This window comes from Dermochelys coriacea, chromosome 2 (genome assembly GCF_009764565.3).
Source record: "Dermochelys coriacea isolate rDerCor1 chromosome 2, rDerCor1.pri.v4, whole genome shotgun sequence".
Taxonomy (NCBI): Eukaryota; Metazoa; Chordata; order Testudines; family Dermochelyidae; genus Dermochelys; species Dermochelys coriacea.
Genome location: NC_050069.1, coordinates 80,672,518 through 80,960,875, shown reverse-complemented (window position 1 = coordinate 80,960,875; position 288,358 = coordinate 80,672,518). Strand labels below are relative to the sequence as shown.

General features: G+C 41.4%; 2 protein-coding genes across 7 annotated transcripts; both read right to left on the bottom strand.

Moving 5' to 3' along the window:
* Window positions 1-60,094: 60,094 nt before the first annotated feature.
* On the bottom strand, window positions 60,095-77,901 carry AQP4 (aquaporin 4). 2 transcript variants are annotated; one of them, XM_038392127.2, is made up of 5 exons: window positions 77,760-77,901; window positions 66,503-66,917; window positions 65,493-65,657; window positions 65,007-65,087; window positions 60,095-62,169 (listed from the first exon to the last, which is right to left on the bottom strand). In XM_038392127.2, exons 1-5 carry the CDS (start codon window positions 77,789-77,791, stop codon window positions 61,894-61,896), a joined length of 969 nt encoding a protein of 322 aa, XP_038248055.1. In that variant the 5' UTR covers window positions 77,792-77,901; the 3' UTR covers window positions 60,095-61,893. The 2 variants fall into 2 exon arrangements, with proteins under 2 accessions (XP_038248055.1, XP_038248056.1); XM_038392128.2 differs by lacking the exon at window positions 77,760-77,901 and adding an exon at window positions 77,007-77,177.
* A 29,350-nt stretch (window positions 77,902-107,251) lies between these two features.
* On the bottom strand, window positions 107,252-240,442 carry CHST9 (carbohydrate sulfotransferase 9). Of its 5 annotated transcripts, none has more exons than XM_038392119.2 (5): window positions 227,758-228,029; window positions 220,917-221,082; window positions 214,031-214,245; window positions 125,131-125,168; window positions 107,257-108,790 (listed from the first exon to the last, which is right to left on the bottom strand). In XM_038392119.2, exons 3-5 carry the CDS (start codon window positions 214,149-214,151, stop codon window positions 107,693-107,695), a joined length of 1,257 nt encoding a protein of 418 aa, XP_038248047.1. In that variant the 5' UTR covers window positions 214,152-214,245; window positions 220,917-221,082; window positions 227,758-228,029; the 3' UTR covers window positions 107,257-107,692. The 5 variants fall into 5 exon arrangements, with proteins under 5 accessions (XP_038248054.1, XP_038248047.1, XP_043363874.1 ...); XM_043507939.1 differs by lacking the exon at window positions 227,758-228,029 and adding an exon at window positions 240,358-240,442 and having other exon boundaries at window positions 107,264-108,790; XM_038392120.2 differs by lacking the exon at window positions 227,758-228,029 and adding an exon at window positions 232,316-232,402 and having other exon boundaries at window positions 107,264-108,790.
* Window positions 240,443-288,358: the final 47,916 nt, after the last annotated feature.

Sequence of the window (288,358 nt, the reverse complement as noted above, 5' to 3'; positions counted from 1 at the left end):
GCTATTAAAATGTTATACAAATTAGAAAGACACCCTTAGAATTTTGTGAGCTATACTCACTACATACTGCTCAGAAGTTTGTTAGCCAATTCTAAGATGTTAGATCAGTCCAGAAGATGCCTGCATTGTATACGCTGGAGCATTACCAAAAAGGGTCATTGAAAATCAGATGTATGTTTTTCCATTCTTAACATGCATTTCCTAAACATTTGAGCTATCAGGTATAACTCAGTTTCCTCCCATTCTTTGAACTTAATACATGAAAAAACCCTTAATTTCTTCATCATATACAATTTTGCATGATGGTGTAATTGAACAATAACGTGTCTGCTGCACCACATTATGACCTGGTATTCTGTATATAAAAAAAATTAGCAGAAAAAAAATCAGAGTGTGACTTTACACATCATAAAGGAGCAGTGGAGAGTAAAAACAATATTGTTGTTGATTTATCATTATTTATATGTATTACCATACCACCTAGAAGGCCTAGTCATGGAGCAGGATCCCATTGTGCCAGGTGCTGTAGAAACACTGAAGACAGTCCCTCATCTAAAGATATTACAATCTAAGCTGTTTTGCTTCACAGTTCACCTTAATCCATGTTTGATCTTTTTACTGTGCAGGTAATTAGTGGTTGGAATTCTCTGCCTTTGCTGGTTCTGGTAGAAACACCTTTACTGTGATTCAACAAAACAATTGTTAGTTGCTTTGGAATTCAACTGCATTTTGGAGTAAAACGGAGATTAGAGACTGATGATCTTCCATGATGATTCTTACTTACGTGCACAAGGTTAATTCTGATCACCAAATTTATGGTCAGGAAGGAATTACCCCATGAACATTCAATTTTTTTGCTTTCCTCTGGGGCATTAAGCAGGGAATCCTTATTAGGACCGGATAGGCCTATCTCAAAAGATCAGCTTTGTATCACTGCAGAGAGGAGGGATGGTGGTCCTCAGGCTTTCAGATAGTTTTCTTCTATGTTTCTCTGTGCATCTGTAACACTCAAGATACAATTGGGAAACTGGCCAAGAATTTAAAAAAAAAACAAAAAACAAAAAACAAAAAAGAACTCCTAATGACAGCAGTGAAAGGAACAAGAGATTAATGAAAAGGGGTCACTGCTGGCTCATGCCTTTACAGTTCCCTTTAATGAGGTACAATGTTGGGTAACTGGTGTCATGTGCCATGTCATAACGCATCATGTTTATGTTGGGTTCTGTCACGTCACAGAATATAACAGGAGATGACAGATACAATGAGACTGTCAGATGAGGAATTTTCTTTTTTACTTGTTATTTATAAGGTTTAAAATTTACTAAACATGTTACAGAGCTGAACAAGAGGGAAAAAGAGTTGCCACAAGACAAAGCAGGAGAGGGCAAAAGGCCAAAAATCCTGCAAGTCTTACTCAAATCTCAAGCAGGCTAAACTCCCATTGGCTGCATAAAAACATCGAGATTTAGGCCAATATCACCACGAGAGATGGGACCAAGCTGCAGAGTCTGGATTTTGAACCCACATCATTTGGGGTTGTTTGATTAGGTTTTGTTTCAGCCTAGTTTAGAGATGGCCATAGGAATTTGGATTCAGATGTACATTTGGATTCCAAACTCCCTGAAAGTTCAAGTGTTTTGATTCAGACTTATCTCTAATTGACACATACAAAAAGCTAAATCCTCACCTTTGTCAGGTCCGAGCTTGGTGCAGCAGAGGTGGTGGTGGTGGAGTCCCAGGCCTCGGGGGTTGAACAAGTGCACCTTAGATCAGCCTAAGTGCCCCGTCCCGTCACCTTGAACCAACCTCTCCCATCCCTGAAGTCAAGGGTCCCAGGATACTCTGGAGGAATCTGCTACTGCCCAGTTAGAGCAACTTTAAGGTCCCTTTGCAGTGCTCCAGTGATGACCAAGATCTGTCCCAAGACTCCATTTTTTAGAACACATAATCGCATAGAAATAGTCACAGCTTCAACAAGCCCAGCCAACAGAGAGTGTTCAGCCTCAGAAAAATCAGAAATGCACGTCAATGTTTGACACCCATCAGCATTACTCATGCTTTAGCTGGGTTAAGGATCACATACTCTGACAGAAATGTTCTTCCTTCAAAATGAGAAATTTCCGGTGCCCCTGTGGCAAAGCCTGAGCTAAATCTAGAATCCTGTATTTTCCCCACACAAAGAAAAGACACCCAGCATTTCCCCCCTTCTTAGTCAAGCAGATAGCAGAAATCTATTATTATAAACAGAAGAGAAGGTCTTGACTAAGGGTTTTGTCTACTTGGCGTGGCAAAGTGCATTTGACGGAGTGATTTGTAGAGCACTCTAATGTGTTGTGCTCAGACTGCCCCCTGTAGACCCTGTTGGCTTGCTCTAGAAGGTACCAAGAACGCCAGCAGGGTCTACACAGGACAGTTAGAGTGCAACACGTTAGAGCGCTCTTCAGCTTATACCGCTCTACTGTGCTTTGCTGCGCCATGTAGACAAGCCCAAATAGATAGCGACTTTAGGCACAGCCCTGAGCAGAGGGTTGTATGTGAATTGCATCACCACATGAATAGCCTCAGCTGACATTGTGACTCAGAGACAACCCGACTCACAATTAAGTGCCTACTTCTCGGTCTTTGCTCACAGGCGTGCACAGTGTATTTATTGCTAGTGTAGACAAATGAAGGGTGACCTACACCAGGACTAATTTATTAGCTCCTACTCTTCTGAAAATTCTCCATTACTTCCCTAAAAGTTGTAAGAGTTGAAGGGGACCCACTACGGGCTTCAGCATACAGCACTTGCCTTCAAACTTAAGGTACCCAAAGCATACCACCAGATTTTTAGACAGGAATGATGCATCATAGTAACAACCTACAATGAGGTCAATTACAGTACCAAGAATCATGTCAACCAAACAAAGTTTCTGCTGTTGAATCAGCTTTCACTGTTCCTTCTTTCTGGTCGGATGCAATCAGACCAATCAATTCAGAACAAAAGCCATTTACTTCTATGAGTAATCTAGTTCATAGTAGTTCATATTCTCTTTCTCACCCCAGCCCTCTCCCCTCACACACACAATCTGGGTGCAAGGGTTTGTATATGGTCACGTTAAAGTTTTGTTAATCATCTAATTTAAATGCATCAAAAATAATGAAATCCTGATCTATGTATTTCTATCTATTTAGAGTTTACTCCTGGATTGTGCCTAGGGACAAATATTCCATTTTCCTATATGCTTTAAAAAAAGCCAGAGACAATATCTTTCACCTCATTGTTTATAATTGATGTGGACATTTAATCAAGCAACCTTTGGACCAGATCTTTGTCTGGGATAAATCAGAATAATTACAAAGGATTCAATGGGGCTATACTGATTTATACCAAGACATCCAGTCCTTTGTCCTGTTCCTCTAACAAACATTAACATAACAAATTTTTGAAGTATCTAAAGACATTAAAAAGAATTGCATTGTAACAATTAATCTGATGTGTTGCAATATATTACAGTGGACCCCTGGTATACGTCTTCCCCTTATCTGTCATTTTGCGTATCTGTCGCTTATCAATAGGGGAACGTGTTCCAATTCACATCGGTCCCAATCCACATATTCCTCATTTGCAATTTACTCACTTCATCTTTTGCGTCTACCATTGGTAGCCAGCCGAACCCCACCCCCAGCACCTCCCATCTGCCGGCAGACATGTGGGTGGCCTATCAACTCTTCCCCTTCCCTCCCAGCACCTCCTGCATGCCGCTGAACAGCTGGATGGAGCATGCTCAAAGGAGGGGGCGGAACTGGGCAGAAGAGGCGGGGCGGAGGGTGGAAGGGTGGGCAGGAAGAGGTGGGGTGGGCCATTATTTCTTCTGGGGAAAAATTCTCCGGTATCTGTCATTTTGGTATCCATTGCCCTTTACAAAAACGCAACCCCGACCTACACTGGGCACCCCCTGTACACGTCTTGTTATAGCCAGGGTTGTTGCATAGTCCATGTTGGTCCCGGGATATTAGAGAGAGACAAGGTGGATAAGGTAATATCTTTTATTGGGCCATCTTCTGTTGGTAGAGACACAAGCTATCGAGTTTACACAGAGCTCTTCTTCAGGTCTGGCTGAATACATGATTACCAGACCTGACAAGGAATGCAATTGTGGTTTTGTTGAAAGAAGGTTTTATTATAGCATCGTGAATCTCTACATTAGTGAACACAATGGAATTCATTTTAATCATTCATGTTTTCATAGCCTGAATTATGCCAGGTGTGAATCTGACCCTTAAGGCAAATATTTTGTCTAGACAAAAAAAACCAAACAAAAAACCCACCTGATTTGACATTAGCACCAGCTTTTCCTTCTGGTACCTGGCAGAGGGCAATCAAAGCAGCTTTCCACTCCACTGTTCAGCTGCTGAGCTTCATCCTAGAACTATACTGAAGCTGCCCCTTTCGTCACTTGTGTCATGTTTTGAGTAATACAGCCTATCAGCAAGTCCTTCTCCTCAGTTATTGGCAGCTCACTTTCCTGGAATATTGCTGTAATATATCTTCAGAGCAGAACTTCACTCTAAGGCTGTTTTAGTGTAATACACTCTTCCTGCTTTCTAAGATATTATAAGAGAAAAAGGAAAGGCGCTTTATGTCTGAAGCAAATTCTTTCCCAGAAACAACAGTTAAATTAAATCTGTTAGTATATTTATCATATGAAAATTATCTTTACATTAAATATACATTCTCCCTCTACAATACTATAAAATCTTAAATGTCCACCTTTAAGAATGCAGTTTCAGTAGGGAGAATGAGATAAGTAGTACAGTAGCTATGTTGCAGAAATAAATCAAGCTTGTCTCCTCTGGAAAAATATACCACCAAAATGTACTAATATACCACATGATCCTGCCAGGAGTTTTCCCCTCTTAAATAAACTCATACTGCAGAGTCTAGCAAGAAAGTCTCCCCCCTGTATGGATAGGCTAATTGAGAGTCGCAAGAATGATTTGAGCTGGTAGGAAAAAAGAGTGCTGTCATGTCATTATTATCTGCACAGAAGCAAACTTGCTGGAGAGTCTGTATTTGCCTAATAATACAACAGTGTGGTTTTGCCCAGACTAAACCCTCTAAGAAAATTTACAAAAATATTTTTATAAGTTCATCATCTGTTACATATAGTCTTAAGAAAAATGTATTTTCAGTGTGGATGACTTATTTTAGATTAAAAGGAAACAGCAAAAAACAAAAATAAAGTCTTCAGGACACAGAGCACAGTGTGTTGAGACTCAGTCTGGGTTTGTTTATGCAGTGAAGTTGCAGCAGTTTATCATTCAGTCATTGACTGATACAACTGTGTGTGTAGACCAGGCAGTTGTAAGAACAGGCATCTTGAATTAGATCACGGGGAGTGCCCTTGCAGACAGGAAAGAGTGCCCACTTTACCTTAAGGGAGCTTTACAGTACAAAGAAAACAGATGCACCTTTACACACCTACATGCACCACACTGTCTATGGAGAAATACGATATATAGCAGTACTGTAAAAAGCAGCTTATGCTCACATTTTTGTTGAAGAAACAATAAAAACAGGAAAGTAAGTTTGATTTTCTCTAACTCTTTGGATATTTGGCAAGGAGCTAGACACCACACTGTCCAAACTTCATAGCTCTTTTCATGAACATTTTAAAGTCAACTTTTATTTGTTTCCCTTGAATTCAAAATATTTTAATGGAAATATAGGGGAGTTGTTAAGGTGTGTCTAAACCATGGAATTCTTTCAGCAGCATGTAGTGTACATACATGCAAAGCTCACCTAGCATGGGTATAAATAGCAATGGAGACAGTGAGGCATAGATCAAGCTGTAAAGAGACATGCCTGAAGAGTATGGGTACATACCCTACACATTCTCTCCTGGCCCAAGCTGGGTAGCGGCCCACTACCTCCACAGGAAGAGATTCCTATAGTGGGGAATGGCTGCAGTAGCTCCCTGCTGCTGGAGCCCTTCTTCTCCACAGGGAAAGGCTGTCAACTCCTTGCATCTTCTCCACTGTCCAGAAAGACTGGCAGCGGGGAAAAAGGATCACTGGCTCCCCCCTTCCCACAGAGCTCTTCCTCCCCACAGTGAAAGGCTCTGGCAGTGGTGAGCAGCTGAAGCCATGCCTCCTGCCTCCCCTTCTCAGAGCCTTTCACTGACACATGTACCAACACACTGCAGTGTCGACACAGTACACTAAAGGCCACCAAAAGTGGTGGCTAGTGTAGACATGGCCTTAGTCACCAAAAAATAGCTCCACATTCCCCATGAAGGGTAATGGCCTAAGCACTGTCCCAATTGACTACATGGGAGTTTTTCCTTTGAGACTTATTACCCAATCATGGTTTGGTTTAAGTAAAGATGGTCTATCCAGGCATCTAAGAACCTGGTTCTGCTGCCATTAAAGTTAGTATTAGATAGGACCTCTGAGTCAGTGATCATTTTAAGTGAGTAACCTTTCCACTAAACAGGCTCTCTTAGCTTTCTCCACGTTGGAGAAATTTGCACTTCAGGAAGATGGAAGGTGGAGTAGGAAGGTTTAAGTTAAAGTAGCATGGGGGCTTCTGGAATATATACCTTCTTCCCATTCCTTGGTGTGTAAATTACATCAACTTACAATTAGGCCATGTCTATACATACAGCGCTGCAGCTGTACTGATACAGCTGTGCCACTGTAGTGCATCTGGTTAAGATGCTCTATGCTGACAGGAGTGTGCCCTCCCATTGGAATTAAAAAAACACCTCCGTGAGTAGCAGAAGCTATGTTGGCCAGAGAAGTCCTCCCGCTGACATAGTGTTGTGCACACAAGCGCTTATTTCGGTGTAATTTATGGCACTCAGGGGGGTGGTTTATTCATCCCCCCTTCCCCCGGGGTGATATAAGTTATGCCGACAAAGGCTGTAGTGTAGACCTAGCCTTAGACTTTGTTAGAGTGGGTGTAAATAGTAATAATGGGGACTAAGTCAGTATAAGAGGATCTAAGTTACTCAGCATCTGTGACGCTAATGGAGTGTAGTGAGCATCTAAATTGACATAAAACACACTGGGGTGTCCAGAAATATAAGTTACACCAACTCACCTCTCTGAATTTGAACTACTCTGTGTAAGTCTGCTTCACATTTCAAAGGTAGCAAGGTCAAATCCTGCTATAAAAGTGTAAAAAGATTATACTTTTACTTACATGGTTACTAAAATTTCCCTGATCAAAATGTCTATATATAGATTAATTATTTCCCTTTTTCTAACGCAAAGTTTCAGATCCAAAATATTTCACATATTAAAAACCCCTACAAAATTAAAAAACCCAAACCCTTCATCCATGTAAAGATGTATAAAAATATCCATGTTCAAGTTTTACAAGACAATTTGGGATAATTTATCCCTCCTTCTCAGGCACATAAACCCAAACATGGAGCTCTGGATTGAGGAGAAGCACTAGTTGTATTTTGTTTAACTTGACCTTTTAAACTGCCAACTCTTTTTATAGATAAACCATCTTTATATGGTTGAACTATTCTAAGGTGAAATATTTTGGATCAGGTCCTACACAGAGGGCTAGAGAAAGTAAACAACTAAAACACCCAGCCATTTAAGTGCAAGGAAATGCCCAATAATGATCTTAGAATGGAATGCTCTCCCCACTCTTTTCAATTCCCATATAACCTAGCAAGGAAATCTGCCTTCTAGATACAATGAAACTGCTTATTCCATCACATTAAACTTTCCCCCAGTTGAACTGGTACAGCAAAGAAACATCCTTTCCTCCACATGGCATTATTTTCCATAGTTTTCTTCCCTCTGGGATCAGAGGGGTCAAAAGTGGCTGGAAATGTACTGAAAACTATTAGGTTTTTTTTTTTTTTCTTCCTTTTAAGGTGGAAAGCAGTCAGTGATGCCAGGAAATGAGCCCATTAGTGATTTTTCCCATATTCCTCTAGAGAGATATGCCTAAATTATTTTATACATACCAATTGCTGAGTTTTCTTGTAAAACCAATATAAAGTGTAGAGTATAAACAATTTACTGAGTAACTAAAAGCGTGCAGTGGTTATTTATTCAGGGGTCCTAATCCAACACCCACTAAAATCAATGGGAACCTCTCCATTGACTTCAGCGGACCATGGATCAGGTCTTTGAATAGGTCCTGACATTGGAGGTGAATAAAATATTAATCATTATTAGTAATAAAGAAATATGTGCCTTTGGGGGGTCATATCCTGAACTCCTTAAACTTCATAATCTCATCACCCACAAGCACCTGATCTTGGAAGGGGATTCACACCAAGTCCCTCTTTCTCTCTCTCTCTGCATTGTCACCTTCAAGGGCTACTGGTTCTTGAGAGAGATTGGTCAGGATCAAATTTCCAGCAGAGGAGGAAGGGAACTAGTTTTCTTGAGCTCCACAGCCACTTCAGGCCTACTATAGAACTTCAGTCCTCTTGGTGCTTCTCTAGGCAGAAGTATCTAACTAGTTAGATAGGTACTTATATGACCATCATCAACACAGTATCCAAGCATCACAAATAATACATTCATCCTCACCACCTCTCAGTGAGACTGGGAAGTGTTATCTTCATTTTAGAGATGGGGAACTGAGGCACTTGTCCTGTAGACACTTAGTCTGTGGATAAGATGGGAATTAAAACCAGGTTTCTTGAGCCACACTCTGATGCCCTGTCCACTATACCATCCTTCATTATTTTAGTAGGCATTCCCTATGCCCCTTCAGATTTGGCCGCAACTTACTATTTTGTTCCATATAGCTTTCTAGTTATGAAGTATGTGTTTGATGAAATGGGTAAGATGTTTCTACAGGTCCAGTATTCGAGCCATATTACTATGTATAATACTTCTATTACCAGAGGTTGTGGAGTTACTAACCTACAAACATCTGCAATTGTATTGCACTCCATTGGTGAACACAATATGATCATATAGGAGAGAGATCATGGGCCGAATTCTTCACTGCCCTGCACCATGTGTAGTCAACTACACAAGGGCAAAGTGGCAGTAAAATGCTACCACTCTGATTTGGTTGTGTTTTACACCCACTTTGCACTGGAGTAAATGAGGTGCAGGGCAATGGAGAATCAGGCCCCCAATATGTGAACCAACCGCTACAGGTTTCCTTTTCAGCAGCTATTCTTTTCATTAGTGCTGGTGGTGGTTGTTGGCTGCAGTGGGGATCGTTGTTTGGTTTAGGTTAGTATTTTTAATTGGAAAACAAAATAGAGTTTGGTTAAGAATTTGTTTAGAACTAGGAATTAGAAAATAATCTATTTAAAATATATTCCAACTATTAAACATCTGGAGAAATACAAGCTGGCCTTGAGCCATAACCTGTTCTTTTTAGTCACACAAGTAGAGTCACTGGAACTTGCTTGACTGAGGGAAAAAAGGATTAGTCTTAAACAACTTTCTAACAAGCTTTACTCATGGATTTTTTTTTTTTTTTTAAGAAGTGTGTGGGTTTTGTGAATTGCGACTGTTGCCACAAACTGGCCACCCTGGTTCAAGAATCTTCTCCTCTTCAGCCCCTTAGAATAGCCTTTGCTGTAGCTCTCTGCCTCACTGACTCTCCACTTTTCAAATCTCATTAGAAAATATTTCTCTCTCTCTCTCAGCTGTTATTTAATGTGTGACAAAGTTCCTGCTCTACCTTGGTAGGTCTTGCACTTATTGGCAGATTTGCTCGCCTTGGAAATAGCCTCAGCTTGGCCGTTTTTCTGATTTCTCAGTCCAGGTCGACTCCTCCTGTGTCTGACCAGGAGTTGGGAGGATTTGGGGGAACCCGGGTCTGCCCTCTACTCTGGGTTCCAGCCCAGGGCCCTGTGGAATGCAGCTGTCTAGAGTGCCTCCTGGAACAGCTGTGCAACAGCTACAACTCCCTGGGCTACTTCCCCATGGCCTCCTCCCAATACCTTCATCTTCACCATAGGACCTTCCTCCTGGAGTCTGATAATGCTTGTACACATCAGTCCTCCAACAGTCCGCGTTCTCACACTCAGCTCCTAGTGCCTCTTGCTCCCAGCTCCTCACACGCACACCACAAACTGAAGTGAGCTCCTTTTTAAAACCCAGGTGCCCCGAATAACCTTCCATAATTGATTCTAGCAGCTTCTTGATTGACTGCAGTTCTAATCAGCCTGTCTTAATTGTCTCCAGAAGGTTCCTGATTGTTCTGGAACCTTCCCTGTTATCTTACCCAGGGAAAAGGGACCTACTTAGCCTGAGGCTAATTTATTTGCCTTCTATTACTCTCCTATAGCCATCTGGCCCGACCTGGTCACAAATGCTATAACTGTTGCATTTTGTTGTACATTGCAAATCATAGTATAAAGTCTTCTCTAAGTTATTGTCACGCTGAGGGATGTCTGTGTTTTTCCATGAATAAATATGAATATTTTTGTTCTTTTCAGCTAAAAAGTCAGCATGATCCAGTGGGTAAGATCCAGGAGAGGAAAGACATCTTAATTTCATCCTGAGTTCTGCCACTGACTTACTAGGACATCTTGGGCAAGTCAGTTAAACATTCTGAACCTCCATTTTCACCATGAGTAACATGGGGATAATAAAACTTATCCACCTTTATAAAGGGCTGTAAGGTGTACAGATAAAAGTGTTACCCAAGTGCTTTCAAATTCCAACTCTTTTTTAAAAAAAGCACATCCGATTTATTTCAGGAATAAGCAACTTTTTTTGAGAAGCTTTTAAAAGAAATAAACCTTGGATTATATCCTAAATCCATTGAAGTCAAGAGAAAGATTCCTATTTACTTCAGTGGGCTTTGAATCAGGCCATCAGTGCTGACAACACTAGCCAGATCTAGCTTTAGTCAGCTTTGCCCTATGCAAACTTACCTCATGCACATAGTTTCAGCCACCTCACCTCAGGATTGCTGATATTCCAATCTATTGCCCTCTGCCTGCAAGTGACTCCATGACAGCAGACCCTTGCACCTGCACTGAGCTCTGCTGACTTCATGGATGGATGGATCCACCGATGAGCATCTCTCTGCAGCATCAGGACACTAGTTTTCTTCTGAGTCACAAGCTGAAGAAAAGCAATGCTCAAGAATCTGGGTGCTTACATAGTCTAACATGGTGAAATACGGTTATCAAGCGCCTCTCCCCCCTTTTTAAACCAGCAGAATGCAGTCTGATTTCTAGCCTTCCTTATGCCTCTCTCTCAAATATTCTCTGGCAGTTCACCACTGTGGATGTTCCGCCAATGAGCATTTGTGTCCCTTTTCCTTGCTTTAAAAACTTGTTTGCGTTTTGTCACAAGCTATTAGGGAGTGCCCATAAAGCAATCATTTTGACAAGAATACAGGAATTCTTTCACTTCTTGCAGGAACGCTTTCCTCCTACCAAACACAAATCTTTACAGTTCGTTCAGTCTCCCCTTCCTCCCCCTGGTGGATGTCCAGTGAGCGAACACCTTTAGTTATTTATTCAAGGAGCATAGAGCTGAGAGTGTAGCAAGTATCACCCTCACAGGGACTGCTCCAGCTCAAATGTGTAAAATATATTCCCCCTGCCTGGAATTTCCCAAAGAACTGTATGTAAATTACTTCCTGAGGTTTAACACCCACAAAAATAGCACATTTTCTGTTCAATAAAAATAGGTGTTTGGTTAGTTTGAAGCAAAAGGATGTGTCAATAATCTGCCCCGCTGTCTGCACTGGACTGGCTTAAGAATGGAGAATACTAGAAACGTGGCTCATAGGAGGATTTGGGCATATATATGCCTCGTTTAAAATTAGAAAACAAAGGAGACTGGTTATGGGATAAAGAGCTTTTCATGTTGGGAGCCACCAGCTTTCAGAGACAACCCTGACTACAAAGTTACACAAAAGCATTTGTTTCTATTGTTACCTTGTCCTTCACCTCCATTCAGATGGGACCTGGTTCAAAGGTTACCGAAGTCAGTGGAAAGACTGCCATTGACCTCAGTCGGCTTTGGATCAGACTGCTGTTACGTATCACTTAAATGCTTGATTGTAAACACTCTCGGGGGAGAGACCATGTTTGTGTTATTTGTTTGCCCAGTACGGCCATAATCCTTGATTGGGGTCCTTAGACAGTCCCCAATAACTTCTAGGACACTAGCCCAGGGTATTTCTACTCCTAAAAGGTAGAATTCCAAGTCTTTCTTTCCTTATCCAGTCTCTCATCTGTAGCACATGCTCAGTTATGTTTCTCCCCACATTAGGTTCTTCCTCCCAGATCTCCCTGGCTAGGTCTAATATGCCATGGGGGTGGTGTCCGTATGTTAGCTCTAAGGGGGAAAATCTGGTGGAAGCCTGAGGAACATCCGTGATGGCAAACGTGAGGTAAGGCAGTAGTGTGTCCTAGTCTTTCCTGTCCCGACTTACCACTTTCCTTATCATGGCCTTGAGAGTCCTGTTGAACCTTTCCACAAGACTATGGGTCTGCGGATGGTAGACAGAAGTTTGCAGGGCCTGTACGTGGAGTAGAGTGCATAGGTCCTCCATCAGTTTTGACATGAAAGAGGTCCCTTGGTCGGTCAGTATCTCCTTTGGTAGCCCTACATGGGCAAAGATCTCCACTAGCTCCTTAACTATCGACTTTGAGGCTGTGTTCTCCAGGGGAATGGCTTCTGGGTGGTATAGTCCAGGACATCAAGCACATGCTGGTGGCCTCAAGTTGTCTTCTCCAGCGGGTCCAGCAGGTCCATGGCTATCCCCTCAAACAGGACCTCTGTGATTGGCAAAGGCACTAAAGGTGCCCACAAGTGGGGAGGAGGACTGTGTGGCTGACACTCGGGGCAGGAGGTACAATACAGCTGGACTACTTAGTGTATTCCTGGCCAGAAGAACCTTTGTAGGATTAGTGCCAGGGTCTTCTCTGTCCCTAGGTGCCCTCCAAAAAGGTGGCTGTGGACGAGGTGTAACATCACCCTCTGTTGCTTTTGTGGCACCAGGAGCTGTTGTACCTCCTGTCCCTGCATCTGTATGACTTGGTACAGGAGATCCTTCTTGATCATGAAGTAGGGTCCTAGTCCCTGGGCCTTTCAGTCTATGGATACCTCAACTCTTTCAGCCACCTTCTTCCTGATGATATCATATCTCGGGTCTTCTGCCTGGTCCTGCCGGAAATTCTCTGCCCTGGTACTAACCTGCCTGAGCTTCAGGGAGCCTGGCTCTGCCCCCTCTGCCGGTTCAGTAGCATCGTTGTTGGGACCACGCTTGGGTTCCTCTCCCGCTGGAGCGGCCTCCCTATTCGCTGCTCATGTCTGCATACCTATGAGGGCAGCCTTCTGGCCCCGAGTCAGGATTCGGGTTCCCAAGGCCTTAGCTGCCCTTCTTTCCCGCTTGGTCTTCCTGAGCCTTCCAGGAACAGGGAACAGATCTTGAGATATCTAAGAGAAAATTGGGGGATGGCATTCTGCTGTGGACAATTCATTAACTTTGGGATCCTCTCCTTCCTCCAACCCATCTGGTGGGAGCAAACTTCTAAACTGGGAAATCTCTCCCTATGAGAATGGGGTATGGGAGTTTAGGGACCACCCCCACTTTTACCCCGGTAAAGTTCCCCTGGATCTTAATCTTTACCAGGATGGTGGGGTAATAACTAACTGCCCTATGGACTCATGTTATCCCTGTACATTTGGCCTGCATCAGCTGGCTGAGTTTCACTAGCTTCCCCAAGATGAGGGTGATGGTGCTCCTGCAGTCCACAAGTGCCATTGTCTCTACCCCAGTCAGTCTCACCGGCCTTGTATATTTATGTGGCATTACTGCAACCCCCTCAAAGTGGATTAGGGTGCATGGTCTGCCCAGTTTCCCAGGTTACACTGCATGGGCTCCTCAGCAATGGGACACTGGGCCACTATGTGCCCCAACTCTCTGCACGCATATATCTATACATGGCCCTAGGCACCCCTCTGTCTTTTGGGCTAAGGGGACTGGCCCCACAGTCCTCTTTGCCCAAGTCACTCTGTTCCTTTGTGGCCCCTGGCTGGTCCTTGGCTCCCCTCTTCTCCCACCTAGACCTTCCTGGGTGCTTGGTCGTCCAAATTCCTAGGATCGGGGCAGATGGTTTGATTTGGAGTGAATCTTCCCTGAGTGGTCATGGAAGTTCCCTGGCCATCATCCATCCCTCCATCATCTGTTCACGCATCCGGGCAGAGTTCCTCTGGGCGGCATCTGCTGGCTCCCTTGATACCTTTGAGGAGCAGTGGGCGCTGTCCGGGGTTCTCTGCTTAATGTCCCGTTCCGGTTCCTTATTTTTGGCCCTTTGACCCTCCACTTGCCCTTGTTATTTTTTCCGTTGTCCCCTGTAACTACTTGAGTTCCTGGACCTTGTGGATTCTCCCCAAAGGCTGGGGGAGGGTCCTTTTGGGTTCTGGGAAGTTCCACTGCTACATGAGCACTCTCCTGTAGCCACCTGGCCTGACCCCATCACAGTTGTTACTTTTTGTGCTACTATTTTATTTTTATGTAGATTGTAGACCAAAATGGTGACTAAAAGGAAACTGTGATTATCTTATAGCATTCAAACATCTCTTGTTCCCAGTTAAGGATGGTCCCGGTGCTAGCCCAGGACTTTGGAGATCAGGTACAGACACAAATTTCCTCAGTAAGCTTGGGCAAGTCATTTAGTTTCTGTGTCCCCATTTAGCATCTAAAAATAGGACCACCACCACTTCCCTACCTCACAGGGGTTTTGTGAGGACACATACATTAAAAGATTGTCAGGTGCTGTGATACTACGGTAATGTGGGGCCACATAATTCAGAATAGCATTCTAACAAACTTTTAGAAGTTCCCCTTGAGGCTGAAGTTTGAAGGTTTTTCTGTCCAAACTATGCTTTTTAAATAATGGTTTAAGTGGCTAAAAGAAGATGATCCTTGTATGGCCATTTCATTCTAAGGGCTTATCTACACTATGGGGTAATGTGCACTAAGGGGAAAAAGGTTAATTTCTAAAGCACGCTAACATATTGCATATTAATTGGTCCTCTGAGACCCTGTTGGTGTGCACTAAAGCTTCCCTAGTGAGCCCTAATGTAGTAATGTTTCCAAGAGCTTTTCAAAGTGCACTAAAGTGTTATACATTAAACAGTCCATGTAGACCGACTGTGTGCACTAACGATTCCCTAGTGCCAGCAGGGCCTACAGGGACCATTTAACGTGCTTTAGAAAGTGCATCCCCCAGTGCACAGTGCCGCACAGTATAGACAAGCCCTAAGCCTCTATTACAGCATCCCGACTCTAGCAGTGTAAGGGCTTGATCCAAAGTGCACTGAAGCTGATGCCCATTGATTTCAGTTGGCTTTGGATTAGGCCCTAAAATAACAAACTAACTAACTTCAATAAACAGCACTTGCAGCCCTGATATTGTTACAGATGTGATGGATAAAGAAGCTGTTGGTTCAAATGTTCCAGGGCAAATTACAGAGGCTGTACCAACAGCTGAGAGCAGAGCACAAAGTCCCAATCTGATACTCAAAATTCTAGTAGTTTATATTTGTTAATCCAGCCTCTACAACTCTTCTGCACTTAGTGGAAGAAAAGTCCTGTCTAAAAATCTTGCCTTGCGTGCTCTAGCTATAACCTTTGTTTCCTCTTTATACTGCTACTAGCACAATTTGCAAAGGCTATAGACTATTCCCTGCACATGTAGTCAATTTCCTGTGACCAGTTCAAACTAACTTTCATGTAACTGTGTCTAATAAGCTGCAGAATTTGTCTAAATTGGTCTAACCTTCCATGTACACCATTTCTAGTAGTTTCAAGCCACTTTGGGGAAGAGCTTGAAAGAAGCTCCACTTTTTAGAAACTAGCAGACATAGTATGGGTGGCCTGTAATCCTCAAAGCTGGTTGGGGCGAGCGGGCGGTGGGGGAGAAGAGAGAAAAAAATAAAATAAAGAAAGAGCAGATCAACATCAGAGAAGCTGCACCACTGTTCATTAGGGAACAGCCTGGAAATGCAGCTACCATTATGCTAGAGGCAGTGTCTGCTTTAACTGCTTAACTAAGGTAGTACAAAATTTAACCACCATTCACAAGGGAATCTCCCACTTTGCATTCATGACTCAGACTGTGCACAGGGAAAAACAGTGCATTTAAAAAAGAATACTAAATCTTTTTATGCTGTTTCTGACACCAGATTTCTTTAATTAAAATCACTAGTAACTGAGGGTGACCAGGGACTCAAAAAAGGTATTCAACTTTCTGCTGAGAGGTGCTGCAAAAACACTCCATTAAATGAGCTCTCTCTCCTCCTGCTGGTCAGAGCAAAGAACTGTTGTTTATCATTACAAAAAGAATTCCTTTCTTGCTTGCTTGTTTATAATATCCTGAACCACTTAGATTCTGTAGCTCATAGAATATTTTTGGCATGGTTAATATTTGGAACAAAAAGGCAGGAGACTTTCATGGCTGGGAGAAAAGAATACGCTAACTTGCTTTAAGAAAACCGCTTTTTAAAATGAACTCCCCTATCTTGTGGTATCTGTATGTGGAACCCATCACAATAGTATCTGAGCGCCAGATGATGAATACATCGTAAAATCCTTACACTCTAAAACACATGCTTGTGTAAGGCAACAAAGCAATAGCTACACCTAGTAGCTAAAATAGTAGTATTTCTCCATATAGTTTATTTGGGGGGAAAATGCAGAGAAAAAAGCCAGCCAGCTGTTCACGTATATAAGTAAGTGTTAGGAAAAATGGCATCAGCTGTACAAAGCATGAAAACAGTAAAGATGTGTGGGCTTAATAGAGTAGGAATAGAAATAAAATGGCTATAGGGGGATTTGCTGTTTGCAACAGCTCCCTGAAAAAGAAAGTTCATTACAAAACTAACACTGCATTTCATCAGACTGTACACTGTTTGCCTGATAAGAAAAGAACTTGCAAGACTATGTGTAACAGTGCCATCTGGTGACTCGCATCATAACAATGGGTTGTCCTCATAAGTTTAAAATATTTAGGGTCAAGCCTCCTTTTGCACAAACATAGGTAATTGTATGCACAAATCAGCATGTAATTTATTTTTCAAAGGCAATTATCTAATTTGTATATACCACTGCCAGGTTTGCACACTGAATAAGTTTTTTGGGTCCAAGGAAGGGGGAATGTTTTCTAATGAAGGTACAACAGATGCACTGAAGAAAATGCAAATGCATGCAGTGCACTTGCAAAAAAAAAAAAAAAAAAAAAAAAAAAACCCCTGTATATAAACATGGTTGTGCAAGAGTTTCTCCCATCGACCAAGTAGACACCACAAAAGGTCGACCTAAGGTACGTCAACTCCAGCTATGTTACTCACGTAGCTGGAGTTGTGTAACTTAGGTTGATTGAGCCCCATAACGTAGACCTGCCCTTTGGTGTCTCTGCAGACGTGCAGAGGGCAGGACAGTGCCCTAGAAACATCCAGAATTAGGGTGACTGTTAATATACGGTTTCAGAAAAGCCTACAAAAAATGTCTAAGAAGGTTTCATTGTGGAGTCTTGCAAGTTCCACACATATTCACTGTTTGATAGTGAAGCCAATTAGCAGTTGGGTGGATGGGGGGGAAAAACCTGTACAAGAAACACCAGTAGGTTTACTGCTTGATAGTTTTTGTTTAAAAGTTATTCATAGTATTTCAAATACTATTTAAAATAAATTATACCATTAACAATGTTTTCTGTGTATATTAAATGTTTGTTTACTAAGAAACAGTATGGTACCTTCTCTTTGAAGTTCATTGAGAACTATTAATACCTACCTGCATTCAATAGCCCTGAGGTTTAACTCTGTGTAATGCTTTCTGAGAAGTCCTGGGAAAAAAAAGATAGAACTCTGGAGTGTGCTTCAGCAGAGCTAAGCTGAGGTGGAGGTGCAGGAAGACAGCACACCATCTTCCTAAGCCAAGATGCTATCATCCACACTGTCACCTAATCACAGACAGTATCCCAATGTTCTGTAAATCTTAGAATCATAGCATCATAGAATCGTAGGACTGGAAGGGACCTCGAGAGGACTAAGTATTATCTAGAACATCCCTGACAGGTGTTTGTCTAACCTGCTCTTAAAAATCTCCAATGATGCATTTTCACAACCTGGTGGGCTTTAAACTAACTAAATTGATTGTGTGCGACACCGGCAGGACAGATGCCAGCTCTTGCCAAGGCTGAAGGCATTAGCTAAGAACTGACAGACTCATAGCTCGAGACCAGACCAGTTCACTTTTGCGTTAGTGTTGCTTCAAATAGGTATTCATCCTATAAGAATGTATTTAGTGTTTAGACGCTATAGAATATTTGTAAGTTGATGAATGCATTAATCATATTTGTAATGTCTGTATTCCATGCTATAATATGCAAGCTTTGCTTTATAACTTTGAAAATGTTTTCTCTAAACTTATGACCCCAGATCGGAAGAGTGCTTTCCCTTCCCACATCTAGAACTACTATCAAAATCGGATGGGCCATCAAGGAACAGATTGGTTAATGGCCCTATTGCACCTTGGAAATGCTACGTGCAAGGAAACTTGCCCTATGGACTTGGAGGATTAATGAAGGAAATAAAACAAAGTTTTCCATCTCTTTGCAGTTTGAATGCTCACAGAACCAGAGCCACCAAACTGAAGCTAGAGATCCCCAGGAGCTGGCTTCTGGGTCTTCCCTGAAAGACGCTTTGAGTTGACAGCTCACTACAACTCTGTCACTCTTGGAATTTAGACTGCAACTCATTTGTGCATATATTTGCTTGCTTTAAGCTGTAACAAACTTTTATTTCTTTTTTTCCTAGGAAATAAACCTTTAGATATTTTATTACAGGATTTGCTACAGGTGTTGTCTTTGGTGTAAGATCTAAGGTACCAATTGATCTGGGGCAAGTGACTGGTCTCTGGGAGCAACTTGAATATTGTGTGATTTTTGATGTAAGTGACCATTTATCACTAAGTCCAGTTTGTCAAGGTGTCAAGATAGACTGGAGAGTCTAAGGGAACTGTCAGTGACTCCATGATGAGACTGTTGCAGTGATCTAGGAGTTCATGTTGGTTTCTGGCTTGGTGAAATCTAATTATAAAACATGCCACCAGGTTGAGGTGTCTGCCCTGTTTTTGACAGTCTGCCTGGAGGTAGGCACTCATGGTCGTCAGCCACTCCAGGTTGCGTGACAGATGGCCGGGGAGGAAGAGATTTCTGTTAACTCAAAATCTACATGTAAACCTAATTTCATTAAAAAAAATAAAATAAAATAAAAGATGTGCTGCCACAAAGTGGAAAATGATCATAAAAGGAGTATTAAAGGAAAACACTAAAGTAATGTGTAGTATATTCTAGCTACTACATCTAATTATGAAGGCTAATTCATGGGAGTGTTTTAATATCTTAAATATAAAGAAAAATTAACAATGCAACAGACATCTTGACAAGTTGATGGTGCAAAAAGGAGACCAACAGCTTCATCTTTGAAAAGGTTTGGAAACGACAAAGCTCTGCTTTTAAAAATGCTTTAACGCACAATAATAATCACTAAACCCTACCAAAATATATATATTTTCCACAAGTGGTCCTAGACTTGAAGTAGGAGCACAATGCCACCCTCCCTATGTAGTCCTAAGTGGTTACATGAGTCCATAAAGGCCTCCTCTCTGGCTGTTCACCAATGTTCCCATCTCCTGCTCCCACACATGTGCAAGTCTCTATCCCTTGTTCTCACAAAGGTTATGCAAAAACACAGCAAGCCGCTATCATAATGGAAAAATGTTCCTCCTCAGCATCTAGCCTTGACATCAGGATCCTCCAACTACTTTTCAATCTTCCAAATGCACATCCCATAATCCATTTTACAACTACTCAGGGTAGAACTGAGACATTCCTTTTCCCTCTCTCATCGGCCAGCAAAAGGCTCTGCAAGCCAGGGGCAGAGAGGATAAGATGGATCTCCCAGAATGACTGGAGGAATGGCAATCCCATTAAATGTCCATATGGACTGTGAGTGACAAAGTTCTATTAAGAAACATTAAGAAATCCAGACCTTCTAAAGATCCTGGCATTATGGACCTTTCCGGGCCACACCACATAAATATTGATGAACCATCCATGATGATCAGCAAGGTCTTTGAGCACCAGAGAAAAATACCCCTTTCTGTTGATGCACTCCAAGATCTGATATCGGGAGCAAAAAACAGGCACAAGGTTCTCCATCAATGACCTATATACAATTAAGGGACAAACCATGCAAAGCCATTAAACCACCTGTACATTGACTAGCCATGTGTTGCAGGGAGACAGTGCCTTCTTAATAAATAGCAACCTCCATTACAACAGCCCTGATAGTAACTGACTGATAGCAATCAGGGGTGTAGAGCTTCCAGAAAGGGATGGCCATGCCCTTTGCTGCACTCAGGAGTGTTCCTATAGCTGGTCCACCACTGTAGCACTGGGAAGAGCACTGCACCGAGTTCCAAGAAAGTGGCTTTTGACATCCTGAGTTGTGCTGCCATTGCTGGTCATCTCACGTCTGCAGCACTAACCTGACCCAGTATTAGTTGGCAGAGCCCCAAAGTGGCACTCCACCAAGTGAATCTGCTCGAGGAAAAGATGTAGAAGTGTTTGATTGTTTTCAGCCTTCCTGTGTGCCCTCATCACCCTGATTCTAAAGACCCGGCATTACTTTAGATTTTATACCAGCAGTCTATTTAGAGTCATGACCTTGAGGAGTGTAGCAATCATCATTTCCCCCAGGCTGCCTGACAGCACTTTGAAAATAGTGCGGGAAAGCAGGAGGAGCAATGCACCATGGGATGTCAAACCACAATGCTGAGCATTCATTTCAAAACTGCTGGGCTGATCTTAGATTACTACTTAATGAAGCAAAAAAGAAAAGTACTTGTGGCACCTTAGAGACTAACATCATACCAAAAGGACTGAAGGTAAAAAATTCATTACAATCTACATACCACACAAACTAAAATTTGTTAGTCTCTAAGGTGCCACAAGTACTCCTTTTCTTTTTTGCGAATACAGACTAACATGGCTGCTACTCTGAAACCTACTTAAGATACACAAAACCCACAGCGAGTTAAAACTGTAGACATGTCCTTATTGAGCGGACACACGTAAAACAGGGGTGGGGCATTTCTAAAACTACTTTGAACATTCCTTTAAAATACTTTGTCAAAGTCAAAGGCAGTCCTTGTTAAGTCAATGGGAGATGCACTCTTCTACACCATGTTTTAAAAGCTGTAAATACAGAAATATTTCTCACTCCCCACAGGATCCAATATCAGTCCATACACCTCAACCACCAAATACCACCATAGACACTCCTGTGCCACCGCATCATCCCCATGCCTCCCCCTCATCCCTTTCAGTACTGTTCTTAGCTAAAATACCCATGTCTAAATGCCATCTCTCCTGTCACCCCCACCTATTTCAGTTCAGTTTTGTATAAGAGTTTTTCACCTCCCTGGCAGTATAAGTGACTTTTTCAGTGGGTCCAAGGGAAACCATCGCAAAAACAGAGAATCACCCCTCTACTTCCCTTCCCTGTCTCTTGGTGCCCCCACCTGCCTGCTGTCTCTTCAGCTTTGCTTTCGTCATTGTTTACCTATAGCAGCAGGGCAATCTCTAGCAAAGTACAGGGAAGAGATTGCAAGTGAGTGCATACTGTAACAGGGCTGCAATTAATCCTTCTGTATAAACTACTGCTAATTTGTGAGAAGGCATTCAGTAGCATTACATGGACACTTAGAGCACATGCAGAGGTGCAGATATTTACTAAAAAGTTAACATAAGTGTTTTATGTAGTCAACAGATGTAGGAAATACCCTTTTCCTTCAACTGCAAAGGTATGATGCCAGTTTGACTTCTGTTTGACATCATATTACCATTACACCAGTCATCTGAAAGGAAATGGTCATATCAAGATGGTCATATAGCCAGAGTCCATCTGTGCTCATATCTTTTAAAGGAAGACAGGATGAACTAATCAAGAAGAAATAGGAGAATCCCAACATTATCAAATCTTCAAACGGTCCCCAAAGCTATAGGTGAATAGAACCCACTCCCAAGGGCATGCAGATATGCTTTATCTGAGATGGATTGTGGAAAAAGACTTTTTGTGAGTCACATTTGTTTGACAAAGACACTTCCAATATTCTAGGAACCTAGCTTCATAGAAATGTCAGGCTGGAAGGGACCTCAAGAAGTCATTAAGACCAAAGTAAACCTAGACCATCCCTGACAGGCGTTTGTCGAGCTTGTTCTTTAAAACCTACTACAAAAGGGATTCCACAATCTCCCTTGGAAGTCTATTGCAATGCTTAACTATCCTTATATTAACTAGATATTAGGAAAAACTATTTAACCTAATTCTCCCTTGCTGTAGATTAAACCCTTTACTTCTTGTTGTACCTTCAGTGGCCATGGAGAACAATCGATCACCATCCTCTTTATAACAGCCCTTAACGTATCTGAAGACTTATCAGGTTCCCCCAGTCTTCTTTTCTCAAGACTAGACATGCCACTTTTCTAACCTTACCTCAGAGACCAGGTTTTCTAAACCTATTATTTTTGTTACTCTCCTCTGGACTCCTTCCAAAGTGTCCAAATTTTCTTAATGTGGGACACTCAAAAGTGGACACAGTACTCCAACCAAGGCCATACCTGTGCTGAGTAGAGTGGGACAATTACCACAGGACACTCCTGTATACCCACCAGAATGATATTAGCCTTTTTCACAGCTGCTGACATCACTTTGTTGACTCATATTCAATTTGTGATCCACTATAACCCCCAGATCCTCTTCAGCGGTACTACCACCTAGCCACTTATTCCCCATTTTGTATTTGTGCATTTGATTTTTCCTTCCTAAGTGAAGTACTTTGCACTTATCTTTATTGAATGCTAACCAGTTCTCCAATTTGTTAAGGTCATTTTGAATTCTAATCCTGTCCTACAACATGTGTTCCACCCTCTAGGCATCTTTTTATTATTAGGAGTTTAGATTAGCAGTTTGTAAAATCATCATAGCATTGGCTCAGAATCTATAGTTAAATTGTAGTTTTATTATATAAAGATATAGGGTGAAATCCTTGCCCATTGAAATTTCAACTTGATCAAGATTTTACCCAGGATGTTTGAATTTAATAAACTATGTTTTAAGTCAGAGATAATAGACATCTTCAATCTTTTATATGCTTTCATCCATTGTTCTAAACTAGAGGCAATTCATTCTGAATGCCTACAGATTTAAGAAAAGTGAAGAAATAATTTCATGGGTAAGTTTTTAATTTAACACATTTGCCATTGTGTTTAAACAAAGGACTTTTCAGTTTACAAATAAAATATTATATACTCATGAATTTATTGACCAGCATTGAAGTCCAAATGAACGCAGTTTTAGTACTCCAGGTAGAAAGCCCCTAAACACTAAGTTAACAACTTAGTCAGCTGGGAGTCACAAAGAATCTTTTTTCATAAATTTTAGTGTCACCAAACATTCTCTTCCGTTTCTTCATCAGGCACTTTTCTATGTAAGTGTTGAACATAGAATGTTCAAAATTCAATTCAATTTAGAATTCAAAACATAGTGTTGAAGCAACAATTAAACATGTAGCTTCAATCTGTAGAACAGTGGGCTCATATGCACGTACTAGCTGCTCAGAGAAACTTCTCAGAAACACTAGGCATGTTTGTTTAAATGCACAAACCTATCTGGTCAGGATACTCTGCAGAACTATACCCAAGTTGTTCTATATGGAGTGTTTTTCTACTTATATTAAGCAGCCCAATTCATTCTGAAAATTAGTATTCTTTTACCAGTCATTCATATAGTTTCTATTGTAGGTTATGGAAGACCTCATCTAAAAACAACTGAAAAAATTCTATGGATGTTGCCTTAGGAATTCTGGGAGTGTGGAACATGTATAGATAAATAGCTGGCAAAAAAGAACTGGAAGATAAACCTTCATTCATCCTAATCACATGGCAGGCTTTAACTCTTGGACATAATAGGCATCAACTCTTTTAATCAAGATAATATGAAGGACTGTAGCGGGGTGGTCACTCCACTCCTGCCCTGAAGGGGTTAAAACAGCCCTGGGAGAGGACTTCCCTGGGGAGCCAATAGTAAAAGCAGCCCTGGAGAGGGCTGTGGTTGGAAATAAGGGGATTAAGAACAGCTGGGGGAAACTGATTGTGTAGTTGACCCACAGCTGTGGCCAGCTCAATTAGGGCCCAGCTGACCCTGATAACAGGGCTGTAGGCCAGAAGCTGGAGAAGTCTAACTCTAGCCCTGGAGTGGGAAGGGCTAGCTGCTTGAGAAGAAGGTACCTGAACTAGAGCAGTGCTGGGGAATAGGACAAGGGAGCTGGGGAGCTCTAGTCTAGTAAAACCTCCAGGCTGCAGGCCTTGGTAAAGGCCCAAAAGGTACTGGGGCTGCAGAGGGGCAGCCTGAGAATAAGCAGAGGTAGCTGGTCCTAACCCCTTGCCTATGATGAATGGCCATTACACTGCAGTCTGCCCCAGTGAGTGGGGGCTAGATGATGACTGGCAGTAGCCACTGAGGCAAGGTGGGTTTAGAGGGTTGGGGGTTCCCCTGGGAGGGGAGACCCAGAGTGTGGGGGTACTGCTGGGGCAGAACCCCAGGGTAAAGCACCAGGGTCTGGAAGGGACACAAGAGCCAGCGGTAGGGGAGACACTGGCCTACAGAGGGTGCTCCTTAGGTTGGAGAGCTAATTCCCAGGATGACCAGCAGAAAGCGCTGCACCGGTGAGTCTCGCGCCGCTACAAGGAAACCACTTGTGTTCTGCTTCCACTAGTGGAGCAGATCCAGGCTGGTTGATGTGTCCTGAGGAGCAGCGAAAGATAATCTATGTCCTGCTTCCCCTGCTCCAAAACCTGATTGGATAGACAATGTCCCTACGCCAGAAACAATAAGAAAGAACAGCTTTCTGAAACAGAATTAACATAAGGGCTATTTTCTTTACTCACCAGAAAAGATATCACTTCTACAATATAAAGACTGTGATTACTAAACTAAATGAGGGAGAGCACTAGCATCAGACAAGTCACAATACTTTCCAAAGTGACACCCACCACCAAAACAGAACCTCCATATACACAAATATATATACACACGTCCCTCCCTTCCCAAATCGCCACACAATATGATGGAAGTCCTCACACAATGTAGATTGACACACACTGTTGATGGAGATCCCCGACACAGTATGCTGCCTCCCAGTGATACGATACTCCTCACAGACCCTCCTCACCAGCTGACAGTCTTTGCTGCTCCTCCCCTCCCATGAAGAGGGCAAATGTTTCAGCTGCTCTCCTGTGGGAATAAAGCAGTATTACCAGCCTCAAAAGATTAAAACAAAAAACCAAACAAACCAGGAATCAAACCCACAATTATTAGGGGAGGCCAAAAATCATGATTTAAAAAAAAAAAAAAAAAAGACTAAAAAGCTTGAAGTGTTTTGCTCCTCTGCCAGTGCACTTGTGAGGATTTCAGATTGAAAAGTTGACCTTCAATGCACACAGAAACGTGTGCCTCTCTGGCTGCTCAGATGGACACTCTACTTACTATCACCTCTAAGATAGAAAATGGATGGCATTTACCCTATTACTGCCTTACTCTTTCCCCTCCTAGTTTCCCACCTTCTCTCCCCACACCAATATTCCCCTCCTATAGGAGAGCTATAAAATGGAGCTGGAAAATGAATACCCAGGAAACACAAAGCACTTTCTCTCCATCTCAAGGTTTCCAATTATTTTTCAATAAAGATTTATGTGAGATGCACAGATTTTCCAACATAAGAATGTCTTTACAACATCAATCATCTTAGCTAAGGGCAGCCTGACATCAGGCCCTTTGGAAATAATGGGGGAGAAGGTAGCCATTTTTACTAGGTAATTTTAAGCATAACTATCAGCAGAACTTTCAGTCACAGGACTACAGCCACTCTAGAAATAGCACGTGGAACAGAGTTTCCTTCAACCTTCCTTCTCCCTTCAGCCACTAATTTGGAATGAGAGTAGGGCACACTTCCAAGACCTCAAAGTCCTTAGTCTTGAAGTGGGAAGAAAGACTGCACATAAATGTCCAGTGGAAGAGTCAAAAGTATCTGTTAAAGACTACTGATTAATGAAGGAAAAATTCTAGAGTTGGGAGACTCAGAGGGAAAGTGATAAACCAAGAGAGTTTGTGGTGCTACACAGAGGCAAGCAACTGATTTTAGGACTATTTATGTGTGAGCTGCTGTGTGTCCTTAAGAGAATGTATGACACAGTGTGACAGAAAGACAACCTAGAACCAGACAGGAAAGTGTTAATGTCATATAGGGTGACCAGATGTCCCTATTTTATAGGGACAGTCCCAATTTTTGGGTCTCTCTTATATAGGCTCTTATTGCCCCCCATCCCAATTTTTCACACTTGCTATCTGGTTACCCTAATGTCATATGAAGATTTATTCACAGGAAACGGGTACCTCACAGTAACATGCAAGATACAGTTCAGAGACTATGCAGAACCAGTGATACATGCTACACAAAATGTTCAATAAGCCTTAAGACGGAGGCTAGAATAGGACCTGCAAAACATGACTGCAAATGCTAACATTTAGAGAATAGAACAGCCAGCAGATAGGATTCACTCAGTAGTAGTTTTAGAGAAAAAAAGAAGGAGGGGGACTACAGCTATGGATGAACCATAAGAACTGAACAAAAGCTTGAAAACTGAATACTTCCACTTACCCATGAGAAGTGAACCGATGTCTGAAATGGCAAGAACCAAATTCTTCAGCAAGTTAGATGCATTTAGTGGATTTTGGTAGATTCTCTTGGATACAGAGCTCCAATATCTGTACTTTCAACTCACCATTTGGCAGATACTGATTCCCAAAACTGTCGTCTTTTGGAATATGAATGGCTCCAGAAATATTTCACTGTGCAATAAGCCAGAGGGTCTGGCAGGCATGTAAGTGTACATTGATGACATGGCACTGCCATTGAACATCAAGAACAACTGAGAAGAGCACTCCAGTCAGGCTTCCAGCATCCCAGGCTTCTCTCAGCCTGAGAGATAAAACTACCTCTCACCTGGGTCTCCTCCTTGGATTCTCCCCCAGCAACCCATTTGCTCCTTCCTTTATGAAGGCCCAGACCCTTCCTCGATGGGTTTGATCACCAATTAGACCTAGAACCCCTCTACACACAGCCGAGTAGGATAATTGGCCTCTCAGTCCACTTTAACACTTTCGTCACCTGTTTGGTGTTGTATACCATACCCATTGAAAGACATCAAACTCTCCTCAGAAGGAGTGCTAGGAGCAGTAAGGTTATAGTATCATGGAACTGATAGGTTTCCAATCTCACACGCATTTAGGGTTATGACACCTGCAGAGAGGACGTATGCACAAATTGAAAAAAAAAATCCATACGCCAGACCTAGTGTAGGTACAAGATTGCATGACTTTCTTTGACTGTAGCTTCAAAGCAGAAACTTATCACAAACCACTGATAGCGATACACAATACAAGATTTGGAGGAGCTCCACAAGGATACAGTGATTACTTTTGAAAACAAAGAAATAGGTTATCACCCTGGAGTTCCAATCCAAATGTCACTTAGTAATGACAGACACTCAAGAGGTATGTCCCATCTGACAATACACAGACAGGAAAAAGCAATAAATATACATGTGAACATGACAGAAGTTTCAAATGCTGTACTACCAGACATGTGGTATGAACTGGAGGTAGAAACAGCTCAAAATGAAAGGCTATAAGCAGTGATACAAACAATATGTCTTCCCACTGGCATACTCCAACTATAAAAAATGAGCTTTTAGTGATTTCAGGAGTGATCTTAAAGGGAACACAGATCATTGTTCCCAAAGTGATGAGAAGGTTCAAACTTGTGAATGAATCCTAGGACTGAAAGGGACTTCGAGATGTCAGCTAATCCAGTCCCCTGCATTCATGGCAGGATTAAGTATTATCTAGACCATCCCTGACAGGTGTTCGTCTAACCTGCTCTTAAAAATCTCCAATGATGGAGATTTCACAACCTCCCTGGGCAATTTATTTCAGTGCTTAACCACCCTGGCAGTTAGGAAGTTTTTCCTAATGACCAATCCAAACCTCCCTTGCTGCAATTTAAACCCAGTGTTCTATCCTCAGAAATTATTCTCTTTAGCCTCTCTCTCTTCCTTGTAATAACCTTTTATGTACTTGAAAACTGTGAAGGCCCATTGCAAACAAATCAAATACTTAATATACATGCAAACAGACAGACTAATACTTCTTCTCTGAAAGAAAACCTGCTTTTCATCTTTGCTGGTGACCAGTCACTAGACACAGACCTTAAGAACATAATTTTCAGTGTAAATCATAACTCCTTATACAACATCTGCACATTTGTTTCACGATAATCGATGACTAGTGTGACACAGGCTCTCATTAGAGATCTCACAGGACACTCTTTGGTGAACTAGAATGTAAACACCAGATCCAGTGGGTCCCTGTAACCCTTATGCACCCATGTGCCAAGTGAGGTGACAGCAGGCACACAAGTTGAAAACAATACACAAACTGACCCTGTTATTGGTAAGGAGACTGAACGGTTTGCTACCGACAAGGATTTGACTAAAAGTTTTCCCATACAGCAGACTGGGAAGATGGCCGATATGCCCTAAAAGGCTGATTGAGACATGTCAGGATTGTGTTTACACCAACTGACAAGTTATGTTCATTATTGTACCTGTAATAGTGATAACTGAACCACTGTTAAGTTAAACGAAGTCAGGAAATTTAAAACGGGGGGGGGGGGATCTGAAAAAGGAAAGATGTGCTACAGACTAAGTCTTCCAGGAGGTATAGAGATGCCACAGACTCTAGAAGCAGTCTGTAGTTTTCCAGGATACACTTCTCACTGGGGGCAGAGACAAAGGACACCACAGTTGCAGGTTGCATCTACCCAGAGTAGTAGCAAGTTCTGTTACCTCATTCTGTACGTAGTTCCTGTTCATAATGAAGAGTTTATCCTGAAACAGGGCTGCTCATCAGTAAAATACTGCAGCTACTTCTCTCTAACACTGTCTAGGTGAGAGCCACAGGGAAAGGGAGAAAAGGACCAAAGAGGCTTTTAAAGGAGCTGCATGTGTATTCCTCAAAGTCACACGCCCAGGAGTCTGGTTTGCTTTGAGGGAGCAGCTGAAGCTACAAATCTAGTGCCCCACAAGCGGAGTGTTGTCGTAAGTACCGATACACAAGACTCAAGTTAAGTGCCAAGTACTCCATTACAGAAGTACTTATACATACAAGTATGCTGTGGAAATAGAATTTATGTATTCATATTCAAAAGTATGAAGAACAAGTGCAGGTACTTTCAGCTCCCATATTCCCTGGTCAAGTAAAGGTCAACAAGCACATAGTGGAAGAGAGTTTCCCCACTGCCAGTTGCAGTGACCAATCAGAAGGGAAGCAGGTGGGGCTGCCACTCTCCTTGGCAAGGCCAATAGAAAAAAGCCCTGGCAGCCAGAACTCAAAGCCCGAACTGAAGCTCCCAAGATGGGATAGTGAATTCTGGGGGCCTCACTAGAATCCTGGACAGTTGGGAGGGATGTGATTGTTTAAAAACAAAAAACAAACAAAAACAAACTATTTTGAAAAAGTACTTGCAGATTTTAAAAGTTACCTATGCTTCAAGTACCTTTAAAGTATACTTAAATACAATTGCAAGTACAGAATTTTTTTTTTAAAAAAAATTTACAAGTATGTAGAGTACTTCAAATACTTAAATATGTAAGTACACGGGAACACTGCACAAGAGAAGTTAGAAAGATACATGCCCCAGCTCCAACTCTTCCTCCTTCCCTTACTATTGCCAACTCTCAATTAATTGTGAATCATTTGATTTTGCTTTCTGCTGCAGGAGTTTTTGCAATGACAAGAGCTCTTGTTTTCAGGCAATTTTAGAGCAAGTGCCAGAGATATCTTGTCCCTGAACTCTAACCACTCTATTACTAAAAAAGAAAAGGAGTACTGGTGGCACCTTAGAGACTAACAAATTTATTAGAGCATAAGCTTTCGTGAGCTACAGCTCACTTCATCGGATGCATTTAGCTTATGCTCTAATAAATTTGTTAGTCTCTAAGGTGCCACCAGTACTCCTTTTCTTTTTGCGAATACAGACTAACACGGCTGCTACTCTGACACTATTACTGTTTCCTGACTTGTCCCCTCTCTCCTGTTGACCTCAGCCCTGTCCCCTTCCATCCAAGTCCTCCCTAGATACCACTTTATCCCAATTCCTTCCCATTTCTCCTTTACACCCACAATCTGCTGTGCTCCTGCTCCTCTACCACTAGATTAGTTGTTTGAGACTTCCTTATTATTTCCATTTTCTGATCCTTTGCCTGGACATTTTCATCCATTACTGAGGACCTGACACTTCAGGGACATCACAGCTCTAGGTTCTGGAGTGGACTTCTTCTGTGTTCCCTCTGGTTCTTTGTCCTTGTCATTCTAGTAATTCTACAGATCATTACGTCAGATCGTATTACAGATCGTATATCTAGTGGTCAAGGTCTACTGCATATTTACTGGCTGGTACTGGCATCCAGCCATAACCTGCGATACTCACAGTTGCTGCATCTTTCTTGCCTTCAGGACATTTAGAATTGACGTGTATTGAAAATACTGGTTATATAAATGTTCATCTTCAAAATGTAGGAGTTTGAAAGATTGTTTCTAATAGACAAAATAGCAGATACTAACAAACAGCTTTGCCATGGACAAAACTAATTCCTTCATTGATGCTTTTAATACGTATCACTTTATGGAAGTTCTGGGAGAATGAAACTTCACAAGCAGAGTTCATTTTGTTCATGTTTTTTGTTGCTATGCCTTAATTAGCAGGCTCTGCATAAACCATTTATTAGTCTCTTCTGATCTCCTGGGAAAAAATCCGGAACCTATTGAAGTCAATGGGAATTTTGTCATTAACTTCAATGGAATCTGTATTTAATCTCTGGTTTCTGCTTTGGAGTAATGCTATGAAATTCCAAACCATAAACTGGTTTGGCAATATCTGTTTCACATCTACAGCATAATGTAGATACTCCTTTCACCCTCTAGGGATGGGAGTGACCTGATCCTGAGTTATTCTAACCAGTTACAGTCCTTTGGCCAGAGAGTACAAGGAGAATGGGGAAGTTCTATTTTTGATGGCCACTTTTGGGATGGGATAGATTTTACAATAAAAATACTTTGATTCCTAGGAAATAAAAGTATTTTATGAATTGTGTTTTTTTAGTGAGTATTTTTGATTCTTGAATCTTTCACAGTGCCAAAAATTATGTTAATTTGTTAATTAGTACACATAGTTGTTGATGCTAATTTGAGGGATCTGGTTCATGAAGAATTGTTCTTTGTTTTAGATTAAGAAAAGGGCAGATGTTTTAAACTCTTTGCTATTCAAACTCTCTCATTTGTTCCCAAGAGAGAGTCTGAAAAAAATAATCAAAGCCTTAACAAAGACAACGACAACACTATAATGACAGGTTATCATCAGATAACATGGTTATGAATATTCTCAAATCCTTTCCCCCTCATGTTTGCTGCTGCTCTTTGTACTTTTTCTCCTAATCCAGACTGTACAACTTTTAACCATTATCTTGTAAAATGTGTACAGTCTGAGTAATCATAAACAATTTATAAGAGCTGTCAAGGTTCCTTCCTCACTCTGAACTCTAGGGTACAGATGTGGGGACCTGTAGGAAAGACCACCTAAGCTTATTCTTACCAGCTTAGGTTAAAAACTTCCTCAAGGTACAAACTTTGTCTTGTCCTTGAACCCCATGCTGCCACCACCAAGCGTGTTAAACAAAGAACAGGGAAAGAGTCCACTTGGAGACGTTTCCCCCCCAAAATATCCCCCCAAGCTCTACACCCCCTTTCCTGGGGAAGGCTTGATAAAAACCAATTTGCATAGGTGAACACAGACCCAAACCCTTGGATCTTAAGGGCAATGAAAAAGCAATCAGGTTCTTAAAAGAAGAATTTTAATGAAAGCAAAAGTAAAAAAGAATCACCTCTGTAAAATCAGGATGGTAAATACCTTTCAGGGTAATCAGATTCAAAGCAGAGAATCCCTCTAGGCAAAACCTTCAGTTACAGAAATATACATTCCATTCAGCACAGCTATTTTACCAGCCATTAAACAAAAGGAAATTTAATGCATTTCTAGCTAGACTGCTTACTAACTTAAGGAGTTACAAAGAGCATTCCTGATCTGTTCCCAGCAAAAGCATCACACAGACAGAGCCTTTGTCCCCCTCCCCCCCCAGCTTTGGAAATAACTTGTCTCCTCATTGGTCATTTTGGTCAAGTGCCAGCGAGGTTATCTTAGCTTCTTAACCCTGGCCAGGAGGGATTTTATAGTTCTGTATACAGAAAGGTGGTTACCCTTCCCTTTATATTTATGGCAAGAGCAAATGTCATATTCCTAAAGTTCTTTGATGAAGATACAGGCCCATTTTGAATTATGAGACTGCTAATTAAGTCCAAGTTCTGGATTATTATTTTTTTAATATAAATATATAAACACAGGCATATGCAATCTATTCCTCACCTTGATACTGTCACCTGCCTCCCACTCCCCCCCGTTTTTTAAAATTTTTATTACTACCTTGTGTTTGCTTTTTTATCTCTATAGGGGTCCCTTTGACATGAGTAACACTTGTCATCCATTCCTGGGTATTGTTTTGAGGCCACGTGGGAGACCACAAATTCCAAGATTTCTTATTGGTGTAGATTACAATGAGTTTTATGCTGAAATCCATAACTAATGCTTTATTGTCTTATAACAACCCTGTAATGACTTGGAATATAGCTCTTAGCTGCATGAGAAACTGCTAAACTGATATCCAAATAATGTTTATTTTTCTTTTAATTTGGGGCTAGAAACATAAATAAGTTATTTCGATGGAACTGCATGCGACTTGTCTTTGTGACAATTCTCAGGTTACCAAGGACTATGAGCCACCTTGTTACCCCTCTTGCCTCCAGGTCGAGGAAAACTTACTTGTGCTTAACTGGGTCTCAGCTCTGCAATACCACCAGCCAACTAGCCACGGAAGTGCTCTGGACTCTGCCAGACCTTAACTTGCCTTGCAGGTTAACAGTAGCTGCACCCCAGTCCCCAAGTCCCTTCAAAGCATTCTCCTGTAGTGTCCAGCCCCTTATCCACTGAACACTCCCACAAATACCAGGTCTGCTGTCCCCAAGGGTACATTGTACACACCAGCTTGTATGATTCAACTCAGGATCAGCATTTGGCTTACTGTGACAATGACAACATTGAAATATACATATAGTGAAAACAACAATTAAGTTTATTATCAAAGATTCAAGCAACAGTAAGGATATTTCTATATCTATATTCTATATATAGGTTACATATAAAACAAAATTATAACATGCTTTTTAAAGACTACATTTAACTTAATAAGCTACTTATCTAAAGAAGTTTATTTTATCTTTCAAATTTGTCTGCAGCATTTCAACCCAACTTGGATCACAGTCTTCTCCTAAAAACAACCACCAACAACAACGAGTTCTTGTGGCACCTTAGAGACTAAAATTTATTTGGGCATAAGCTTTCATGGGCTAAAACCCACTTCATCAGATGCATGGAGTGGAAGCAACTGTTGTACCTTTTGAATGTGTATTAATGTGCACTGCCAGAAATGGCACTGGTTAATGCCCGTTGGTGCATTACTTTGTATGAAAAGAACAAGCAGCGTTGAGAATGACTAAACCTGTAAATGACACAAAGCAAAAACCTATGTCCCAGCAGCAAAATTTTTCTCCCTATTCTGTTAATGATCAGGGGCCTATAGGTAGCAAAAACAGATAACAAGTATTTTGATCATGTTGGGGGCGGGTAAGAGAAAGCTCTTTAGCAGGGAACATGTTGTAATTGAACTCATACCACGTTTCAGAAACTTGGGGAGGAAAGAAGCATCCCTTTCTTAAATACAAAGGAAACCTTTTTGCTACATTGGGGGACAGAATCCATTAAACAGACTTCTCAGTCCGAGTGAATTCCATGTATTGTTTTACCCTAAAGTTCTAAGTCCTGACATAGAAAAGTCTTAAAAGTGTGAATCTGAAAGTACAGTGTAATATGCCACCAACAAAACCACATATTTTAGCTCTATCAATTTAAAAAATTACTCTGCTGCCCTACAAAATTACAAAGTAGGCCCTGTAAAACTGCCATAAACTGGCCAAATTACTCATCAGAAATAGAGTTGCTGCAGGAAAGTCTTTTCCTCAAGGGTTAGAGTCAATGAGTGAAATCCTGGCCCTACTGAAGTCAACAGCAAGAGCAGCAGAATTTCATCCCAAGGCAATAAAAATTAAATAATTTTAACAATCGGGGAGCACACATGATTCATTTGCTTGGAATTATTAAGATCCCAAAGGAATTTTCTGAACAAGAAAATGCCACTCGATGCAAGAGGATCAGACATTTAAGTTTCTCGTTTGAAAGAAATAATTTAAAAAATTTCTGCCATAGTTTAAAAAAGAGGTACTAAACTGTTTGCATCTTCAGACTTTGGAATTCGGGGTGAAATCTGCATACCTCTGCAGAAGCCTGCCTGTAACTTTGTAAGCACACAAACAAGAGTTGTGAAACTTTTTCCCTCCACAGTTCTACAGCACTAGTACCTATAATGTTTGTTAGTTCTAAAATTGTAGATAAAAGAATTGAAGACTTTGTATATTTGAGACATAGATCAAAAGATTACGAACAGATGAATGTAACATTCAGATAACATTAAAAAAAAAAAAAAGCAAGAACCAAACTGGTGATGTTTGTTTGGTCCTGGATTTTTTTTGTGGGTGGAGCTAGGGGATGGGCATCTTCTGGTCATGGTTGGCATATGAACTTAGCATAAAATACTGATTTTTCCCTTTTGTGGCTTTTGATTCTTTCCTTAATGGTGGACTCTAGAGTTGTTAGTAAGTTATTCTATTTTTTTTTTAAATGGCCCAAATTTATAGACTTACACACAAAACTATTTTTAGCACAGTTCAACATTTGCTTTAAAATCCACTCTAAACTAATAAAATCACAGACCACCTTTCCTCAGAGATGGTGGTTTTCATATAACACAAAAAAGACTCAGTGTAATTTTAAAGGTTGTAATTCACAATCTGAGAGAAATGGTTAATAGAAACTGTTATGAAATACAAACCCAACAGTATCCATTTCACAGACTTGCCCAAAAAGTACTGAATAAACTTCACTTGCGTTGTCTTACTTAACTACTTCAAATTATTCAAGAAACAGCGTTGGCTTACATTAGGAAGTTTATCCTCTTGCCACTAGGCAATGAGGTCATTCAGAGAGGACTTACCACACTCAGGTATCTGATACACCATGCCCTCTTCTGGCCCTCCAAAGTATTTGCACATGCCTAGGTGCTTCAACTAAGGTTCCTATTTTGGGTGCCGTGTTTACTTAAAAACAGCAAACAAACTGTTTAGGTCTTCCCAAGGTGCAAGGCATTCCTTCCCTGGTCAGTAGGGTATCCAAATATCTAGTCCTCTGGGCATAGTCCTTATAGTCCCACCATACTAGGGCTCTGTGGGCAGTCCTCCTCCCCGGGGCTGGGTTGTCTGTCATTTATGGAAGGCACAGCCACAGGCGCATGGGAACTCTCCTCATCTCCATAAGCCTTCATCTGCCCTCTTCAGGCTGAGCCCTTTTGCAGACTTTGCTTAATGGTCTCCTATGTGGCTGCTCTGGAGAGTTGTCTCCCAACAGTTCTCTATCTGTGTGAAATGTACTCTTATAGGAGTGGCTGGTAGTGCTAGGAACACAGCTACAGGTTAGGTGGCTGTAGCGTGCTTATGGAGGAAGTGGCAGGTGGTTGGGGTTGCTGCTGGGGGCTTGCTGTAGCCATTGTGGGTGTCTGTTTTTCAGTGATGAGGTTCCAGCTATGACATCAGAGGGACCCAGCTGGACAATCAGAATGTGGCTTTGGACAATCCATGTCCTCAGCTAGAGGAATGGTCTATGGCCAGCTGTATTGAACAGGTGGATGTTAAAGAAGGTTTTACCTAATTGCAGCCACTTTTTCTCTAGCCGAATAAAAAAGGAGGACTGTTCCTCTCAGTTAGGTTTCATAAATGCTGAATAGCCATTGCTCATACTTTACAGAAGTATAACACACATGGCACCGATGTATTCTTTGAGTCTTCTTAAATACGTTACTGAATATAGCCGCAGGTACCTTTTAATCTGATGAGGGTTGTGACTTGTGAACCATTCAGATAAGAACTGCAAAGCCAAGCCAGGTTCAGTATAATTTATCAGACTTTTTTTAAAGTAATATTTTGGATGCATGTTTTGAAAAGAAATATTTAAATATGGGTTCTTTGCATTTTTTATACACCAGTGGAAAAAATGGACTATTTGGGGGTAGTTTTGCCTTTGATGCAGCACTAGCCAACCATCTTGCTCTAGTTCTAAATAGCATAAGTGCAACAAAATTTGGAGGTGGAACTTAAAGCTGAATAGGACAATTTCAGAACATCTGCAAATGTCTGGCACTATCTGACTGCTAAGGAAATTAGCTACATTAAAAACATACCACTATTTGTTCCAGATTAGATGGAAAATCCCCAGTAATCTTAATGTAGTTTCTTTGCAAAAGGAGCACATAATGGAACTACATTGTCTGCACTGGCTCCATTTAGTTTCTAGGTGAAGTTTAAGGTATAATTTGGGAGACTGCCTCTCACCCTCTGGGTGATACCATGCAATTGTAATTAGCAACTGTGCTTGAGTTAATAGCTCAATAGAGCTGAAAAAGGGAGAAGGACAACTCATGTAAAATGCCATCAACTGTGGAGGTTTTATGTCCACTCTTAAATCCAACAAATCCAGGCTTTGTTGATATCTGGGACACACTTCAAGGCTCACGCAGTTTCTTGGGCTTTTCATGATGAGTTGGATTGAAGGCTATGGGACGGTTAGATGAGAAATGTTATTTTTGAGAAGATTTGTGATGGGGTGGGACTCACCACTCTGGCATCTCCTGCTGGCTGCCATAGGAATTAACTTTGCTCACCAGAGTACCCTCCTTTGGTGGTGCCTCACTGCCGTCACTTTCATTCCAGGACCTGTGCCACTCACAGGACTGCAGCATCCTTTTCAGTGACACTGCCCTCTGGCTGCGCCACACTGTGTTCTCCCCTTCAGGGGGACCTGCAATCCCCGTCCAGCCACTACCTCAGTGGCAATTACAATCCTTTGTCCCACGGCCACTTCCCATATGGCTCCAGCACCCTTTTCTGCCCTTACCTCAGCGCCTCAGCCTGCAGGCCCTAGCAGCTCACCAGAGCGCTCTCTAGCTCCCCCAGTCCCTGCTTGCAGCACTGAATTGTCCCAGATGCTGGGGCTCCTTCCTCCTACTAGGAGCCTGGTCTTCTCCCCTCAAGCTCCAGGCAGTTACTGAACTCTGCTCTGTCCCACAGCCTCTCTTTTATGAGCCTGCCGGGCCATGATTGGCTTCTCCTTTCAGCCCCTTTCTAATTGGCTGCCTCCAGCACAGCCTCCTTAGGGATGCTTTTAACCCCTGTTTTGCCACTGAGGGCAGCCGCCCCATCGCAGAACTGAATAAATTGGAACTTTAAATTTTCAGAGAGAAAGGTTTGGTTCTGGAGAGGGCAAGTGAATCTGGTACTGTGGGTATGTATCTTTGGTGCTGTATTCTAATTTTGTACAGGCAACTGAAGTCTTGGATAAGTGATTTTGAAAACATATCTAAAAGACAAAACAAGATACAATCCTGGAGGAGCGGTCGGCCACAGCCGCAACTGTTCGTATTCACCTTACTTAGGTAAAGCAAAGAGTTTGTCAGACCACTGGATCTCTGCTAATCCAGTCAGCAAAAAAACAGGTGAGCAATCTCATGTTGGATGATTTGCATTTAACACAGTTTAAAACTTTGTGACGCTCTTCTGGAGGAGAAGCAGAGAGTGCGTGTTTGTGCGCTAAGCGCCAGGATAGCGGTAGATGGTATTTCAGTTTGGTTTTATCTTACAAGAGTGGAAATAGCACATTTCAAGCTGCCTGGTGGTTTACAGCAGTGGGAATGCCCCCCAACACTCCCCTTTGGCTGCTCAGAAATGAGACTTACTATGCAAGGACACAAGCTACTAACAAAAGAAGAAGTGCTTTACTTATTAGTCAGTCAATCTGGAATACTAGAGCACTTTCCCTATTTATATAAATACAGGGACATCTAGCCTAGGCAAAGTCAATAGCTCAGAGCAAATCACACTCCAAGAAACCTTCTCTATATAAAATGCAAACATATATGCATAACACCTTAACTTATTCTAGGAGTATTTCCCTAAAAATCTCCATAATATCTTATGCAGTTAATTAAATTCACCTGGACCAGGCTAATACAGTAGAACTGCAGAGTTACGAACTGACCAGTCAACCACACACCTCATTTGGAACCAGAAGTACACCATCAGGCAGCAGCAGTGACAAAAAAAAAAGGAAAGAAAAAAAAGTGCAAATGTAATGCCAACAGACCCCAGTCATCAGTGGGTGGGATCAAACCTTGGACCTCTGGAGCAAAATGCATAAGCCTCTACTGCATGAACTGAAAACCACTTGGCTGTTGGCTAAGGCTGTAGAGCAGACTCATTACTCTCTCTCTCTCTCGGTGGTCTCTGAGCCACTTGATGGGACAGAACACCATACCCTGTTACACAAATACAGTACTGTGTTAAATGGAAACTATTAAAGAAACAAAGGGAAAGTTAAAAAAAAGATTTGACAAGGTAAGGAAACTGTTTCTGTGCTTGTTTCATTTAAATTAAGATGGTTAAAAGCAGCATTTTTCTTCTGCATAGTAAAGTTTCCAAGCTGTATTAAGCCAATGTTCAGTTGTCAACTTTTGAAAGAACCACCATAACATTTTGTTCAGTGTTATGAACAAAATAACTGGTCCCATTTCCCCTGCACCCCCCGTCTCGTATCCGCCCCCCGCCTTAGCCATCGTCATTTCAGAGCTATAAACAACCTCCATTCCCAAGGAAAGACTTCCTTCTACCATACTCATCAGCCTCAGTGCCCAGTAACGGCCTGCAACTCCAAGTCATGGTTTTCAACCTGATGTCAGTCTCTCCTTGCACAGTAATTCCCAAGAATCTCATGATGAAGCCAGACTTGGGGAACTGAGTCTCAGCCAAAATGGAACCCTCCCCCGCCAATACCTGCAGACATAGAACCGTGCAGGGGAGAGCCCCATTCCAGGGACACCAAGGCCCGTGCAGCCCAACCCTGGTCCTCAGCCATGTGAGCTTAGGGAAAGTAACCATTGCAGGGGGTTACCCAGAAACTCAGCCCTCAGCAGCAGAAACCATCACAGAAGGACCTATGTGCCCTTTGAGGTCATCAGTCCCCAGCAGCTTTTTACTGCTCTCTCGATGTTCTTTCCCCTCTGCTAAATGCCTGTTCGCTCCAACTCCCTCCTGCCATCTCCAGTACAATCTTTTTACTTGGATCTCACTTTGCCTGCCCTCCATGCTATACCTGCCTCCCACATCGGGGGGCAGGGGAGATGTCTTGGTGTGTGTGGGGGTCACCCCGCTCTCCCAAAGCTGGTCCCATTTCCCCTGCACCCCCCTGTCTCGTATCTGCCCCCTGCCTTAGCTGTGTAGGGGGGCAAGTTCTTGTATGTTATGGGGGGCAGCGCTCCCCCTCAGCACCTGCTGCTTGCTGTAATTTATTTTAAGTTATTAATACTGGACAAGGGCCAAGAGAGAGGGAAGAGTGGGGGGGGCACTGCAGCCCCTGTTCCCTGGGGGTGTGTGCGCGCTCTGGCTGGGGTGTGCCCCCCAGGTCCCACACTGACCTTACAATGATTGTAAGGGAGGAAGGCTTGGTTCCCCTCACCCCCCGCCTGCTGCTCAATTGTGACCAGGCAATAAAGTTACTTTAGTCTTAAAAAAAAAAAAAAAAAAAGCTACCCTCCTTCTGCCCTGTATTCTTTTCTCCTATTACTCTTTTTCCACTCACTTCGGTGTCCTCTACCTCCCTTTTGCTGTCTGTCTAAGCTAATCCCTTCTCAAACAACAAAAGTATAAAAAAACCCAAAACCACAGAGCTTGAAACAAGCCAGCAAAAAACCATAAAACTAACACAATGTTTCTAACTCATCACATTGCTTGCCCTGCTTGCAAGTTTTATCCTTTCTGCCTCAACCACTTCCCTGTCTTGGCTATCAGAATGCAAGGTCTTCAGGGCAGAAGTTGTCCCTTACTTTACTACACAGTGAGGTTCTTTTCTCAGCTGGTGTCCTTAGATGCTACCATAATACAAATAATCATAAATAATTAATACCCCATCAACATGGCATACTAAGCTAATTCAGTTGGTTGTCTGAGATATCTTCTCCCTTATTTCTGTCCTGGAGGAAGGATAACTCTGCTGGGATGTAATGGTCCTTTTAGCACAGTGTTCTCGTCTGTCTCTCACAATTTATTGCCCAACCCTGAGCAACCTGCTGTCTAATCATGACAGTTCACATCACTTCCCAATTATTGGTCAGTACTTAGGGGAAATACTGTTCCTATTGCCAGTCATATCACTCAGTCTTGCTAGGAACTCAAACAACTTTTCATGGTAAGCTCATCATGACTCCCTTTGTTGCATCTTTCTGCTTTGTAGAATTTTTCAGGGTGGAACTCATCTTTAATAAGACAAGAGGTAAAAATCAAAGCATTGGTCAGTTTTAATTTGAACAGGGAGCTATTCTTTCCTAAGATTACATGGAGCTCAATCAGCAGGAGAGCCAGAGATCTTCAGTTGGAATTTTAAAAAATGTGATGTACAGAATGTGTGTACTCAAGACCTCAGCCTTTATATATCAAAATCTGCATGTGTATTTCTAGAACATTGAGTAATGTAACATGGAACCCTTGTTTACATGGGAGCAAAATTCCATTCTGCAATAGCCTCTACACTGATGCTCACTTATGGGGCTGAGGGTCCAGGGAAGTGTGCTTATTCTATTGCTGTAAGCAACCATTTCATTCCCTATACATACAACCTCTCTCCTTAAACAAATCTGATTGCAAGTGAGCCACCATTTTCTGCCAGCTAGCAATGCAGTGTTACCAGTAATTGCAAAAGCCATTAATATGAGGGGGGAAAAAAAAGCAAAAAACAAAAAAGGGAATAAATACTTTACATAGCCTGAAAGGTTTTCCCTCCCACACGAGATTCACTGTTGTTCCTTGCCTCACTTGGGAAAATGTTGTCCTCCTGAAAATATACCTCAAAGGCAACTCTGCCTTAGAGAGTCACATATGCATATTGATAACACACTTTGTAGTGCCTAGAGATGTTCTTAACAATTTTCTCTCTTCTCCTTCTGTGTGCCACAGATTATTTTTAAATATGTTTCCTGGTGGTCCTTTTCCCTTGTGAGAAAGAAAAAAAGATGCCACAGGCAATAATTCTGAATTGCAGGAGCTGAGAGGAATGATTTTCCATCCTCCACATTTTGGCCAAGTCTGAGTGAGGGAGTTCCCTTTCAACCTCCAAATCAGCTTGTCCAGTTTTCCTTACTGTTACTACAGAACCATACACAGACTTTTCACTCAAGTTATAAAATAGATATTCAGAAGAAAAAACCTCCCCCCAAAGTGTACGTATTTGTTTTGTGATTGAGAACAAGGGACAAGAAACTGGGATCACTAAACTGTAACAGTTTTTTTTTTTGTTTTGGCAAGTGTGGGAGAAACATTTCAATTTTCTTGATGCTAGTTTGCCACCTTACCTGCTGTGTGGCCATTTCCCAATAACACGCCACTAAAAAAAAAAAACAAAAAAAAACAAAAAAACCCAATCAATATTTATATTATGGTAGTACCCAAAGGTCCTAATCTTGCTCAGAGCCCCACTGTGTTAAGTGTTGTACAAAAGCATAGGAAGATGTGGTATCTGCTTGGAAGAACTTTTTGTTAGGAAGGTGAACCTGATACCTTCTACTCAGATGTATTAATGGATGTTTGGTAATAATCAAAGAGCACAGTGTACATTTTAGAATGGACACAAGAGAAATGGCCTTCTGTGAAGGAGGACTGCACTGTGACTGAATCATCATCATCTACATTCATTAAAAACCACCTAGTCACTCGACAGATATATTGACATTCGAGATCTATAATGCATCATCTTTAAATGGCTAAAACCGAAGTCTCAGCTTGTTCCTTCTAAGCTACTGAACAAATTGAGTTAAACTGCTTTGCAGTATTATGGCAACCACACTTGTGAAATGCTAGAACAAGATGTCCAACTGATGGGATTACAGAGAACATCAGAGAAGAAATTGCACCATATATTGTAAAAAGAAAACGAGTACTTGTGGCACCTTAGAGACTAACATTCAATGGAAATGCATTCAGTGGAAAATACAGTGGGGAGATTTATTTACATAGAGAACATGAAACAATGGGTGTTACCATACACATTGTAACGAGAGTGATCACTTAAGGTGAGCTATTACCAGCAGGAGAGAAGGGGGGGAACTTTTGTAGTGATAATCAAGGTGGGCCATTTCCAGCAGTTGACAAGAACATCTGACGAACAGTGGGGTGGGGGAATAAACATGGGGAAATAGTTTTACTTTGTGTAATGACCCATCCACTCCCAGTCTTTATTCAAGCCTAAGTTAATTGTATCCAGTTTACAAATTAATTCCAATTCAGCATCTCTCATTGGAGTCTGGTTTTGAAGTTTTTTTGTTGAAAAATTGCCACTTTTAGGTCTGTAATTAGGTGACCAAAGAGATACAACCGCATTTGCTCCAACCCCTCAGACAGAGACAAACACCTACAAGATCTCTATCAAGCATTCTTACAACTACAATACCCACCTGCTGAAGTGAAGAAACAGATTGACAGAGCCAGAAGAGTACCCAGAAGTCACCTACTACAGGACAAGCCCAAAAAAAGAAAACAACGCCACTAGCCATCACTTTCAGCCCCCAGCTAAAACCTCTCCAAGGCATCATCAAGGATCTACAACCTATCCTGAAGGATGACACATCTCTCACAGATCTTGGGAGACAGGCCAGTCCTTGCTTACAGACAGCCCCCCAATCTGAAGCAAATACTCACCAACAAAACCACTAACCCAGGAACCTATCCTTGCAACAAAGCCCGTTGCCAACTCTGTCCACATATCTATTCAGGGGATACCATCATAGGGCCTAATCACATCAGCCACACTATCAGAGGCTCGTTCACCTGCGCATCTACCAATGTGATATATGCCATCATGTGCCAGCGATGCCCCTCTGCCATGTACATTGGTCAAACTGGACAGTCTCTACGTAAAAGAATAAATGGACACAAATCAGATGTCAAGAATAACATTCAAAAACCAGTTGGAGAACACTTCACTCTCTCTGGTCACTCGATCACAGACCTAAGAGTGGCTATACTTCAACAAAAAAGCTTCAAAACCAGACTCCAATGAGAGACTGCTGAATTGGAATTAATTTGCAAACTGGATACAATTAACTTAAGCTTGAATAAAGACTGGGAGTGGATAGGTCATAACACAAAGTAAAACTATTTCCCTATGTTTATTCCCCTCCCCCCCCCACACACACACTGTTCCTCAGACATTCTTGTCAACTGCTAGAAATGGCCCACCTTGATTATCACTAGAAAAGTTCCCCCGCCCCATTCTCCTGCTGGTAATCTCACCTTAAGTGATCACTCTCATTACAGTGTGTATGGTAACACCCATTGTTTCATGTTCTCTATGTATATAGATCTCCCCACTGTATTTTCCACTGAATGCATCCAATGAAGTGAGCTGTAGCTCACAAAAGCTTATGCTCAAATAAATTTGTTAGTCTCTAAGGTGCCACAAGTACTCCTTTTCTTTTTGCAAATACAGACTAACACTGCTGCTACTCTGAAACCATATATTGTGTCTTCTGGCAACCAGAAGTCTTTCTTAAATTGATACTTCCAAAAGCTACGTAGGAAAATTTATCCAAGCTTGCATGAAAGTTTCTTGCCTTTGAGTAATAAGACCCATTATAATAGGTACTTCAGCCTGGAGACATAACCAGGCTTGTCAGTCACTGGCAGCAAGAGAATGCACCAATCCCTCCAGCTGTGACAAATATCTCAGCCTGGATAATTATATCCTTTTTTCCTAAGTTAGTGATTTTGCTAACTATACTTTCAGAAGGACAAGTTTATCCTACTGCTGAGCAGATGAAATGAACCTGAATCTTTGGATGTCAATTACCATCGCTTTCTGACTCCAGATAATCCCAGGGTAGGCCAGAGCTATAGACTTCATTACTCAAAGAAAGGAAATTTTCACATATGTTAACCTATTCTTCATCATGCTAATGTACACAGATCCATTACAGCAGGCTTTTCACAGCACAGTGCCTGCAGGGTGGGAAGCAGGATCATATTTTAAACTATGGACATCCAAAAATGAGGTAAGTTATACACATTCCATCTTCCCCTTACTAGGGGACAAAAGCATAGAGAAGACTTCTGCCAAAAATGGCATTGGGTGGAAACTGATGACTAATTTGTAGAATTTGGTGAACTGATGGGCAGGTAGCCACTTGACAGATCTTATGGCAGGTGACATAAGACTTCTCTGCCAATTGAGTTGTCAGTGCTCCTAAGAATTGGACTGAGGCTTGATAGCAGGAAGGAAGATATTTCTTGCATTTTGTGACAAAAAACTGAATTTTCTTTGGGAACAAATGCTGCAAGTAGTGCTGTTATAGCAGTGTTGGCCCCAGAATATTAAAAAGACAAAGTGGGTGAGGTGTAATAGCTTTTATTGGACCATCTTCTGTTAGTGAGAGAGGCAAGCTTTTGAGTTCTCACAGAGCTCTTCTCTGTCAGTTATGAAGACTACCTTGGGGATGGAATCAGGACCAAGTTAAGATTGGTTGGGTCACTTATCTGTGCATTTCTTACCTTAAGATATGTTAAGTGTAACCTTAACTCTGAATTTCTGGGTTCATAATGCTTAGTTTGGGGATAACTACATCACTACTGTAATGATTTGTCCCTTAAGTTACTGAGACATATCCTCACTGTAAACTCCATTTTAATGTACCATTTTGCCTGAGAATTTCCTTAAGTTTTTAAAAATAAAAACACTTAAACATTTTCTACACTAATGCTAAACAGGAAACCCAAAAGGAATACTTCATGCAATATTTCTAATGATTTGAACATATTTAATATAAACTTTAAGCAATTTTTAAAATTTTTAAAGGCAGATTTACCAGTACTCCAAAGCAGGGCAAAGCAGCCAGAGAGAACAAGCCAGTTAACTTGGGTTTACAGCTGTTTACAGCAATGCAAAGCATCTGCAACATGCAAGGAAATCTGGCCCTTATTTTCCAGGTGACTTGCTGATTTGCAGGTTGGTGAAAGTGAAACTAGTACTATGTGAAGTGGAGGGCAGGAAAAGCTCAGTCCTTCAGTTCCATTCTCTCTGTGCTCTATGGGCTCCCCATGCACTCCTGCCTCCGTTTCCCCAGAAGCGCTGTCCCTGTTACACACTAGCACCAAGGCCTCTTTCTGCACCCTTTGGCATTGGCACTGTCTGTGTTGAATCCAATGCCCCCCTTCCACTGCCTGAGGGGAGAAGAAAACTGAGTTCTGCAGTTAGAAGTATGGGTGCTGGTGTGTGCTCTAGGGACTTAGGCGTGATTTTCCATCTGATCCGCTGCCCTTCCAGCATTGTGCCCCTCAGGGAGATGGGCAGCCACTCATCCCTGAAGCTAGCTAGCCTCAGGGAGAGGCTCTGTAAAGGGCTGGAGCAGGAGACACAGGCCTTTTCTTTTTACCTCTGGCAAAAAAGGAAGCCTTCAGGGGTCCCAGCTGCTGCTGCTGCTGCAAACCTCTCAGAAGGGGAAGAGGCATTGAGGGGACAGTCTTTTGGAAAGACAATCAGCCCTGTGATATGGCTAACAATTAGACACTTTACTGATCTGGATTATTACTCAGAAGCTTGAAGCAAACGTTTGGAATTTTTTCAAAAAACCTTTGCAGCTGGGAGGTCTGGCTGAGCTTTGGGCTGCTGGGGAGGCGGATAAACCTGGAGGAGCCTTCAGGGAGCGACCTCCAAGGCATGAGGCATTCCTCTGCTGTCAGTGTCTGACAGGTCCAGTTCTGCCCCCCCCAAGAGGGGAACTGGGCTGGCTGAAGTACCCACTGTAACAGATCTGTGGACCTTAGCATGAAGAAGAAAAAACAAAAACATTAATTTGGCTCATTAACTAAAGAGGTCACACAAATATGCTGCACTGCAATAGCAATCACTACTGTTTAATGCTGTGTTAGCCGGTTGGTTTTATATTTATATTTTTTTGTTAAAGTTCTCTCTCATGTGGTGTGTAGTTTATTTTCTTGACAACTTTTCATTACTTATCTTAGTGCCTTGGGACAGAGGGTGGGCTTGTAGTTACAGCACTGAATTGAGACTCAAATGATCTAGAGTGCTTCAGATACAAACTTCCTGTGTGATCTTAGGGAAATCACTTTCCCTCTGTGTCCCTCAGTTCCCAATCTCCTACCCTTTGTCTATCTTGTCTGTTTAGGCTATATGCTCTTCAGAGCAACAGCTCTCTTCTACTGTATTAAAATGCCTAGCACAGTGAGGCTCTGAGGTTGCTCAGCTGTTCCTCAATAATGGATTTAGAATGTGTGTGTGTGTGTGTTGCATTATGTTGGCTCAGTCACACAACTTTGTATTCCCACTGGATAGCAAGATCAGGCAGATGGTTAGCATGCTGTGTAGTTTTCATTAAGAGGGTTATTTAAGGAGGTGATATTTTATAAAAGGGAAAATAATATTTGACTGATATAGTTTCATTAGATAATGCATCTAATGTTTATTTGCTTTGCCAAAGGCCATGTCATTTCTGGATATATATCTGCCCATATCTATCTGCATATGCATCTATCTGCATATATATGTAAAATATAATGCAACTCTCCTAAGTTTTATTTGTGAGAGCATTAACCAATATCACTACAGCTCCTGTGCATAGCTGCTGAGATTAGAGTATTTTCTCCTCACTTTAAAGAGGAAAAATCCTAGAGCTATATAGGTAGTTACCGGCACTGATTTGAGTGAGGGTTTGTGTGTTTAAGACATGGGTATGCATTAATCTAACTCCTCTGTCCATAAAAGGACTGATCAGAAATCATCATTTGTGAAAGTCCTGGGTGGGGGGGCTGGTGAAAGAAACATGAAGGTCTTGAAGCTAATGACTCAAGTAAACAGCATTTAATATATTTAGGAAATGATGGTAACAGAGCAAAACCAAAAAATTGAAGAAGGAGGAGGGGCAATTAATTGAATATTTATAATCAGAGTACAGATAGTTAAAAGGGAGGAAAAAGGAGAAAAGTGATGTGGCAAATTTCCTGGCTTTGATACAAACATTGTTCACCTCATTACTCATGGTCACTACCATATTAGCCCAATCCTATTCCCTTTGAAGTAAACAGGAGAAGGATCAGACATTGTGAATGAAGAGCTGCGTTCCACAAGCAGCAGGAACTAACCAACCTATGATACAGGAGACAGCACGCTCAGCTGCCACATTTCAGGTCAGATTTCCTTACAGACCTTTCCTAGAGGCACGCCCCGTTCATGCCCAATTCCCCCAAAACAGTGTGCCACCACACTGTCCCCAACTATGGACTCCACATTAAAAGCATGATCTAGAGCTCGTTGAGCTATTTACAGTATATTAATCAGTGATGGGGGGGTTTGTTTAATTTTTAACAGTATGACCTTTTGATACACAAATACAAGGCATAAGAGAAATAAACAAACAAGTTGAACTAAATGACGTAGCATGTGACCTTCAGGGTAAGCTTAGTGAGGGCCACAGTCTGATACACTGACTCCCATTTAGACATCCCTTTCTTGGATTCTGGGACAGCTTGTGGTATAAAGGACTGCAATAAGGGTGGTAGAATTTGACCCAACTGCAATGAGCCCACTGCCTGTCTCAGGTCTTTTGATACTTCCACTGCCTACCAAAATCAAGAAGTGCAAAGACAACTGAAATCATTTTAATTAAATCTTATCAGAGATCTTTACAAATCTCACTAAAAGCGTAGGCTCAGTTAAAATTTGGTTCTTATTTTTTCCAAACTAGCTTGCCTTTCTCTAGTAGAGATAAGCTGTCTTTACATTACTAACTAGAGGTACTGGAACTGAATGCTTTTTACATCATTGGGATTAAGGACAGCTTTGATTTAGATTGGAAAACAAAGATCAAAGCCCTGCGCCATTGCTGATTCTGCCATATCAACTGAAAAAAAAATTATTAGCCTGGTTTGTTTGCTTTTTCAGTCAGATGACACAGGTGAGCAGGCCCAGTGGGGTGAATTTTGAAGGCTGTGTGCCAAAGGTAAAGTATATACACAAATAAATTCCAGTAAGAAATATCAGGATGTGCTCACATGGCTTCTGGACACCATTACCCCAGTATGACAGGTCATTCTGGAAACAATCTGTGCTTGGAGTATGCAGCATATACTATCAAGACTAAACCTTGCCATCATTTATAACCAGGCTTTATTATGATAGTAACAAGTTTAAAGGGGAGGAAAGGTATGTGAACTGCTGATCACTATGTTGTCATATTAGCTGTAGCTTATGACAAAAAGTTCTTCACTTTTACAAGTTCTGCCCAACTCTGGAACTGTAAATCTGGAGTACACAAAACATCAAATTTCCTGGAGGCAGGAAAAATGTCTAGCAGAGTGGAATATTGGGGACAGACGTGTCCAATTTAATGAAGGAGGATGTCCCATAGAGTGCTAAGGATTGGAATATCCAATGAACAAAAATAATGTTTGTCAAGTCACTTGTAAAAAACTGTTGTAAATGGGGAAATAAAGAAAAAAAGTAAGAGGGAAGGAGCAGAAAAGAGAATATAGGTGAAGAGGGCTTGTGGGGAGAAGCGATATGGGAATGTAAGTAAGCTTGACAGCTTGTCTTTTTCACCATCAGAAATTGGTCCAGTAAAATATTACTTCACCCACCTTGTCTCAGCTAAAACAAGTCATAAGGGTTTCACCAAAGGGTATTTTCTATTGAAAGAGTCATCTTTAAACATACATAAGTTCCTAACTATAAATATTTGACGGACTCCGCTACTTTAAGGACCGTACTACTACAACAGAATATGGAAGGGACGTATTTTGTAAAGGAGTCAGGACATAAAGCATTAAATCCAGGTACATGCAATTTACTTGATGCAGGTGGTAAAAGACACACACACACACACACGGATTATAAACATGGTTATAGATTAAACGTGTTTAGGTGTGAGCGCCAGACAACTCAGCAGTGTAGATCAGGTATGATAACATTTAGCTTATTTTAAATTTCTTCAACTCTTTCAGTGCATATAACATTAGGTCATATTAAACAGAATTCTCTTTTCAAATCATTTTCAAAATAATGAAAAAAAAATTGCCTCATCACTGTATGAAGCTAAAGCTAAAGGAACTGGTATTACCATAAGGTGGCACAATGTGGCTGTCATTTAAAACAGAGAGAGCAAAGCTCTCTCACTAACGAGAAGTGCCGAGTTCTTCTTATCCGAGATTGTACAATGTGCATTAATGAAGCAAGTGCAGAAGGCTCTGCTGAAGCTTGACAAATGCTTGTTGTTTTTACCTTATGGTTGCACTGATTCTTTCCTCCTGCTCCTCGGCCATCTCATTGCTTCTGCTTGTTTCTTCCCCTCTCACCAGTTCAGTCTTCTTTGGTTGCTGCAAAGTGAAAGTTTCGGAACTGGCAGCTCTGTTGAAGAAAAGTTAATATTTTTGCCTATAGGTTTTAATGACTCAGGGATGTTGGGATTTCCTAGGTTTGATGGATTCTAGTTAGGAATGATAGTCTATCAATCATATCCTGCTTTCACCAGCAAGTAGGTGAGCCGAAAAATTACCTGGCATGTCCTTTGCTTTTCTGTTGGCCAGGGCAGGATGCCAGGAAGGTTTGTGACACATTCAATGAAATGCAGTAGGCAACCCCAACCAGCACCTGGATCAATCAGTTGGGAGCAAGCCATAGTACTTAGCTAGCAAACTGTGCTCCTTGCGGGAATGGTGCATGAGCTGGCAGGATAGCTGGACCTCCCTAGCACATAGAGCATTGATTAGGATTCCTGCCCTGATGATGAATGGAGGCAGGACAAAGGAGGAGGTAATGCTGGTCAAGATTAGGCTTGGTGCCTAGTTATATTTGCAGTTTCAAATTGTCCCCACCCCAGTGTTTAAGATTGAATCTCACTGACTATGAAAATTACAAATTGGAAAAACAATCTGAAAAATACAGTTAATCAATGGGAAGGAAAGAACCAGCAAATGGTAATGTTAAAAGAGCACTAGAGCTGACTGTAGGCAGCAAACTGGATATGATAAGCCGCTTCTCAGTGAAGGATGGGCCAATAGTTAGGGCACTATCTTAGAATTTAGGACACCTGGATTCAATTCCCTGCTCTGCTACAGACTTCCTCTGTGACCTTGGGCAAGTCCCTTAGCTTCTTTGTGTCTCAGGTCCCCATCTGTAAAAATGGAGATAATAGCACTTCCCTACTGCACAAGGGTGCTGTGGGGATAAATATGTTAAAAAGATTGTGAAGCTCTTTGAGATCTACTGATGAAAAAGCATATTAACACTCTCCTCAATGGAGTGGAACTGCACAGGTAATAAATCAGTGCAGAATTTGGCCTTTTGAGTTCATAATGCAACATAGCAGCAAGCAAAGGCAATTTTGAGTTGAATATTCAGAGGCATCCTAGAGCTGGAAGGTATTAATCTTTCTCCATACGTCAGTGCAACCACATCAGTAATGCTGCAACGAGTTCCAGGTGTCACCACAACCACAAAGACATTGACAAATCTGGGGGAGTTCAGAGATGTGCAAGAAAAATGATCAGAGAGCTAGCAGGATTGATTTATAAAGAGTCCATGCATTAAGTACATGTAGTTTGGGTTACAGATTATTAAAGAAAGACATGCATGGTTGTTTCTGATCAGGCTCCAGCTTACTTAATTACAATACCAATAGCTAGCTCTTACATAGCGCTTTTCATCGTTAGAGCTCAAAGCGCTATGCTGTACAAAGGAGGTGATTATTATTGTTCCCGCTTTACAGATGAGGAAACTGAGGCATGGGGCAGTAAAGTGACTTGCCCAAAGTCACCTTGCAGGTCAGTGGCACTGCTGGAAATGGAACCCAGGTCTCTTGAGTCCTAGTCTAGTGCTGTATCCGCTGTGCAACACAGCTTAGTTTCAGCTGCCATTATACAGTATGGTATGCTGGCTCTTTTAATTGTTATCCCAGCTAGGGCAGAAGTGCTCGCCACAATAGTGTGTATAAAGGGAAAATGTTTAAAAGCGCACACAATGTATTTGGACTTGCATGGATATTTACCACAAGTGTGCACACTGATCAGAAAAGCATGCCCACTGACAACTCTGTAGGTTCCTAAGAATGCATCTGAATGCTCATGTTCCCAGTTTTCGAGAGCAAATATGCTAAGTATATGCACATTTCTGGAACCAGACAATCTGATCTCTAGATTTAAAAGTACATCAAAGGGCTTAGCTTTTTTACTGAGCACATTTAAATTGGCCAACCTTAATACCATTAATTAGGACTATAGTACATTTCAGACTTGTAATTTTAATATATTTTTCTGAACAGTATTTTCCTTGCAACAGAAAATTAATCTGTTACAGTGTATTGATATGAATGGTCATCATAAATCCTAGATTTAGATCCTAGACTTTTGCAGAGATGATAGCTCATTCCCCAAAGAGATTAGAACAAATTATATCTGCCCGTGAGACCATGAGCTCACCTTCAACTCAAAACTTGCTAATTAGCAGCACAAACACCTTCCCCACCAGGCTACACTTGTAACTGTATTTTGACAAAAGCTTTGTAGATGACATGGAAAATATTTTGATGGAACACTGGGTTTGGTGAACAAGCAACACTACAATATATAGCAACTCTAACACTGTTACTCCAGTTATTTGGACTCATCAAAGAGAACTTCAAGGCCAGACAGGGTCTATGCAAGAAATCTGTAGAGACTTTTGGTATCTATAGGTTTCTCCCAACTACCTTACCATACTTAACAGGGGGGCAAAAATCTAGTATATGGCAACCTGGGAGGAAGTTTTGACCAACTGTAATTATGGTGAGGGCTCCCCTCTCCACTAGGTTTTACCAAACTTCCGCCCGGGCCTTGGGGTGAAGAACCCTCCTACCGCCTTTGGGGTGACAGCATTTTGCCCAGGAATCATTCCAATGCATACCTCTTTAGTTCAGCACCTTTATCACAGAACCCCAGTGTCACTGAAAGGGAGAGGTAATGCAAATAAGACAGTATTGCCAACACCTGTGATTTTACCACCAGTCTCACAACAGAAGGCATATTTCTCAAACCCCAGATACAGGGGGTCACCTGAGTTTTCAGCCCTCATGATTGCAGAGGAAATTGTAAAACTATGACTTCACTGCACACAGGTTCAAAATCCAGAAGGTAAATAAAAAGAAACCAACATTTATTTATTATTTTTAAAAAAAATCTCATGACCTTAAAGCCAATTGTATGATTTCGGGGGAGTCTAACTCATCAGTTCTGAATAGCTGGGTCTGGCATTATTAGTCTAATGAGCCAATACTTCAAAGATAACTCAAATGCCATTAGCAAACACACAGTCCAAAGTGCCCCACCACACTCACCAGTCAGGTCACCCCTGTTCCTTTTGATGGTGACTGAATCTTGAATGTAATGCAAGCTCATAGTACTCATGAATTCTAGCTGCTTCCTAGGCCCGTCTCCCAGCTCTGAGCTAACACTGTGTGCCTGCAGCACGATAGACCCTCCACAACAGCCCATTAAATCTTTTCTCCAGTGGCATCCCCACCCTCCAATGGAAGAGCTGACAGCAGACAGCAGGGGTGGGATTTTCTACCAGTTCTCTAACCAACCAGGGCTCTGGGTGAATGGAGAGGCCCATCCCCTGAACAATTAGGGTATCCCTTCCCGCTGCTGCTGCTGCTATGTGGAGTGGGGTTCCACAATAATCACGATACTCTTGAAATAGGCTTTCATGATGACTGTGCCATCCAGTTTGCTAGTGAGTTAGTTGGGGAAAAATACCTGCCTCACAGGCTGTGGGGCCTGGCACATACACTTCTGTTAGGCACCCACCCTCACCATGTGCATCATCAACACTTGATACATTTTGAATAATTCTGGTCGTGTTGTTATAAAAATGGAGATGAACAACGTTCTCATTGTTATTTGCATTATATTTTTATGGGGGGTGATGCTGCCAGAGAGACTCAAAAGGGAATTTAGGAGTAAAAGCAATCCTTTTGGGGCTGATTTATTGTTGCCCTGAACAAGAGTTATACCTAGATTTTATTTCCATTCAAGGTCTATTACTAACTTATTGGGACACGTTGATCAGATCACAACCTCCCTTGTACCTCAAGTTTAGCCAGCTATAAAACAACATAGCACTTAGCTACTTCACAACAGAGCTGTGGGATTCAGTGTTTCCAAGGTGCTTTCAGATTCTCTGGTGAACAGTGTAGTACGTGTTAAGAGATCATGGACAGAAAAACATCAGACTTCAAGTATTTAGTAGAGAGTGATCTTCTATCTAGAAGTCCCTACTTTATTAAGGTCCTCGTACAACATGTCCTTGTCCTTTCTGGGGCCTGGCAGGCCAACAACTCTGAATTCAACTCTATTACACAACCAATACTACATAAATACAAACCAATTATTATTAGTGCCCTAAGAATTCTGCATTTCTATGGCAGAGAAATAGGTCATGGAATCCACCCCTTGCTACAAAATTGACTCCAGAATCTAGGCTTTATTTAAAAAAGCCCTCATGTTAAGTTTACGTTTGGTTCACATATTCCAGGTTAACAAATGCAGTGTTATTTTCATTCATCTGCAGACAGTCTAAAACAATAACTTAGGGAGGTGTGAACTGCCCTATTCTTCTCAACGGGTTGTAAACTCTGAAACCTAAAGACAGGAGTTTCATGTTAGCTATTTCTCTGATGTTCATTTTAGAAGAAACATCTAGGGATACAAAATGACTGTGCTTATCTCAAATGTCTCCCATGCTCTCTCAGATGTCAAAAGTCCCCACTATACCCTACACCACTGCTAAAACCTTCAGTTTGCCCCTGCTTGACTCTGTCTATGATGTTGGGGACAACATACACTAAATTGATTTTAGTATAAAAACCAATGCAGGACTTTATTATTCTGCTTTCATGTTTGTTTTAAATTAAAAAGCCCTCCATTTTTACATCATGCTTCCACACAATTTCCGATCTGCTTCACAAAAGTCAAGGAATCCAGGAACTTAAAGGCAGAATTTCAGTCCAGCTGGTAGTGAATCTCATGGTGTCATGATTATTAATATGGAAAATTATCAACAAAATCAAAAACAAAGCTCAGAAGTTTCTATCAGAAACTCAGGCATTTGCAACTTCATTGTTAAATGCTAAGCTCTGCTCCAACCTCATAGAAAGAACGTCTCTCTCTGGAGGAAAGATGTAGAAATGGAGAACATATAGCAAAGGATGTAAACAGATATTGCAACAGGAGAATATTAGTCATTAAAAAAAGTTAAAGCATCCTCAATCCATATTCCTGGCTGAATAAGGAGGGTAAGAGACATCACTGTGATAAACTGTAAACTAATTGTGCTATTTAAGTCTGAAAAGCATTTCAGGATGCAGCATATAGGAAAGATGGTATAGAAAATAAAAGTTGTGATGTACAGAAAAGAACATAGATATGTAAGAGGGAAAAAGTCTTACGTATACAGAAGACCATGCTCCTCTGACTGGAGAAAGAAAAAGATAATTTTGCTCTGGCCTTTTCTCCAGCACTCAGGGAAAATAGCAATAGGTGTTATATTGAAAGCCTTAGATGCTATAAGTTTGTATCCAAGGATAAAGGAAAGTGGTATTAAATGAAATTAGATGGAAGTTATTTACACTCAGTGTAATTAATCTATGAAATAAAGTTTCAAGAATAGCTCTAAGAGTGACCTGGATGGCGGACAGATCCAGAGGGACTCTCTGACCTTCTATATTAAGACTGCCTATGTTTTATTTTCTAGGATTTTTCAAAGATAAAAGGTTGTAAGACACACAGCATTATACTCACATTACTCTCAAGGCTACAGCAGCTTCTGCATTGTGCCCTAGCAATGTATGCCCTCCCCCTGTAGGCTTGAACTGCTCTGGACAGCTGTGGAAAGGGGGGGGGGGACTGCATTTGAAACATTTGTGTTTGATTGTGTGCAACCCACCCACCGCAGCTGGTCTGAGTCAGCTCTGAGAAGATGCCGTGCAGCTGTTTCTCTGGAGCAACACCACTGGGCAAACAACAGCACAGCCAAACATCTCTGTACATCTGCCTGGTCTTTGGAGTTCATTTTGTCCTTACTCTGTCATGTTTAATCACTGCATGTTAGTCTTTATCTTACTATATATTCCTGGGTATACGCTAAGAAGGCACAGGGACAGCATAGTGCTGTACTGGATTTCTCAATTTTTAAATTGTCAAATCAAAGCCACTGAAACACATTTGTCTTTTCAAAATGTATTATTGGACCTCTGGGCCATTGCTGATTCTATCCACATTCTAAAATCACCAGGGCCAGATCTTCAGCTGGTTTAAATTAACATAGATTCACTGAAGTTGAAGAATTTGGCCACCGATCATTGGCAAGCCCATTCTATTAGAAATTATTTGCATAGAATAAATAACATGGCAGCATGTCAATCTGAAGAGATCCTTGTTAAGTAGCTAGGCTCACACATACCATGGAGATGGGAGTGGTATGAGAACCTGAATAGAATAGACTCATCATCAGAATTACAAAGGCTCATGCATTAAAAAACACAACACAACACAAAAACAAAGGAATGCTGAGTCAGCCTGACCTGATGTTAACTAATGAGACTCTGTTACAAAGCAAATAATCAATTGACACAACATAGCATACACTGTATAGAATAGCTAGATTTAATCATGATATAAAAGGGAACACTCCCCAGTTGCCTAATATTGGGAGACCAGTACAGTTCTTTACAGTGCTAGAACCTCAAGTTCTAAAACACAGTAAACAACCACATTGCCTTTAAATGGGTCAAGTGAAAAAAAGTCTACATGACTTCTTAAAGGAAAAAATGTACTTCAGCAACACAGAGAGGAACATGTCAAGGTTCTAGCACCTTAAGATACTGTACTACTATACCATTTCCTTTTATGATGGTGGAAGCATGGAAAAGATTAAGTCCTGCAGATATGTCCAGTTGTACATTCACACACACAAGCCTATTATACTTTATACCGATATCATCTTCTAAAAAGAAGATGAATTGCATAGCTTTTTTGGGCATTCAGAGCCAAAAGAGAATTGGAGATGAAAAGTTTGACAGGCAGCTACCTACAGGATACAGATTATGAACCATGTTTGCTATGAGTGGAATAGTGAGCACTATAGAAGGTGCCTGTTTTTTTCTCTCACAAATGAAAAGGTTAGAGATTAATAACAACAGATTTGTTTCTCCATTCAAAAGTACCTTGTGATTTTAAGTGAGGTTATTTTTACAGTCTTTGTACTTGTATCAATTGTTTTTCTAATTGCTAAAGGACAAAAAAGAAAAAATAAGAAAGAAAAAGCATTAATAACCAAAATAGTCCTTTCAGACCGATAAAAGTTAAGAGGGGTTAAAATACATGAAACACTCTACAATCTACTCTTGATAAGAGTCTAAAAGAAAGTTTGATTATGAGGAAGTTGACTTTGAGAAACATTTTGATGTTGAGGAAATGAGGTAATTTTTATCAGTAGACTGCCCTGTATTACCATCGATGAGGATACAGTCGCAGTTGATCTGACACACTTTCCACATTTGCTGGCCTTTCTGTTAGCTCCTCAGCAAGTTTACCAATCATCTTCCAAAGTCTTGATTAAAATCTCAAAAGTGCGTATGTGACTTATGAGCCAAGTTCTCATTTTCAGAGGCACTTAGAGCTTTCATCTCATGGAAAGATAGACAATCCGACTTAGGCACTTAAGAGCCCATGTCACTTTTGACAAATAAAAATTTGAAAAAATGTTATCCCTTGGCTCTACAAGAAAAGTGGAACTACTCTAACTCAATTTTAAATTGATCTACCTAAATGGGTGCAAACTCCTGATACCAATGCACTTAAACCAGTTTAACCCCTTGCCTCAATTTGTTTAGCTTGTGTCAGTAAACTTATGGAGTCTTTCCAGAAACATATCCCTCTGTTCACTGATGGGAGATGCTCTCTCTCACAGAGTCATTCATTCTTTACAGCACAAATTTGTTCATTTGAAGAAGGTTTCAGACACCTGCTGTTTGTTTGTATTATTATGTACTTTAGCTATAGTTTTAAAATATTTTCCAGTGACCAAATATATTTTTTAAATAGACAAAATTTATTTACAATAGCTCAACATTCTGAGATACAGCAATGCAAGGGAAATGCACCAGACAAGCATATATTTAAGTAGATTATTCCAAATGTTACACATTGGAAGTTTAAAATACTATTATATTAGCTTTAATATTGTGGTGACTAATGTTTCAATAATACATAACTTTGTGGAAACATCCTGATATTCAGTTTGTTTTACACAATTTATCCTGAATTACAGTGCAATTATAACTTGGTTCATACAAGAGAATAATAAATACTTGAGTGTATATTTTCATGCATGTTTATTTAATGAGTCCTTGCACAACTCAGATGCACACACCTTGATGGTGAGTTATATAAATTTGATAACTAATTTGCATCTCTGATCTTAGAATAAAATATCCAGATTGTAATTTCTCTTATATAGTCAACATTGTCGAGTGTAGAATATCTGGCATACATTTTCATAAGCTGCAGACTAAACACTGCAAAGCACAAATGTTACATCTTTGTAACCAAACATTTAAAAAATGGAAATATGTAGGATTATTTTAAAGGATGTTTTTAACTTAACTGCTGAGCAGAGTACTGATAACCAGAAACAAAATATATTGCAGAAAGTTTGTGTACTAACATATATACCATATTTTAGCACAGCATGTGATACGAGACTATTCCTACTCCCATTGTAGTCAATGATACAGCTTCTAGTACTTCAATGGGGTAAGAATTACAATATATCAGATGCTTCAGGAATCACATTTTTTGCTGAGATCAGTAATCGTTTGGGTGATAGACTACTTAAGGTATTTGCAAACTAAAAGTATTTGCTTAAGTTCACCCCACCTTTAACATTCATCTTTTTCTTATGATTTACAGTAATTAAAAATAAATATTTTGAACACACTAGTCATGATGTGCCTCTACTGTAAGAAACAATCCTATACTGACAGAGGGGATACAAGAAGTCTTCTCCATTTCTAGTTTCTGGGATTATGATGACACACTCGGTGTATTTATTGCAGTGACCATCTGCGATCATAAACAAAATAAGTTTTAAGCTTTAAACCTCCCACATATCACTTAATAGGTCATTGGTTACATTGGTTACAGCTGCAACAAACCTATAGCTGACAAAATGTAGCGCATAAGTGAACATGAAAGAATATTAAAATACAAATAAATATATTTTAAAAATTAAGTAAGGCAAAACACATACAAGCAGTTAAAAAGATCATATAAGCCTATATTGTTTAACTCAAATATTGTATGTTAATGATACCACCATAAAACAATTTAGAAGCAACATCAAAATCAATAAGTCAGACTAAACCAATTTTTTATAGAGATCAAACTGTGGCTTGGATAAATGGTGCTCTCTCCTTGTGGTGCTGAAGAACAGATGATAAAGAGTATGGCTGGAGTTTATTTTAGGGTTGGGTCATAAACCTCAAATCCAATGCATCTACTTTCAAAATGAAACAGCATACCTAACGGCTCTCTCTTGACCTCTGATTTTAAAAGACAGACAGTAAAGTGCATTGTGTATCAGAGAACAGGAGCAAGCCCTAAGAAGGTACTCAATGAAAACATACTTAGGCCTTGATCCTGTTTCCATTGTAGTCAATGGCAAACTTCTTAATGACTCCAATTCAAATGGAGGAAGAGCAGACCCATTGTATCTCACTTTCTGCCCCCTTCCTTCCTAAGTCTATAGAGAGCAAGTGGCAATATTCTTTATCAGTTTGTCCTATTTGTTTTGGCTGCCTCTTTTTTTCACTTCTTTGTTGAACATTCTGTGTCTTATCGTTTGTGTGTGGAGCTCTCCTGGGACTGGCTCTGAGTGTTTGCCACGCTTCATTAATAAAGAGTGTTACAAGGAAAAAAAAGTCTCTGAATTGACTTGGCTGGTTTTATGCTCACCTCAGCCACAGAATCTGACTGTAGATGGGTTAGGAAGCTACAAGTTTCATTCCTTTTGTCTAGACGAGCCACTGAGTGCAAAAACCACAGCCTTGTATTTAAAGAACATGAGGCTGTACAAACGTCACAAGTGATGAGTCACTAGATACCGTGCTTCTTAAAATATTGAAATGCAAGAAACAAACTCTATCCAACAGTCCACAAATGTTGTACAACTTGTCCCTTTTAGTTAGCGTGTTGAAATAATGCATTTATTAAATGTTTAGCAAAATCCCTCTGGTAAGCATATGTAGCAGTCTTGCACTGATCTCTGCACAGAGATGGATTTCATCCTTCGCACATGACAACATTCATCAATACAATTTGAAATTGTCTTGCATGTTCTTATTTATGTTTGTATTTTTGAATTTTGATGCAGCAGTTGTATCAGATATACACAATTCATGAAAAACATTCCCCTTTCTTACAGAGATAAAAACTATCAAAGAGAGGAAGAGATCAGGAAAATGAATATAACACGATAATGCCTAGACTACTGGTTGAAATAAGTTGGTTATAGACATGCCCTTATGCAATGATGCAGAGATTTGATCCTAGCAGTGGTCTGTTATCCCAGTACTATATATACATACACACACACCCCTTACTCATTTTAATGAGTTACACACTTGCACATATTGTAAATCAAAGGACTGACAAGTCTATTACATACAATCCACAACCTTGTTTTTGTACTGTAGTTAAATAATCATGAACCTATTTCAAGTTTTAGATACAACCTATACAACTAGGGTGACAGAAAATGGTATTCCAACAAGCACTGTAATGGCATATTGCAAAAATCACAAAAAAACCCCCAAAAACAAACAAACTCCATAGCAACTAATTAGGAACAAAGCCATGAGCCAGTTAAAAAGAATCTATAAAGATTTTATGTTGGGTTAGCTAAATCTGTTGAAACACTTCTATACAAGAAGGATTGGTTGCTTAAGCATTTCTGCATGTAATATCATTGGGGCATCCCTTTCCCTGTTTCTCTAAAAATTATCACATTCTTGCATTTCTTACTGTCAAATTTAATTAACAGAGAAAACTTTGCCACAGACATGACAGAATAAGATTATATGAACAGTGCCACAATCATTGATGCTGTTCAACTAACTAGAGACCAGTTTGCAAAAAAATGTCAAAACCAAAAGCAGTCATATCAATATAACCTGTTATTATAAATATGTTCCAGTCAGTGCTTCAATATAGTTAAAAGTTTTTTAAAAATCCACCTTTATTTTGCTAATAAATAAAAATAAGATTGTAAGCGAAGTGGGTAAGTAATTTAAATGTTTAGTTATATAAATTAGCACAGTGACATTTGTTTGAATAAGTGCACTGAAAACAGATAACGCCTTCCTTTCTTCTGATACCTGAACATTTATTTACTTTTGCTTGAGTTACTGAGTAACATGTGGACCTTCAGGTTCCCTGTATGACCTATAGTCAGCTAATACTAAATGGTCAGCTGAACCTCAAGAGAATGTTTCACCAGATGGACAACTATACTAACCTGCATACAATACATTTAAAGGTTTTGCAGCATTATTGCATTAGATTAGAGCCTTTGGCTTCATTATTTTTAGTTGTGGGGAACGGGAAGAAGGCAGTATTTTTTACACCAGAACATGGATATGTAATGGATGAAAATTAGTAGGATGACTGACAGAAACCAATTTTTGCCTATAAATATATAGTTTTTCAGAATTTGTAAAGAAATAATGATAGGATATATAAGAACAAAAAATACTACCCTAAATTTGGAAAAATCTCTTTCATGCTGTACTTTGGCATTATTGTCACTGAACCTTACAAAGAACACTTAACGGATAAGACATTCTAATCAGGGTTGACAACAGCCAATTAAGTGTCAGAAGAATAATCTGATAAATACGTCTGTGTGCTATAGGCATTTGCAGATAAGTCTTAACTGTCAATCTGAATGTTAAACATCTCTAATTCCATCTTGCTATTGATGGCCTTATTAAAAAGGAAATGCTATCAGCTCTTTCAAATTGACTTTGCGGATGTTCTCTCCTAAAAAAGGACAATTCTGAATTTGGAATAATCTATGGGGAGTCTTAAATACAGTAAATTTCTAATCAAACTGAGCAGGTGTATAGCTTGGTGAAGAACTACATAGCTGCTGTCATCTCCATACAGTTTCAGATATTGCAGGTGTCTGGTTTACAGTAGATCTGTCTCTTTAATGGGTGGAAAGATATCTGTGAACATTCTAGTAGGCCGTTCTCTGCTTTCAGTGCTCCTTGCTAGTCATACAGAAGATAGCACCTCATTGGTTGGATCACTCCCCTTCTTGTCTTCACTCTCAATGTCAATCACATGAACCATGCCAGGCTTCAGGATCAAGTCGTCAGTCTCTATCTGGCTCCTGCTATCATCCACCTCCACGTATTTCCCTTTAGACTGATGGGAGGCCTTACCGAAGACATCTTTAAAATGTCGCTTGAACTCAGTATCTGGGCAATATACATACTCATAAAGGGCACCTGCAAGGACTGCTCCTATTATTGGTCCAACCCAATAGACCTACAAGAGAGGGAAGAAACCCCACAAGGGTACATGATGGAAAGGAAAATGTTTCAGAGAAAAGCAGTTTAGTGAAGACTTTAAATGGATGACAGTCCACAAAAGACCCTTGAGTAGAGAGCTTAACCAACCTCTTGTGCTCAGAAGTGGACATGCTCTGAGCTATGAGGCTGTGCCTGTCTAGGTACTCCTGTGGCCTATAACACCATAGTATCTGAACATTTCATAAACTCTGATGAATTTGTCCTCACAACACGCTTATGAGATATAAGCGCTATCATCCCAGTTTTGTAGAAGGGAAATCTGAAGCACAGGGAGATTAAGTGACTTGCCTAAAGTCACATAGAAAGTCAGTGGCAATGGAAAGACTCCCACTGATTTCAGTGGGCTCCATGTGATTATCACAGAGGGATTGTATGTCCTTCACATGTTCTCAGTCTCTCTCTCCTTTTTCTGGAGAGGAGAATAATATATGTGAAACTCTGACTAGCCATCCTGAGTGGAACTACCATGCACCACAACAACATGGTGCAGAGAGGACACTGAGTGGTTTTACAGGAATGTTGGTATGGCGTTCCCTCATTTTCTGATGAGACAGGCCAGGATAATATGACAAACACGGGACACAGAGAAAATACTTCATCTTGAGCACACATTTCCCTCCCCTTGAGGTCCCCAACCACCTCTGTACAGTATTCCTCAGCCTCCCTATGCTTCACTACAGGCAGACACCCAGCCTCATTGGTCCCCAACTTAAGTTTTGGTCCGGGGGACTACTGGGTAGATGGCATTGGTGGCCTTGGAAACAGTGCCATTGGTGGGCTTCTTGGTGTAGTTGTGCCTACCTATGTGTATGTTGGGCATGCTCCCACCCTCCCCACCTCCACCCCAATCGCGTATGCTATTTTTCTCTTTGGGGGGCAGAAGAGATCTGGCTTAAATTTTTGATTTTTCCCAGCATGGCAAAAATTCAAACTCTTTATCAGGCAGGTTGGAAATGCTGAAAGCATCTTGGGCCAAGCCAAGCCCAGCAATAAATTCCCTCTGGAGAAAAGGAATTGTCCCTTGCACAGTCATTGATACCTGTGCAAAATGAGGGTCAAATGCCACTATTCTGTGGTGGTAGCATTTGGTATTCGCTTTGCACAGGTGTCAGTGACTGTGCAAGCAAGGCAGTGGAGAGTCAAGCCCCTTACTGCAAAGTGAAAGCAGTTGTTAGGGAGTTTAGTTGATATATAGTCTGTCATAAGGCTTCCTCTAAATGTCCTTGTGTTTGTTTTTTTTGGTCACTTAAAGACATGTTTATATTTGCCTTGCTTGCAAGAGGGCACAAAGAAAATAAAACCCTTTATTGATTGAAAACTTTCTTTTCCTCACCAACATCTCATTGTCTTGTGTATAAATGCAGAAAACAAATCAGAGTGCATAAACAAATATTTCTACTTCTATTTTTAGGACCACATTTTCAAAAGAATCCAAACCTGGTCTCTGAAATTGCAGACAGCTCTGCATACCTGATTTCTGTTCACCCAGAAGAGGCAATTGGACTTCTAATTATCCTATTTGCACACAAATGCATGGTATGCCAATTTGCTTCAACATAATTCCCAATAGTCCTGCAATACTAGTTAGCCATGTTCTGTTATAGGTCTCACCTGCCTTTGCTAAGGGCAGGTGACTCTCTCTTATTTCAGGAGCAGAAGAGATCTTTCAAGCAACTAGGACAGCAGTTCTGCTTCCCCTGGGCTGTTGCTACAATAAATACTATACATATATTTACACTTTTGGTTGCATATTAGATGGCTTTGGATGATTAATTAATCTTGTGAATTATTACAGTAGTTTTAAAATCTGAATAAACCATTTGGTGGTAATAGTAAATCCATTTCAGTAAGTTGACTAATGGGGGAAAAGTTACGCATGTTGTAAGTGTTTGTAGGATCAGAGCTTATGGGCCTGATCCTATTCCAGTTGAAGGCAATGAAAGTTTTGCTATGAACTGCAGGGGAAATAAGTTGGGCCCATTGTTTCAAATTAGGAAATATAGATAAACATGACAGGATGTGGCCCTCTTAAAAATAATATTGGAAGTGTCTCTAAAAATGCTTGTCATGACTTTAATTAGGGGAAAGTAAGACATTACCCCTCCTGCCTATCATAAGATAATTTGTTTTTAATAATTATTTTATCCAGAATGCTTTAATAAACTATTGCATCATTAGCACTGCAAAATCTGTTAATCAAAACAGCCTCCCACACACGTACTCTTAGTTGGGCTGATGTTTGCTCATCAAAGCAGGTTTTACTTTTACAAGACCAGATTCTGATCCTGTTATCTCACATTGGTGAGCAGTTATTCATGTATGCCTACTAATGCCAGATCAAAATGGAGAAGTTCTCATGTTGCATATCTGGCCTCCTTTTTTTAAGAAGCATTTAGAAAATGTGAAGCCAATGGATTACCTGAGTAGCTACTCCCCAGCTTGACTGAGGGGTTTGCAATCAAGCTCAAAGCATCTTTCTTTCCAATAACAAAAATTATTTTGATCTCATTGCGTTTTTTGTTTTTAACATGTCCTGATTCTCTCTCCATGCTTGCAGCCTCCTCAAAAACCCAACCTCCAAATACACAATAGGCAATTATAATTCATCCCACACAGGACAGACAGAGTACAACTTTAAGACCTGTACTTTAGGCAAAGAATAGATAAATATGGTAAAGCTTGTGGCAGGTCAGTGACCATCTTTCTCAGTGATTGTCTTTATGGAACATTATGAAAAAAATATAATTTGGTAGCTGGTCATTGCTACTATAAATGAAGCATAAAAGCGGTTACCCAGTGGTTTTCCCATTTCCCCATGATAACTGCAGGTCCAAATGATCGAGCAGGGTTCATACTGGCACCAGTGTAGTTGATCTATAGTAAAAATAAAATGTTAACTATTGCTATTATTAGAACATTATTATTCAACCATTTACTATCGCCATTTGCTGGAATGCAGTACTGTCACACAAACCACTTCGAGCCAACTCTGATTTTGTATTCCTACAAGCTACAGTAGTATCAGACCGTATTATCATTCTACAGATCACCCTTCTAGTGACAGAATTAACAAAATTAACATATACATAGACAGATAAAAACCTGATCCAATACCCTATCAATAGAAAGCCTCTCATTGACCTCAATGGGCTTTGCAATGGATCCCCAAAAGGCTATTAAAGAATTACAGCTCTAAAGGCTCCTGGAGCTCCCATCTAGTTCAGGAGTAGGGACAGTGGAAGAAAGGCTCTATTATTTAAACAGAAGTCATTAACTTACAGCAAATAAATGTCCAATTGCAACAGAAAATCCAATTGCTAAAGCCACTGAACCAGTGACATCGTTTCGTTTTGAATCACAGCTGGCAAAAATAGTAAAAACCAGCTGGAATGTAATTATCAACTCCACCAGGAGTCCATGGCCAGCGGAAAGATCTCCATGTACCTGGAAAAAGAAACAACGACAGAAGATGAAGCAAAGGTGAGTCTGCAGTTCAAAAAGCTACTACAAATATTAATTGTTTTATGATTGAAAATGTTGAGTCATGCACAGTGATGAAATGGCACTGTACTTTGGAAAGGTATGGATTCATTTTTTTACCTTTTTTTTTTTTTTTGACAGCCATGGAAAATTACTGATGGACTGACAAAGTTCTTACTGGATTTTAATGTAGAACTTCAAAGCCAGACTGCATTTATTATATCTTGAATTTGCAAATGCTGCAGTTAAACTTGCACAACTTTTTTTCTTGGGAGCGCTATAATTTACGATTCAATTATAAATTAATTAATTAGCCCTGACTTAATTAATTGAAATTTCAATTAAAAATTAAGCAGCGTGTGGCTCAAGTGCATTTTTAATAAGTCCTGCAACAGGGCTAACTGATGGCATTCCTTATTAGTTTAGAGCACAGTGGAAATCTAAGGCACAATCTATTTCAGAAGTGTGTCATTTTAAATTGATGTTTTTTCAATCACCATCATAGTGGCATAGAATTAATTTCAGAATTCTTCTTGAAATTGTATTTCATGCATATATATTTAACCTGTGAATGTAGATTAGCATTACCTGCTGTTACCAGATTTTGGGGAATTCTAGAAGAGAAATCTTCTGTAAAAGAATGGCTGTAAATATTGCTTAGCATAAACCCATTCTAATGAGAGATCTAAGACACATATAGGAGTTGTAAATAAACCAGCAATGCACTTAAACCATCACTTCTACTTTCTGGGTTTAAATCTGACACTAAAAAGTTATTCTACTTTAAGAGTAGGAGCAAAAGTTGTTACCGTAGTAACTCCCAAGCCTCCCACCAAACTTGGGGGTGTGACAAGGTAAAGAATTCCTGCCCCCACTATTGCACCCAGGCATTGGGCAACAATATAGAAGACAGACTTGGCAAGGCTGATCTTCCTCGTGCAGACCATAGCAACAGTCACAGCAGGGTTAATATGGCCACCACTGATGTGTCCAAAGCACTGCACCATGGTTGCAATGCTCAGTCCAAAGCAGAGAGCGATAAGGACCATGTCTACAGGCAGAGGCTTTTCAGATCCACCCCAGTTGATTGTAGAGCCAAGGCTGAGGAGGACAAAAATTAGCATGGCCAAAAATTCTGCTGAAACAGCTTTCCAGAAAGGCTGAGTCCAGACGCCTTTAAATGCCACCATGATGGTCTCACACTTACACAGACGTCCACACTTACTGAAAAAGAAAACAAATCTGCATCAGAATTCACCAAGTCAGCCTTAGATTTTGCTGCAGAGGGTTATTATCTGGCTGACCTTCTGGGGATAGCAGCAACACTGGGCACTCTATGGTGGGGCTAATAATAAAGATGTGCATTGCGAGAGAGATTGACCTCATAAACAAACATCACTCATGCTCAGGAAGTCCTGTTCTTAGTATACTGCAGTTTAAAGGACACAGGGCAACTAGTCATTGTGTTTGATAAGGAAAGTCTCTCTGAACAGATGGAGTTTCAGGTAAAGAAGCCTATAGTTTTTTAAAAATAAAAAGTCACCAAAGTCTGTATTGAACTTGCATGCAGCTGATGAAGTGAGCTGTAGCTCACAAAAGCTTATGCTCAAATAAATTTGTTAGTCTCTAAGGTGCCACAAGTACTCCTTTTCTTTTTGTGGATACAGACTAACACGGCTGCTACTCTGAAACCTGCACTGAACTTGCATACTGTAAAACCCCATTAACTTTAGTGGTCCCTTTATCCCTTGTGTTTATTCTATGGAGAGCTTCCCTTTCTATGCAAATTTGTGCTTTACCAGCACATATACAATATTTTAATAAAAAGCCAAGAGCCCAATCAAAATCATAATTTCCCATTTTGGAAGTTGCCCTAGAAGCGTTTATAAGAGAGCCTCTTTTTGAAATATTATTTTGTCAATAAGAAACAGTTTCTTCAGGCTGGACATTGGGTAAAATGAATACAACCAGGAGAATACAAGAAATCCTAAATTCTGTTCCCTGAATCAAACATTCTATTTCTTTTGGGCTATGTTTGTAGGATGAGGAGTGAGATGTAGTAATATTTATTGTATAAGTAGTGTGGAGAGCTGTGGGTGGGAGGAGAAAGAAGTTCCTTGGTTTCATTTGTGCACCAGCACAGATATTTACTAGGTAGGCTACTCTGCCTTCATGATGAGTTACATTTTTGTTCGCTGCCCAGAGGCCTATGAAAGTGGGTTACTGAAGAAGAGTTATTTGTAGTATAAATAAATTGAGAATAAACCAAAAAAGGAGCTTTTTATGAGTTTCCAAGGAATGCAAACAGGATTTTCTTTCTTTTTTTAATTTAAACAAAGGAAAATAAAAATGTAGAACTGCTACAACTCAGAGCAGAATTTCAAGTGGAAGGATGGAGGAATTTAATTACCAGTTACCTAAGGTAACTGAGCCATAGTACATACCCAACAACACTTCCACTTGAAAGAATGCATTATGTATCTTCATAAGCATCAGAGGCACACATGACCATGAATTTCTCAGCAGCGCAGTTTTGATGCTCTCAGAGGAGGTGTGGCAGGGCCCACTCACTTCATGTGAGCACCCGTACTGGCTGAGAGTGTGTCTACACCTGCACTCCCTCTGCATTGCTCTGCTTGTGGTGACCAGGTGATCTGCCTAACTTCTTAGGCAGATTTCAGTGACTCAGCCCTCTGTTGTTGTGAAACAACAAACAGATCCCTTCTGGAGTACAAGTCCAATAGGGCCTATCAAGTACCCACAGTTGGTCTGTTCCTGCAGCCCTCCCTGGGCTCAGTCTTAAATTGTCCTTGCTCTGGTATGGAGCAGTGCCCTCAGGGCTTCCTCCTTGGAGATTCTTCACCTATTGTCTCAGCTGGGTCACTCTTTACAGTTCAGTCCCCTTTGGGGTGTGTATGTGTTGTGTCAGAAGTCCCACAAATACTGCCCCTCTTTCTAGGCCTTCAGCTCCTTCCCTGGGCCAGTTTAATCTCCCCTTCTTCAGGGAATTGGCCACTCCACCTGTGGCCTGTGTGTGTGTGGGGCGGGTAGGGGGGAGAATGGACCCAGGCATGCCCACTACTCCAAGTCCCAACCCAGGGACCTTATAAGTAGCAGCCACCTTCTGCTTTCCTTTAACTATTTACTGCTACATTTCCCTGGGACAGCCCCCCACGGAAGCAATGAAGATGAAGCAGATGAAGAGATGAAGCTAAACTGGAACCTTAAACCCCTTTAAAATGCTGGATACCTAAATATGAACCAGCACCTAGAGGGCCTGAACAAGAATGGGACAAAATTTTTCTTTTTTTGACCCAGACGAGATTGTTTTCACAAGATTTCAACCACAGTGTGACAAATTCATTTCTTGAGCACCTCCGTGGGGCTGGATGCATCTTCTCTCACCCCACGTTCTTCCTGCAGACTGACTTTTGTGGGTGTTCAGTGGTTTGGCCATCTGTCCAAGTCACAAAGTCCCAGTGAACTCCTCCCAGGGTATTAAAGAGCCCAATAAATAAACAATCTTTTTGCCCTTGGTAGGGTCTTCAGCAGTGGCTCTGGGTCCTTTAAGTTCAGCCCCTTGTTCAGGCTCCCAAAAAAACTCTGTCCCCTTCTTGGGGTTTATGCCATGTTACCTGTGGCTTGTGGGGGAATGCAGGCCTGCCCATTACTCTGGGTTCCAACCCAGGTCAGGGACCCTACACACAGCAACCACACACTGCTTGAGTCAATCAGTTGCTGCTTCTTCCCTAGGCCTCTTCCCACCAGGCATTTTAACTTCACCCTTATCCCAAGGTAAAGGTTCTTAGGTACTCTCTCTCCCTGAAAATCCAGCTCTACAAAATACTGCCAGAAAAAATCTTTGGCTATCCCACAAGCTCCTGTGGCCAGAGAGGAGCACCCTTCCTTTCCCCTCTGCTCCCAGCCAGGAACTGAACTGCTAAGGCCCTTGCAGTTCCTTTTATCGGGGCCACTAGGGCCTGTTTCAGACCCCTCTAGCCCTTGGAGTACCTGGTCCCTGTGGTTTCCAAAACAGCTGTTCCGAAGACTCCTCTCTAGGCAAGCTTGGAGGACCCATATTTGCTGCTGTTCTCCTCTCCGTTCGCTATTTCTTGGGTTGGGGTATAGTAGTACCAAGGAATGTACCTAGTCACACTAAGACTGTGGAAATCATGCAACAACAGCTAATCCTGCAACATTTCTATCATTCAAAATGGCCAAATGTTCACAAACACAGCTTATGAAATTGACACTGAATTTGAACCCTAAACCAGATTGTCACTTAAACCCACCCTCTACTGCTGGCCTAACTCTAACACAAATCCAACCAAATACTACCTTCCTGGCAACAGCCAAGTCTAGTGCATTGTGCATGGGACAGGAACTCCTAATCTTCACCTTGGATTTACTCTCAAGTCATTGTGCGATGTGGCCAAATCACAACCACTCTGTGTTTAATTTTCCTCCTCTGTAAAATTAAAATAAAAACATGTTCCTGCCTGACAGAGGACACTGTGGCCCATCCTATATGCTGGTGGAATGTAAAGGGGCCTGAAGTGCTTCCTTATTCCCTTGCACCAGTGTGTTGTACTATTGCTTCCAGCATGCAGGGGCAGCAGGCTCTTCATTTCCCCACCCCTGCACAAGTAGGCAGAAAGGGGCAGAGCCTTGGCAAATGTACCTGTTGGCAGAGCTACACTAGCACATCAGAGAGCATATGAGGTGTCAGGTTTGCAGATAACACAAACATTGGGGGAGTGGTAAATAATGAAGAGGACAGGTCACTTGGTAAACTGGACTCAAGCAAAGAGTATGCATTTTAATATGGCTAAGTGTAAATACATACATCTAGGAACAAAGACAGTAGACCATACTTACAAGATAGGGGACTTTATCCTGGGAACTAGTGACTGAAAATGATTTTGTGGTCATGGTGGATAATCAGCTGAACATGAGCTTCTAGTGTGATGCTATGGCCAAAAGGCCTAATGTAACCCTTGGATGCATAAACAGGGGAATCCTGAGTAGGAGAAGAGAGCTTATTTTACCTCTATATTTGGCACTGGTGCAATTGCAGCAGGAATACTGTGTTCAGTTCTTACTCCTGGGGGAAATTTGTGTCACTGCGCGTGCACAGAGTTCATCTCCCCCACAGATTTCTTTGCTTCCCCGCAGAAAAAATGACTTTCTGACAGGGAAACAAAGGGAAGCCACAAGAGCGGCCATGCGCCGCTCCCCAGCAGCGTGGGTGCATTATTTTGGGAGCCTGGAGCAGCCAGTGGAGTGGTAATCACTGGGGATGGGGGACAGGTTAGGGACGTCCTGGTCACTGGCTCCTACCCTGTACCAGGCTCAGCTAGTAACCTGGCTGGATTGGGAAGGATGGGACTTCTTCTTCCTCTGCAAGAAGCAGCCAGGGCTGGGTCAGACCCACCTCCAGAAACCTCTCTAGCTGCAGGAAGCGCTGCTCTCCCTCCCCCGCCACTTCTTGCCCCCATCGCTCCTCAGCTGTGGGGGGGAGGGGTCACTGTACAGGGAGCTGCTCCCCCATCTGCCCAACTCCCATGCATCCAGATTCACCTCATACCCAGATTGCCCTGCCAAGCCTCATGCCCTGCACCCAGAACCCCCCCCCCCCACTGACTCCATTGAACCCAAACCCACACCCCAACAAGCCTCTCTTTGCATCCGGAGCCCCCTGAACCCAGACCCCTCCGCCAAGCCTGACCTCCCTGCATCTGGACCCCACTCCTGCACCCAGACTGCCCCCTGCACTCGAACCCGCACCACAACAAGCTCCACCCACCTGCACCTGACCACCCTGACTAGCCCCCTGCATAGGGTGACCAGATGTCCCAATTTTATAGGGACAGTCCCGATTTTGGAGGCTTTTTCTTATATAGGCACCTATTACCTCCTACCCCTTCCCAATTTTTTATACTTGCTATCTAGTCACCCTTCCCCCGCACCCAGACTCCCACTCCACTGAATTCCACCAAGCCAGCACCTGGACCTGCACCCCACAAAGCCAGCACCTGGACTCCCCCGCTGAGCCCTCCACACCCAGACCCCCCCGCTAAGCCCCAATCACCTTCACCTGGACCCCCCAGCGGAGTCCCATTTTGTCTGCATCCAGACACGCCCACGCCCAATGAGCCCCTGTTCATCCAGATCTCCCTTGCACCCAGACGCCCCACCACCCTGCCCACACAGAACCCTATCACCCACACCTGGATCTCCCTACACTAAGTCCCTCCATACTTGGATCCTGCTGGGTTGGGCCTGTCTGCCTAGTGTGCTTGGCATGGAGGGGCAGGGCCCTGGGGTGTTTCTGGGACGGTCCTGGTCTTGCACTATGTCAGGGTCGGGTGCAACTTTATCGCCAAGTCTATGTCTGGGGGAGAGGAGGCACAGGGTGATCTCCTACCTCTGTGTAGTCAGTGGCCTGTGTTCCTCACTGCCATGCTGGAGCCTCCACACTTATTTCTTGACAAATAAAATTTGCAGAATTTTAAAATATTGTGTGCAGAATTTTAAATTTTTTGGCACAGAATGCCCTCAGGAGTAACTTCTGGTGTCCACAATTCAAGAAGGATGTTGATAAATTAGAGAGAGTTCAGAGACAAGCCATGAGAATGATGAAAGAACACGCCTTATACAGACAGACTCAAGGAGTTCGATCTATCTAGCTTAACAACGAGAAGGGTAAAGGGTGACTTGATTACAGTCTATAAGTGTCTATATAGGGAACAAATATTTAATTATGGGCTCTTCATTCTAGCAGACTAAGATATAACACAATCCAATGGCTGGAAATTGAAACTAAAATTAGGATTGGAAATAAGGAACACATTTTTAACTGTGAGAGTAATTAACCAGTGGAACAATTTACTAAGCACATGGTGGATTCTTCATCACTAACAATTTTAAAATCAAGATTTGATGTTTTTCTAAAAGATCTGCTCTAGGAATTCTTTTGGGAAAGATCTATGGCCTGTGTTATATGGGAAGTCAGACTAGATAATCACACTGGTCCCTTCTGGCCTTGAAATCTATAAATCTAGGAATCAACCTGGTGCAGTTTACTCCCTCCCGGGAGCTGTGGAGAGACCAGAAGGGAGACTAATTCGGGGAATCACAGGGCATGTCTGCAAAATTAAGTACACCTATGTTAGATCAATTTACAGCCACCACAGTAATTACTGTGGTTTTTCATGTTTACACTGTTGATGGTGCTCTTGCTCACCTTCAGCGCTTCCTCTGAGAGGAGGCTGAGAGTTTGGGCTTTCAGCTTCCTGCAGAGCTCTCCATCCAGAGCCCAACTGCCCCGTGGGCTCCTGTCTCCTTGCTCTCTGCTGGGAGCCAAGCAGCAGCCCAGGCTCTGAGCAGGGAGTCCCCGCAGGGAGTACAGGCAGTTGCCAAGCTCCTGTCAGGGAGTGGGGAGCCCAGGTGGCAGCCAGGCTCCTGGTGATGAATGGGGAGACGGGAGCCCAGGCTTCAGCAGTTAGCTCTGTGGCAGGTGGGTAGCTGAGAGCCTGGGCGGTAGCTGGGTTTATAGCTGGAGCCCTCCACCTACTCCGGGGTGACAGCATCAGCTGTGAGCCGGGCACAAGGTTCTCAGGAGGGAACCTACCTGCCTTTCTTGTCAATTTCAGGGCTCCAGTCAAGAGCTGTGAAATTGACAAGAATGACAGCCAACACTGTAATGCAGTGTCTACGCAGACATTAATGCAGTGTCTACACAGACACTGCATCACCCTAACTGCACCAACATAAGCCCTATGCCTCTCGTGGAGGTGGAGTTATTATGTCGGTGTAGTAGGGCACTTACATCGGCTGGAGTAGACAACTGACATAATCAGATGGATATAGTTGCCTTACCTGGACCTAACTCGTAGTGTAGACCAGACCACAGTCTCTCCTAGGCTGCTCCAGGGTCAGTGCAACAACAGGTTGCTCCTTACAAAGGGCAGATTGCAAATTGGCAATCCAGGTCAGAGTGTTAAGGTCTTGAAAATGTAAAGTGCTATTTAAGAGCCAAGTATTATATTAAGGCATTACACAAATGAATAGTCAGGCTTTGTTTATCAAGAGAAGGTGAATTTCCATCCTGTTAAGCTTTGTGGAAAAACACAGTAGCCCTGTATTGTTTCATCTATATTTTTACAAGTATTATCTTAGGTGTTTGCTTTGTTTATGCACATGTAAGCCACTAATGAGTGTGTTACTGTCCCCCTCTGTGCTGATCCACAGAGGATATGAGTTGTTACAGCCCTTAGTTACAGAGCTGTAACTCTTTTCTAATGCTGGAGCTGCTCATGCTTTTTTGCTCTGGAGGACCTGGGTGTCTCAGCGAGCATGACGGCCATCACATACCTCTCTTTTTTAACATCCTATGGGCATGGATGTGCCAGTGTAGCTATGACACTGAAATGTGAACTGTGATTGATAAGAAGATTGACATTATGGCCTAAAGGGTAGTGCAGTGGACTGGGAGTCGAGAGACATCAGTTCTATTTCTCACTCTGCCACTGATCTGCTGTGTGACCATAGGCAAGTCATTTCACTTTCATGCCTCAGTTTTCCCTCATGTCCTTTGCCTGCCTTGTCTATTTACAGTGTTAGCTCTTTGGGCGCATGGACTGTCTCTTACTATATACCTACCTAGTGAAATAGGACCCCAAACTGAATTACAGTCTCTAAGCATTACTATAAGCAATACTACTAATAAAGACTGCACTAAGAAAGTTCACTTAAATTTTAAAAATTCATCCTTTTCTAACTAAAATTATGTCAGTGATTAAAAGTGAGCAGAGCAAACAAAGCGAATGCAGGATTACTACAAACAACACTCCACGTGTCACTTGTTTCAATGTTTTGTGAATCTCACAAATATTTTAACAGTCACCTCTATAGCAAGCTGGAGCACTCTCAGCCCTCTATGGCACAGCTGCCTGCAGTTCAAACAGACATAACACTTGGATGTCTAAGAAGAGCTCTGGATGGCTTGAAAGCTTGCCTCTCTTGCCACAGAAGTTAGGCCAATAAAAGATATTACTGCATCCATCTTGTCTTTCTAATATCCTGGGCCAGACACGTCTACAACTACCCCGCATACAATTTGTGTGACAGTCAGCTGTTGTAGCAAGGCAAGTGCATGCTGTCCTAGGCTTTTCTCACCAATTTTGTTTTGGTTTCAAAATGTAACTCAACCCAATTTTGCAAGAAACACACATGTATTGTAGTTCTTCAGGAGAAAATAACCTATAACTTATGAGCCAAACCAAACCTGTGGCTTGGTTGGATGGAAACATCCAGTGCAGTGCTTCTCAATCTGGCTGGTGAATCTTGCCCATATGCTCAGGATTTAGCTGATCGCCATATTTGGGGTCGGGAAGGAATTTTCCTCCAGGGCAGATTGGAAGAGGCCCTGGAGGTTTTTCGCCTTCCTCTGTAGCATGGGGCATGGGTCACTTGAGGGAGGCTTCTCTGCTCCTTGAAGTCTTTAAACCACGATTTGAGGACTTCAATAGCTCAGACATAGGTGAGGTTTTTCGTAGGAGTGGGTGCGTGAGATTCTGTGGCCTGCGTTGTGCAGGAGGTCGGACTAGATGATCAGAATGGTCCCTTCTGACTTTAGTATCTATGAATCTTTTCTAGGCAGTGACTAGAGTTGCCAGGCATCTGGTTTTCGACGGGAACGCCCGGCGTCTCCTCCTGCACCCCAAACCCCTCATCCCCAGCCCCACCCCCAGCTGGAGCCCTCATCCCCTATACACCCCAACCCTCTGCCCCAGCCCAGAGCCCTCTGCTGCACCCCAAACCCCTCATCTCTGGCCTCACCCCAGAGCCTGCACCCCCAGTCCAGAGCCCACATCCCCTGCCGCACCCCAACCCCCTGTCCCAGCCCAGTGAAAGTGAGTGAAGGTGGGGAAGAGTGAGTGACGGGGTGGGGGGGAAATGGAGTGGGCAGGGCCGGGGCTTCAGAGAAGACACAGGGCAGAGGTGTTCCCTTTTGTGTGATTAGAAAGTTGGCAGGCCTAACAGTGACCCCATATTACAAGCGAAAAACAGTTTCAGAACATAAAGAAAAGGAGGGTGGTTGTGGCTCCCTGGCTTGAGAAACCCAGGGACAGTGAATGAAATCCTCTCCTCTAGCCATTTCCTTTCTGGAGGAGGGGAAAAATGGATGAGTGCTGCCCTGAAGATAGCCCACCCCCTGCTGGCCCAATCCCACCATAGTACTTGCAGCAATACTGTTCCCCGGCACCTGACTCAGGATCCCAAGCCATAATTTTCCACGTTAAGAGCGCAGAGAGCAGACAAGCAGAAGCCTTATCTGTACACACAAAAGAGAGTAATAATAAATACTGTATTTCAGGTGCAAAATGTCCACGGTGTTTTCACGTCACATGTTAAACTAAAGCTGCAGAAAATGTGGATGATTAGAACTCTGGTCCTAAAACAGCAGAAGGGGAATTTTAAAGAACATACATCACTTTTGCTTAAAAATACTATATAAATCTCGTCGGGTTATTCAGAAGCAAAATCTGAAAGACAGCCACAAAGGGCAGCGACTTTCTGCAACAAGCCCTGTACCCTAAAATACCGACCGGTGTATTTAAGAGGCAGCTCCTAAGTGCTCCTAAAGCACTTTACATACAAAGTGTCAAGTATCAGGAGAAAAAGAACAGGAGGACTTGTGGCACCTTAGAGACTAACACATTTATTTGGGCATAAGCTTTCGTGAGCTACAGCTCACTTCATCCGATGAAGTGAGCTGTAGCTCACGAAAGCTTATGCCCAAATAAATGTGTTAGTCTCTAAGGTGCCACAAGTCCTCCTGTTCTTTTTGCGGATACAGACTAACAGGGCTGCTACTCTGAAAAGTATCAGGGGATAGCTGTGCATCTGAAGAAGCGGTGGTTTAGCCACGAAAGCTTATGCGCCGATAAATCTGTTAGCCTTTAAGGTGCCACCGGACTCCTGGTTGTTTTTACACACAAAGGTGTTTTTTCGGACCCTGTCCAAACAGGCGGAAGGCAATGCAACGCCGCTGACCTTTTCGTGACCACTTTGCAGCCCCGCGTGGTTTAGTGTTTAGTGTTTCAGCGCACAGACAAAACACCCACCCCTCGACCAGGCAGGGACCGGCTAACCCAGTTACTAGGGCAGCTTCATCCCACTGCAACCAAAAACCTTCCCGGCCAAGATCATGCAACGAATAGCCCTCCCCGCCCCCGCCTTGCTCTGGAAACCAACCACCGGCCGCCCAGGGAGCGGAAAACAAAACCCACCAAGAGCGCAACTCACAAGCGAGCGGGAAGGCCAGTGCAGCAGCCCCGGGCCCGCGGGGATGGTCGGGGAAGGGTGTTAAAGGCGCCGCTCGTGTGTTGCGCTTCGGAGAGCGGGGAGGAGGAGGTGGGGCTGGGGCTGGGGCTGGGGCGGCGGCGAGGCTCCTGGGCGCAGGACCCTGGGGAGGGCAGACGAGGCAGCCCCCCCCCCCCCCCGAGCCGCAGCTGCCTTGCGGTCACACGGGCAACAGGCGCGCCGAGAAATTTAACCCTCTCGGCGCTGCAGCCCCCTCGGCGCTCCGTGGGGCGGCCGATTGGCCCTGGGCTGCAACTCGCGCCCCCAGCGCTGGACGGGGCCCAGCCCGGCCCCAGAACTAAACGGGGTTTGTTGCTCTGAACGGCTTGTGCCGGCTCCTGCTAGTTTCTTTCAAGTCGCGCTGGACAGCCAGCCCTTGCCGGGGAAACCCCTGGGTGAGCGCTCGCTTGGGCTTGGGGTCGGGCTGGGAGGTGCTGAGTGCATTGGCTCGGGAGAAGATCTATATTCCCCCCCCCCCCTTCTCCTCTTCACACTTCCTTCCTTGCTCTAAAAGTGGCAGAAAAATACAGTCAGAATACTCTCTAATAAATACATCTGATTACAAAAGATCAGGAACAAACCCCCTCCCCTCCCCATACCACCCATGCCTGCCCGGGCTACCTTTGCAATTTCTAAACATCTCAAGTCCACCGAACAAACTCAGGCTTAGCTCCCTAGTAAGAACAAGACACTTACCCCCAGCTTCTTGCTGCTGGTCTGCCACTCATTCCTTCCCTGGGTGGTGTGCAGTAAAGACAGAGGTCTAAGAGCCAAGCGCACAGCCCTGAGTGCACTGGGAGTCAGATTACTGCTACTTGTCTGATTGGGTTTTTGGAGTGGAGGGGTGGAAAGATTTGGAACCATGTGGCAAGTCACTAAGTTATATTTGAACTCTAAATAATTTCCCCTTACCTGATCATCCTTTTAGACACTGTTTGGAACCTGCCATCGTTGGAAATATTTATATAATGCATCTGGTTTGCTGCATCTTATAAATGAGAGTAGGAAACAAACAGCAGCAGAAACTACACCTTCCATTGCAGCAGAGGCTTTACAGTAATTGGAATGAAGAAAAAATTGGAAACAAAATTATGCATTTGTTAGGTGGTGACTGGTACTGTCAGAATATAGGGCTTTAGTATCATTTACTCCTATACAGTTGATGTCTTCTACTTTGTGATTTGCAATCTAAACTTTATTCTGCAGCTGACTACCAGGCAATATTATTGTTATAAAATAACTCTAGGTACATTATCAGAACTAGAATGACTGCAAAACGTGGACACCAGCAAACACCTCCTCAGGTTACTGAGTTCACTGAAGTTTGGCCCATGGTGGGATCTCAATAAGATGAAAAAAATGGTAAAACTTGTGAAGACAGACCACTGAGCTACTGAGAAATTCAAACTGTTCCCACTTTGCAAAAGAACCATTGGAAACCAGAGAAAAAGTCTTAAGGTAACAATAAGCACCAGGTCGCTGTAGTGTTATTCTGTACAAGATTATTTTTGGAAGGGGCTTTGTGTGTGTGTGTATATAAACAGACTTCAGAAGGTGGGGGGAATGGATCAAAGCGCCAAGAGAGTACTTTCTAGTGGCTTTTTGGGAAGTCTTTCTGACCAGTAGGGAGCTACTGAGAGCTGAAGAGGTGTTTGGGAAGGTGCAGAAGCACGGATGGAGCCCTGCCATCACCACTTAGGACCACCTTATCTTCTGCTTAGAGAATTTGGGTCTGTAAAGAGGCACCCATCTCTCGCGAGCACTCCCTTATTAAGTGTGTGTGCGCCTGCAGTTTTTTTTCTGTTCATGGTGCCACTTGTGCTTGTCACGTGAGTCTTCGGTGACTCAGCCCTCTGGGTAATTCGCACATGCACAGAATGCGAATTAGCCAAAGGGCTGTGTCACCAAAGACTCACCTGACAAGCACAAGGGGCACCGTGAGCAGAAAAAAACTGCAGGAACAAACAAACCCCTTCCAGGGTACACAGTCCACAGTGTCCCCAATGTTCTGCAGCCCTCCCTGGGCTCAGTCTTCTAAAACAGTCCTACAAGCTCTATTGCTGTACCATCGCTTGCTCTGGGTAGGTCACAAGGTTCCTTCCTACTCTGGAATTGAATAGCACCCCGAGGTCTTCTTCCCTGGGGACTCCTTGCCTCTACTTGAGTCCTCAGTGACCCCAGCCTTCCTGCTGAGCCACCCCTCTTGGACTCAATTAGTTGACCACAGCTCCTTGCTGAGTCAGTCCAAGTGCAGCCCCCTTCCCTGAAGTGCCACAGTTCTAATTCTCTTCCTTAGGCATAGTCACTTCCTACAGTGGCTGGTGTCGGGGGGATGGGACCCAGTCCCATCCACTGCTCCAGGTTCCAACCCAAGGACTCTTTAAGTATAACAGCCTTGTGCTGCATCTCTTTACTAACTGCTGCTCTACATTTTCCTGGGCCACTTCCCTGTAGCCTGTCTTAGTTGAGCCCCAGCAGCAGCCAGAAGCTCTTTCCTCATTCCCCTGCTCTCTGCCAGTAATTATCTGCTTAGTCCCAGCAGCAAGCCAGGCGATATGCTTGGATATTCTATCCTGTCACAGAATCCCTATTATATTGCACCACAGTTTTGTAGTGTAGTTTTTTATACCAGTGCAAAGTGGGTGTAATTTAAAATACTACCAACCCAAACCATACTTGTCTAAGTGACTACGCATGGTGCACAGTAATAGAAGATCAGGCCCACATATTTAATACTAGTTAGAGACTGTAGTAAGCACAATATGATAAAATGCTAGCATGCATGTGTTTTACCATGTGTGTGTACCTACCTACGACCAAATGGCCAGGGATATCAAATCAGGAAGTGCAAGACATGTTTGTGAGTCAGAAATAAAAGTAAAACAACTGATTTAGTGCTTGAATGTCTTGTTCTCAGGGTTTCATTTGATTATATCCAGCATCAGTCAGCAAGTAGCACAGCTGTAACTGCACAGCTCTGCTTTTATGCTCAGTACATTGGGTAAGGGTTTTTCAGGTCATGCCATTCAATCTAACACAGTCAGTGATTCCAGAAACTTAACCTCTTCGTAGCTTCACATTAACACATAATCCCATTTTACATTCACCACACTATCTTTTTTAAATATCGAGCTATAAATAGCTTCTGCATCTCCTCCTACTTGAAGGGGATTGGGACTGGGGGCTCCTTCACACAGGGCTTTATCCATGTAGCCCTGGTCCTGTTCACCCCCCCCCCCCCCCGCATCCCATCAACAAACCTCTCTCAGCACTAGTAGACAAGGGAGCTCCTCAGAAGTAGATCCTCTACAACGACTTTTCTTCCCCATCTGTATAGTTCACCTGCACCAGTTCTGCTGTATTCAGTACCTTCTGCACCCACTGAAGGGGAGTGGAGGGGGACAGAGAGGAGGGGGAGAGAGTTCGTTTCACTACACTTCTACACAACTTTCTCGCTGCAATTCCACCAACCTTTCTTTTTTCATTAACACACACAAGTAATTTTCTGGCTGCTTCAGTCCACCACATACAAATGGACACCTACATCACAAAACCCATCATCATGACTGACATTCTTGATCACACTCTTGGTAGAGAGGCCAAGGGAGAAATGGGCATGGAGTCTGATTTATCCTTTCATTCGCAGAGGTCATTCCATATCAGAGTTGATGTGGTGTGAGGTAGCTTGCACAGTCTCTCCACATAATGCACCTGTTCTGTGGCAAAATTGAGGAATTTCCTTTTAATGGCTGTCGAACCAGCAATTTTCACACCCCCTAAATTAACTTAGCAAAACAAAAGTGTTCTTAATTTTTTCTCCCTTATAATTTTGTTATTAGAATCATAGAGTCATAAGGTTAGAATGAACCACAAGGGTCGTCTAGTGTACTCCCTGCCAAGATGCAGGATTTGTTGTGTCTAAACCATCCAAGACAGATGGCTGTACAGCCTCCTTTTGAAAACCTCCAGTGAAGGAGCTTCCACAACCTCCCTAGGCAAATGTATTCTGGACAAATTGAGAGTAGGTAAGCAACTGCTTTCAGGCTCTCTGCACAGGTACTACTGCTGAGAATGCCTTGGAAGAGTCATTTGAGGGAAGAGATCAGGAGACCCTGTCGACCAGAAGGCATGGGATGCGTTGTCCTAGGGATGAGGGTTCCATGACCACCACTCCCAAGATGAGGGGAAGGGTGGTGGTGGTCAGGAACTCCTTCCTAAGGGGGACAGAGTCATCCATCTGCCCTCCAGCCAAAGAATCCCAAGAAGTGTGCTGCTTGCCTAGAACTGGAATTCAAGGTGTTACTGAGAGTCTGCCAAAACTCATTAAGCCGTTGGACTACTACCCCTTCCTACTTATCCACGTGGGGACCAGCGATTCTGCCAAGAATAACCTTGAGTGGATCACTGCTGACTATGTGGCTCTGGGAAGAAGGGTAAAAGAGTTTGGGGAGCAAGTGGTGTTCTCGTACATCCTTCCTGTTGAAGGAAAAGACCTGTCTAGGGACTATTGAATCATGGAAGTAAATGCGTGGTTACACAGGTGGTGTCGGTGAGAGGCCTTTGGCTTCTTTTACAATGAGCTGATGTTCCAGGAAAGAGGATTACTGTGCTGGAATGGGCTCCATCTATCAAATATGGGGAAGAGCACTTTGGTCAATGTCTAGCTAACCTGATAAGGAGAGATTATGAAGAAAATTATGATTTACTGAATTGGCATTACAGAGACTTGGTGGGACAACTCCCATTATCGGAGTACTAGCATTGAGAGGTATAGCTTGTTCCAAAAGGATAGGTATGGGAAAAAAGGAGGAGGTGTTGCGCTGTACGTCAAGAATGTATACACTTGCTCTGAGGTCCAAGGGGAAGTGATCTGACTTTAAGCTCCCCAGATACCCTAGTTCTCACACAATTCTTTTAGAATTTATGATTTTTTTACACATCACAACAAAAATGGAAGCTTGTTTTAACCACAGCTTTCTCCACTTCTTGAGCACCTTACAGGGAGTAGCTAAGGAATCACTGTTTTGAGTATAATTTGGATAAATTTTTTAAAAGCGCCTAAGTGATGTAGGAGCCTAAGTCCCTTTTTGAAAAGTAAGAGTGTAAATCCCCATTGACTTTCAATGAGACTCAGGCTCTTAAATCCAAGTTTTTTTTTAAACTGGGATGTAACCGCTTCTGATTATCTATTGTTCTTTTAGAAACACAATTCCACTTGCAGAAACTCTGTGTCCTTTTAAAATCAGATGGAAGACCACGTTCCCTTATAAAAATAAAGTATCAACCGTTCTACCAATCTTAAGTACTTGCATGAGTTCCATTACCAGAGTCTCTCAGCACCTCATGATCTGTCATGTATATATCTGTATTTACAGGTTTCAGAGTAGCAGCCATGTATTTAGTTGTTGTTACATAAATATTAGAAAAATTTTCTGTTAGTTTTCCCAGTTTGTTTAACTTTGAGTATATGATAGCACTTTGTTTATTTATAACAATCAGTTTCACTGTTTCGTTGATGGTCAGTTGTACTTCCAGTCTCATAGATTCGTAGAAACGTAGGCCTGGAAGGGACCTTGAGAAGTCATCAAATCCAGCCCACAGTGCGGAGGCAGGACCAAGTAAACCTAGACCATTCCTGACAGGTCCAACCTGTTCTTATAAACCTCCAGTGATGGGGGTTCCACAACCTCCCTTGGAAGCTTATTCCAGAGCTTAACTATCCTTAGTTAGAAAGTTTTTCCTAATATCTAACTTAAATTTCCCTTGCTCTAGATTAACCCCATTGCTTCTTGTCCTACCTTCAGTGGACATGGAGAACAATTGATCACTGTTCTCTCTATAATAGCCCTTAACATATTTGAACAATGTTGTCAGACCCCCTGAGTCTTCTTTCTTCAAGGCTAAACATGCCCCATTTGTTTTAACCTTCCCTCACAGGTCAGAATTTCTAAATCTTTTATCATTTTTGTTGCTCTCCTCTGGACACTTTCCAATTTATTCACATCTTTCTTAAAGTGTAGCACCCAAATCTGAACACAGTACTCCAGCTGAGGCCTCACTAGTGCCAGGTATAGTGGGACAATCACCTCCTGCATCTTACATATGACAGTCCTGTTAATACATCCCAGAATATTAGCCTTTTTTGCAATTGCATCACATTGTTGACTCATATTCAACTTGTGATCCACCACAACTCCCAGATCCTTTTCAGCAGTACTACCAGGCTAGCACAAGAGTCAAGCACAGCAGTGCTCACGTGGTAGCTGGATACCCCCATATGCAGTGCTCTGGGTGAAGATCACCTAATCTGGCCACAAGGGTGTTTACCACTGGTAGCAGCAGCAAAGCTGAAATGGAAACCAAAGAGGCAGCAGGCATGTGTGAGCAGAGTGAGAGGGAGGCTGGGGGAGAGGTCGTCCTGAGGCATGTTTGGTGCTCATCTAGGGTGCACCCAAAAGGTGCTTCTAAATTTCAACAAAAGAGGAGAAAACCTGTATTTTTTAAAAGGAATTAAGTAAAAGCAGATCATTTAAAGAGTGCTCTACTAGAATTTTTTAAAATTAGCAATTGTAGAATACTCAAGTTGACAACATCCCGATAACATCACTAGCTCAATTAACAGTTAAAAATATCTATATGCAAATTAAGCTTGTCCTGCTTAACATATGCAGTTTTGCTACAGTTGTTTATTATGGTAGAGACAGATGCATCTGATTACAGCTGTCGATTGAGTAAATTGAAAGATCTCAATCAAACCCCAAGGAAATGTCTTAAGATCGCAAATATGCTTAGGCTTCAGCTTTGCCAACTAAAAAGATCTTAAAACCATTCTACCCTTCGTGTAAATCTAATCTTTGCACATTTGTAAAGCTTAAATTCCTATAGTTACACAAAAGTGTAATCTTTTCACATAGGTAGCTCAGTTTGTCGTGCTTTGGTATCAGCCTGGTCCTGATTTGGCTGCAGGGATGTGCACTCCTGACATTTAGATCAAGAATTCCCTGGGAAATCAGTCAAGAGATTTTGACATTGCTGCTGGCTATCCTCCAGAGGGTTTAGTTTTACTCTCCTTCTCCATTTTCTGTGGACTCTGTACCTACAGTAAATGTACATAGAGTCCTATGCTAGGTAAAGAGAAGTGAGAGAAAGGGACAGAATGACTATTCATTACAGTGATTCATTCAAGATTTTGTTAGAGGCTTTACAAGAAATCAGTAATGTGGATGGATGACTAGCTAGCTTCTTTAGTCCTTATCTATTACCTATCTAATGTGATAGCTTGAAAACGGTTTGTTTTTCCAACTCAGTAAGAGCAAAACACAGTGGAAACAAACAAAATTGAAAACTTGGTAGACTGGGAAACAGTTTGAGGGATGCGGGGTTTGGATTGCCATGATCCTCTTGTAAACATTATTTGAAAAACAAAAGTGCAAAATAAACACAATGTATGGCTAGAAACTGCTGTGATTATGCAATGGTAACTACAGCAACATTGGTTATGCAGTGGGAATACAAGAGAAACTTCACTGCACACCCAAAGCTTCTGCAGTAACTGCTGCAAATTGGTGTGAGGGAGAGGGGTCACGTGGGATTTTAGTGGTGTATCAGCCTTGTGATAGGAGTAAAACTGAAATTCATTTCTGCAATCACAAATTTTATCAGACATATGCAAATTAGTTTCCCACTTCCTATACACCACCACCTTTCACATTCTGCAAGGTTCACCTACAGTTTCCTCAGAAATTAGCTGCTTAAAAATGACTGTTAGGGTTGCATTTAATGTGCTCTATTTCTCTATAAGGATGGCTGCATTTGTTTGCAAAAAAGAGAATATAAACTGTGGGAAAAGTCCTGATTTTTTTATGACACTTAGGAGCCAATTTTCAAAAAAAGGAAGCCTAAGGCTCATGTGTAAACAAGGCACGTGCAATCGTGAGCTTAGATTTAAAGTGCAAATGTTCCAGTTGCATGCACAAAGCAGATGGTTGCTAAGCAAAAAGTGATTTAGCTCCTTCACTACCCCATTTGTTCCTGCATTTGTTTAATTTTCACTAGTTCTTTCAGTAACTGGGTGAACAGTTGTTGACACGATTGTCATAGTGTTTAAGGCAGAGGAGGGCAAACTATGGCCCACGGGCCACATCTGGCCCAAAGGACCATCCTGCCCAGCCCTTGAGTTCCCGGCCAGGGAGGCTAGCCCCCAGCCCCTCCCCTGCAGCCTCAGCTCACCATGACGCCAGCGCTCTGGGCAGCGGGGCTGCGAGCTCTTGCCAGGCAGCGCAGTGGTGCAGTTGCCTCCGGCTGGACGGCGGGGCTGCCAGTCCTGGCGCTCTGAGCGGCATGGTAAGGGGGCAGGGATCAGAGGGTTTGGATAAGGGGCAGAGGGTCCCAGGGGGCAGTCAGGGGACAGGGGGCGGTTGGATAGGCGTGGGAGTCCTGGGGGGGCCTGTTGGGGGCGGGGATGTGGATAGGGGTCAGCGTTGGGGACTGGGAGCGGGGTGGGGTGGGGGGGTTGGATAGGAATGGGGTCCCGGGGGGCTGGTTGGGGCAAAGGGTCCCGGGTAGGGGCGGTCAGAGGACAAGGAGCAGGGAGGGGTGGATGGATCGGGGCTTCTGAGGGGGGCAGTCAGGAGGTGGGAAGTGGGAGGGGGCGGATAGGAGGCGGGGACTAGGCTGTTTGGGGAGGCACAGCCTTCCCTACCCGGCCCTCCTTCCAGTTTCGGAACCCCGATGTGGCCATAAGGCCAAAAAGTTTGCCCACCCCTGGTTTAAGGCTGTAGGGAACCATTAGATCATCTAGTCGAGCTCCTGTATATCACAGGTCCACAAATTTCACCCATTTACCCCTGTACTGAGCCTAATAAATTGTTTTTAAACTAAGGCATAATTGTGTTTGGTGAAAGAGCATGTTCTGTAAAAGCATCCAGTCTTCATTTGAAGACATCAAAAGATGAAGAATCCATCACTTGGTAGATTGTTCCATTGGTTAATTACTTTCACTGTTAAAAATGTGTGCCTTATTTCTAATCTGAATTTGTCTGGCTTCAGCTTCCAGTCATTGGTTCCTGTTATGCCTTTCTCCTCCGGATTAAAGGGCTACTCTAGAACCTGATATTTTCTCCCCAGGAAGGTACTTATCCATTGTAATCTAGTCAACTCTCAATCTTCTTTTTGATAAACAAAACAGAGTGAGCTCTCTAAGTCTCTCACTGTAAGGCATTTTCCCAACTGTTTCAAATCAATCATTTTTGTGGCCCTTTTCTGCACCCCCTCCAATTTTTCAATATCCCTTTAAAAATGCGAACGCTAGAACTGGGCTCAGTATTGCAGCCTCACCTAAGCCATATACAGAGGTCAAATCATCTCCCTACTCCTACTCACTGCTTCCCGATTATAAATCCAAGGATCACATTAGCCATTGTTACCCCAGCATCACAGTAGGAACTCAGGTTCAGTTGCTTGTCCATTACGACCCCTAAATCCTTTTCAGAATCGCTGCTTTTCAGGATACAGTCCTCCATTGTGGAGTCATGGCCTGCGGGCTTTGTTCCTAAACTTATAACTTTGCATTTGGCTGTATTAAAACATATTTTGATTGAATGGTCCAGTTTACCAAATGATCCATATCACTCTGTAGGACTGCCCTGGCCTCATTGTGTTTTACTACTCCACCTATCTTTAGAGCCCTGCAAATCTGCGGATAGCTGCAGATCATTTCTGTGGATTGCGGATACGGATGCAAATTTTGTGGCCCTGCAGGGCTCTACCAATCTTTCTGTCACCTGAAATGTTATCAGCAATGATTTTGTGTTGACTTCAAGATATTAGTGAAAATGTTGCCTAGCATCAGGCCTAGTACTGATTCCTGTGGAACCTCTCTAGAAATACCTTCATTCAATGTTGATTCCCCAATGACAATTACTTTTTGAGATCTGCCAGCCAGTTCGTAATCTATATGCTCTATTGATATTGTATGGTGCTAATCAGAATGTCATGCAGTGCTAAATCAAGTGTGTTCCAAAAGTCTCTTATTTCTACGCAGCACCAAATTTGTAATCTCAAAGAATGAAATCAGATTTGTTTGACAGGCTCTATTTGTACCAAGAAGAACATGAACATTGGACTTCCCTTTCTGAAAACTGTTCCTCACTCTATGAATCAATTTCCATACAGTATTAGGAATATCTACTTTTGAGCTGTCCAAATCCGTGTAGAAAATATGTCACAAATCTTATCTGGCACCCAGATTCTCCTGACTCAGCTCTCTGGTGTAATCACAAAATAATCTTTTTTGATGAAATAAAACATAAAAAATCATCATAAAAATAAGTTTTTCTTAGCTGCACTAAAACTTACCTCATGCAAAGTTTATGCTGTCTATACTTGGCAAAGCCAGTTCTGCTTCAGATATTTTAGACTGTCCTTGTGGTTTATAAAATAGTAACTGTCCTTTTAATAATTGGGACTAATAATGTATTTTATATATTCTCCCTCAATGCTAAAACCTTCTAAAAACTACACCCAATGCCTTTAAAGTTTTTATTGCTCATTTTTATAATAAGGTCCAGTTTCCACTGAACTAACTGAAAAGTAGAATCTGGTGACAAATGTTTGTTTACAAGACAAGCTATTTTGCTGTGCAGGGTTATAAAGAAAAACTGACTGCATGTTTTTCTTCAAATACTTTGGGGAACAATGTTTTCATTTCTGACCATATTTAATTTTTTCATCATGTGATCCTAATAGATTGTGGCATAGATGCTGCAGTTACATCAAGCTAGTATATTTAATAGATTTGATAGATTTTTAGGGTGAGAAGAGACCATTATGATCAGTCTCATCTCTATCATAACACAGGGCATAGAATTTCATGCAGTGATTCCTGTCTCTAGCCCAACCATTTATGGTTGAAAAGAGATACAGTGTGCATTTTATCAAGACATACAGTCTTGATTTAAAGATTCCAGCTGATGGAGAATTTGCCACAGCTGTTGATAAATTGTTCCAAAGCTAAACTGTTAAAAAGTTTCAGAGTAGCAGCCGTGTTAGTCTGTATTCGCAAAAAGAAAAGGAGTACTTGTGGCACCTTAGAGACTAACAAATTTATTAGAGCATAAGCTTTCGTGAGCTACAGCTCACTTCATCGGATGCATCCGATGAAGTGAGCTGTAGCTCACGAAAGCTTATGCTCTAATAAATTTGTTAGTCTCTAAGGTGCCACAAGTACTCCTTTTCTTTTTGTTAAAAAGTTGAATCTTATTTCCTATTTGGTCATTGTTAATTCCAACTTCCAGCCACTGGATCTCGTTATGCCTTTGTCTGCTAGCGTTAAAGACCTCTCTCTTAGTCCATTACCTATGCATGTCCTGGAACTACCCATTGTTGGACAGTACGGGAGAGAGGCAGTAGAGTGAGAAACCAGACGTGTCAAGGATCGTATCATGTTTTATTCACGTCTCATAGGTTGGTTTGTTTTTGCTACTGACTTCTTGCTTGGACACAGTAGAACACGCAGGCTGTTGTTCTATAAAACTGATTTAAAATTTTTTGTGGTGAATGGACAGATATGAAATAATTACAAAAAATTCTCTCAAAAATGCCTTGTCAGCGCTATTTTGGAGATCTTTGGGAGTAATTTTTCATATACTTGTTTGCAAATTAGACAAGTCGTGTTTAATGTGTCATAGACCAATTTTGAGGCAGTTTTCCATAGCCTGTAGCTTTAGAATCAGCAAGTTTCTTTTTCCCTTAATTCCCATTTTTGGATAGGTGTGTCCAGAGTGAGTTCAAAGTGAGTTTCCTTGGGGAAGGCAGGTAGTGCCTTAGAGGTAAGAAAGGATTCAGATATTGCTAATCCTACCCTTACCTCCAGGCCATATTCTAGAAAAGCTTGATCCTTGAATAAATTGATCCACAGGGATGAAAATTTCCCAGGGATTTTTCCCTAGAACATGGGTTTTCCACACTTTTATAAACTAAATGCCTGCTGTACCCAATGCCTTCCAGTTTAAACCATATGTTAGCTTACTTGACTGACAAAAACAAGTTTTTACTATTGTTAGTAATGCAAAACCAGCACATCTATGGAAGAGTGAGCTAGATTCTTTTCAGCTACACGCATCATCTACACGATTATCAGTGAAGCTCTGATTGTGGAATCTTTATTCCTGGAAGTGTAAGAAGAGACAGAAAAATACACAGCATGTTTTTTAGATCTGGGGGGAGCTTGCCGAGCTGGTAGTCAGTTCTTTTTGACTTGTAAAATCAACACATTTGATGTGGAAGTCACTGAGAGGGATTAAATATGCAACTGCACAATGTTATTTTTGCAGTCACTTTTCTGACTGTTACTGAGCTTTAATTGAAGTCCTGATAGTTCTGTCTCTTTGAACAAAAGATTTTCTCTCTTACAATGATTCTTCAGGAGCTTAGCAAATTTTGTACCTAACTGTGGAGTCAGTCTCAAGCAGCCCATTAACTTCTTCAGACATTAATGGTGAATCTCATCTTAGATTTATCTGGGATCTTAGAAGGTTTTAGGACAAAATAAGGGTGAGGAAATAAATATATTAACACATAAGAATAGAATGATAAAAAGAAAACCTCCTAATTCTAGATGAATCATTTGACAGCTTGGTTTCATTTGTAACAGGTAGATCAATGAGTAGGTTAGGTTTACGGATCAAGCTGGGTCCAGCTGTAACCCATAATTTGCTGAGTTAGTGGGTCAGATTCTTGCCCCCCCCCACCTCTTCTGCACTCAGGCAGTGCAAAGGAAGCAGAGACTGGAGAGATACCCACAGCGTGAAGCCCAACAGAGCTGACTCATATGCCTTCCTCTTCCCACAATCTCTGGCACAAAGAGCATTTCATGGGTGAAGAGGGATGGAGCGGGGAGGGGGAGTAGCTGTACTGTGATGAGTTGTAGCTATTTTCAGCTGGTTGGCGGTTCCTAGGGGACTGTGGCCAGTGGGTTCAGCCCCTAGGCTGTTCTAATCTTCCAGGGCAAGGCAGAAAATCAGATAGCCATAACTAGCTCCCTGACAGCACCCTCATGTACTGCACTCAGCAGATGCTGCATTCGCTGGAGAACCAGGCCCATTGGGAGGAGTCAGGGAATAAGCTGCACTTAGTGAAATGAGTTATCTGGTAATCTCATGTAGCTCTGATTTGCCTATTATTCAAGTAGGTGTCAGTGTGGATCTCTTTATGTGTTCGTATGGGAGCATGAGACGGAACAGGGCACTTGTGTGGCCCTAATAGACACTGCTAGTCAAATAACCTCCGGTCTCCTCTGTTTGAGACTATTGCTAACCTACAATGGGATCCACACTGATTACACCACCTTGTGAACCAGTGTTACTGTAGGGTAAGTAACTCTTCTTCTTTGGCACTGAACAGAGTCCTTTCCCTTTACTTTACAGTGTGCATTTTTTGGGAGGGTTCGCAGGGGAGAGATTATGGAATTTTATGAGACCCAATTTGGGTGGAAAACAAGTGAAATTTTATTCATCATTCAAGTGAGAAGACTGCAAAAACAGGGGAAAAACAAACACTTGACTTTCAGGCAAGTGCAATTTGCTTGGAAAGTGAAGAATGTAAGCCACATACCAAAAGTGAAGGTTTCAGAGTAGCAGCCGGGTTAGTCTGTATTCTCAAAAAGAAAAGGAGTACTTGGGGCACCTTAGAGACTAACAAATTTATTTGAGCATAAGCTTTCGTGAGCTATAGCAAGCTTATGCTCAAATAAATTTGTTAGTCTCTAAGGTGCTACAAGTACTCCTTTAGTTTTTGCAAAAGTGAAGGGAATCTAAGACCTTGGGGACACTCCAGAGATTTCTTAGAATTACAAGAGGTATTGGAGACTTTTTACGCATTTCAGTGGAAAGTGTCCTGTTGGCACAGAAGTGTTCTGGTTAAAAGAACAGAGCCCTTTTCTACATTGCTTCCCTTGTATGTGGGTGATGTTGAAAGGCCTGGAGCATTTCAGAGGTTTGGGAACACAGACAATTGCAAGGGTCTTTGACAAGCTTCCCTCTCCCCCCCGCCCCCATCCTATAATTGTCCAATCACTGTGGTTTTGCTCCTGAGCCAAAACAAGGGATAAGGCATAATAATAATAGAAAGTCCAGAAACTGTAGATTTTACATGACAAATACCCTGCTTCTCTCATTCAGGAAGTGCACAGCTCTGCAACCAGTGCAGCTTAGAGAGAATAACAGCAGTTCCTAGCCTAAAAAAAGCTCTCACTGGGACAGCTTGTTTTCCTTTGGCAGATTAGAATAAACTAGAGGAATCCATCTATGCTCATAAAGAAGAGATGTCCTGAAAATGATAAAGAGAAGCCTTGGAGTTTCATGAAAGTTTCTCTCCCCCTTTTTTAATCAGCTTGTTAATAAAGGAAGTGGCTTGGGCATGATAGCCTTAAACATTGCCTTGAAGAATGTTTCTCCACCTCATCACAAAAGAACAAATGAGGAATAGTGGTTGCATTTGTTTTTTTAAAAGAACTTTGCCAACATTTTTGAAGCTGGATGCCTAAATTCAGGCTCCAAAATCCAGTAGAAGTGGGCTGATTTTCAAAGGTGCTGAGCACTTCCTATTTCAATGGCAGCAGCAGGGAATTTTCAGCACCTGTGAAAACGGGCCGCTTCTTTTAGGTGCTGATTTAGGACCCTAATCTTAGACACCCAAATTTGGAAATTTGGGCTTTATTCTCATAACTTTTTAATGAAGACAAGATGGGAAACAAAATGGTGGCCTGATCCTGCCTTCCTTTGCCCAACCAAAAACTCCCATTAAGTCAGGGGAGTTCGTGTGTACAAAAGGATCTGTTCACATTATAGCTAATAGTCTGAAGACAGCAGCTAAGAAGACTTGTGAGTGGGTGGGAGAGGGACTAATTTTGGCTAACAGATTTTATAAACATTGCTGTTTTGCCCTACCTCCCATACCAGGGAGTTTGTAAGAGTCATTAACTTCACCCTCCCTGGGAGCTGAGAGTGCTTCCCAGAGCCAATCCTATGACATGTTGATTGGAGCGGCACCAGTTCCCTAGAACGTGTCATCTCCTCAGGTGCAGTTGAGCCTCCCTGCCTCTCACTAGGGGCTATCTGCTACTCTTTCTACTCCTACCTCCATCTTTTTAGAAAAATGGCAAAAGTCAATGGAAAAGGAGACAGCTGCCATCTGCAGACAGAAGATGACCAGAGCATTAGTTATGAGATTGCACACTTCACACATCCTTAACATTGGCCCCAACGCTTCCCCTGTATCACTCAACCTGGACAACCAAAAAAGAAGGCCACTAATGATGCAAACTTGCAATTCCTGTACTACAACCCGGATTCATTTGGGATGACTGGAATAACTCACAGGTGGCTTCAAAACATGTGAGACTCATGCTGATAAAACACAATATATGTTACACACATACAACATGTATGTACCACTCTCTTCATTATATCTAATTATTCTAATCTCTGTAAGTGCAAAGAGCATATAGATAGGCACCGTTTTATTTTAATGTGTATGTCTAAAATATATATAATAGAGATTTTCAAAGCCATCTACAGAATTTAGCACACAACACCCCTTGAATGAATACATGAGGCTAAATGCCCAAGCCCATATTGCAAATCTTAATCATATATGTGGGGTGTGTATATATATAAAATCTATACACACAGAGACACACACGAGAATGAGTGAATTGGCAAGAGGGGTGAATTCAGCTGTATGAGCAGAAATTGGTTTTCTAAACGGGTTAGAATTTTGTTTTCCCTCCTACTCTTTAAAAAAAAATTGACAATGTGTATATATTTATTTTTATATAAAGAGAAATTGTTTCACAGGTTGAATGCTAATCTATCTGGATCCAATCTTTTGTAGCTAAGTAATTAGCTTGAGAAAAAGAATATATTTCCTGTGCTGATATTTTTAACAGTAATGTCTCAATGTGCTGTCCATTTTAAAACAGTTTTCAAATGTCACCCGGTGACTGGTTTTATCATCTATGGCTAGAGATGGGACTGCCTAATGTATTTCTCTCGTTTGCTGTAGCACCTTCTTCAAATGGACATCTGAAAGTTCTGATCTGCAAGCCATTTTGGATAAGGATTTAAGACTAGTAGGAAGCTGGGTGGGGAAGAAGGAAAAGTGCTGAGAAGAAGGAAAATGCTGAGAAGAAGGAACTGAGAAAATGCTGAGAAGAAGGAACTGCTTAGAAAACAAGATGCAAAGTGGCCTTTCCAGAAGAGAGAGACTTGCAGAATTGGCTTTAATATTTTGTGAGCTTCCAAATGAATGTACTCTCATGAATTTCCTAAAGTCAGCTCACTTCCATTGACCATTCGATCAAGTCTTTCGGATGAACATGAATGAATATTAACAACATATGTACCAGACTCATCCCTTGATATGCCATTGGTGTCTTCAAAAGGCTTGTGTGGGGTACGAGAAACTTTAGAAGCATCCAGGAGATCCTCCTCCTGATTTATATATGCTGGTATGCATCTCAGCATCAAGACAATCTTAAATACTTTTGTCACACATGCTCAGAACACCAATACTAATTGGTCAGTTCCGTGTTATTTGGCTGCAGTTACAGACATTGACATTTGCATCTTTTTAAGAATAGTTCTCATTCATTCAGGGTAAGGCCAGTCAGTTATTTGTGACTTGATAGCGGTGAGGAACAATTTGAGTGGCAGGAAAACACGAGTTTTAAACAAATATATAGATTGAGTCCTTCAGTGTGCTTGGCACTGTGAAAACATGGAAGAACTCACGGTCCCTCTCTCTAGCAGCTTACAGTCGAAGGCTCCAGGGCTGCCCATAACTCTATGTGAGTGTACTGCACCCTGTACTGGAAACATTGTAGAATGGGGACCCTTACACCATATTTACATCGTTATTTAGGTACTGAAAAATGCTGAAAGGTGCGTTATAAAAGTATGCGCGTAGGTTATGTGCCTAAACACCTTTGAGGAGCTGGTCCTGCTCCTGTGCTTAATGGGCATTAGGTGCCTACCCTCTTATGGAGCTTTAGTAAATCTCAGCCAGGCACTTTTATGAATCCTACCTTTATGTGCCTACATACCTTTGTAAATCTGGGCCCTTGTTCTGACACACACTACTGTTCAGATAAAAACTCTCTACTGGATGTTTCCAATGTGTAGCACAGCAGATCTTGGGGCGTGAGCAGTGCCAAAAGCAAGGCTTTGTGGAAGAAGTATGTGTTTGAGGAGGAAATTGAAAGACAAATTGGCATGGGAGACATTTGTAAATGTAAGGGATATGAGAAAGCAAGATGATGAAAACGCAAAGATAAAAAGTTAGTGACCGAGGGCTATTACAGAAGAAAAGTTTTGGTAGCTGAAGTGGGATTTTCTCTTTATTTTTGAAATGTAGGTGACTCTTTCCGCTCTTTCTAATCATTATCATAATCATTTTCTAAGGATGAATTTCAGAATTATATTTCAATATGTTCTGCAGTTTTCTAGTAGTCCCCAGTGAGTGCAGCTACATGGGTGGGCTTCAGTGCACTCAAACTTGCGCTTAGTTCTGTAGAACAGTACAACTGAGTATCATTTTATTTTGGGATATTATATTGAAATGAAATGAATTAGTCTAATGATCATAATAAAACTTAGGACAAGATTGTCTCTCTTATTCCAGCTGCTTTTTGTTGGATTAAAGGGCTGAAACAGTGTAATGGGCCCTTCCTCCAGATTAGACAACTTGGCTGTAGTTTTAGGTCAGGTCAGTGCTTGGTGAAACCTTAATAATTCTTGGTGTTTTGACACAGAGCTGAACCAGAAGCTCTGATACTTGAGACTGCCAACTGCACCATATGGAGCTGAAGCATTTCAGTGTATTATTTGAACATAGCTGAAAAGTCCTCAGTTTTCTCTGACACCTTCTGAAGAAGATATAAAGCAAGGTTGCGTACTTTGAGTACGAAAGCCCAATGAAGTTCAAAGGCAATAAATAGAAGTCTGATGTACTTTTTTACATAATGCAAAATAAATCATGAAACTCACAGTTGTGGGAAATTATGCAGGGGGGACACAGTTAATTATTTAATGACAGTAGACACAGATTCAAAAAGTTAAAGCTTTGTAAACCATGCACACAAATTGTCAACAGCCCATATCAAAATATACAAAGTAAATATCCTTAAATCAACAAATTGTATCTGTTTTTATTTGTCATTCGTTAGTTCATTTGTAACAAGCCGAATCCGAAAGTCTAAACCACTGGATTTTTACTCTCAGTTCTCAACTAGCATTTTTCTTACTTTGTCTACCTGTGTATTTAGATTGTTGTCAGTGGAAATATTTAATTTATGTGTGTACAGTGAAATCGATGTTTACTGACATTTACCAATAAAAATTTTATCCTCCCAAACCTATATATAAGTGTGACACACACACACACACACACACACTCACTCTCTGAGTTTCTTGGAGTTCTATTAAAATAATTTCCTCTCCAATTTTGTAAACGTGTAATTTTGTCATTTTCACTCCATTTAAAATTAAATTGGTGATCTCCAAGTTAAAAGCAGCTACCTAACACTAATATATGGGGCCAGAATAGCTCCAGTAAGTTTGGTCTTTTGGGGAAGTTCTCCCAGTGAGTGCTTTGGTGTAAATATCTATATCTATATACTTTAAATTAGCCTCTAGTTCTCGTGGACACACAAACCAGAGTATTTTAATTTGATTTGAAGAATTAATTTTGATGCCTTATAAAAGGGAAGTATAGGAAATTTTTACTTTCCTCATTTTGCCTAAAATAAATAACTGTTAGCTGTTTGTTCCAAGAGGGAGGCAGTGCAGTTTAGTGATTAGAACAGAATGAACATTGGAATACGTAGGTTCCATTCCAGCACTTCTACTGACTCATTGTAATGCTTTTGCCAAGCTATTCAACTTCTCTGTGCCTAAGTGGCTTTGACACTTAACTGACTTATGTCTGAAAAGTATTTTGAGATCCTCAGAACAAAGGACGTACAAAATTACTACGTATTATTACAGCAAAACCTGTATCAAGTGACCAAATATTAGTTACATAGCAGAGTAAGCGTAAAAGGTCAAACAAAAATTAAACTGGAAGACATTTGGAAATTGCATTGCATGTTGGTGTTGCTGCTGGGTGAGGTGTTGGCAGGAACATTAATCTAGTTTGTCAAAGATTGGTGGGGGCTGGTGAATGAATGGGGGGTAAGGATACATTAGAGGAGGTGTTAGATGTGCATGGGTTTCTTTAGGGGAGGGATAGCTCAGTGGTTTGAGCATTGGCCTGCTAAACCCAGTGTTGTGAATTCAATCCTTGAGGGGGCCACTTGGGATCTAGGGCAAAAATTGGGGATTGGTCCTGCTTTGAGCAGGGGATTGGACTAGATTACCTCCTGAGGTCCCTTCCAATTCTAGTATTCTATGATTATGTGGATACCTTAACATAACTCCCTAAAACAGGCATTGCTTATTGCAGTTGATCCTTTTAGTAGGCCTAAAGATACTATTGCCTACTATACTGAAGTGTGCATTTTTGTACCTCAGCCAAAAACACATCATATAATTTTGAGTACAACAAACATTGGTGGATTTTTATATAGATTATATTGGACGACCTTCAATTTATGATTTCGCTTACTAATCTTTCTAAACATCAGCTGATTTACAACCCAGACTCCCTGTGACCTTTTAAAATTTACTTTTAAAAATAGAGGTTATCTGCAAATTAGTCCTTTATCTATTGTAATCTCACAAGTCAAATATCACAGTCCCAATTCAATTATATTAAACTCATGTTAATTTTAATTCATGTAACTTAATTCCTGGCAAAGCAGGATGGCGAGTTTCAAAATGTGGTTAATGAGGCAAAGTACAATCTAGAGTCTGCTACTGAGATCATCCTAATCCCTCAGGTTGCTGAAGAGGACTGGGGAGAGCCTTTTCCTTACAACAGTCAGAGTTAGATTTTCAAAAAAATGAATTTTAAGTGCAGTTAGGGGCTATGACATCTGACATTGAGCACACACTGAAGTTAAATTACTTTCACAAGTGCGATTGAATAACAGGGCAACTAAAACAATTATGGTTTTGTGCATACACACTTTGCTTGTATCCTCCCACCTCAAAGCATATATGCAAAATATATTAGACTTGCAAAATCCAGGGAGGTGATGTGAGTCTGCAAATGACCATTAATCAGTGCTCTTTGTTCATTTTTGCTCTCATTAGCACACGTTCAACACTTTTTAACATCATCTCTCCCCTCTTGATTCAAATTGTTTTTAACTAATAAGAATTAGTTGGTGAAATCATATTTTTCATGAAGTGAGACCATGCCGCTTGTCCAACAAAAATATAAATACGTATTTTCCAAAATCCCTTTCAGGCCCCAATCCTGCACCACTGAGGATAATGGAAGCTTTATCATTTATTTAGTGGGAACAAGTTTAAGGTTCTGTTCTCATTCAGTGACTTTGTAGTTTATCATTCTATCTATACTGCTGAAATAATTATTTCCTACAAAACTCAAACACATCGTTGGCCTGTATACCTTATTAGTGGGATCAACACCCTTCTCTCTTTCATGCATGGTGGAAACATATAAAATCTTTGAGACTCGTTAGTACACAAAAACATTATGTTGTACGAGAGTTAAAATTGCGGTAGATATGCATGCAGAAAACCACAAAAAGCAAAAAAAAAGTTAAGGGTGTCAGAGGAGTCAGTGTTGGGTCATCTGTTATTTAAAATCTTTAACAATCTGGAAGAGGTCTAAACAGCACCTCAAAGGAATTCACAGATGATTTAAACTGCGAGTGAATACTCATCAGGACAGAGAAACAACAGAATAGGACGTAGAGGTCTTGTCTTCTCTAGGGAAAAAAGTGTATTTGAGTTAACTAAAGAGGTAAAATCCTAATGAAGCCTAGGCAGTTAATAGTTTTCACATGACATAGACAGTAGATTTGCATAGGGGCAATACCTGAAGATCAAAAGTTCCTTGTGAGCAACCTTCCATTCTTTTTTGAAGGCCGGTGTGCATACCCACTCAGAGGAAACTAGCAAGCAGTGCCCCTTGGATAGAAGGGGGGCGAAGTGGTCTTGAACTGTAGCAGAGCTCTCTCAAATTGGGCATCAGAGTACGATGCCAAGTCTAAGGAACAGTACTTGGTAAAAATATGCATTGAACTTCATGTTACTACTTTGCATATCTGCATAATAGGAAGGTGCTCAGACATGCTCAGGTGCAGCAGTGGCTCTGATGGAATACATCTGTAGGACCATAGTCCCTACAGGGTTACCTAAGATTTGTCTTTTTATTCAATGTGACAATCTCTGCTTGGAAATAGGTTCTCCCTGGTATCTTTCCCCACAGGCTATGAATAGTCTGTTGGATTTTTTAAAGGGTTTGATTTTCTTCAGGTAAAAGCAGTGTCATTTTAACCTCTAGAGTGTGCAGAGGTGTTCCTTGGGAGTGGCAGTGGGGGTGTAGAGAGAACTCCAGAATGGAGATGTATTGATAAGGTGAAGTCTGACATCACTTGGGCATAAAATTAGGGTGTGGCCTCAGGGTCACCTTGTCCCTATGAGCCATGGTGCAGTGTGGTGTGGCCACAAATGGGTGGAGTTCACTAGCCCTTCTTGTGGAATTGACGGCTATAAGGAAGGCTGCCTTCATAGAGAAATGCTCTAAAACACCTTCCCCTAAGAGGCTCAAAGAGAGAGCCTATGAGTTTGGTCAATACAAGTTTCAATCCAAGGACAGAGCAGGCTCCTTTGTAGAAAGAATGGTTTTCAGGAACCTGAAAGCAGAACATATAGGCCCGTCTTTAATATGCCTCTGGTGGGCTCAAATGGCAGCTAAACACACCTTGAGGGAAGCTGAGGCTAGTCCTTGTGATTTCAGGTATAAGTAGTAGCCCTGGGTTGCAGGGACCCTGGCTTGAGATAGGGTTAGGCTTTGTTTTTGTTTTGTTTTGTTTGAACTGGCCCAGATGGAGAACCAAATCCATTTTTACTGTAGCACTTGAGAGCGGAGCTTTTCCTAGATTGCAATGGGATGATCTGGATTCCCTGTGAGCAGAAAGAGTCTGTAATTAACAGATTATTCCCCACACTGTCTCAGGATTAGAATATAGACTCCTCCCTTGCTGCTTAGACTGGAGGCCTGGAGAGAGAGGTGGAGGGTAGGTTGGTTCTCCAGACAGGTGTAGGGAGGTCTAGGTACCACAATGGCTGTGTCTGCCTTGATTTTTCTTATGGGCCCTGGGGGCCAGGGAGGGAAGATGTACAGGTGATGTTGACTTCAGTTCAGCAGGACCTTGTCTCAAAGGGAATTTTTGTCTCTTTTTTTTCTGGTGCAGTATAAATTGCACTTAGTGTTGCTCTTTGAAACAAAGAGGTCTATCTCTGTGAAACAGAGCTGTGCTCACTTATTTTTAGAGACTGTGTGCTCGTCCCATATTTTTCTGTTCAACACATCCCCCTGCACGTTCTTCTGCCCTGCCAGATGTGTGGCTTTCAGGTGAACCTGATTTCTATGCACCACAGCCACAACTTTCTTGTCTCTGAGAAGAGGGGAAGAGAATGTGCTCTTCCCCGCTGGCTGATGTAGTACATGGCCACGTTGCAGATGACTACCTGTACTGCTTTCTGTTATGATGTCTGATGAAAGGTCACGAGAGCCCACAGCACTGTTGTGAGCTCTAACACAAGCTGAGGTAGAGCTTGGAATCCCAGGCATTCCAAAGGTTATGCACTTGGAGGTCTTCACAGTGCACACCCCATCCCAGAGTGGAAGCATTGGTGTGATTAAGAGAGCAAGGGAGCCAAGAATGAAGGGCCCCCCTGGAAGGATACTGTCCCTGTTTTCCCAGAAACATAGCTATAGAATCACACAAAGAGTGAAAGACAGCCTCCTCTGCAGACTGTACGAATTTGGGCGTAATATCTTCTCTCTGTCTTTCTCTTTGATTTCCATCCATCAGCTCAGCAGTGACAAATGGGGGCCAAATGAAGCCTTTGCACCATTTTCTTATACCAACTTCATATTTTTATTGATCTTTAAACCTTTTTCTTCTGTGTCATTCTTCACCACATATATCCAATGCATCCTTGGTCTTCTTCTCTTTCTAGTTCCTTGCGCTATATACTACCACATATGGTATCCTTTCTGGGTCCATTCTTGACCCATCTCCAAGACACAACTCAATTGTCTTTCTTGGATCTCCTATAACAATGTTATTTTTTTCCCTAACCATTTTCTCATCACTTCATTTCTTACTTTCTAAAGACTTCAAACACTCAGTAGTCCCCTCAGCTAGTTCATTTTCACAGTCAAAATCTTTTATTTGTTGGCTTTCCTCATACTTCAACATTCCGGCCCATACGGCAGTATCAGCACGATACTGTCTCACACATACTGATTTTTGTTTTTATTGAAATGTCTTTAGCCTTCCAGCTCTTACAGAGTGTTCTGAATTCAATAGTGGCTATTCCGATTCCTCTTTTTGTGTCATCTTCAATACTAGTCCTCCAAAGTACACAATTTGTTCCATTTGTTCCAGTTCTTTGTCTCCAAGTTTAATCTTTACCTCTTCCTCTCATCTTCCAATTGCCATAATTTTGTCTTCTCTGTGCTGATCTTCAGTCCAAATTTTCTGCTTTTTCAGTTTACCTTTTCAGTTATTTTCTGTAAATCCTCCTGGGTCAATACTATGAGGTCAACACTGTCTGTAAGTCTAAGGTGATGCACACTCCTCGCACATAATAGCACTCCTCTTGTTTCATCTCAGAGTGCTACAGCCATTACTGATTCCAAAACAAAGGTGCACAAATCTGATAACAAATCTGCATCCTTGTCCCCTCCTATGATCATGCTGAACCATTCCATCAGTTTCTTGTCTACTCTCATTGCGCTCATTCACTTGCAACACCAGCTTGATCATTTTCTCAGGGATGCCATACATTCTCAAGACTTGCCATAACCCTTTCTGCCACATGATATCAAATGCCTGTTCAAAGTCTATACAGTTGTTGTAACAGGTTCAGTTGTGTTCTATGTACTTCTCCAATATCTGTCTTATTACAAATAGCTGGTCTACTGTACTTTTTCCGACTCCGGCCTGTTCCTCTGCAAGTGCTGCTTCCACATACTTTTTCATTCTCCTCTGCAATGTCTTGGTGAATGCTTTTCTTGGCATGCTCAATAAGATAATTCCTCTTATCTTCTTTTTTATAGATTGGTACTATTATCAATTTCCCCCATTCGCTTGGCACTTGCTGTTGTTTGTAAAGCTGCATGGTTATGTTGTCACTTGCTGGCACCTTTTTCTTTTTCAGACTTTCCATTGAGATCTTTACTTCTTCTAAGAATTCCAGCATCTGCTCTCCCTTGTTTGTACTGGCAAGCTTCTCCAGGACCATTTCATTTGCTGTCTTCTGCATGTTGTACAGCTCTTCAAAATATTCTTTCATCACTTAATATCTTGTTTGTCCTCAATTATTTGCCCATTCTGGTATCTCACCACTGACATCTTCAACTCATATGTCCCAGTCAGTTTTCTTATCATGTGACACAACCCGTGCCATATTTGTCTTTGTGTATTCTTTTGCTTCATTACATAGTTCACATAACCAATTGTTTCTGTCTCTCTCTATTTTCTCTTCCTAGTCAACCTGTTGAACTTAGCTCTTAGATTTTTGTCTTCCTTTTTATTTCCTTCAGCTTCCTGTGCTTGTCACTCAATTGCAGCACTCCATCAGTATCCATTTTGGGTTCTTCATTTTGGCTTTGTAGCTCAGCCTCTCTCATAATCCTATTTTTTACATTGTTCCATGTCTCTTCAACAATCATTTCTTCTTTCACCAGAGATGTGATGTTTCTCTGCATGACTTTGTGTTCCTTCCGGATATCTGGCACTTTCAATTTGTCCCTGTCATAAATTTTATTTCTTGGCATATTTTCAGTTGCTGGTAGCCTCAACTTCATTGGTGCCAGCCTTAACTGATGATCCAATTCAATATCGGCCACAAATGATCTGTACAACCACACATTTGATTTCCATATGTTCTTCACTTGCCCATCAGGTGACATCCAAGTATATTTGCTCACAGCTTTCTTTGTTGAAATAGCATGTTCATTATCACCCAGTTGTTATGCAGAAATTTCTCCTCTTGCATTTTCTTCAGCAGGTCTGAATTTGCCTATGGCTCCAGCACAGAAATTCTAGTCCTATCCTACTTTTGCATTAAAATCTCCCATCACCAATAACATGTCTTATCTTGAAGCGTCTTGTATTGCTTTCTATAGATTGCTATAAAATTCATCAGTTTTTTCCTTGGGCACTACTGTGTTCGGTGCATAAATTTTTATATGATTCAGATTTGATTCTAAATCTGACCTTCAAATATATGAGGAGATATTAGGTTAAATAACATTAGAACCTGGCTTGCCTTCAGCTTTAGCACCAATGCAACTCCATCCTGGTATCCACCATCTTCTCTTCCCAGTATCGCTATCCTGTGTTCATTGTGATAGCATTCTTATTTGCCTTCCCATCTAATTTCACATAGACCAATGATTTCCCACAAATATCTTTTCAACTTGTATATCATTACTGTAAGTGCTCCAGCCTGGTATAATGTTCTTACATTCCATGTTCCAGTGTTCTTATCCTTTGGGTTCATCATACAATCCCCTGTTCTGCATATTGTTGTGTTTGTTCTGATCAGATACTATTCCCCCCACCTGGGTTTCTGAACAGTGAACGTGGACTTTGCTTGTGTGGGCAATGACCAAGCCATATACCTTACACCAAAGAGTGCTATGTACTACAAGCCAATGTTGCAACGGTCTCATGGACTGATGAGTATAAGGAATGACATATGGAAAGAGACCATCGGGCCCAAGAGTTTTATGTAAAATTGAATGTCTGTTCTGGTTGCTCCCTGAGTGTTGTCAGTTTGTTGCATCCTGAGGTACATCTCTTCTGTGAGAAAAGCCCTGGCTTGGTCAAGTTGAGAAGTGCCCTGAAAAAGAGAGATCCTACGTGTGGTATGAAGAAAAGCTTTTGCCCTGTTAATTAGGAGACCCAGTGATTAGAAGAGACTGCACATGTATTGAATTGCCCATGTCAAGTTCTGAGACTTGGCTATTAGCAGCCAGTCATCAAAGTACAGGCAAACAAAGACACCTGGGTATCTGAGGTGAACATCTGCTACAGCAAGACACTTGGTGAATACCTGAGGCATGGTGGATGGATCTAATTGCAGGACTTTGAAGAGATAGAGCTTAGACCTCACACAGAACCTGAGGTATTTGGTGCAAATTCTTTTGATCACCACATGAAAACAGGTGTCCCGCAAGTCAAGCTCGACTTTCTAATAGAAAGTTTATGCCTCTTTCTGTCTGACGGGGGGTGATTGAGAGGTTGCAGCTCCCTAGACTTCTCCTGCTGCAGATACTGCCGGGAAATTGGCCAGTGGCTGTTAGAATAAAAACTGATGGTCCTTGCTAAATATCCTTCTCTGGCTACAGGAGGGAATGAGACAGGTGAGAGCCAGGTGTTCTTGGCTGAATTAAGACAGCTACTTCTGAGGGACAGAGCCAGCTTTTCTGTAGTTTGAACCTAGAAAATGTCAAAGTGAATCACTTATGTAGGGCCATTCTCCCCAAGAGTTCCTCAGGCTGCCTATGCTCACCAGGCAGGGAGATGGATGATACCCCAGTTTGACCTCTGGACAGGAAGCATCTATATTCTCCCTCAACAATGACTCATATGGGTCCTCAGGAAGGTTACTTTCTGCAGGGAGAAATTCTCTCAGCCACAGCAACACTGTGAGATAGTAGCCCCTTGCCCAGGATTAGTGCGATCCTCGTCTGGAGCCCTTAGTGGAAGGCAGCACTGAGCCTGGAGTTGAGAAGTGATTCTGTGGTTTGATTGGTGAGGATGTTGGCACTGATGCTGGTCTCCACACCAGCCATGGACCTGCCAGAGCACTGAGCTATAGACATCTGAGCCTGGAGCCTCATGTGTCTCTTTCCTTTCTGGTCCAGGGATTAAAGGCACTGCAGACTGCACACTAGGTGATGATGTGCAGTCTGTGGCAATTCACCCAGGCACAACAGGCTCTAGATGTGGGCATCAGACTGCAATATAATAGCAGAACAAGAGACGCACCTCTTGAAATGCTTATGGGTCTTGGGATAGGACATAGCCCTGGTGAAGGAACTAGGAAGTTCCAGGGCAAGGGACTGCTAGAAGATGAGAGTGGATGACAGGGGATGGATCACTTGATAATTGCCCTGTTCTGTTGATTCCCTCTGAAGCATCGGGCATTGGCCACTATGAGAAGACAGGATACGGGACTAGATGGAGCATTGGTATGACCCAGTATGACCAGTCTTATGTTCTTATGAAAAGAGGGGAGAATTTCAGGATTAGTTAAATACTTGCACTAAACTAAGTAAGTACAAAAAAAAGGGGCTGACAAGGTTCTATTCACTAAAGGCATGAGTTGGGTGAGTTCTGCTAGCTCTCTTTGGTAGCGGTCCAGGAACTGAGGTGGTTGGGGCTGCACTCCCTTATAGAGAGTAGTACACGGAGGTCATCCTCAGATGAGCACACTTGTATGCCCCCAATGGACACAGCCTTTTGAGGCAGTTCCATACTCTATGGCCAGGGGGCCAAATCCTACAAGGAGGAATATTCAGAGGCCCTTGAAGAAAGGCCAGCATTTACATCTGGGGGAAAAGAATTCAACACACAATCCCTGATCCCCGAAATACTGAAGCACACACATGACTTTACTCACAGGTACAGTTCCTTTGGCTTACTGGATTCATAGTAACAACCAACAAAAACATTTGGATGGGGTGGGGGAAGAAGAGGGAAGAAAATCAGTGGAGTGATTTTTGCCCATACTTGGCTCCAAAGATGTACCAAGTACTCTCCTCCAAAAGACCCACAATGTCCTACATTTGTACAATAAAGTATATGTACATACTGTGTATGCATCTAGGTGTGTGCACCCAATGCTGCCACGTTTCCCTGTGCACACGTGCCTAGAACATTGTGTACCTACGTCCACCTAGAGCTAAATGTTCCCCCTCCCCAGTGTCCTCTCTCCACATTCTTCTCTCTCCACCCAACCTTTGCATACAGTCGCCTCAATACAGGTTGCCTGTTCCCTTCCTAGCTGTACTTTCCTCCTCCTCACTAGGAGGAGAGCTGAAAGGTGTCCTCTTCCTCCTCCCACATGCTCCAGTCATGTGGGGAGTGGACTCTTCCTTCCCCTTACTACAAGCATAGCTAGCAGGGAGGAACGTAGGCTCTCCCCTCTAATGGCTCAGTGTGGAACTTCTCTGCCTTCAGCTCTGAGTGGTGCTCTTACCTGTGCTCATCAGCTGTTCAACAGTTCTACTGGCGAGGGAACTGGCTGTGTGCAGCAGCATTTTTGGGGCTGGAACTGGCCTCCCCTCTCTTCTCCTTTGCCACAGGCTGAAAGTTGAAAGTAGAAAAAGGCACTGGGGTCCCCCTATTCCTCAGAGTATATATATGGTGGCTAAATAGCTCTCCTACCTCCCTGCCCCAGCGACTGACTTTGGCAAGATCAGGATCATACAATCGTTTGGCACAACGAATCCGGGAAGCAGTAATTCTGATAGTGAAGAAGGGGGACAGTTACTTTTGACAGTTTCCTGTAGAATGGTCTCCTCATTCTAAAATTCCTCATATTCCGAGACTGGAAGCAACTGTTCAAAACTATAAAAAAATGTAGGGTTTTAGTTCTCGTAAGTTTAGCAGAGATTTTATGGGGACTTTCCCTTAGTTTTTGCTGAGTGTTCCCCCCCTTCTGGGACTTTCCAAGCATCTATTCCATCATGCCTCAGAAGAAACTGTCTGCATCAGGGATGATGGTGTCACAGTTTCAGAATAATTGCACCTTTAACCCCACCTCCGTGATCTGCTCAGGTCCCAGGCCTTTACCTCTCTCTGGGCAGAGACGCATGTCCCACTCCCTTCCGACCCGAGGTTTTAGCCTGCAGTCCCCCTGGCACTTCACTGTGATTATCCCAAGCAGGTCTGACAAATGTGCAACCCCTGCTCTTTAGTTTCTCTCTCAGAATAATTAGAGTGTTTTTACCAATGACCACGTAGCTCTTCCAAAGCAGAGCTGGTTTATTCATGGATAAAAATGAAAACACACAAAACCAAACCAGGAACTAAATCCCCATCTGCCCTATGGAGACCCTGGCAGGTCCCAGTCTTTCCAACCCTTCAACAGGCATGTCCATTTACTGAATCAAAAAGGCAACCCCCAAGTCTGTTACACCCCCAAAAAGATTTTTCTCAGCCTCCTAAAGCCAGTCATTTCCCCTTTTCCTCAGAAAGCCCAAGCCTCAAAGGGCTGGGTATCTCCATCACCAGCCTTGGGATTTTGCATTAATAACCCCCAAGTGATTTTAGTTCCTCGAGGAGCTTGACAACCCTCCCCAACCTGCCATTGTACAATCCCTGGCTCACAGAGATATAGATAAAAGTTATAAAGTTAAATACAATAGTCTCAATATATACCTAGCTTCATTCTATCTGCCACAGACAGGGTATTCCACCCTCTTGCCCCCAGGTTCCACTCCTTTATAACCAGGATGATGGGATTTTTTACTCAAATTCCATAATTCTGCCTCAGGGATTATAGTGACCATTTCCCTTCCTCCGTCTTTCTGAGGTTTGCTGCTTGATGGCCCAAACTCAGCAAAGGAGAGAAAAGGTAACAGAACACAGAGCACTACCAGTGTCAGGCATTCTGATGGAAGCATCTGTTGCAATAGAGCAATTCCTACTGATGGTTACCAATAGTCCTGAAATAATGAGGGCATACCCCATGGGCAACTGTTAGCAGGGGACATGGCTGGAGGATTTGCCACTGTCGGTGGAGGTGAATAATAGCCATTGAACTGATGTTACCTCCACAGAAAATCTCTGCAGATGTTCCACAGTCTCCACCCTATGATTCTGCCCAGACACTGAGGATGGCCACTAGGTTCAGGATTTAGATCCTAGTTTACATCACATGATGGATTTCTATTTAAAAATTAAAATGCCAAGAGGTGAGTAGATGATAAATGGGTACATCACTGCAACTGATAACACTACATATGTCTTACAGAATTAGCCAATGATTTTTATTAATATGCCACAGACAGCAAAAAATATACATTCAAAACACTCGAGACGTTATTCCTATATAGACACACACAAATCCATGCTATTTTGAATGTTTTTCAACCATTACAAGAACATTAGCTGAGCTAATGAAACAGCTGGCTGGATTACTGCTTCCACAATATAATCCATATTCAAAAGCAGCTTTTTTCAGACCTTTTATTGCAAATTAGATAGTTTATAGGTCTCTTTTGTGCATTGCTCCTATAATTTTGTGTCAATTGGTGTCACTTTCATTTATAAAATCTCCACTAAGTCAAGATAATTACATTTAATAGTTACATTTCTTCCACTCAGAGCTGTATAGTAATATTACAGTTGCTGGTTTGAGGCCAAAATCGTTAAATGTCTGATGGAATTTTAAAATCATTCAGAGCTATACAATTGGCATTGTATAATTAAACATTAAATAATCCAAGTAATAAAAATCATAGGTCAACTGTCTCTCTGAACCTGACAGCTCCTTTAAATATTGTCTCACTACTTCCATATTTGTTCTTTCATCGGAGGAATGTCTGTCTTTGAAATTAGGAAACTTCAGATCTGCTGGAGCACCTATCAGTTGCAAGAAGTAATTGGCATCTTCTTCTAGCGTTTCAAATTTCCCTATGAAATCATAGTTGATGAGGCAGGGATGACAGAGTTTACTAATCTGCTCCCAGTGTATGTCCATCCCTACTGGGCGTTGGGAATCTAACAAATATCGAACGAATTCTTCGAACTTCACGCCTGATCCGGTTTTCAGGGCCTCTTCACGTGCATTAAGTCTATATTTCTTAATAATTGCCTTTCCAAACACTGGGTGGTAGTAGCTGTTTGGATGTTCAAATTTATCCCTGAATGCAGACACCAATCTTTCCATGGGGTCACGTACAAATATGGTCTTGGTGTAGGTATTTAAACGTGTCTGTATCCCTTTTAAGTCATAACTGTCCAATTTCTTTAGATGCTTTCCATAGTGCACGGCATCATGGCTAATACTGTATGCTGAAGAGGCAAGTCCATTGAGCACCATCAGAACCCTTTTCCAGTTGGAACAGCCTGCTTTAGGCACTTCACAGTATAAGATTTTGTGTCTATCCTCCACGTATATTCTGGATACCATACGCACTAGGTGGGTTCTGAGCCGGTTCTCACTACTGTATTTTTTACAGAAGTCATAAAGAAAATATCTGCGTTTCTCTTGAGCTTCATCTATGTTTTTCCATCTGTCATCTTTGATTAAACTCTTATTTAAAGGACGCATCACTAGTGGTAAATTCACTTGTTTAAGCTGTTTTAGAAGGGCTTTAGTCATCTTCTGCTGTTCAGATAATTGGCTCACCAAAGAGCTGGCTATCTCACCAAAAGGACTGGCTTTCTCCTGTGAATGTCTGCCCATGATTACAGTTGTCTGTCGCTTGTTAAGGTTAGCAGCAGCACTCTGATTTTTTGGTGCTGTGGCAAGCTCCTCTGGGTGTGGGAGCTTGGAATCCTGTAAACGTTAAAAGAATGAAAATTTAAAGCATATTTCAGCAGGCTGACCCCATTCACGTAAAGCATTATTATTGTGGCAAAAGCAGTAGAGGTATGAAAAATACGTTTTGTGCTAGCAGCTTTATTTGAGATGGGGAAGGAAACTCACAGAACAGGTTTACAGTCACTCTTACATACATCTAATTTAGTTATGAGTTGGGTTAACCGATGAGAGCAATATATGCTTTTAAACTGAGCTAGTTAACAGCAGATCCTCTTAACCACAAGAGCTCCAGGAAGTCAGTCGAAATGAGTATCTTTTTGAGATTCAGAACAGCTGTATGTAGGGAGGTTGATGCACCTGCCCAATCCTGCTGGCTTTAACCCTTAGGCCCCTTTCTGGTGTTAGCAATTTTGAGAGCCCTAGTATAGACAAGCCAATAGCCACTGAATCCACTTTAAACACTGGGTTTATTACAGCTGCCCAGAGCAAGACTCGTCAGCACAGTGCTTAAAAAGGTATTAGCAGGTGGTGGACTGACCACACTAGGGCTCCTGAAGTTCCAAACATTGTGGGAATTGAACTCTGTGTAGCAATGGTGAGAAACATTTAGAACACTTCCTAGTGCAGACAGGATTTAAGTGGCCATGAGCAGGGACTCAGTGACAGTTTAGGCAGCTACTCTGAAAGGATTAGTGCAGTGGTTTCCAAACATTTTGACTGCATTTTCAGCTTTATTGCTTCCCACGACCCCAGACAGCAGGAAGTATGTCAATACAAAATGGCATCTTCCACACTGTGTGACGTTGCATGCTCTGTACGTGTAAGGTCATGCTGTGCGGAGGACGCCATTTTGCAGCATGATCTTGCCCACACTGTACATGTGAGCAAAATGGCCTCCTCTGCACAGTTCGGATCACCGTGACCCTCTCTGCTGATGGTGCAACCCCACTTGGGGTCTCAACCCCTAGTTTGGGAATCACTGGATTAGTGTGTGTGTGTGTGGAGGTGTTGCAGCAGGTGCAAAAAAAGGAGGCCCATGTTTTAAAAATCTCTCCTAACAGCACTGGAGTTTGTGAGGTCTATAGGAAAACAATGAAGTCACCGTTAAAGGATTTTTAACCTTTGCCACAACTTGATGATTCACAAGATAGTTCGTTTCATTTTCCACAATGGCTTTCAACTCGGGGTTTTGAAAATTGGCAGTTTTGGGGCTATTTCAAATATAAAGTAGTGCTGCCTCTTCAGATTATGCACTACACCCATGAATTTGTAATTATTTACAGAGAGAGTATTGGATGGTATAAAGCTTATGAATACCATTTTGAAACTGAGCCTACAGATATGCAAGTAGTTTCAAGAAGTAGCAGCCTACCTTGCCATATGATCAGTGAGGAAGGAGTTTCCAAAAACGTCATTGGGGAATCAGCCAGCTCTATATTGCCTCAAACTCTCACAGATGGAAAGAGTCTTAAAAGGCTCTGCTCTTATTTCTCCATTTGCCAGTTGTAAAACTACTGTATAGAATTCAGTGAAAAGGACAGCCTTTCTAGTGGTTGGCAGAGTGCAATTTAGTATTTAAAGAATTACAAAAGGCACTTGATTGCCCTCCACTTTGGTCTCATTCATGATTAAAAAAAACCAAATCCTTTCATATTAGACAGATGCATATATTTAGAGACTGAGACCAAGTTTTTGCCCAAGAATGGGGAGGATTCAAGAGAGTGCTGCAATCTAAGAGCAAAAGAGTCCTGAAGCAGGGAATATTGAACGAGTGAATGATTGTAAAATCATGTGGCATTCAGATACCACAGTGAATGGTGGTGAAACAATGGAATTTCTCAATAGAAGAGAACCACAACCATTGTGGAATATAGTGTTCTCTCAGAATACAGAGGAAAGTAAATGCTTTTGGTCATAGTGGAAAAGTCTGGAATTTAAAAGATGCAATTTTGTATAGGAAATAGGGAAACACACCAGGCACTGGCTGCAGGTAGATGAATCTATATAACTAGTATTAAAGTTATGCAATGATGCTAAAATAACTGGACACTGTGGGGTTACAAAACCCTTAACCAACCTCTGAGAGAATTTTGATAAAACACAGAAACAACATAAAAATATAGTGTTTTTGGTGAAAGGAGCATCCTCACTAAGGCAGGGAGGGGACTAGCATCTTGGGGGTGTGGGTATCTCCAATGGGGAGCATGGTTATTGATGTTCTTACTCACGCTTTTGCCTAAGATAGAGTCTAACTGACTAACAGTACCCGATGATTTCAGTGTTTCTCAAAACTCAATAAAAAGAGAAATCAAGAGGTATAATGGTACCTCCTGACTCCTCGTATTTGATCAACAGCTGAGGACCCTAACACTTTGGAAGAGGAACAAAGGAATTTGGATCATTTGGACTATATATACACAATACAAAAATATGTTTGACAGAGCAAATTTGAATACCCTTAGATAAAGTATAAGAGTTTTAAGTAGTATGATGGAAGATCATATGGGGAAACTTTTTACAACTGGAGAGCTGGCTTGTTTCCATCAAATCAAGAGAAAGGATAGACTTCCTGAGGTGACTGTAACCTTGCTATGGACTTTATTCAGTTCTGACTCAAGAAATGGTCCATTTGGGACTCAAAACCAAGATCAAAGTTATCCCTGAGGACAATCAAAGGAGCTACAAGAGGAGGACAGGATTTCAAGCTGGTTACCTCAGAAATTGAGAACAAAAATGTAGGGACCAATGCTGAAGTGTTTGTGACAGGAGCGAATACTCCATTGGAGCAGGATGGGCTGAGCCATTCAGAGGAGCCTCAGGTAACACTTCACAAGAACAACTTAAATACAGCAAGAGCCACTTGAAAGTGGTCCCCTCTTAGCAAGCTGAGAAGGAGAAAAAGGCTCCAAACAGGTGGTGAACAAAGACTTGGGGGATAATGATGACATGGGAAGTTCCAAGACCAAGAAAAGTATTGTATAAATATGTAAGCTTCTTTTTGTTGCTTTGTTAATTTGATTTCCTTTTCCTGTTGTGTTCCATAGTGGGTCATAAACTTATTGTTTCCAATTGAGAGTTTCAGTCCAAGATATTCTCAAGCGCTATGAAAGCTTAGTAAGGGCTGAAAAAAATGTATATACAAAGACTCTCCAGAATGCTTCCAATGGGGGGCGGAAAGGGGACTGGTTAGGTCATTGAGTTATTGCACATTCTTCTTTACCTGGGTTCTAAACCTGATGTAGGTCACAGGTAAAAATTAATTTGGTAGTTTTTTCCCAGTCTTCATTGATTTAAATTATGAAATGACCACATAATTTGGCACAATTAGAACTCTCTCCTCAGTAAAGGCTCAGGATTGTGATAGCAGGGGTCAGAATTAAGATGCATTAGCAGCAGTATGTGGAGGGCTTGCATAGTACCTGCCTCCAACATATCAGACTGAAGCCACTGCTATTATATACACAAAGAAACAAATTCTATAAGCCTGCTAAGAGTAGTGGCTATTCACAGTCTTTTTGTACCAGGACAACATTTGCCAAGAATAATTGGCAATGGTCAGAGAACAATTATTACAACAAACCAAATAAAAATATACACATTCCTCATATAGAAATTCTGCAATCTAGTGTTAATGAGCTTAAACAAATCCCTATAATAGCTCTTGAAAGAGACTGACTGACCAAGAGTTTGTCACAGACGTAAGGTAAAAGATTGCTACTCTTTGGTATCTTATTAGCTTCACTTACTTACAGTTTATTAAGGGTAAGTCTCTGACAATACTCATTCTAAAAAAGCACAGGATGAAAACCACTGGCTTATGCAAGCTATATATAAATCAAGGGCTGCACTGAAGGGAAGGGGAATTGGTGGTACTTTTTTCTCAAGCCTCGCCATGCCCACACATGTCCTGACACATTCCCTAGCCATGTCCCCAGTCAGCCTTTCCCTTCTGTTCTCTTCTCTCTCACTCTCTTCTCATCCACTCTGGTTATACTTCTGAGTCACTTGTTAGTGAGGCTGTCTTTCTGCCAGTCTTCCCTGGAATCTTAATTTTTCCCAAAACTCTGCTTACAAATTCAAAGGGGGAACAAGCACCAGTGTACCAAACTGTGTTTTACAGAGGAACATTTTTGTTTCACATTTCTGTGGACAGACACCAAGTGGAAGGGACTTGAAATAGGATGCTGTGCCTTTCTTGTCTAGGTCACTTGTTCTAACCTGGCACAGGGGATGCGTTGTGGAAATGCTCTTACCCTTCAACAGCTTCCAGGGGAATGTATAAAATGAGCTAGTGGTTTCAATCCAGAGGGAGGAAAGATAGTTTGTGGTTAAGCCTGTGACTCAAGAGATCTGGGTTTAATTCCCACCTTTGCCACAACTATAAAATGGGGATGATACCATCTACTTCACAGCAGTGTTATATTTATTAGTACAGCACTCAGCTACTACAGTGGCAGTAAGGAGATAAGAATATAGGAACTGGGTAGCCATATCACAGAATCCTCCATTATAATATATATTAATTGGTATCTTTGTTGGCACTCCTTGGCAGAAGCACCAACATCAATGAATCAACATGTGAACTCTCCTCTCTCATCTCTAGAGGTTGTCCTCTAGATCAGAGCTGAGGCATCTAGTCTAAGTAAATTTGTTCTCTTGTTGCTTGGACTGTTCCTATTCTGTAAATGTAAGAGGACTTAAATGAATATTAAGTAACACCAAATTCACGTTCCAAAAGATTTGGGGGTGGGAGGTGGAGACATCTTTGCACAGTTACAAGGGAAGGTAGTTTGAATGTTCTATAACTTTAGCATGTTAATTCAGATGCTGGAACCACCACTGGTATCTGTTTCAGGTTCCTGAGAAAAACAAAGTAGAGCAGCAATGAAATGGGCATGGGTGTGAAGAGTAGATAGTGTTTGATATATTTATTTAAAACACTGATAAGGTTGCCCGATACTTTCCATGATAAGATCCTGTTTGCAGTTGTTTATAACTTCACCAGACTAACCATTTGGGCTGATATTTTCCATGCTAGGTATGTGCCTCAGAGTGAATGTTGAATAATTTCAACCAAAAATGTTCAGACACTTCTGAGAACAAGGCTAAAATACACTGTTTTGTCCATGTTAAACAATTCTGGCAATCTTGTGTTTGAAAAGCTCTAGCACTGCCATGCTTTGGAGCAGGGACTTGAAATTTGGCAAGGAGGTGCTCTTTGGGTCAGGGATGCGCATTTTGCTCTCTTTGTGAAAATCCACCCAAATTTGACCAAATTATAAGCCTCTGAAAAACTGTAGTTTGCATATGCTCAATTGAAAGTTGTTCGAGTTTAACAGCTAAATTCCACAAAGATTCCATCCACTGTGGCATGCACCTGCCCAGGGCTGAGCAGGTAGTCACTAACTTTGTTTTCATTTTCTTGGTGCCCAACTTCAGACCCTGGGGTCTGATTTGCAGAAGTGCTGGGCACTCACAGCTGCGACTGAAGTCAGTGGGAGCTGCACATAAAATGCCATATGCTGATAAGCACTCTGAAAACTTCGATCCCAGGCATCTCAAATTGGGCACCCAGAATCAGTGGATAATTTGGACCTCAATTCTCTGTACTTCAGTTCCCCATTTTACAGAGGTGAAGATAAATTAATTAATGTTTGTGAAGCACTCAGTTTCCATAGTGACAAGCACCATAACAAAAAACCCATGAGGAAATTAATAACTCTGTCTTCAGAGCAGCGTTTGAACAGAGTGCAGTAAATAAGGTATTGGATCACACCTTAAAGCATGAGTAGAAAACAAAATAATGAATAGCTGCTCACTAAATGAGCACCATCTGTTCCGTGCTTTGAATGAGGTAGGGATACTATGGAAAGAATAGGTCTCAGAGTAGCAGCCATGTTAGTCTGTATTCGCAAAAAGAAAAGGAGTACTTGTGGTACCTTAGAGACTAACAAATTTATTAGAGCATAAGCTTTCATGAGCTACAGCTCACTTCATCGGATGCATTTGCTCACGAAAGCTTATGCTCTAATAAATTTGTTAGTCTCTAAGGTGCCATAAGTACTCCTTTTCTTTATGGAAAGAATAGCATGTGATCATGTAATTAAAGACTTTATCATATTGCATTTGCAAAAGCAGGCCAAATTAAGGTTGCTGGAGCAACCTTAATTCTGGCATTTCCTAAATGAGTGCTTGACTTTGCATCCTTAATTTCTTTTTAACATAGTTTTTGTGTGTGTAATAATGTATATTGTCAAAATACAATGTAACTAAGTATGTTACAAGTGGTTCAACACTATTTCTGTATCATTTGTATTACTTGGTCAGAATTTTCTGATATCAGGATGCTGCCAACTAATAGGAAGTGGTATTTCTGAGAATCGTCACAATTTTACAAAAAAAATACAGCTATTTCAGTATCTGCAGTATTCTCCCTTGTATTTCTCTATGCTCATTATAGGAAATACAGATACTGGCTCACAGAAAACCTGATCCATTAATCCAATACAACCAGCAAGCTTTTGTATATGATCACTATATGTCAAATTACCATTGTGATTTTCACGTCACCAGCATATATCGCTATCCAGTAAACCACATCTGAATCAGTGCAAAAGAGTCCCATCAGTTCTGTGTATGATTTTAGCTTGTTGCATTTTCATTTCAGACTCACTAGTTGGTCAATATATTTGACCAGTGTTGTTTATCAAACGTGCATTCTTATCTCTATACAAGGCTAAAATCCATAAGCAGAGGAAAGTAGAGTAAGCAACATCAAATGAAATTTTGACACCAGATAAGAGGATGATTTGAATTTCATTATGGCAAATACTATAGAGATGACTGTAGTGCTCTAAGCAAGCAAAAATATTTGTATGTGTACAATGCGGTAGTTGGCATACAGCACACACCCCAATTATATGTATATAAAGACCTTAGATCTTAGGAAAGAATAAGTTTTTAGGTAATCTTGAGTCAGGAAGTTTAATATGTTACACGTTAATCTTTTATTTAAACTAAACAGATGAGATTAATATGTAATCTCTCTTTTTTCTGTTTAGATCATTTTACTTCCCTCTGTGCTTTAAGCTATGGATGGCTCCCATTTGTTGATAAATGTATTTCTGGAAATCATTTACTCTCAGGTACACTGTACTTAGGTTAAGAAATAACCTTTAAAATACTGGTCATATTAGGAAAAATAAAAACAAACAAACCTCAAAACAAAAATAAATATTCTCTCTTTGTCTTGCATGTTCATAACTCAAAGCAGGCATGTATTTTTGATCACATTTTACTTTAACTATTTTTCACAGACACACTTTAGCCCATCTAGTATTTAAGAAAAAAAACTGGATAATAATTCAGTACATAACATTTAATAACTGTATCAATATCAAATACATTTAAAAACAGAGCCTAATTTCTAAATATTAACATCTTAACAATACATGCAACCCCCAGATTTGGGCACTCATATAGGCTCTTCTCTGTCTAAATTGACAATAAATGCACCTAAGTGATGTTCTGAATGTCCACACATGGCATTTGGATGTCCTATTAGGGCACCTGTGTTTAAAAACTGGGCCCATAATGTATAAAGTATGGTGAAACAGCCTAATTGTAGCCATGTGGGATTTGAATCAGGTCCTAAATCATCTTCATCAGTCTTTCTAAGAGCATATTTTAGGCTGTGAACATTAAGGCCACAAAAAAGCAAAAGTATACAAAATGGGGGGAGGGGAGAAGCTCTTTTGAGAAGAGAGGCACATAATGCAATGCAGCAGCTCTATGAACACAGTGATATTTTCCACATTAGTTGAGGATGTGGTAGGTTTCACAGGGAACTTTTGCTGGTAAAGGGACCACTCCATTCTTATCTGCAGGTAATCCCACTTATCCATCTGCAGAAACAAGACATTCTGTTCTTTTAGAAATAGCACTAAAAGGATCAAATGAAAACTAGGTTCAAATGAAGAATATTGATATAAATTCAGCAATGACAAATTCCACTTCCCCCAAATTGCTTTGAAAGAGAGAGTAAATTCTCTAGAGGTCTCAACATTTTATATATACATTTTCTCTCAATCACACTTTGTGTTTCAGTAAAGTTGGATGACTTTATCTTTAAATAAAAAAATGTAAAAAAGATAAATAAGATTGTATAGGAACCCAGGCTGCTGAGGAGCCTAAACACATCTCTGGCTATGCAGTCTTACATCGAGAAATTCATACTAACACTTAATATTTACCCATAGACAGTGCTACACATCTTTAATGTGCTGTACAAACATGAGCTAGATAAATCACAAGCCCTCTTTGAGGCAGAAATATTATTAGATAGAATGGTTAGTTATGGTTAAGCCACAGGACTAGGCCATTTTCATTGTACAATGAAGAGAATACCATATCCACATTACACATTGTTTTCTTCAATGAGGGATTGTTCTAAACTCAGAATGGATAGGATAGTGATACAGCCAAGTCATATCACTTGCCACTTTGACCAGTCTGGAAGAAAGAGGATGATACATGCAGGGATATTAGAATTCCATCTACGGGTTTGATCTCTTTCCAGGGCAGAACTAGCCTACCTTGCCTGGTATTGTGTACATTCAAGTCCAGTGAAGAAAATGGTATACAAGGAAACAAAAGAATGGTTACGTTGATTTAGAGGACTAACAGGACTGACTCTGATGTAGTGCTGAGTTTTGTCTCAGGGATATCCTCAAGCCCCTACTTTTTGGGGAATTAAGTAAGTAGCAATGAAGAATGAGGACTCAAAGCTGAGATGTCAACTACATAACCACAGAAATAATAGGACAGTACCAAAACCACAGTAGCTTCATTTCCATATGGGAGGATATGGATTCATTTTTTTTCTAAATGGGTTTCAAACAAAGGTAGAGAAAAAGAAAAGAACTGAGGAAGATCAGAGCAGTGAGTTTAGAGATGCAAGAAATCTGGACTAAATTGGAAAGGGTCAATCCCATAAAATATCGTATGTAATGAACTTATAATAGTTCATAGAAAAACTTCATATTTACCGTGATAGTCTAACTCTGCAAACACTCTGAGAGTGAAGGATGGGACATGCAGGACTAGATACCCAAGGACTGACTTGAACACAAATTTCAACAGGCAGGCTGTAAAATATTTCTTGCACAGGGTTGTTATTACTGTTACTAAAAGTAGGTCTTAAGTGCAAGGCGTATTCTGTCTCCTTTCCTTTTCTACAGTGACACTTAACACACATCTTGGCTTCTTGGGCTGTACACAGACAACAGGATATAAGTTAAGGTTGCCAAGGTAGTATAGAGTAGGGTACACAAAAGCAGAAAGCAAAATATTTATGGGTGACTCACTGTTGTGGAAGGATCTTGGAAGTGGCAATGCTAAAAAAATAAAACAAATATGGACAAAAAGAGGTGGCTGAGAAAGCCAGCAGCTGGCTGAAGATCAAGTGGAAGAAGAGTCAGTGAAGGTGGCAAACTGTAGATAAATATTTTGTCCAAAGGAGGATGGCGCTTTGATTTTACATTTATACATATTTCACCAAAATTTGTTTAAAAACTAGAGAGCACTAATGACCTTGTAGAAAATATAGAAATCCATGAGTGGGTTGATTGCAATGGACTTCTCAGGATGTAAGAATGGTTAGCATTTGGACCTAGCTGTCCAAACTTAGTCAGTGTTAAGTCAGAATTTAACCAAGCAGGGGCTCACTGAAGGAGGAAGCAGCTTTGTAGCTTTTTGACCTTATTCCCCATTCTTGTCTGCTCTTCAATCATTCTTGCCCTGTTATGGAAACCCCGCCCCCCATTTCACACACTTGTCACTCCTGGATTCTAATTTAATTTAGTCACACATTAACATTCCACAGAATCAGTTCTTTCTCACTAAAAGTTCTTGATCATATCCTCAGCCAGTTTAAATTACTACTGATGCATTGACTTAAAGAGAACTGCACCAATTTACATAAGCTGACGATCTGGCCATGCATGTGAAATCTTTTACATTATACTGAAAACAAAGAGAATCTTTCTGCAAGTGTCATGCCATCAGAATCCATCCCATTTTAACCTTTTTTAAATCAAAGTGACACTTCTTCGAATCAAACCACATTCATGCTTTCTACATTTTTTCAAAGAGGTTTAAAAATAAGATTGTAAATTAAAAATGAATCTTCTCCAGTTTATTCTTGAAAAAAGAAAAGGAGTACTTGTGGCACCTTAGAGACTAACAAATTTATTTGAGCATAAGCTTTTGTGAGCATAGTGGCCAGAATGGTGTTTTCAGGAAGATCACCGATGGACTAAAGGAGTACTTGTGGCACCTTAGAGACTAACAAATGTAGTTTCCTCAGGAAGTCAGTGGTGTCTCGAAGATAGCTGGGAGTGCTGGTAGGGCCTGAGGAGGGAGTCTACATAGCCAGACAATCCTGCTATCAAGGTGCCAATGCCTGAGATGATGGGGCGTCCAGGATTTCCAGGTTTATGGAAAACACCATCCTAGCCACTATGGATGTAGAAGCCCTCTACACCAACATTCCACACAAAGATGGACTACAAGCCATCAGAAACAGTATCCCTGATAATGTCACGGCAAACCTGGTGGCTGAACTTTGTGACTTTGTCCTCACCCATAACTATTTCACATTTGGGGACAATGTATACCTTCAAATCAGCGGCACTGCTATGGGTACCCCCATGGCCCCACAGTATGCCAACATTTTTATGGCTGACTTAGAACAATGCTTCCTCAGCTCTCGTCCCCTAATGCCCCTACTCTACTTGCGCTACATTGATGACATCTTCATCATCTGGATCCATGGAAAAGAAGCCCTTGAGGAATTCCACCAGGATTTCAACAATTTCCATCCCGCCAGCAACCTCAGCCTGGACCAGTCCACACAAGAGATCCACTTCCTGGACACTATGGTGCTAATAAGCGATGGTCACATAAACACCACCCTATATCGGAAACCTACTGACTGCTATTCCTACCTACATGCCTCCAGCTTTCATCCAGACCACACCACACGATCCATTGTCTACAGCCAAGCTCTATGATACAACCGCATTTGCTCCAACCCCTCAGACAGAGACAAACACCTACAAGATCTCTATCAAGCATTCTTACAATACCCACCTGCTGAAGTGAAGAAACAGATTGACAGAGCCAGAAAAGTACCCAGAAGTCATCTACTACAGGACAGGCCCAACAAAGAAAATAACAGAACTCCACGAGCCATCACCTTCAGCCCCCAACTAAAACCTCTCCAATGCATCATCAAGGATCTACAACCTATCCTGTGAGACCCATCACTCTCACAGATCTTGGGAGACAGGCCAGTCCTTGCTTACAGACAGCCCCCCAACCTGAAGCAAATACTCACCAGCAACCACACACCATACAACAGAACCACTAACCCAGGAACCTATCCTTGCAACAAAGCCCGTTGCCAACTGTGTCCACATATCTATTCAGGGGACACCATCATAGGGCCTAATCACATCAGCCACACCATTAGAGGCTCGTTCACCTGCACGTCTACCAATGTGATATATGCCATCATGTGCCAGCAATGCCCCTCTGCCATGTACATTGCTCAAATTGGACAGTCTCTACGTAAAAGAATAAATGGACACAAATCAGACGTCAAGAATTATAACATTCAAAAACCTGTTGGAGAACATTTCAATCTCTCTGGTCACTCAATTACAGACCTGGGAGTGGCTATTCTTCAACAAAAAAACTTCAAAAACAGACTCCAACGAGAGACTGCTGAATTGGAATTAATTTGCAAACTGGATACAATTAACTTAGGCTTGAATAGAGACTGGGAGTGGATGGGTCATTACACAAAGTAAAACTATTTCCCCATGGTATTACCCCTCCCCCGCCCCCCACTGTTCCTCAGACATTCTTGTCAACTGCTGGAAATGGCCCACCTTGATTATCACTACAAAAGGTTCCTCCTCCCCTGCCCCACTCTCCTGCTGGTAATAGCTCACCTTAAGTGATCACTCTGGTTACAGTGCGTATGGTAACACCCATTGTTTCATGTTCTCTATGTATATAAATCTCCCCACTGTATTTTCCACTGAATGCATCCGATGAAGTGAGCTGTAGCTCACGAAAGCTTATGCTCAAATACATTTGTTAGTCTCTAAGGTGCCACAAGTACTCCTTTTCTTTTTGTGAATACAGACTAACGCAGCTGCTACTCTGAAACCAGTTTATTCTTGGAAATCTTCAAAGGGAATTAATATAGAACAGGGTACCAGCAGTTCCATTAGTGGCGGAACTACTATTAAGTGGATACATACTTGGTTAAACAACCACAAACAAAGAGTAACTATTAACGGAATGATGTCAGACTGGAAGGAGGTCTCAAGTGGAGTTCCACAGGGATCTGTTCTGGGTTCATTGTTATTTAACATCTTTATTAATGACCTGGATGTAGGAATAGAGAGCATATTGATCAAATGTGGAGATGGACACAAAGCTACTTCGAACACTTTGGAGGATAGAGCTAAAATTCAAAGGGATCTTGATAAATTGGAGAACTGGGCTATAGACTACAAAATGAAATTAAACAAAGACAAATGGAAGGTGCTACATTAGGGAAGAATAGCCAATTGCACAAATACAGAATGGGGTAGTTAGCTGGCTTGGCAGCAGCACTGCTGAGAAGGATCTAGGACTTGTGGCTCACAACCTCAACATGAGTCAGTATTGCGATGCTCTTGCCAAAAAAAAGGCAAATGCAATTTTGGGTTGCACTAACAGAGGCACAGCATGCAAGTCATGGGAGGTGACAATACCGCTCTACTCAGCACTGGTTAGGTCTCAGCTGGAGTAGTGTCCAGTTTTAATCACCAATGTGTTGAAAGGATGTAGAGAAACTGAAAAGGATCCAATGGTGAGCAACAAAGATGATCAAGGAAATAGAATGCAAGCCATATAAGCAAAGGCTGAAGGATCTAGGTGTGTTTAGTTTGGAAAAGAGGAGACTAAGGGTGGACATGATAGCTGTCTTCGTATACTTGAAAGGCTGCCATAAAAGAGATGCAGAAAAGTTGTTCTCTCTTTCCACACAAGGCAAGATAAGAGGCAATGGGTTCAAACTACAGCATAGCAGATTTAGATTAAATCTCAGGAAAAAAAACCTTCCTAACTGTCAGAACAGTAGGATAATGGAACAAACCACCTAGGAAAGTGGTGGAAGCTCCTTCAAGTGGAGGTTTTCAAAAAGGGTCTGGATCGCCATCTGTCTTGGATGGTTTAGACACACCAAATCCTGCACCTTGGGCAGGAGGATAGCCTAGATGACCCTTCTAACTCTGTGGTTCTATGATTGTATTTCAAATGGAAATACAGCTTTAGCTCAAAACAACAACATTATTTCAATATGAACTAAACATATGAAGGCAATGCATTTCTACTGTAAAATTAAATGTTCCAAAGTTAATTGGAGACAGATAGGGCAGTTAAACAATTCCAGTTAGGGGAGACAGTACTATGTTATTACAATGTATCATGCATGCAATGACAAACAAGGAGCAGGCATAGGTGCAACAGCTAAGGCACCTAAAGCATCCTTGATCATTATAGCAAATATGAGTTATATCACTACATTACACTTATAAATAAAAGGAAACATCCTACACTGAACCTACTTTGTAATATGGAACATACAGTAGCTTAGTCAAAGGCAAACAGAGTTTACCCCTTTCTTGTTTGGGGTTTAGTTTAGGTTAATTTTTTAAAACCATACACCACTGAAAATATATCAAGAGTTAGGTCTCTAGTCAGCCATCTAATGCAGCCCTCTGTCAATGTAACAAATTATGTTTTAAAATAAAACTGCGTTGTTCTTGCTCAACATAGAGTTCTGGAAGTTTCTGATGAATACTTTTATGGTTATCTAGAAAATTGGAAGGTTCTTCTTGATAGCTACATAAATTCTGAGGAGAACAGTAAGTTTCTCATCCACAGGAAACAGCTATTAATTAGTTAACAGGGAGCATACTCAAATTAATGTCATACCAAAAAGGGCACTGCATACCTTGGCATGCTGATTGATTGCTACACACTCCTTTGCTCCAACTGACTGTTGCGGTCAGGTTTTTCCTTCCCTGTACCTCCATCAAATGTGGCCACCACAGCTGCTGATCCATTTTCTATTCAGTATTATCCTCTTAATTGACCCCCATAAAAAGCTGAGTCATACTTAGCACAATCCCTTTTAAAATTAATATCTGGGGTTACACTGGGTGTCTGGGCATGGAGTGTAGGTAGAATTGAGGTATCCATGGTTAATTTTAGGACTACAGCCAGAGTACACAGATTTGAATGATTACTTTATAACATTTTTTAAAAAGTGCAATGATTATGTAAATGTTTTTCTGTATTCAGTTTATTAGCCACTACATATATGTTAGACATAGTTTACACCACATTAATGCGTATTATGCACACATTACTAATGTAATATACATTGTATACATAAGTGTTGGCCAAGTTATGCCAACTGAATATATTATGCTCTTCCCACATTTCTGTTCACACTTGCAAAGCTGAAGTCAACTTAGGCATTAGCTAATAGAGAACTTGTCAAAGGCAAGATATATTCATTTTATGTCCTACTACCGGTTTAGAATGTAGTATACAAAAGAGAGATAAGAAAAGTACAGAACAAAACAACAAGTTAAGGAAATGTTATGAACTGGTGGGTTCGATTTTAGTGACATATTGAGAGTTTTGTAACTGTTTAAATGCATATTTTCAAAGCACACCTTCTGTGTGAAGTGAACATGCTATGGGAAGACTTGCGTTCCTGAAGAAGGGTGGATATGCATGTCTCCTTTTTGTAATGTACTGGTTTTTTTTTAGACAATATGTCTGCTTAAGTTCAGTTATTTGATCTTTTGAACATTTTTAAGAATGAACTGTGAGTGTAGTCAAACTACTGGCTATACCTTTCAGTCAATAAGTCAGAGTACAGGGATTTACATACTTTGCGGTTATTTAGGAAAAACAATATAATTAAGCAAAATAAATCCTTTCATCATTCAGAAAAAATATACTGCTTAGAATATGTATACAGCTGGGCAAGAAATGGTTTTCCCATCCTGTAAATATTTTCAAGAGTTTGAAATTTTTCCCTGTCTTGAGTTGGCACAAAAATTCAAAATCTTAAAAACATTTATACACCAAAACATTTGATTTTTTTTTCATCTCAGGTCAACCAAAACATTTTGTTTGAATAATTTCAAAAAATGCTGTTTTGATTTCAATCTTTTAAAAACTAGTCTAATTGGCTTAAATTTAAAAAAAAAACAAAGGCAATTTGAACCAGAAAAAATAATTTTGCATTTAAAAAGTGTCCAAACCTTTTTTTGATAATTTCAAAACTATTTTCTTGACATATTGGGGGGGAGGGAGGGAGCTGGGAAATTTATCAAACCTAAAACCTTTTTTGCGAACAGTTTCAGTTTAGATGAATCAGCTTTTTTTGACGGAAAATGATTTGTTGAAAAATTCCCAACCAGCTCTAAACAAGTAACTACAGCTTTCCTGGCCTTTCATTGGCTGAAACAATTCCACTTCAGTATAATTTTCAAACATATGCAAGATCCTATACTCTGAATTGCTATTAATGATCTTCATTTATGTACCCATTTCTTCTGACACAGAAATAGTAAATATAATATTAAAATGTTATCTTTGCAAACAGTATTTTTCCCTAATTGATGCAGCAATAAAAAGTCAAATCAATCAAATCTAATCAAAAACTAGTTTACTTTATAGCTCAGCCATTGGACTCCGACTATGACAATGTCACAAGCAATGTCACAGTTTAGCAAATCAGTAGTCAAAATTTACAGTTGTAATTAAAAAAAACAACAACCCAAAACTTCACATTGTAATGCACTGTTTATCATTTGCACATGGTGCAGTAATACAACAGCATAAATGTTTCATACCAACTTTTAGAAAGTTGTGCTGTCAAATATACAAAGTCAACAGTTGGGCATTCTCAAACCTGGTCCTAGTAGACAAATTGCCTGCTGGCTTTATCCATATCACAGAGCATGATGACAAACTGGCACACATAATTGCTCAAGATACAGGCCCTGGCGTCAGACAGAAAGAAGTGTTTCAATACTAAACTCAAGTGCATAGGCAGATTGCAGGACGGGATGGTGGGACCTCACACCATCAGCCTGCCTTATGCCTAACTTTAGCCTCTCCTACGAGTTTCTCACTTTCAAAGTTGCTAAAATTCTCCAAGAGTACATAAAAAATGTAGAGTAACAAAAAAGTGTGTAAAAATGGCAAAATACCTGATTAATTATCTGCTGTTGTAATTTTTCTCCAGACACTGAAAGAAAAAAGAAACAGAAATAATTAGCTGTAATATATTTTAGTGAATAAAATGATCTCGTATGTAACAATAAAAATGAGGCAGTCAAGGAAAACAGAACACACAATATGATAATGAATGGTGTACACAAGGCTAAAAAAGAAATCCAGCCAAAGTGATAACACTAATAGAATGAAGCAAATGTTTGTAATATTTTAAACTAGAGATTGAGAGCACTAAGGGGGAATTTGATGGAAAGCCAATCGAAAACATCAAGACTAATAATATGAAACAAAGTATAAAGAGCTCAGAATCATTAGACCACCAAGGCATAATGAGGCAAATAAAGAAATAAGGAAATTGCAGACCAGCTAAGTAATTCAGTTTAATTGATCTTCACCACACAGGAAGATGGGGAAAATACCTATTACAACACAGGAAGATGGGGAAAACACCTATTCCAAACTAACATTTGAAGTCAATCAAGGTGACTGGCTCAGTTAGTCACTGGGAGTATCAAAAAATTATTTAAAGGTGGTGATGAAACTTTGGAACCTAGATTGCAGTAATACCAGGATCATAGTTATCAGAATTTGGTGGGAAGTGAAAAAAATTAGGTAGCTAACCTGTTAATAATAATAATCAATTTAACCTTAAAAACATAAGAGGAATGGGAAATGGCCACATTTGCACCCATCTTTGTAAGAAAGACCTACAGGCAATTTGGCAAAAAGAAAAAGCTTGGTTCCAGTTCAGCAAACTCAGGTAAGCCTTGCTTGGAAGAGTATTTTTTTTAATCCTTAAAAATCTGGAAAGCCCCAGTTAAGTCAATGATACATTCTCATCTTAGCAACCACACTGAATTTTGGTGATCTGATATCAAAGATAGATGTTTTATTGTAAAGGAAGACATCCATTGGGTGGTGAATGGGACAAGAAGGTACTTCCATACAAGTTAAAAAGACAAATATTATTTCATTTGGAAAGGAGAAGAAGAAAAGATGTAGTGAAGATGTCATAAAATGAATGGTATAGACAGAAAGCCAATCATGCTACCCTGTTAATTACATCAGACATTAAAAAAATGAGACTTTTAAAATGAAGATAAATTTCAAATGGTTAAATAGCAAATATACTTTATGAATCATCTTAATTAACTGGTGGGATTCACTGCTGCAGGATACTATGGCGAAGAGATCAGTAATATGTAGATAAAGTTTAGCCACATACATGAATAAGACTGACAACTACAGTTACACTAGCTAAATTAACATTGTGTGTGTGTGAGTGAGAGAGAGAGACGGCAAAAGTTACACCACAGCCACAGCCATGAAGAAATTCCATCTCATAATAATTTGACACAAATTGGTTAGTTGAATTATGGTTTTATTTACTTATTTTGACCTTCCTCTGAATCTTCCCTATAGTGTATTTTTGGAGACAAGATACCAGCCTGAATAGAGATTACTTTATTTCATTGTGGGAGTTTCTATGCTTCTATCAAAAATCACATATCTTTGTAGAATCAAACCTAGTCTCAACCTTCAGGTAAAAGAGACAGTAAATTTATCTTGCAAAGTGCTACCATACAATATTACCATATTACCATACAGTAATAGTCAGAAGTGTGGCTCGATTAATTACACTCTCTCTGCTAGGAGGTACTCCACATCCTTTGTGGATGACCAAGAATTTCACCCTCACCTACATCTAGCTTTACATAGATTAGCCATGGTTTTCTAGACCAATAATGATGGGACTCCCTTTGCAGCTTGTCAGTATCACTCTTTAATTGGCCCAGGGGATTTCTGTTGAGTGACATTAAGCACTCCCTCCTCCAGGAATAGTTATGTAAATAGTGTCCCTTTTCATAAGAATTTCTTTGTACTGACATACAGAGTGTACAAAATATAGATTTTTTCAGACTGGGTAACAGTATTATGAATTTTTAAATGTAACACAAGGTATTATTAATAAGAAAAATGATCTTCTCTATTGAGCCTCATCCTAAAAAGAAAAACTGAAAATAACATACTACTTTAGGCTGTACCATAGAATGAATCTTATGATAATTATTTCCTGCATGTTGGTGTAGTATTTTTGTTTGGTAGATGTAAATGGTATTTTTTTAGCTCCAAGAGGAAAAAAGAAAACATCATTTAGGGGAGACTTACGGTAAGTCACTCCCAGGTTTATTGAGATCATCTTTGTGAGAAATGGAATTAAATCTTGGGGCTAATTTTTTTAACCTAGTAAGGTTTTTGGTAATAGAGGATTAAGGAACATGTGTTTTAACATTCCTTAACGATATGCAAGTTGCTAGGAAAATACAGTGTTTGAAATCTCTGGTTGGATCAACACTATTTTGCTCTGAGGTTTGTGAACTTTGAATACTGATGCTTTCCTGTTTTCTAGTATATTTGTTTTTAGGCTATTTTGATTCACTTTAAAGGAATTTTAATAGCTTTCTGTTGACAGCATGGACAGCTGGTCTTGAGAATTAACAAAAATTCACTTGCTGACTGAGGAAGGAAGTGACATCAATGAGTTTCTAAAGTCAGCCCAGAGGGAAAAGTGAGTTTTGTGCAAGTAACCTTTCATTTCATTGAACTTAAAGTGATGCTTCAAGATGCAAATTGCATTGTCAATCAAAACCTATGGTATCTACCTTAAACAAGCCTAAAGATGAAGTGAGAGTTTGAAAATACATCTGTGACAATTTAATAGACACAGTTAAGGAAAATTAAAAGGAGAAACTGGGTACCATCCTTTCTTTAGTGGTTTAAACACAATGATATCACTACAATGATAGGTTTTAGAATAGCAGCCGTTTAGTCTGTATTTGCAAAAAGAAAAGGAATACTTGTGGCACCTTAGAGACTAACAAATTTATTTGAGCATAAGCTTTCATGAGCATCTGATGAAGTGAGCTGTAGCTCACGAAAGCTTATGCTCAAATAAATTTGTTAGTCTCTAAGGTGTCACAAGTACTCCTTTTCTTTTTATCACTACAATGGAAGTCACTTAAGCATCCTTATGAACTGCCAGCAAAGATGATGTGGGCTAAACAGGGCAAACATTGACTGTCCACTTTGGGAGAAAAGGGGTCAAACTCAAGGTCACAAGCAAACTGAATATTGCATTTTCTGTTTATTCACTAGTTGATATTGGACCTCATTAGAAAACTAGCAAATAGATTTGGTATCAGCAGCCATCTCAGAAAAGGCAAAGATCAGTATTAGCAGAGATGTTGTGAATTAGGATTGAAGCACACTGGCACAGCCATATCAAGCAGCTTGCAAAGTGCTTCCATGTATTATATTTGGTTCCGATCAATGCTAACCTCCTTTCACTTTAACGAGCATTATAAACAATAAGAACTTTCTGAGTTGGAAAAAAAAAGAGATTTCTAACTTTTTATGCTTACAACACTATTTTTATGACTGAATCCAGTCCCAAAGAGCAATCAGAGTTCTCTTTATCGAGACCAGAATTTGGCCCTTAATTTCCATGCTCCTAAAACACATACAGACATCCATCCATCCATCCACCCTTAACTCCACACAGTGTAGTCTTTTTGTGGACACTAACAGTAGGAATGAATGTTTTAATTCTACCGCCCATTTGAAGACGCTGGTGTTTTGATGCCATGTCATGGCAGCTGTTCTCATGGCTGACTTTGGTAACCATTTTGCCCAGCTCAGCAATTTAAAAGTGGAAGATATGAGACATGAGTCCAAACTCAAAGCACCGAAGGCAATGGCTGATCAAAATTTCCAATACCCAACGTTTAATTCCAGTCCTGCAGCTAATTCAAGAATATGGTAGAGCCAACCACCACCTGCGATAGTACTGTGGTTGTCATGCTGTCCATGAAATCCTGAGTTGATTCAGAAGTCTCATCTGTCATATATGTATATTAAAGTCACTAAGTTCTATAAGTCTTGGTTTCTCCAATACTACTGAGATGAGATACAAACATACACAAGAAGCAGCAGGATGATTGACACATCAGATTAATACCATCCTAATTCCTCTTGGAAGTTGGATACATGTATTCATTACAGTTAAAAGGGGAACCTCCTACGTTTCAGGTTAGTTGTCCCATCTCCATGCTGATTCTCCCATAAGTTGATTTTGTACCAGACATCCACTTATCTGCTCCTGAACTGTTCCAGCAGTGTCATCCAACCATTTTTTGGTAATACAGACAAATTAGAAGGCCTCATCACTGATCAAATATGCATGATCGAGACTTTATTGAATCACAACTTACATTTACCAGAATGAACTAAGACCAGGATTCTTGCCAACCTGCTAGGTTTCAGAGTAGCAGCCGTGTTAGTCTTTATTCGCAAAAAGAAAAGGAGTACCCGTGGCACCTCAGAGACTAACAAATTTATTAGAGCATAAGCTTTCGTGAGCTACAGCTCACTTCATCGGATGCATTTGGTGGAACAAGTTTTTCCACCAAATGCATCCGATGAAGTGAGCTGTAGCTCACGAAAGCTTATGCTCTAATAAATTTGTTAGTCTCTAAGGTGCCACGGAGTTTCCACCAAATGCATCCGATGAAGTGAGCTGTAGCTCACGAAAGCTTATGCTCTAATAAATTTGTTAGTCTCTAAGGTGCCACGGGTACTCCTTTTCTTTTTGCCAACCTGCTGACACTTAACTGCACAGACATTTAGTTCTAGGCAAGCTAGGGTGCAAATCCACCCCCCCCATTAGCCTGTCACAGATTAACTGGTTCTGTGCACCCAGCTGAAGTGCATTAGCAACTCATGAGAGCACTTTGATCTAGTCTTCTTTGAATTGGGACAAGCTCAAAATGTTCTATCAAACTGTTAATGCGCGTCATCAGGACGCACATGTGTAGTTAGTCTGTGGCAGACTAGTGTGCGGTAGATTCTCACCCCTTCTTGCCACGAACTACTTGTTTGTGTAGATGACCCCTAAAAATCCTTAGTGTAACTGAACTGGAGAACTGCATCTATTCTGTCCTTACATTCACTGGATTGTCTTTTAAATCATTTTAAAGCCATTTTTCTTCTGCCACAAAAAAGGTAAGACAATATTTCTAGCTGTTTTAGAAGATTCTGTGACAAGCAGCCTTCCTATATGAGCCTCAGGTTACTTAACCTAAAACAACATATGCAGAGCCCATGCTTTTTATAGTTCTCAGTGTTTCCAGTCACATGTTAGTGTTTCCAAGGTAGTTTATTTATCAATAAAATAAAAATTGACATTTACTTGAATGAAGGATATAAAGACTGAAATGTAGTACAATGTGACAGATATTGGATACAAGGCCATGTAGTAGTTGTTGCTCTCATGATGTACTGTAACATTTATTCTTCAAACATCTTTGCATACACAATGTATGCAGAGAACAGCATGTAAGTATTTACACTACATCACCCCTCCTCCATACAAGAGAAAGCAATATTTGTGGAGGTATGCAGATTAATCTGGCATAATTCCTTAAGATTTTTAACTGCTTCCGGCGCACATATGATTAAGATCACTGGTTACAAAAGTTTCAGTAAGGAAATATTTCTTCTGGTGACGAGTACTCAAAATAGCTTGCTGCTGTTTCTTGTGTTCAAACAGCCAGGCACATTATGACTTCTGACAGCCTTTTCCTCCCTTAGCATTCAGGAACAGTGAAGTGTTTCATTCCAAAAAGCAAAAGACCACTACTTTATTTAATCAGGTGCCCCCATCCCGTGAAATTTCTGATATGGTACGCACTATCAATCTCTATGGAGAGATCCCTGCTGCAGCCACTGGTCCCAGAGCCTCACCTACGGAGTCTGTGCCATGCTCAGCCCCAATTTCCAGCCTGGAACGCCCAGGTGCAGTGCCACTCCCCATCCCTGACAAGGGCTGTTGAACAGGGGACCCCATAATTCAGGGGTCAGCCACCTGCTGTTCACCCCGTGCCAGCACAGGTTTGACCCCACCAGGCCTCCACCATGATGGGAGAGCCACAGGGCTAAACTTGAGGGAGTGGCATTGTGACGTAGTGTTCACTACGTAGCATTGTGACGTAGGGTTGCAGCTCTGGGTTTGTCCTTTCATGAAAGGGGGTGGGCAAATGAGGAAGAGAGTTCATTACTGTGGGTTCAGTATATTGCTTTCTCTCGTGACCCGGCACAAAAAAAGCAATCTAAAATATTCTAGGATAAAGCTGAATGCACCCCTAAAAATTCAACTTGCTGTCTATGTATCAATAGCTCTTATCAAACCTCTTTCAGTTGCAACGACATTTTTCTCCTTTTTGTTCCATCAGTTTTAAACATTACAAACTGCTTATTTACAACATTACTTTAAAAATGTCCTTTAACGTATTTCTGAACCTCTGTCTAATTATGCAACTGACTATGATTGCTGGGGCACACAATGCATTAATTACATCTTTATGGTATTGCATAATCCTTCTCAGCTGTCACGAGGCCAACTCACAAGTTATCCTGACAATGTTAAACATAAAAAGAACCCCAAGTTGATATTGATTGAACCAAATGAAGGAAAGTTGGCCATCTCAAAGTGTTTGAATTCTCACAGCATTCCAAGGTCTGCCTGGCTAATTTTTGGTGATTATTTTTGATATGAAAACAGACCTTTAATTGTCAGTCTCTAATAAGGATGCAGAACTGTTCCCTGGGAGGTTCAAAGGACCCTGGGAAGCTAAATATTTACGAAAGCTCAAGTAGCCAAATGTCTTGGGCTGATCCACATGCACATTTAGTTTTCATCTAATGAAGTAATTACAAATAAAACAAAAAGGAGCAAAATAAGTTGTTCTTCTGGGTTTCACAAAGACGCTCTAGTATTAACAGGATTTTTTTAGCGCCTTGTTCATGAATTCTTTTGAGCATAAGAAGGGGAAAACTGAAGATTCCATTCTAAAAAAAATGGAATCTGGATCTGGGCCAAATTCTGAATGGACTCATACTCTGTGCAATCCCATTAAAACCAAGGAAAATACACAGGATATAAGGCAGTACAGAATTTGGCCCTTTACCATGCCTGCAGCAGTATCAAATGTTTACAAGAGATGTATAATTTTCTATGAACAAGTATTTCTACTATTTCCATTTGCAGTATAGGGTGTTCATTTTTTATTGGAAAGCTACATCTGTATTTCTTTGTTTCATCATCATAGTTCCTTTAATAACTACACATTCAGACATCAGAATACTACATACAACAGTTTTAACGTCACTGCAATAGTAATGTGACATTTTCCAACAGAATTCTGTGTGCATTTTCCATGTTTATTACGTTGTAGGTCTGTATCCAACAGATCACAAGAGTAGTTTGCTTAATTCTGTTTAAGTCCAAATCACCATAGAACTGTTTTGAAATCTACATTTGCTTTTTTCTGGGTACCCCATGACTTTTCCAAATTTCTCTGCCCTTTGAAAGGTCTAATGGGGCAAGTCATGGTACTTTTTCTGGGTTTCTAGTAATCTGCAATTAAGTACACAAGGATCATAGCTTAACATATGGATGCATTTTCACAAACATTTTCACAATGTGGACCTCATCATAATGCAATGACCGTCTTACAGACATGATCACATTCAAACTAACAAACTCTCCTCCCATTTGAGATGACACAGACCATCTCTTCTCCCATTTCTGATTACACAACATCTGTGTGGCAACTACAACTGTTGATTACATGGAAATTACATATTATGTAAAAATGTCCTCCAGAGTATGATCTGAGTTTAATTTCAATACTGAGCTCTTCATCTCTAATTAAATAGATAAACTAAAGGCACAGTACTTACTCATCCCACAAAGAAATAAATCCATGAACATGCACAGTTATCTCATTAACGCATTGTGCTGCTACCTTAGGCCACTTAGAGTCCATCTACACAACCCATAGCAATGAGCTTCCTAGCCCGGTTTAACAGACTTGGGCTGGTGGGGCTTGGGCTAGTACTCTAAAAATAGTTGTGTGGACAGTGCTTTGAAGTTGCGGCTTGGGCTAGAGCTTGGGCTCTGAAAACCAACCCCGTTCCTAGACCTCAGAGCCTGAGTTGCAATGGCTACCCAGCTATTTTTAGTGTGGAGGAGGCTGACTGCTGTGGGCTGTGTAGACTTGGCACCACACCACCATTTCTGCTTTGGTTTTGATTCCTGCCCAACTTCTGCCCACACTGAACACACATGGCTTCACCAACCAAAGTGGAGCAGCTGCAGCGACATTAGAAACACTGGGGGAGCCATATGCAGCCCATGGTCTGCAATCTGGCATCTTCTGGGGCAGGTAAACTACTGTTCTTACACTTCTAGGAAAAAGAACTGAAATCCAGTTCTAAAATATGCAAACCCCAAATAATCTCAATTAGATTAGACCATTTCTAAGACAAAGAAACCTATGATCACTGAGGCAAGGGGAGAACAAGTGACTCACATTCTGGGCTCCCCAAGAAAGTGTCACAACATGGCACCATAACTTGCAACTAAGGAAACCCCAGGGAGGCTTCCCTTTGAGTCATCTGATAGAACAACTGCAGAGTACACACCAGGCCACAAGGGTTCTCACGTTTGAATCTCTGAAACAGAAGCATACCTGATGTGTGCACAGCAAGTCCAGCTACGGATGGGGGAAATCCAGCTTCTTGGCAGCAATTACAAAGTATAGTCTATAGCTAATACACGTCAAAATAAAATGTGTTTAATTGCCAATGAAACAGGAGGCCAAAAATGAGCAACTGAGAGGAGGGCAAATGCTCTTTCAATTTACCATGACTACATAAGGGTTCTCTACTGACTTAATACTGGTGTGTTCCTTTATTTGGGGCCACCCTAACTCATGCTGGGTAGTACTTTAGCCACAAGCAGCCCCTGTGTGACTGAGGGACTCTTGGTGCCAACTGGCAGAGTGCAGAGGGGTGCCTAAGGCTTACAGGGGTTCCCTGGGTTTGATATCTACATACTGCCTCAAGAAAGGGGGTCATATAAGAGCTCTACTGAAAGCCTGTCTCATGTGGTTGCCATAACTATTGAAAAATGTATGTACTGCGAATTGTGGCTTGTCACCAGAAGGTGATCAAACAAGTTCCTTTCTGGCAGAAGATATTTATCTATCTGTCTGAGTACTTGTAAACTGAGTATTGTATGGTTCACAATCGATGCCCATTTACAGTCTGAGCTGGATGCTAATGAAGGGATTGTGAAATCTTCCAGAGAGGGAATTTAAAGGAAGATAAACCACCAGGAGGGAGTCCTGTTTGCAAGTGAAGACAATGAATTTTTGGACTTCAACTGTAAGAGACAAAAATGCTCTTTGACTCCTTCACCTAGGAAGCAAACTGACAATGTGTTTGCTTCATTTAAAAAAAAAAAAAAAAAAAAAGATCACAGCCAAGTCTGGTGGAAACACTTTGAGGTGAGCTAAACTTGATTTGACATAGCTGTGCCTTATTAGGTAAGACTAGGCTCTAGACCAGCGGTTCTCAAAGCCGGTCCTCCGCTTGCTCAGGGAAAGCCCTGGCGGGCCGGACCAGTTTGTTTACCTGCCGTGTCCACAGGTATGGCCGATCATGGCTCCCACTGGCCTGCAGAGACCTGGAAGGCAGTGCTTGTGTTGCCAGAGTCTGGTGGACTTAAGGCATTGACCCATAGCAGACATACACAAGGCTTGCTTGCACTAAGGGCAGGTGGTATGGGGGTGCCTCACAGCCCTAAGTACTCCTGAAACATCACACATTGAAATGAATGGGGCTACTCATGAAGTAAGTATTACCCAGAGTGCATAAGGATGGAGGATTCTGGCCATTAGATAGAGACTATTCAGAAAGTAAGGTACGACTTAATATAAGGAATAAGAGTGATAGCATCTGGCCCTTAATCCTTGAGCAAGGCGGAAGGTAGCCGGTTACAGTCCTTTGAACTAGGATGTTAAAAACTTGTAAAGTAAGAAATTTTCTCTAAACAGGTCTAATTTGTAGTAAAAGGTGGCTGGAGGAGGAAAAGCAGAACTAAACAAAAGCAGAGTGCAAGGTTCCTTAATGCAGGTTTTGAATTAAGATTGGTCAAATACAATATAAAAACCTAGAACAATCTGTTGCTGCGGGGAGTACAAATTTATCCACATTTTATAACACTGGAGTATGACCTTTTGCTACCAAGACTGGTGCTTGCATTCAGCTGCATTTATTGGTAGTCATTTGTAAAAGGTCATTCATGGACAAGAATATAATATGAGCTTGAAAAGTGCAGGGGATCAGGTTTGTGCTTTTTGCCTCATGTGAGTCTCAAGAACTTTGGGGGCGGAGGGGAGGAAATCACAATCATGACAATCATCTTTGGTTTTGAAATTGATTTGAATAATCTAGGAACAGCATATCAATTACAATTTGATATTTTTCAGCATCCAACCATTAATAGAATATAAATAATACTAATATTTATCAGTAATATATACATATGAGAGAGCGCGAGAGAGAGAGAGAGAGAGACAGACAGTCAGACAGACAGACACTGCATTTTCAGGTAAGGTTTCTTGTTTGCTTACTTTAGATTGAATCAATTTCCTTTTAATACAATATTTTAAAACCAATCACCTCTTCCTCCTGTCCCACCCTAGAAAAATATTATTAAAGCTTTAAAAAAGGTATATTTATATAAAAATTAATATAAAAGTATACCTTCCTCTCTCAAACACCCATATCCTTTTTGATTTTGAAATTTTTTTTTGCATGCTGGGTGATAGTTTAAGAAGCATCTCCCCGGGCAGCTCCACAGGTCTCCACCTGCATCCAGGCTAGTGTGGAGCCCAGCCGGAGAGCTGTGGGGAGCTGCGGCAGACCGTCCACTTGCTCATGGTGCAAGGTCGGGGAGGCTGAGAGCAGCCTCCGGCCATGTCCCCACCCCCCAGGCTCCCCACCTGGCTGGAAGGTCTGTGACTCCAAGCGGGCCCCACAGCTGCCCACACAACTCTCCCTGACAAGGTTCCAGCGGCGGGTGGGGTGCCTCAGAGCCTCAGCCCAGCCACGGAAAGTAGAGCCCTGCAAATCTGCGGATATCCGCAGACAATTTTTGCGTCTCGCTGCTCGGATGTGGATACACGCAGGGGTCTATTGGTGGGTGCCCTCAAGGGACAGTGGAGGGGGAAATACAGGTGCAGTTATCCTGAAACTGACAATTACAACTAGACTACTGTTAATTTTTGCTATTAGACCATATGGCTGAAAAATACAGAGTAATAAAGATATTTAAAATGAATATGTATTGTTTAAAATTTCATTTGCTAACTATAATGATCTCCTCCTTTATTCCAGGCTTTGCTACAGGTGAAACATCCTGGATCCTGACACTTCATGCTTTACAAATACTGTCAGATATTTGGTTTCTGCTTTGGCAAGGATCTTGTGTTTACTTTAAAAATCTCAATTGCATCTCACTTTTGAGTGCCATCATTCATATGCCAACTCAGGTATTGGCAGTGCTGCGGACACAGTGGGAAATGGCAGGGGAGATGAAGCAAGTTCATCTAGAGAAATCATTTCAAGACCTTACACATTTCATTGAAAACATGCTAAATGTTTCCTTTTAATTAAACAGAGAGTGAAAACAACAGCAGTAAGAGTCTGCAGACATTTATAAAGTACTCCAATGGCAAAAAAGAAAATGATGCATTTTGTGCCAAATGATGACACTGAAATTTATAAATAGATATTTCATGTGCACTTTTAATGTTGTGGAGTCAAATGGGCCTTTAAAACCACACCCAGAAATTCTGCATATGCAAACATTTGTCATCCCACCCCATTAATACTGCTTCTTGCAAAGCACACACACAAAACCCAGCACTTGGGCACAATTTGTATACATAAAACATGCAGGTGCAATTTAATAGATACCTACTAGAAAAATGTAGCCATACTGCATGTCAACAACTATTTATGTGTAAATGTTTAGAAAACAATTTTGTAATGTTTATACTCACCACCATGAGGCAGAAACCATGTCATGCACAAGAAGCAAATCTAGAATTTTGCAACTGAAGTCGAAACCATTTTAACGGATAAAAAGATGATTTAACAATGGAAATCTAGTTACTATGGGTTGCATGTTGAGTATTTCTAACAAGTAACATGCATGAGATAATACATCCATGGAGAACAACTTAAATGCTTATTTCACAAGGGTGAAAAGAGAATTCTGAAAAAGTCATTAGGACCAAATGACTGAGTTAAAATGTTTGTATTATGACTAAAAAGAACATGATGCTTATTCTTCCCTGGTGAGCTATATTCTCTTCCATCACATTAAAATATTATCATGCATGCTTGGTATGAATTAGCATGTGAATTACTGACCAAATTAGCTTCAGCAAGTACTAAGTGACATTCAGACTATCTTGCCATTTATAACCATCATGTAAATTATTAATTTCTACTGAATTGAGCATTTGGGACTGGACATTCCTCTTTGCTCTTAGAATCATAGAAGATATTGATTCTGATTATCAATAAAACTTGATACTGTCACTCGTATTATTCTTCCTGGACAAGAATTTAATAACTTCTGCTGATAAAGAAAAATCATTTCCAGTTAACCCATTACGGCTGTTTATTTATAGTGGAATATAATTCTTAATCTACAAACCCAAATTAAAGAAATGTGGGAAGAAACAACAAAGGAAACTGAAAAGCTATCTGTTGATTGAAGAGTAATTTGGATTACTAAAACTAAAGCCACACCTATTACTATTTACATTATTTAAATAAGAAACTAAGGGAAAAAAGATGACTTCACAAGACTGGACTTCGAAGAACAATATTTCTAGATCTTAACCACCAGGTTACATATTAGTCTATTGTTATTAATAGAGAGCTCTCTCAATTTTGGATTGTTTAAATATAAAAGTACACTCTAGATGCTGCAAACCTCAAAGAAACAGATCTTCAGAAAATACATTTGGCATGTTAATATTTATGGCTCCAAGCCAAGGGGAGTGGACAGCCTTTTTCAAAAGGGCAGAGAATCAGATGTTTAACTATACACTCCAAAACTGGAGAACTGCAATCAACCTAAAGTTTCTGATTTCATCTGTTGTTAACGAAAAGCGTATCACTGAGGTATTTGCTTTCCACAATACCTTCTTCCCCTTTGGATTACAGATAACTAGCTCCCAAGACCACAGAGGAAAGACAAACATCTCTGTTAATCATGGCACAGAGCCATGGTTACATGAAACGTAAGTATAGTCACACTACAGCTAAAAAAATGGAATATAGACTTATGAGAGACAAGAGAAAGAACCACTGAAAATTTCATATGATGAAGAAATATTTCAAACTGGAACTTACAGTACATTCCTTATCTTTTTTAAAGCAAAAGCGATTCCAATAATGCCACATGGACTGAAATCACATCTCAACAGGTGGGGGGATCTAAGGGAGCTGGCTGTGAAAGGGAAGATCTCCTCCCAGCAGCAAGGGAGGGAGCAGCTCACTGAGAGACACATTACACAAAGTAAAACTATTTCCCCATGTTATTTCTCCCCCAACCCCACCCCGCACTGTTCCTCAGATGTTCTTGTTAACTGCTGGAAATGGCCCACCTTGCTTGTCACCATGAAAGGTTTTCCTCCTTCCCTCCCCCCCCCCCCCGCTGCTGGTGATGGCTCATCTTAAGTGATCACTCTCCTTACAGTGTGTATGATAAAAACCATTGTTTCATGTTCTCTGTATGTGTATATAAATCTCCCCACTGTATATCCACCGAATGCATCTGATGAAGTGAGCTGTAGCTCATGAAAGCTTATGCTCAAATAAATTTGTTAGTCTCTAAGGTGCCACAAGTACTCCTTTTCTTTTTGTGAGTACAGACTAACACGGCTGCTACTCTGAAAACTGAGACACACAAAGTAATTCCTCCCTCTCCTTGGAGTCTCTGGCACCCATTGGCCAGCTGGGGGGTGGGGGTATGCTGACTGACCAGCATTCCGCAGATCCCAGGGTTTAACCTGGGGCAGGGACCACGTGGAGCCTCTTTTGGCTCTCTTCCAGCAGCCCCACCTTACCCTCCCTGAACTAGGAATGGGAATCTGGCCTGACAACTTCTGCAGGTCTAGCCAATTGGCTGTTTGGGGGCCAGGAAAGAATGTTTTCTCCCATGGGCCAACTGGCAGAGGATTGGGGAGTTTTTGCCTTCCTTGCAGCACCTTCAAGCCACAGTAGGTTAAGTAGGAATGTGCTTGGTTGGGGTACTTGGCTGAGTTAATTTGTTGCAACTTTGGGCCAGTTTCCAGTGTGGATAAAATGCATGGTTACCAGAGGTAGAAACCTGGGATGCTGATGATGGGTCTTTAGCTCATGGGATAACGCGAGACCTCGTGGCCCTCAGAGGCTGAGGTCTGCACCCTCTCTCCTCTTTGTGGGGTGGTGATGATGGTGGTAGGGGCCAGAGTGAGCTGAGTCCTGGGGGGTAGGCTGAACAGAGCCTATCCTGAGTTATGGGTTACATGGAAGAAGCCATGTAATTCCCGCACTGGAGCCAATTATCTACCTGGGATAGGAGAGTAAGGGTGGTGCGCAGGTAGTGCCTCTCCCTTGTGTTTACATTTAATAAACATTACATTGTGCCACTTAAAATCCATCCACATGTCTGTCCTCATTTCACCGTGCTGGCTGTATCAAAAACAATTGGCGCATTTCTCTGTAATGACAGTGGGGATTTGCAGATCTCTGGGCAATTACCAGTGCATTATAACTTCCTGGTCTTTCAGCATGGAAAGTATCTTTGGTTAAACTATTGCTTTGGACAGCATACAGTCCTACACACTTCTCCTCAGAAGCGTTACCTGTTTGTTCATATATAATGTATGCACTCCATGATCCCAAGATTTAATCTCTTTTGCCACAGATAAATAAAATAAACTTATCTAGTGCTTACATTCTCTGAAGAACAGCAGCAATGTACTGTGATTCCATATCTTGTAACTGCAAGGGAAGCTAAAAAGAAACCCACAGTTTAAACTATTGCAGAGTCTGTTCAGGACACCTTGATAGCTGCATGCCTTTATTGTCTTAATGACACACTGAACTGCTGACCAAGCTAGAGAAAGGAGAGTGGTGGTGGTGTTTCTTATATGTTATTCTTCTGTGTGTGTTCTTGTGTGTATGTATGTGCACGCACGCATGTGCGCACACACACACACACACACACACACGTACATGCAGGGGCACATCAAAATTGCTTTAAAATAACTGTCACAAAAACCCTGACTTTGCAGCTGGCCAGGGACTGACATGGGGACCCTTTATTTGCAACTGTAGCCTAGCTGCTCTTAACCCCAAAGGGCCAGTAATCATGAGTCTCTGTGACATATAGGCACCAGGCCACAATCCCTTTCTCTCAGAGTATCTAACTACCTGAGGTACTTATATAGCCCTCATCACCATAGTATCTGAGTGCCTCACACTCTTTCAGTGTAGTTATTCTCACAACACACCTGTGAGGTAGGGAAGTGTTATCATCCCCATTTTACAGATGAGGAACCGAGGCAAAGAAACTAAGTGATTTGCCCAAGGTCACACAGAAAACCTGTGATGGAGCAGGGAATGGAATCCTGGTCTCCCATGTCCCAGACCCTCTGCTCCCCACAACCATAGACCATCCTTCTTCTCTGCCAAGCACTGGGAAAGAGGGGCGATGTAGGAGCCACTACAGCAGTTCTGTCACTGTGCCACCTGAGAATACACTCTACCCCCATGCAAGATCCCCGAGGAGCTGATCTTCTGGTCTTCTAGTGGCTTTGCATCAGTGGAGCTGGGAAAAGCAGCCCTAGTGAGGGCCAGGATACATCCCAAAGTCTCTAATATTGAACTTTTAACAAAGTAAATTAGGTAGGATTGGTTTATAAAAGCAGACATTCATTTAAAAAAACCCAACTGTCATTATAGCAAATGCTGTGTTCTAATTACAGTACATTGGTAGATTTAATATCATTGCATTTGATTTAATTAAACTTTGTACATAAACCCCCCCCCTCTTTCTTCCTTCCAGTGAATCATTTTTATGGTAATTGAATGATTTTTAAAAATGGAAAAATTAGCCAGGCAAAACACAAATAAATATTTAACAGGCATACCCATTAGAGACATTGTCAGTTTTAAAATTTATACACCGACACACACGCACCTCTTATTTATCCTATTAGTTACACCTTAATAAATAATACTACGACCTATCTATTATATAGTGATTGCAACTATAGATCTAAAATCACTTTAAAATGGTATTATTAGTCACATTTTACAGATGAGGAAACAGAAGAAAAGCAACTTGCCTGAGGTCCCTCAGCAACTGGGCAGGCCAAGTCCAGAAAGGGATCCAGGTACCCTGAATGCCAGCCTAGTGCATTATCCACTGGACCACCATGCCTCACTGACATTTTTACATGCTAGTTTATTTTCTCTTACAAGGCTGTTTAATTTTGCATTTCTTTCAGCCTTGAGAAAAAAAATTGACCAGTCTCATTTTATTTTGTTTATGGCCAGTTTCTAGGCCATTTTATTTTCTTGTTTTCATAAGCTAGCACCATGTTATTCTGTTCTGGGTTGCAAATAATACAGGGGAATGTTTGTTGTAAAGGTCCCTCCTACAAATATTCAAAAATCTTGTTTTTTTAAAAAAACTATTTTTAAGCCAAATTTGACTGAACAAAGCCCCTTTTAAAAGCAACAGAAAGCAAATTAGTGCCCCATCTTGCTAGGTAGCATGGTGGATTGCACTGTGGAAACACTTTACACATAGGGTTGCCAATTTTCTAATCCCAGAAAACCAAACACCCTCGCTCTGCCCCTTCCCCAAGGCCACGCTCCTTTCCCCCCCATTTCCCTTAGACCCTGCCCCCCACTCACTATATTCCCCCTCCCTCGGTGGCCTTCCTTACATGTTATGCCTTCCTTTTAGTGGTCCCTCCATGAAAAGGGGAGTGGATTGGAGGATTTTAAATGGCCACATTAAATATTTATCTACTTTTAACTCAGTTTTTTAAATCAACTAGACTTCAAGTTGATGGCCTCTCTTCAATGTACAAACCAACAAATCAAACTGGTCAAAAGTAAACAATTCTACCATCAGGCTGAGACCTTCTATGGGAAGTTTCAGTGAGAAGCTCAGCAGGGCCATTTGATAAATGGAGTGTGGTATAGAAATGCTAAACAGACACATAAATATAGAGATGCTAATGCATGCCACGATTAAAGTATTTGTAAACTAATACTTGTATTTTGTATGCTTCAGCATTAAAATGGCCTGGCAGTGCATAACTCCAGAATATCTTTTTTTACTCTCCATGACTGGCAGTAGCAGATAGGAGAAGCACAGAAAAACTCATCAGCAGAACTCTCAATTTACTTTTCTCCATATTGTGGACAGTTGGCCAACAACAGGGGGGTATAGGCAGAAGTGGTTATTTGACAAACTCCTCCCATGCATATAACTAATGAGTAATATGTACTTTTATATACACAAATACACCTTTTAAGTCATGCCAGTAAGAGCCAAATATCCATTATAAAGACATCTTCTGCATCTAATCAGAGGTGCATTGTGGTAAGGTGGAGCTCTGGCGAAACAAACAACCTAAAAACAATGAATCCAGATTATATTTAAATTTCATTAGGCTCTTAGTACACATGTAGCTCTACTCACGTAAGTACTCACATTGACAACAGGATTACTCACTTAAAAAACAAACATATATGAAAGTCTTTTTAGGATCAGAGCCTTAGTGGGGTATTTACTTATGCACAGAGCAGTTTTTGCATGTAATTTTCTGAAGCTGAAATTTTAATGGAAGTATTTTTATAGTCCTAAATTGAGTTTTGTTTTTTAAAATCATGTGGGTTTGCCCATATCGGTGATATCTTTACCCACATTTTACTTCTTATCACCTGATAACTTCTCCATAGACTAAATACAAGCACAGTACATGCTACTGAAATAATAAATTCCATTGCCATATTTGCAGCTTACATATGGATCGGTATATCTTGTGCTATGTAGATACTATAGATCCGTACTCTTGCTGTTCTTTTTTATATATAGGTGTGTTCCCATATCTATATGCTCATACATTTGATCCCACATAAAGATCAACATATTTATTTCAAAAAGTCATCTGTTTTCAAAAAGAAAGGTTTTTCAAGGAAACTGAAGCTGATTTTGCGTGGTTAAGTGCCCCCTAGTGACAATGTCCAACTCTGGATTACTTTCAGTCATTTACAAGCCATATATATATATAATTCTCCCCATCTTCCATAAAAATACGGTCATTACATTTACTTTAGTATACAAAAATCACAGATGTAATTTTGAGAAAAATGCCTCTCTGTGAAATCAAAGTGCTAGCCTAATAAGAGACTTATTTATTTGGAGGATAACTTTGCAAACTCTTCACTTAGTTTTTCCGCACACTGAGATCAATAGAAATACTCATATAAGGGATTTTTGTGATCAGGCCCTTGGTAAAATAAATGTAAGTATACAATATAACAATTACATCTTTGTTTTCACTTATGCTTCTCATTGACTGACAGCTATGAAAAAAAGTGTAAAGGAGAAATCATCATTCTACGCTAACACTGAAGCCCTTAGGCCATTACTACAAAAAGCCTCACCTGCTAAAGCAAAAATGTGTAATCTGTAGTATTTACAAGAAATATGTAAAAGGACATAACTATCTCTGTTCTCCGTGGGCTTTCTTTGTTCAGCCTTTACTGCAAAAGGAATAAAGGGGCAATATTCAGGGATTGCTGGGGCTGCAAATGAATCAGATTTAAAAGAGAACTTTCCCTCTTCTCCAGTTAATGTATTTGGAAACACTCTCAGAAGGGGTTACAGATGGCCTTGTTTTGTACTGCTGCCCGCTATAGGTGAAAGCAGAAGAGTGGCTGATCAGTTTTTTATTTAATTTATGATGTTGAGGAAAACTCTTTGTCCGCTAAGACCCTCCCCGCCTTCTTTTCCTAAATACTCTATCAAGTTTGTGTGTGAATTTCAAAAGCGCTTGTCATAGGCTTAATTCTGCTCCTGGTGAAGAAAACTGAAATTTTGCCGGTTTCAGAGTAGCAGCCGTGTTAGTCTGTATTCACAAAAAGAAAAGGAGTACTTGTGGCACCTTAGAGACTAACAAATTTATTAGAGCATAAGCTTTCGTGAGCTACAGCTCACTTCAATTTGTTCAAGTGTTCTTCCATTATGCAGTCTAGAGAACACCACAATGTTAATTACAATTGAGCTTTCAAGATAATTCTGGGTCATCTTTAAAAAGGCCACTGTCAATTCCTTTAAATAAATAAATGTTATTCTCCACTGTAATGCTCGCTTGGAAGCTTGAGAATATGATTTCTTTTGTATAAACAGTGACTTTCCCCTTACTTGATAAACATAAATTTTATTTTCCTGCTTTTCTAATGAAGTAACTAAATTATGTTTGTTTTGTTTGCTTCATTGTCTGCCCTACCATAATCAAGGGTGTCCGCAGGAACATGCACATCCCTCCTGCATGCTTGGATGTTAGATCCAGCAGGAAGAGCTCATACATTGCTCTGGAATATCACATTAAGTACTTAAAACAGCTCTTCAACAATGAATCACCCAGGATATGGAATCCAGAAGACAATTCATACTGGATTAAAACAAATAAAGCTGAATAAAGTGTGTCCAAAGATGTAAGTGTTTTCACATACACACATTGTATAAACACACACAGATATATGTTCAAACTCCCTAAGAATGCTTTGTCTCTTTAGACCAACACAAATCATCACTACATGCTCTGAACTCAAGTTTAGCCTTTTAAGTTACTTTAAAATATGGCAAATCCTAGCATCAATACAGCTCTATTCTCTGATTTTAAGATGGTACTTACATCACACTCTGTTGATTTTCAAAATGCAGTTTAGCTGACCAAGACAATTAGATTTGCATACAATAATATTCTGAATGAATTGGCATTTAATACTTTCTAAATCATTACAGATTGATCCAATGGTTTCTTAAGGCTAATAAATGTGGTCAAGAAGCATGCTACTTTAACTGTATTCCAGAGGTATGAAACCTACTCAATTCAGTGTTCATGGAAGTTTCGTTGGCACATATTAAAATGAACTCAAGATTTTACAGAAATCATGTTCATAACACAAAAAAGCTACGATGGTTAAAATTAATATATCATAAATAAAACATGCATTGCAGCATATATTAAATGATAGCTCTCAGAAACTCCGCTTCCATGCAGTCATTCACAAAGCTGCAAGAACACATGTGATTCATTAAATCCAATGAAGTGTACTAGTTCTTCCTGGCATTATTCATAATTGAAACATTTCAATTTTAGTTAACAGAAGAGAGAAAACTAAATTAAAAGTAAAACAAGGAAATTAGTTGTGTTTCTGGATTACAAACCCACAGTGCCTTCAACTAGCCATATTTAGCCTCTGGGGATTTAATTAAAAAAAATAGGCAATTTAGCCCACTTGAATAGAAAACCTTTTAAAAGGCACAGACCTCTTCAATACTTACTTCCATCACTGCATCATACTAACCTCATACAGAAATATAGCAATAATGTTTCAATAATGTCATTTATATTCTGAATATTTAATTTGATAATTCTATTTTCTATTTCCAGATGGTAGGTGTACTGAAGTTTATGGTCTGATCTTAGCCCTTTGAAGTTAATGGCCACCCTCCCCCCACACCACTTCAACGGGCTTTGGATCAGGCCCTTATTCAGTCAAATACAGTGCAGAAGGCACAAGTAATCCAGTTTTGTGCAGGGCATGGTGGGGAGACTGGCAAATGATAGACTAGAGGTTGCAGTCTCTCCTATGCAGTGGTGCCATCGCATCCATGCTCCAACCAAAAGCTCTCTGAATAGCTCCATCTTTGCATGGGCCTTACCTTGTTGCAAGGACCTTGTGTGGGTCCTCTACAACAGGGTGAACTTCACCCTTAAGGAATTTGTACCTCCATTTCCTCATTTACAAAATTAGGCTAAGACATATCCACCATATCTGTAAAGAGTTTGGTGATCTCATTAAAGATCTGTACAAGGACAAAATATTAATTTAAATCACACACTCTTCTATTGTTTCACAGGACAATCATAGGCAGATATGTCACATTCTGCTAATGTTGAGTTCCTTGAGGTCTCCTCAGAGGAAATCTATTCCACATTGATCGCTGACCCCTAACTTGATCTTAGAGGGTCTATAGGTTGTATTTTACCCAAAACTATCTCACAAGCATGCTTATAGAAATTACTGAAGTTGTAACATCAAGCAGAAGAATCAAAATATATGCATTATAAATAGGCTTGGCTATAGGTCTTAAATATTAAATGTTAAAGGCTTAGAGTGAGGTTAGAAGTTGGCTTCTTGCATAAGTTAGTATGAGTATTATGTGCTTGACCAAAGGTTATGAAATGATACGTACTTGATCTAAGGTTATAAAATGTAGCAATCTGTATCTTGTTACTGTTTGGCAATGCATGATAAACATGTAATCCACAAACAGACAGATGGTAGAATTTTAATAGCGCTAACCACACTGATGTATCAAAAATATTGGGAAAGGGACTGACATGAATGGTTGCGTTAACTGTTGGAAATGTAATAACAGTCAACCAAAATACCATATATGGATAACCGGAATCCTAAAATTGGTCTACTGGAATACCAACTATGAATAGGGGGTTGAGATGTGATCAGATACGGCCCCAGATGTATGTGGCTGGCCCGGAAAAAAGGGGTATAAAAGGGTTAACCCTAGTTAACCCCACCCTAGTTGGGACATTGGGGTGATAAGAAGGTGGAACCCTGGACTATCACCTCATTTTAGGATGCTCTCCTCTGACTTTGTTTCCATCTTCGTCTGCACTGGCTTCCGTCAGGTTATGAGTATGGACAATGCAATGCTGGGAGCTAAGGGGTCCTTTACTATACTTATATGTTCCTGTACTTATCTTGCTTTTCTATTTGTACCTAAATACTAAATCAAATCTTCATGTCCCTACATGTGTTTCACAAGTCTCATAATTAATAATATCTTACACAGCCTCAAGAGTCAAGTGTTACCTGTCACTAGTGCACTATGCACCCTAGATTAGTCTCAGGCTACAACTTCATAACACCAAACACTATTATAATGGGTTGCAATTAGTGTATTTTTTAAACACAGCGGTAGATCATGTGTGTTATATCTTTCTTCTGATCTAAGACTAATAAACGTATCAGAGATATGTACTACAGCAAGTTCCTCACGAAGGCTCCAAATTGAGTAAAAATCTGATGTTACTTCTATGTTGTTTTTATTAAAAAGAAAAGGAGTACTTGTGGCACCTTAGAGACTAACAAATTTATTAGAGCATAAGCTTTCGTGAGCTACAGCTCACTTCATCCGATGAAGTGAGCTGTAGCTCACGAAAGCTTATGCTCTAATAAATTTGTTAGTCTCTAAGGTGCCACAAGTACTCCTTTTCTTTTTGCGAATACAGACTAACACGGCTGCTACTCTGAAACCTGTTGTTTTATTCTATCCCTTAATATTTTGGTGGATTGCATAGCCAGGCACAGAGGCTGGAGGTGACTTTTCCACCTGCTCCTTAAAGAAAGCACTTTGCCTAAGAATGAGTCAGAAATAATTTAGTGTTTATGCTGTTTTGGTCAGAAGTAGCTAGTAAAACAACACTGACAATCATTGAAAAGGGTTTCAATTACTGATTTTTGAAAATGTAAATAAAAATATATTAAACTCTCGAGTAATTTATCATGAATTCTTCACCAAATCTTGAAAAAAAAGAAGTTTGGATTACCACCATCTACATTCTAGAGGATGAATCATTGCATAAAACAAAAATAGCCAAAATATAATCATGTCAATGTTTAATAATTATTGTAATAAGAATCTGAAACTCTCCTGAAAGATCTGCATACTAGAGAGACAATAAATGGTAATGTATTAGTTTAATAAATTGTCTTGTTGCAGAAGAGGTGAGCCACAAATAAACATTGAGCTACAGAAAAAACCCTTTATTCTTATATTGGGTATATCAACAAACCAGCATTTTGATTCTTATTACAAGGTTGACTTTGTTTAGTTTCACATTTTTCTAACTTTAAACAGTGATGATTTGTTGTCCTAGATTGGGAGGAAATTGTTAAAAAGTAAAAGATAAATGTCATTACTGCAACATACCAGCAAGGGGAGTAGTTACACTTTGAGAAGTTTCTATCTTCAGCAAGAGTAAATTATACAGAAATGTAGAAACATAAAAATATTGATGCTGGGTTGTGTACATAATAGAAAGAACAGTTATTTCAATGGGAGGAATTAGAAATGTCGAGCCTTTAAAGATTACTTTGTTCCTGAATGAAAGGTGAAACACAAACACTCTCTCTCTCTCTCGGACCAGCTCATCAAATCACCCCACTAGAAACCCTATGGTACTAAGAAAATGAGATAAAAACCTTGGTCATTCTTCTCTATTTTTCCTTTAAACAGCAACAATCAAATCTCCACTGAAGGGAGGTAAACTTTGTAGTTTCCTAAGTAAATAAATATCTGGAACAGATGCTGCCGAAAAGTAGGCTGTGTGTGAAATTCATAAGCCTGTTTGAATACCGACAACTACTAAGGATAGCAGAGGGCATGACTTTTGAAAACAGGGAATGGGATTTTTGCATTCAGATTTTCTGGTTAAGGGCAGATAAGTAGGCACTTTCTTAGAAGACAGTCCTTGACAATTATCAGCTAATAGTCTTTTCAACAGCTTGGCCTCCTATAATAGCATAGAACTTTTTTTTTTTTTTTTGCATATGTGGAGGAGGTGTGGTGGAGTATGGAATGCATGTGTACTGTCACATGAGAGGGAGGCATGAAGTCTACTATTTTGTCAGCATCTGGCCTAACCCACAGCCACATATACAGCATTGCCCTTGGGCAATGACACTTCCCAACCAAAACCCAACTATACAAGCATTAGGGACATATGGGCCTCAGGTCTGGGGAGTGAAGTAGAAGAGATGCTCTCACGAGAAGAAAAGCTTCAGGCTGTGTAAGTACACTGAATGCATTGAATATAGCACTTAGTAGTCACAAATTATATCCTTTAGTATCACACAGCACTACAGCTTCTTTATAAAAACATAAGCCTTCCCCCAAGAAATGTTTTACTGCTATATTAAAACTATTACTTCAGTCTATGTATGTGGCTTTCTACAAATTCATTAATATTCAGTGCAAGGATACTCTAGTGAGAAACCCTGTGTAATCATTTGTAATTGCTACTAACGCTGGTCAAAACTTAGGATTTCTGGTTTGAGGGTGTAACATGCTGCTGGGGATACCCAAAGCTGTGAGCCACTGTTACACCTCTCTGCCTCAGCAAAGGTGAACTGTGTTGGAGATCAGACTGTCTCTCTGCCATACCAGTCATCTTCCCAATCAGCAATCTCCTCAATACTCTACCACTCTTAACCTTTGCTAGCAGGTAACGATCAGTGAACTCCAGACCCTGAGCTCCTCTGAGATGTTTCTCTGCAATGCACAACACTTATCACTGTACATTCACAAAAGATATTAAGTTTGCTGCTCCTTCAAAAAGTACATTACAGCTTATTAACTTAAGTGGGGTAAAACACACCCTTCCCTTCAAACACAGCACTGAGTTGGTTTATAGTAAAAATAAAAAAAATTAACAAAAGTATATAGGCTAAATTATATGGTTAAAATAAGCAACAGCAAAAAAGCACTTTCTAATGGCTAACACCTAACTTAACAAGCTACAGCCTTTGTTCAAGATAGTTTCCTCACTAATCTTCCTTGCCCAGCAATAGCTGGCTAACTCTTAGCCAGGATCCCTCCAGAGTCCAAGACATGGGTTTTCCTTGTCTCCTCCCATGAAAGAGAACTTCAAGTCTTTCTGTGTGTCCTTATATCTTAAAGTCTGTCTTGGTTTTCAAGGTCAAATTTATCCCCTGGGGTTCAGTTTTCTGTCTCCTCTGAATGAGAATGTCCACACAGAAGTTTAATACAGTTTTACTAATCCACTTTAAATTCACACCTTTTGTTAATTCAGATTAATTTTGCTGAGTGTCCCCGTGTAGACAAATCCTATATTTGTTTAATGAGATGTCATTAAACATCTGGGTGGCTTATCAGCAGGACTGAAACCTGGGACCTATAGATCTAAAATGATAAGAATCTACTGCCTGAGTTAAGCATCAAAGACAATAGACTCAAACCTCCATGTGCTCCAGCCAAAGAAAAATACTGTATAATCACAGGTTATATCTGAGTTTTTAAAGCTAAATACAAAGGGGTGTAAATTTTCCTCCTGAGAAGCAGGAGCATTGTCCCTGGAACCTGCACATTTGATGGGAGATTAGACACCTTCACATCAGGGAGCGCCAACAACTTTGTGCTAATACATACTCTGAGTTGGGAAGAGGATGCGTGTTGATCACTCTAGGCCTGGCTCTAGCAGTTGGCTAATGGTAACATTTCTGCAAGTTTCTGGACGACTGGGACTGGCTAAGTAAAAAGATCATGAGTCCAAAGTGGAATCTGTTCTCGACAACTGCTGGGCCAGGGAACTTGGTTCTAGATGAGGGAAGAAGGGCCAGTTAGGTCCATTAGCACACATCATAGACCACTACTCTATAGGAATCAGAGAAGTAAAGAACAAAAATAACTTTTCCTTCCCACCAAAACAACCGCCAAGACTTCACCCCCATTTTCTTTCCTTCCTCTCACCCATCCCAAACCAAGCTATACACCAGCCAATCTAATCATTCTGCCTGCAAAAGAGCCAACATAAAAAGATATTGCTGGCACCATGTCCTAGAGAACACCAGACTCCTATTCTGTTCGATGAGTGGCAGAAACAAAATTTCAAACTCAAGAGCCCTCCACTGTAACGACCTGCCTCAGCCTGTGTGATAAATGAAAAAGGGAGGGCAGATCCCTTTTATGGACACCCAGCCAGCCAGTAGCTATAAAATCCCTCTTAGTAGCTGTTCTCTAATTGCTCTATCTGTAAAGGGTTAAAAAGTCTCATTGATATGCATAGGTAAAAGAAAATGAGTGGGCACCTGGCCAAAAGAGCCAATGGGAAGGCTAGAACTTTTAAAATTGAAAAATGACTCCCCTTTTGTCTGTCAGTTATTCTCCCAGGGAGAGGGGACAGGGCAGAGCTATGCTGTAAGAGGCTTGGGCCCAGTATGAAAAAATCATCAGTATCATTCCTAGAAACTACTCATTTGAAAACTCAGATATGTAAGTAGATCAGGAAATGTGTAAAAAGGTGTGATTAGGTTTATCCCTTTTATTTCTTTATGGCTTGTGGATTCCTCTGTCCCAACACCAAGTGCTTTTGTTTTGCTTGTAACCTTTAAGCTGAACCTCAAAGAAGCTATTCTTGGTGCTTGATCCTTGTAGTTGCTCTTTTAAAATCTAGCAATAGCCTGAGTTCCCAGCTGTATTTTCTTCCTTTTTTTAAAATAAAATTTACATTTTTTAAGAACAGAATTGGATTTTTGTGTCTTAAGAGGTTTGTGCAACATGTTGTTTAATTAGCTGCTGGCAACAGCTGATTTCCCTCCCGCCTCTCCAGGTGTGTGTGTGTGTGTGTGTGTGTGGGGCTTGAAGGCATCCCACAGGAAGGAATTCCCAAGTGCTCCTTCTTGGGCTCTCAAAGGGTTCTGCACTTGGGTGGTGGCAGCATCTATCAATCCAAGGTCCGAGAAAAGCTGTAATCTTGGGAATTTAATACAAGCCTGGAGTGGCCAGTATTAATTTTGAGAATCCTTGCAGGCCACCATCTTCTGCACACAAAGTGCCAGAGTGGGGAATCAGCCTTGACAGCCTGTCTATGCTTAAATATTGGTTATATTAGGCCAAAGAGCCCAATTGATCTTGCCTGCTATTATGAGTATTATTCTGGGGTTGATATTTGAAAGACCATCAGAAATTTAACTGAATAACAATAAACGAGAAATAAAATGTCTTTTCCAAATGAAAGTACTCAGAAGGAATAAAAAAATTTCATCTAAGAGTCCATCTCATCACCAGCACAAATGCTCATGGGCTTTGCAGATAATGTAGGAAATGTAATATTACTATAACACATGTAACATTTGACCTCATACACTTCATTCTAAGTGGATACTTTAATTAAAATGATCAAAATTCTATTAGTTTTCTTTTCAATGAAGCAGAGTGCATAAATTGCTTTAGTATAAAAGCAGCTTCCATAGAAGGGAGTCCATGTTAAGTATTCTTTAATGCATTTAGATTGGGAAGTGGGAGGGTAGCTTTCAAGGTCCATTTTCAGACTTGCCTTTAAGTATCAACAAGATGGTAGCAGCTATTAAGAGTATCTGAACTCCTGAAATAGGTACTACTACTTGTAACATATGTACCTATTTTCATATTTTTTTCAAAAGTTTACAGTTACTGCATTTAGTCTCTCCTCTATCTCTCTCTGTAAATTTTACCAGCATGCACAATAAAAAAATAAAAACTGTTTTCGGCTCCTCTCCCTACTCCCTCTCCCTATTACTATAACATGTAGGATACTCCATTGATTTTATTTTCTCTGTCATGCCGAAGGAAAGAATATGATTTTCTCTGTAGCAGCAAGTGCAAGAATGGTAGGATATTTACAGTACCTCTCTCTCTCTCACACATACACATACCTACACCACACGGATTAAAAAAAATTAATTAACGAATCACCCAAACCATGTTTCTCATGAAATTGGTTGATTTTTTGGGTTGCTGTGGTCTTCCCTTAGGGGCCTGAGAGAGACAGAGAGCTGGGTAATAAGGTGCTTATCTCTGATAAGTCATTGGCCACCGCTGGCTTCTCCTACAGATCCAGCACTCAGTCTCACATGCAGGTGTTTTCAGTTTGTGAGAAGCTATGTGATTTCAGCAAGGGAAGCTAATTGTCACACCCATCCTGGGCTTTCTATCCAATTTTAAGGAATGAAATCCTCATCATGTCTCTTCCAGATCACTGAAGAAAGCAAACATGCCACTTTCTACGAGTTCAGCCAGAGTACATCTTTTAGACTTATCTCTCTGATCATCTGTGAGGAGTCCTTATCGTCATCAAAAATGTCCTTCCCATTTTGTTTCCACTGTCTCGGTGGTGCCCTCATTAAATGCTACCTATATGACTAAAATGATTTTCTTGGGTTCAATATGCACCTTTGCACCAATTTCTAACATACAAAACCATAATGAAAATCCAACATAAATCTCCCCAAATACATTAACATTTCTTTTATCTCTAATCAGTGGAGTTTCCAAGACTTTTCTAGGAAAGATTACTACATCAGAAATCTTGAGTGAGCCCCCCCCAAATTGTAACCTTTTTTCCAGGTATAGATGGTAACAGAAAGGGCCAGGAATTCAATAAGCCCAGGGGACCCTTTCTAAATAAACAAAATACATGCCTCTGTCTGCCATCCAGAACCATACTCCCACTTCAGAAACTACAATCTAACCTCTCTAGTCACCTTTCCAGGTGTTTCTCAGAATCCTCTGTAACATGAAACCACCAACACCCTTTAATTTGGAAAACACAAGCCATACATACTTATTGAGAATAATGTTAGCAAACCCCAAGTCCTTGCTGCTGTCATCAGTCCAGTCTGACAGATTCTGGAATTTGGATGGGAAACCTAGGGCACAGCAGGACTGCAGACAAAGGCACTCTGGACAGAGTCCCAGGTCCCTCAGACAGTCCTTCAGCATGCCCTGAGTTTTGGGAGTTGCACCCAGAGTTCACTACCTTTTAGCTCAGGGTGACCCAACTGTCACAGGCTATACCTCTCACAAGCTCCCTTCTCTTTCATAAATAAAATTAAATGAATCATTTAATATAAGTTCCAAATACAGAACAGAAACTCAAACCAATACATACATATTGGACAGATATACGATGGGACAAATATGTACATTAACTGACCCAGAGCTGGCTTTCCCTCTTTTACCGATAGTGAGAAGTAGAGAATTCCATTTCTCTCAGCTCTGGGGTTTACATGTGCATGTCTCATCTTCTCCCCTTCATTCCCATTCTGCTTTGAAATAGTAGAAGCTTATCTCAGTCTATAACTTGTTGAGCAGAAAGTTCAGGTCTCATAGCTATAGTCTTCAACTTATTTAGAAGATGTGATGTTATCAGCAGTCTGCTTACCAGATGCTTGTCTGTTTACATGTATTTCAACTACAGGAGATTTTGCAGTTACCACAGAGGGCCTGGTTCCTATACAATCTGTGAAAAAGCATCTTGTTTTGCTCAAATCTCTTTGTTCTGTAATTACCCGGCACAACTTATCTTAGAAAAGTCAATGGAAAGACCACCACTGAATGCAATAGAAACCGGATCACATCATTGGTGATCAGTTTGTACAATTTTAACATTAGTAATGTAATATTCATTGTTGCTGATGAATTTATAAAACAGTGTAACATCGCCAAAAATCTTTCAATATCTTTGATGGTTGCTCAAGCATCAGGTTGCTATGTGTAATTATTTATTTACATAACATCATTACATTCTTTAACATTCTGAATCTTCCCATGCCTGCTTTACTTCTTCTTCCCATTATGTAGCTTAGCATGAATTAGAGTAAGTCAATATGCCTAGTGGCTTCCTGACAAACAAATTCATAATATAATTTTTAAACATTACAGTTGTGGTGAGGAGCACTAATCAGGATCAGGAGTCTAGTATGCTAGACTCTGGCCAAAACAGATATGACTGTCTTTGCCCCAAGTAGTTTACAGATTAAGTAGAAGGATCATTCTCTTATTGAGAATTCTGAACTCCAAACTAAGAGGGATAGAGACATATTCTTTTAGTTCATGCTTGAACTAGGATTCATTTGTTGCAAAATGTTTTCAAGAAAACAAAAATATTTTCTACTGGCAGTTGTTGTGATATGGCAGACTAACTTCTAGTTGATCATTCCAATTCTTGGCAATGGTCTCTTATTCAGAAGCCGCTTTTACTTAGTTCAGTATTAAACAATCCATCTGTGAACTAATTTATTTGGAGAATATTCTCTATTTATACTTCTTCTCTTACATATTTTTGAGAATCTGGAAGGTCAGTGTGCTTCTTCAGTTAATAAATTAAGAAGTATGGGATCAATCCTGTTAAGTGTTGAATGCTCAATTTCCACTGAAGTCAATATGAGTTGAGGGCTTACAGTATGTGCAGGATAGAACTCTCTAGGTTCTATTATACTTTCAGTTGCATCAGTGGAGATACAGTGAAAATCATAGAATCATAGAATCATAGAATATCAGGGTTGGAAGGGACCCCAGAAGGTCATCTAGTCCAACCCCCTGCTCAAAGCAGGACCAAGTCCCAGTTAAATCATCCCAGCCAGGGCTTTGTCAAGCCTGACCTTAAAAACCTCTAAGGAAGGAGATTCTACCACCTCCCTAGGTAACGCATTCCAGTGTTTCACCACCCTCTTAGTGAAAAAGTTTTTCCTAATATCCAATCTAAACCTCCCCCATTGCAACTTGAGACCATTACTCCTCGTTCTGTCATCTGCTACCATTGAGAACAGTCTAGAGCCATCCTCTTTGAAACCCCCTTTCAGGTAGTAAACCCCCTTTCAGGTAGTAATAAATAAATAAATAAAATAAATAAAATACCAGTGAAAATTAAAGCAAAATTTTGGTCTGAAATTATTAGGACCAGCATTATATTGTTCAACGTACTGTGTGTTACTGAACAATTACTTTAAATGGTACAAACATAATTATCACTAAATAAGTGATGTTTCACAAGTGAACTTATAAAAATCTATGGTACTGTCTAACATGCTGCAGAATATAAAATACTTATCTTAATTGTTTGTCAAAATGTCAAACTAATTTGGAAGTTAACCTCCTATAAACCATTACAATGACACACAAATGTATTTGTGGTACATATTCTTTTGCTTTTATAACAGTATTTTCTTCCTCTTTCCAAAACACAAAAATCATTAAGCTATAGTGTGCTCAATTTATATTTTGATTATTTTCAGCTCCCTTAGTGTTAAGAATCCTTCAAGTCAACGTGTAGAAGACTTGACTCAAGACCACTGCTTTGGTTTTTACTGTGCTAGCTAAGATTCACAAAGATTTTCAGCATCAATGCAGTATTAATTACAAAGAGTAGTAGAGGGAACTTAGCAAGTTACATAGCTTTTTCACATGGTCTATAAGGATTTGTTCTCCAGAGTTCAAGTGTCTGGTGAATCACTTGCTGCAACACTGTACTTGATCATCACTGGTATCATTGACCATGGTGCTCTAGCTTTATTTTCCATTCCGTGTCAAAGGTGCTTTGTGACCCCTTTTGAAAAGGACATCTATTCTTGCATGTTTTGGCATTGAGTGTGAGATCACGCTGTGGGTATTCTGCTCCGATATTGTTAAAATCCTTAAGCAGTGGCACTTCAGTATTGATTATTCAGCATAAGGTTTTCCAATCATTTTCCATATATGGCTGAACACCTTAGGAAGCCTGTATAAAATTCTAACCTTTTAGAGTGTAATTCCCCGTCCGGGTCCATTGGCGTTTTTCCCTTTCATGACACACTTGCTTGGAAGTGGACTTAGCAGCCACATTTCAGACTCTAGGGAAAGGGGTGAAGCCTGGTGGCCATGTAGCAGCTCTGTAGAAGCTACAGAGGGGATTGACCTTGGGGTTAGATTAACACTCAGTAAACATGGAGACTGTCTCTACCACAGCTGTGCTTGCATTCTGCTTCAGACAATGTCGGGATAAGGCCCTGTCAAAGATCTAGCTGGGCTTCCCCTGCTGACAGCTCACCAGATTGCTGTGAAGGGAGCCAACCACTAGTTTCCCTTGGTGTTTTAAACCCTTCAGAGTCCAGTCACTGCCCGTGTCTTAGGATCCCTAGACACAGTCTCAGGGTACAGATCCTCTATCTAGGATCCCTTCCAGAGAGCTGGGACCACATAACACAGCTGCTTAGCCCTTGGGCTCAAGTGCTGGCTCCATAGGCTCCCCCATAGCTTAAAGACACCCTCCTCCAGAACTTCACCCAAACATGTGAGCCTTCTAGTTTTCCCTCTTCAAAGGGCCATTTGACAATTGTACTATACCACACACACAATGCACAGGATTCTAACACAGCATTGCTCTCAAGCATGAGAAACACACAGACAGTACAAATCATATAGATAATGACAAACATGCTAAACACAATGCTACTCACTCTAGCTCATCCTTTCCTTGGGAGTCAGGGCCAGCCTTGGGGGTGGACAATCAGTGAGAGTGCCCTGAGTTTTGACTTCTGAGTGTGCCACATCACTCAGCTGCCAGTTTGCTTGAGGGATATTGGGGTGCAGGGGTATTGGGGTTTTCGCCTTGGGTGGCAAAGTACCTAGGGCTGGCCCTGTTTGGAGTCCTTGGGAGACCATGTGTGTTCAGGTGGGCAGGGTCATTCCCTCTCCCCGTACCTCATCTGGCTCCTCTAGCAGAGTCCGTCATCTTGAACTAGTGAAAAAATGACTAAAGAACCCCCAAGTAAAGCGACTCCTGTCATATGCAGCCTTCCAGTCTCCTCTGTCAGGTATAATCATGATTGGAAGGCCAAAAAAGAATTTGAAGAGTAACTAGCAAAAAAGACTCAAAAACTAACAACAATAATTTTTTTTAAGCATATGAGAAGTAGGAAGCCTGCCAAACAATCTGTGGGGTCGCTGGTGATCGAGGTGCTAAAAGAATGCTCAAGGAAGACAAAGCTGTTGCGGAGAAGCTAAATGAATTCTTTGCATCAGTCTTTGCTGCAGAGAATGTGAGGGAGATTCCCACACCTGAGCCATTCTTTTTAGGTGACAAATCTGAGGAACTGGTCTCAGCCTGAGGTGTCAATAGAAGAGGTGTTAGAACAAACTGATACATTTAACAGTAATAAGTCACCAGGATCAGATGGTATTCACTCAAGAGTTCCTAAGGAACTCAAATGTGAAATTGCAGAAATATTGTGTTATGTAACCTACTGCTTAAATCAGCCTCTGTACCAGTTGCCTGGAAGATGGCTAATGCAATGCCAATTTTTAAAAAAGGCTCCAGAAGCGATCCTGGCAATTATAGGCTGGCAAACCTAACTTCAGTACCAGGCAAACTAATTGAAACTATAGTAAAGAACAGAATTATCAGACATACATGAACACAATCCACTGGGGAAGAGCCAACACAGCTTTTGTAAAGGGAAATCACGTCTCACCAATCTATTAGAATTCTTTTTGGGGGTCAATAAACATGTGAACAAAGGTGACCCAGTGGATATAGTGTACTTGGACTTTCAGAAAGCCTTTGACAAGGTCCCTCACCAAAGGCTCTTAAGCAAAGCAGTCAAGGGATAAGAGGGAAGGTTCTTTCATGGATCAATAACTGGTAAAAAGAGAGGAAACAAAGCTTAGGAATAAATGGTCAGTTTTCACAGTGGATAGAGGTAAATAGCAGGGTCCCCTAGGGTTCTGTACTGGGTCCAGTGCTGTTCAACATACTCATAAATGATCTGGAAAAAGAGGTAAAACATGAGGCAGATGAAAAGTTTGCAGATACAAAATTATTCAAGATATTTAAATCCAAAGCACGCTGTGAAGAGTTACAAAGCGATCTCACAAAACTGCTACCTACTATAACCCCTCTCTCTCTCTCTCTCTCTCTCTCTCTCAGAATTACTAATTTGTTTCTTCCTGCTTTCAGGTAAGTGTTTCTGATTATTCACTAGATTAATTAATCATGTTTTCAAGATGAATCTTATTTTGTTGTTTTGTGCCATGTCTAATCTCACTAGTTGCCTTTGTATTATTTATCTATTAGTGCTTGCAATGAAAAAGGGAGTAAGCCGCATATGCAGGAGCTGTATTAATGAAGATGTTAAATAATAAACATTGGGATTAACTTGAATGCCTACAGCACCCCTTGGTCCACTCCCCCCCCCCACCCTGTCAATACTTTGCTATCTATCACTGCTCTTTATTTACAGTCCTTCAACTAATCTAAAGTTCACATGTCAGTGTTCCTATCCCAGCCAATCTGAATTAGTTTTTCAGGTAAGCTTTCATAAGACAGTATCACATGCTTTACTGAAATCCAAGCATATACTACCGCATACTCCTGTTTATCTGAAACCTATTATCTGAATCCTTTCTTTGTCCCCCAGCATGAGATACATACCCTCTGAAGCATGAATCTATGCTGGGGGGAAAGGAAGCGGTTCGGATAATACAGAGGTTCAGATAATAGAGATGAGTCCCCAGACCAGTGCTGCAAAAAGGAGGACAAGTCCCAAGCCCCAGGGGGAGGCCGCTGTGCAGACCCACCGTCACAGGAGTGGGGCTGTGATAGCAGAGCTGCAGAAGGCATCCAGCACTGCCACAGGGCCAGTGATACCTGCAGATGCAAGGTGCAGGAAAGGCTGTGGTCCCGGCAGGCAGAGCAGAGACCTCTGGCCAAGACTGCGAGGAGGATGAGCCACTCGTCAGGGGCAGCCCACCATGCTGCTGAATGGCTCCTGCCCTCTCCATTATTTGAGCTCCCAGTTATCCAAATAAAATCCGTGTCTTCCATGCTATTCAGATAATTGGGAGCGTACTGTATACCTACTGCTTTCCCCTTCAACAGTTAATTTTGTAATCCTATCAGGAAAGAAAACAATCTAGATGGATTTATCCTTTACAAGCCTATACTGTTTATTGTTGCATTACTACAGCCAGGCAAAATAAGCATAACTCCCAAACCTCTCCCCCAAACAAACTTTGGCTGTTTTCACAGTTTGTAAAACGTCTGAAATTTTCTCTAGTTTTACTGAGTACTCAAAGCTTCACTGAATTTGACTGTGTGATATAAGCTGAAAAGTCAATGGATATTGAAAAAGCTGCTGAAAAGTTAGAGCGATGCCCACACAGAAATGAAACGATCGAATGGATTAAGCACTGGAATGGGAGCCAGGAGATATTGAGTTCCATTCATCTCTGCCATTGACTCACCTTAAATGCAAAATAGTAAGAGCGTTATTACAGTGATCTATTAAAGAAGGCTTTTAAAGTGTGATATGAAATAGATCTTACAAGGTGTGGAGCACCTATCAAAGCACTTCAGCGCATATGAGAAGTCCCACTGACATCAACAGGGGAACTCGTGCTGAAAGTTACGCATGTGCTTACATGCTCCAGTTCTTAGTACCTTGCAGGTTCTAACTCAGTGAGTACTTTTACAAATCCTATTTAGCAAATCAGTGTCAGCCCACATTTTATGGATGGAGAAAGTGAGAATAAAAGTGTAAGTGTAGGTGAATGCCCATGCCCAGGAGATACACCAGTGACTACAATGGGGCTCTGTACAAAGTCAAGTGCAGGATCAGGGCCTATCTTTATAAGTTTCCCCTTGTTTCCCTTATGGCTCATAGCTAGCATTAACACATTTTTAAAAATAAACTGTTAGTTCCCTGCAAACCTTTTCTTACTGTATTATTTTGTTTTTAGGCTCTCTTTGTTTTTGTTTTCCTTTCCTTTTTTTTTATTTTTTAAATGCCTGCTCTTTGTTACTCAATGTGCATGCACATATACCTGTGTGCATGTGCAAATACAAGCACAACGGGTGTGAAAAACTGTCCTGTACTGAAGGCCAACAACAGATAAAACTTTACTATAACAAAAGAGTTCACAAGCAGAGAATTTGAGATTTGTTTTAAAATAGCCTTTCAGCTTTATCCAGAGAGCTAATATGTCTATATTTTCCACACTCAGATAATGTAGGTATAAAAATAGACCATTTCAACCACTGTGTTCCACAAGTCCACCTGGACTTTCACTGTACTAGCTAAGGCTTATTGAGTGCAGTTTGAGCATGTGTTACATTTTTTGGTGGATTTTTTTTTCATATAAGCAATAAAGATAGATCAGCACACTGGAAAAACGTTATTCCCCAAGAGTCTGGGACAATATGAATTCAAAGCCCAGCAATGTGATGCTGCTTCTCAGCTAGCCAGGAGAAAACAAAGATTAAGATCAGAATGTTACAACTGAATACTTAAACAGATGTGCAAGCAATTCAGTTCCAGATCAAAGCAGCATTATAACTGAAGAGCGTTTCTATTAAGAGCATCAGTGGAAGGGTGATGTTGTATTGTCAGGTTATGCCACTCAGATCAGGAGCTGGATTATGGGCAAAACTGATGGGAAGTGCTCAGGCTTGGATAGCACAAGTGTACACAGATGGGTAAAGAAAGAGAGAGGTTACCCTTGCACAGTTTCCCCCCTGAATATGAAAAATAGACATTTCTAAAATATTCATGAAACAAAAGGCAGATATAGAGGAAAATACACACAAGCAGAGGGAAAAAAGACTGAACTGCAGAAAACCAAGTTAAATGTTGAACAGACTGGGAGAATAGAATATAACAAAAAGGCCAAACATATCAAGTTGAAGGAGAAAAATCCCAAACACTTGAAAGCAGAGGTATGAATAAAAATAACAAAACAGCCTCAAAGCCATTTTAAGTTACATTTAAAAGGGATGTCAACTGGGTCAGCATATTTACCTGTTTACTAGAGGACAAGATTCCAGAAGCCATTTGAAAGCAGAAATGATTAGTCTGACTTGACAGTTTGCTTTTTTTAAAAGAAAAAAAAGGGAACTCATATCTCTCTTCATTCCACAATGAGGAACAATGGTAACATTGTACATAGTAAGTATGTGTGAAAGAGAAAACTGGGCGAGTCCATATGAACATCACTCTGTGTCTGCTGAACAGGATTCAGCAAACATAATATACTCACTAGTGCATCTTTGCTTGCCATAGACCTCCACAAGAAAGAAAACATGAAGTCTAACTGCTCTTTGGTATGAGCTCAACATAGTGCTCGCAAACTGCTCTTGGAATCTTCTTTTGGAGAGTGTCCCACTGCCCCAGTCCTGCCCACCGCACCACACCCCCCAAAAAATTTTTGGCCACACTGACCAGGGACAAATATTTTAGCAAAGGTTTTTCTCAGCTTATGCAGAAGCTCCTCATCAATATAGCAAAATGCTGCGATATTGAGAGTACTTACAATGCAGTGATTGGATTCACAAAGCAAAACAGGGGAGCACAGGGGACCATTTTATTTAGCATCAGGAAGATGGGTGCAAGAGTTTTGCTAACTAAATGGGGAGACAGAAACAATGCTCACTCCTCCCTCTCCTCTGCCAAATCATTCCTTTCCTTCTACCTCTCCAGCCGCTTTTCTCCTTTCAGAAAAAAAAACCAAACAACCAACCACCTTGGCACACGTTACAGTAAAAGACAGAGACAGTAAAAGACAGAGACTGATATCAAACTCCACAGTCCTTTACCTCTCTTGTCCCCCTACTCCCTGACCTAGGGCAGATGAATGCTCAACATTTTCTGAAACACAAGCGCCTTCAAGAAATCTCAAATTAGGCACTTGAAAATTACCTCAAAATCACGAGTGACTTCTGAAAATTTAGGCTATGTACACCACAATAAACATATCATGTAATTACTCCTTTCTTAGTTATTAGTCAATGGAAACAGACTTCACTACTTGTAACGGATTTCATCTAATACTGTAGCATCCACCTATTTCGTATGGAAATATTTTCATATCTGTGTTTTGTCAGTATGAGGCAACGTCAAGTTTTTCCTGCATTAGCCATTTATCATTTCAGATTTGTTTTGCTTGCATAAACACACTGTATTTCAATATTATGTTAAACAATAAAATCTTATGCATTTCCATAACAGCAGAGCACAGCTGTTTTGTTAACTTGTACTCCATCTTAGAACTTGACTGGTTGGAAAGTAACATTTCAAAATAATTTCTCATCTTATTTTAGCTGAGGGCCCGGCCAGAGTCTCTCTTTTGTGTGAAAAATACCATTGGCCAGCACAACAAATGCTGCACTGATACCATAATCCAAAAAGAAACTGGTTATAGGTTTTTGTCCTTTTTGTATTTTTAAAGGGAATCCATTAACGCGGGTAGGGAAATGTGTCTCATCACAGAATTTGCTCTGAAGGTCTAACCTGTAGTAGTTGGATCGTGTAGGTCACAGGCAGAGATCTAGAGAGACTTCATTGAAAATGGAGCCAGCTGAGTAATAAAGGTCTGATCCTGTTCCCATTGAAGTTGATGGCAACATTTCTGGTGATTTTAGTCAGAGCAGTATCAGTCCCCAGGTGTGAAAAAATATCTAATTTGTTTCCTCCCCCAGGATTCATTTTAGCTGATCCTTTCTAGATATGACATATTAGAGGAATTCCTATGAAGCATTAGGAGTTTTTAAAAAGGCTAAACAAAACCAATGGCTTTGTCACAGTATTGTCAATATACTTCAACCATCAATATTCAGAAGTGTATTTATTATACCGAATACCAGCCCCAGAGATTATACTTTAATAATAGCCTACCACACATCTCTGGCTCTGTGGATTCTAATCTCATATCTGAGAAAGTACAATTTGTTAATTTTATTTTCTTTTTCTAAGGTAGAAACATATGAAGGTTTAACTATACTGGTATGGCAGCTGCAAGTCCCACTCTGATGAGCCAAAGGCTCACTCCTAATGTTATGGCTCCAGCCAGTCAACCATTGATGGCTGAGGAATCGGATCTGCAGACACTACTAGAAATGGATGAAAGTTCATGAAAAGGACAATACTGGGGAAGGGAATGTCTGGGAGGGCTGAAATAGAGTCTCAGCCAGGGAGCCACAAACTGATTACCAGATGAAGACCTGTGGAGCCAGAGCAGAGGAGGGAAAGTGGGGGGAGGGCCATAATGTGAGGGGCATGGCCAAACTAGGCAGACTCTGTGTGGGAGTCTCAACTGGTAAAGGTTCTCTTGTTGAGGGAGCTGTCAGCTCTGACAGCCGTCAGACATGATAGCTCACCATGTTGGGAGAGAGCATTGCAGCTGAATAGATTTGGGGCAGCTCTAGTAGGGAACTAAGAAAAGAGTACCTCCCTCACCCAATAACGTCCAGCATGGCTGATCCGATGCTCTTGTGCTACAGTTGATGCAAAATAGTCAATTGTTGTACAAACAAGTCAACTCTTTCTAAAAGGATTTAGTATAGCAAATCCTATCCTTCTACTCTATTACAAAATTACAACATAAAACTACGTTATGATGCACAAATGGTAACCCTACTAAGCAAAATAACATTTTCTAATTATGTTAGGAAACATTTCCCATCTATTTGATTAGTAAAGTATAGAATCATGCATGACAGAATAGTCTTGCATGTATAGAACAAAAAAAGCGAGGAGGAGAATGATTGCTGGTCTGTAGTTTAGTGACTGAAAATATAGCAGGCCGGCTACAAGGTATGTATCAACAGTTAACCTTGCAAAAGATTTTCTCCGCAGCTTCTGTGACTCAAAAGTAATAAACTGAAAGTGTCACTTTGACATTGAACAGCAAATAAAAATAAACTATATGCAGTCCTGTAAAATTGGAAAAATTCTCTACTAGTTCCATGTAGAAGATAGTACACTATCAGTATAATTAAACAATTCAGAAAAAAATAACTTCCTCAGGTTTTGAGCTATAGTCTTCAGTATAGCTACAGTGTTTCTGCATCATAATAGCTTATTTTTGCTCCAAAGGTGGAGGTTTATAAAGATTCAGGCTTTCTGTGAAAGGTGTTGGCAAAAGAGATGGCAGAATAAAGATGCTAATATGTATGGTAAAACCCAAAGAATTGTACTGGGGATAACTAGAACCTGTATATCCTGCATGTGAGGAGCTATGCTATTCAGATTTTTTAAACAAATACTGATTTGCCCAGTATTATAGGGTGAGCTGGGAGCAACCTCTACATTTAGGCTGCCTAACACCTTCCATCATGCAAGACTCTTATAACTTTTATTTTTTTTTTAAGAGTCTAATACCTTGACTGTTTGAAGCAGACCTTTAATATTTGGTAGGGAAAAAAAAAGCTCTAGGGCCAGAGAAGAACCTTTTCTTTGTGCCATGAAATTTAATTCAGGTTTTGCTGAGATATAAACTGTTATAAAACGTAATTTCCTGTATCTTGTTTGAGTTGTGCAGGAAAATTCCAGCAAGTTGCCAAATTAATAAATGGAACACACATTCTAAGGCTGGATTCATGTTGCCACCAAATTGGCAGTAGCTGTACATGCTGGGCTGGGAATACCCAGAAGCTGCTGGAGTATCTGAGGATGGTGGGGACAGCAGGCATTGAGCCAGATTCAATTCCTGACAACTAGCCCGTAAGGCCAGCATCGAGCCCATACACCCATTTCTCCTGCCCCTACAAGAGAACATCCTGTTCCTACTGTCACCTGACAAAATTCATTATGTATCTCAAGTGACAGAAATCTGTGCTGCATTGCTGAAGGTTCAGGGTTCAAGCCTGGAATATCACAGGGAAATCGCTACAGTTACACATTACTGAATTTACATTTACCTTTCTTTTCCTAAAAACCCTAGAAATTATATACAAATGAATAAGGTAAAAGATTAAATAGTCAAACAGTAGAAACTTAAGCAATGCCATATTTACAGTTGCCTATGCATCCTTAATTCAGTGAATATGCATTATGAATCTTCAGTTACATGATCATGTTACTTTCCACATGACCTGTGCCTCTTTCAATGCATAGGATGAGCACACAAGAAGGAATCTAAATTTTGGCATTTCCTAACTTTCGAATGCAAAACTATATAGAATAAGTTGTTTCAACATAATGTTTTTTGTATACGATTAAATTTAGAGCGGCACAAAAGCTTTTATTTATTTATTTTTAATAGCTGAATAACAGTTATTTAATACAGAATTGGTCAGTAACAAAAAAACTGCAATTCCGTATTAAAAAAAGTTTAATTATAAACTAAATACCATATCCTATGTTTGAGGTATTTTATTTTTAAGAAGCCCAATATTGAGTTAAAAGAGCTGTTTTAGACCTAAGACAGCTGATATTGTCATATGAAGACATTAAATAAGTATCAAATTGTACTGCATTTATTTTTAACTATGATAGTACAGTAATTATTGTTGATTGTTTCAGCTTCTTTACAAGTTGAAAACATGGATGGTAAATTAGTGATAACTAACAGTGGGAAACAAGGATATTTATATACTCCCTCTCAGGGCTTGTCTACACATGAATGTTCATCTGGAATAAGACAGTCCGTTTTAAATTCAAACCCTAAGTATGCCTGAGTAACTCCCTGTGTGGACACTTATTCCAGAATAATAATGCCTTCTTCTGAATTAGGTCAATCCACTAAATTAAGTCAGAATACATTAGGAATCCCCAGCAGCTCTGCTGGCTCAGAATCCTGACAGCTTAATGAGCACAGCTGGGCCACATCAACTAGCTCATCTGATGGATCGCCCAACCTGATTGGTTGAAAAAGTCAGCAGATTGGCTTTTAAGACTAGCTGCAACAGTAATTCAGTGCCTGGTCAAAGCATTCACCCATGGCTGTAATAGCTCATAGCCTGAACCCAGCCTTGCCCTTGCCCCACGTCACTCCAGGTAACCCAGTCCTGACCCTCAAATGTGTTTTCTGACTTCGAGTTGGCATCTGGTCTCTGATTCAGGTTTTGACCCTTAGCTCTGATTCCTGCCTTAGGCTATGGCAGCTGACTCCTGCTCCAACCACTAGGCATGGCCACTCATGTCCTGGTCTCCTGCCAATAAGACACTTTTGTTCTAGAAATAACTGTGTCCACCAATGGAATTATTCAGGAATAGCTATTCTGGAATAACTCTTCGTATAGAAAGGCCCTCCATATATCATTTAATTGTTAATGGGTGGGGGGAAGGGAACATCTCTATGCATCCTATTTTGCACTTGAAGAGATCTCTCTCAATAAATATATCCTTTATTTTCTTTCTTTTTATAGCTAAAATCACTACAAATTATCACATTACTTTCTCTCTCTCTTTCTGACTGCCCTATCAATCTCTCATGAACCAATTCTGAATTTGCTTTCACTTTCAGGCATTTATCTACAAATACTTATGTTGAGGTATTATTAATCATATCCTGTTGCTAGGATACAAAGAATGTTCATTTAAACTTAATGTTTCCCTTTCTAACAAAGTGCCATGAGGAATGCACAGATTTCACACAAAAATTACCTTGCATAACTACATTTTAAATCAAGACCATCAGCTAGTAGAACAGGCATTACCAAGAAGAATTTTTTTAAAAGGTTAAAAACAAGGGAAATTTAATCTTGAGCTTGCATAGCACAGCTTCATTTGGAAAGTGGATGTTTTTTGGAAAACTGGCAGATATATAGTAGTGTATAAAAACCAAAGAACAATGTACTGCCTTATAAATTGTGGGAACGAAGGCAGTGTAAGTGGAATGATGTCCTTATTACAAAATAAGGTATACTATGAGCCTAATCCAATACCCGCTGAAGTTAATGGAAAGGCTACCAACACTTAAAAAGAGAAACCCAGTAGATTCTAATTAGCATAGATATGTATAAGTTATACATACACTTGTATAAATTCACATGAAGACTGCTGCCATTTCTCCCATTCATAGCCACTCCCTGCATTTACTCCATTACATACCCAACTCATTGTCAAAAAAAGAAAAGGAGTACTTTTGGCACCTTAGAGACTAACAAATTTATTTGAGCATAAGCTTTTGTGAGCTACAGCTCACTTCATTGGATGAATTCAGTGGAAAATACAGTGGGGACTCATTGTCATTTCACATCCACTTTCATTCTACCCACACATGCTTCCCCAGAGAAACTAAATGAATGGGTAGGTATGGAAAGTGCTATCACCGATTCTGATTCATTCTGCATAAATATAGCCACCCATTCGATATACATCCCACTACTCCAAACTCACACATTCCATACAGGCCTTCCGCACATACACCTCAGAGGAGCAGAACAGTTAGCAGTTGCCTCCACCAACCTAACCCCTACACATCAAAAGGGGTGGGGCAGCATAAACATAGGATCGACCTTTTAGGGAGCACCTTCACTAGGAAAAAGGGTATGTATTTAAGTCATTAGCTAACCTGAAGTAAAATCCTTGTGAAGACAAGGCAGTTGGTAGGTTTCACACAAGTTAGCAGGTCAAGATAAATCCTGGGATCTCTCATGGTCTTTAATGCAACCTGCTATGTTGTGTGAAAACTACACACTGCCTTATCTTCACTAGGATTTTACCTCAGGTTAGCTAACTCTAGTCACCACCACCCCTTTTCTCCTTGTGAATAAAAGGCCTTAGAGGCAGAGCCTAGGAGAAGAGCAAAGTTTCCCAGTATTCAGAAGTTCTATTCCTGCATGTGGACACACCACACCACACCTCCTGCCTCTGTGATCTTCTCCTTATCTCCCCTTTCCCTGGCTAAGAAATCCGCAAATCTCCCCACTCCCCATGCAACTGGCTCTTTCCCCATACTGCACTCCTTATGAGCCCCCCAAACAGATGTGCTACTGCCCTCCATCCCTCCTAGAATGAGTGCTGGTGCTTCCCCATGACCCCTGAGCTGCTGCCCATACTCCCCTGAGCTACTGCTTCTCTGTGGTGGTGGTGGAACAATGTTTATAGTTTGGGTAGTAAAGGTGGAAACCATGACTTTGGGCCGTTATTACTACTTCAAGCCAAGGGGTGCGGCAGCGTCTCCAGTACCTGTAGTTCCAGCACCTATGCTGCTGCTCCTACCTTATTCCCTCCCCATGTCCTTGTTAGGTACTGCTTCCCCCTCCATGATGTGCAGACTGAGCTGTTAAGTTCTGGTTCCAACCCCGCTAGCCCAGGGGAACTCCCCGCCCCATAAGCGTGAAGTTGAACAAAGCCAGCAGGGTGGAATTCAGCACCACTTAGTCTGAGAAGAGGGCACCGCTGTGTTGGGGGGAAGCTGCAGCCCATTCCTGAAGATCCTGGCATTCCATGGGACTGAATGGACAGCAGTCTCCTGAACACGTAGGAAGCATTTGGCCATCCCTTTGAGTCAGAAGGAGAGGAGACCATGTTACTTCTCCAGAAGATGCCCATATTAAGCCGGAAGCTGGGACTTACAGTCCATACATGGGACATAGGAGACAAATGGCACCTTACAATTGGTGAGGGACAGCAGCACTTAGAGGGGGAAGCACCCACCTCAAAGAGTGGGAAGAGCATGGGCTTAGTCCACACTGGCTGGGTGGAGAGGCTAGGGCAAGGGTGGCAAACTTTTTGGCCCAAGGGCCACTTCTGAGTATGGAAATTGTATGGCAGGCCATGAATGCTCATGAAATTGGGGGTTGGGAGGGGTGAGGGCTCTGGGGTGAGGCCAGAAATGAAGAGTTCAGCATGTGGAAAGGGGCTCTGGACTGGGGCAGGTGGGTCCGGGGGGAGGGGGTCAGGGATCCAGCTGGGGTGCAGGCTCTGGAATAGGGATGCAGGAGGGTGCTCTGGGCTGGGACCAAGGGGCTCAGAGGGCAGGAGGGAGATCGGGCTAGGGCAGGGGGTTGGGATGCAGGAGGGGGTCAGAGGGTGCAGGCTCCGGGCAGCACTTACCTCAAGTAGCTCCCAGAAGCAGTGGCATGTCCCCCTTCCAGCTCCTATGCATGGGGAATCCAGAGGGCTCCACAAGCTGCCCCGTTTGCAGGCACCGCCCCTGCAGCTCCCATTGGCTGCGGTTCCGGCATGGTTTACACCTTCACCCCTGGCTGCCCTGATGTGTAGGAGTCAGATGGGGGACATGCCGCTGCTTCCAGGAGCCGTGCAGAGCCATGGCACGGAGCCAGGCAAGCCCTGGATCCTGCTCCCTGGCGGAAGCTTGAGGGCCAGATTAAAACATCTGAAGGGCCGGATGTGGCCCCCAGGCCATAGTTTGCCCATCCCTGGCTAGGGGCAGGAAGAGTAGCTGCTTCCCAACTGACCAGAATCAAAGGCTGAGCACAGTTGAAGCCCTCAGCCCTTTGCTTCCACAGCTGATAGATGGTGGGCATGGTCAGGCTTCTGCCTGCTCCTGTAGCTAAGGGTTGGGTTGTCCCTAAGCTTGTGCAGTATCTCTAATTAGCTGCATTTCTCCAGGATAATGGTGAAGAACAACTAATCACAGGAGATTTCCCCAAAGATGGGTTGGTAAACCCACAGAGTTGGCACATCTGCATAGATGTCAAGGGCACGTGCATGCACGCGCGCACACACGGCACTGAGGCAAAATCTACTGCATAAAATTGATTTCCTAGATGTTTAAAAAACATCTGTTTTTAGATACATTACTTTTCATGTGTTCCCCCATAGAAGGGACAGAGGAGTTCAGGAGAGCTGACAGTTTCTGAAAGAGACTATTTAAGTCACAACAGCAAACTATCCCAATGCAAAGGCAAGACAGGAAGACTAGTTAAGAGGCCAATGTGGCTGCATTAGGAGTTCTTTAAGGACCGGAAAATTAAAACAGGAATCCTACAAAAAGCAGAAGCAAGGAAAAATTGCTTAGGATGAGTACAAAAGAATAGCACAAGCATGTAGGACAAAATCAGAAAGGATAAGGAACAAAATGAGTTACATCTAACAAGGGACATAAAAGGCAATACGAAGAGGTTCTGTAAATACATTAGGAGGAAGAGAAAAAAAATGAAAATGTAGGTCCACTACTTAACAGGGAAAGACAGCTAAAAACAGATGACATCAAGAAGGCTGAAGTGCTTAATGCCTAATTTGCTTCAGTCTTCACTAAAAAAAAAAAATGTTTATCAGATACATAGCACAATTAATATTAACCACAAGGGGGAAGAACACAAGCCAGAATAACCACCTCCTCTTGGACCCCTAGGTTTGAGGCTTCCTGCTTCAGTAGGACCTAATATGCCTTATGGTCATCTGGAGTTGGAGAGACTCCAGGTGCCACTGTGGCCTTATCTGGAGAGGATGAGGAGGAGGCTAGAACTAGATGGGGAGCCTCAATTCAATTCAATGGGGAGCCTCAATTTAAGGAGAAGCCTGCAAGTCTTCCTCTTGGAGGTTGGTATCATGTTCGGTATGCAGCACCAGAGGTGCTTTAGCCTCTGAGATGACCGAATAAGATAATCTCAAAGGGGTCCCTTGAGATGGTGGAAACCCCCACTGGTTCTCAAAAGGCCACTGCATAGCAGATGGGGCCCCTGGGTACTGTGGCCAGGCCCCTGGAGTTTCTAACGAGCTTGGTGCTGTGACAGAGTGGGAGTGGCCAGGGGAACAGTGCGGTTGACTGCTTCAATGGTAGGAATACGATTCCCCCTCTGAGTCCGATGCGGGGGAGATGCACTGTGGAGACCAGAGCAGTGCCATGCCACTGGGTGCTGGAGAAGGTCGCCGACGGGACTTGGAGGCTTTCAGCGCAGGTTTCCCCTGGGACAGCTGATGTGGTGCCAGTCAAGGTGCTGGTGCAGACTCCCAGCCACTTGGAGACACCATTGGTGCTGACAAGGTCATGAAGTCCTTTGCAGCCCCAAAGGCTTTGGGAGTTTACAGGACCACAAATTGTCAGGTACACTGGTCTTGAGTGGGCATCGTATGACGCTGTGAAGCCAGGGCTGTGAGCATCAGGCAATGCGGCACTGGGGATGAAGAGCAGCCTGACATGGGTCTCACTTTGTCTGTCTCCTTTGTCCCTTGGCACCAGAGATCAGCTCTTCTCCTGATACTTGCAGTGTTTCTTCTTAGGCACTGGTGAAGATGATCAGTGCCGAGGGACTCTCATTGAGGTGCTTGGTGCTGAGCCCCAGCGTGGCTCTGAGGCCAGTCTTAAGGCTGTCTCCTTGAGAAGAACCTTCAGACAAGCAGCACAGTCCTTCTGGATCCGGGACTTGAATTCTTTACAAATTTGGCAGCAGTCTTTCCTATGAGCTTCCTCTAAGCACTTGAGGCAGTTCACTCAAAGGCATAGATTTGCTGCTTGAAGCACAAGGCCTACATCCCAGTGACTGAGGCATGCCTTGGCACCAGGATGAAGGATAACTCCACTATCTAGCAGTGGGGGCATCCAAACTATCTAGAAATGGGAGATTGGGATGTGTATCCCTGCCAATAAGGGTCAGATTCTCAGAAACAAGCAGATTGTATATGGGAGGCATGAGGTTTACCAAGATGGCAGCATTTTTATTTTGGACATTATTCATAAAGATATTGAATCCATTGTTAAGATTTTGTGGAAAGGAATGGACAAGGTTCCTTGCACAATGGTGCTGAATAATCAAACTAGCCCTTGGCATTCCAGTGGCAAAGTTCCTACAGTGGCTGGAATGAGAGGCTGGCCCAATTATTCATCAGCAGGGTTTGGAGTGGAAAGTTAAAATGGACCCCAATAAATTCTGAAGGAAGATGAAGGGGCCATAATTCTGTGCATATGTATGGGAGCCATCCGTTCCTTTAACAGAAGAAATTTGCAGTTTTGGCAAGACGGCATACCTTCTGCTTGGTAAAGGCAAGGAGGTACCAGGCATCTTCAAAGACAATATCAGGGATGGAGGACTGCAGGGAATTGGTGTATGGGGCCAAATCTTACTTTTGATTTACAGTTGAATTTATATTTAAATAAAACATGCAGCCAGGAGTCTTTAACTACACAGGTCTTGCAAACAAGAAAATAAACTATATATGTAGGAACTAGGGCACACACCATTTTTTCACCATGGGTGCTCCAGCCCCGAAGCACCCACGGAGTCGGCACCTATGGTTCAGCCAATCGCTCAGACAAACAAGTTTGTTTACATTTGCAGGAGATAATGCTGCCAGCTTCTCATTTAAAATGTCACCAGAAAATGAGAACATGGCACTTTTGTAGCTGGCACTGCTTTTTTTTTGTTTTTTACAGTGCAAATATTTGTAATAAAAAAATATAAAGTGAGCACTGTACATTTTGTATTCTGTGTTGTAATTGAAATCAACATATTCAAAAATGTAGAAAAAATCAAAAATATTTAAATAAATGGTATTCTATTATTATTTAACAGTGCAATTAATAGCACAATTAATCGCAAGCAATTTTTTAATAGCTTGACAGCCCTAGTAAGTACCATTAGTTAACATTTTTTCCAAATCTAAAATCAGACCTGGATATAAAGCCAGAATTTGCCAACCTGAATCATTATTAAATTTCACAAAATCTTTATAGATTCACCCTTGCTGGTGCTACTAAAAATCTATGCCAAGCACTGTTTACAACTATCCACGCATGGCACTGATTTCTATGGTAAAATAAGAGTTCTATGATGCTACTTTATCAATGGAGATTCATCCAGGTGGAAATCTACTTGCAAGTAAACTGTACTGACACTACACTAATATTTTCGTGAAATTCATTCAGGGAAAAAATGTTCAGTTTCATTTAGAAGATTAAGCATTTCTTCTGAAAGCAAAACACCTAGATCAAAAATGACATTGCTTTAAGTTTACAAGGCTATGCTTTCTGGTTTGGTAGTTCTGCTTTAGTAATGTTCCATAGCAAGTAAATCCATATTGTTGTCTGACTTATTTTTCTGTCCTATTTCAGGCTTATAGAAGAAAATGCATTCCTCACACAGGATACAATAAATGCATTCAACTCCTAATCTGTGACTGTCAGTTTCAGTAGAGGGACAGTACCATTTTGCCACTTTCTGCTTTTAATTTATTTATTTAAGGGAAGGAGAGTGATTGGAGATGGTGGTAGTATTCTGGATCTACATTTAGCCTTGAAAGCTGATAACAGACAAGTGTTAGTGGTTACAATTCTCAGGAAAAAAAATCTTATTTGGCTTGGTCAGGATTGCAGCCCACACAATGTGGAAAGATGCAATTCTATAAAGTTGCTTCAGTCAAGAATAAAGGTTTTCTGAAAACATATGGGTGCCAGAGCCTGGGGTAAGAAAAGCAAGCAGTATCAGTCAGAGTATGATTTTGTGATGAACATACAGTTACTATAGCTTCGCTCAGGAGAACATAGTGCAGGAATTTAGTAATTGCTAAATCAAAACAGTCTTGGTGGTTCATCTGCTCCAGTAAGCGACCTCCAACAATGGCTGATACCTCATGTTTCCCACGAAGATGCAAGAACCCCCCTTAACGCACAGCTAAGGAATAACTTTCCCATAGGGGAAGCTTCTTCCTAGTTTCAGATTGGCTTACGACCTCAAGTAGAAAGGCTTGCATTTCTCATATTTCTTACCCTGTCATATTTCTTACCCTGTAGGTGTTTTCATCTATATAAATGCCTAAACCATTTTGAATATCCTGGTAGGCTCTTGGTCTCAATGGTATACTATGGCAGTGAGTTTCACGGATTCATTGTGGGTTGTAAAAGTATTTGATCAAATTTATATTTGTTGTCTCTCAGTTTCACTGGATGTCCTTTTGTCCATGTATTATGAGAAAAGGGAAACAAGCACTTGGATTATTTTCTCTATATCATTCATTATTTTTACATACCTTTACATCAGGAATGCCCAAACTTTTCCTGTCTCACCCCCACTTACCAGTAATGGAATCTGACTGCGTCCCCCCTCCATTACAGCACAGCCAAGGCTTCCTCAGCAGAGGAGCTTGGGTTGGAGGAGGAACTGGGGGCAGAGCTGAATATGGGGGTGGAGAGGGAATGAGGGCAGAGCTGTGGCGGAGTGGAACAGAATTGTGGCTAGAGCTGCGGCTGGGGGGTGCTCCTTCTCTGCCCCCGGGGGGGCTGGCCAGCCCTGCCGTGCACCCTGCTGAATGTCCTTTGCGTCTTCTTAGGAGACGCGCCCCACAATTTGGGGACAACTGCTTTACATTTTGACCCCTTATTTATCTCTTCTCTGAATCATCTTTTTTCCCATGGAAATCTTTCCATATCTCTACTTTTCACCACTCAACTCTAAACCCTTTCTGTGTTTGTGATTCTGGCATTCAGGGTGACAGAATATCATTACTTTATACAATGGCATTTCAATAATTTTCAGAATTATTTTCTAACCTGTTTATCCTAATATTTTTGCTTTTGACTGCTACTGTGCCTTAAACAGATGTTTTCAATGAGTTGTCCATAGCTGTTTGGACAGCCAGCTACTATGTTGAGGGGGAAATTGGTAGGTGTGTACCAAGATGGCCAGACACAATGAAAACCTTTCCTAAGTTATTACCATTCATTGAGATCCAGTGTTGTTTGTGCCGACACTTTTAAAGGCAACAAGTATCATAGAATATCAGGGTTGGAAGGGACCTCAGGAGGTCATCTAGTCCAACCCCCTGCTCAAAGCAGGACCAATCCCCAGTTTTTGCCCCAGATCCCTAAATGGCCCCCTCAAGGATTGAACTCACAACCCTGGATTTAGCAGGCCACTGCTCAAACCACTGAGCTATCCCTTCCCCTATCTTTTACCTAATGCAGTTGTTAGTAATATAACCCTATTATTTTATTTTTATGAGTTAGGAATTGTATCTATATAGATACTACTACTATACAGTATGGTCCTCTCAACTTAGAAATTCTCTCTCTTTAGAATCCCTAAAATCTTTCAGGTTTAATACTATTTCTTCACCTCTACAACCTAGTCTCTCCTCCCTGCAAATACTAGGTATTATTGAAAAATTAATAGAGTATGTCAAGTACCTTCCAGTGGTTGACACCCTGTTATATTTCTGAAATGCACCTCTGATCTCAATCCGTCCCCTCTTACAATTCAGATGTAATTTCTGTCCTGCCCTTTTTACTGGATAGCCAGCTGCCTTTCTATTACAGACCTAACCAACCGATGTCTTTATCTAACTAAAGTGCTCTTCAGTACCTGTTGGCTTTACACCACATTTCTAATTTAAACAACCAAAGCAAAGTTAGTTGTGTGTGTCCCCAGTATGGCTACAAATTGGTTAAAGAAGAGTCCATCCCTGCTGTACAGGCGTCCCTCTATCCAAAAGTTCTCCTGTGCCCAATAAGTTTTAATCCATCTTCCTGACTCCTTCACCTCAGCCACACACTTTCACCCTGAAGTCTCCCCATCTAGATGGCTCTGTGCATGCAACTGGAAACACCTCAAAGAAAGCTACCATGGAAGCACTGAGCTTAAGTTTGCCTCCTAAAAACTTAAATTAAGCTTCCAGAACTCTCCTTCCACCTTCCTATACCTTTGTTACCAATATATATGACCACAAGACCCTTCCTCAGTTTTCTACACGATTCACCACCTTTGTACCTGGGTAGGCAAGTCATAGAATTGTTCTCATAATAACCACTTACCACAACCATTTCTAATGATCAGAGATCCCTTTCCCCACAGCCAGTCTCTCTCAATGATATCCCCATTTCTTTAAGTAACCGCAACGTTTGAAAGACCTCTGTTGGAAGATGGGCCCTGTTTAAGTTTGTTCTTCTATTCCATCTTATATTTTGCCCTCATGAGGCAAGTTTTCTCAGTTCAAGGACAGGGCAGCCAATTCTGATGTTGAGCCACTTTACAATATCCCTATATGCTATTTTTATGAATAGTTCCACCTCCCTCTGTTCCAGCAGCTCAGTAACTTTGGCCTCAAGATACTGTATTTGGAATGTAAAAAGAGGATAGGAGTGTTTGGACTGAACTGGATAAATAGAATTGAGAGAGCAACAAATATACTCATGATTAAGTAGAGTACTGAGATAAATGCCTTCAACATGGTATAATAAATGGAAATAGATTGTTATCTCTAGAGCATAAGCATACAAATCTTGACACATTTTGACTCCCAGTTCTAGACTTCAAATATTGTTAATTGCAAACATAAAAATCATTGTATGAACTATACATCTTCAAAATGTTTATCAAAGTAGTACAGGTCACTGGCTGACTCGTATCTGCAATGCTACCCTCCTGCTACCCTCTCATTCTGTAGCCTTTCAGACAGCAGATATTTTCCAATATTGCTGTACAGCAATTCCATAATTCATTAAGAATAATGACAAGAGTAAACGAGCAAATGCATTTAACGTCTCAAAGGTGTCTTAATTTAATAACTTCCAATCACCTCCAAAATTACTAAGTTATAACTATATATAAAAAGAAAGAAGAAGTGGGACCACTAAGCACTGAGGATGGGGTGGTTCAATCAAGGCATGGCTCAATACCTAAACAAATACTTTGCCTCAGTTTTTAATAAGAGTAATGAGGAGCTTAGGGGTAATGCCAGGGTGACTAATGGAAATGAGGATATGGAAGTAGAAGTTACCACATCCAAGGTGGAAGTCAAACTCAATTATTTTAATGGGACCAGATAATCTCCATACACAAATATTAAAAGAACTGGCACAAGAAAATTGCAAGCCCAATAGCAAGGATTTTTAATGAATACATAAACTCAGGACTATGAGTTTATGGATTCATACCCTGTGACTGGAGAACTGCTAATACAGTACCTATTTTTAAGAAAAAGGGGGTGGGGAGTGATCTGGGAGGCCTGTTAGTTTGACCTCAATTGTATGCAAGGTCTTGGAAAATATTTTAAAAGAGAAAATAGTTAAGGACATAGAGGTAAATGGTAATTGGGATAAAATACAACATGGTTTTAAAAAAAGGTAGATCGTGTCAGACCAACTTGATCTCTTTCTTTGAGAAGATAACTGAATTTTTAAACAAAGGAAATGCAGATGATTTAATCTACCTGGATTTCAGTAAGGCAGTTGATACAATTCGACATGGGAAGTTATTAAACTGAAGATGGGGATTAATATGAGAATTGAAAGGTGGATAAGGAACTGGTTAAAGGGAAGACTACAATGGGTCATACTGGAAGGTGAACCGTCAGGCTGGAGGGAGGTTACTCATGGAGTTCCTCAGAGATCGGTCTTGGGACCAATATTATTTAACATTTTTACTAATGACTGTGGCACAAATGCATCCGTTGAAGTGAGCTCTATCTCATGAAAGCTTATGTTCAAACAAATTTGTTAGTCTCTAAGATGCCACAAGTACTCCTTTTCTTTTTGCGAATACAGACTAACATTGCTGCTACTCTGAAACCTAATAAAATGTGTAGATGACACAAAGTTGAGAGGTATTGCCAACACTGAGGAGGACCAGAATATAATAGAAGATGATCTGGACAATCTTGAAAACGAGAGTAACAGAAATGGGATGAAATTTAATGGTGCAAAGTGCAAGACCATGCATTTAGGGACTAACAAGAATTTTTTGAATAAGCTGGGGGTTTGCAAGTTGGAAGCGACAGGGGAGGTGAAAGACCTGAATGTATTGGTTGATCACATGATGACTATGAGCCACCAATGTGATGGGGCCGTGAAAAAAGCTAATGCAATCCTAGGGTTCATCAGGTGAGGTATTCCCTGTTTCTACTAGAAAGTGTTAGTAGCATTATGCAAGGCACTGGTGAGACCTCATCTGGAATACTGTGTGCAATTCTGCTCTTCCCTGTTTCAGAAAGAAGACATCAAATTGGAACATGTCTAGAGAAGGGGCTATTAGGATGATCAGAGGCCTGGAAAACCAACCTTATGAGAGGAGACTCAAAGAGCTTGGCTTGTTTAGCCAACCAAATGAAGGCTGAGAGAAGATAGGATTGCTCTCAATAAATACATCAGAGGGATAAATACCAGGAAGGGTATTTAAGTTAAGCACTAATGTGTAGAGAACAACAAACAAATATAAACTGGCCATCAACAAGTTTAGGCTTGAAATTAGACAAAAGTGTCTACCCATCAGAGAGGTGCAGTTCTGGGACAGCCTTCCAGGGGACCAGTGGGGGCAAAAAACCTAACTGGCTTCAATACTGAGTCTGATAAGTTTATGGAGGGGTTGGTATGACAGCTGCTTACAATGGCATTTAGAGGATCTGTGACTGCAAGGAGCAAGTGTCCCCAGTGGCAGGAAAAGGAACACTACTTGGGGAAGGTTCTGAGTTATGACTGAGAATTCTTTCCCAGGTGTCTGGCTGTTGAGTCTTCCCAGCATGTTCAGGGTCCAGCTGACCACCATAGTTTGGGTTGGGAAGCAATTTTTCCCCAGATCAGATTGGCAGAGACCTTGGGGGTTTTTCACCTTCCTCAGCAGCATGGGACATGGGTCACTTGCAGGTTTAAATTAGAATAAATGGTGGCTTCTCCATAACTTGAAGTCTTTAAATCATGATTTGAGGACGTTAGTGGCTCAGTCAGAAGTTAGGGGTCTATGATACGAGTGAGTGGGTGAGGTTCTGTGACCTGCAACATGCAGAAGGTCAAATGATCAGGATGGTCCCTTTTGGCCTTAAAGTCTGAGAGTCTAAATAAGCCTGATTATGTGTACAGTAACTCCTCACTTAATGTCCTCTCGCTTAACATTGTTTCGATCTTACGGCCCTGCTCAATTACAGAACATGCTCTATTTAAAGTTGTGCAATGCTTTGTTATAATGTCATTTGGCTGCCTGCTTTGTCCATCAGCTCCTCTACGTCCCCCCGCCTCCCCCCCCGGTGCCTCCCGCCTGCGGGCAGACCCCACAGATCAGCACCTTCCCCCTCCTCCCCCCCGCCTCCTGCCTGCGGCAATCAGCTGGCTTGCAGCATTCAGGAGGGAGGGGGGAGAAGAGAGGACTTGGTGTGCAGGCTCCCCCTGCCTCCCGAATGCCGCAAACCAGCTGATTGCTGCGGGCAGGAAGCAGGGGAGGTAGGGAGAAGCTGCGTGCCGAGTCCTTGCTCCTCCCCCACCCTCCTGAATGTCGCAAGCCTGCTGATTATCACAGGCAGGAGGGAGGGGGGAGGAGTGAGGACACGGCACACAGCTTCCCCCTTCCTCCTGCCCGCGGCAATCAGCTGCCTTGCGGCATTCAGGAGGCAGGGGAAGGAGGGGGAGCCTGTGCGCCATGTCCTCGTTCCTCCCCCCTCCCTCCTGAATGCCGCAAGCCAGTTGATTGCCAGCAGGCAGGAGGCAGGGGAGGGAGGGGGGAGGAGTGAGGACGTGGCATGTGAAGTAAAGGGGCGGGGGTTTGAGGGAAGGGGTGGAGTGGGCAGGCTGAGGGTTGAGCCCCCCGCCCCTGGTGCTTGCAGAGTAGGGGAAGCTGCCGCAGCTGCTGTACAACATGCTTCTCTCTGCCTAAAGCACCTTCAGCCTCCTTGCCTGCCTCATTGTCTCCAGTGCCAGTGGGCTGAGCCTATGTGGGGTAAGCAGGGGGCACCTCCAAACTATAGTACTGTACTGTATGGGGAGAAAAAATTTCCCTGGAACCTAACCCCCCCATTTACACTCATTCTTATGGGGAAATTGGATTCGCTTAACATTGTTTCACTTAAAGTCGCATTTTTCAGGAACATAACTACAACGTTAAATGAGAAGTTACTGTATCTTTATTCAAACTGCAGGAGTCTGTATCCACATTTTTACATATTTAACACTTGCTTTTGCATGCCCTTGGTACTGTAGGAACACTGCTGGACCCTGTGCAGTAGACAATATTACCATTGTCAAATTTCTGAAACATTAATCTTGCAAATTCTTCAAAGTCAAAACTTTTAATTGCTATAGTGCAACGGATCTATAAATACAAAACAGAACATAAAATAAACAGCTAGATGAACAATCGGTTCCGATGGTGAGGTAAATACTGTAATATGAACATTTTAAAAACCAGTCTATATAAGTTTAGTAACAGGTGAGTCTCCAATCTAGATAGTCCTCAGTTTAATCAAATGAACACCAGTGAACAAAAACCAAGCTGCCTAAACAAAGAACATTGCCCTTTAATGCTATGGTGTTCACTCTACTAAAGGAAAAAACTATTCCATTATATTACTGTTTTCCTGCAAGAGTGAAATACTCTGTACTCCAATATATTATGGAGGGACATTGTCAGACTTATATGAAACATTTAAAAATCTAGTCAAAACAAACAAGTTCAGTTATTATCCCCTGCCCCAACATTCCTGGTGATTTTTGTGGTTTAGCAATTACATTTCCCTATAACAAAATATTTTTGCACAAATATCTTTGTTAAATTCACAGAGAAATTAAAAACAAAGGGTAAAAAGTGATTTAGGCTCCAAGTGGTTAAGTCTTATAGGAAATCAAGGGAATTTAGGAGCCTATATCACTTTTGAAAGTTTAATCTAAAATTTTTTTTTTAAACCCAAGATTTAGAATCATGAAGTAATTCACAAATATATCTAAAGCGTGTTAGGTTTGAGGAGTGAGCAGCTTACCTGTTCCACTTTAATTCTATTGCTTCTGACACCTTCACGTCCAAACTTTTGTGAAAAGTTAGTATGTAGAGGTTCAGCATCACATTAAGAATACAATACGTGATGATAAACATTTTGTAATGGTCACTAGTTTCAATTCACTTGCTTTACCTGGATTCACTGAAACTCTGTACATGCCATTACTTTCAGTGACACCTACTAGCAAAGTGTTTTGTCCTTTTACATCAGCCAGCTAACCACTAAACTTCCAGCAGATTAATCATTTAATAAACAAAGTGCCATTTTGTACTTTTACCCCCTCCAGATAACTCAGTATACAAAAACAAATGAAAGACTTACATTTCTAGCCAGAAGGAACAAAGCGTACCTTTCCTTCTCAGAGCCACTCTAATTCCCTCCTTCCTATCATAGCTTGAGAGTTACAATTTGATAAAAGTTAAAATAGTGAAACTGTACAGCTCTTGGTAAGTCAAGCTTTTTTTTAATTGCAATAAGCATTATACCACATTGAATTATCTGTGTAGCAAGTGCTAATAAAGTAAGATATCACATACTTTTAATGCAAGTTCTAAAAGCTTGTGTGTTCAGTTTGCAATTAGTAATGTACAAAATGAGAGAAACTGATGATGGCCATTCTGCTCTAAATGGATCTGAAAGATGGATGGGTGAGTGGAAGAAGAGGAGGGATGGGAAAGAGATGGAAAGGGAAAAGTTGAATTTTTAATTATCCATATCTCAGCTACTTACAGAAACACTACCTCTCTACCTCTTCTCACTACCTCAGAACACTATTACCAAGTCAGGCAGGAGAAAAATATAAAATATTTGTATTAAAAATATAAATCCCAACTCCAAATGTAATAGCGGTAAGTATTTAAGAAAGAATAGAAGTTCCAATACAAACGAGTGTGATGGAAACAAATAGTTACAACACAAAACAAAACAATAAAACATGAACAAGGGATCTACATTTAATAGTTACCTTTCCTGTCTAATAAAGTAGGATTTTCCACCCAAAGTGTTGTCAATTGCAGAGCTGGCTGGTTTCACAGGAACCAGGATCCAGTCTTTCATGAAACACATTGTTCAACAAGATGTCTCCTCAGTGAATGGATGCAGAGTGTCTTTCTCCACCCTGTGATATACTGAATCAGTCTTTTGTCCTGATTCACAGCCTGTGTAATCCCTGGTCTGTTATAATGTTCCCTTTTTTACCTCCATGTGGTTTCAAATGTTTTCAGTGGTCTTTGATGGTTTTCCACTGATTGTTCGGAGATAGGGCAAGGATAGACAATTAAGCCCTGCATTATGTCACTGGCGAACCAGGGAGGATTACAATTTTCTCTTGCTTGAATGGAGCATTACTGAGACATAAGACTCCCTGATCATTAACTTTTACTCCAAGACCATAAGACATAATTTTAATGTAACTAGTCCTTAAATATTACGCATAAACACATACCAATGATTACAAGTATTAATAAGGTACAAGCTTTCAGCAGAGACCTCACATACTACTCTTTATTGATAAGTACCATGAAAGTGGTATATTAAGTATAGTGAGTTTGTCAGGTTTGAGATAGGAGTTGCTTGTAAAGAACAATGAACACTGCAGATTGCCACCAATAGGCCTCTGTGTCATGCTTGCTAGTTGTGGAACTCCTTTTTGGGCAGTTCCAGCATATTCAATATCCTTTGTTAATATCATCTGCCAATTCTTCCTTGACCTTCTTCACTTTGTCTTTCCCCCCCCTTGGGTGCCCTGTTTAATACTTTCTTAGCATGTACATCACATGGAAGATGGGAGTCATGTCCCAACCAGCTGAGACTTCTTCCTTTGATGGTATTTTCTAACATATCCTACTGTCAGTTCACTTACTTTTGAATGTTATTTTGTCTTTCCATGGAACATGCAGTATCTTCCTCAGTGATCTACGATGGGCAGCTTCCAATCTCTTTTTGTTAGCTATTGACATGAGCCAAGTCTCTGCTCTATACAGTGATGTGAGGCATACAATCAGCTAGTATAATCTGACCTTTAGCTTGTTGTGGAGATGTGTTTGACCAAATGTTGTTCATCTTTCCAAATACGGCGTTTGCTTTTCCTAATAAGGACTATATTTAGGTGAGTAGTATTTTAATATTAAAATACTATCAATGGATTACAGCATCTTCATAAACAATTAAAGCCAAGCTGGACTTTTAACACAGAACTACAAGATAAAATCTTGGTATTCCAAGTGTAACAATCTTTGGTTTTCTGAGAGAATAAAAAGAAAATAAGAATGTGAAGTTCCATGGATTCTATTTGCAAGATTTAAAAATATCCAACAAAGAAAGTTTCCAGTGGTTGTCAGCAGGAATTACAAGTCATTCTGAAAGCACCTGTTAAGACTTTGGTATCTAGGTACTTCAAATGGTCCTATCACTACGGAATCTGAGAATCTAACAAAACCCAGGAGGTAGAGGAATTAGTAGTATTTCCATTTTCTACATGGGGAACTAAGGCACAGAACAATTAAGTGACTTGGGCAAGGTCATGCAGGAACTCTGTGGCAGAGCCAGAACTGAGTTCAGGTCTCTTCAGTCACAGTATAGGGCCTCCAATGTCATCCTTTCTTCCTAGAAGGAGGGGGTAAATGGATTTGTGATGAAATCCTGATATAAAGGGCACATGTATGCCCACGTAGACTTTTGTTTGGAAATCTGGCAATTTACCAGCAAACATGTCATATGTAGTCTGTCCTTCAAAGAGCAGACATGTTCCCCCAAAATCCATAGAGAAACTTCTGTGTGTTTACTGCAAGAAAAAGAAAGGAGTGTGTTGTGTAGCCCCATTTCTCCTCCCTACTGAACCACATCATCATCAGGCCCTCTCCACCAGTTTTGTGCTTTGCTGCACTATACTTCACAGGAGCATTTAGCCTTCCATGATCAGCGTTCCACCAATTCACTTAACAAGAAAAAAAAAAGTATGGCCATGAAGGAACCTGGCAAAACTTTGCAATGAGATGTAGCTTAGCATTATGAATCTTTTCTTATATTCTTGTCTGGATGCTATCTGAGCTCCATGGAAGCCCTCTGCACTTTTTCAGGTATTTATAAAGAGCATATATCACTGTCGGTAGGCCATTTGTCTGGCTTTAAGCCAAAGAGTACTTTTTTTCTATGGTTTCATCTCTTATCTGATACTGAGTCAAAATCAGACACGTTTTTGGCTGGTATCATGGACAGGGCACACTATTTTGAAGAGCGTGCCACTCGCCTCTACCAGTATGATCTCACATGCACTGGGCTTGCAAGGTCATGCCAGTGGGGGGGCAGGACAGCTTGCTCATCAAAATGGCATCCTCCCTGCAGCGTGACTGTGGTCATGCAGGTGTGTATGTGTGTGTGTGGGGGGGGGGAAGAATGTATGTGCAGTATTGTGGGGATGCATGATTGGAAACCCTATCGCACTGTACTATACCTGTGTGTCTTTTCTCCTGCTTTCCAGCTCAGGTGGTGGTCAAACACCTAAATGACTACTCATTTCTTCTACTTTCACATCTTCATGCACAATAAATATAAGACTGAAGCGGGGCTCCCCCCAGGTTTTTTGAGTTTGATACTTTTGCCCCCACTCACATGTCAGCATAGTCATTTACCTAACGGCACACTGCATTGTTGTTTAGATCCTAACGAAACAGAAATGGTGATGAACTGCAACCGATAATCGAGAATTCTAATTCTACTGTGAGAAGACTGGATGTCAGATATACATCCTACACAACTGAATACAATAGTGGGTGTGGGGATCAGCACAATGGGTTTCTGTATTAAAGAATTATTGAATTTAAATACACTGTAGTCTCATCTCTTCCGGTGTGTGTGTGCGCGTGTGCATGCGTATCTCTCTGATGCTACGATACCATTGCACAGAAAATGCAGCTTGTTTAGTGGCAACTGCTGTGTCATCTGTGAATGTAACGAGAAAATCAAGTTGCATTATTTTATTGTTCAGCTAAAGAAATATCTCAAACTCCTTTGGCCACAAGTGAGGTTGAAAGTCTTATTTGTTTTAGGCATCAACAGCGCAACACTGAAGCGAGTTGACACTAACTTAATTTCTGTAAAAAACTGCAATTGATTGATGTTTTGCAATTTAAGGGGCCAGGAAGTCAATTTATACTGACCCGTCTATCAAGCAAAAGCTATATGAAGCTTACATAAACCCACAGTCTCCTCTATTACTTGTCACTTTGTCTGTTCAAGTGCTTGTGTCACTTTCTGCTACTAACTTTGAATCATTTTTATGTACAATGCAATATTCTTATGCAGCTTTAGAAATCCAATTTTATATTCAGGGACCCAGCATTGTTTTAGGATGGTAGCAGTGAGATTAGTGTGGTTTTTTTTAAATAAAATCCTTTCAATTTAGAAATGGAACTTAAGAGTGATTACCATGCTCTAGTTTATTGCAATGCTCTGAAGAAAAGATTGAGGATTTATTAGAAGAAATACATTAGCTAGGTCAGCAGAAAACCACAAGAATTTTTAAAATAAGTTTTGTACCTGTTAGTTGTTGGACAATTACCAAAAATAATTGATACTGTAAAAAGATTTTAATCTGAATAAATTTATTAAAAAAAATATCAGGTTTCTGCATCAACTAGGTTAAAAAAGGCAGACTTAATACTTGAACTCTTCACAAAGCCAAATGGCTTAAAATTACCTTTCAGAAAGCTTTAAAATTTGTTTACCTGCCCTAGTTATGGATTATTTGGATCTATGGATAAAGACTGCCTTTCCCTTTCTTCCTTTTGCAAACAATTTAAAAGGGAAAACAACCCTTAGGGTAGCTGACAGTCCTGTAACAAACAGCAATCTGTATTGTAAAGTCATGCTGGTTTTACTTGAAAGAACTGGATCCCCAAGAGGGTTTCATCTACAGCCATGTTTAACCAAGTGCAGTCAAAAGCAGGTGTATTAGAACCTCTCTAATTCACACTTCACTCATCCATGCACACAGAATTTCACTTATGAAATACTGAGGCTTCTTCGCCTCTAGTAAAAGTTTAATAGCAGAGTGATGTAGTGAGGTCTCAGAGGAATCAATTATTTTTACAAGCCATTACAGAATATTTGAAAGTATTCTATGAAGTACTATCATAACTAATTAAAGTACATTTGTCAAATAAATAAAGTGATGCATTATTATTTGCTTTCTCCCTCACAAATTCATTTAATCAGTTATTTATAATGGATCTCTAATATATTCAAGTGAATTTAGGAGATTTTTGCATACAATAAACTGAATTTATATCCCGTTATAGCTAATAAATAGTTAAGAAGTTTCCTAATGTTCTACGACTACTGAAAAAATATCTGCAGTTTAATTTCCTAGCTTCTATTTATGGGAATATAAACAAGAGACAGGAGAACAAAATGAAAACAGCCATGAAATCTGACAGTTACTTCCTCATATCTGGTCAAATTTACTGTTGTCTTTGTTAGACTGCACTAACATTTACTTAATCCTAGAAGGCGATAAAAGAAAAATATCAATGCCTAGGTAACATGCAAATAGTATCTCTTCATGGTAAAATGATTCTCTCCTACCCCACAAGAGTAAACTCCTTTGCCAATCATTACACAAGCTACATTATTTTGTTCATGTTCATGTTAAACAAATATGGAATTCTGCCCACCTTAATGAAAGTTTGCATAAAATGTGAGTCCTCATTTATTTTCTCCTCTTTGAGTCTCAGCACTGGAAGAAGCAAGTTTCTTGGCTTTGAACATAACAATCATTCACCTCAATGGAAGCTAATGACTGACTATTTCAGTCCTGTTACTGTCCTCATTAGCAGAGAAATGCTGTACTGCTTAGAGGGAAGTGCTGCTCACCCTGACCCCAAGAACTCCAGCAGACCTGTGACCTCTCGTGCCAGCAAGCTCTCACTTTTGGAAGCAATCAAGGATTAGACCTTTCAAAAGTGGAACTTAAATCCCAGAAGAGTCAAGACTACAGTTTAATAGATTCCCCTCTTTAAAGTAATTAGAGCAGCATTCTCCAACTTAAGCTTTTTCTACACTACCACTTTTGTTGGTCGGGACCTGACTGACATAAGTTTCACCGACAAAAGTGCTGGTGTGGACAGTGCTATGTCAGCGGGAGATGCTCTCCTGCCGACATAGCTAACTCCACTTGGTGGTGGTGGTTTAAATATGACGGCAGGAGAACTCTCTCCTGCCAGAAAAGAGCAGCTAGACAGGAGATCTTACAGTGGCACAGCTGTAGTGGTACAGCTGTGCTGCTGTAAGGTCCATAGCGTAGTCATAGCTTTACTATTATGGGCTGGTCCACACTGGAAACTTACAATGGCATAGCTACGACTTGGAGAGGTGTGAAAAAATCCACATTTCTAAGAGACATAGCTATGCCAACCTAACTCCTAGTGTAGGCAGCACGAGGCTGATGGAAGAATTCTTCCATCTACCTAGCTACCGCCTCTCAGGGAGGTGGATGACCCCTCTCATCACTGTAATGAGTGTCTATACTGAAGTGGCGAGCTGCACTACTATCGTGTTTTAAGTGTAGATATAACCAGAGTCTTTGGCACATATGTAGTTAGTGTGACGTAATCATCCATAACCTATTACATTTAATACTTGCTAGAGGAATCTGTGGAAGGTACTGATCACCAAGAAAAAATCTCACTTTTAGCGGTGCATTTCTGTAGATCCAGAACACACACATTATTTAACTATCGTTTTTACAAAACAACAAAGTTCCTGTCTCTGTAGGGACAAAAATGGGAAAAATATTCTGTGGCCTTCAGCAATAAAAAAACCACACACCCTCTCATGAAAAACATTTTCGCAGAATTAAAGGAGTAATATGGTGGGAGGTGGGGAATAAATAGACTGGAAGATCTGCCAGTGAAGGAGTTTTTTTCTACAATTCATTTTCTAGTGTTTTGTCAAATCTAGCTCTAAACAATGAGGAATTCCAAAGCCTAATTTTTGTCTCACGGCCAGATGTTTCTCCCAGTGTTCAGTCTGGAAAGTTCTCTTTAACACTTTTAATTACACCACCTTAAATGTCTCTTCTCCATATCCTTGGCATTTACATTGAAATATTTTTAGATAAAGGATCTGGGCACATCATAAACTAGTCTAAGTATAATTCATCATTTTAATCTTTCCTTATTGGCCAAACTCACCATATTATTTTTGTTGCTCTTTGATTTGCCTCTAATTTGTCAGTATCTTTCTGGCAATATGTTTCCAGGGGAATTGAACACACTAATTTAGTGTGATTAGTTCAGACAATTACAAAGAGGGATGCTTACCACCCTGCTGAGAACACGGCTGTGAGATGATGCCTCTGTGGATGCATGGTTATTGGTGCTTTTCAGGTTCCTCCCTCCACTGAATACTTGGATTTCAGATTATTCTTCCTCCATTGGACATTATTTCTTTGTCAGCAAAAGTTATTCCTCCTACTTTACCTCCTCTATCAGTGGTGAGTTTTATTAAGATACTGTTTACTTTTTATGCCAGATTAAGAATGATGTTAAGGTGCACCAGAACTAACCCCAAGCCCTCAATAGACACCTCTAGCTTGATACATGGATGTTCATTATTCCTTAAAACTTCAGTCATTTTCACTCTTCATGATTGTATTCCTATACAATCAAATTTCTAGTTCAGGTTTGAGATGACATACAGTGTCAGATGTTTTACTAAATTGCAAGTGCATTACTTAATATAAAAAAACCTGATGGCTGAACAGAGCAATCTACTTTATCTGGCAAAATTTATTTTGTCTGTGCGCTAGATCTACTTATTACATAATTCTGTTGCTGGTCAAAGAAGAGAAGACAAGAACAGGAAAAAGAAAAAGGGGTGGGGGAAGAGGAAGGCAGACATTGACCAATGAGGAAAGATTAAAAGAGCTAATGGCAAACTCTGTTGCCAGTTTGGTTTTTTTTTTTTTGTTATGAAACTGTGTTTCAGTAAAACCCATTGAGTCCACTACATCTGTCTCTTGCTGTCAACATTAGAACTTGGTTAAGTGCTCACACTTTCTATTGCTAATACTTTGATCATTGCCCTTGGAGAAGAAAGTGCTGTGCTATCATTTCTAGAGTTAAGTGCAGTCATTCCACTGATCCATAAAGCAATATCTAATTATAGGACAAAAAAGGATACTAAAAGTTTCACAAGCAGTTTCAAGTTTCCTTATTTCTAATGGGAAATGGAAATTGTAATTGAACCTCCTGCCCATCTAAACGTAAAAGACCTCAGCAAAAATTCAGTTCTACAATTTGACTGAAATATTTTTTCCAGGGGTGGGGCCCCATGGGATAGAGGGAAAAAATGGACAGTGCATTAGAAGATACAAAAAAGTAAATATCTCCCAAATGAATACTATTGTTTGAAATGCAGACTGGCATCCACTTTAAGCAGGTATAATCCCATTTTAAAAATATTAAATGTTCAAGTTAACTTGTAGCTTGAGAAAGTAGCCTATTCATTTGTAGTTAGGCAGTCATCACAGAGCTCAGTCTCTGTTTGGTTTAAATTGCCTCCCAACTGCCATCCAAAATGTGTTTTCCTTAGCAAACAATCATCCCAACTCCACTATATTTAAGTGAGCCTATGTAACTGTAGACATAAAATTGGCTCCACCACCTAGGCTAGCATGTACCTGCCAATCAGTCACACAATCTAGTAGTGTGATTTGGGTTAATCAGTCTCAAGCATGATGTCAATGTTGTGTCATACTCCATGATCAATCATATCTTAAAAGATAAAAGTAACATACCTCAGGCATTTGAGATGAATTCTTGCAGGAAGGAAGTTCTGCTCATGGGCTAATGAAACCTTTAAACTATTCACTCTTTCATCAGTAACTATTTTGGCCTACACAAACAGTCAAAAATGTGCAGACTCATTTTCAACATTTAAGTAGGTCAGTAAAACAAAGGAGAGAGGGCAAAAATGCTGAAATTATTTCCCCATCTGTAATTGGCCAAAACAATTGTAGATCACAATCATGACACTCAAGTCCATGTTATTCTTTGTGTCTATTAAATAGCTATTTTATTCTGATTAGGTAACATTAAAAATATAGGAGTAGTAACATTTTAGCAAGTCTTATTTTTCCTCTTCCTTGGTACTTCAGCGTCGAAATGTTTGACATCATCAGGAGCTCCAATTGAGGGGAAGAAATGGATTATTTCTCCCATACAAATACATTTCTTTTACATGTTTCAGAGTAGCAGCCGTGTTAGTCTGTATTCACAAAAAGAAAAGGTACATATGAACCTTATTAATTCTCAGTAATGACAGAAGCCCACTGTGAATTAATGAAACTTTTGAGTTAGCAACTAAGTGACTAAAAAACTAAACCTAATACATCAAAGAGTAATTTCCTCATTTTGACAAGTTTAATTTTAATAATTTAATACTTTAATTTACTGCAATATGTTTTGTGAAAATAACGAAGTCCTAGCAACTGCTTTCAGTACAGTGCTGAGTCATTAAATGATCTCTCCTAATCTTTGACAAAGATTTTTGTGCAAATTAGTGAAGCATAAAGAAAGATTTTATTGAACTAGTGTCAGGTTCCTGGGGCAGAGCTCAAGCAGCTCAAGGTCAGATTTCCAAGTCAAGGTCAGCATTTGTGACGGGGGATCTGGGTCCAGAGCGAGGGTCAGAATCCAAAAGCCAAAGTCAATGTTGGGAGCAGAGAAATACAGTTGGTCATAGTAGCTCGCTGGGGATCCATGTTCTTGCTAAGACACTTCCTGGCATGCCGTGTGAGCTTCTGTGGGGTCAAGGAGCCAATCAGGAGCCTCTAAGGAGGCTATCAATTGGGTCTCTTGAATAGGACTTCCCGTAGTGTACTTCTGCTATGGTTTACGGGCAGAGGCTGTGTTATAGATGTCGTCAAGTGGCAATGTGGAGGTGACTGTCTGGTGGCTCTGCTGACCCAGGTTTGAGTCCCTCCTCTTTCCAAGGACACCTTCCCCCTGCCCAAGCACAGTGTTTGTCTGTCTACGTGGACTACATAGGAGGCTGCTACCGGGTCAGGCACATGGAGCTGGGAGGCCCATTCCCAGGACTGCTCCCCCCAGGGCTGTAATCTTCCCAAATTGGTGAGGTACCAAACAGGAACCATGTTTGATTTTAGAATCCAAAAATCTCACGTACCTTGTATTCATCGTGACTCTGGACCTGTACTAGAGAGGGTGGAGGCCGCTGTCAGCAAGCAAAGGAGTGTATCGCCGACATGTAGCTTCAGCAGCGATACATGGAACCCCAGAGATACCCTGAAGGATCTGGGCAGCTGAAGCCTGGGTTGATCAGGATGAGCTATTGGTAATCCAGTTTGCAACAAAGATGGTCCACGTGGGAGGTGGTATGCTGAGATCTAGACCTTTCGTCCAACTGCCAAAAAAATCAGGGTATTCTGGAGCTGGCACTCAGTATATCGCTTGGAGTTCCTCTTAGCATTTTCAAGATGCGTCTTAAGCTCCCCCTGGATGTTGTGGATCTGCTATACCCACGCAGTGGCTGACATGGAGATGGCAAGTAGAGCCAGCTGAAGATGGGAACGGAACATGAAAATTCATGTGGAATGGACTCTGCCTGGTGCAGACATGGTTGGTGTTATAGTGAGCGAATACTGCCTGAGGTAGGAGAGCGACCAATCGTTTGGGTGATTATTTGTAAAGCACTATAGATACTGTTCTAAAACCCAATTCATTCTCTCACAGTGGTCATCGGTCTGTGGTTGGTAGGCAGAGGACATGTAAGTGAGGACCCTGAGCAGCTACAAGGTTTTCTGCCATAATGGTGACACAAAAGTTGCAGAGCTTGGTTGGATGTGACCTATTTGGGAAGCCTATGGAGACAGATGATGTGCATCACCAGGAACTGAGCCATCTCTTCCACAATGGGCAGGCATGCAATGGGAGTGAAGCGGGCCATTTTGGTTATTGCATCAACCATGGTGAGGATGATAGTGTGTCCATCACACAGGGAGCTCCGTTATATAGCCCAGGGTGGTGGCCGCTCAAAGTCTAGCCAGGGTCTCTAAGTACTGGAGTGACAAAGCGGGGGGTCTCATGTGCGTCCTCTTGGCATGAGTGCATACTTCACAATAATTTATGTAGGAATGCACCACTGCTAACATCCAGGACCACCAGAAGGTGTGAGCAGTCAGGCAAAGGGTCTTGAGGCTGCTAATGTGGCCTGCTAGCAAGAAACTATGGCTGAGTCCCAGGACCTCCAGCTGGGAGCATCCCAGTGGGATGTACGAGCAACCCTTGAAATAGAGTAAGGCATCCCATATCTGATGTTCATTGGGAGGGGGCTTCCTCCTGCCACTGAGCTGATCCAAAGACATGAGATCTTGAGAAATGGTTTTCCATTTCTGCCACAGGACGTGCAGGTCAGGGGTCACCAACCATGAGATGCAGAGGGTTATGGGGAAGTGTGGTGAGCGGATCACTCTAACCCTTAGGGTACCTTGGGGATTGTCGATAACACTTCCCAAGGCATGCTCTGCTAGGTCTCTGGGCCTTAAGACAGGAATGAGCCATCTAGTATCTAGGAAGTTGGGGGCTGCCTGGACCTGCACTAGGATGCCCAGAGCTTGTGCAGCCTCAGCATCCATTAAGTTGTCTGCTGCCCCGAGTGCCCATGGAGGGGGAAACTGAAGACTTGCCGGGTTTCCCACAATAGAAACCACACACCATGGTGGTGATGGCATCTTTCCTCTGGAATCACACAGCAGCAAGCTGTATGGGTTCTGGGACCAGGCTGAGGGATGTTACCAGGGACCGTTGGCTAGACTGTGGCACCGATCCCTTCCTTTCTTTGCATTGCTCACGCAATCAGTTGACCTCACTATATGGACTGACAAAAGGCAACCAAATGGGCCGGCATTTCCACACAAGCTAGTTCATCTTTAAACCTATTCGTGTAATCTCCACTGAATCTGGTACAGCTGGGATGGCTCATTCTACTCAGTGTGAAAGATGAGTCACCTGAAGAGGGCAGCATGGGCAAACAATTCCTTCCCTGTCAAGAGTTTTCACAGGGCCACCTCAGCTGAGTAAGTGCACTGGGGATCATTAAGAAAGTGGCAAGAAGTGGCCGAAGGAAGGCTTCCCAGTTCATCAGCATTAGAGTTCCTTGTTCTAGCAGGGGTGAGACCCAATCCAACCCCTCTCCCATTAAGAGACTAATTACCAAACCTACCTTAGTTTGATCAGTGGAGTAGGATTAGGGGTGCAGCTGGAACTGTAAATGACATTAAGAAACCCCTGAATTTTCAGCAGTCTCTGCTGAAGCATTCAGGAATGGGAACAGTCAGCCCCTATGTGCAGGAGTGCTGGGTGTGGTGCATGTCTGGAGTGCAGTATTCTTGCTTAGGAGCAAGGGAGTCTGCTTCTGCAAGAACTGGTCCTTGGCAGCGTACTATGCCAGCTGAGTCCACAGCGCAATGTTTTCTGTGTCGTCTGCACCCACAAGGTCTGGTTCTCCGGCGAGAGTCACAACCACTTGTGCTCAACATGTGGAGTTCCTCTTGAAGACAGTCAATTTGTACAGGCATTTGTGGTACCCTTTGAGACAGGCTGGGTAGGGGATGACCTGTGGCCTTCATGTTCCCATTGGACTGGCCTTCACCAGGGCTAAGGGGTAGTACACGCAAACTGTCAGGGTCCTGGGTTGGGGCTCAAGCAGTCCAAGGTCAGGTTTCTGGCTTGAGGTCAGTACCAGAGGTCTGAATTTGTGTTGGGGATCCAAGTCAAAACCCAAGTCAGAGCCAAGATTGATGCCAGGAGTTAGGGAGCAGAGAAGCACACTCTGTCATAGCAGCTTGCAAGGAATCCGTGTGGTTGCCTGAACACTTTCTGGTACACTCTGTGGGCTTCTATGGGGCTAATCAGGAGCCTTCAAGAAGACTGCCAGTCAGTCTCTCAGGTGGGATTTCCTATAGCGTACATCCACTGGTTTGTGGGAAGCTACCAGGTTACAGCTGCGGGGAGGTGTCCAATGTCTGGTGGCTCTGCTCAGCCAGGTTCCAGTCCCACCAATCCTTACAGCTAGTTTTAATCAAGTTTTGAGACCTAAAGTCCCTCCTATAATGTGGGAATTGTTTGATAATTTGGTACCCAGGTTCTTGTTACCTGGCCTGCCTCCAGCTTGAGGGAGAGTTGCTGGTGCTTAACAGTCAACTCTCCAACACTACCAGCCTGTAGGCCACCCAAACGCTCTCCTCTGGGCTATGCCAGTTCTTACTTTGTCTTGCAGGTTAATCATAAGTGTACCCTACTCCCCTGTAAAGCATTCTCCTATAATGTCCAGCCGCTTCTCCAGTGCAGGCTCACAGAAATACAGGTCTGCTGTCCCCCAAAGAACAGTGTACACACCAGCTGGCAAGATTCAATTCAGGATCAGTTTCTTATTTGATACCATAGCACAAATATATTTATAGTGAAAAACAAGTTTATCATCAAAAGATTCAAGAGCTAGTAAGGATAATGGAAACAAATTACAGATAAAATAAAGTCATAATTTCTAGAAATTAAATTTAACAGGCTCATCTTCTGTCTAATGAAGTTTCTCACCCCAGATGCCCTTTGCCGTGTTTCACAAGGCTGGTTGTGATCTCTTTTCATGATTATAATCACACTTGCTTCCTAGGTATAGGATAAAGGGGTGTCTTCCTTGCCTTCTCCTTATATCCCCAAGAGTTCATTGTCTGTTCTCAGAGTCAGGATAACCCCATAACTTATTCTCTGATGTGCTGCCAAGTGATTTCACATCTCCTTCCTGCCCCAGTTGACTTTGTATGTAAATAACTCTCCCCCACTGGGTTAGCTTACAATGTTAAATTTACATGGTGACAGAGACAGGCAAGCAAATTTCTTCTGACAGGAAACTGGTTTCTCCATCTCTCCTGTGATACAGACGTTAGAACAGATTTTCAATATACATACTGAGTATCCGTACATACATTTTACAATGATATTAATCACCAGTGTGACTCTGGCTTTCATAAGACCTCACATGACATTCTTTGGTGAACTAGAATCTACATGCCAGAATAAGAATAGCCTTGTAAGCCCCTTGCCAGTTGGCATTGAGAGGTTTGTGGATCACAGGCTATAAGAGCAAAGTTAGCAACAGAGTAGGAGGTTGAGGACAAATGAAAAAGGTGTAAACCCCATAAGCTTTCAGTTCTCTCTCTCTCTCATAGCCATCCTGTAATGAAGGGGATGTGGTTTCCTCTTACTCTATTATGAGCTACATAACGTATTACAGAGGGCAAAACCCCGGACACCAGGTCACAAAGTTTGTGACTTTTTTCTCCCAATCACCATCAATGACAATAGATGTTTATATTGGATTGACTGTGCATGTCCTTTAAGAGTACTGGTTTGAACTCGTGCCATTCCTACTAAAAGCATTGATCCTCACATGGAGTTTGCATTGCATACACATAATTTCATTTAATCTGCCAGCCATAGTCACGAAGCCACTGAATGGCTGGTTTAATGAACATGAGAACTGGAAGTCATAATTTCCTTGTGCCTAGCAGTACTAGAGTATTCTATGCCGGGACTATCTGCTACTTCTGTCTATCTCGGATCAAGAAAGTAAACGCTATCAGAATTTAGGGTTTACCAAGTCAGATAAAATACCATGCTAATAAATTAGCACTGGCTGTTCTAGGTCAAGAACAATGCCTTTTCATTTAAACCATACAACTTCCCTCTCCACTACATTCTTCCAAAAGAAAATGGGGGTTATCAAAACTTATGTCCCCATTAAGGCATTATTTTTGTCCAAATCTGAGAATTTTTGGAAATAAGATTTGCAATAGCAAATAGGCTTGCTCCCCCTCAGCTCAGCTGATAGTGTCTGCCTATTCTTTAAGAAATAAAAAAACAGCTTATGTGAGGAAAGTCATTTTAGCATTTTTCATCTAAAAATGTTTTCCTCACTTCACAATGCACCTACAAAATTCTACTTTTGAAGTGCCAGACATGAATATTTTTTCACATTTAACACAAATGAGTGCTTCTAACTGAATTAGCTAAAACCAACACACCATGCTCTCCCTGTGGGATTAACATAAAAACACCCTTCAACTCTCTCCGCCTCCAATCAACTCACGTAAGGAGATTTGTGAACCCAAGGAATAATCCACGGCTTAAGAGGATCGCAGATCACATGGGAGTTATTTTTAAGAGGATGCTTGTAATAAGTTACTTGGGTTTCTTAACTTGGGAAGTATTTAGGCCTTGGCTCCAGCAACTTCTGCTGCTGGGGTCATCACTCTCCATAATGGAGATTTCTCAGACCTGAACAGGTCTAGGGTTGGTTTTGGTGTCTGCATACAGGGAAGGTTCTCAACCTCTTCATGCCTATGTTTTGTGTGGGATTTGTAAACCCCATCACAGCAGAACACAGGAGATGTAAAATGGTAGTTTGAAGCCAGCTTTGCCTTCTTTCCTCCTAAATTCTGCATACTGCAGGAATGGAGAGTTAGGAGGAAGAGAGATCCTAGGGTGAAGCTTCTTCATTATGCAGCTAATATAACCTAAATTACATTATGTAATCACAGAGTAAGATATTTCATACACTGATACAGAGCTCAATGTTACCTTCTCACCCTACACATCCCATAATTTAAAACGTGTATTCTATTTTTTTTAATCTTAGAACAACTTTTCTATACTTTAGACAAGCAGTGTGCACACACACACACACACACACACACACACACACTCTACACTGCAATGTAAGCCCAGAGTTAGTGGGATTTGAGTCAGTTACCCATGCCAAGGAACCCTGGGCTTGAGCATCTACACTGTATTTTAACCCTATGTTAGGGCTCTTCTAACCCATGCTCTGGCATCCACACTAAAGTGCGCTGACCCAAGTCAAAATAACTATATCCCAGAATCCCTAGCGCCTCCTTCCCCCAAAATGTGGCCACTCCACCCCTACGACTATGGTAAAAAATCTTTACTGTCAACCCTGTACATTACCAGGAAGTAGTTCACTTTACAAAAGGCTTCACTGGCTCGCTTTCCATTGCGAACCCAGGAAGCTCTGTGATAGTGTGCTTGCAGATCGGGTGATTCAAAGAGAATAGGTTAATGCTGACCTGAGTTGCTGTTATTTGCAAAAAGAGGGTAGCTTCAGTTTTCAATAGAGTGGATTGCAGATTGGTAGAATAGAGAGGACTAAGGAAGTTGTCCCATTGAATTGTGGGATACTTCCAACTGACTCCTAGGACCCAAATCAAGCAGGGCTGCATCTACATTGCAAACCAACAGGACTCAGACCCTGGATCCTGGCTTACCTCAAGCTAAGACCCTCTAGCCCTGCAAGATCCTGAGACTTTGGGTTAGCACAATTGCAGTATAGACACAAGGGGGGCTAGGCTTGAGCCTGGTCTCAAGCATGCACTTGCATTGTAGTGTAGATATACCATTAGGGGGTAAATGGTGCCATTACATGCTCTCTTTGTAGCGAAATACTTCATGCAACCTCTCAAACTTTGAGGGAGGGAGGGGAGGCAAAAAAAACCCTATAGGAGTCCATCTATATGACCAGAGAAGGCGGCAGGAATGAAAGAAGCTAAGCTAAACTATCTGAGTAGAGCTATGCTGTCAATAAGTGCATTAAAACTTCCTCTGTTTTGGTCTGAGTGTTTTGGTTGTATATGAATCAAATATATTTTCAAATCAGAGACAAGGAAAAAACCCAATCACAATGAAGTGAAAGAGCAAAAGAACACAAGAACCGAGAAATGCATGTAGTGGAAAAATCAAGGAGGAGGTTATTGGTAAATGTATTAAGGGTCAGTTAGATTTTTTTTAAATGGTAACATCCTAATTCTGCTGTCATGGCAAGTCAAAGGACTATCAAAAAATTCTATAAGGAATCTTAGGCTAACATTTGAGTTTAAACTACTATAATAAGATGTGAAGGCAATAGCCAGAAGGAAGTTATCTTTGCTTAGTAGACTTATTCTGCCCACATACACTACAAAGGCTCAGAGGAAAATCTCCATTAGCCTTCAGGTATGCTGATAATTGCCATATTATTGTCTTTAATGGAGAGTGATAAGCTGGCAAGTAGGAAATTGGAGGATGACTTTGCCTACACAGCCAGCTTTTGCAAAGCTGTGCACTGTGAATTCCAAGCATGATCGTGCAGATAGAAAGTTGCATTGTCACTTTGAACACAAAGGCCTTGTCTACACTACAGAGTTTTGGTCGACAAAAGTGATAGACACTCAAAAATTGCTACGGTAAAAATCGATGTGTCATGTTCACATTCGCTCTCTGTGTTGGCAAAGGGTGTCCACAGTTGGAACACTATCAGTGGTGTGAGCAATGCTGTGAGGGTACCTATCCCACAGTCCAGCTCGACACCTTCTGCCACTAGGTGTTGTGGGAAGGCAGAGTGGATCGTGGCGTATCTTGGGATCAGCTCAAAATGTGCCATGATGCTTTGCTTTCTGTCCCAGCATTCCAGGGGCTTCCGGCTTTCTTTTGTGGCATTTTTCAATGGTCCTTGTTTGCTGTGCACCCCAGTATCTTTGTGAGAAAGGATGGATCCCGCGCTGCTCTCCTATGCTCTGACAACTGTCATGAAGACATTGCGAATGACAGTGCAGTTAATCACAAAGTTCCTGCAGTTAATCACAAAGTTCCTAACTGAAGAAGACTCCCAGTTTCCTGACATACTGTGTGACATGGATAGGAGTAACTTTAGGATAGGAGCAACTTTAGGTTGCATTTGGCTTACAACTGCAGAGGGTGGACCATTGCTTTTGGGCTCAGGAAACAAGCACTGAATGGTAGGATCATATGTCATGCAGGTGTAGGATGACAAGCAGTGGATACAGAACTTTCAGATGCAGAAACTGTGCAGAATGAGACCTGCCCTATCGGTAGAGAAGTGTGTGGCAATCGCTGTGTGAAAGCTGGTGACTTCAAACTGCTCCCAGTCAGTCACGAATCAATTTGAAGTCGGGAAGTCAAACATTGGGTTAATGCAAGTTTGCAGGGCAATTAATCGCATCCTGCTAAGAAGGATTGTGACTCTGGGAAATGTGTGCGAAATTGTGGACGGCTTTGCAGAAATGGGTTTCTCTAACTGTGGAGGGTAATTGATAGCATACATATTCCAGTTTTGGCACTAGACCACCTTGTGATGGAGTAAATCAATAAGAAGGGATACTTCTCTATGGTGTTGCAGGCACTTGTGGATCACTGTGGCCATTTCACTGACATCAACGCGGGGTGGTCTGGGAAGGAGCATGATGCATGCATTTTCAGGAACACCAACCTCAGTTTTCAGAATGGAGAGAGGTAAATAGTGGTGTCCCCCAGAGGTCTGTACTGGGACCAGGCCTATTCAACATATTCATAAATGATCTGAAAAAAAGGGGTAAACAGTGAGGTGGCAAAATTTGCAGATGATACAAAGTTAAGTCTCAGGCAGACTGCAAAGAGCTACAAAAGGATCTCAAAACTGGGTAACTGGGCAATAAAATGCAGATGAAATTCAGTGTTGATAAATGCAAAGTAATGCACATTGGAAAACATAATCCCAAATATACATATAAAATGATGGGGTCTAAAATTACCTGTTACCACTCAAGAAAGATCTTGGAGTCATTTTGGATAGTTCTCTGAAAACATTCACTCAATGTGCAGCAGCAGTCAAAAAAAGTGAACAGAATATTGGGAATCATTAAGAAAGGGATAGCTAATAAGACAGAAAATATCATATTGCCTCTCTGTAAATCCATGGTATGCCTACATCTTGAATACTGTGTGCAGAAACGGTCACCCCATCTCAGAAAAGTTATATTTGAATTGTAAAAGGTTCAGGCAAAGGATAACAAAAATTAGGGGTATGGAACGGCTTCCGTATGAGGAGAGATTAATAAGACTGGGACTTTTCAGCTTGGAAAAGAGATGACTAAGGGGGGGGATGTGATAGAGGTCTATAAATTCATGAGTGGTGTGGAAAAATTAAATAAGGAAGTGTTATTTACTCCTTCTCATAACACAAGAACTAGGGGTCATCAAATGAAAATTAACAGGCAGCAGGTTTAAAACAAAAGGAAGTATTTCTTCACACAACACACAGTCAACCTGTGGAACTCTTTGTCAGAGGATGTTGTGAAGGCCAAGACTATAACAGGGTTCAAAAAAGAACTACATAAATTCATGGAGGACAGGTCCATCAACGGCTACTAGCAGGATGGGCAGGGATGGTGTCCCTAGCCCGTCTGCCAGAAGCTGGGAATTTGCAACAGGGAATGGATCACTTGATAATTACTGTTCAGTTCATTCCCTTTGGGGCACCTGGTATTGGCCATGGTCGGAAGACAGGACACTAGGCAAGACAGACCTTTGGTCTGACCCACGATAGCCATTCTTATGTTCTTAAGCTACAAGCGGGGACTTTTTTTCCTGGACCAGAAGATTACAGTGGGGGGATGTTTAAATACCCATAGTAATCCTGGGAGACCTGGGTGTACGCCTTACAGCCATAGCTTATGAAACCTTACACAGGAAACCTGGACAGCAGTAAGGAGCGGTTTAACAGGCTGAGTAGGTGCCAGATAACCGTGGAATATGCCTTTGGCAGATTAAAAGTGCGCTGGCGATGCCTTTGTGGCAGGTTAGACCTCAATGAGGATAATATTCCCATGGTCATAGACACATGTTGTACATTGCATAATCTTTATGAAGCTAAGGGTGAAAGGTTTGCTCAGGGGTGGAACATTGAGGCAGACCACTTGGCTGCTGATTTTGAGCAGCCAGATACCAGGGCTATCAGAGGGGCCCAGCGGGGGCAATTTGAATCAGGGAGACTTTGAGGCAACACTTTGAAAATGAGAACCAATAATGTACATCTCTGTGATTGGTGCTGTAATGTTACATTACATGTAGTTTTCCTAGGAAACAATGATGACATTTAGGGCCTTACATTCCAGTAAGCAAATGATTACACTGCCTGTGTATGTATTGGAAAGTGCTTGCTATCTCAATTTATAGGAAACAAAGATGAGTTATTGTTCAAAACCTTTTCTTGTTTAATAAAGCAAGAACACACACACACACACACACACACTCACAGGTGTACTTGGTGGGAAAGGAGGTACCATGTAAGGGAAGACTTTCAGAGCTGTGTATGTCCAGCTATCATTTTGAAAGGAGGGAATGAAGGGGAAACCAATAAGACCCGGAAACCGGAAAGGACTGTGCAGGCAGAGGGTTTTTGTTTCTTTTTTTAAATGTTTTTTTTGGGCGGGGGGAGGCGCATGTAAAAGAGTTCTCAATGTGCTGCAGGGAGGGTGGGCATGCATCTAGTCAGTCTGCAGCATTATTAAGGACTTCAGCATCTGTGTTTGGTCCTCCATTACTTTAATCATCTACTCAGTAGTGTCCTTCACAAAACTTCTGATTTTCTTTTCTGTCCTGCCTTTCTGCTTCCCTCCTTGAGTTCCCTTTTCTGTGCATTGGAGAGATGCAGTACTTCCTGGAACATTTCTTTGCTCCGTTTTGGGCGCTTTCTTATCTGGCAGAGACGCTTGGCGAGTGTGTGTGTGTGTGGGGGGGGGTGTTCCTGAAGACCACATCTTCCAAAGCACAAGGAACAGTGCACTGAAACATTTCAGTAAAACACACCTTTTGCAACATAATCACTTTCTCACTGACCCTTGGAAAGCACACATCCTGACAAACACCCAAAGCATGATGAATGTTGGCTGGGGGTGGTGCTCTACATGGGGAAAAAGAGCACTCTGCAAGGGTTGTGGTGCAGCTGACTAGGGAAAAAATTCTAAAATTCTCCCACACTTTTCCACAGGAAGGGGTCATTGTAGCAGATCTCATTGCTGAGGGTAAGCAGGAAAGTGAGGGTACATCTACTACACACTTATGGCTTCCACCCTGGTCCCTATGCTGCTCACCTGTGTGCTGATTTGATCCCTGCACAAGTGATTGCTGAATGGGGTGGGAAAGTTTCCGACAATGGGGAAAGGAACAAAGCAGCTCTGCCAAGGAATCTTTGGCAGAGGATTGCTGAGTATCTCTAAGAAACTTTCCTAGAGATCTCTCTGGACTGGGGTGGCCAACCTGTGGCTCTTCAGAAGTTACTATGTGGCTCCTTGTATTGACACCGACTCCGGGGCTGGAGCTAAAGGCGTCAACTTTCCAGTGTGCCAGGGTCTGCTCACTGCTCAACCCCTGTATCTGCCACAGGCCCTGCCCCCACTCTACCCCATCCCTTCCTGCCTCCTCCCCTGAGCCTGCAGAGCCCTTGTTCCTCCCTCTTTTCCCCCAGAGCCTCCTGCATGCCACAAAACAGCTGATCAGGAGTTGGCGGAGGGAGCAGGAGGCACTGATCAAAGGGACTGCCAGTGGGCGGGGGGCGCTGGGAGCATGGTGCGGGAGCTGATGGTGGGCTGCTGACGTATTACTCTGGCTCTTTGGCAATGTACATTGGTAAATTCTGGCTCCTACTCAGGCTCAGATTGGCCACCCCTGCTCTGGAGAATTCCCCAAAGATCTCAGCATGCATCCACACCCTATTCCTCCGTAATGATTAGCTGCACGGACAAATGTCTAGCATACAGAAACAGCCAGCCTTGTACATTTCTATACCCTGAACCCACCTCCGCACTACACAAACCACAGCCACTTACCAGGCATCTCCTTTCCTGCTTCTTGCTCGCTGGACAGCAACTGCTGAGACTGGCTAGACACCTCTGGAGTGAAGAACAGTTCCTGGTTGCCTGCCCCATCGGGAGCTTGTCGTTGTTGTCTAACTCCACCTCTTCATTAATGACTTTGTCTTCTGGGCTAGGGTCCTCTTTCCACCACCTCCAGGCCCACTGAAGTATCCACAGGGCTCTTAGCAGCGGAGGTGGGGTCACCACCAAGGATAGGGTCCACTTCCTTAGAGAACCAGCAAGTCTTAGGTACAGCACCAGAGTGACAGTTTGCCTCCCTCGCCTTATGGTACACCTGCCTCAGCTCCTTTATCTTTGCTCTGCACTGCTGCGTGTCCCGATCATAGTCCTTTTCGCACGAACCTCGACAGATCTGCCCGTAGATTTAAAAATTCCTACAGCTCAAACACAGCTGGAACTGCACAGCCTCCTCTCCCCATATACTAATCAGACCCAGCAGCTCCGCAGTGGTCCAAGCGGGAGAGCGTTTGCTGCGATAACCTGCCAAGGTCACCTGAGAAGATGTGATGAGACCTCTCCATGCTGAGCCAAACAGGAAATGGAATTTCAAAAATTCCCAGGGCTTCTAAGGGGAGGGGAGCATGGTTGTTTACCTGGCTGCAGGACAGTGGAGTTCAAATTGCTGACTAGAGTGGTCAGATTGGGCATTACAAGACACTTCCTGGAGGCCAAGTAGAGCGATAAAATCATGCACGATTCTACACTGGCACTCAACAAAAATTTTGTGCAGAAAGTCTTGTGTGTCTCTCATTGGGGTGATTTTATTTTGTCAGCGAAACATGGCATTTTTGCCAAAGAAAGTCACATTGCAATGCATACGCATTCACTGTTTTGTCTATAAAAGCTGCCTTTTGTTGACAAAACTCTGTAGTGGAGACAAGGCCAAAGTCTTGTGATAAAATTTGTCATTCGTTATGCAATACTTGCCAGAAGATTGTGTAAGAGGACAGTGATACTTATGGGTTTGGTCTCCAGGAGAAGCCCTGCAGTAGGGAATTTGATTGGAAGGAGTGCTGCAACATAACATTACTAATATCTTGTATGGGATACACATACAGGTTGAAATTTTCCAAGCAGTGAGGGATTTAGCCACATCTTCTATTAATCATCACCTAAACCAAATGGTCAAATTCTGCTCTTCATTACATACATTCAACTCTATTTAGTTCCACTGGCTGCACAAGTGTAACAGAGTACAGTTTCTTCCATAGTGTACATATACTAGTGTCTAAAATTCACTGTCCTACAGAAGTCATAAAAATCACTACCCTAAATAAATGAATTGTGAAGATTTCACAAAAAGATGAAAGATTTTTTTGTATTAAGTTGATTTGACTACTAAACCAGACTTGCCTGGCAGAAGATTTCAAAGACTTAGAAGCCACAGTAATACATGGTACTAGTTTACGCCGTATTTTGGTAACATTCACATCACAAATGCATCCAGGGGTCAAAATTGGAAGTGGCAGAGCAGGAAAAAAAGGTACTTCCTGATGTGACATGTACTTTTCAGTTTTGCTAGCCTCAAATTAAAATATAAAGACCATGAATAGATTGCACTGAACCCCAATTAAAAGTTGTGGGATGTTTTCCACAGAAACACAGTAAAAATGTAGAAAATAGTTTGTCCCATTGTGCTTAAGTACTATAATAAAGACTAAATGATTGCCTTTTAGTCTTGCTTTTTCTTTTACAGCATCTTCAGAGTTTCTTCTTTTCTTTAGTTAAAAAAAAATTAACAGAGACAGTTTTCTTCCTTGAACACTTTGCACCCCGAGAATTGATCCTGAATAGTTCCAACTAAATCATATGCTGTTTGTACAGCAATATTGATCTATTCTAGATATACATGCCCTCCCCCCCGCCCCATGACCATAGTATGTTCAAACACCTCAACAACCCTATGAGGTAAGGAAGCACTATTATTCCTGTTAAGGCTGGTGGCTTGCCTACTTTCACACAGGAAACCTGAAACAGAGCTGTGAATTGAACTTGGGTCCCAAAGCACTGGACCATTCTTCCTCCATTAATATACCAATATAATATGTAGCTCAATTCCGATGTACCCAAATGATCATCAAAACACAGACAATGGATTCTCTTCAATATTCCCCAAATGAAATGAAATGCCAGGTCTGCAGTAAGACTAATGTAATGTTATAAACTAGAGTTGCCTGAAAATTTTTCACCTTTTTTTTTTTTTTTTTTAAACTGGAAAATACCAATTTGACAATCTACATGTTCTGCTGGAATTGTCAGTTTCACCCAATTGTCCAATGGAAACCTGCCTGATTTTTTGAAAGCTCACCCACCACGCCCCTGGAAGGCTGCCTTAGACTCAGAGCCAAGCACCTGGCAATCCCGGCTGGAGCAGAGGCTCTCCAGGTTTCTAAGTTCCCCACCTTGTGCAGGATTCTTGGCAGCCCAAGGAGCTTAGGCTCCAGCTGGGGCTTCCAGAGCCTCCAGGCTCTGCAGTAGCCCACCTGGCAGGCAAGCTGTCAGGAAACAAGGCAGGTTTCCTCTCCTGACTTGTCAATCTTTAAGAAAAGCAATACCTGGAATCATATATCTATTAAACTAAGAATCGTTATAAAAGCCAAACCTGGGCCGTTACGGGAGATTGATACTACACTGGCTGCCAATAATAAAGTTCCCTTTTTGACTCGTCATTATAAAGAAATTAATCAGTAAACATTATATTGGCCTACTGTACAATCAGCAGTGCAGTCCATTCATCGATATTCCTTTTTAGATCACCCACCAAGAGCTTCACACAAAACAGTACAGCAAATTTGACTGCTTTGATTTCTAGATCCCATCCATTTTTTTGCTTCGAGTGTATGAAAAACAGGAAAGTGATCTGAAGATGTCATACTGTTTCAATATATTCTCCAGATTCAACTCTGGCAAAGAGGTTATGTTGAGGACAATGAAACTGGCAGACAATCATCGGGGGGGGGGAAGTTATGAAAAACAATTCAGTTAAATCCCATCCCATTATAGCAGCAAAGCTGTAGGTGCCATTTCAAAAACATCTGTTCAGTTCATTCTGAACAAAAGAAATCATGTGCCTGATGCTTCTACAGTATATTTAAAGAATATATCCCACCTCTTGTCATGTATTAGCTATTTTCAACTTCACAAGAACGGATAACTATCCAGAATAGTAAGAACTGAAGCTATAATACAGGTGCTTAGGACAACCCACTTCCATTTCACTTGTCATATTTAAACACATACTGAATAAATGGCATTGAGAAAGCCACCAAGGCACTCAGATTACCTTCTCTTATATAGCAAGAACATGGGGACATCCAAGGAAATTAAAATCAATAATTTAGAACATAACCAAGCTGTGGAACTCCGCCACAATATGAGGAAAATAGCATAGAAAGGTCTAAGAGGACTACATATTTATATAGATAATGCAAGTCCAGTTATCATAAGGTTAAACAAAGTTAGAAGAAAGGTTTCAGGATAGTGGCCAACCAATAGATGCTTGGAGTGCAGACGCAGTTTCCCCCACAAGGGACACGTTGTTCTGGTTCATTATGGGGATTTTTACACTTTTTTTTCTGAAATATCTGGTCCTGGCTGCTGCTGGAAATAGGATACGACTCTAAGTTCATTAGGTCTGATCCAGTATGGCATTTCCTATATTTTTACTCAAGACTGTTACAATGCGAAGTATCAAACTCTACCCTTGATACAGATATTTGCCAAATACAGGAGTAGAAAAGTACTGTACAGCCTCCCTTCAGCATCCATACATTTAAGAGAGAAAAAGCCAACTCTGATTTGATCTATATAGTGAAATTCATCCACTTATATCCTGTTCTCTCTGGGAGATTTTCCAAAAGCACTATAACCTCCCTCAAAATGGCATTTACTGATCCCTTTAAATCCTCTCTTTCTGCCTCAAGCCATTACTGGTTCAATAAAAATTATGCACAGTGGGTATTTTGACAACTGGGATAAATACTGAATACTCCCAGAAGGGCAGCCTCAGTAGAAATGGGGCATTTCAAACCAGTATCTGAAGAATGGTTGACTACTGTATTACTGTTTTGCTCCTACTGAGTTTGTAAGATAGACAGACAAAAAATGATCCCTAAAAGCTACCCAAGATTCCTATTAGAGAAGTATTTCAAGCTTACTAAAAAGGATCTTGTTAAATTATTCACTGAAAATGTCTATTGCTAAGTTGGCCCTTTTTGCACACTGATCCTGGTTTCTACAAGTATAGTAGGTAGTCACAGACTAGTATATTTGGACAAATTTCACACAAAGGCTTTGTCATAACCATAAGGGTAGCCTAAAATTCCTCCTTACCTGTAAGGGGTTAAGAAGCTCTAATAACCTGGTTGGCACCTGACCAAAGGAACCAATGGGGACAAAGGATACTTTCAAATCTTGCGAGGGGGGGGAGGAGGGGGAAAGGCTTTTGTTTGTGCTCTTTGTTTACATGGTTGTTCTCTGTTGGGACTGAGAGAGGCCGGACAGAAATCCATCTTCTCCAACCCATCCTAATCCAAGTCTCCAATACTGCAACCAGTATAGGTAAGCCAGGCAAGGTGGATTAGTTTCTTTTGTTTTATGTGAATTTTCCCTGTGTTAAGAGGGAGGTTTATTCCTGTTTTCTGTAACTTTAAGGTTTTGCCCAGAGGGGGATCCTCTGCGTTTTGAATCTGAATATCCTGTAAAGTATTTTCCATCCTGATTTTACAGAGATTATTTTTACCTTTCTTTTTCCTCAGGAACACCTTCTAAGAACTGCTCCATTTGTATTAAGAAGGGTAAATCTTCTGGAGATTTAACACTTGCTCCTGATATCCAGGCATCCCAATGTTTCACAATGTGGTAGGCATGTCAGGTAAATGACACCTCTGGTTTCCACCTTAGGGCTCTGAACTGCTGATGGGAACGCTCGGGTGTTAGCCCCAATCTGACTCTCACCTGGGTTTTAAAAAGTTCATAACTGTTTATGTGTTCCTTAGGCATTTCAGCCGCCACCTCTGCTAAAGGTCCACTGAGCTGCGGTCTCAGTTCTACCATGTATTGGTCTGTAGAGATGCTGTATCCAAGGCAGGGCCTTTCGAAGTTTTCTAAGAAGGCCTCAGTATCGTCGTCTGCCTTGTCGGTAAGGAACTTTCTGGGATTGGAAGCGGTACCTGGAGAAGGATTGCTAGGGTAGGTTGGTATATTCTGCTGAGCCCTTGCCTTCTCCATCTCCAGTGCATGCTTCCTCTCTTTTCCCCTCTCCTCCATTTCTTTTTCTTTTGCCTCCATAGCTCTCTTGTGGGTAGTCTCCTCCCTGGCTTTTTCTGCCTCCACAGCTATCTTGTGGGCAGCCTCTTCTGCACTAATTTCTAATTGTCTAAGTTCCATCCATTTGTTATGGTCATTTTCTTTCTCTTTTGCTTCCAGTCTAGCCAGATCTAGTTTAGTAGCTGCTTCACTGGTACTCATGTTCCTGCTTTCTTGTGCTTAACTCTAGCTATACCCGAGAGTTGGGGGAGGGTGGGGTGTGAATTTCCATGCAGGAGGTTAACTACCCTGCCTTTAGGTAGAAAAATCTCCAGCTCAAAAAAGAAAAATTCCTTTGTAAAAACACCTCTGTCTCCAGGCAAAGAGACAGAAAACCCTCTAGTTGCTCTCAGCTTTAAAAAAAAACCAAAAACACAAAACAAAACAAAAAAAAAAAAACCAACACACCTCTTCAGCCTGTGCTTTTGGTTCAAAATGATCCCACCACTACCACCATGTCCAGGTTCCTTCCCCACTCTGAACTCTAGGGTACAGATGTGGGGACCCGCATGAAAGCCCCCTAAGATAATTTCTACCAGCTTAGGTTAAAACCTGGTACGCTGCCACCACCAAGCGTTTTAAACAAAGAACAGGGAAAGAGACCACTTGGAGATGTCTTCCCCCAAAATTTCCCCCCAAGCCCTTCACACCCCTTTTCCTGGGGAGGCTTGAAAATAATATCCTAACCAATTGGTTACAAAATGATCAAAGACTCAAACTCCTGGGTCTTGGAACAATGGAAAAAATCAGTCAGGTTCTTAAAAGAAGGGTTTTATTTAAAAAAAAAAAAAAAAAAAGTAAAAATCATCTCTGTAAAACCAGGATGGAAAATACTTTACAGGGTATTCAGATTCAAAAACACAGAGGATCCCCCTCTGGGCAAAACCTTAAAGTTACAGAAAACAGGAATAAACCTCCCTCTTAACACAGGGAAAATTCACATAAAACAAAAGAAACTAATCCACCTTGCCTGGCTTACCTATACTGGTTGCAGTATTGGAGACTTGGATTAGGATGGATTGGAGAAGATGGATTTCTGTCTGGCCTCTCTCAGTCCCAACAGAGAACAACCACGTAAACAAAGAGCACAAACAAAAGCCTTTCCCCCTCCTTCTCCCCCCCCCCGCAAGATTTGAAAGTATCTTTTGTCCCCATTGGTTCCTTTGGTCAGGTGCCAACCAGGTTATTTGAGCTTCTTAACGCCTTACAGGTAAGGAGGAATTTTAGGCTACCCTTATGGTTATGACAGGCTTATTCATGAATTATTTGCTTTGGCTGTTCATGGTATGTGATTGGTCATCTAAGTCACAGGATACTGTTTCTGCTCCCTGATTAGATTGTCTTTTAATAAAAGCTTAACAAATGAGAAATACTAAATATAACCCTTTAGGTATGTATCCCCCTGCTATCTGGAGGTTCCAGATAAGAACAGGTTTCTCCGGTCCTTAAGGGTCTGCCTATTAATGTAGCTGAAATTTGAACAGTCTATAGGAGCAAGGAGCCTGACTGACATGCCCTGGATAGCCTGCATACAATTGTGACTGCCCAGGCATGAGTGATGGGTAGAGCTAGTCAGAAAAAGATGTTCTATTCTGCAGAGGAAATTAATATTTTGAAATCTGGTTTTGTTCAGATTTTGAATGAGAAACCAAAAATTTCAGAAGTCTCCATAAAAGGGAATCAAGCCCCAGGTCCTAAGCAGTCCATTTGGTGTGCTGCTGGGTGAGTGAGCTTGCAGGAAACCAGGCACTCTTGTGATGGAACCCTGCCTCGGTTCTGGAATTTTGTGGAAGTTGAACCATCTTGGTGAAACGTTTTGATTTTGACAAATTCTTATAAAAATGTTTTGGCAGAATTTTTTTGATCAGCTTTATTGCTGAGTCCAGACAGAGCGGGAGTTGGAGAGAAGAAAGTTAACTGCAGGGAGTCTGACCGCAGCAGAAGGGGACACAGCTTCTCTGATGCTCTAGAAGGGAAGGAGAGAAGCATATAGAGAACTCAGATTCGTCTCAGGTGAGCTACAAAGCCACCAAGGAGGGAGGAATAAATGGACTTTTCCATCCTCAGGAACCAATGGTGCTCCAGGAGAGGTCATATGGCATAACTTTCCAGATGAATCATTCGTTCTGAAGTCCAAGAAAATTCAGCATTCATGTATGTTTTCATGACCACCAACTGGAATACTTGCCAACAATGAGCAATATAACCCTATTAAAAAAACAACAATGAAACCAAGCTGCCAAACTTATAGCATCTATTCACGAATTATTTTGTAGTCTTCCACCATCTGTACTTACTGACTAAGCCACATTAATTCATGTCAGGAGCCAGACATCAACTAAGAGGAGAAATTTTGGAATTAAGGATCCTAACTGTATGTTTTGGAATGCTGGTGTGGTAACTTTGCAGGGCTGGTGTGCAAGAGTGCAATGGTATAGTGCTCATACACCCTGGTGAACTAAGGGTTAAAGAACAGCTCTGGGCCCAGAAGGCCCTGCCCAGCCACAGCTGCTTGGCATGCTCACATTGGAGGTGGGGCTCAAAAGGGAGCAGCTCAGCTCAGTCTGGGTGCACAAATTCCTGAACTGCAAGCTCCTGCAGAGAAGCTGCTGGGGCTCCATGTGGCAGAGATCAGGCCCCACTGCTGAGCCGCCATAAGTCCTTTACCCCATGGAGACCAGGAATGATGGACTGCCACTAATAAACGAAGACCCTTCGGAACACAGAGAACTCCAGAAGGAATCCAGAAACAGACCAGTGGCATTCACGGAGGAACAAAAGCCAAGGTAGGAAGCGGCCCTGGCATAAGGGCACCTGTCCCTCAGCCACACAGCTTAGCTATTATTCACAGGGTCTTTAAATTTAAAGAACAACATTAAGAAATAGCTACTACATTTCAATTCATGCCACAATACTTGATGTTTTCTCTGAAGTACATCAGAGGGCATGGAGAATGGGCCAAACCCAGTAATCCTTACTCGGGCAAACTCACACTGACATCACATGAAAGGCCACACTTCAAGACTGTTGTATACATGTTAGCTTCAATGGAAGTCCTGCCCAGGTAAGGCTGGTAGCCATGCAGGGAACCCCTCAGGCACTGATGCCTCAGCACACTAGTGGTGTGCTACCCCATACAGCTCTCTGCTCAGTTCAATCCAGCACACCAGGCAACAGTGCTCTAGTAATCTAAGGTTTCAGAGTAGCAGCCGTGTTAGTCTGTATTCGCAAAAAGAAAAGGAGTACTTGTGGCACCTTAGAGACTAACAAATTTATTAGAGCATAAGCTTTCATCCGATGAAGTGAGCTGTAGCTCACGAAAGCTTATGCTCTAATAAATTTGCTAGTAATCTAAGATAAGTGTAGGGGGCATACTTACCCTCACCCTCTGGGAGGCCTTCAGCCTCTCTTACTGAAGACACTTAGTATGATGCACCTCCTCAGTCCTATCAGACAGTCCCTTCTGGCAAACCAGAGGAGATGGCTCCTGAAAGAAGCTGGTAGCTCTGCTTCTGAGACCCCTTTAGCTACTATTCTTCCCCTTTCCTTGCTATACACAAGGGCAGGGAGCATGAGCATGAACTGAAAGAGCAAAAAGATGATTCCAGGTGCACAGAGCAGTGGGAGAGAGGAGCAGAGGACAGAAGAGTAGAGTACATGGTAGAGTTGGGAGCTGAGATCACTGAATCAACAGATAGCTCAGGAAGGATTTGAGATCAGCAAGTCACTTTCTAAACTGGGTTTCCTGAGAGGTCAGAGTGACAGAGCAAGTGTGAAAAGCTAAATCAGAGTGGACACAGGTGCTTGGGGAAGACCAAGTCAAGAGGACATTCATAAGGCAAATGTGGAAGTCATAGCACTATTGAAAAATGAAAGCTGTGAGGGGCTGGTGTGTGAGATCAAGCCATAGAAGAACATGGAGTTAGGTCCGGTGTGAGACTACAGGAGCACTTGGAGAAAGAGGAGCGATAGCAAAGAGTGTATTCTAATGAGGGAAAAAAAATGATTAGAGTGGAAGTAAATATCTAACCTGTAACCTATCAGGGGACAGAGTGCTAATGAACATGTAGTTTTCTGCTTCCCTACAAAAATCCAGGTCTGGTTAGGAGGCATGTAACACCACAGCTAGGAGAGCCTTTGAAACCACAGTAGAACATTTATATTAGCAATAATGTGAAGTTTAGCAGATGCTCCAGCAATGTACCAGGCTTCAATTAAGATATACCAGGAAACTGAACGTTCAGTGCTGTAGGAGCAGATAATGTTCTAAACTCAAACCTAGCCAGTTTTCAGTCACACAGCAGCTGCATGCAGACATGCCACTTGTACATTTTGAACAGGGCACTGCAAAGGCTAAAACCAGTTCTGTTTACAGCAAAAACATTTGTCCCTAAAGGCTCTTAGCGTGACAATTCCAAAGTGTGCACAAAGCATGCTTTACAATTTTTTAAACAGAAAAAAAGTCAGTCATTTGCAGACTAAAAACCTCTAGCTGTCTTAGTAGCAGCACGCTGCTACCGATATGATTAAAGAAGCACACAAAATCTTTTTGATAGTTGTCAACTTGGAACTTCCCAAAACTCCAAGCTAGTTCATTGCCAAAAAGCCACAGATATACAGACAATAAAGTAAAAAATCTAGTTGAAGAGTAAATTCAATATCCATATTAAAGTAATCTCAAATTGCACTGTATGTTCACAAATGTTTCAAATTGTTTTACTTAGTAGCAACATTTAAGTGACCATATTTTTAGAAGAGAGATCATAATCAGGGACAGTAAACAGCAGGAAGGTGCTGTAAAGGAGATACAGGTATTTGGAATAAAAAGAGTTGCTTTTTAAATTGGGGGGTGGGAGGGCTCAGGGTTGTGGGGAGAGAAGGGAAGGGAGGACTTAAAACCTTCTCTTCACAAGACAACGTGTCACTCAGATGAAACTCAGAGAAAGCCAAAAACTGCTTTACGGCTGTATGATGAGTTAGTACAACAGTGGCACTCTTGCCATAGAGGGACACTGCCTGCATTTGTGTTTATTCATGCAGAATACTTAGGGCATGTCCACACTTCCTGGGATCGATGCTGCAGCGATCGATGCACCAGGGGTTGATTTGGTGGGTCTAGTGAACACCAATTAAATCGACTGCAGATCGCTCTCCCGTCGATTCCAGTACCAGAATGAGAGGAATAAGGTAAATCAATGGAAGAGAGTTTCTCCCGTTGACACAGCGCGGTGTAGATACCGCAGTAAGTTGACCTAAGCTACGTCGATTCCAGCTACATTATTCACATAGCCGGAGTTGCGTAACTTAGGTAGACTTACCCCCGTAGTGTAAACAAGGCCTTAAGTAGCAGCAAAAGATGCTTGATAAATGCAAGTCATAGCATGGGGCAATTCCTTGATATGTTTGCTGATTACTGCATTGTAGTATAAAGTGTTATGGTCCCAGTTCCGCAGCCCTCCCTCTCCATAAAAAATCCACCCCATACTTTCTCAACAAATCATTCTTTTAGCTTAAAGCAGCAACTTAAAGCAATAGAGGCAATACAGTTAAGAAAGCTATTTTACCTGTATGATGTTCTTCAATCCAGGCCTGCAGGTACATGAAGAGGAGTAGACCTGCTACTCCAAACATCAATATAGTCACAAAGACTTGTCTTAGGTTCATGACCCTGTCAGAGGGCTGCATTTCAGCTCCTTTCAGAAAGGTGCATGATTCACTTTCCAATAGGTTCTTAATTTAGCTGCATCATCTTTAGCATCCTTTCCTTTGAGACAGCAACCTGGAATAAAAAAGGACATAAGAACTAGCTATGTCTCTTAAGTGGCTTTTCTTCAGGAGAACGTGTGTAAATATAAAGCATAATGGTTATGTAAGCTACTAAGCAAGGGGCACTGGCAACACTTGAGTTTAATGTCCATAGTCCTAAGAATTTTTCCATAATACTCACACTTCCCGAATGAATCTCAAAGACTTTTTTTTTTTTTTTTTTTTTTGGAGTGAAGGCAAAAATCCATTACATAAAGCCAGAGTGTTCATGCTCTGTGAATGTGCAATATGGAGAGTCTAGGGAGAGGGAGGAAATCAACCGCAAAACCTGAAGCCAAGACCAGAGGCTGACACACAGCTCCCCACAATGTCATTTCATTCTCTTCGCTATAAAACTAAAGGACATAGCTCCACCATACCAGTTGAGGAGAATGTTGGGTTACTAAATCCATGCAGTTGAGAATATTGTAGCTCCTCTTCTTGCTCCATTCCAGTCTTTTATATAGACTGCACAAGGCAAGTGTGAGGACCCTTTCCACAGCAAGTAAGGGATAGACTCACCCTTGCACAGCTAGTGTGCCCACAGTCCCCCATTGCAGCCCCTACCTGGAGTTTATTAGTAACTGATATACAAGGTCTTTCACTGGCCCCCCACATCACAGCAGGGATTTCATCCTCCATCATTTAGTTACTTGAGGTCAAATGTAGCCTTCTCTAAACCAGTAAGAACCTATATCAGATTATATAACCCAGCCTGAAGTGACAAGAACTAATGGAATTTTGAATCTGGTCACTTTGCCATCATTACTAATATATGGGGGAGGGAGAAGAGAAACAGGCTAAAAGCCTGAGTCTTGTCACCGAGTTCCCTAGTAGCAGAATCAAGCCCAAAGCTTGGCTGAAAAAATCTTATTTCTTGTATGGCACAGAGCCACAGGAGAAGGAAATTGTTTCTTTAGCAACTAGCACCTGCCACTCAAAAGCTGATGTTAAGAGTTCATAAAAGTAAGGTACAAAAGGTTTTGTACAATATAAATGTAAAGCTTCTTAAAGTGCATTAGGATGTGCTGGATTCTGAAAGCAATGGAGTACAATGTAGAAGTACATGTTAAATTAGATTGCAGCACAAATAATCTTCTGAAATTCAGTACAATGAAGCCCTTGTAAATGAATATCTAATAAAAGACACTTAGCAGACTAAATCAAAGCTATAATGAAAACTTAAGCTTTCAGATGACATGAGTAACCAACTGAAGAAGTGTTTTAAATGAGAGCTCTGTTAAAGGAATAAGTCTATTCCTAGTGTGTGCATGTTTATGGAAACAAAAAAGTAGCAGGTATTTAACAAGTTATACTTGCATGACAAAAGCATTATATATGCTTTCCAGAGAAATCCAGAGCTTCGTGTCTCACAAAAAGAGAGAGAAAATATGAACTATTTCAATAACTCAGTGCTTTCACACATATAAACTTTGACTTTACTGTGTATGAAAGCTTAATCTTTCACCTGGCACATTTTAGTATGGACATACCTATTGTTTATGGGAAGCTCATGTTAAATTCTAAATATGTGTTAAGTAAAGTGATGTTCAGAACTTGAAAATACAATGTCAATTTTTTTTTCCTTTAAATTCTGTGCCATTAAAATTAGGGCTGTCAATTAATCAAAGTTAATCTTTTGAGTTATTCACGTGAGTTAATTGTGATTAAAAAAATTAATCACGATTGACTGCACTGTAAACAATCGAATACCAACTGATATTTATTAAATATTTTTGGATGTTTTCTACATTTTCAAATATATTGATTTCTATTACAACAAAGAGTACAGTGCTCACTTTATATTTTTTTTTTTTTACAAATATTTGCACTATAAAAATGATAAAGAAATAGTATTTTTCAATTCACCCCACACAAGTACTGTAGTGCAATCTCATTATCATGAAAGTGTAACTTACAAATGTAGATTTTTTTTTTTTGGTTACATAACTGCACTCAAAAACAAAACAATGTAAAACTTTAGAGCCTACAAGTCTACTCAGTCCTACTTCTTGTTCAACCAATTGGTAAGACAAACAAGTTTGTATACATTTACGGAAGACACTGCTGACTGCTTCTTATTTACAATATCACCTGAAACTGAGAACAGGAATTTTCATAACACTTTTGTAGCCCGCGTTGCAAGGTATTTATGTGTCAGATATGCTAAATATTCATATGCCCCTTCATGCTTCGGCCACCAATCCAGAGGACATGTTGATGACACTCGTTAAAAAAATAATTAAATTAGTGACTGAACTCCTTGGGGGAGAATTGTACGTCTCCAGTTCTGTTTTACCTGCAGTCTGGCATATATTTCATGTTATAGCAGTCTCGCATGATGACCCAGCACATGTTCATTTTAAGAACACTTTCACAGCATATTTGACAAAACACAAAAGAGGTACTAATGTGAGATTTCTAAAGGTACAGCAATCGATCAAGGTGTAAGAATCTCAAGTGCCTTCCAAAATCTGAGAGGGATGAGGTGTGGCGAATGCTTTCAGAAGTCTTAAAAGAGCAACACTCTGATGCTGAACCTACAGAACCCGAACTACCAAAAAAGAAAAAATCAGCCTTCTGCTGGTGGCATCTGACTCAGATGATGAAAATGAACAAGCATTGGTCCGCTCTGCTTTGGATCATTATCAAGCAGAACCTGTCATCAGAATGGACACATATCCTCTGGAATGGTGGTTGAAGCATGAAGGGGTCATATGAATCTTTAGCGCATCTGGCATGTAAATATCTTGCGATGCCAGCTACAACAGTGCAATGCAAACACCTGTTCTCACTTTCAGGTGACATTGTAAAAAGACATGGGCAGCATTATCTCCTGCAAATTGTAACCAAACTTGTTTAACTGAGAGATTGGCTGAAGTAGGACCGAGTGGACTTGTAGGTTCTAAAGTTTTACATTGTTTTATTTTTGAATGCGGTAATTTTTTGTACATAGTTTTACATTTGTAAGTTCAATTTTCATTATAAAGAGATTGCACTACCATATTTATATTAGGTGAATTGAAATATATTTTACAGTGGAAATATTTGTAATCAAAAATTAATATAAACAGTACTGGACACTTTGTATTGTGTTCTAATTGAAATCAATATATTTGAAAATGTAGAACACATCCAAAAATATTTAAATAAGTGGTATTCTATTCTTGTTTAACAGTGTGATTAATTGTGATTTTTAATCACTTGACAGCCCTAATTAAAATACAATCCTTTGTAAAGTACAATGAAAATTGCTTCCAAACCTGTTAGCTTAAATTTAAGCTGTATCTCAATGTCATATTTGCCATTTTATGCATTATACCTATGAAGAACGTAGATGCCTAGACACAAGTGTGACAGGCACCATTTTGAACTTCTACTCTGGCTGATTTTTTTTGTATATGTCATGAAATAACTAGTTCAGACATGGAACTCTGTAGGAAGCCAATTAAGGAGCTTTATTTCATAATAATCCTTTCTGGTTAACTAACATGCAGAACTGTCATCTCTCGCTGTAGAAACTATTTTCACTTCCGGCTACAGATATGGTACACTGCCTGGATAGTAGTAGTCAGAAACTGGTGAAAGGAGAAAGCAATGCTCCCTCCTTTATATGCAGCATGTTTTTAGTGTGAACTGCTTCTAGAACGTTGGGGGAGGTGGGATCCAACTCCTCCATTCTTTTAACTAGGAGGCTCTTTCCATTCAACCCCTTTCCCCATGGTGCTCCCAGTGTTCTTACCTCTTCAGTCTCTTTGGGGTGGAGGAGGGGAGACCCAGAACAAGCCTACTTATTGTTGCCACTCCCTGTACCTGAACTTTTAGTTACTAAAACAAATGTGCTGTATTCAGATCCATAGGATTAGCTCTGACAAACAGAATTAATTTTCTCCTTATAACCAGAAAGGGATCCAAACTATGAAGCAGGAATGCTTCTATCTCCCATAGAAAGCGGTGTTATTTGCATAACATTGATATTAGTTAGGATAAGAACTCAAAACAAGTAACACTGTTTGCTCAAAGTCTGAACGTACAATGGTAAGAAACATGTTCTCTAGCAGTTACCAAACCCTGAGCTTTTTTGGTAAAGTTATTTGGGATGCATAGCTTTGTGTGAATTACTACAATAAAGACACAAACCGAATGGGAATTTCTCTCACACAACTAAACATGTGCAGTTTTCTTGTTTCTCCTTCCAGTCTTTCCTCTGATCATATGGGACTGGCTGGAATCAAACCACTCAGGAATTAATGCAATATTTGGGGTCTACAAGAGAGACTTTATTAGGTGAAAGTGTACCTCCAATGTCTTGGGCTGCCAGTTCAGCCCCTTTCAGTGACACAGTTCCTTCATGTAGGAAGATACCTAGTATTACTTCTGATGATGCCAGATTAAGGTAGCCCGTTAGTAAAAAAGCAAATGTCCTGCTCTTGGCACAATTTCTGCTTTGAGGTTGTGAATTCCACAGTGTTTTCTTTAGAGAAATCTCAAGATGCATTCCCATATATTTTTTTATTTGTGGAAGAAAGCTGGGACCGGGGAGGGAAATTACACCTTAGCATTAGTCATGGTGTGTTAGGAATATACACATCTGACAAGAATAGTAATAATTAAAGTCAGCACAATTATCTCTTTACTGAGCGCTCACTACATACGTTATTTTAAATTGTGTGTGTTCATGTTTTGGCCAAGTTTCACTTCAGACAGCACAGCTTAGACTATTATGTATACATTCAACAGAGCCGTACAGCTACATTATATAATTAGTGCAATTTAGTTAACTCAATGATTTGTAATCTATAGATAGTTAAAATAAAGCCTCTGGTTCTACAAATCTACTGCAGAACATTTTAATGTTGCCACAGCAACATTGTGACAGATTGTCCCCTTTGGCATTAAAAACTGCAGGAGGGGGACAACTCTCTCTCCTGCCACAAAGAGGAACTCTGGAAGGATTACCTCAGAGATTAGTCCCTGCTCCTTGTTGAGGGGATGGAAGGGTTGTTCTTCCCCCATGACAAAGCTTACTCCAACCTCAGTAGAGCCGCCTGTGTCCCACTCTAGCTGTAACCCCATCTTCTATCCCTAATTCCTTGACCGTGTGGCTCCAGTGGAACTATACTATCAGGGACTCCCCCTGACCTCAACTACTCCAGGCAATCTTGGGAGTGGGGGCTATAGGATAACGTTAATGTAACAGAGACTTGTGTCCCTTTCTCCCCAAGCCAACTCCACTTTTCCCTCAGTCCAATCTGGCTCTCCAAGCACAAACCCTTGGATACACAGGTGGGGGCTCCGCAAGATCCAAAAAAAGGTGGAGGGGGAATAGGTGAGAACCATGGGAGTCCTCAAGCCCTGCTTTTCCACAAAGGTGGGATGAGCTAAGTCTGGCTAACAGTGCTCAAGTCCTGCCGGAATGCTCCAGGATGCCATCCCAGTACCCTTTTGGGGAGCCAGACTGGCATGTTATGGCTCTTCTGGTATTTCCATACCACCACTCCTCAAGTGCAGCACTCGCCCAGTCACAATCTGCCCCACTGACTTGAATAAAGGCAGTTATGGAAGAATTCCATAATAAGATTCATACCAAAAGGTTTAGACATTTGAGGCCTGGAATACATTATCACTTATAGATCAGAACAACATGTGGAAATTGATAAAGAAAGCTAGCTTCTGTTTTTCTAGCTTTATCACTTATAGATCAGAACAACATGTGGTAATGTATCCCAGGCCTCTAATGTCTAAACCTTTAGGTATGCAAATATCAGTTTTGAGCACATATCAGTTATGAGCACTGAACTCCAGGGCTAATCAGCAACAAGTTTTTAGTTATTGAGCTTGAAATGAGAGCTTAGAAATTTTCATGAGCCCATATTCATTATCTTTTAATATTTCAAGTTTTTAAGAGCTAGAGTATTTAGTAACATTGTCATATTTAACAAGAAACTTTCCATACCATTAAACAGTCATTTTATTTTTCCTCCCTTCAGATTTTAGGTGTAATCCAGAGAGGTACATCCCATTGCAGGATAAGCACCATCTGGTAAAATACTCTGGGCACCAGGACCCAGCAGAAATGAGGAAAAGCAGCTCCTGATGCCTCTTCCACAACTTCCAAGTAATCCCACTTCATTCAGTCCTCACCTTTTCCCTTCCCCACAAGGGAAACTCTTGTCCCGGAGCTACATGCACTTCCCAGTTCTGTCTGCACTAGAGATATTTGACACTCGTATCACTTTGATTCCTAGCATGCAAGTCCACATGAAAATCTGGTGGTAGCCAGAGGACAGAGGAGCTGAGTAACTCCTACTTTCAAACCTCCCTATAACTGCCACATCACAACCCCCAAAAAATCAAAGTCAACACAAAGTAAAACAAACTTAACTGTCTCCTCCCATCCCTTTTCTCCTTGGTATTCTCCTGAAAAAACAGAAAAGGACCAAGATTAACCATTAGAGAGGTGGACACAGACAGAGTCAATCCCCTCCTGTGCATTTATTTTACTGGTCATTGCCACAGATGTCAACCCACTATCTCAGTGGTTCCTCACACACTCCTATAAACAAAAAACAGAACAGGGTCATTACTTGAAAGATACATATTAGAGCTATCATAACCCCTCATACCATAGATGAAGCCACTTACCTCTCCATAGTCACTCAGCACACGCTCATTTTTCCCTAGCCTTCTCCAAAGAACAGTGTGTCTTAGTGACTCCATTGTTGTGCTGTGGCATGCTGGGAGAACTTTCTGGGCTCCGTGGATGGATGTCCTCCTGGACACTGGCCCAGCCTATTTCCTTCTCTGTATCCTAGAAACAAGAAGTTAAAAAGCTATTAGTTCAGCAACAAAAACCAAGAAACAAAACAAAAAAGAGTTACCGAAGCAATTAAAAGGAGAGAGAAAAACCCAGCTCCTCACCTTTTCAACTATGGAAACTCAAAAGGTCATATGCCAGACTTCCAAGAACACAGGTGGGAGGAAGGTGCTGACATTCTACCATAGCAACTTCAAGTGGAAGGTCATAGCCCTAGCCCTTCATAACACATGTGGTTCCTCATACTGGACAGAGCTATTCTTATCAGTCATTGGAACAAATCAAAATTGTGAGCTTGTGCACTATTCTCCATCGCCATTTTCCTGCTCCCGGAACCTAGCTGAGCACTCTGGGATAGATGCAATAGCCCACAGACACTGCAAAGTTTGCGGCAAGTGCTGAATGTGGACATAATGCACAGTGGGTAAGCAAAACAGGATACCTGATTTAAAAAAAAACAAAAAACAAAAAAAAAAAAAACACACACACACACACCAGAACACTGTGCAAGTTGCAAGACTGAAAATCTCTAGTACATGATCTAACACCACAGCTTCAATCTGAAGTGGTGCAGCCTTACTGCTGACTGTTTGGGTGGATGGGGGGGAAACAACCCATGCTTACCAAACAAGACATCCTTCCACATCTCACTCCAAGTATAAACTATTCACCATTCTCCCTGCAGACTCGGCACACTCAACCAATCAATGCTCATGCCCGTATCCAACTTACAATCCTTTGCAGTCAGAGGACTCTGAGATGGGAGGGCTCCAGCAAGAAATCATGGCTATTTTGGGGGCTCAGGTGAAAGAAGGCTGAGAACTAAATGTTCAGTATAAGGACAAGTGTATTCCATTTGAAATAAAGCTTTCCAATCTGAACTGTGCAGCTAACTATGCTAGAGAAATTTTCCAAAAATTCTTACCAAGTTGTCCCACCAAGACAGAGTTTAATTGACAATGCCGTCAATCAATGTTAGCAATGGCGGAAGAGTTTTAAAAAGTTTCCCTACTGTAGACTGGGCTTTAAAAACAAATAAATAAAAATAAAAAAGATTCTCGCTTAAGGATTCAAATTTTAAGGGTTTCATAGATCATCATCTAGTCAGGCCTCATGTATAACAGTATTACATACATATGTATAAATACATAAAGTAATGCCCTGAATTAATTACTGCTTCAAGTTCAATAAGAGCATATCTTTCTAAAACAACCAATCTTGATTTGAAAGTTTCCAGTAATGGAGAGGTTTCAGAGTAGCAGCCGTGTTAATCTGTATTCGCAAAAAGAAAAGGAGTACTTGGGGCACCTTAGAGACTAACATTTATTAGAGCGTAAGCTTTCGTGAGCTACAGCTCACTTCATCGGATGCATTTGGTGGAAAAAACAGAGGAGAGATTTATATACACACACAGAGAACATGAAACAATGGGTTTATCATACACACTGTAAGGAGGGTGATCACTTAAGATAAGCCATCACCAGCAGGAGGGGGGGGGAAAGGAGGAAAACCTTTCATAGTGACAAGCAAGGTAGGCTAATTCCAGCAGTTAACAAGAACATCTGAGGAACAGTGGGGGGTGGGGTGGGAGGGAGAAATACCATGGGGAAATAGTTTTACTTTGTGTAATGACTCATCCATTTCCAGTCTCTATTCAAGCCTAAGTTAATTGTATCCAGTTTGCAAATTAATTCCAATTCAGCAGTCTCTCATTGGAGTCTGGTTTTGAAGCTTTTTTGTTGAAGGATAGCCACTCTTAGGTCTGTGATCGAGTGACCAGAGAGATTGAAGTGTTCTCCAACTGGTTTTTGAATGTTATAATTCTTGACGTCTGATTTGTGTCCATTCATTCTTTTACGTAGAGACTGTCCAGTTTGACCAATGTACATGGCAGAGGGGCATTGCTGGCACATGATGGCATATATCACATTGGTAGATGCGCAGGTGAACGAGCCTCTGATAGTGTGGCTGATGTGATTAGGCCCTATGATGGTATCCCCTGAATAGATATGTGGGCAGAGTTGGCAACGGGCTTTGTTGCAAGGATAGGTTCCTGGGTTAGTGGTTCTGTTGTGCGGTGTGTGGTTGCTGGTGAGTATTTGCTTCAGATTGGGGGGCTGTCTGTAAGCAAGGACTGGTCTGTCTCCCAAGATCTGTGAGAGTGATGGGTCGTCCTTCAGGATAGGTTGTAGATCCTTGATGATGCGTTGGAGAGGTTTTAGTTGGGGGCTGAAGGTGATGGCTAGTGGCGTTCTGTTGTTTTCTTTCTTGGGCCTGTCCTGTAGTAGGTGACTTCTGGGTACTCTTCTGGCTCTGTCAATCTGTTTCTTCACTTCAGCAGGTGGGTATTGTAGTTGTAGGAATGCATGATAGAGATCTTGTAGGTGTTTGTCTCTGTCTGAGGGGTTGGAGCAAATGCGGTTATATCGTAGCGCTTGGCTGTAGACAATGGATCGAGTGGTATGATCTGGATGAAAGCTAGAGGCATGTAGGTAGGAATAGTGGTCAGTAGGTTTCCGATATAGGGTGGTGTTTATGTGACCATCGTTTATTAGCACCGTAGTGTCCAGGAAGTGGATCTCTTGTGAGGACTGGTCCAGGCTGAGGTTGATGGTGAAATGGAAATTGTTGAAATCATGGTGGAATTCCTCAAGAGCTTCTTTTCCATGGGTCCAGATGATGAAGATGTCATCAATGTAGCGCAAGTAGAGTAGGGGCATTAGGGGACGAGAGCTGAGGAAGCGTTGTTCTAAGTCAGCCATCAAAATGTTGGCATACTGTGGGGCCATGCGGGTACCCATCGCAGTGCCGCTGATTTGAAGGTATACATTGTCACCAAATGTGAAATAGTTATAGGTCAGGACAAAGTCAAAGTTCAGCCACCAGGTTAGCCGTGACAGTATCGGGGATACTGTTCCTGACGGCTTGTAGTCCATCTTTGTGTGGAGTGTTGGTGTAGAGGGCTTCTACATCCATAGTGGCTAGGATGGTGTTTTTAGGAAGATCACCAATGGACTGTAGTTTCCTCAGGAAGTCAGTGGTGTCTCGAAGATAGCTGGGAGTGCTGGTAACGAAGGGCCTGAGGAGGGAGTCTACATAGCCAGACAATCCTGCTGTCAGGGTGCCAATGTAATGGAGAATCCACCATGACACTTGGTGTTAATTACCCACATTGTTCGAAATTTGCACCTTATTTCTGGTTCAACATTCAGCCATTGGACTTGTATCACCTACCTCTCTTGGAATATAAAAGTGAGGAATTTAGAGGATTTCTTTGACATATTGGATGATTTAGGCTTAAGTTTCTCACATTCCTTTTTGTGTTCTGTGGAGTCTCTTTAGCTCCAAGGTATCAATTCAGTTGCGGGCATACATTTCTCTAAGATCAGGATTTTTTTTTTTTTGGCACAACTGCTAATTAGAGGCATTGAACTAATAGGCAGTCAAATAGTACAGGTATATGGCAGCCATTTTGATTGCATGGGAACCCAGTGGAGAGAGAGAAGTATGAGGGGGTGGAGAAGAAAGCAGACATCTCAACTGTTCTTCAAATTGCTAGACCAGTTGTAATACATCTATGCCCAAATGTAACTGAAGGCATCATTTGGCTTTCAGAACCCTTATTACCGGCAATATTATATTGTGAGTAAGGAAGCCAACATCACTTTCATAGAACTCAGGATGAAGGGGAAAAAAAAAAATCATTAGCTGTAAAGTTCCACATTTGATGTGGAATTTGAAACAAAAATGGATCTTCAAATGACAATTCCAAGTCACTTCAAAGAATAGAGCTAAAAAGCAAAAACAAAAAAGCCACACACACACACACACACACACACACACACACACACAGAAAACCCCTCCATTCCCTACAGCTTGAAAAATATTAAGGCTTCAAGAACATTCAGGAAATTCTAAATACAAATATTACCAGAGCAAGCTCAGCTCAGCCCACTTGTTCATGTATTTAGCATTTTTCTATTTCACTTCCCCTTATTACAATGTAAACCTTAATACTGTTATAGCAATTATGCCTTGTTGTTAATGCATTTTAAACCATGCCATATATATATTGTATAGGATGAATGGTATATAGAAGGTAAACCATGTGCTCCTATTTACCCTGTCTTTGGGATATGATTTTGCAGTCTAAGTTTATTATGGCACCTACCCCTTAAATGCTTCATATATAAGGCATTTGTATTAATTAAGCAGTAAACAAACAAAGATCACTTCAGGAGAGAGAATTTTTTGTCTCATTTTGTGAGATTTTTATTCTTCTCTACAGGGACTATGTAAAGGAAGAGGGGGCAGTGATAAGCATAGAAAGCTGTACTTTCTTCTTCAATCATGATTGGGGGAAATTGGGCAGATGCTGTAAATAATCATAAAACAGCTTAATCTCTGCCTTGAAGATCTTACAGTTAAATTTATGGCAAGACACAAGGAAGTGCAACAAACAATGGGAGGGAACATGGGAGGCAGAGCAGTAAAAGACACTGGCTTGCTTAAAAACACCTGAGGCTCCAATCCTGCAAACACTTATACAAATGCTTAATTTTAGGCAATGGGATTAGCATGCATGAAATCAAAAACATGTTTAAACATTTGCAGGATTGGTGTTTGTGTGTATAACTAGATAGACAAAAAGCAAAATCTTTTCATAATTTCTCTACATTCAAATATGGGTTCTTGTTTATTGATAGCAGTGAATCAAAGTGATATTAGAATGACAAGATGACTTGCTTTTTGCCCCAGTCACTCACTCAGCTACCCAAAAACTGTACAGGTAACATTCAGGAACTACCTAACCTTTTATTTTTGAACCCATGTCCTGAATTCTAGGTTTCTGCTGTGCAACAATATTGTGCCCCTCGCCCCCCCAGTCAGTCAGTGGAAAGGTAGGAGGTTTGTACCTTTTCACTCAGTTCACTTGTCACAGAATAAAGTAACCTAGCTACAGAGTTCCTTTAACTTCTTAATAACATAATTTGTCCATAACACATTGATGTCCCTAAAAAAAAAAATCCCCAAAACAAGTTTTCCTTCTGTTCCCCTTCTCTCCCCTACCCCAAACCCACTAAACCAGCTCATTTCCTCTATTATTCCTATGAAGATTTTTTTGAAGTGTTTTTCATTGCTGAGTTGCCACTTGAGTGCCACTAAAATACATAATAAAAAATTAGTTACATTCAAAATGACAAGGATATACATCATTTGCATACACTGAACAAAACTGACCTCAAAAGTGGCCAAGTGATCTATAGTATTGTTAGTCTCCAAGGTGCCACAAGTACTCCTTTTCTTTTTTATAGGATTGTATGACACCGGTTATGTGAAAATACCTTCTGGCTCCTTGAATGATTAAGTAGTAAGTTCATATCAAGACTTTGATAAATTGTCTCGTTTCTGAGGATAGCTCAGTGGTTTGAGCATTAGCTTGCTAAACCCAGGGTTGTGAGTTCAATCCTTGAGGGGGCCATTTAGGGATTTGGGCCAAAAATTGGGGATTGGTCCTGCTTTGAGCAGGGGGTTGGACTAGATGATCTCCTGAGGTCCCTTCCAACCCTGATATTCCATGAATTCCATGAATTATTAGTCTCTACATGCCTTCATTCACCGATAAACCGAGGAACACACTAAGTTCCCATACAGCTCATCCAAAAACCCACTGAAGTCAGTGGAAATTTCCCCCCAATGACCACAAGCCAGCTTTGGATCAGGACCCAAAAGTTCCAGGGCAGCTCGTGAAAGCCATCCCCACAAAGAGATTTAAAATAAACGGATGGGAATGAACTAAATAACTTTTAAGACAAGAAAGAAAGAAAAAGTTAGTTTAAACCTTGGCAAGAAACCCTCATTCCAGCCTTGCAAAGGGACTGGCTTTGCATGATAGGAGCGCGGACATTTCAGCCCGGCATCCTTTGGGACCACAGACAGAACCACCCTGGCTCGCCAGAGCTCCAGAGCCGTTTTCTATGGGGGAGAAAGAGAGATCGGATCCGCGTCCGAGCCGACCCAGAGCTCCGGGCACACCCTGGCCCCCTGGCGAGCTCCTGGCAGGGCCATCGGCGGGAGGCAGAGACGGGGTAATTTGGCTGCGAGCAGAGCCCGGGTTTAGGCAGCCTGGTGGGGAAGAACCGAGCGCATTTCATGGAGAACGGCACAGAGACAAAGTCACCTGAGCGGAGAAAGGTGTCAGAGCAGCAGCCGTGTTAGTCTGTAGCCGCAAGAAGACAAGGCGGACGTGTGGCACCTTAGCGACTGAACACGTTTATTTGAGCACGAGCTCTCCTGAGCGCCAGCTCCCTTCATGTATCATGCATCCGATGAAGTGAGCTGTAGCTCAGGAGAGCTCACGCTCTAATAAATTGGTTAGTCTCTAAGGTGCCACACGTCCTCCTTTTCTTTTTGCGAATACAGACTAACACGGCTGCTGCTCTGAAACCTCCCTTCATGTGTTTTCCATTGCATGCATCCGATGAAGGGAGCTGGCGCTCAGGAAAGCTCGTGCTCAAATAAACGCGCTAGTCGCCGAGGTGCCACAAGTCCGCCTTTTCTTGGAGCCGAGAACGTGTCTCTAGCTCCCTCCCCGGACAAACGCAGCCAGCCGCCCCCCTACCCGCCTCCTGCGCCTGGGGCGAGGAGGGGGGCCGGGGGGGCACTCACCGCCAGCCGAGCCGCCCGGAGGTCCTGGGATCTCCGCCTGCCGGAGCTCAGGTCCCCGCGGAAACTTGCCAGCCGCCCCGGCGCCCTCTCTAGCCAGAGCTCCCGGGGCAGCGGAGGCTGGAGCCCCGCACGCCGAGTCAGGCCAGCCTCTGGCCGCCCCGCCGATCCAGGGAGGCGGAACAATCGCCCCCTCGGCGGCCTGAGGGGCAGCCCCGCCCCGCCCAGCGGCCCCGGCCCGCCTTCCCCAGCTCCACGTGCGGGGCACCCGCCTGCCTTCCAGGACTTCGTCCTTCATGCCTACGGGCGACCCTTAACCCCACCGCCGCAGGGGGACACGCGGGGAATTAACCCACAGAGCTACGCGGGGGGGGGGAGGGGCTTAAAGCCTAGACAGCAGGACTCACTTCCTCACTCACGTGACCAGCGCGCCAGGTCATCGACCGCGGAAGCCCCCGGGAAGGCGCGCTGGCTCCCCCCTCGGTTGGGGCGAGCCGTTTCCCCGGCGTGCGGGTGGTCATTTCCCTCTCTCCGGCCCCCAGGCCCTGCCGCCCCGCGCTCTGAGTGGGCAGACGCGGTTTGCCCTTGCTTTGGGCCTGATCGTCTTTACAAGGGCATGGAGCGACGAGGGGGCTGAGGCTAGATCTGGTCCTGGACCAACTTGTGAGGGGTGAGCGAGACAAAGCTTTGGGAGCCGCCCAGAGCTCTTCTTCAGGTGTGGGAAAGAGGCACCCAGCTTCACAGCTAACTCTAAGGTGGAGCAGTTGCATCCCCTGCAGCGAGCTCAGAAAGCTTATGCTCTAATAAATGTGTTAGTCTCTAAGGTGCCACAAGTCCTCCTTTTCTTTTTGCGGATACAGGCTAACACGGCTGCTACTCTGAAACCAGATCGTTTAGCTTAAGTAGTTGGCACATATAAGGGACCGGTACTCCCAGTTTCTCTTTCTCAGCAGTAGAAGTTGGTCCAATAAGAGATAATTCCTAACCCCTAAAAAGAAAAGGAGTACTTGTGGCACCTTAGAGACTAACAAATTTATTAGAGCATAAGCTTTCGTGAGCTACAGCTCACTTCATCGGATGCATCGGAGCTGTAGCTCACGAAAGCTTATGCTCTAATAAATTTGTTAGTCTCTAAGGTGCCACAAGTACTCCTTTTCTTTTTGCGAATACAGACTAACACGGCTGCTACTCTGAAACCTTCCTAACCCATGTTGTCTCTCTAATTTTCTGTACAACTACACTGCATACAGAACTGCATGGAGATATTTGTATTGGGCTGAAGTTTAAAAATAAACCTGTCAGTATAAAATCTAAATTGAAGGCCACTTTGACCTAACAGGGACCAGCCCAGGGTTACATTCCAACAAGCCAGTCCACACAGGAAAACTTGATTCCCCTGTGAAGCCCCACTCACTCAAGCAGGTTCCCTGCTAGCCAGAGCTGTCCCTGGGGTACAGCGAATTGGGGCAACCGCTCCAGGCCCCACACTTTGGGGGGCCCTGTGGGCCAGCTCGTTGGTCCTGGAAGTGGTAGGTCAGTGCCAGAAGTGATGGATTCGTCATTTCTTCCCTGGAGTCTGCACCCCCGCCCCCCCCAGGGATGGCCCTGCTGCTAGCACTGCATGAGAATCAGCTTGTAAAAAAACCCACACCTAAGGTTGGTAAATGAGAATGATTAGGGTAGCAGGACAAGTTTGTTTGCAAAATCCATATAGTTCTTTAGTTAAAGGGTGTCCACACCAACATCCTACATATTTTGTTTGCACAAACCCAGATGGACTCCCTAGCAATATCAAACCAGTGTGAATGAGTCCAGATAAAGGTTTCAGAGTAGCAGCCGTGTTAGTCTGTATTCGCAAAAAGAAAAGGAGTACTTGTGGCACCTTAGAGACTAACAAATTTATCTGAGCATAAGCTTTCGTGAGCTACAACTCAGCAACTGAATGCATCCGATGAAGTGAGCTGTAGCTCACGAAAGCTTATGCTCAAATAAATTTGTTAGTCTCTAAGGTGCCACAAGTGCTCCTTTTCTTTTTGCAGATAAAGGTTGTGGCACATAAAGTAAGCTGTGAGGGCTGGTAATAGGAGTAACGATGGTATTGCTGGTTAAAGATTGCAGCAGCAGGTAATATAATTCAGTGCAAAAAACTTTTAGGGATTATAATCCACAGTAAATACCTTAATTAAAACTAATATAGCATTTTACATGTTCAACATGCTTTGCAAAGATTAACTAACATTCTCAAAATAGCCCTGAGATGCAAGCAAGTAGTATTATCCCATTTGACAGACTGCTATGGGATTGAGGCAAAATGACAAATTTTCTTAAAACCACATACTGAGCTATTGTTAGAACCAGAATCAGCACTCAATAGGTCCAAATTCCCAGACCTGTGCCCCAAACACTAGTCTTCACCTCTCTCCCCTTTAAGCATTTTACTGAAGTATAGGGCTTAAATTCTTAGAGTATTTCCCAGAGCCCCCTACAGCCTCCTCTCCCAACATACTGTAAAAACTTCAGGGGGGTTGAAGATATTTACTGCAGCTCCACTCCAGATAGCTCCAGCTGAATTTAAGATGCCATACTACCTTGCTCCTAGAATTACTTCAGTGAGTAGTTAGCAAATTAAACACTGACACTCTGTCCCATCACCCACTTACAGGCGTAACTCCTTAATAGAGTAACAGTAATGTATCCTTTCATTGCTTGCCCAGTTTAGCTACAGATGGTGTCCCAGGATCATTTTAACACCAATCTTGGAGTGAAACATAACTGCTGAACGTTGCAAAGCAACTCAAGACAACCGAATGTAAAATACTGTTTGCAATTGAAGTTTCCAGAGGGATTTAGCTAGGGAGAACATGCTTACCTAAAAGAGAACTTAGCCAAGGCTCGAGAAATAACACCAATTTAATATAAAAAGAGACATTAAATGGCCACCGCATTTTTATGTTTTGTATACATATGTTCCTTGGGGATTTCCCATACAAGAACTAACATGCTGATTCTGCTTAGCTTGTGTTGTGTGAGAAGACAATGGCAGAAGATGGTGGTACAGCCTCTCAACTTCCAGTCCCTCTTTTACCTCAGAGATTTCTTTAGTCTTAGTTCACTATGGAGGCTACTAGCTCACTAGGCGGTTTCTTGACTCTGCAGCTATGAAGTCTCACCTGTTTCTTAAAGCCAACAATGGAGCCAACATTTTTTCTGGTGTTGTTATAGAAAGTCTTCCATGCTGCCACATTTACCCCTTATCACCATTGTGACATTACCCAGAATACAATCTGGACTGATGAACAGCTCAGTTCTCCAACCTGGATTGCCTTTTATGTTACTTTGCTGTGAGAGCTACCACTCATGGTCCACTCACACAAAGCCTCCAGCATGTAAGTCACTCCCAGCTACACTGTATGAGTGCGACAGCCAGCCACTCATGAATTACACTGCAAAGTAACACCAATAATTTCCTAGTCCCAGACTTTCCCCCAGAAATGTACACCTTGTACTGCCCAGCCCTCCCCTGGACAACACAAGCTCATATAAAGTCCATCATTTTATGAATAAAAAATGATATGCACAAATCCTGTCATCCCAAATGGAGTTTCCCAAACACTTCATCCAAACTCAGATAAAACAGTAGAACAAGTTTATTAACTACAGGTAGGTAGATTTTAAGTGATGACCCAGAAGATGTTGGCTGCATGTGTATTCTCTCTGTGTGTTGTCCCAGCTCTGCGTAGATAGTTGGCACAGCAAACCTCAATCAAACTGCCCAGTGAGACCACAAGACCCATTTCAGAAGCAAAGGCACTCTGTCAGATTTATTGTCAATGAAGCATGGTCCTAATGCCCTGGTTCAATGGTTGCAGGTATACTAAAACATGTATACCTGTTGCAATGGACTCAGCTCAGTGAATGGCGGGACTTTCCATTCCCCCGTGGCTGGCCAAAGACACTCCCTCTGAGACTCCTTTTTATACACCGATACAAACAAGTTATGTATTGCCCTTCTGACATAGTTAGCTACTGCCCCCTGACATGGTTTGTTACCACCCATTACCTTCTACATGTTGGTTCAATCAAAACATCTCTATCAAACTGTCACCCTGACCTTACCTTTAGTAAGTGTGTCCTTGTATCATCTTCAGAGATTGGGTTTGTACCACAGTTGGTATTCGGGTATTCTGGTACCACCCTTCTGGAATGTGTTTGCATGAGTGTCCTGTGCCTAGTATTTCTTAGGAATGCATATGTTTTTTGCAATATCAGCCCTGTTCTTGCCAGATTTGCGAACTGCATGCAGGCCAAGCCTGACTTCTGCTCACAGCCTGACTTTTACTAACTTTGCTTTCTATTAGCACGGCTCGACCACTACTTTGGTTCAGGCCTCAGGCCTCACACTGGGCTTCCGATACAAGGGCTTATGTCTCAGGCTCCCTTTCTACTACAATGACATGTAATGAGGCATAAAGGTCATGACTGGTTAAAGAAAATAAAAGTAAAATGCAACTAATACCTAACTTAACAAGCTAAGTGAATTCAAAGTAAAGGTCTCTCTCACCACATGCTTCAGTACTCTTACTGGCTGAATTCCTTTCAGTAAATATTCCTCCTCCAGTCCAAAGCAGTTTCTTTAGTTCTTCAGGTGCTGTGGAAGCCATGGGTAGAGAGAAAGGGAGGAATCATTTGGGGCACCTTCTCTCTCCTCGTATAGTTCTTTCTCTTCTTAGAGAATCATCTCTAGCTGAGGTTCAGGAGATGGAAAGTCTGTGTGTATGGGGACCCCCAGCTGTTTCTTTGTCAAGATGTACATTTTCACCCACATCCTCTTTCCTGCCAAAGAATGACCACTTGATCCATTTGATCTTGTGGACAGCTGACCGAGACATTGGTTAGCCTTCTGTCTCCGAGGAACTGGTTTGTGGCTGCTCCCCCCAGATTTGGAACATGTCTAGTAATACCATACAGAGGAATTCTATAACCTTACATGCAACATTGCCACACATTTCACCAGGATGATAATGATCAGCATATTGTAAGTTTTCAAATGATAGCTCACAAGGGGGTGAATATAAGAGTAGAGACTATCACAGCCATCACTATTGCCATGGCTCAAATGCACATACAACAGTTGGGCAGTCGGTTTAATGTCAGCAGGACTCCACAACACATGGGCATGTAGGGTTCCTGCCACTTTTCTTGAGTTCAGAGCCTCTTCCTAATTAACGTGGCAGGCATCTGATGTTAGGCTAGCCATACTCCCTAGCAAAAACTACAGAGAAAATTTCAGTTAGTTGCACTGTCCACTTAAATGTTGGAACAAAACGATAAACATGCTGGGCTACAGGTTCCTGGGACAACATAGACTAATTGAAAGATTCTAATGGGGATACTCAAATTTCTTCTAGTACTTATTGAAGATACCCCCTGAATGCGATAACTTTGATTTACCTGGAGAAGCATCTGCTGATCTCAGACCTGTTCTACACCTAAAACTTAGGTCGACCTAGCTACATCACGCAGGGTGTAAAAAAATTCACATGCCTTAGAGATGAAGTTAAGCAGTCTTAAGTCCCACTATAGACACTGTGGATTGAGACAATTCTTCTGCCTCTTGAGGGGGTGGATTAACTACAGCTGTGAAAAACCCCATCACTATACCAGGTGTACATAGAAAAGGAGTACTTCTGGCACCTTAGACACTAAAAAATTTATTTGAGCATAAGCTTTTGTGAGCTACAGCTCACTTCATCGGATGCATTCAGTGGAAAATACAGTGGGGAGATTTATAAACACACACAGAGAACATGAAACAATGGGTGTTATCATACATACTGTAAGGAGAGTGATCACTTAAGATGAGCTCTTACCAGCGGGGGTGGGGGAGGAGAAAACCTTTTGTAGTGATAATCAAGGTGGGCCATTTCCAGCGGTTAACAAGAACATCTGAGGAACAGTGTGGGATGTGGGGGGGGGGGGGAAATAGCATGGGGAAATAGTTTTACTTTGTGTAATGACCCATCCACTCCCAGTCTCTATTCAAGCCTAGGTTAATTGTATCCAGTTTGCAAATTAATTCCAATTCAGCAGTCTCTCATTGGAGTCTGGTTTTGAAGTTTTTTTGTTGAAGGATAGCCACTCTTAGGTCTGTAATCGAGTGACCGGAGAGATTGAAGTGTTCTCTGACTGTTTTTTGAATGTTATAATTCTTGACGTCTGATTTGTGTCCATTTATTCTTTTACATAGAGATTGTCCAGTTTGACCAATGTACATGGCAGAGGGGCATTGCTGGCACATATCACATTGGTAAATGCACAGGTGAATGAGCCTCTGATAGTGATGTGGGTTTTGATTAGGCCCTGTGATGGTGTCCCCTGAATAGATATGTGGACAGAGTTGGCAATGGGCTTTGTTGCAAGGATAGGTTCCTGGGTTCTGTTGTGTGGTGTGTGGTTGCTGGTGAGTATTTGCTTCAGGTTGGGGGGCTGTCTTTAAGCAAGGACTGGCCTATCTCCCAAGATCTGTGAGAGTGATGGGTCGTCCTTCAGGATAGGTTGTAGACTCTTGATGATGCGTTGGAGAGGTTTTAGTTGGGGGTTGAAGGTGATGGCTAGTGGCATTCTATTATTTTCTTTGTTGGGCCTGTCCTGTAGTAGGTGACTTCTGGGTACTCTTCTGGCTCTGTCAATCTGTTTCTTCACTTCAGCAGGTGGGTATTGTAGTTGTAAGAATGCTTGATAGAGATCTTGTAGGTGTTTGTCTCTGTCTGGGGGGTTGGAGCAAATGCGGTTGTATCGTAGAGCTTGGCTGTAGACAATGGATCGTGTGGTGTGATCTGGGTGAAAGCTGGAGGCATGTAGGTAGGAATAGCGGTCAGTAGGTTTCTGGTATAGGGTGGTATTTATGTGACCATCACTTATTAGCACCATAGTGTCCAGGAAGTGGATATCTTGTGTGGACTGGTCCAGGCTGAGGTTGATGGTGAGATGGAAATTGTTGAAATCAGGGTGGAATTCCTTAAGGGCTTCTTTTCCATGGGTCCAGATGATGAAGATGTCATCAATGTAGCGCAAGTGGAGTAGGGGCATTAGGGGACGAGAGCTGAGGAAGCGTTGTTCTAAGTCAGCCATAAAAATGTTGGCATACTGTGGGGCCATGCTACAATACCCACCTGCTGAAGTGAAGAAACAGATTGACAGAGCCAGAAGAGTACCCAGAAGTCACCTACAACAGGACAGGCTGAAGAATCTTCCCAAGATTAGACACTGCATGTACATGGTCTGTGCCCTTCCTAATTCAGTCAGCACCCATTTGAAGCCTGGCAAACGGCAGAAGAGAAATAAATAGGGTGGTTGCAGAATATCTTTTGGGTAACACAAAAGTCTAGAGAAGTTTTCAGCCTAGTGCCCTTCTGCCCCCTCAGGTTTCACTGTAATTCCCTTGTTGACTCTACCTCTAGCCTTTCCCTGCAGAAGAATGACCTGTTCCTGTAGCAATCTTCTTCACTGTTAAACCCTATCCCAGAGCTTATCTCCACCAGAAAAACCTATGTCCTGTATAGGGTCTCCCCTATGGAGCTCCCTCAGTCTTCTTATAAGGCCTTCCTCTGCCTCCCCTGGCTAGGAGGCAATTAGTTACTCACCCTCCCCTCACCATGTGCAGAGCATGACTACTTGGGATTCTTTTGCCTTACAGGTAATGGGGTTTAAGCCCCATCACAGCCAGACTCACCAAATTCTTTCACTCCAGCAGCACTCTAGATAGCAAGTTAAGTTCTATGCTGATTCTATACCTGTTGACAAGGTGACTTTAGAGATGGATGGGGGAGGACAATGTGATACGTGGAGCAGTGTGTGCCTTTTAAGTGACTCTCAATCTATTGAATGAAGACACTGCACCATTAAATATGTAATCCCCGCATTAGGATTCCACTGCCATCTGAAATGCCCTAAATACTGGGAATAAAAGTAGGGCAGAAATATGAAGGCATGACAGTCCAGCAGCTGCCCTGAAGTCACACATCAAATTCTAAATTCCTCTGAAGAAGACCGAATGCAACAAAAGATTATATTGTTTGGTTATCCACACAGGATCATTTTATGTAGTGAATGTTTACATTGCTTACTAGAAATGATAACATTTTGAACCCACTCAAAGAACTTAGCTTCAAAAGTCTACTTCAAAGCTAGGATGTTATTGGGCTTGCATACACTATAGGGGTGGTGGGAGGAACAGTAATACAGACAGGGTTGCCAAACCTCCAGGGATTGTCCTGGAGTCTCCAAGAATTAAAGATTAATTTCCAATGAAAGATTATGTCGTGTGATGAAACCTCCAGGAATATGTCCAACCAAAATCAGCAACCCTAAGTAGAGAGGGAAATTCCAGTGCAAAAACAGAGGTAGAATGAAAAACCAGACTGTGTAAAGGAGCAGAGACAGGAAGAGAGAATTCCTAATGAAAACATAAATATAGTGGGCCTGATTCTCAATTGCCAGGTACTTTGTGTAGTCATTTCCATGTGGCAAAGTGGGTGCAGAACTCTATCATTCTATATCCATTTCACACTGGGGTAAGTGACTGCAAAAGGTGCAACCCAGTGAAGAATCAAAGTATGTGTGCCTTATATAGGTCATGTGTTTGTGCTAGTCTAAGTTTGGAAGGTTTTTTAATTTTTTTTTAACGTTACCTATAATTCAAAGTACAGGCTTCAACTTTCTCTAGAAGTTGAAACACGCTTGAGGGTGCAAAACCAAGGGGGAACTTAACAACTGATTTCTGCCTAACTTTCTAGACCCTCTCACAGCTAGATTTCAGACCAGGATATAGCACTGAGACAGCATCAATTGCTCAAGTGAATCACCTCCTTTTAGATATGAACTGTAGCCTAGATACATTAGCGAAGTCATTAGATCTGTTAGCAGGGTTTGACAGAGTTCAGAGATGACACCTAACTGCTGATAGTAAGGGTGGACACAATTTCAAGGTTCAGCTGCCCCGAAAATCTTGAATCATGCTCCCCACCCTGGCGGCCTCTATCTGAGCTTCAGTCTCCCCTTTTGGAAAGCAGCAGCCCCTCCCTGCGGCACCCAGCTGTTGCTCCGGATTCTCCCCGTGGGGCTCTCCCAGCTTCTGAGGTCAGTTGACTGGCTCAGCTTTTCCAGCTGCTCTGCAGGAAGGGGGCCTGGAAGCACCATGTGACCGAGCGGGGCCGACTCTGAGTTAACAGGAAACCCACGTGCAGGAGTCAGAGAGTCCCTCCCTGAGCCCCTGGGGGCTGGGTAGTTTCCAGCCAGGGCTTCCAAGATTCCCCTCCACTTAGGGGCTCCTGCACATTAGCCACCTTGTGGCCCTGGTTAAATCCCTCCATCCTCTGGATCTCTGTGCGAGACCCAAACACTGGGGCAGGCAGCTGGCCTCACCGGTCAGCAGTGACCCCCTGAAAAGCCCAGCCCTGCAATCCTTGGGCAGGTGTGCTCCCCAGGTGTGGCCCATTGGCCTGCTGGAGGGTCGCAGTGGGTCAGCACCAATGTGAGCCAGGCCTGCAAAGGGGGAGGACAAAGGGGGCGCACCTTGCTATTGCTGGTATCTGTTTTGAAATAAACTACTGTGCACTCACGTATTTTGAACCCACTCCCCTACTGTGCACTCATGTATTTTGAACCCACTCACTGGGAGAAATCTGGGGGAGGGCAGCACGTGACCCTGTGTGCCCCCATCCCCACCTTCACCTCTGACAGAGTTGGCCATGATGTGTTTCTGATTTGCCTGAGATCTGACAGGGACAGACAGAATTGCACCCTGTTGTCTCAGACAGATCTTAGAGATTGTTGTGTGCAATTCTATATTGGCTCAGTCCTATGCACATCATGATATATTCAAAATTCCTAGAGGAGATTGTGAGACAAAAGGCACTTAAGTGCCAGGAGCATGCATTGATACTGGACTCCACATCTCTTTCATAGCAAATACAGCCATCATTACAAGCTAGCTTTCCCAGTGCTACAGCAAGATACTCCAAGCACTTGCTTGTCTACACTTACCGGGGATCAACGAGCTGTGATCGATGCAGCGGTGGTCGATTTAATGGGTCTAGTGAAGACCCACTAAATCGACCACCGATCACTCTCCCGTTGACTCCTGTACTCCACTGGATCGAGAAGAGTAAGGGGAGTCGACGGGAGAGTGTCTCCTGTCAACATCGCATAGTATGGACCCCGCAGTAAGTAGATCTAAGCTACATTGAGTTACACTATTTACGTAACTCAAATTGCGGAACTTAGATCGAATTTCCCTTGTAGTGTAGACAAGGCCTAAGTCTGGGCAAGACAGAAGTGATGCTGGTGGCAAAGAGGAGAAGATTTTGAAGAGCTGGCCCAGTGATGGGGTTAGTTTAGTCTTCAGCTCCATATAGAGACTGTGCTGGCTGCCAGAAACATTTTCTACCATTTTCAGCTCTGTCCCTTTCTGTCAATTGCAAACATGGCTATGTATTTCCTGCAGCATCAACTGTTGGAGCATGATGTTCCAGGAGCTGAATAGAAAAGGAGTACTTCTGGCACCTTAGAGACTAACAAATTTATTTGAGCATAAGCTTTCGTGAGCTACAGCTCACTTCATTGAATGTGAATGCCATGAAACAGCTCCATTTGACATGGGCAGCAGCTTGCTTTCAAAGCAGCAAAGAGTGGTTAAAGAAACATCACCCTCTGCTCTGATGCTGCAATGGTTCTCTGTCCATTAATGTGGCCTGGGGTCCAGCTATCTCAAACACCATCTCCCTTTCCGTGACCTAGCACAACAGCTGCATTCATCAGACGTGCTGGAACTGTCTGAGCCCCCTTGCATTGTAGGTTTTCTTGGCAGCAGACCCATGACTAATGAACTCCGCCTCTGCCAGACAGTATAATGATTCTGCATTGCTCCATCTTCAGAATAAAACCACCTGACCCATAGCTTTCCTCCCCCAATAACTATCCGTCGAGAGAACATAACATTTACCCATTACACCCTCACAATGCTACCTGAGGAGAGGGAGGAAAATGCAGTCTGACCCCAGTTCATGAAAGCACTTAAGAATGTGCCTCACACCATCCTTATCCAGGAAATCATGTGCTTTTCTTTAGTCACATGTTTAATACCCAAAGGGACTTACTTGTGCTTTCCTAAATTGTGGCCTTACAGACTGAATGTTTTATTTAAGCATGTATTCTCATTTTATTTGAATGTGTTTAATTCATTTTAGAGCTCATATATCTCTGACTGTGATGGGTGCCTTAGTACTTCTATCCAGATAATCTGAAAAGGGGATGGTGGGGAGAAGGTTCACCTACCCAAACTAGTTTTGTAAATCCTAAAATCAGTTTGGGAGTTTCACCAAACCTTGGACACAGCAAGGCTTTACCATCTCTGTTGATTTGTAATATTAAGATAAATCTCTTACTTACAAAAGCAGCTAAGGAGTAAAGGAAAATGTATTGTTTTTATTTATTACTTTTCCTGGTTCTGTGAATACTAGCTGCTAAAAGCTAAATGGTTAGCTAAACATTGGAAAAGCTTTACAATCATTGGAGCAAACACTGACATTTATTTTGAGATAAATTTGCATTTTAACATAAATATTCCTTGAAGTGGAATCAAAATGCACATCCTATAATGTAGCAATGATCATAGATTTGTAAGTTAAACATCACTGTTTGTTTTTATTTTCTGATGGATGTGAGCTCAGGTTAACCATGAATGTCCTCAATCAGAAGCTTTGGGCATTACAGACACCCCACTAGTGGACACTTTTTCTACTGCAATTGTCTCAAATGTAGTCAAAATAAAATGTTCAATTTTTTGTAGGCAAACACTTTTGCGGTTTTACAAATACATTCTGTGTTTTGTTTGTTGGTTTGTGGGGTTTTGTTTTTTGTTTTGATTTCCAGGTCATCTGTAAAGAGCAGCGCTGATGAAATCCTATTTAAACTTCAAACAGTGGATTAAAGTAACAGAATTTTTTTTTCACTTTTCTTATTCTCTTTCACAGACATCAGATTTTGCATTATGTACATTCCTGATACCAGTTTCATATCATTTGCTGCTCATGTCAGCGCAGTAAGACTGTGAAGCTTTGTTTTAAATAAGCTCTTTTAGGCTTTGATGTGAAGAGATTCTCTAAATATTGTGTTTAAAAGCAAACAAACAGTTATGTACATTTTCAGGCTCCCCAGTTCATAAAATATCAAGTATACTACAAAATACACATATCAATCATTATTAGTGAGTGTCATTTGCAACATGCTCTCAAACATCAATTCCTAGCTCTTCCACAGACTTTCTCTGTGACCTTGAGCAAGTCACTAGCCTCTCTATACCTCAATTCCCTCTCATGTAAAATGGGAATAGCACTTCTCTATTTCACAGTGGTGTTGTGAATATAAATACATTAAAGAGTGTGAGGCACTCAAACTAAAGTGAGTGGGCCCTATAAAAGTACCAAAGATAGAAATAGTCCACACAGTACATAGAACCCAAATTCATCCCCTTTCTAGAATTTGATTTTAACACAGAAATTCATACTAACACAACATTCAGCTCAGCTCAGCCCATCTTCTCACCCTTAGCTGCTCCAGGAGTTTCTATCTCATAAATGTTCAGCCCATACCATGGGTCATCCTTCTCTAAACTATCATTTCTACTTTCCTTCTTTCCAGATGGGTAACTAGCCACCTGTCTCAATGAAACAGCAGAATCTACTTAGTATCCCCCAGCAACAGCAAAACCTGCTAACAAGATAGGACATTTCAGGGAAACACTGCCAGCCTGTTAGAATAACCAGCAGCCAATTCAACTTTCAGGCAAAATGAAATTTAAATTGTTCAGTACCATTCTTTTATCAAACGTACATAACTAAACTGAGTTTAATAAACAGGAGTAATGTTGTTTGTCTTATACAGATTTTTTGGGGGGACACCCAGCTTTCCTCAGTTCCTGGGAAGTTACTTTTCACCCTTTAAAATGGTACATATAGCACAGGCAGCTATCAATGCTTTGCATTTGTAAGTAATGTAGCCCTCTTGTGGCTGAGGTTGTAGAGAAGTGATTACAGATTTACTACTAGCAGCAGACAAGGCTTCTTCAGCTGCAGCAGATGGTTGTGTTTAGGAGCTGATGGGTCAGGTTTTCAGTCCCAGCCCTGCAAAATGTATGTGAAATTCACCTTATATAATAATTTTGTGCATTAATTACACCACATTCCCTGGTAGTTGCCAGATCCCTGAGACAAAGTGTGTTAGGATGACTTTGTAACCTCAACAGAGATTTCAAAGCAATCAAAGAGGGCCAAATATATTCCAAGTGCTACTAATAATGGTGGGCCCCAGATATTCCTGGATGTGATAGCCAACAGATTTCTTCACCAGATAATCACCAAACAAACAAATGGTGATGCCATTTTAGATTTAGTATTGGTAAGTAGCAAGAACCTCAAAAGAACTGGTTAGAAAACAATCTTGGCTCAAGTGATCATGAGTTAATTCAGTTTAAACCAAATGGAAGGATAAACAAAAAAATAGATCCACAAGAGGGTCCTTGATTTCAAAAGGGCAAACTTGAAAAAAAATCAAAGGAATTAGTTAGGGAAGTGGACTGGACTGAAGAATTTAAGGATCTGAATGTGACAGAGGCTTGAAATTACTTTAAGTCAAAGTTGCAAAAACTATCCAAAGCCTGCATCCCTAGCAAGGGAAAACAATTGTAGGGAAAGGTTGCAGACCAAACTGGATGAACAGGCATCTCAGACAGGTTAAGAGATAGCAGAAAGCCTACAAGGAATAGAAGATGGGATGGATCAACAAGGAAAGCTACCTCTTGGAGATCATAAAGTATAGGGGAAAAGTGAGAATTGCAAAAAGCGAGAACTGCAAAAAGCCAAGCAGAGTTAGACATTGCAAATGGAATTAAAACAATAGTAAACGATTTTTTTAGCCACACAAATAAAAAGAAAACAAAGGAAAGAAAAAGTGGGACTGCTAAACACAGGATGGGGTGGGGATTAAAAATAATCTAGGTATGGTCTAATGCCTAAATGAAAACTTTGCCTCAGTTTTTAATAAGGGTAATGAGGAACTTGGGGCAGAGTGGCTAATGGGAATAAGGATGTGAAAGTAGAAATGACCACATCTGAGGTGGAAGCTAAACTCAACCAACTTAATGGGACCAAACCATGGGCCCCAGATAAAGGTACTGGCACATGAAATTGCAAGCCCAATAGGAAGGATTTTAATGAATCTGAAAACACGGAGGGTGGAGGAGGAGCTGTCATGCCCTATGACTGGAGAACTGAAAATATAGTACCTGTATTTAAGAAAGGGAAAAAAAGTGATCTGGGAAACTACAAGCCTGTTTGACCTCAATTGTATGCGAGGTTTTAGAACAGGTCTTGAAAAAAGAGAGGTTTCAGAGTAGCAGCCGTGTTAGTCTGTATTCGCAAAAAGAAAAGGAGTACTTGTGGCACCTTAGAGACTAACAAATTTATTAGAGCATAAGCTTTCGTGAGCTACAGATTGACAGAGCCAGAAGAGTACCCAGAAGTCACCTACTACAGGACAGGCCCAACAAAGAAAACAACAGAACGCCACTAGCCATCACCTTCAGCCCCCAACTAAAACCTCTCCAACGCATCATCAAGGATCTACAACCTATCCTGAAGGACGAGCCATCGCTCTCTCAGATCTTGGGAGATAGACCAGTCCTTGCTTACAGACAGCCCCCCAATCTGAAGCAAATACTCACCAGCAACCACACACCACACAACAGAACCACTAACCCAGGAACCTATCCTTGCAACAAAGCCCGTTGCCAACTCTGTCCACATATCTATTCAGGGGATACCATCATAGGGCCTAATCACATCAGCCACACTATCAGAGGCTCGTTCACCTGCGCATCTACCAATGTGATATATGCCATCATGTGCCAGCAATGCCCCTCTGCCATGTACATTGGCCAAACTGGACAGTCTCTACGTAAAAGAATGAATGGACACAAATCAGACATCAAGAATTATAACATTCAAAAACCAGTTGGAGAACACTTCAATCTCTCCGGTCACTCGATCACAGACCTAAGAGTGGCTATACTTCAACAAAAAAGCTTCAAAAACAGACTCCAACGAGAGACTGCTGAATTGGAATTAATTTGCAAACTGGATACAATTAACTTAGGCTTGAATAGAGACTGGGAATGGATGAGTCATTACACAAAGTAAAACTATTTCCCCATGGTATTTCTCCCCCCCACCCCACCCCCCACTGTTCCTCTGATATTCTTGTTAACTGCTGGAATTAGCCTACCTGCTTGTCACCATGGAAGGTTTTCCTCCTTTCCCCCCCCTGCTGTGGGTGATGGCTTATCTTAAGTGATCACTCTCCTTACAGTGTGTATGATAAACCCATTGTTTCATGTTCTCTGTGTGTGTGTATATAAATCTCTCCTGTTTTTTCCACCAAATGCATCCGATGAAGTGAGCTGTAGCTCACGAAAGCTTATGCTCTAATAAATTTGTTAGTCTCTAAGGTGCCACAAGTACTCCTTTTCTTTTTGAAAAAAGAGAGTAGTTAAAAAGAGAGCAGAGAGGTAATGGTAAATGGTAATTGGGATAAAATATAACATGATTTTTATAAAGATAGAGATCAGGTTGGTCTCTGACAAAGGAAATTGATCTATCTGGATTTCAATAAAGCATTTGAAACAGTTCCCTTTGGGAAAATATTAGTTAAATTGGAGGAGATGGGGATTAATATGAGAATCGAAAGTGGATAAAGGAAAGACTACAGCTGAAGGGTGAACTGTCAGATTAGAGGAAGGTTACCAGTGGAGTTTCTCAAGGATCAGTCTTCAGACCAATCTTATTTAATGTTTTCATTAATGACCATGGCACAAAAAGTGGGAGTTTGTTAATAAAGTGTGCACATGACACAAAGTTGGGAGGTATTTCCAATATAGGGGAGGACTGGAATATTCAACTGCAAGATTTGGATGACCTTGAAAACTGGAGTAATAGCAATAGGATGAAATTTAATAATGCAAAGTCATGCATTTAGGGACTATGTCATGGACTGAGGTGCAATCCTGACCACTGAAGGGCTGTCATTTTTTACCTTTTAATCCTGAGTGCCTCACAATGCTTTCCTACTGTAGGTCTCTGCCTGGGATACTCACAATTCCGCAATGAGCATGCAGATCACATGCAGTGTCTGTGTGCTATGCAGCCAGTCATGGTTCAGCAACCCTGACCCCACCCCTCCTACAGGGTCTACAGCCCTCCTCTGGCTTCCACCAGCCTGGGTTACAACCAGCAAGGTGACCCCAACACACTCCCAGTCCCAAATTTCCCCAAAACTATGTGCCCTGATGTGTCCAGCTCTCACCTGGACCACTCCGAGAAATAATGTGTTGTTGCTCCTTTAAAGAGACAAAAGTATATTACATCTTATTAACTTAACTGACGTAAATACACACTTCCCTTCAAACACAGAACTGAGTTGGTTTATAGTAACAATTAAAAAAAATAACAAAATATACATAGGATTAAGTGAGTTAAAATATAGAGGAATGAAGATAGAAAGTGTTACAAGTAAAACAAAACAAAATTTGCTTTTCAGTGGCTAAGACTAAACGTAATAAGCTACAGTCTTTGTTCAAAGTAGATTTCTTACCAATCTTTCTCCTTTCCAACCATGGTTGACTTTCTCATTGTCATGACCTTCCACAGAAGTTCAAGGGGCTGATTTCCCGTGTCTTCCTTGGTGAAATTTTTTTTTGCCTGAACAGGTTTCTCATCTTTAAGTGAACAAACTACTCAAACTGAAAAAACAGAGAAGATCACTTCTCTCATACTGGTCAGCAGAAGTAATTTCAGGTGTTGCTTTTAACAATAGATAGGTAAAACATCTGACAGAAGTGTATGTCTAACTCTATGGCTGTTCCTGGATAACTTGAATAGTTTGCCTAATACAATATGAATCACCTGGTGTTGCAAGAGAGCTAGTATCTGATATTTTTCAGTGCTTGAAATTTGTTATTAATTGTTGGTCAGAGATTTAATGATTTTCATATCTTTAATTTTATATATTTTTATCTTTCAGTACTTACTGATGTACATTATTCAGAAATTTAAATAGAAGGCACCTCAGTGCAGTAGATGTAATTTTTAGTTCTTTGTGTGAAAGCTTGTTATTAACAAACAAGTTACATTAAGTACTTTATAACGGATTTGTTCAAACACGTCCCTAATTCTTCGGCATGAGAGTTGGCAATTCTAGAGCAGAGAAAGTTAATGCTGCCAAAAATGTGGCCTAACTTTTTCCAGGTTGAAAATGCTGTGAGTGGCTAGTCCCTGGCTCCTCCGTCACTAGCAGGCCAGACCTCTGGGTACTGCATAATCACCCATGTAATTGCTGCAGATGGGCTGATGGCTTATATATGATGCCATTGGATCGGATCATATAGCTGTCTGTTCCTTGCTGCCAATTTTCAGTATGACTAGTTGCTCCTGTGCTTCTAACTGCTGGTTAATAGAGGGAAGCACAGGCCCTATGATTATTTGTAAATGGCTTTTCAGTCCCTAAATCAAGCAGTGAATGAGCAGTTCCTCAGGCATACAAGAAGAAATAGCAGCTGGCCAGGCAGACGTAACCAGCTGAATTTGAATTTAGCCATTCTTTCTAGAGAAGTGAACTAAACCTTTAGTCACGCTGGCTTTCTCTTAGGTACCAAGTTCACTGCAATCATTTGGAAGGCAGAAGAAACATAATAGCAAGTATTGCAATTGTTTCCTGTATTTTAGCTCTACTTTTTGGTGCAATCATGCAGAACAGTCAAGAATACCGTACCAAATGCTAGGTGATGGAAGGAGCTGCATAGCAGGCAAAAAGCAGTTCATTCCCAACTGAGGGCCAGATTCTGCCCTTGATCACACCATCAGTGTAAATCCAGAATAATTCCATTGAAGCGGATGGGGTAACTCTAGATATACATGGTTTGGGAGAGCAGACTCTGGCCCCAAGGAAAAAACTAGAATATTCTGAAGAGAACTCTGACTCTGACACAAGGTTAAGGGACACAAAATACCTCAGGAGCCTGAGAAAGACAATTAGTGTGTGAACATGAAAACTGTAGGAGGGAATGAAGAAATTAATTATCAGACCAAAGGAAAAAACTTAGAAGCTTGTAGAAATTTAATTAAAAGCGAGAAATGTACTTAGAGTCCAGTAACCTTGCAGATGTAGTGAGCTAGTAATGGTGGCTGCTGTCACTTAAGGCAATTATTGGAAATCATATAAACCTTTCTTTCTAAAACCAAGCTAGAATTGTTTGTGTTAGGGGAAGCAGTCATAAATAGTGAAATGAAACATCTGAATTAATGCAGGAACATGCTCTAATGAAACATGAAGGAAGTAATCAGAGAAATACTTTTATACGTCTTGTCAGTCTTACAAATAACAGTGATAAAACAAAAGTTTGAGGCAAATGTGGCTGTTTTATTGCAATTTGAACATAGAGTTTAATTTGATAAGAAATACTTCAGTGAATGGAGTTGTAGAAAGCTACAAAAAATATAGTATATTACAGTATACTATGTATATGGGATGCTCTTATTACCAAATTTGGCACTACTGAAATCAGTGTAAAAAAATTTGAGCTACTTCAGTGGGACCAGGATCTAGCTCATATGGTGAAATTCACAGAGAGAGGGGTTGAGTGGCTATGTAGCAGACATGTGTCAGCTCCATATACGCTGGCACAGATGGCAACATTGGAGACAAGCCTGTGAAGGGACACAGGATCCACAAATACACTCTAATAAAACAGAAGGGCTATATCTGGCATTGCAGCCTATAGGTTGGAGTAATTGCCAAAGGAGACTATGCTGCAACCTTGCTGCCTAGTTTGGGAGATGGATTTTCCCTGATTAGCCAAGCCTTTGTTTCACCTACAGACCATAGAAATAACAGAGCATTATTTAGAATTCTGTGTTTTCTGAGATTGATGTATTGACCAGATCAGAGCGATAATAGGCTAAAACTGCAACTTCCTCTCTGTTTATCATTCCTACTTTTTTCTTTTTTATAAACTTTATTTTCTTGGCTTATAAAACTTTCTCTCATGCTCCACAGCTGAATTACAACAAAAATTAGTGCCTAGCTAGGCAACTCCCCTAAAATTTGAAAGGTTAGCATTTGATGATGTGTGTAGGATAGATTTTGCAGTGCTTGATCATAAGTTCTTTTATTTAAAAAAAAATCTTAAAGAACTGCAAAGGTTATGTAGAAATGTTAATACAGTATAAAGGACTGAACACACTCCCACTGGAATCAATGAATAGACTCCCCTTGAGTACAGTGGGAGTTGTACACTTTGGGCAAGTTTCACCAAGTAATTTAAGCATGGTGGTGCTCAGTGTAACCCTTCCTAATTTTGGGGCACCTAGAAAAGCACCAGGAGTCACAAAGCTTGAGTAAGGTACCTAGGCTCTCCATTCAAGGAGTGGGGCGATACAGGGACCTAAGAATGGGGGATGCACAAAAGCCTGCACACTTGGAGGGTCCTGGCCTAAACTAGCCAATGGGAAGTGCCAAGCTGAAGGAAGTGTGCTAAGTCCCACCTCTCTCTCAGAGATAGACACTCAATCCCAGGCTTCAGGGAGTTGCCTATCTCTGCTTGGGCTTCTCAGTTACAAACTGTCTCTTGGTGTTAGGCACCAAGAAGCCCAGGACATGTGGGGAGGCGGTGCTGTTGGTGGCCTCTCTCTGTCCCAGTGATTCTTTCATTGTTTATCCACAGTGCAACACCTTCAACATTGGGTGAGAGAGAGATATTAGAGCACTCACCTGGCAGGTGGGAGATCCAGAATCCTGTCCCCCTGCACCAGTGACTTTTTAAAATTAGCTATTCACAGTGGAACAGCTTCAATAAGAGAGACTGAGGGAGCCTCATATTAGACTACCCCACAAGAGCATTCATTTGATTGTTGGGAGATCCCGTTCAAATCCCTTCTGCCCCTCAGGTGGAGGGGGACACTTGAACCATGGGTCTCCCACATTCCAGATGAGTACCCTAACCACTGGGTTAAAGGTCATGAGATAGGTCCCCTTCCTCCCCCTGGCCATTTTGTGTAAGTTCACCTGTAAGAGCCCAGTCCAATAGGTGAGGTCTGACTACACTTCCTGGATTGGGTCCTGCACGTGAGTTAGTTGAAGGAACTCCCAACGTCTCCTGGTTTGTTCATTGCTCTGGGGTGTAGGCATCCAGACATCTGGTGGGATCTGTAGAAACACAGGTGTCTCATGAACTTATACTGCAAAATTTAGGCGCTGAATGTGTGATGTTATCTGATTAAAATATGACCATGTAGATCATTGTTGCAACTACTTTATATATTTGCAGCAAATCTTGTACAAAGGTTGTCAAGTAAGGTGTTTATGCAAAGGTTATGATTTACTGGTTATGATTATGCTGTCTGTATGTATGTATCATTTTTGTATTTGAAGTTATAAGTATTGACTCTATTCCTGGATTTCAAATGTACCGCCCACAAGGTAGCTAGCCAGCACATCTTGGAGGGACTATTCTAATTAAGTGGCTCATTAAGAAACACTTGGTTGACAATGGACAATGGGAGACGCCCATCTGTCATGTAAACGTGCTGTCTGGAGTGGAGGTAATGGCTTCCTGCAATGACTGAGGGAAATTGAGCATGAACATGTGACTTGCCCATGTGACTCCAAACTCCATCTTATTGCTGTAATTTTCCACAGTAAGAACAATGGGATGCCCTCCACATGGCAAAAGCTTTAAAAGACCCTGGAAAACCTCCATTTGGGTACCAATCCTGTTTCTTACCTCTGGAGAAACTTTGCTACAAACAGAAGCTCTGAACAAAGGACTGAATGTGGATGTACTCCAAAGACTTGACTTAAGCCAGCAGTTTATTCCATCCCTGCTACAAGGCTGAACCAAGAACTTGCCATCACTGTATGTAATTGATTCCTTTAACCAATTTTAACTCTCACCTTTCTTTCTTTCTTTCTTTCTTTCTTTCTTTCTTTCTTTCTTTCTTTCTTTCTATGAATAAACCTTTATATTTTAGATACTAAAGGATTGGCATCAGTGTGATTTTTGGGTAAGATCTAAGTTATATATTGACCTGGGTGTATGGCTGGTTCTTTGGGATCAGAAGAACCTATTATTTGATGAGACTGGTTGTAAAGAACCACTCATCTCTGAATCCAGTGTTTTTGGTGGTGATGTAAGAACTGGAATGCCTGAGGAAACTGCCTTTATGTCTTCTTGTTAGCCAGTGTGGTGAAACAGAAGTTTACTTTTGTTGCTGGTTTGGTATATCCTAATGGGTATTAGCCACCAGTCTTGGGGTGTATCTGCCCCATTTCTCAGCAGTTCATCCTGAATTTGGCATTCTCAGTTGTGACCCATAAGGCACCGTCACAGTGGTGTAGTCGAGCAGGACAGTATGCAGAGCTTATTATATAGAAAAGAAAGAATCATATAGTTAATAACATGCATTTTCATCACACATGATCTATTCCTGCTTTCAGGAATTGCAATTATTTGTGTTCCCACATATTATAGAAGTACATTAACCATTATATACTGTAATCCCAAAATCTCCCTTGTCCTGTCTAATGAGGCTGACAATAGTGCTGTCATTTGTGAGGGTGGGGTTTTGTAATGTGGATGTTTTGTTCACTAGAAGCTGGGCTAAGACTATCAAACAGTTCTTACCTGGTAATGCCTTTTACTGACTACCTCCCTTGGCTAGATTTGGACTACTGCTGTCTTCGACACCTATAGGCAAAGCCTCTCAGTCTGAGGCTCCTGGTTGTTCATGTGGCATCAAGTTCTTGTCTTAAAATAAAAAGTCACACTGGCTCAGTTTTGTCTTAATTTTAGGCATGTCTGATCGTGGCAGATGTGCTCAGCAATCATTAAATAGGCTCCTGATGGTAGCTTAAAAGTTGGCTTTAAAAGTTTTGTAACCTTCAGTTGCACTTCCTTCACGGAGAGCTCCATAGATGCATGACATGCTCAATTTTGTACCCAGCTCCACTCTGCAGATAAAATGTTGAGGTTCATCAAGAAGACGGATGATGATGTTATCTTGTCTTGAATCTGCTGCAAGTGAAATTTGTAATAGTCATCTGTACACTATTAGCTGAAAAGATTACAAGGAAAAAATATCCAGGTAAAAGTGTATTTTTCAGTCCTCATGAGAACTGAGCTTTGACTTGGGTTTCTTATCCATCATCTGATAAAAATGAATCTATTTATGCAGGATGTTTACTTTTAAGTTATCCTAGTAAAGACTTTTACTTTTGCTGAGGTGTTTGTCCTTCTAACAGAGTGCAACTAAACTTTAGGTGTAAAGAGCAATTTAAAAAAAAAATTTAAAGGAAAAAACCAATAGATTTTTACACCATTCGCTATTAGTTATTACAGGGTTTTCACCAGACGTATGCAAACTCAAGCAACAGCTTGATTGTTTGTCAAAACCTGTGAGAAAGTTGGTCTTCACTGAAAGCTTTGTAACTTAGGAAATAACTTCTAAAAATTTAATATAGAATTTCCCATATAACTTGATTTTGAGAAGTTATTGCTCATCTCTCCTTTAAAAATAGATGCTGTTTCCACAGCAAAACTTCAGTATTCCATCTCACATATGGCTGTATGTGGTGAATGAATATTTGTTTGATTTTAAAGAAATTGGCTTTGACATCTTTTACTGTTCTAGCGATAACGTTACTAGCAAGAATACACACTGAAATGTATCATTGTAAATGAATATGTATATTCTAAACCCAATTCTAAAAGCAACATTCACCCATTCGGAGAACAGAAATGTCCCATGTGACCAATACAGCCAATCAAACCTAACCAAAACAGAAGAAATTTTGAATATTCACACCAAGCTGTTTTCTTACTATCTACAGACCGAGAATTATTTGCTTCAATTTTTCAGTGAATGGTTTCAAATACATTAAACTGAGACGAATATACCATGGACAAAGAGGTGAAATGTGTTGAATAAATTATTTGCCATGGGTTATTCACTGCATCTTGATGTAAAGGCCTAGTGATGGGGTGTACAAATGCCACAGTGGAGAACAAGGAGTTAAGGAGATCTGGGCCCAGGCTGCCGCACCCAGCTGCACCTGCAAAGCCTACAGAACCTGGAGGTGGAGCTTAAACGGGGAAGCTGAGCTGCTCAAAAGGAGTAAGCAGTGGAAGGGGACGGACCTCCGCTCTTTGGGGATGTAATAGGCCAGGAGCTCTTGTTGCCTGAGCGCTGACCACATGGCCAAATCAAACCTGCAAAGGAGAGACTAGTGACTTTGTGGCAAGGTCAGAAACTTTATTTTCTGTTCAGTTCTTTAAATTTACCCTGCTAGAGAAAAGGGGAGCTCAGGAAGGAAGTGATCCAGACAGGTAGCTATTTAGCACCCTTAGGTGCAGAACTTAGCTGCCCACCATTGGGCCCTGGATTGGAGCCCAGTGGAGAGCGTGGGCTCAGGTTCCTCTACCAACGCCAAAAGGTGGGACAACAAAAAAAAGTCTACCCCTCAGCAAGGTATGCAGTTGGGGAAAGCCCTGAATACACAAGGTCCAGACCCTGAAGCTAAGGAGAAAGCCTTTGCAGGTACCAAAAGACTTCTCCATTATGTGCGCACATGCCCTGAAAGGGGTAGACTGCAGTGCAGGACCTGGCCAGAAGGGTGAGCAGCAAAAGAAGAGACTGATCTCACAGGACTGAGTTCTGGAGGAAAGGGGAAACATCAAGAAGGGGGACCACTTGCCATGCCCTTGCCTGACCACTAGGTGGCACTTCTGGTGCGGGGCACCCTTCACAGGGCTATTTTCACCTAACACTCCCCACTATCACTACACCACCAGTGGTAACAGTAGGGAGAGCTTTAATGTAGACAGGGCATCAGGCTCCCACTGGCTTTTTGACCACTATGTAAACTTAATACTGCACAGGGCAGGTCTATACTACACTGGAGCCTTGACTACACTAGCATTTCCACCATTGTTACCACCAATGGAATTGCACCAATAGTAGTAACCACTTATCCACTGACATTTTAAAAACCCCCGCACCCCAATCTGGGTTTATGCTGGTTATGTACTATGTATGTATCATGTGAACCTTGTAAACCAATACTTGTAATCCCTCATAACACAAGCCTGACCCCAGATGTACAGTACCTTTCCTCTTAACTTGTGTAAATTTGATTTTAAATATTAATTTTAGGGGAGTGGGGAGAGCGAAGCATAGACAAAGTGTGAAAGTTGAATTTGGCCCTTTATTTGTAAAATACTTTGAAATACCTCTGGATGAAAAGTACTCGATAAATATTGTTATGCTGAAGGTGTTAGTGATAGTTCTCAAGTGGGTTTTTGATCTATAGACATTCACAGACCTCATTAAAGACAATGGGTATGCTAAGTACCTTTCTTTCAGGTTAAATAGGAGGAGCAATTAAATGTCCCATTATGTAGTGATAGCTGGAACAATAGGGAGCCACCATCCAAGACAAATGGCTGTATGGCAAGCTGAATCAGAATCTATCCAGGTGGGCTAAGGAGTTTTCATGGACTGATTCTAAAACGCAGGGACTAGGGGACTGATTGATTGCAGTGCGGTGTGTCTGTTTGTGAGGCTTTGTCCACACTACCCAGCTTTTAGCGATACAGCTGTTTCACTACAGCCGTGCCACTAAAAGGTGCCCAGTGTAGCCATTCTCCTGCCAACAAAAAACTTCCACCCCTAATGAGTGTCAGTAGCTTTGTCAGCAGGAAAGTGCTCCTGTCGACAAAGCATTGTTCATACTGTTGCTTTTCCTTGATAAAACTTTTGTCTTTCAGGGAGAGTGTTTTTAACACCTCTAAATGACAAAAGTTTTGTTGTTCACTTGTCAGTGTAGACAAAGCCTGAGAGGCAGGAAGTGAGAGATGTTTATGAATGTGGCACTAAGTGAGCCAAGATACAGAGCTTCCTACAGGTATGTTACTAGCTGGAAAGTCGGGCTTGGATTTCTGAAAAAGGAAACTGTCTGATGTTGTTTGTTTCTACTGTGTTCAGGGAAACAGGACTTTGTGTACATTCTTGTAAATAAACAAGATTGCACACAAGAAATATCTGATTCGGAAACAAGCCGGCAAGGCCCAAATATAGTCTAATTGCTCAGGCCAAAAAGGTGCAACAATATGTTTAGCCTTGGCAGAATTTGATTATTATATTTTTGTAACATGGGATAATATCAATTTTTATTTTGAAGCATTTTTTTCAATTTTTATCTCTTTGAATTTTCACTGTTATGGGAAAATAAGGGAGGTAGGGTTAGGGCAGTGCTGACAGCAGGGCTGCAGGAGGCTCCCTGTGCAGCTGAGGGTCCCAAGACATGCAAGGGCAAGATGCAGAGGAGGCTGCAGTCCTGCTTGGTGGAGGAGAGACCTTCCAGCCATGGCTGTGGGGAGGAAGACTGGCCTCCGGCCATTTGGGAGGCCACCCTGCTGCTGAATGGCTCCTGCCAGGGATGGCCTCTGCACTCCCAGCTAATGAGTGAGTGAGCGGAGCCATAATAGTGGGGTTGCTGAAGCCAATCTACATGGATATGGGTCCAGGGACAGTGAATCCTTCTGGGTGTTAGGTACAGGGCAGGCTGTCAGTGTCAACTGTTCTCAGTGGGTTTTGGGGGGTTTTTTTGGTTAATTTCTGTGTCAGGGGAAATATACATTTACCGACAATTAATGATTTAAATTGAATCCTGCCAAGCTTAATATACTGCTTACACCCCTTTGCTGTTAGCCTTTGGTGTACTTCATAGGTGACACAGCCATTACATCGAGCAGCACTGGCCATGGCTTTTAGCCTTTTATACCAAGTATTTAGGCAGCACCAAAACAATTAGCCATGTTCAGCATGCTTTACTTGAACTTGTGAACATTGTAACTAGTACAAATATACTCTCGTACATTTTATTTCTGCACAGTTGTTGGACTTATACTATGAATCTTTTCTTATGGAAGATTCTGTTAAATTCAGTTTCAGAGTGGTAGCCATGTTAGTCTGTATCAACAAAAAGAATGAAGAGTACTTGTGGCACCTTAGTGACTAACAAATTTATTTGGGCATAAGCTTTTGTGGGCTAAAACCCACTTCATCAGATGCATGCAGTGGAAAATACAGTCGGAAGATATATATATCTCTATATATAGATATATAGAGAGATATATATATATACAGAGAACATGAAAAAATGGGGGTTGCCATACCAACTCTAACAAGACTAATCAATTAAGGTGGGCTATTATCAGCAGGAGAAAAAAAACTTTTGTGGTGATAATCAGGATGGCCCATTTCAAACAGTTGACAAGAAGGTGTGAGTAACAGTAGGGGAAAAAATTAGCCTGGGGAAATAGTTTTTAGTTTGTGTAATGACTCATCCACTTCTAGTCTTTATTCAAGCCTAATTTACTGGTGTCCAGTTTGCAAATAGTTATAATTTTATAATAATTTATAATATAAATTTGTTAGTCTCTAAGGTGCCACAAGTACTCCTCGTTCTTTTTGTTAAATTCAGTGTACGGCATTGAAAGGGATCAACTGTAAAAATGCTAAAATAAAATAATAGACTTTTAAAATTGTAAAGCTTTTTATGACTCAAGAGCCTGGGCAGTGCATTCATTTTAAGATGACTATTCATCATAAGGCCTGAAGAAATTAAATCAGCGGTAAATGCCTGTTCTTTTCTCCTAAGAGGTGGCATATATCCAAATCTAAGCCTGGCTTTCCACCCTGGGTGAACTCAATAGAGTTGTCAGAATTGTAATTCAGGGCTGAAATTGATCTGTGCAGCATAAAGAAAAAGGAATTCTTTATTCTATTGGAGTTATTGTGGATTGGAAGTTTTGATAATGATGAATTAAGGAGTCAAGATGAATTGCTTAAGTGTAATTTGAAACTATGGTACAAACTTGGTACAAACTTGTCCAGAAGGATGTTAAAGTCAATATAACTACAGGGCGAGTAATTAGAATTCATTCAACAAGGAAAGTTGCTGGAATCCCAAGATAGAAACCAACACATATTTGGTGGAAATCATAATTGTAATGGGTGCATTATGTAAAATTAGAAGATAACCTTGGTATATTCTTTAAAAATTACAAATTGTATATCTCACTAATACTCCACCTGAGGCTCTCTGCTCAGTGCACATATGGCTCTCCATAGCTCTGTTCAGGGCTTTTTTCTTTAGATAAGTACATGGTTACACAACAACCTGACTTCAGTGTTGCGGCTGACCTGAGGGGAAAAGTATCAATTTAAAATGAAGACACAGAGATTTTCATTCATGCAGGCAGATGGATTCAATCCATCTCTGTGCTGATAGTCAAGGTAATGTAAACTTTTATGCTGATGATTTAACTTTAAGAAAATAGTCCTGGTGCCAGTTCAATATAAACATTTCAGAGTGGCTGGAGCCTGGTCTACAATAAAACTGCAGAAAATTTTAAAATTGGTTTAAAGAAGAACTGGCTATAAAGCTATTCAGAATTAGTGGAGATGTGCAGACCACGTTTAAGTACTTACCCACCTTTTGTAAAACACGTTGAATATCCTAGGATGAATCATGAGTGCCCCAAGGGTCAGTCCTCGGGCCGGTTTTGTTCAATATCTTCATTAATGATCTAGAGGATGGTGTGGATTGCACCCTCAGCAAGTTTTTGAATGACACTAAACTGGGAGGAGAGATACCTCTGGAGGGTAGGGATAGGATACAGAGGGACCTAGACAAATTAGAGGACTGGTCCAAAAGAAATCTGTTGAGGTTCAACAAGGACAAGTGCAGAGTCCTGAACTTAGGACAGAAGAATCCCATGCACCGCTACAGACTAGAGACCGAATGGTTAGGCAGCAGTTCTGCAGAAGAGGACCTAGGGGTTACAGTAGACGAGAAGTTGGTTATGAGTCAACAGTGTGCTGTTGTTGCCAAGAAGGCCAATGGCATTTTGAGATGTATAAGTAGAGGCATTGCCAGCAGATCGAGGGACGTGATCGTTCCCCTCTATTCAACATTGGTGAGGCCTCATCTGGAATACCATGTCCAGTTTTGGGTCCCACACTACAAGAAGGATGTGGAAAAATTGGAAAATGTCCAGCGGAGGGCAACAAAAATGATTAGGGGACTGGAACACATGACTTATGAGGAGAGGCTGAGGGAACTGGGATTGTTTAGTCTGCAGAAGAGAAGAATGAGGGGGATTTGATTGCTGCTTTCAACTACCTGAAAGGGGGTTCCAAAGAGGATGGATCTAGACTGTTCTCAGTGGTAGCAGATGACAGAACGAGGAGTAATGGTCTCAAATTGCACTTGCAGGGAGGTTTAGGTTGGATATTAGGAAAAACTTTTTCACTAGGAGGGTGGTGAAACACTGGAATGCATTACCTAGGGAGGTGGTGGAATCTCCTTCCTTAGAAGTTTTTAAGGTCAGGCTTGACAAAGCTCTGGCTGGGATGATTTAGTTGGGGATTGGTCCTGCTTTGAGCAGGGGGTTGGACTAGATGACCTCCTGAGGTCCCTTCCAACCCTGATATTCTATGATTCTATGATTCACCAATGTGAAGGGCTGAAGTCACAAAAGGATTTAGGTTTCTAACTGGCACTTTAGGCTCCTAAATGCCAGAATCAGGCTCCACTGGGATTCACAAAACCTTCACTCAGATGCCTCAGGGCATCTCAGCTACCCTGACTTTGATAAGACTTTTGAATGTGCACTGATGCATCCGACACTGGATTGGGTGCTGTACTGATGCAAACAGAAAAGGACAGCAAGAAGCACCCCATTGCCTTCCTAAGCAAAAAGCTGTCCCCTACCGAGCAGAATTATTCAGTCATAGAAAAGGAATGCTATGCCATAGTGTGGGCTGTTAAACAACTGAGACTTTACCTCTTTAACAGGAGGTTCAAGATTCTAACAGACCATTCACCTTTAATATGGCAAAACAGGACCAAGGGCACAAACTCCAAACTGCTAATCTGGAGCCTGGTCCTGCAGGAATTTAACATGGAGATTGTGCACATTAAAGGGAAGGAAAACATGGTATCTGATGCCCTGTCTAGAAAAGAGGACATGGGGCACACTGCCTCAGCATTGGTCTGTGACCAATCCTCTGGTAGTAATCTCCTCACGTAGGTGTGACATATATTCCATATTCTTTATCTATCAATTCCAGGGCTTGCTTCTGGATCTCCATAGCCCTCTCATGGTCAGCTTTCCGTCTGGCTGCCTCTACTTCAATTTCCATCTGTTTAAGTTCCATCTGTCTCTTATGCATCCTTTCATTTTCTTCCCCTTGCAACCCGTGCAGCCCCAACTTAAATGCATGTTATTAGCTATATGATTTCTTTCTTTTGCTAGAGCATGCATGCCAGCCCTGCCTGTATAAATGATGGACATAACAAGACATAATACTGTCTGTTAGATGATGGTTAAAATTTAATTAAGGGGAGAAGTTTTACATGACTGCACCATTAACTTGATGATTACTGAATTAAACAAGAGAACATGTTTGGTTGCTCTATTCAATTTTCATATGTTGGTACAATGCCATGGTCAGTATTATTATGCGCCATGTAGGAAAAGATAAACAATACATTAAAAGCTTTTTCATTAGTTAATTATGTTGCATAATACCCAATATTTATATTTGGAGATAAGCAATAGATACCTTGTATGAAACTGTAAGTCATATGATTTCTAGCCAATAGAACTTTCCTTTAATGACATGGCCAATATATTTTTGTGTCTGGAAGGCAAGTCTGACTTTGAAATATTTCTTTAATTCACTGCACAGGGCACAAAAGTGACCCAAATCCCCTAAGATTTCCATGTTAGTTGTAGACCAGTCTATCTTCAAGGCTAAAAGGTAATGCCCAATAGACTGTGCACTGTGTCTTCTGCTTGAGGAGATTTTAAGGCACACTGAATTTCTTATCCTAAGGGATACCACAACTCTGTCCAGTTCAGAGCAAATGGAATTATATGGCAGTTGCCTTTAGCCTCGTGTTCTGGAGAAGATTCCTGAAAATCATTACAAAGTGGGGTTTTTTTTTTAGAAAATATAGCTTGCCAAACATGTCCACACTTGTAAGAATAGTATATAAAGCTATTATCAAAATCAGTTTTTTAGCAGAATCTTCAGCTACTGATTAAAATGAAGAAAAACATGTTTGTGTCCAAAGCTCCCACCAAATGCTCATTTCTGCTGTTTCAGAATTCAGAGATTCATATCTAAAACTTTATGGACAGCACTTATAATTCTATTTCTCTTTAGCAATTTTAGCAAACTGTGGGATTTGTTACATTGAATGTGATTTGTACATTTTCTCTTGCTGTCTAGAAATTGCTCATTTTCAGCAGGATCTAAACATTTGTATCTTTCCTATACAAAGCTCTTCATCTTGAAAATCCCACTAACATCTAAGAGATTTTTAAGCAAACTGAGACCACACTATATCTGTGAAAATCTTTTTGACTGTTCCCTATCGACTGAGACTGACATATTCTTGTGTCATCAGTCTATTGAATGCTTCATAATTACTCCATTTTTATTTGCTGTAGCTTTTTGAAAATTTTAAACAAGTATCTTGTCCCTTTAAGAATTCATTCAAAGTAAGAAACTAACTGAAAAAGTAATAATATGATTATACATACAGAATACCAGTAGAGGTAAAGTAAAATATTGGCCTAAACCTTAATATTAGTAAAAGGAAACACAATTTTGTCATTAAAGAAACACCAAGATTGTGAGATTAAGCATTTAAAAAAGTTAGGAAGTTTCAAAAGTTAAGGTTACTCTAGCAATGTTAACTTGATTGTGTTGCACATCCTGTATATTTTTGGCATGCACTAATAAAAAAGAATAAATATATTCAGTTTTATATTTAACATTGGGGAATAGAGGCAGGTTTGAGCAGAAACCTGTCAGTTGTAGTAATACTCCTTTAAATAGTTTGGAAGCCATCTAATAGCCTCTCTTCTTCTATTGCAGAAGCCATCTGAACCCTAGCAGAGCAGCTGTGTATGTATGTAGTTAAAGATTGTATATTTGTACAGTTAGTAAACATGCTTATTTGAAACTTAACTGTGTCCATGTAGTTTCCTCATATTCTTAATGTTGTATGTAGAGCAAAGACACAACATCAGTACACTTGGTAACTAATTCCAGCTTTGCTGTCAACTTGCATGAGGATGCCTTCTTTGTGTTTCAGTTTTTCAATCCGTAAATTGGAAATGATAATGCTCTGTATGCCTACTGTATCTGTGTCTTTGCCTTTTGTACTTCACAGGGGTTGTGTGACTTAATCTCATCCTACCAACCAGCCACTATGTGCTTTTGAGCAGAGGTAGCCCATGACCAGAAAAAAAAAAAAGTAGGATAGTTTGAATTCAAGCTACATCAAAGGGGACTTCAATCTTTGGGCAAACTAATATTTACTGAATTTTGTTTATAAACAAAAATATTATTTCACCAATCCTTTTCCATTTGGTTTTACTGAAGGTATTTATAGTTTTGTAATAACAGCAGAGACTCACACTTTGCTTCTACCCGTGCCCGCTCGGTTGCAATGGTAATGTCTGTGATGCCATAAATACAGCAGTATGGGGTCTGTACAAGAACAATTCATACATGCCATTCTTGCACCTTTCCCCTGACACCAGTCTGGCCGTCAACTCCACCTGACAAGTCACTCACCAATGAGACTGCAGGGAGGCAGCAAAATTTTCCTCACATTTCCCCCTCCCCCCCCCGGGTGTGAGGAGCCATTTAGGGACTGTTGAGAAATCAGCACAGTCTGTCCCCTTTTCCTCACTCTCACTGCTCCAACTACTGGCTCCCTAGCTCTGGCTGTGCCTCTTATGTCACAAAGCAGGATAGGGCTGTGGGGAGAAATGGCAGAGAATAAGAAGAAGGTCACCAGACAAGGGTGCCTCATATTTGCCTACCCACCTCTTAGATCTCATCCGTTCTAAGTGTAGCATATTTTCACCTGCCGCCAGGAGGCGGCCGTAAGGAAAATGACAATGTGTGTGTTTGTGGGTGAAAGTGAAAGGGCTTGGTTGGATGAACGAGGAGGTTAGGTGGGAGTGTGGAAGAAAAGACCAAGAAGGGGAAATAATAGATATCAGGGGAAAGTATAAGGAAGGGGGAAGGTGAGGAGCAAGAACAGGAAAGCAATATGGGCAGAGAGAAAAAAAGCCAATAAATGGGGGGCGGAGGGAGGGGAAGGATTAGGGAATGAGCAAAGAGACACAGCAGTGGAGAAAGAGGAGATGGGAGGGAGAGAACAGAAGAGTGGTAAGGAAACACTGAAAGATATATCAGAAAAAGTTTGCCCATGTTGACAAAAAAATAACTCCAGGAATCACATAGAACTCAGTAACTCTGCAAATAGAAGATGGGCCATGGTTGAAGGAGCAGGCCCCAGTTTACTTAAGTGTTTAAGTTTGACAATTTTGAAAATTAGAATTAAGGCTAAGATTTTGTCATGGATATTTTTATTAAAAGTCATGGACAGGATGTGGGCAATAAACAATAAATCATGGATTTATTGAAGTCTAAGCCCTGGCACCCTGGGCCTGAAGCCTCAGACCCAGTGCCCTGGGGCTAAAGTTGCAGAGGTCACGTAAAATCGCAGAATCCATGACCTCCGTGACCGACTCGTAGCCTTAATTATAATTGGTCTCCCCTGTAATGCCTTAAACCAAGTCTCTTTCACATGGATCCTTGAAAAGCACACAAAGAATGAAAAATCCCAATTGGCAACTAACAAAGAATATTGAATGTGTTCAGGTTACAGAGACCTTCTAAGCACACATTTGTAGAATTTGGCTTAGCACTCTCTGAGTCCAAGCCTTGATAGGATTTTCAGAGATAGATCTTAAGTGGAAACCCAGATCCCATGTAGTAGTGGAAGTAATGAACAGGGCAATGAATAGGAAAGGTGTGGTGACATAACCCTGGTTAACTCTCTGCATCATTTTTATCATTTAAGAGTTTCTTTTTATTCTGCTTCCCTGCAGAGGATTCCCCTGTTGATGTTGAATGCATGATGCCCATCTGTTATAACGATGCTACACTTGCTCAGTGGCTGCCTATTCATAGACTACATAGAAAAGGCCTGATCTTGCTGATCCATTCTTGGGCCAAACTTCCAACTTCCAAAACTGTGGGACCGAGCCCAATATTAACATGGATGGAAAAACAAACTACGCAGGTGAAGGAACCCAGTGGATTCTTTTCTGCTATTGTGGCACAGTATAGTTGGGATGATGAAAATAAAATTCCTGCCAGTGAAAGTTTCAGTAGCATATGTTAAAATTTCTGGAACGACTAGCCACCTGAAAAACTAAATAAAATGGGCAGCAAAGAGTTACAAAGGGGTCTAATATCCAGAAAGTGCTGAGCCTCAGCCTTTGAAAATTCAGATTCCTTTTAGTGGTCTTAAAATTGGGCACCCAAAATCACTTTTGAACACTGAGGTCATACAGTTTGAGTTTGTTTTACTTCCTACAACAGATACCGAATAAGGGACATCAGGAAAAATAACAGTGGCTCCGTAAGCCTAAAGTGATGCAGTATTCATTTCTTTAGCATGCATTGACTTCCCTTTCAACTTCAGTTCTAGGATGCAGTGTTTCTGATGTAAGTGATATTTTATCCTAAAAGTGGGAGAACATCAAGTCTGGGTAGATCAGAGATAAACATGAGACAAAAATGGGAGATATGCTTCATTGTGAGAGGCTGTGGAGAAGTCTCAGGGGAGCAGTTCTAATTGGGGAGGCATTTCTGTTAGAGATAGTCTCTCGTCCTGTTATTTTTGTGAAAAAAATTTAGGAGTCTGCTGGTAAAAACTGAGCCTTGCATTTCTGAAGTAGATTCAAATGACGCACTTTAAAGTGCTTTTCCAAGACAGACATAAATGTAACAAGTACATTTTGTGATAGTGCATTCCTGAATTAAATTTATTTGCATATTTCTTTAAACTGTACAACCACCTGGAAACAGTCATAACAACAGCAACAGCAAATCAATGTTTGTGAGGAAACTCAGTTAAGTACTAAGATCTAATAATATACTATCTTGGCAGTAGCTGCAAAATTCTGTTTTCCTTTGCAAACAGAGTGTCACAAAATAACAGGTATCTATTATTATTCATTATAGTAAATAAAAAGATATTGATTTCTACTAAAAAAGTTCCTAGTATACACACACACACACACACACACACACACACATTATTCTAAGGCTCAGAAAAACTATATGCTTTGGTTTCTGGAAACACTTAAAGGAAAGTCTTAGGCCTGGTGCTTTTTGAAAAGAACATTTTGTTTGTTTCTAGAAACAACATCCATGAGTATAAAGGACCCTGTCCTTACATAATGAATTTATTCAGTCCTGCCTTTACCTGATATTTTGTTCAAGGAAGGACAACAAACAGTACAGGACTCAAAAAACACACAACCAAAAATCTACCACGCTGTCCTGACATTTTGGTGAGAATAGATTTAAAACATGGAAAGAGGATGTGGTTCTTGCTTTTTGTGCTGTCATTTAGATATTTTGAAACTAGATGTAAAATGCTACCCAATCAGAATGGAGGAAATTTACACCTATTTTTTGCACCAGTGTAGATGACTACATGAAGGACAAGAGGAAATGATGAGTCAAGGGACCAAGTGAGTCCTTTTTCATTGGACTATTTTTCATACTGACCTAAATTTTTGGTCAAAACTTGAACTAAATCATAGGCTTTTCTACTGCTGCTTATCACTACACTATCCGAGAACCCTAGAAAAGCAAACCTTTGCTGAGGTCTTTTTGATTATTTTTTCATTTACATGAAGCTCTGTGCTTCCCAGTTTCAGCTGGGGCTAGAAACAGAAATTTCAAAAATCTCATGAAACAGGACGCTGTTGCAGTATTTCCTTCCTCTCTGGAAGTAGGAAATATCAAATATTTGGGATGCTATTAGGAAACACATCCAAATGTTCAGATGCTTTTTCAAACCAAACCCCTCTGAACCTTTAAGAATCACCCAGACAGTAATCTGTCTATCTACTCAGACATTTATACCCATCACCATATCTAGCCACTTCTATGCATCAAAACAGAGTGAGGATGTACTTCTATTGAAATGTTTTAGATACAGGAAATATAGAGTGTTCTGTTTATTTTGTTACTGTCATCTTTAACTCCACAGGAAATGCTATAATCTGGATTTAGGTGAGGCATAAATAGTTCTTAGGGAGATTGTCCCTTTAATAAATAGAAAAAAACTTACACAGTCCAGTCCTAAGAACTTGGCCATGGACCCTACTTTCCCATAATCCTTTCTTCTCATCTTTCATATAATAGTTCCTTTGCAATGGGAGAGAAGTTGATCTAGAGTAAAAAGTTGCTCACTGGGGACCAGGCAGTGCCCTGCCTCCTGTTACAGTACCATACTAAGATGACATGAGTAGAAATGTGCACTGTATTTTTGGCTACTCTGGATATTATGAGGAGGACATGGTGCAACTCTGATACTAAGGGGGATGTTGATTTGCTTCCCTGCAGAGGATACCCCTGTTGATTTATAGTTGATTTATGAATAGTTTTGAGAAAAATGTGTGGAAAAATATGCCACAATTAATGTTAAATAAAAGCCTGCTTGTGTCTAATACATTGAAGAATTTATCCATGAGAAAGTCATTATTAAATATAGTGGGTGCCTGTACTACTGCCAAGTTCAGAAAGAACGTATTTATGAGAGAATTAATGGAATTAGTCCCAGGGAAATTTCAATTTGCACCCCTCAACTTTTAAAATGCATGTGCTAAGTTTTGTGTTTACCTCATCTCTCTTTTTCAGTTCAGAACAAACTCTCCCTTGTTCCTCACCAAGCACCTACTTTGCGGCTTTCAACTTTAGCTCCGTTCCAAGCATGCAGTATTACAATACAGTTTCCACAGCACATCTTGTTAAACTGATTGCTGCTGTCTAATCCACAGGGCAAAATATACCGTCAGTAAGGGCTCATGTACCAGGTCCTGTGATTTGTCTTTGAACACAATAATGGAGGAGGAAGTTGCTGTAAGAGAGAAAATATAATATTATGGTTAAGGCACTGAAGTGAGAGCCAGGAGATCTGGGATGAGTTCCTGCCTCTGCTATCTTGAGCAAGTCACTTAGTCTGTCTATATCTTAGTTCCCCATCTGTAAAATGGGGATGAAACTCCCTGTCTCCCACCTATGACACAGATATACTTGGGTAGATATATTGCCTCCATGCCCAATCATCTCAATATTACACCCAAGGCAGAGGGGCCCTGTGTGGTCTCTTCCGAATGCTAAGAACTAACAGATTGTTATGATTGTAGCATGATGTTTGTACAGGAAATAATCAGAGAGTTGTATAGCATGTAGAATATTGGGTTTCAGAACTGTTGAAGTGAAACTTGTCACCTGAAGTGAGGTAGGTGTCAGGGCTAACTCAATAAGCATCGAGAACAATGAGCATCTTTGGAGACAGCCTACATTTACTGTCTGGACCAGGTGGAAGCCTGAACATTTAGCAAGACAACCGAACCAAAGAGAGATCTCTGAAGAGGAGGCCTCTGGGCTACAAGACAATAATCTGTAACTGTATGGGAATGAAAAAAACAGAAAGGGTAAAAGATTTTATCCATTTCAGAAAAGAGACTGTGCTAGCGGTCGTGTCAAGGTTCCTTCCCCACTCTGAACTCTAGGGTACAGATGTGGGGACCTGCATGAAAAACCCCTAAACTTATTTTTACCAGCTTAGGTTAAAACTTCCCCAAGGTACAAACTATTTTACCTTTTGTCCCTGGACTTTATTGCTGCCACCACCAAGCGTCTAACAAATATAACCGGGAAAGAGCCCACTTGGAAATGTCTTTCCCCCCCAAAATCCCCCCAAGCCCTACACCCTCTTTCCTGGGGAAGGCTTGATAAAAATCCTCACCAATTTGCATAGGTGAACATAGACCCAAACCCTTGGATCTTAAGAACAATGAAAAAGCAATCAGGTTCTTAAAAGAAGAATTTTAATAGAAGAAAAAGTAAAAGAATCACCTCTGTAAAATCAGGATGGTAAATACCTTACAGGATAATCAGATTCAAAACATAGAGAATCCCTCGAGGCAAAACCTTAAGTTACAAAAAGACACAAAAACAGGAATATACATTCAATTCAGCACAACTTATTTTATCAGTCATTTAAACAGAAGAGAATCTAACGCATATCTAACTAGATTGCTTATTAACTCTTTACAGGAGTTCTGAATTGCATTCCTGCTCTGGTCCCAGCAAAAGCCACACAGACAGAGAGAACTCTCTGTTTCCCCCCGCCTCCGGCTTTGAAAATATCTTGTCTCCTCATTGGTCATTTTGGTCAGCGAGGTTGTTTTAGCTTCTTAACCCTTTACAGGTGAAAGGGTTTTTCTTCTGGCCAGGAGGGATTGAAAGGTGTTTACCCTTCCCTTTATATTTATGACAGGGCGTCTCTTATTAAAATGGCTCCCAGCTTTCTGAACTGCACAAGTGCTGTGAGGACTGACCATTTGGTGAAAAATACCTTCATAGACAGGAACCTTGCCTGTTAATAAGTACAGACTATAGACTGAGTTTTCCGTTTTCCTTTTACCTGTAGCCTTATATTTCCAAACCCTTGTACTTGTGTTTATTTGAATCTGTACCTCAAGCTCCATTAAATAAACTGCAATTTCATTTCACCATAGACAAATCTAAGTGCCATGCAATAAGGAAAGAGTTGAACTGCAGTGAAACCAATGAACGAGGGTGCACAGCTTCCATGGAGGAAGCAGATTGGTGTTCATTGCAGGTGGCCACGAAATAAGGGACTCGAGCGTAACAAAGTGGGGTGTGTAAATTGCTAGCCTGAAAATGGAGTGTGAGAGCCCCTGGAGTCCAGAGCAGAGTGCTGATGTTTCCAGCAGCCAGTAGTTGGGGAGGGTTTGCCCTGGTGGGCACAGTCAAGGCTCTCTCATGGTGTAAGCAGATGGTAGTGATTCATCCCGGACACCTCAGGTAACCCCCCAAAAAGTGTCACGCCACCCTGTATCTATGTTATCTATTCAGACTGTGAGCTCCTCACTGCATGGACTGTCTCTTATAATGTGTACAATGTGTAGCACAGTGGGATCTCATTTTGGGCCCTGAGGCAGGATTTTCTTTTTTTTAAAAAAGCAAATGCCTTCATTGTTTGCAGCAGACCTTTGCTATTCAGCAAGGTTACAGAATTGCCTCTCTTTTGTTCCATCAAATTCTCTTCAGATTTTTTCTGAGATACAAAATATCACCATTTCCCTTCTTTCATCGGCATTGCTCAAGAGAACTTTGGCAGCATGTCCACAAAACAACAAAAGGTTCTAAGGCCAGGCTCCCCCCACTTCCAAAGCAGCAGCAGCAGACAACGACGACACTCAACTGGGAATGCCAGGAAGCTGCTGGAGCAGTTGTATTGGGAAGGATAGAAGAAAAGTTGAGCTCCTCTCCTGCTGGACCTAGCACAGGGCCCCAATGGCCAGACTCCTCTGAGAGAACCACACTGGGGCAGGCACTAAGCTGGGATCCCACACAATAACCCCATCCCCTCATGCACCTGGCTCCCAGCATTTTCCCCTCCACAGGGAGCAACACATGAGGCTGGAGGAGGGAGGGAGAGAGAGAAAGAGATGGACCAGGTTCATTATAACCATTCCTGGGACTCAGCATATGGTGCCAGCAATTCATTCCCCAGCACTCAGATAACAGCTTTCACCTGCTACCAGCTGATATAATTAATAAGAACAGCTATACTGGGTCACACCAATGGTCCATCTAGCCCAGCATCCTGTCTTCTGACAGTGACCAATGCCAGGTGCACCAGAGGGAATGAACAGTACAAGTAATCCCTTCCTGTTGCCCATTCCCAGCTTCTGGCAAACAGGCTAGAGACAATTCAAAGCATGGTTTTGCATCCCTGCCCATCCTAGCTAATAGCCATTGATGGACTTATTCTTCATGAACTTATTTAGTTCTTTTTTGAACCCTGTTATAGTCTTGGCCTTCACAACATCTTCTGGCAAGGAGTTCCATAGGTTGACTGCGTGTTGTGTGAAGAAATACTTCCTTTTGTTTGTTTTAAACCTGCTGCCTATTAAATCCATTTGGTGACCCCTAGTTCTTGTGTTATGAGAAGGAGTAAACAACACTTCCTATTTACTTCTTCCACACCCGTCATGATTTTATAGATCTGTTGCACAAGTAGTAGAAGCCAATGCTGAAGGTTCAGGCTCAAGTCTTAATGATGACGATGGGAAGATTGTTACAGCTGTAAATAACAATTTGTTTTTACCATTTTCCTTTAAAAAAATCTCTAGGAAGTGACACAAAAAGTCTATGTTAAAAGGATGTTATATAGGTTGTAAAATTAAGTATTCAAAAGAAGAAGAAATGCCAGATTTATGGTTGCCCACACAACCTTAATTCAGCTCTCTGTACATATGCTTTATGATACAGTCTTTAATTATATGATCATATAATATTTTTTCCACAGGACTCCTGCCTCATTCACGCACAAGACAGCAGAATTAAGGTTGCCTGGGCAACTGTAAGTCTGGCATTTCCTAACTTTCAAGTGCTTGACTTTGCAACCTAAATTTTCTTTTAACAGCTTTTTTGGTATGGATTTAATAATTATAATGAATTATCAGCATTGCAGAAGAACACTGGCACTTCAGAATCGATTGCTGCCACACACACAAGCTTCAGCAAGGAGCAGCAGTGAGAGGGGTACCGAACTCCAGTGCCATTGAAGTGCTCATTGCATGAGTTTTTGCGACAAACATAAAGATCAGTCTTTTGTATTTTGCATACCAAACGTACATTCATAATAGCATGGCCTTGGATGGCCCAAGTCACTCAACAGTAGGGCTAATGAGATTTTACTCTTCAACTGCAAATTGGGATGGGTTAAATTCAAATTTGTCAGAAGCAAAGAGTTAGATAGTTTTACTTCCTATCCCTTATGCAATCTGTATCATGAGAAAGAGGCAAAATGCTTCCAGTGCAATAACTCATTGTATTGGACCATAATTCCCTGACCATTTCAACCATTTGGCCTTTTCTTTTTTTAATTTTAAAACCATTCCTATCCTTTTGCTGCAACTGCCTCAGTAAAGTGAACTCTATTTCCTAATCTATTCCAAACATTATTTGATTAGCATCAGGCCTGGAATGCAAGACAAATGGCTATAGTCTTGAAGGGTAAAGGAATTTCAAAGTCCCCATGGTCTTCAGCATATGCACTATTCCTGTTTAAGATTAACTAACATCAGTTTGCCCCATTAACCACTAAATGAAAATAATCAAATAGCATTTGGCTAACTTTATGAGATGAAAATGTTTTTGTGTGATTGTTTTATTTACTGTAAAGCCTCTGAGGCTCCCAAGCTTTATGGTCAATTGCAAAAGTGACAGATAGTAAAACCTCAATACTGTGATCTATAGTACATACAAAAAGAAAAGGAGTACTTGTGGCACCTTAGAGACTAACAAATTTATTAGAGCATAAGCTTTCGTGAGCTACAGCTCACTTCATCGGATGCATTTTTAAAATGCATCCGATGAAGTGAGCTGTAGCTCACGAAAGCTTATGCTCTAATAAATTTGTTAGTCTCTAAGGTGCCACAAGTAGCATCCGATGAAGTGAGCTGTAGCTCACGAAAGCTTATGCTCTAATAAATTTGTTAGTCTCTAAGGTGCCACAAGTACTCCTTTTCTTTTTGCGAATACAGACTAACACGGCTGCTACTCTGAAACCTATAGTACATACAGTTTGCTTTCTCACAGAATAACTCTTCTCATGATTATTTCCCACTATCCTTTGGAAGGAACAGAATGTTATACACACAGAAGAATATTGAGCAGACTAGATGCTGCAACCACTGATACAATAAAAATGAGCTATTTGGGAACTTGGAGGGAAAAAATAAACAGGAGGCAGACATGATATAGATAAGTGAACAGAGCTTAGTTGGCCACTTCTTGTAATTCCAACCTGAAATATGACCATGCTTTGCAAGAAGCCACTATTCTGCCCCCTCAAAACAAATATTACATATCAGAGGGGTAGCCGTGTTAGTCTGGATCTGTAAAAGCAGCAAAGACGCATGCATCCGACGAAGTGGGTATTCACCCACGAAAGCTTATGCTCCAATACGTCTGTTAGTCTATAAGGTGCCACAGGACTCTTTGCCGCTTTAACAAATATTGCAACACCAAAACGGAGACCTTTACGCTCACTTATTTTAATATTCAAATGCAATGGAAAGATACACACAGGAGATCATCTTAAAGAAATGGATAGATAGTTCTGCTTTTAAACACTGAGATCTGTTGACCAAGGAAAAGATACAGTCTCAGAGATTCACTAATCTAGTAAAAATGAATAATTATCAGCTGTAAAAGCTTTTTGATTATAGGTAGAGGTGGTTGGAACATTTTCAACAAAACTTTTTTCATTGAAATATTCTGTTTTGTTGAAGCCAAAATGTTTTACTGAGATGTCAATTTAGACAGTTGTCTCCAGTCCAGAGTCTGTTTTCTAGTCAATTCCAGAGAGAGAGAGAGAGAGAGAGAGAGAGAGAGAGAGAAACCCACCGAAAGACCCAAATCAAAAACTTGATCATTTCAATTGCAAAAAGGACATTTTGCTACAATTCCATTCACAAAAACATCAAAAAAAGTTTTTTTCCCCCAATGTTGAATGAAAACAAATTTAGAAACCTGAAAGTTGTGAATTTTCATTCTCTAGCCAGCTCTAATTATAAGAAAAACCATCAAAGCTGTTGTTCCCTCACTGAATCCCTGAAATTAATACAGAATGTCATACAAGATGTTAGTGCTGCTTTGCATCTGGGGTGGGAGGCAGGAAGGAATATTTTTCCAAAGATTTTTAGTGACCCCCTGTGGCCAGCTAAAACATTCAGTCTTCTGAGGAACGCTCTTGCTCTCCTATTTGGAGGGAAGATCACCACTGATGAGAGTAGTGCTACATTTGGGGGATACAAAGGAACCCATAGGAAAAATAAGTATATCATATGATAGAGTGTTTAGAAGGGGATAAACAACTATCTAGACATAGCAGTTAGTCCATTATGGGAAAACAGGTTTCAGAGTAGCAGCCGTGTTAGTCTGTATTCGCAAAAAGAAAAGGAGTACTTGTGGCACCTTAGAGACTAAAACAGTAGTCCTATTGGTATCTGAGGAATAATATACCCTCCCACATAGATAATGAGGATATAATGCTATCAGGCATGTTATGGTGACATCCTAAACCATTAGATTGAAATTCAAGTAATTTATTCATGTCCTCAAAACCACAGGATGATATTAGAGTTGTAATCTACATACATTTTAGGTGTACATTCACATTTTATATAGTTCTTGGCTAAAAAGAATCTACTGACCTAGTCTACGCACTTGATTCATTCTTGTGGGTGGAAGGAGTTGTGATTACACATGCCATCCCCATGCCAAGATATGAACTCCTGAAGAGGAAGATGATGTTGCATTATTCCCCACCCATATGTTGTACACTGTTGGGGTTTGTGAATAGAATCTACCTTTTTTAGAAGAGTTAGATTACCAAAGGGCTACTTAGACAAATGCATAAGCACCTGAGGAACAGCAAGCAGATAAAAACAGAGGAGGAAAGCAAGTTCTGGAAATTGGGCTGAAAGCCAGATCAGGATAGAACACTAGTTGAAATAAGGGCTTTTATTACTTTGTTCTGGAAACTTCCACTGTTATTTGGGATGGCGGGAAGAGTAGGTACATTTTCTTGTTCCTTTACCCATTGTGGTCGGTGGGGTAGAGCTTCAACTGGTTTTTATAAGGCGACTCAGTCATTTCTGACATGGCTCCATAGAGATTGGTTGGTAAAGGTGGTGCACTGAAGAGATACAGTTTGCCTTTTCTACAGCTGCATTCCTTTTACTCATAGGTCATTTGCTGAATTGGTGGCCTTGGCTACTAGCTGAATTTCACCCAAACACAAGACATTTGCAATACAAGGTTTTTGAATTTAAAAAAAAGTTATTTACTGTTTCGAGGGCACCTATTTAACAACAATTTTCAAAAAACCACTGGCTTGTAAGTTCCGTCAAGGACCCAAAGGCAATTGGGAGAGGTAGTTTGAAACATTGTTAAAAAGAAACTATAAACATCACTCAAAGATGATCGTTAATTTTTTATTTTGAGGAGTGTGTCAGTGTGTTAGGCAATTTAGTTCAAGCTGTCAGGCCAAGTAGAAATGATGAGAGTTGCATGAGAGATGGTTTAAGATATTACAACCTTCTCCTTATTTCACTCACATGAAAACCATCTGTAAGAAAGCAGGGAAGCTTTAAAAAAAATAGGTCTCCAGAGCTCAGTGATTTTAAAGAACAATTTATAGTGACTTGCAAGAGCCAACATCTTGGTAAATGGCTCTTTTACTAAACAAATATTCATCCAAAAGGGAACAAGGATGTCTGCTCCTACCACTTCTATTTGTCCTATCACTACAACCACTTGCAGAGGAAATTAGAGGTAATAAGAATATTACAAAAAGAAAAGGAGTACTTGTGGCACCTTAGAGACTAACAAATTTATTAGAGCATAAGCTTTCATGAGCTACAGCTCACTTCATCGGATGCATTTGGTGGAAAAAACAGAGGAGTGATTTATATACACACACACAGAGAACATGAAACAATGGGTTTATCATACACACTGTAAGGAGAGTGATCACTTAAGATAAGCCATCACCAACAGCAGGGGGGGGAAGGAGGAAAACCTTTCATGGTGACAAACAGGTAGGCTAATTCCAGCAGTTAACAAGAATATCAGAGGAACAGTGGGGGGTGGGGTGGGAGGGAGAAATACCATGGGGAAATAGTTTTACTTTGTGTAATGACACAGTTCTGTGGTGACCTAGAATCCTATTTTCGACGTCTCAGACTCAAGGAATATTTCCAACACACCTCTGACCAACATATTAACCCACAGAGACCTTCCTGCCAACACTACAAAAAGAAGGATTCTGGGTGGACTCCTCCTGAAGGTCGAAACAGCAGCCTGGATTTCTACATAGACTGCTTCCGCCGACGTGCACGAGCTGAAATTGTGGAAAAGCAGCATCGCTTACCCCATAACCTCAGCCATGCAGAACACAGTGCCATCCACAGCCTCAGAAACAACTCTGACATCATAATCAAAAAGGCTGACAAAGGAGGTGCTGTCGTCATCATGAATAGGTCGGAGTATGAACAAGAGGCTACTAGGCAGCTCTCCAACACCACTTTCTACAAGCCATTACCCTCTGATCCCACTGAGAGTTACCAAAAGAAACTACAGCATTTGCTCAAGAAACTCCCTGAAAAAGCACAAGAACAAATCCGCACAGACACACCCCTGGAGCCCCGACCTGGGGTATTCTATCTGCTACCCAAGATCCATAAACCTGGAAATCCTGGACGCCCCATCATCTCAGGCATTGGCACCCTGACAGCAGGATTGTCTGGCTATGTAGACTCTCTCCTCAGGCCCTTCGTTACCAGCACTCCCAGCTATCTTCGAGACACCACCGATTTCCTGAGGAAACTACAGTCCATTGGTGATCTTCCTAAAAACACCATCCTAGCCACTATGGATGTAGAAGCCCTCTACACCAACATTCCACACAAAGATGGACTACAAGCCATCAGGAACAGTATCCCCGATACTGTCACGGCTAACCTGGTGGCAGAACTTTGTGACTTTGTCCTGACCCATAACTATTTCACATTTGGTGACAATGTATACCTTCAAATCAGCGGCACTGCGATGGGTACCCGCATGGCCCCACAGTATGCCAACATTTTTATGGCTGACTTAGAACAACGCTTCCTCAGCTCTCGTCCCCTAATGCCCCTACTCTACTTGCGCTACATTGATGACATCTTCATCATCTGGACCCATGGAAAAGAAGCTCTTGAGGAATTCCACCATGATTTCAACAATTTCCATCCCACCATCAACCTCAGCCTGGACCAGTCCACACAAGAGATCCACTTCCTGGACACTACGGTGCTAATAAGCGATGGTCACATAAACACCACCCTATATCGGAAACCTACTAACCGCTATTCCTACCTACATGCCTCTAGCTTTCATCCAGATCATACCACTCGATCCATTGTCTACAGCCAAGCGCTACGATATAACCGCATTTGCTCCAACCCCTCAGACAGAGACAAACACCTACAAGATCTCTATCATGCATTCCTACAACTACAATACCCACCTGCTGAAGTGAAGAAACAGATTGACAGAGCCAGAAGAGTACCCAGAAGTCACCTACTACAGGACAGGCCCAACAAAGAAAACAACAGAACGCCACTAGCCATCACCTTCAGCCCCCAACTAAAACCTCTCCAACGCATCATCAAGGATCTACAACCTATCCTGAAGGACGAGCCATCGCTCTCTCAGATCTTGGGAGACAGACCAGTCCTTGCTTACAGACAGCCCCCCAATCTGAAGCAAATACTCACCAGCAACCACACACCACACAACAGAACCACTAACCCAGGAACCTATCCTTGCAACAAAGCCCGTTGCCAACTCTGTCCACATATCTATTCAGGGGATACCATCATAGGGCCTCATGACATCAGCCACACTATCAGAGGCTCGTTCACCTGCGCATCTACCAATGTGATATATGCCATCATGTGCCAGCAATGCCCCTCTGCCATGTACATTGGCCAAACTGGACAGTCTCTACGTAAAAGAATGAATGGACACAAATCAGACGTCAAGAATTATAACATTCAAAAACCAGTTGGAGAACACTTCAATCTCTCTGGTCACTCGATCACAGACCTAAGAGTGGCTATACTTCAACAAAAAAGCTTCACAAACAGACTCCAACGAGAGACTGCTGAATTGGAATTAATTTGCAAACTGGATACAATTAACTTAGGCTTGAATAGAGACTGGGAATGGATGAGTCATTACACAAAGTAAAACTATTTCCCCATGGTATTTCTCCCTCCCACCCCACCCCCCACTGTTCCTCTGATATTCTTGTTAACTGCTGGAATTAGCCTACCTGCTTGTCACCATGAAAGGTTTTCCTCCTTTCCCCCCCCTGCTGTTGGTGATGGCTTATCTTAAGTGATCACTCTCCTTACAGTGTGTATGATAAACCCATTGTTTCATGTTCTCTGTGTGTGTGTATATAAATCTCTCCTCTGTTTTTTCCACCAAATGCATCCGATGAAGTGAGCTGTAGCTCATGAAAGCTTATGCTCTAATAAATTTGTTAGTCTCTAAGGTGCCACAAGTACTCCTTTTCTTTTTGCAAATACAGACTAACACGGCTGCTACTCTGAAACCTAAGAATATTACAGAACCCATAAAAACTGCAAGCCACAAAATTGCCTTTTTACACAGATGTACCTCTGCATCTTACACCACCCATATGCTCAAAAACTGCATTTTATACTTTTAGCTATATATCATGCTACAAAATGGTGTGACAAAGTTCCTGTGCTACCTTCGTGGGTCTTGCACTTATTGGCAGATTTGCTCGCCTTGGAGCTTCATGGCAGCCCTCAGCTTGGCCGTTTTTCTGAATTCACAGTCCAGGTCGACTCCTCCTGTGTCTGACCAGAAGTTGGGAGGATTTGGGGGGAACCCTGGCCCGCCCTCTACTCCAGGTTCTAGCCCAGGACCCTGTGGAATGCAGCTGTCTAGAGTGCCTCCTGGAACAGCTGTGCGACAGCTACAACTCCCTAGGTTACTTCCCCATGGCCTCCTCCTAACACCTTCTTTATCCTCACCATAGGACCTTCCTCGGGGTGTCTGATAATGCTTGTACACCTCAGTCCTCCAACGGTCCGCATTCTCACTCTCAACTCCTAGTGCCTCTTGCTCCCAGCTCCTCACATGCACACCACAAACTGAAGTGAGCTCCTTTTTAAAACTCAGGTGCCCTGATTAGCCTGCCTTAATTGATTCTAGCAGCTTCTTGATTGGCTGCAGGTGTTCTAATCAGCCTGTCTTAATTGTCTCCAGAAGGTTCCTGATTGTTCTGGAACCTTCCCTGTTACCTTACCCAGGGAAAAAGGACCTACTTAGCCTGGGGCTAATATATCTGCCTTCTATTACTCTCCTATAGCCATCTGGCCAGACCCTGTCACAATGATATACTCATGAGGCAAGAAACCACAGAGCAGCTCAAAACCTCATGTCAGATCTCTTCAATGTTTACAAAAATAAAGGGCTAGTTTCTCAGCTGGTGTACGTTACCATCTCATTGATGCCAATGGTGATTTATACAAGCTGTGGCTCTGGCCCAGAACATTTAGGCACGTATGTAGTTGCTTCAGTGGACTCACTCTATGTTGTTATGATTCCTCCCTTCTTACAAAAACTGAAGGAGAAAGTTGGAACTCGGAATAAGCCTGATTTAAGTTGTCTAGGTCGACAATGTGCTATAAATACCAATGTGCTTCAGCATGTTTGGTTTTTTTACTTGTTTAATATGCTTCCTATAGAATTGCCTGTGATCTTTGAAAAGGTAGACCAAAAATTGCGATAATATTTGTGTGTCTTAAAAAGCCCTGAGATCAAAAATAAAGTGTTGAGTTGCCTTCAGAGCAGGGAGGCATTGGGCTTCCAAACCTTAAACAGTATAACTGGGCAGCTCATTAATAATAATACCATCTATATCTCAGATGGTACTTTTCATCAGCAGATTCCCAAGTGATTTACAAAGGAGGTCAACATCATTATCTCCATTTTAAAGATGGGGAAAATGAGGCAAAGAAAAGTGAAGTGACTTGCTCAAGGTCACCCAGAAAGCTGGTGGCAGAGCTGGAAATACAACTGGGGTCCCCTGAATGCCAGTCTAGTACTATAGCCACCAGGCCACACTGCAAGAGTGAAAGCACCCTAGAATAAATATTGACATTGGATCCAAATAGAGGAGGAGCTGACTCAGTTCACATCTCCCTGTACCTTTTAATGGACAGAGCATAAGAAGCCTATTCTTAAGAAGCATAATTTCCATTTAAACTTTGATACAATATGTAACTGGGAATAAAACACATGGTAGTCCTAGTTAAATCACTTGAAGTCTGATTCACTACCCACTGGAGTCAATGGGAGTTCTCCATCTTTTGACCCAGAAGACCTAAATGATTGGGAAAGTAGCCTAGCTAAGAACTGAAAACTAAATAATATAGTAGTTTATTTCAGAGAAGAGAATTTATAGCAGCAATATCAGAAACAGAAGGGGTCTTTGTAATGTCCTTTTGTACCTATGTTGCCAGTTGTGTAGTTTTGCAACAATAACAAAATAAGTGACTGAAGACATAACTGATTTAGAGCCAGTTCTATTCTAGGCTTCTTAATAGAAAGAAGTAACAGGTAGAAGTTTACATATAGTTTAAACAAAATAAATATTGAAGATAAATAGGAACAAACATTTCAACTGGGATTTTCAAAAGTGCTAACACTATGCTTTTGAAAATACCATCTTTGACTTCTAAGTGGAAGAGATAAGGTACTCAAGAAGCACTACTCTTGTAGGCCAAAAGCCTAATGGGGAGAAATTGTCTCAAGTAAATTTTACTCCATTTTGCTTATTTTGTTACCTTTGAATTAGTAAGAAGAAATTGTTTTAGTTTTATTCTTTGCTTTATGTGTTAATGATTGTTTTTAGAAAGATAGAAGTGTTATGGCTGTAATTCTTGCTTTTGAAATTATTTACTGTTTTGTGTGTGAGTGAAGAATGTATGGCATGCTAACAGAGAAGAGACAGGAGGCGCCAGTACTGATGGGCTGGATGGTCGAGAGGGGAGTGGAGAAGTCAAGAGGCACCAGCCTTATTATCAGAATCACCCGGATGGCAGGTTGACGACCCTAAAGCAAAGGCACTCGCCCAAAGGACAAGATAAAGAGTGTATCCAGGGGGATGAGATAAGAAACAGCTGCGGATATTCCCAATAACAACCCAAAATAATGCTGATTGGGAGCGACCTTGACTACCTCGTGATTAACAGCTCCAGTGTGACAAAGCAAGGTCCATGGACTTGTATGGGAACTTATTACTATAAAAGAAGAGTGTATTGCCATTGGACTTTGGGTTCATTCTGCATCAACATCGGAGCTTCGGACACGTCTGACAGAGACCCAGCTCCAGCTTCTCCCCTCCCTTGCATGCAGTTTCAGCTGGCCACTGGAACTGACCGAGCAACACTAAGGACTGGTAACTATAAGATCCAGCTACAGAACCTTTTGGGGTGTTTGTGTGTGTGTGTGAATGGAAGCATATTCTGAATTTAATGCGTAAATAGTACTCTAAATAACTATGGCATATTGTCTTATTGCCTTGAAAAAGATTCTGTGTGCTTCTTATAAGCATAACACTATTGCCTATAATTTGATGAAAACTCAGCATAAACCTTTACATAGGTTCTGTTATATTTATTCCCGATTGTAGGTCATGGAATTACTACCTCATAAGCACTGCTGGAAAAATTGTCATGGAGGAGGGAATTTAGGACAACAAACTGGGTTCTGACCCAAAAGAGCAGATATGCTGGCAGAACTGTAACAGTTACCAAAATGGTATCAGAATGAAAATCAATGAATTCTCCATGAGGGAGATAACACTACAGATGCTAAAAGAGAAACACTTGAAATATATTGTTTCTCGCAGGAAAATATATTAAAGTAAGAACATGGAATTCAGCATCTCCATCTTACATTAAGGACTTAAGAAAAACTTATGTGGTTCATAGGGCCTTCTACATAGGGATGAATTTCATTCATAGGGAGCACTATATTGAACATGGTGGAGTGTTGGACTTAATTAAAAACTAAATGAAGAACTTTAAAGTGTATGGTCTCTTCTCTTAAGTTATGCAACAGAATATCCTCATGGCCTGTGAACCAGAAAAAGGAGTGGACAAATGGACAAATTAAACTGAAATTGGACTGACAAACTCTGTGTTGGTGCCCTTGTGTCAGTGAGCAAAACTGTAAAATTATTTTGCACAAAGACATTAATATTTTTAAAATGACCGTAACTAACTTGATATGAAGTTGTATCATTCAATATGTAAATTATTTTATGTCGTCTGGTACATATTTAATTTTTGTTTTCAGTTTTGTCCAACTGCTACAAAGATACCCTGAAAACTAACAACATACAATTCAAAGCCATTGACAATTCTAATACTGTTTATTAATTATATGTTTTGGTTATAATGTATTGATAGAATTTCAATTATATATTATATAGTTTTAATTTACTATTATAATAATAGTAACCATTTAGTCCCCAAGACTGCAATTGATAGCATGTAGGTGGATTGCTCTGCCTGCAGAGAGATCTATTGAAGTCAGTGAAAGCAGCAATCCACTGAAACACTATCAGTTGCAGGATTGTGGGTTTATATAGCACTTTCCATCTTGTATGTGCTTTAGAAACATTTAAACAATATACTTCTGAAATTATAATGAACCTACAATACTGACCTATAAATTATTAAAAGTACATTTAAAATATTGCTCTACTGTCTAAAATGAAATCCATCAACGACTTTCTATTTTAACAGATTTTATACTTCCAATAGAGCTTTAATACATTTCTGGGTGTCTTTGAGCAAGAGGACAGTTGTCTTTTGAAAGTATTTTTGAAATCTGAACAGATATAAGATCAGGAAATACTGCAACTGAGTGCAAACAATCATCTTTTGTACAGCACAGACAGACACACTTTTCAGGAAATGCTAATACAGTATTGTATTTTTCAGTTTCTCAAAGAAAATACAATTGCCATATCATCAATTTAGATGTAACTATATTACTGTAGTGCTTATAGCTCAGGAATGACTGAACAAATACACCTACACACATGGAGGTATTTGCTTTCGGTGTCTATGGCATCTAGTCCAAGCTGGGTGTGGAGGAAGGAAGCAGGTCTGAGCGGTGGGCTGGGTTACAGGAACAATACAATTGTTACAGAATCAACTGTAGCAGATTGTCCCTGACACCTCTGTCAGGACTAGTTTTTTCAACAGAAGGACATGACCACTGATCCCTCCCTCTTGAAGCTGCATAGGAAATCACTCCATGTGGCTGTATTTGATGTCCCCAAATAAACAAACAAACATAACTATATTCAAGGAACTCCAGAGTGAGTCCTGAGCTACCAGGGACCTCTTTGTCTCTTGTCCCCTGACCACTCCATCCTGGGACTCCCCGCCCCCTATCCAACCCCCCCGACTGCCTGGACCCCTATCCACACCCCGCCCCTGACTGCCCGGACCCCTATCCACACCCTGCCCCCTGACAGGCCCCCGGGGACTCCCACACTTATCCAACCACCCCCTGCTCCCTACCCACTGACTGCCCCCCGGGACCTATGGGCTGGCCCTGGCCCCCTTACCATGCTGCTCAGAGCAGCACTTCTGGAGCCGTGCCGCCCGGCCAGAGCCAGACACACTGCTGCGCTGCCCTGCAGGAGTACACAGCCCTGCCACCCAGAGCGCTGCCTGTGAGGAGGCGTGGCAGCGGGGAAGGGGGGACAGCTGGGGAGGGGCCGGGGGCTAGCCTCCCTGGTGGGGAGCTCAAGGGCTGGGCAGGACAGACCCACAGGCCGGATGTGGCCAGCGGGCTGTAGTTTGCCCACCTCTAGCCTATACCATGATGCCTACAAAATATCTGACAACAATTAGGCAGCTGGAGGGAGGCCGGCCCACCTTTTCAGTTATTAAATTGCATTATAAGACATCCCAAAACAGCATTAAATATCTGCTTACTGTTACCTCTCTACGTTAGCAGTTATTGTAATTTCTATGGGGATATTTTTAAAAATCACAAGTGGGTGAGGTGGTCTATCTGATGTTGAATGGGAAGAGAGGTGTTCACGAGACAAGCTCTCTGATAAAATGTGGAATGATCCAAAGAGATTTGAGAATCCTTCTGAGTGGTGTCAGAGTTAATACTTGGTTGCTCAACTTTAGTATTCAATAAAAAGCAAACAAAAGTGTTTAATATTAGATGTTCACATAAACCAGGGTAATTTACCAGTGAATACAGATTCACAAGTATATTTGCTTATAGTAAGAGGGAACTGCTCATGACTGTATAACCTAGTTTTAATAGCTAGACCACCCTGAGAGTGAACCTGAGCTCTCTGGAAGAAAACATTCTTCCTTTCCTTAGAGACAGCATCTCAGAGGACAGAGATACAACAACAGGAAGAGAATGAAAACATCATGGAAGTCTGATTTAGGAACTTCTGCTGTCATGTTTTCAGCTAGCACTCTTCACATGTTTGAACATGGCCCCTTCATTCAAGCTATACCTTGTAGGGCTAAATCTGACTCACATTACCTGTTTTAAGTTAATGGATGATACAAAAGGCTAGGAAGGATTTGGTTTCAAATGGGATTATGCTAGGACAGCTCTGCTGCAAATCTTACAATGTGTGAGCTCAGTTTTCTCAAGCAACATTATGGATTTGTCTATCTATGCCCAGCCAACAGCTTGAGGGACAAACAGCTGATTTCAGAATCAACTGAAGCAGATTGTCCCTGACACCTCTGTCAGGACTAGTTTTTTCAACAGAAGGACATGACCACTGATCCCTCCCTCTTGAAGCTGCATAGGAAATCACTCCATGTGGCTGTATTTGATGTCCCCAAATAAACAAACAAACATAACTATATTCAAGGAACTCCAGAGTGAGTCCTGAGCTACCAGGGACGTTTTAAGCACACAGCTGGTGTTGTTGATGAAGGTATTTTCATGCCCAAATTTTCCATTTTCAGTTTTCCAAGACCCAAACATAGAAAATGAAGCTTTAACATTGCACATCTGCCTGATGGCCTCTCATTCAGCTTTAAAACAAAATACAATTTTGGATTCATGGAAATCTCAAAGTGGAGAAGTTATTCTGTACTTTTCCCTCTCCAAATCTGTTCTGTCTGACTGCCAGCATAGAATGACTGTCAGATTCTTTCCATCTCAGAAGTGGCTGAATTCCCTTGGGGTGAAAAAGAAAAAAGTTTCCAGAGCACTTTGGAATCCTTTTTACGAAAGGCACAATATCCAGTGAGGCAATACACCTTAGAATTATTACAGTTATAATTGTACTTATGCAGTGGTTGTCTGAGAAATTCTCTCATGACATTAGTATACACACATTAGCTGCACCTTACACAGACACAGAAGTAGTGCAACCAGTGTACTTCCACTGTGTGAGGTTGGGGGGGTGGGGAAATCGACACACAGGATCTATGCAAATCTCCCCACTCTTAGCATGCCGGGCATGGGAGAAACTGACAAAATCTGTACGTGGATTCCTTCCTGCCCCCAAACAGGATCTATCTAATAAAGGTCCAATCTTAGGCTACATTCGGATTGAATAACTTCTGCAAAATGGTTCTTTCCCCCTTCCTCATCTTGATTGTAGGAAAGCTGTTGATCTTATTTTTGTTTATTAGTTTGCTTCTATTTTAATATATGGTAAAAATGCCTATAGCTTCGGAAAGTCTTTTTTTATTTTTTGTAATAAATAAATGCTGTGCGCTTGATTAGTGATTTCTCTATCTCAAAGAGCCTTCAACCTAATCTGAATAACAAATAAAGGCAAGGTTCTCTTCTGCTGTTTATCAGGGAAGTGTTATGAGTGTTTGTGTTGTATGGGTGGGTGTGAAGGAAAGTCTCAAGATGTTTATATTGTTAGCCTTTGTCTAATTCCCACAAAACATGACAAAGAAAATTTTAAAAAAGTAGGAAGACGATGGTAAAGTCAGTTACAAAGTTGTACATTTGATAGAAAGCTACATGGGGGAGTAAAAATAAAATCATAAAATAACACGAGACAAATGCAGACGGACTTAGGGAAAGATGAAAGAAAAGAGGAAAGTGAATACCAATAGTGGTCAGACACAGTAAAAGCAAAGACCAGTGATGACAAGTAATAAAGATCCAGGATCAGAGGTGAATGATGAAAGCTGTGGAAATGAGGACGGCTAGTTTCTATGAGAATACTATTTTATTTCAGATGTTATTTTGATTAAAGCCAGTGAACCTGTTTAAATAGAGATGATCTGTATAGAAGGAGGAAATCAAGGCAAGGGAACCCGCAGTAAAATTTTCAAAAGCATTTAAGTGACTTGGCTTATCTACAGCAGCCACTGTAGCACTTCAGTGTAGACACTACTTCTGTTGACGGGAGTGGTTCTTCCATCGATGTAGATAATCTGCCCCTCAGAGAGGTGGTAAGTAGGCTGACAGAAGAATTTAACCTAACTTTTTAGTGTAGACGAGGCCTTGGACTCATTTTCAAAAGTGACTTTAGTTGCTTAGGGTCAGATTTTCAAGATGTAGATGGTGACTAATGGAATTTTCAAAAGTGCCTAGGCACTTAACTCCAGGTGCCTAGGGGATTTTGAAAATCCACTTGGTGTCTATCTGCATCTTTAGACACCTAAATACCTTTAAAAATCTGGCCCTTAGGAGCATTTCAAGGGCTGAGTCACCACTGGCACAACCAATCATGGCTCTTCTCATCTAGCTTCTGCTCCCCCACTTCCCAGCAGCTACTCCAGCCCTGCTGTGGTCCACCTCTTCTCGTGACTCAGCCCTCTGGCCAGGTCATTTATAGTCCCCACCTCATCCTTCCAGGATAGCAGAGCCCAACAAATAAAAAGTCCAGTATCCTTACATCAGGTCCTTAGCCTCCTCTGGCATCAGGGCTTCCAAGACTTCTTATCTCTGTATATCAAGGGAGTTCATGTCACCTTTTCCAGTGCTCTCTCCTCTTTGTTCAAGCCCAGGAACCCTGGAATAAGAAGGCAAGGTCTGTCTATTCAGACCCATACTCTCTGACGTCCATGGGCTTCTTCCTATTTCAGCCTGTACAAACTTACAGCACTTCTGCCCTCAAGTTCAAACTTCCTTTCCTCCTACATGTCCCCTTTGCTCTGCTCCTCACCCGAAGACCTCCCTGGGGCTCTATCCTTTTGTCACCAACAGAGCTAGCTCCCCCCCACTGGCTTCTGTATCTCTCTCCTGGTCTCTTGCCACTATCTTCTACTCAGGAGAGGATCCCAGCATTTCCTTCCTTTATGGTAGCCCTCCAACTACCTAACTCCCTCTCTCCTCCTCTAGTTGGGACTCATCTTTAATTGGGCTTGGCCCACACCCCAGGAGCAAGCAGTCTAACTGAGATCATCAGCTCCACTTAACTCTTTCAGTGCCAGTGTGGGGTACACCTCTCCCCTCCGTCACATAGCCTAAGTCCCACTGACTTCCAAGAAAGGGTCTAACATCCCTTTTGGAAGCAAGACATTGGTACTTTAAAAAATTTTAGCCTTTGGCTTTTTAACTGGGTTGGATCCACTTTTGTGATATTTTTATAAGTGTGATTAAGACAAGCCTACTGTGAAGAAAAATCCAGTGATTTTATATCGAATAAAACAGCAGCAACATTCAGTACAAAGAGCTCTGAGCAGACCTGCTGGTGATGGTGTGTGCTTATGTAATGGCTACTGCCTTGGCCAGCACCAGGTGCCCTTCAGGGCTGAAAGGGTGAGTAGCCACAGCTTGAACTAACAAACCAGGCTCTCCAACTGAGAGCTGTAACAGACCAATATACTCTGTGGGTGACCCAGAGAGGGACATGTGGGACTAGTAGGTTACACTTACATAAGTTAACATTGAATGAACCTCATGGGGAACAAGAGCCAGAGCATGAGAAGCTGGCTGCTGGGTACATGGATAATGTGATATTCTAGAGTGAAAACAACAGGTAAGAAAGAACATACTCATCCTCTGCACACTGGCTTGAGATGTTTCCAAGAGATAGGATTGAAGATGAAGGGCCAGAGTCTCCTGTCAAGGACACCCCAGTTGTAATTCAGAGGAATCTGTTTTTTACTATGTAAATGAGTGGCAGCATCACAACTCAAACAGGTGTGGGAATTTGATGGCTTATAATTGGGTACAGCCCCCCAACACCTCCAAGGATGAGCTAGAAGGAAACAATATGGCCCCCATGTTATTCTGGGAGAGGCAAGGACTCAACTCAGCATCTGTACCCAGCATCTGATACTACAATACTACATAATGCATAGTTCCCAGAAAAGGGAACAAATACAAAGGCATTGGCATCAGGCACAGGGAGAGAGACAGGGTCTGTGCGTGTGACAGTGTGCTGTAGGGCACCTGTCAGGCAGTAGCCTGCAAGATAACTGTGGAGGGAAGGCCAATCTCAGGTGCATAACAGCATGCTCTGCATACTATAACTGAGACTGTTCTACCACAACACCCTGCAGTGAAGTTGGTTACAGCACATTTGATTTCTCCTGGGCTTGTCCAATATTTCATTACTCACTTTCTTATTACTCATGCTTCTTATAATGGAGAGAAGTTACAACCAATTTATTACAAAGGTCAAATTCTGATGGCCTGACTCATTCAAGAACTGTTGTTAAGGAGTTTGTAATTCACAAGTGATCTGTGGTGCAGGATGGGCATATGAAGATACAAGTTAAAAAAGGGTAGCATCTACACATTGCTTTCATCCAAAGCTCTTGCTTAGATAAATTGGTTGAACAAGTAATATTTGGCTGGAAAAAAATTACTTTTATGCACTAGGAGAATCAGAGGTTAGAGCTGGGGGAGAAAGATAATTCTGTTTCACAGAGGATTTTGATATTTCAATATATGGTTGAATTCCAATTTGGAACAACCCCTCCCCCCCATTTTGAAATGCTCTGTGAAAGAGACTAGAGCCCCAACTCTGAGGCAATCCACCTGGTGGACTTCTATAGGGCTGTGGACATAAGAACAGCCATACTGGCCAATGCCAGGTGGTTCAGAGAGAATTAACAGAACAGGCCATCAACAAGTGATCCATCCTCTTTAGTTTTCTCCGGCTAGGGACACTGGTTAATAGTCATTATTGGACCTATTCTCCAGGAACTTATCTAGTTCTTTTTTGAACTCTGTTAGAGTTTTGGCTTTCACAACGTTCTCTGACAAAGAGTTCCATAAGTTGACTGTGTGTTGTGTGGAGAAATACTTCCTTTTGTTTGTTTTAAACCTGCTGCCTATTAATTACATTGGGTGAGCCCTAGTTTTTGTGTTATGTAAAGGAATAAATAACATTTCCTTATTCACTTTCTCCCCACTAGTCAAGATTTTATAGATCTCTATCATATTTCCCCTTAAGTTGTCTCTTTTCTAAGCTGATAAGTTCCAGTCTTTTTAATCTCTCCTCATATGGAAGCTGTTCCAAACTCTTAACCATAGGCACCAACACAGTGGGTGCTCTGGGACTGGAACACCCAAGGGAAAAAATGGTGAGTGCTGAGCACTCACCAGAAGCCCCCCTATCAATAGCTCTCCCACCCCGCAGAGCCTCCTGCCCCCGCCCCGGTGGGCCTCGCCGATCAGCACTCCCCCTCCCTCCCAGCACCTCCAACCCACTGTGAAACAGCTATTCTGCGGTGTCAGGAGGTTCTGGGTGGAGGGGAGGGGAGAGAAGAGAGGGTGCAGTGTGCTCAGGGTAGGGGGCAGAACAGGGCAGGGAAGAGGCAGAGCAGGGGTGGGAAGAAGCAGGGCAGGGGTGGGGCATTGGGGGAAGAGTTGGAGTGGGGGCTGGGGCTGGGCCTGGGCGGAGCCTGAGGGAGCACCCCCTACAGAGTAGAAACTCCTATGCTCCTTACCATTTTTGTTGCTCTTCTCTGCACCTTTTCCAATTCCAATATATCATTTTTGAATGGGGCGACCAAGTGGACCTTGGAAACCCAGCCTATCCAGTCAAGTGGGCTGCCCAGAAGCAGGGCAAGTGAGCTGGCAGTATGCCAGTCAGGTTTCAAAACCCTGCCAGAGTTCCATTGTGACTTTGGTAAAATAGGACAGTCTCCGCAAAACATTTCAAATTTGCCAAACTAGCAAATTCTGACAAAATGTTTTGTCAGAATTTTTCTAATCAGCCCCATCAGATATATTTTCTGTTGAAAAAACTCCATCTAGAGCATAACTGTAGCTATAACATCTTTTACTTTCAACTTAGATACTCCGAACTACCCAGAAGACAGCCTTCTGCTTTTGTAGCAGGAGGTATAATCACTATAATTCATATTCAGTCCCTGGGCAAATTTATCCTCGGGGTGGCTTCCATTCACTTCAGGGATGAGTTTGGTTCCTTTGTGTTTGTATTTCTTGCAAATTTGGAATTGCCTCTCTCTCAGTTACCTACAACTCCACAATTATCAAAATAATATGGGCTACTGGAGCACAGCTCCAAAATGGATTGCAGCAGCTACAACCATCACCTAGAAATATTGAAATAATCCACATATGGTCATTACTAGCTGAACTCTTCCTTAATAGGACCCTTTCAGCAGGTCTGCTTTGGTCTCCTATTGAAATTTGGGTTGGTGGACTTCTAGCAGGGCTTAGAGTCTGGGGCCGACACAAACTGTTCCTGAAACACTGTGATAATTTTGAAATATGAATACTTCTAATTAACCATTGTTCTGAAAGGGTTTCCCACCAGGAAGGAAAGGATTATCCAGACCCTGCTCTTTGAGCTGGCAGTCTGGCACAAACAGTGGGTGGTCAGCAGTGGCGAAGGCCTTATCAATTTCTGCCAGTGAACTGCAGGCAGCAATTTTAAGGAGCTTATCAGCAGATGGGGTTAAAAACATGAGGGTTCAACAATGAAAAAAATAACAATTTAAAGAACAATGATTCTTTAAAGTTCCAACAATCTGTCTAATCACAGCCCTGTCTCTGAATGAAAGAAACCTCCACAACCCAAAACTATTCTAAAAGCAGGAACTAGAAAGTGTGTTCCCTTCAATTTAGAATCCTACAAGGGCACAGTGAGTGCCGTGTTTCATCAGCCTACATAATTAACTGCAGAAGGACATGTAATATTAATCGCTGAAAATCATTAAGCAAAATAGGCTGGAAAAAAATCTTAAACATGAAGTGATATTAATCATTTAGCCACAGATTCAGCTCAGAGCTTCCCTTTTGTTTAATTAATTTTTTTTAAACCTATTTCCTGGCAGATGTTGCACTGCAAATCCACAAGAAATTCCCACATACGAGGCACCGAGCTCAAGGTTCCGCAGTATTAATTAATGTTATGAGGCGGCGTTAATGACAGTGGACAAAGCTAACACCAAGAGCTCTTTGTGTTCAGTAAATTGGGGATGAAAATGGGTCAAAAGAACAATGCCTTTCAAATAGCATTTGTCTTCTCAGATGCATTGTACACTCCCAGCTGTTCTTATTTGTGCAAAGAGAAAGAAAAAAACAACCTGAGATTTTTCTACATCTCCAAACATGCACAATGGGAAACCCCCGCAGAGCTTAGGACTTCAAAAGCAAAATGGATTATTCCAAAACCCAGAAGATTCATTAAGATTTCCGAGCTGGAGGGGCTGAACTTGGCATGTGTAAAGGCTGAACTCAGCATGGCAAGCGGAGGATTTTAGAGTTATGCTGTCCATCTTTCTGATTAGGTGATTTCCGGGCAAACTCTACATGTCTGAGTTGTTCAGCTCATGGCCCGAAGAACAAGCCTGTACAAATTGGCTGTGTCAGTTCTCACTAAAGTTTCTTATTGTCCTCTGCCTCTGTGACATCTCTTCTTGTTCTTTTCTTTTTTTTTTTTTTGGTCTGGAAAACTACAACGGGCTGAGCCCCAAACCAGAATCTTTGTTATGCAACTCCATATTTCTTGACAGGTGGGAAGATATTTTAGCAGATAATGGTTAAAAATGCACAGATGAAATGCATTGTACTAGTCAGAAATACCTTGAATAGTGGTGGATGTAAATACTTGAATATCTGTTCCCTTAGTATTCTGTTTTATACCATCCAAAGGACGAATATTTAGAATTTGACCGTTAAGAAGCGTTTATTTTAATGCTAGTGGTCACATAGGACCAATGGAGTAAGTCCAGTAATTTGACTCATCATGTTGTGGATAATGCACCATGTTCAGATCCAGTTCTGCAAAGCTTTACTTGTGCAAATAATCCTTACATATAGGAGCAGTCCCCTTGATGCCAATTGATGAAGACGACTTTGCAGACTGGCACTCTCAGTTGCATCGCATTCATGAATGACTTGATGGAACAAAAAAATTATACAATCATATTTTCAGAGAATGTTCTTTTTGATTAGAGATATCTATTTCTGAACTGAATTTTTTGAAGATACTTTACAAATAAAGGGCCAGATTCTGGCCCTCACTAAGGTCCCTTTGTGCTGCTTCAGGGTCTAAAAGCTGCATTAAATGGGTAACTGGGAATTTCTCTAGCACAGGCAAGATCCAAAATGGTTTTTTTCCAATCCACCATTTCATGAGACTCAAAGGAGAGGGCCCT

What these genes read in the sequence shown, in the direction of transcription:
- AQP4 (XM_038392127.2), bottom strand. Translation starts at nt 77,791, where the DNA reads ATGAGTGGCAGACCAGCAGCAAGAAGCTGGGG. An exon ending in GAGGCTTGGGAGTTACTACG is followed by an intron (nt 65,658 to 66,502) that starts GTAACAACTTTT and finishes TTCTTTTTCCAG; the next exon opens with GTACATGGAGATCTTTCCGC. An exon ending in CAATTGGACATTTATTTGCT is followed by an intron (nt 65,088 to 65,492) that starts GTAAGTTAATGA and finishes TTTTTACTATAG; the next exon opens with ATCAACTACACTGGTGCCAG.
- CHST9 (XM_043507939.1), bottom strand. Translation starts at nt 214,151, where the DNA reads ATGCAGCCCTCTGACAGGGTCATGAACCTAAGACAAGTCTTTGTGACT. An exon ending in GATTGAAGAACATCATACAG is followed by an intron (nt 125,169 to 214,030) that starts GTAAAATAGCTT and finishes TTTTTCTTTCAG; the next exon opens with TGTCTGGAGAAAAATTACAA. An exon ending in AACAGCAGATAATTAATCAG is followed by an intron (nt 108,791 to 125,130) that starts GTATTTTGCCAT and finishes TAACGTTTACAG; the next exon opens with GATTCCAAGCTCCCACACCC.